The sequence below is a fragment of the Drosophila navojoa genome, chromosome 5 (genome assembly GCF_054131105.1).
Source record: "Drosophila navojoa isolate 15081-1374.11 chromosome 5, UAZ_NAV_1.0, whole genome shotgun sequence".
In the NCBI taxonomy this organism is placed as follows: Eukaryota; Metazoa; Arthropoda; class Insecta; order Diptera; family Drosophilidae; genus Drosophila; species Drosophila navojoa.
The window spans coordinates 21,880,782-22,125,578 of NC_142893.1; the positions used below are offsets into that span (position 1 = coordinate 21,880,782).

General features: G+C 41.8%; 28 protein-coding genes, 5 long non-coding RNA genes and 1 pseudogene across 48 annotated transcripts; 19 read left to right on the forward strand and 15 right to left on the reverse strand.

Moving 5' to 3' along the window:
- Positions 1–6,025: 6,025 nt before the first annotated feature.
- On the forward strand, positions 6,026–7,393 carry LS2 (Large Subunit 2). Its single transcript, XM_018103321.3, has one exon. The coding sequence runs from the start codon at positions 6,091–6,093 to the stop codon at positions 7,375–7,377; it is 1,287 nt and encodes a 428-aa protein (XP_017958810.1). The 5' UTR covers positions 6,026–6,090; the 3' UTR covers positions 7,378–7,393.
- Positions 7,394–13,835: 6,442 nt separating this feature from the next.
- side-V (sidestep V) lies at positions 13,836–64,286 on the forward strand. Its single transcript, XM_018106708.3, has 14 exons — positions 13,836–14,535; positions 31,064–31,751; positions 50,132–50,267; positions 53,556–53,764; positions 53,872–54,116; positions 56,546–56,618; positions 57,195–57,346; positions 57,408–57,615; positions 57,905–58,035; positions 58,112–58,265; positions 58,354–59,097; positions 60,149–60,448; positions 60,590–60,987; positions 62,581–64,286. The coding sequence occupies exons 2-14, from the start codon at positions 31,532–31,534 to the stop codon at positions 63,151–63,153; spliced, it is 3,543 nt and encodes a 1,180-aa protein (XP_017962197.1). The 5' UTR covers positions 13,836–14,535; positions 31,064–31,531; the 3' UTR covers positions 63,154–64,286.
- A 1,220-nt stretch (positions 64,287–65,506) lies between these two features.
- Positions 65,507–71,890, reverse strand: LOC108652878 (uncharacterized). The gene is made up of 5 exons (XM_089262191.1): positions 71,683–71,890; positions 70,022–71,586; positions 69,750–69,966; positions 69,226–69,683; positions 65,507–69,165 (listed from the first exon to the last, which is right to left on the reverse strand). The coding sequence occupies exons 1-5, from the start codon at positions 71,830–71,832 to the stop codon at positions 65,787–65,789; spliced, it is 5,769 nt and encodes a 1,922-aa protein (XP_089118317.1). The 5' UTR covers positions 71,833–71,890; the 3' UTR covers positions 65,507–65,786.
- Positions 71,891–75,609: 3,719 nt separating this feature from the next.
- Positions 75,610–76,268, forward strand: LOC108653049 (uncharacterized). Its single transcript, XM_018103328.3, has 2 exons — positions 75,610–75,826; positions 75,890–76,268. Exons 1-2 carry the CDS (start codon positions 75,671–75,673, stop codon positions 76,163–76,165), a joined length of 432 nt encoding a protein of 143 aa, XP_017958817.1. The 5' UTR covers positions 75,610–75,670; the 3' UTR covers positions 76,166–76,268.
- Positions 76,269–81,876: 5,608 nt separating this feature from the next.
- Positions 81,877–82,678, reverse strand: LOC108653153 (uncharacterized). Of its 2 annotated transcripts, none has more exons than XM_089262268.1 (3): positions 82,540–82,678; positions 82,394–82,489; positions 81,877–82,295 (listed from the first exon to the last, which is right to left on the reverse strand). In XM_089262268.1, exons 1-3 carry the CDS (start codon positions 82,592–82,594, stop codon positions 82,144–82,146), a joined length of 303 nt encoding a protein of 100 aa, XP_089118394.1. In that variant the 5' UTR covers positions 82,595–82,678; the 3' UTR covers positions 81,877–82,143. The 2 variants fall into 2 exon arrangements, with proteins under 2 accessions (XP_089118394.1, XP_030238873.1); XM_030383013.2 differs by having other exon boundaries at positions 82,543–82,663.
- An 8,553-nt stretch (positions 82,679–91,231) lies between these two features.
- On the forward strand, positions 91,232–92,227 carry LOC149091188 (uncharacterized). 2 transcript variants are annotated; one of them, XR_016197051.1, is made up of 2 exons: positions 91,232–91,247; positions 91,864–92,227. It is a non-coding gene; the product is annotated as an uncharacterized LOC149091188 (long non-coding RNA). The 2 variants fall into 2 exon arrangements; XR_016197052.1 differs by lacking the exon at positions 91,232–91,247 and adding an exon at positions 91,256–91,271.
- Positions 92,228–92,623: 396 nt separating this feature from the next.
- On the forward strand, positions 92,624–93,596 carry LOC108652879 (mitochondrial cardiolipin hydrolase). Its single transcript, XM_018103077.3, is given in 2 exon segments — positions 92,624–92,924; positions 92,927–93,596. Coding segments are annotated over 2 exon segments (642 nt in total). The 3' UTR covers positions 93,268–93,596.
- Positions 93,597–97,054: 3,458 nt separating this feature from the next.
- LOC108653054 (uncharacterized) lies at positions 97,055–98,766 on the forward strand. 3 transcript variants are annotated; one of them, XM_089260779.1, is made up of 5 exons: positions 97,055–97,239; positions 97,306–97,374; positions 97,625–98,023; positions 98,103–98,410; positions 98,471–98,766. In XM_089260779.1, the coding sequence occupies exons 1-5, from the start codon at positions 97,187–97,189 to the stop codon at positions 98,719–98,721; spliced, it is 1,080 nt and encodes a 359-aa protein (XP_089116905.1). In that variant the 5' UTR covers positions 97,055–97,186; the 3' UTR covers positions 98,722–98,766. The 3 variants fall into 3 exon arrangements, with proteins under 3 accessions (XP_089116905.1, XP_017958821.1, XP_089116906.1); XM_018103332.3 differs by having other exon boundaries at positions 97,069–97,239; positions 97,309–97,374; XM_089260780.1 differs by lacking the exons at positions 97,055–97,239; positions 97,306–97,374 and adding an exon at positions 97,426–97,540.
- Positions 98,767–98,770: 4 nt separating this feature from the next.
- On the reverse strand, positions 98,771–99,357 carry LOC108653452 (uncharacterized). Its single transcript, XM_089260783.1, has 3 exons — positions 99,109–99,357; positions 98,959–99,039; positions 98,771–98,894 (listed from the first exon to the last, which is right to left on the reverse strand). The coding sequence occupies exons 1-3, from the start codon at positions 99,203–99,205 to the stop codon at positions 98,866–98,868; spliced, it is 207 nt and encodes a 68-aa protein (XP_089116909.1). The 5' UTR covers positions 99,206–99,357; the 3' UTR covers positions 98,771–98,865.
- Positions 99,358–109,024: 9,667 nt separating this feature from the next.
- Gpdh2 (Glycerol-3-phosphate dehydrogenase 2) lies at positions 109,025–110,793 on the forward strand. The gene is made up of 7 exons (XM_018103217.3): positions 109,025–109,364; positions 109,423–109,629; positions 109,685–109,873; positions 110,021–110,204; positions 110,261–110,414; positions 110,484–110,576; positions 110,663–110,793. The coding sequence occupies exons 1-7, from the start codon at positions 109,143–109,145 to the stop codon at positions 110,691–110,693; spliced, it is 1,080 nt and encodes a 359-aa protein (XP_017958706.1). The 5' UTR covers positions 109,025–109,142; the 3' UTR covers positions 110,694–110,793.
- A 16,939-nt stretch (positions 110,794–127,732) lies between these two features.
- Klp59C (Kinesin-like protein at 59C) lies at positions 127,733–130,083 on the reverse strand. Its single transcript, XM_018106990.3, has one exon. It carries the CDS (start codon positions 129,755–129,757, stop codon positions 127,898–127,900), a length of 1,860 nt encoding a protein of 619 aa, XP_017962479.1. The 5' UTR covers positions 129,758–130,083; the 3' UTR covers positions 127,733–127,897.
- A 2,695-nt stretch (positions 130,084–132,778) lies between these two features.
- On the forward strand, positions 132,779–133,409 carry LOC149091189 (uncharacterized). Its single transcript, XM_089262184.1, has 2 exons — positions 132,779–132,922; positions 132,986–133,409. Exons 1-2 carry the CDS (start codon positions 132,912–132,914, stop codon positions 133,260–133,262), a joined length of 288 nt encoding a protein of 95 aa, XP_089118310.1. The 5' UTR covers positions 132,779–132,911; the 3' UTR covers positions 133,263–133,409.
- Positions 133,410–137,412: 4,003 nt separating this feature from the next.
- On the forward strand, positions 137,413–138,674 carry LOC108652881 (putative gustatory receptor 59d). The gene is made up of 2 exons (XM_089262195.1): positions 137,413–138,458; positions 138,513–138,674. Exons 1-2 carry the CDS (start codon positions 137,442–137,444, stop codon positions 138,672–138,674), a joined length of 1,179 nt encoding a protein of 392 aa, XP_089118321.1. The 5' UTR covers positions 137,413–137,441.
- A 530-nt stretch (positions 138,675–139,204) lies between these two features.
- Positions 139,205–140,480, forward strand: LOC108652882 (putative gustatory receptor 59d). Its single transcript, XM_018103079.3, has 2 exons — positions 139,205–140,261; positions 140,319–140,480. The coding sequence occupies exons 1-2, from the start codon at positions 139,242–139,244 to the stop codon at positions 140,478–140,480; spliced, it is 1,182 nt and encodes a 393-aa protein (XP_017958568.3). The 5' UTR covers positions 139,205–139,241.
- A 10,634-nt stretch (positions 140,481–151,114) lies between these two features.
- LOC108654776 (uncharacterized) lies at positions 151,115–157,260 on the forward strand. 2 transcript variants are annotated; one of them, XM_089262178.1, is made up of 3 exons: positions 151,115–151,830; positions 156,671–156,857; positions 156,919–157,260. In XM_089262178.1, exons 1-3 carry the CDS (start codon positions 151,481–151,483, stop codon positions 157,240–157,242), a joined length of 861 nt encoding a protein of 286 aa, XP_089118304.1. In that variant the 5' UTR covers positions 151,115–151,480; the 3' UTR covers positions 157,243–157,260. The 2 variants fall into 2 exon arrangements, with proteins under 2 accessions (XP_089118304.1, XP_017961802.1); XM_018106313.3 differs by having other exon boundaries at positions 151,115–151,823; positions 156,655–156,857.
- A 1,169-nt stretch (positions 157,261–158,429) lies between these two features.
- On the reverse strand, positions 158,430–159,083 carry LOC149091190 (uncharacterized). The gene has a single exon (XM_089262203.1). The coding sequence runs from the start codon at positions 159,018–159,020 to the stop codon at positions 158,430–158,432; it is 591 nt and encodes a 196-aa protein (XP_089118329.1). The 5' UTR covers positions 159,021–159,083.
- Positions 159,084–160,975: 1,892 nt separating this feature from the next.
- LOC149091191 (uncharacterized) lies at positions 160,976–162,091 on the reverse strand. Its single transcript, XR_016197118.1, has 2 exons — positions 161,291–162,091; positions 160,976–161,228 (listed from the first exon to the last, which is right to left on the reverse strand). It is a non-coding gene; the product is annotated as an uncharacterized LOC149091191 (long non-coding RNA).
- A 6,708-nt stretch (positions 162,092–168,799) lies between these two features.
- Positions 168,800–169,746, reverse strand: LOC149091192 (ficolin-1-like; annotated as a pseudogene). Its single transcript, XR_016197135.1, has 2 exons — positions 169,634–169,746; positions 168,800–169,549 (listed from the first exon to the last, which is right to left on the reverse strand). The product of XR_016197135.1 is annotated as a ficolin-1-like (transcript).
- A 934-nt stretch (positions 169,747–170,680) lies between these two features.
- Art7 (arginine methyltransferase 7) lies at positions 170,681–173,185 on the forward strand. Of its 3 annotated transcripts, none has more exons than XM_089262515.1 (4): positions 170,681–170,812; positions 170,908–172,620; positions 172,680–172,831; positions 172,889–173,185. In XM_089262515.1, exons 2-4 carry the CDS (start codon positions 170,947–170,949, stop codon positions 173,157–173,159), a joined length of 2,097 nt encoding a protein of 698 aa, XP_089118641.1. In that variant the 5' UTR covers positions 170,681–170,812; positions 170,908–170,946; the 3' UTR covers positions 173,160–173,185. The 3 variants fall into 3 exon arrangements, with proteins under 3 accessions (XP_089118641.1, XP_089118640.1, XP_017961792.2); XM_089262514.1 differs by having other exon boundaries at positions 170,718–170,827; XM_018106303.3 differs by having other exon boundaries at positions 170,752–170,831.
- Positions 173,175–174,793, reverse strand: LOC108654771 (tektin-2). The gene is made up of 3 exons (XM_018106308.3): positions 174,439–174,793; positions 173,945–174,376; positions 173,175–173,883 (listed from the first exon to the last, which is right to left on the reverse strand). Exons 1-3 carry the CDS (start codon positions 174,648–174,650, stop codon positions 173,226–173,228), a joined length of 1,302 nt encoding a protein of 433 aa, XP_017961797.1. The 5' UTR covers positions 174,651–174,793; the 3' UTR covers positions 173,175–173,225.
- A 421-nt stretch (positions 174,794–175,214) lies between these two features.
- LOC108654774 (tektin-B1) lies at positions 175,215–177,070 on the reverse strand. The gene is made up of 3 exons (XM_018106310.3): positions 176,670–177,070; positions 176,182–176,613; positions 175,215–176,122 (listed from the first exon to the last, which is right to left on the reverse strand). Exons 1-3 carry the CDS (start codon positions 176,879–176,881, stop codon positions 175,465–175,467), a joined length of 1,302 nt encoding a protein of 433 aa, XP_017961799.1. The 5' UTR covers positions 176,882–177,070; the 3' UTR covers positions 175,215–175,464.
- A 179-nt stretch (positions 177,071–177,249) lies between these two features.
- Positions 177,250–178,832, reverse strand: LOC108654773 (tektin-2). The gene is made up of 3 exons (XM_018106309.3): positions 178,532–178,832; positions 178,023–178,454; positions 177,250–177,969 (listed from the first exon to the last, which is right to left on the reverse strand). Exons 1-3 carry the CDS (start codon positions 178,741–178,743, stop codon positions 177,312–177,314), a joined length of 1,302 nt encoding a protein of 433 aa, XP_017961798.1. The 5' UTR covers positions 178,744–178,832; the 3' UTR covers positions 177,250–177,311.
- A 238-nt stretch (positions 178,833–179,070) lies between these two features.
- On the forward strand, positions 179,071–182,170 carry Fbxo42 (F-box protein 42). Its single transcript, XM_018106307.3, has 3 exons — positions 179,071–179,572; positions 179,629–181,031; positions 181,098–182,170. The coding sequence occupies exons 1-3, from the start codon at positions 179,353–179,355 to the stop codon at positions 181,539–181,541; spliced, it is 2,067 nt and encodes a 688-aa protein (XP_017961796.1). The 5' UTR covers positions 179,071–179,352; the 3' UTR covers positions 181,542–182,170.
- Positions 182,171–182,888: 718 nt separating this feature from the next.
- LOC108654775 (uncharacterized) lies at positions 182,889–186,453 on the forward strand. Its single transcript, XM_018106311.3, has 2 exons — positions 182,889–183,464; positions 185,093–186,453. The coding sequence occupies exon 2, from the start codon at positions 185,093–185,095 to the stop codon at positions 186,311–186,313; it is 1,221 nt and encodes a 406-aa protein (XP_017961800.1). The 5' UTR covers positions 182,889–183,464; the 3' UTR covers positions 186,314–186,453.
- LOC149091193 (uncharacterized) lies at positions 185,857–186,702 on the reverse strand. The gene is made up of 2 exons (XR_016197196.1): positions 186,473–186,702; positions 185,857–186,398 (listed from the first exon to the last, which is right to left on the reverse strand). It is a non-coding gene; the product is annotated as an uncharacterized LOC149091193 (long non-coding RNA).
- A 242-nt stretch (positions 186,703–186,944) lies between these two features.
- On the forward strand, positions 186,945–189,561 carry MED16 (mediator complex subunit 16). The gene is made up of 2 exons (XM_018106871.3): positions 186,945–187,794; positions 187,856–189,561. Exons 1-2 carry the CDS (start codon positions 187,015–187,017, stop codon positions 189,506–189,508), a joined length of 2,433 nt encoding a protein of 810 aa, XP_017962360.1. The 5' UTR covers positions 186,945–187,014; the 3' UTR covers positions 189,509–189,561.
- Positions 189,562–189,674: 113 nt separating this feature from the next.
- On the forward strand, positions 189,675–194,344 carry EndoB (SH3 domain containing GRB2 like, endophilin-B). 4 transcript variants are annotated; one of them, XM_018104305.3, is made up of 7 exons: positions 189,678–189,889; positions 190,068–190,501; positions 190,564–190,627; positions 190,757–190,792; positions 190,902–191,092; positions 191,934–192,159; positions 192,240–194,344. In XM_018104305.3, exons 1-7 carry the CDS (start codon positions 189,812–189,814, stop codon positions 192,366–192,368), a joined length of 1,158 nt encoding a protein of 385 aa, XP_017959794.1. In that variant the 5' UTR covers positions 189,678–189,811; the 3' UTR covers positions 192,369–194,344. The 4 variants fall into 4 exon arrangements, with proteins under 4 accessions (XP_017959796.1, XP_017959797.1, XP_017959794.1 ...); XM_018104307.3 differs by lacking the exons at positions 191,934–192,159; positions 192,240–194,344 and adding an exon at positions 191,346–191,925 and having other exon boundaries at positions 189,675–189,889; XM_018104306.3 differs by lacking the exon at positions 190,757–190,792.
- LOC108652885 (putative RNA-binding protein EEED8.10) lies at positions 193,624–196,118 on the reverse strand. The gene is made up of 4 exons (XM_089262687.1): positions 195,757–196,118; positions 195,518–195,681; positions 193,842–195,443; positions 193,624–193,775 (listed from the first exon to the last, which is right to left on the reverse strand). Coding segments are annotated over exons 1-4 (1,860 nt in total). The 5' UTR covers positions 195,850–196,118; the 3' UTR covers positions 193,624–193,774.
- A 315-nt stretch (positions 196,119–196,433) lies between these two features.
- On the reverse strand, positions 196,434–212,091 carry Tab2 (TAK1-associated binding protein 2). Of its 3 annotated transcripts, XM_089260711.1 has the most exons (6): positions 211,762–212,091; positions 201,900–203,703; positions 198,318–198,512; positions 197,672–198,250; positions 196,884–196,937; positions 196,434–196,820 (listed from the first exon to the last, which is right to left on the reverse strand). In XM_089260711.1, exons 2-6 carry the CDS (start codon positions 203,671–203,673, stop codon positions 196,792–196,794), a joined length of 2,631 nt encoding a protein of 876 aa, XP_089116837.1. In that variant the 5' UTR covers positions 203,674–203,703; positions 211,762–212,091; the 3' UTR covers positions 196,434–196,791. The 3 variants fall into 3 exon arrangements, with proteins under 3 accessions (XP_089116837.1, XP_089116835.1, XP_089116836.1); XM_089260709.1 differs by lacking the exons at positions 196,434–196,820; positions 196,884–196,937 and having other exon boundaries at positions 197,013–198,250; positions 211,762–212,089; XM_089260710.1 differs by lacking the exons at positions 196,434–196,820; positions 196,884–196,937; positions 211,762–212,091 and adding an exon at positions 204,355–204,782 and having other exon boundaries at positions 197,013–198,250.
- A 118-nt stretch (positions 212,092–212,209) lies between these two features.
- LOC149091194 (uncharacterized) lies at positions 212,210–212,712 on the forward strand. Its single transcript, XR_016196901.1, has 2 exons — positions 212,210–212,521; positions 212,671–212,712. It is a non-coding gene; the product is annotated as an uncharacterized LOC149091194 (long non-coding RNA).
- LOC108653647 (putative fatty acyl-CoA reductase CG8306) lies at positions 212,523–218,627 on the reverse strand. Its single transcript, XM_018104299.3, has 7 exons — positions 218,212–218,627; positions 213,973–214,557; positions 213,804–213,913; positions 213,557–213,749; positions 213,239–213,496; positions 212,879–213,136; positions 212,523–212,822 (listed from the first exon to the last, which is right to left on the reverse strand). Exons 1-7 carry the CDS (start codon positions 218,217–218,219, stop codon positions 212,684–212,686), a joined length of 1,551 nt encoding a protein of 516 aa, XP_017959788.1. The 5' UTR covers positions 218,220–218,627; the 3' UTR covers positions 212,523–212,683.
- On the forward strand, positions 213,622–216,412 carry LOC149091195 (uncharacterized). Of its 3 annotated transcripts, none has more exons than XR_016196900.1 (4): positions 213,622–213,885; positions 213,947–215,727; positions 215,846–216,056; positions 216,161–216,412. It is a non-coding gene; the product is annotated as an uncharacterized LOC149091195 (long non-coding RNA). The 3 variants fall into 3 exon arrangements; XR_016196899.1 differs by having other exon boundaries at positions 213,947–214,836; positions 214,915–216,056; XR_016196898.1 differs by having other exon boundaries at positions 213,947–216,056.
- A 711-nt stretch (positions 218,628–219,338) lies between the features above and the next one.
- LOC108653652 (putative fatty acyl-CoA reductase CG8303) lies at positions 219,339–231,209 on the reverse strand. The gene is made up of 6 exons (XM_018104303.3): positions 231,004–231,209; positions 222,823–223,203; positions 220,958–221,462; positions 220,463–220,904; positions 220,143–220,400; positions 219,339–219,894 (listed from the first exon to the last, which is right to left on the reverse strand). Exons 2-6 carry the CDS (start codon positions 223,138–223,140, stop codon positions 219,762–219,764), a joined length of 1,656 nt encoding a protein of 551 aa, XP_017959792.2. The 5' UTR covers positions 223,141–223,203; positions 231,004–231,209; the 3' UTR covers positions 219,339–219,761.
- On the forward strand, positions 223,787–225,672 carry LOC108653650 (uncharacterized). Its single transcript, XM_018104301.3, has one exon. The coding sequence runs from the start codon at positions 223,984–223,986 to the stop codon at positions 225,454–225,456; it is 1,473 nt and encodes a 490-aa protein (XP_017959790.1). The 5' UTR covers positions 223,787–223,983; the 3' UTR covers positions 225,457–225,672.
- Positions 231,210–244,797: the final 13,588 nt, after the last annotated feature.

Genomic DNA, 244,797 nt, shown 5'->3' on the forward strand with positions numbered 1-244,797 from the left:
TGGTTCCCCAGTAAGGTCGCCACGCGACAGCGTTTAGACAAACAAGTGTCACTGAAGATGATGAAGAGCTGCCAGCCATACACGAGAGCTGGCCAAAAGAGAAACTGAGTTGTCGTTGCGATTTATGCAGCGATTTGCCTCAGTGCCTCTGCTCGCAGTCAGAGTCAAGGCTGACACATGCCAGATGCGTGCATACTGGAGCTTATTATTAAAGTGCAGTTCTACTTCAACAGTGTTAAGGTCCGAGCAGTGCTGCAAAAGACCAACGGACCAACAGACCCGTAATTGCCCTCCGACTCAACAAGTGCTCATTATTAATCAGCTTTCGCTTACACAATTCCCAGACGCCGCACAAAGCTCGCAGCGCCCCGGGCTGGCATTCGTTTTTAAAATGCCTGAGCAAACTGGGAATCGATATCGTCCGCTTGGAGGGGGGAGTCTAATAATGTGCTCAGCATGTCAACTGCTGCCAGGGAGGGGGCGGTGCCGGACGGAGTCGGTGCTCGTCAAAGCTCAGCTCTGAGTCAACAATGGACACCCGGCTGGCTGTTTGGGCTCCCTAGTGCCACTTATGAAATTGAATGTAAACAAAATGAGCGTTCAGTCAGAATGTCCCCCTGTTCATGGCCTCGTCCTGCTCCCTCTCTCTGCTGTGAGTGTTTGACTGACATATCGGCGCCGAGCAGGCAATTAACATGCAATTGTCATAAATTTACGCAGTGCACAGATTATTAAACATTCATAAAATAAATTACAAGCCAAAGCGCATAAATTCTGAATTGATTTTAACGCATTCAGTGGAGGACCATTAAATGGGAATCAGAACAAAGCGCATTACAAGGGGGAGGAAGAGAGAGTGAGAGAGAGAGAGAGAGAGAGAGAGAGAGAGAGAGAGGCGAGCCAAGAATCTTGTTATTGAATTATAACCATTTCTGCCATAATGGCTAAAGGAAAAACATAAATTTTGCTGTTAAAGTTTCCAAGGGTTCCACCCCAGCAACAACAATTCATAGAAATCAATTGCTGTGGCGCATTCAAGGGTTAAATTTAACAGGGGGCGGGGCGAGTGGGGCGAGGACAGCGGAACAGGGACAGAGACCAGCAAATAAATAGTTGTGAATGCAGCTAGAGAAACATAACAAAGAACATAAAGGGCAACTGCTGCACTGATTCGATGGGGGCAAGAGGGCGAGAGGGCGAGAGGGCGGGTGTGCGAGGGCGTGGCTGGGGGTGGCTTGTATACCGAAGGGTGTATTAGTTTGTGTAGTTCCGAGAACTTGTGGGCTTTGTAAAGGAAACTTCCTCGTACAGAAGATATACAAACTGACAGATGGACAGACAGAGATAGAGAGAGATAAAGAGAGAGACAGAGAGAGTGAGAGCCAGCTAGTCTTTGAGTTGACATAAAGCTGCTTTGCAAATGCAATTACCTGCAGCATGCAGCAGTTGCAAGTTCAAGTTGAGAATGCCTTGAGGATGCCCCGAGCACCGTTATTGGATTACCGAGCGCTCTAATGGCATTTTCTCACATCTCCCTGTCGAAGGCTCAAAAGCTGCTAAGCAGATAATTTCGACGCGCTGCGAATATCATTTGGAATTCTCTCTGGCTGCGCTTTAGTTTTAATTTTTTTGAAATGACGACAACTGCATCAGCGTCGATAATGATAATCAGGAGGATGATGATAATGACGATATGACAAAAAAGAAAAAACAACAACGGTATTCAAATAATATGCAAAATGAACAAAAATGAAAACAAAAAGAAAATATTTTATGACATTGCTGACAATTTATGATGCAAATGCCACGTTAAAAAGAGAGGGAGAGGAGGGAGCGAGCGGGAGGGGAGCTGAGTTGAAGGATACGGGCAGAATTTTTGGGTGCAGCGACGACAAATTGTCGAGAAATTGCATAAAAATACACATCAAAATAAATTGTTATGCTGAAATCTGTAATCTGAAGTAGTTGCGGATGCACTCGAAAGATATTTACGAGCGCAGGCCAAAGGGAGAGAGTCGAAGAGAGAACGAGAGAGAGAGAGAGGTTGCAGTGTAGTGCAGTGCAAAGGGCAACAGTCCATAAAAGGCAAAAAACTCGGAATTGTTTTTCTGTTGATTCATCAGAAAATAAATTGAAATATTCTTGTTGACATTGCACCAGAAAAAAAAAAAAAACAAAAACATAAAAAAACAGAAAACCAAAATTCAGTACAAGAAAACAATACAACAAAGAGCTTGTTCTGCGCTCTGCATATCATGGAGTCGGTTAAGCTGTGTGTGTTTGCCCTGTTGATTTATTTAATTCACTAAAACTGGCTGCATAAAATATTTGATAATAAAATCACGTTCATACGCCTACGGCCACAAATCAATTGAAACACGCATCAACCGATCGACCAACCGAACCAGAACTAAAACCGACCAAACACACAAAAAAATACTTCCCCAACCGACCTATTGACCGAACCAACCAAATCAACAAAATCAAGCAGCCAGTTCATTAAAACTTTTATGCATATGTTTGTCAAAAAATGAGTCCCATTTTCGTGGAACGGAGCAACCGCAGCAGCAGCAGCAGCCGTGGCAGCAGCAGGAGAATTCCCCAAACTCCAGCAACTTCAATTCGCTGTGACGTTTCGGTTAGCTTCCCTTTCTCTATTTGGGGATTTCAGCCTTTGGGCTAAACTGAAATCCAGCCGGAACCCCAATAAAAAAAACCTCTGTGTGCGGTCGTCAAACAGAAAAAAAAAACACATCAGGCGTAAAACAGAAATACGTTAGATTCCGAATGTTAGTTAGTTAAAAAGCATTTATTTATGAACATTTCAATATAAATACCCCGAATGCTGGCAATTTCAGCAACATTTACCACATTTGATATATGCACGCAATAAATTTTGGTGGCTAACCGCCATGAGAGCCACATATAGAAACGTTAGCAACAACAACAACAACAAAACGACATTATTAGAAACCAAAATGCGAACATTTAAAGCCTGAAGCCGGCGCATCGAATGGTCTATGACTAATGGGAGTGTGATTCAGCAAGCTGTGGGAACGGGAAGACCAAAGGTAAATAGGGTTCAACCCAAAAGAAGCTGGGGAAATATTTTCGAATGCCAACTCGTAGTTAGTTATGAATTTCAATTGAAATTTACTTAAGGTATGCAAAAGAAATTTGAAAATGATCTAAAGAAAAATTTCATATTGCCAAATCGTAATCAATTGACAGTTTTTTTTTTTTAATTTACTTAAGGAATGCCAAAGAATTTACAAAATAATCTGAAGAAATATTCAATAATATTTAATAAGAGTACAATATTAGGAAATGCCAAATCGTAGTCAATTGACTTAAGATATACAATAAAATATTTAGAAAAGCTGAAGGAATATTTTATAATTCCAAAATTATAATTAATTAGTAATGAATTTAATTTTCTAATTGAGTTCACTGTAGCTCAAACCATTTGGTGAATTTGATGATTGAATAGTTGAACACACAAACAAATAATTAAAATAACTTAAATAAACAAATGCTACGAACCATATTTTCTTTTTTGTACAATCAATAAAACTTTACTCTAATCATCAATATTTTGCACACCCCACTTGTCAATATATATGTATACACATAAACATACATATATGTATATATACATATATATTTGATGAATAGGTTCTACTCTGTAATATCCAAACTCACTTGCGATTTTGGTTCTTATGCTTCTATTTCCTGATTCTAATGATAGATGTTTCATAATAATAACATATATACTAATTATAAATACAATTGAATATATTATTTCGCCTACGAATCCATCATTATATCCATAGCGAAAATTCTCAAGGGCATTCAAATTGTCAAACTAGGTAATATACCGAGCCATCACCTATTTATTCATCCTGTTTATGATATAATGTATAATACTTATAATTCTATCACAGTTTATATTTTATATGTATATGCACTTATATCGCAACGAATTCCCATCGATTTCAGTACATATACACAACATATACATATATGTTGAATATTATAATTAGTTTTATTCATTTTTGTTTTTGTTTCTTTTTTCCTTGTTCACATTTTCATGCTGAGCACTTTATTATGAATTTTTATGGCGTCCTCTCATATTATTATTATTTTTGTTGTTTTTGTTCGAAATTAATTTATCGCCTTCCAATAATAGCGCACCGAAATCGAAATCGAAGCGAACGATCGAAAAAAAAAGAAAAACAAATATATTTACACACATATAAATACATAGACATACATACACATATAAACGCTTTTCGGCCTCGGAGGCTTCGTCATCGTCAATGTCTGCAGAAGCGTTGCCTGCATTTAAATGGACAAATTAATTGCGTTTGTCATGTGGCCGGGCCTGGCTCTTGCTCTGGCTCTGGCTTTGGTTCTGGTTCTGGCCTGAGTTGTCGAGTTCATGAGACCTAAATCAAAAAAAAAAAAAAAAAAAAAGGGGAAAAAAACACCTGGAAAAATGCGATTTAATTGGTTTTGGGACAGCGTTGAAATGTGTTTAATTTAGCATTAATGAATATACACATCATCGGGCCGGGTACTTGGGGAATTGGCGTTGAATTATTGGAGAGTTTGAGATCGTTATAAATCTTCTTATCGCTGTGATCGGCGTCTGATCATCAAATGTCCATTAAACAGTTGCAAGCACAGCCATTATCCATTAACCATTATCCTTGTCTATCTGCACTGAGCCCCTCGAAACCCTCTACCTCTTTTTTGTTCTTTTTCTTCTCTTCCATTTGGAACCCCCAGAACGCGCTGAAGGGGATCCCGATTCTCTGGACATTATTTATTACACAGTTTGAGTTTTTCGATCGAATGCCCTTTTTGATACACGACAAAGCTGCTGCTGAGGGTTCACTGTGTCGTCCATGTGTAGGAGTATCGATCGTGATCCCTTCGATCCCTGCTCCCTTCGCCGCCTTCGCCGTCAGCCTCGTGTCGGTTGACATTTTGATTGTGTCGCCTCTTGTGTATTAATTGAGCATCGCGTTTCTCATCTTCTTGCTGTACCTCCACCAATGAAGTCGTTTCCCTGGAATGCTGAAAGCCCCCCTCCCCTCATGGACCACACATGGCGCACAGTGGGACGCGAGCAGCTTCATCGAGTTCGAGTGGAAACAAAAAAGAAATGTTTCTCTATTGGCGCAGCCTGCGGGCCACATTGCCAATTAATTGGAATTAATTAGCGATATTAAGAGGCACTATTATCATAATTATGAAGATGGTTCGCATGAAATTATTGAGTTGACACCCACAGCTAAATTTTTGTCCGTCCGCCAGGCAGAAGACAGTGCATGATAAATCACTTAATTGCGGCTTTCAACCAAACTCCGCGAGACATTCAAATTAGCATTTCAACAAATATTTAATAATGGAATAATTGCGCTGTCTGATTGGAATGTCCCCGGCATCTACAGTGAGTGATATCAATATTCGTTGTATTTATTTGTAAACCTTAAAGATAAATAAAACAGAAAATACAAATTTAAGTTAAAAATATGTCGTATACTAAATTCTAGATTGAAATACAACCTTTTCAGTGGACTATATATAAAAAGAATATATGTATTTAATATAACTGACAGCAGTTATATGTAATCGAAAAAAACGTCGTTTAGCCTTACTTTAATATCCTATTTTCTTATAAGAACTGACAGAATTCTAGCTTCATTGATAAATGGCTCAAAATTTGATATGGTATCCATTGAGCATTTCACTTGACTTCACTTTTCATACAAATTAATTGCCAACGTACATACATCGGATTATGCTTGAGTAGAGTCTCCTGCATAACAGAACCCTTTTGTGTACAGAAATTGGATTTGAGTCTTAGGAAATAGACAAATTTTGACAAGAAACTTGACAAAGGCTTGTAGAGAATTATATCGTGAGCGCGTGAACAGTTTAAGTGCAACTCTCGCAGTTGCCTAGCTTGATTTTGTCATTTTTATCATAGTCACCTTTGCGCCCCTGTGCTGTCAGACGAAAAAGTCCCAGATCCACATTTATTGACGTGCATCCGAGAAATCAAATTCAGCAAATTCTACAATGGGTCGTGGACGCCGCGAGACGCATCAGTCGCGCAGTCGCCATCGTCGTTCGCGTTCGCGTTCGCGCTCGCGCTCGCGCTCGCCGTCGAAGCACCGGCCGACGCGCTCCAGCTCCATCACGAGCCAAGCGGTGCAGGTGAAGCGCCGCAAGGAGCGCTTCAGCTCCTCGTGGGACATTCCGCCGCTGGGCTACGAGCATCTGACGCCAGTGCGGTACAAGGCCATGCAGGCGAGTGGCCAGATCGCATCGCGCATCGTGCCGGACGCCCCGCCCACCGGGGAGTCGGCGGCGATTGCGACGGTGACGCGGCAGGCGCGCCGCCTCTACGTGGGCAACATCCCGTTCAGCACCACCGACGAGGACATGATGGCCTTCTTCAACGAGCAGATCAATCGCCTGAACGGCACCAACGGCGTCGACGGCAATGCCGTGCTCACGTGCCAAACGAATCTGGACAAGAACTTCGCGTTCCTCGAGTTCCGCTCGATGGACGAGGCCACCCAGGCGATCAGCTTCGACGGCATCCTGTACCGCGGCCAGACGCTGAAGATTAGACGGCCGCACGACTATCACCCGGTGGCCTCGGTCAGCTCATCAGAGCCGGCATCCGCCACCCAGGTCAACAGCGTGCCCATTTCGCCGGTGGTGCCCGACTCGCCACACAAGATCTACGTGGGCGGCTTGCCCACCTGCCTGAACGAGGAGCAGGTGAAGGAGCTGCTGGTCACCTTCGGCAAGCTGCGCGGCTTCAACCTGGTGAAGGAGGCCGTCACGGGCCAGAGCAAGGGGTTCGCCTTCTGCGAGTACGTTGATCCGTGCATCACCGAGCAGGCCATAGCTGGCCTCAACGGCATGCAGCTGGGCGATCGCAAGCTCATCGTGCAGCGCTCCATAGCCGGCGTGCGCAATCTGGTGGCCCATCAGCTGCCCGTGCTCCAGGTGCCCGGCTTTCCAGTCGACGTCTCCACGGGCAAGGCCACCGAGGTGCTCTGCCTGCTCAACATGGTGCTGCCCAGCGAGCTGACGGACGACGACGAGTACGAAGACATTCGCACGGACATCAAGCAGGAGTGCGCCAAGTACGGCAAGGTGAAGAGCCTGAAGATTCCACGTTCCGGCGACGACTCCAACCAAGGCGGCGTCGGCAAGGTTTTCGTGCGTTTCGAGACCATCGACGACTGCAAGAAGGCCCTCAATGCCTTGAGTGGGCGCAAGTTCAGCGGACGCATTGTCATGACTTCATTCTATGATCTAGAGAAATACAAACGCAAAGATTTTCAATAATAATTAAAAATAATATAGCCGTGAGGTGAACTATACAAATCTTTCCTTTTACTGATTGTCTGGCTTCACTTGAGCACAGTGGTGGAATTTATTTTGTAAACTTAACTGAAGAGCTTAGATTTCATGAGTATTATTTGCAGCTTGAAGAAAGAAAAAAGTTTGGGTATAGCTTGTATGGCAACGACTCTCACTCTCTATCTCTCATTCTCTCTCGCTCTCTTAGTCAATTTATATGGAGTACTACGAGGTAGAGTATTGATTAACAGCTTGAAAAAAGAAAACTGTATAAGTAAAACTAGTCTGTCTCTCTCTCATTCTCTATTTTTCTCTCTCTGTCTCCGTCTCTCTCTATCTCTCTGTTAGTCTTTAATAGAGTAATAGAGTATTGAAGAAAGGAAAAGATTTTTATGTTAATATACAGCCACTCCCAATACCGCTGTCTCCCCCTCTTTATCTCTCTCTGTCCATATTATGCTCTCCCTCTCTCTGTTTTTCTTTTTCTCTCTCCTCTATTTCGCTCACCGTCATTCATCCCTCTCATTTCCTTCTCTCTCTCTTACTGCTCTCTTCCCACTCTCTGTCTCTCCTCTCACTGCCATCTTTCCTTGCTCTCCCTTTCTCTCCATTCGTTTTTACACACCTTTGTATGGTCTAGCGGACAGTTTGTGAAGTAATCGATATTTATCGATTTCTTAACAAGTGCATTAATCGCGGCATGTGAAATAAATGATCTTTGAACTAGAATCATGAGCTCATTTAATACCCTTAAGGTCTCTGCTGCTGTTGCCATAACAATCGACAAAAGCTCTTTAGCCTTTTGCTTGGGTGGGCAGGACAGGCCACGCCCTCCGTTGCCTCCGTTGATTCAATATAGACAGGAGGCAATCCTGAAAGCCACAAAAGCCGCTCAGAAGCTTAATTAAAAAATTTCCAGCGCAGCTACCTTATCGCTCACATTTCTCACATATTCACACCTATGTGAGCCCACAGCCAACCAGGCTAACCGGCATGCCTGCGCAAGCTGTGAAATACCTTTCAAGTTGAAGGCATTCTGGCCCAGACGCAGCTCATTACGGCTAAAACAGGGCATTGTTAATGCTTTTTCAATATCCGTACCCAAAAAAAAAAAAAGAAACAACTGACGAGCGTGGCCATTGGGGAGCGGAGCTTATCGCACGGTTGCATTTTCTCAGGTAACACTGTACCTGCGACGGTGCTGGGCAGCAGCTTATCTTTATTTTGGTCATTTGCCCGACAGCCGATCATCAATAATGAAATGCAACTGCCGTTGGCAGAGCTTGCATCGCGCTCGCTTTATCAGAGCCGAGAGACGACTTCAACTAAACGCTTTATCGCAAAGTCTCGTCAAGAGATACGCTTCAATGTGGACTTGAGGCTGCTCCGGCTGCGATTCCCGCGGACACAAATTAATTCAACGCCTTGGATTTGTCATTCGATAGAGAGAGAGGGAGAGCAACACGTTTTGATAAAAGCGCTGCCGCCAGCAGCGAGGGATTTCGGTTGGACTCCTCGCTAGAAATCAATGCCCCATATGGGTAATTAATAAACGCCCATAAAGATGCGGATACAATAAAAATTCCAAGCTTGCAAAGAGACAGACAGAGAGAAAGAGAAAGAGAGAAAGACTCTGCTCGGCTTTGTTTTGTCTGAAGAAAAAGGGTTTCTTTCATCGTAGTTCTTTTTATGATCTGCAGCTGGGATGTCGGGATTAACTGGATTGGTGTGAGCGTCTCTCACTCACTCTCCCCAGCCTCAACCCCAACCCTAACCCAAGCCCACGGCTGACCATTTGGTGTCTGAGGTTAGGGCCCTTTTGTCGATTGGATTTGAAACTCGAACCCGTTCGGATGTTAGGTAATCGACGCGATAAGAGAATTAAGAAATCAAGCCCATGACTCTCCCGATAGTTGAGTGAACTTCTAGGCATCTTTAATTGCATTCTCATCGTTTATTGCTTTGGGCGGGCGAGAATTTGAATATGATGTAGTAGATAATTATGGGCCACAGGATGAACTTGCTGTCGAGGGCGTAATCTTGATGATGGTCATTAAAGGCAGCTGCTACAGCGCTGCCTAAATGCAACCACTTTCCACTTTTCAAGTCGTTTTCGGCGATCTACAGACTTAATTAGCTTTTGTTCAGCTCACTTGAATATTTTGATAGGTATATGGAACGGGATTCTAACTGCTTGTTGATGATACTCAAAAAGCACCCACAATACGATATTTATTTGAATAGCCCCCGATATGCATCTGGCCGGGCTTAATAAACCCATTGGGCAAATCACACGAATTTGTAGCGCTCTAATGATCAACAAACTAAGATCTGATGCTCAGATATCTGATCAATTTGTAAGGTCTTTAATGAAGACATATTTGACAGAACGAAACAAGATTCGAAACGATTCCCGGAATCCGGACCGAGCTTTGGCATTCGTCCATCTATATTTATTTTTATTACTTATTTATTCTCATTTTCCATCACTGCGAATGCTGCTTGTGATCTTTTCAGCCCTTCTCGGAGAGGTTTGCCATTGATTAGAGCAAATAAGAAAAAAATGAAAAAATATTCAATTAAACGAAACCTGTTGCCCGCTTGCTGTAAATTCACAAAAGCTAAAATCCAATTCAATTTGCATTTCCTGTTGAATACTCCCCTCAGCCTCGTAAACCAAATCAAATAAACAAAATATATATATATATATATACATACATATATATAAATAAAATTAAAAAAGAGGCAGAACAACAAAAATGTTTTGTAATTTCCTTTTCTTCTGTCTGGGACTCTGAACAAAGGCGCAAACAAATTACACACAAATACTCGCAATTTCGGCCGGAGGATGGAGGCGTGGCAATGCCAAGTGACGTCTGTCCTGTCTCCTGACTCGCTGCGTTAATGGCAGGCGCAATTAATTCGAGCAAATCGTCTGTGAACCCTTTTTATGACTCCCCCCCCCCATGCAAAGGCAGTGGAGGAGGGGGAGGGGGCGGGACAGGCGTAGCTCTTGCTCAAATAAAAATTCATTAAACGGCGAGACCCGCAGCTCTCGGTGTGTTAGCTTTGAACCGAACTGCGCAAATAATAAACGCGAAATAGGCGCACAAAAATCCATATAAAAATTTTCTTTAAATGCCAGCCAAATTGATGCGCAATTCGTGAATGAATACACTGCGCGAAATAGTGGGTGATGGCTGAAGAATTTGCAAATTTAATTACCCAAAACTATGCAAATATTTTTATAATAAAGTTGCTGTCATAAATTAATCTGTGGAGTTTACTTGAAATCACTTAACAAAAATATCTTCGGCAGTTTTTTCCCAGAATTTTCCATCAAACTCTTCGATTTCCTGCTGCTACATATATTTATATGTATATCTACAAATAAATCACATTGTCTTTAACAAAGATTTGTAAAAAGTTTTCCTTTGTTATTCGGTAAAAGGTTACGCGAGTTCGGCCGAAAAACGTATAAAAGTGGAAAATGTAAATGCTTAACTGAATGAATTTTCCGGGGCAGAAATACCCGAGAGCATGGCGCGTTTTAATGAGGACCATAAAATCGAAGCGCCGGCCACTGGCGAGGCAGGGCGAGGCGGCCTGCAGAAGGGAAACGTGGGAAGGGAGGGCCAGAAGAAGTGTAACAGGTGCGATAACAACAAACACACCAATGAACGTCTGTCTGGCCAGCAGCCAAGACAATGAAGTTATAATGAAGATTATGTGTAAAACAAAGTGCGGCCCGCTTAGGTAGTCCAAAGGTAGCCAAAGGACATTCAGGGAAAGGCTACGCTGAAAGCGCGTTCTAAAGCTGGCCCATCGACTCATTCGTGTTGTTTGCTTTGATATTTTACCGACGCGCCGAATACCCTTTATGGCAGCATCGAGAGAGAGAGAAAGAGAGAGATATGAATGTAATGCGAGCAGGAGTGGGCAGGGGCGTGCACCAGGCTGTGCATAATATTATCTCAGAGAGAGAGAGAGAGAGAGAGAGGGAAGGAAAAACACAATACGAAAACAATTTAAGCGGATTTGATGAATTCAAATGGAATGCGAGAAAAATGGCTGATTGTTGAAACTAGCGTGAAACATGACATCAATGTAAAAACAACTTGAAATGCTCTTAGTGAAGTGGGAGATACAGAGAGAGACAGAGAGGGAGGAAGAGATTCAAAATCTCTGCCTATTTGGCGTGCTTCCTTTGGAGTACTTGTCACTGCCACGATGACTGACAAGTTTATCCTTTCTGGCAGCTGCATCTTTTCATTATGGCACAGCTACCCAGGCCAGGCCCAGGCCAGGCCAGGCCACTTGCTGGCTATCTACAGGTCAATGACCTCCGGCTAACAGAGCCAGTGCAAGTTTTGTGCCGTGTAACGCGCATTGTTGGCCGCTGCCGCTGCCGCTGCCGCTGCCGCTGCCGCTGCCGCTGCTGTTGCTGCTGCTGTTGAATGCTTCATATCCATCATAGAGCTCATAGTCATGCCCATGGTCTATGCACTTTTGCCTATTCATTTGTCCTGGCGTTTCGTCTGTGAGCTGGCCCCGCCTCCTGCCCGAGCCCACCTATTCCAGATCTTCAACTTTTGATACCCATCTGAATTTGCATTATTTTCTTTCGCTCTTCATTTCTGCTGCTGTTGCCGCTGTTTACTGTCATTCTGATTTTAATCTTTGCTACGCTGCCTCCTGCCTGTTGCCTCCTGCTTGCTGCCAGCTACCTGCTGGCCTCTGATTGCTCCCCTCCTTCTGCTGTTGCTCTGCTCCTGCATTGCTTTATTTAGTTTTTTAATTTTTTTCCTCCACTCAGCTGCCCTGCCCATTTGTTGTTGTTGTTCTTGTTGTTGTTGTTCCTGTTGTTGTTGTTCTTGTTGTTGTTGCCGCGTGCCCTGGTGAACAGGTTCCATTTCTTTAGGTTGCCAGTGCACTCGCCTTCTTCTTCTCCTTCCCGCTTGTTGTTGTTGCTGCTGCTGTTGTTGGCCTGGCCAACATCCACTTGACGTTTCATTCGCATTTCATTTGCCGCATTGCCCGATTTAAGTCTGAAAAAGTATCCTAATTGGTATTAAAATCGCTGTTATTCTTTACTCTCTGTCTCTCTCTCTCTCTCTTTGTATCTCTCTCCCTCTCACTCGATGCCCTTGTTGCCCTGTCTGGACGTGAATGGCTTTCTTGTTGTTCTTCGAGCTGCTTCTGTTATTGTATTTTGATACTTTAAAAAGGCAGATCGCAACGCATTTACTGTATTCAAATTGCATTCGCCTCCTAAGCACAGGACGCGGTCTCAGCTTGGATTGCGCATTTTCTGATTTAATCACTTACAGCTCTGATAAGAATCAAGAGCGAAATCGCTTCTGTTTGGCTGGACAGCGATTTGAGTGCCCGATTACGATTCCAGGTATTTCGGTAAATAAGATGGTATTATAGTACCATCTCTGGATTATGTGTAAGTAGACGCACATATTTGTATAAAATATGTAATTATCGAGAAACATGTAACACTTAACCGTTATGCCTTTTATATTGTGCAGGTCAGTTCAAATGTTAGTTCACTTCGCTAGTTTAGTCCAACATAAGTCCGAAATGTGAGAAATGTGAGTATTTCTAGCACACATTAACAGCACGCGAAGCTCTTTGGCAGCAAGTGGATTGCGTTACTCCGAATTTTGAAAGAAATTCAAATCCATGGGCTATTTCTCAAAGAGAGTTTCACTAAAGCCTTTGATTTTTTAAAATAAACAAATATTTAAATAAATTAATTAAAAGAACAAACAATGAGCAAAGAAAAACTTAAGCATGCCTCATTTGCCAAATAATTCTTCAACAATTTTCAAACTTCTAACACTCCGAAAAACCCCGTCACTGTCAACAGTCACTTACGATCCACAAGAAGTGATTTAAAGAGAAAATAACATAAACTGAGCGCTTTATTTACTCAGTGGATCGTAAGTTGGAAAGTATGTCATTCTGTAAACGGCCAAGACATATTGCCAAGACCAACTGAGTACTTCCATGTAAATAAGTTGACTGCATATTAATCAAACTTTATGCAAATACAGTAGCCATTACGATTAATGACAAATAATTAGACAAATTATGAACATGACTTTGATTTATGATAATTGCGTTGATGATTGGTGACTAAATAACTGACTTACTAATTACACACATTAATTTCCGAAGCCTTAGATATTGTTAATAGGTAATTCGTATTGTTTCGACTCTGCCGCCAGCAGTTAACAGCAGTTAACGTCTATAGCTAACCGATTTAACATTTAAATAACGCTCAACAGCGCATGCGAGCAAGCCACAATCCACAATGCATGCTGAGAGCAACACGTTCCACACGCTGTTATCCAACAGACTTGCAGCATTGGTGAGAGAAATGCGTACCACACTGACACTGTTAGTTAACATGCGTGTGCATTGGCTAAACGAACGTCCACTCAGTGTTGCCGAGAGTTTCAAGCGTGGTAGTTGCTGTCGCGGCTGGTGCTACGTTCAATAAACGAATCGCTTTCGTTCGTGCGTACGTCTGTCGCCGTCGTGGTCGTCGTCGTCGCCATATCGTGTTATCATATCGTATATATAGATATATACGTATAGCCTATACAGATAACGACTAACAGCTAAGATCCTTAACGACAACCAGTTGAACAGAGTGCGCTTCAGTTAATCGCGATCCGTTTTCGCTGCGTGTCTCTCCTGTTCTTGTTTACCGTTACGCACAAGGAGCAAACAATGTTCGCTCGGCCCTAAAACAACAATTGAGAAGTAAAGCAAATTTCAAATCCTGAATCTTTATGACAACAAAGCAAGCAAATTAAGAGAGAGAGAGAGCGTGCGGCCTTTTTATGTGTTGCCATTAAATTGAATGCAGCTAATGGACGCTGCAGCTGTGCTGCTCCAAAAAGAAAACGAATATTGCGTGGGAGTGTAAGTGTGCGACTGTGTGTGTGTGTGCGTGCGTGCAAAAGTGTGAATTATTAAATTAGCGCGATTGCCAGAGCAGGACACAGCACAGAGCGCGGAGAAGAGGAGAACTCCAAAGGAGAACAAAAACCAAAACGAAAGCGAATTCGAATACGAAAACGAAAAACGGGATACAGCGGATTACAACAAGGATTAAATAACAAAGTAATTTGCATATGTTGAAAATAAATTAACATTATGAATGTCCTTCTCCCAGCTTGTTATTAAGCTTAACTTAACATTAATGTAGACCCGCCCCAGCTCTACACCGCATAACGGATGTCCGTTCATGTCCATGTTTCAAGTCAATGAAAATTTTTAATTGTGCACGCGTGTCGCAACTGACCCCCAAGCCAGCCCTTGGGGTGTGTCTGCAGCTGGAGGGGCGGGTTGAAAAGGGGGCAGCGCTTTTTCTTTCTTTTTTGTTGTTGTTTTCCTCTTTGTGTGCCGTGCCGGTTACGCCCCCGTCCTAGCTGCATGCTAGCCGCATATATATCATGCGTATGGCGTATATACTACTTGTATAAGTATTACCTAAGTGAACCTGCAGCCGTTCCGGGCTGCTGTCCCCAGCCAAATCCCCAACCCAACCAGCTCCGCACCCCCTCAGGTGCTCCCTCAGGGTGCTTAGCTGCAGGTGCAACATGATTAGAAATGTACTTTGAGAGCTTATGCATTGCAAACTGAGTTCAGATCTTTGGTTAGTCTTTAGAGGGTCAATGAACTGTGCATTAGGGAGAAACTATTCGTGTAATGATATTAAGTTGCTAAGAGATACTTTGTGATATTCTTACAAAAATAAGAAGCTGGGGACTCATATGGTCTAACGATTAATTTTATTTTATTATTATATTCTTGATTTAAATTTAAAGTTGGTATCTTAACTAATGATGAAGTATGATAGACTTTCTATATGCAAGAGACATAACTCACTTTGAAGTATATTCAAATTTGATGATTACAGTTATACTTTTTTTAGAAGTAATTTGACAAAAATTGATAAAAGACATAAAAATCGATAAAAGAATACAAAACCTTCTTAAAATTGTCTAAATATGTTAGGAGATTTGAGAGTGAAGTAGGTTAAACTAAATAAGATAATTACTCCGAGTAAATATAATACATTTAAGCAAGTTATTTTCATGTGCTGAATGAAATATGTTTCCATATAAATGAGAACTTACCTAACTCGGGAAATCCAAAATTTCAGTTAGCAGATGATCAAGTTATAACTGAAGAACTTCATTCATTGTCTATGTGAATAATATTTCATTATTAATACTTGAACAAATCGTATAAAATCGAATCAAAATAACTTGTAAATTTATTTATTATATAGCGACTTGTTCCACTGCAATCTGTGGATAAATCTTTTGCCGCACAACTTCATTTCGCGCTTGAGCTGTTGCTTAACGCACATCTTAATTTCAATTGGAGTCTCTTTGGTACTTGTCGCTTCGCAAGGCCAGAACTTAATTTCTGAGTCCTCACACCGAAGAGTTGGCCATGCTGCGCTGCTTTTGGCCAGCGATTGTCGAACCACTTGACCACTTCAAGTTGGCCCCGTGCCATGCGTCTTTGCCCTTGCTCCCCTTTAATGTTGCGGTCAGTTTGCCGCACGTGAAAAGGACATCACACACACACACACACACACACTCACACACAGTCACCGCACACAAAAACCAGAAAGAAACAAAAACAGCGACAAAAAAAAACAAAAATAACCACTGCACGGGCTTGGGCTTGGGTTTGGGCTTGTGCTTGTGCTTGGGCAAGGTGTGGTGGTGCGGTGGTGCGGTGGTGCTGTGGAGCCAGCTCCACCAGTTCGTCCACCGTTGACCTCGTGTCGCCTGCAGCGTTAATTTATAATTTACTGTGCTCACTGAAACCGTCAAAAAGCAACACCCACCGGCCACCTGCCCGCCTGTCCGCTCGGTGCCACTCGGTGGTGCTGCCCACTTTTATTATTATTATTTCTGTGCGTTTTCTACGCGCTTTTCCGAGGCGCGCTTTTCCATGCGATTCGCCGAGTTTTGACTTTTTTACATTTGCCGTCGGCGCGACGGACGCTTTGTCGTTGTCCTTGTTGTGGCTTGCCATTGTTGTTGTTGTTGTTGTTGTTGCTGTTGTTATTGTTGCGGTGTTCCTTCATTTACTGGTCCTTTGGGGTAGCGGGGAGCAGCGGTTGCTGCTGGCCGGCCTCCTGCTCCCGCTTCCTGCAGGCTCCTATATCGTGCCGCAGCCAGACGCTTGTGGAAATTGCCTTTTCAACTACTCGCTGACATTTGTTCATTGTTGTTGTTGTTGTTGTTTTAGTGCCTTAATTTTGTTTTCGTTTTAATATATGTGTATGTGTTTGTGTTTGTTTGGAGTTGGCTCTGTTGCTTTTGGTTTTGCTTTGCGGTTCTTTCGACTTTTTTCAGCGGTTCAGTTTTTTTTCCTTCCGTTTTTGTATTTTTATACTCATTCACGAAGTGAATTAGTATATTGGTTTTGTGCAATGTCCGTCTTGCTGTCCGTCCGTCCGTCCGTCTGTCCGTCTGTCCGTCTGTCCGTATGAACGCAGTTCATTTCGCCGCTATTGAAGCTAGAGACTTGAAATTTGGAACACATATTCGTGTATAACTCCGATTTATAAAGTGTTAAAATTTTCCCGATACGCCCACTAGGGGCGTGGCAAATCGGAAAATGCATTTTCCGATATACCAGAAATCATGTTAGTTGAAGAGCTAGAAAGTTGAAATTTGGTATGTAGGTCCGCGTTGACCCCCCAAGTCCAAAAAGCTATGGTGGATATATCTACGCCTATTGGGGGCGTGGCAAATCAGATAAAACTGTATCTCCTAAAGTTCTATAGCTAGAACGTTGAAATTTCGCACGTAAGCTAATGCTATAATTCTATAATGACTGATGAAAAATTTTTATGTCTACGCCTACTAGGGGCGTGGCAAATCGAACCTGAAGATATAGTGATTTTTCAAATTTGGCTATATTCTAGGCACTATTGATGCTACAGACTTGAAATTTGGTATATATACGCGAGTTGACCTCCCAAGTCCAACAAGCTATAGTGGATATATGTCCGTCCGAAGGGGGCGTGGCAAACCGCAAAACTTTATATCTCCGACAGTTTAAGAGCTAGAAGCTTCAAATTTGGATAGTTGAGTTACTGGTAACGTCCTCTATCGATGCCCCAAAAATAATTGTCACGCCTCTTTGGGGGCGTGGCATATCGAAAAATACCCTGTAATTTTCACATTTTTTGAGCGCAAGCATTCAAATTTCGCATTTACGTTACCGTTAGCTCTTTCTAAGAACTGGCCAAAAATGAGGTGTCTACGGCCACTAGGGGCGTGGCAATCGGCATTTGTATTATCAAATTGCGACATTTATATGCTTGAGCTACCTACATACATATGTATGTATGTATATGTATATACAAATAGGCTTAATAGGCATTGATAACACGGAAGGAAAGATTTTTATAAAATATAAAAATAAAATTTAAATATTTAAAAAATATAAAATAAGCTAAAATAACAAAATTTGCAATTTACAAAAAAGAGTTTTCCGCGGGATGTGAATGAGTATCCCGCAGTCGGTAGCGCCCGACTGCAACGTTCTTACTTGTTATTATTTTTATTTTGGCATTTTGTAACTTTTTTTATTTCTTTGACCTGTGGAACTGTGCGGACTGTTGCTTGTCCTTTACTGTCGCCGCTTTGTTTGTTGTTTTAATTAATTTGTAAATTTACTTGGCGAGATTAAAATAAAAATGTTTTTAAAGAAGGAAGCAAATTAGCTCTTGTCCAAATGGCACATCATATGCTTGAGTTCTGTTGGCCAAACTTTTTAAATGCTTTCCGTTTGGAAAACTTTCGTTTTCCTATAGATGCGGTACGAAATATTTATTAGCCAAAGTCTAACAAAAATTGGCTCATTTTCTTGGAAGTAACAGTGAAAGTTATTTGTGAAAATATACTTATTGGAGTATGAAATTTCATGCGCATATATAAAATATAAAGGCTTATACATAAGAAACGAATTTTAGATGCAAACATTTAGGAGCTTTTTATAAGCTTAACCTGAATATGAAATTTTATTTATGTACATAACCTGAATTTAGAAAGCTAATTAAAAAGGAGAAGTGATGAGTAAAAACATTGTAGACAGCCTTAGTCGTATTCCACGATTCGAAATGAGGTCGATTTGTACTTTATTTAGTAAAAGATACGAGCAATAAACTTTCTTAGCAGACGGTATATGTATTATACTCTTATGGGATATACCACATATGTATATCAGTATACTTAAGGAAATGTTTTTTTTTGACTTAAGGAAAAGTCTTTATAAGGATGAAAGTAGAGAAATTGGTCATGTATTTTCCATTTTTTTATATTAACTCTAAGCCATTCGAAAACTATTATTGAACTTTCCTTTTTGTGAGCAAAAGTTTTCAACATCCTTGCAACGTCCTTCGTTTTTTATATATACTTTTATTTATTTATGTTTTATTGTATTAGTATTATTATGCAGTCGATGGTTAAGAATAATTATCAGTGGCACCATAGACAAAATCTTCAGAGACTTGTTTAGACTTGTAGACTTGTTCATACAATAAACACATATGTATATTTAATCTGCCAAATAAGTAAAAACTAATCCATTGGTATATTCAAATTAAAATCTCTTGAAAAAATATTAATATTTTAAACATATTACAAAAGATATAGTACTCCTCCTAACTTTTCACAAAAAAATCTTAACGTTCTCAAAGGCTTGAGTACATAGCAGAGCAGGTTTCACATTTAGCCTAAAGGATAGATAGGTAAGGCAGATATTCCATGCCACCATGCCACCATGCCACTCCTTTTATTTCCTAAAAGGGTTTAAACAAAAATAAAAAATAAACCTTTCATTTAAGTACGCCAAATAGAACAAAAACACAATATGTGTGTATATTTATTTTTCAAATGAAAAACACATTTTTATATGCGCATACAAATATAATGAGTACTTAGCAGAAATAAAAAAGCATTTAAAAAGGATTTCATTTGGCTTTTTATTCTCTAAAATGAAACCACAGAATGTAATATACTTAACAAGTAAGGATTACATTGCTTTTGATCCTCGAAACAAAAAAATAAAAACAAAAAGAAGCTTAATAAATTTTCAGAAAGCCATAATTTATATATATTTTTTTTTCATTTTTGGCCGAGTCTTTAAAGGCAGCGCAACCGCAAAATTGTGCTAATAAATTCAATTTTCTTATTCAGGCAGAAACATCAACAGCAACAGCAGCAGGAGCAGCAAACATAATTCAACACTTATACAAACACACACACACACACACACACACACACGCACACACACGCACACACTTAAATAAAGCACATAAGCAAATTGAGGAAAAGCCGGTGAAAAACATTTGCCTAAAGGCCATTAATCGCTCATTTTTCGCATAAACAAAAAGAGAAAAACTTTGACGATGTTTGCCCAGTCAAAACAAAAGAATACAACAACAACAGCAACAGCAATAATAACAACAATGGTAGCAACAGCTTGTTGTTGTTGTTGCTGTAATGTGTTTAACTTTTGTTTCACGTTCGAGCACCGCAAAAGAGCCAAATAAAGTTTGTCATTGTCTTGCGACAAATTTGAATGGGAAAATGTCGATGAAGTCGTTGTTTTACGGCATCTAATGAAAGCCAGAAAGCACAAGAAAAACGTTGACAGTCTGTGCTCGCAATTTAAAATTAAATAAACAGCAACAGCAACAGCAACAAAAGCAGCAGCAGCAGTAACAACAACAACAGCGAAAAGTCCCAAATGTGCAATTAAAAAATTTTACACTCATAACTTTTTATTATGGTACATAATTCAGTTGGGTCTTTTTATGCACAGTGCTGCGCGTGCGTTTCTCATTTCATTCCACACCATGCCATTCCATTCCGTTTCATTTCATATTCTCTTTCGTCCCTTTTTCAATAAATTGGCCGTAGCTGTCCTCACTCTCTCTCTCTCCCTCTCTTTCTGTCTGTGTCTAAAAATTAATTTCATTTTAAGAACTTAAATTTCATTAAATTTAACCTGCCTTACGTTTGTTTTACACAATTTTCATTTTCATTTTCATATTTCATTTTTTTTTTTTTTTTTTGTGTAATTATAATATCATAAATTATGTTTTAATCAGTTTGGGAGCTAGTTTTATTGCCTTTGCCATCTATAAATTAAATTTAATGCATTTTAGTTATGGCAATGCGCTTTCTGTGGCTTCAATTTCGTGTGATTTGGCCTCGTCTACTCTATTTAACTTGGCGTGTCTGTTGACTCACAGTGCGGCCAGCAAAAAAGGGTTAAAAGGCCACGCCTTTGATCGGCTGTCAGTTGACATGGGGGTGTGTTTGTGTGTGTGTGTGTGCGTGCATTCTCATTTTCATTGTCATCCTCGGGGGAGCCGTGGCTCAACTAATGCCCCACACATGTCTTACATTATCCTCTGGGCTCATAAAACTTCGTAACAACCAATAATTGTCGCTTCAACTAAATAATGCATAAATAATAAAACTCTTTCGACAACAACAAAAAGCGAACTAAGCGCCGACAACGGCGGCGGGTGGTAATACTCTCTAATGGGATCGAAAACTGGGAACTGGGAACTTGGGAGCTCTGGGTAGTCCGTGTAGTCCGGGTACTGGGAACTGGGAACGCCAACTGCCAGTGGATTTGTTGTTGGCCAACAAAGTGAGAAAAACCGCGACGTCGAGCATAAAAAATGCATAAAACGAGGACAAAATAAAGTCATAAAGTAAAAATTGCTGGCAGTACGGAACGCAGCGCCCCGAGACCCATAGAAAGCATAAAAGAATGAAAAAACGAACGGAGTACAGAGTACAGAGTGAATATGTTGCACAACAAATGACGGAATGAGTCAGGGCGCGTAGGTGTTGTAATACTCTGTGTGGTGCTCCCTGTTCTCGACGTTGTTGTTCTTGTTGCTGTTGTTGTTGTGGTGCGACTTGTTTGAGGTTTCAATAGGTCATAATTCACGCCTAGTCGCCCCTTTTTAGCCCAGCCCCGCCCAGCCCTGCCCAGCCCTGCACGGCCAAAGGGATTGCATATTGTTAAACCGAAAGGGAAAAGCAAGAGATTCTAGCTAGGTGGCACACACATGACGCTGGCGCCACACTCAAAGGCATAAATGCGGCACATGTGCTGTGCGCGGCTACGACCAATATTATAAATGCAGAACAAGACGCGACCACTGTTGAATACCGTAGCAGCACAGTGGCCTCAAATGTGCTGAATAAAGGGTCAAAGACGAACGCACAGTGATGCAAGACATAGATAAAGGCAGTGCAGGAGAAGGGGTAGGGCATTTTTTAATAGATATCATACGGCATATCTTAATCCAAATGCTTATCAAATTGTAAAGAGAGAGTTTAGGTATGAAGGGGAGGAAGGTTACATAATATACGAGCATACATTACCGCACGTCAACCCTGCACGTTCTCGATTCTCTATAATATTCAAGTTAGAATTCCACGATTTCTATGGAAATTTAAAGCTACTTTGATAAGAAATTTAATGAAAATAGGTTGGTGAAAATGGGTCTCAGAATTTGATTATGAACATGTCTCTTCAATTTATTTAAATCACCAAAATCACTAAAATAATTTATCGTCTCTTAGAAAATAACTACTATAAGAAAAAAATTTGTTTTTAAGAACTAAATATTTAAGCTTACTTGAATTATCGGTTATCCGGAATAACCTGTATGGAAATTGCATAGGACCGAACCGAGGCTCGGTATTTTGATATATATGTATAATAATAAACATATATGTTTAAAAATAAGACTTGGCCCACTGTGACTTACGCATGTTTCATGTCTTATGGACAGCCATGTGATTAGCTCAGCTCTGTTAATTTAATATTTATAATATTTTTAGGCAATTTGCTGAGCATTATATAGAGCCAAATATAGACTAGGTATGATTAGAAAATTACACGTTACAGTGTATATATGTATATAGAGGTAGCTGATTCATATGAGCCCGACAATATTGAAGAATGGCTTAAGTATATTTTTAATTCATTTCACAATTTCCAGCCCTATCCCACTGTGGCTTATAAATTGCATGTTGGCTTGACAGGCTTGTGATTAGCAGAGCTCTAGTAATGTGCAATTCTTTGCTAGATTATTTATAATATTTTTAAGCAATTTCCTGGGCATTCCACAGCAACAAGCCCCAAGCTAAAGGGAATTCAAAGCAGTTGCCGACAAAGAGATGCGCCTGCTCCTGCTCCTGCTGCTTTGTTGCCTTAAAGAAGTGAAACCTCAAACACGTGTTGTTGTGGGAGGAGGAGTGCTGGTTGTTGTTGTCGCTATTGTTGTTGTCGTTGTTGTCGGTTTCGCTTGCTCTTGTTATTAGCACCCGTCGCCGCTTGTGTTGGTTAACTTGCACTAAAGTTAAGCGTCTCTCTTCCAACAATATCATATACCTTTCCTCTCGCCCGCCCTCTCTCTCTCCCCCTAGCTCTTCTATATTTTCATTTTTCTGCCCCGTGTGTGTGTGTGTGTGTGTGTGTGTGTGTGTGTGTGCAATGTGAAAATTTGTTTGGCCGCCGTGTTTGTTTTTGCATTAGCTGCGGTTTAGCCCTATCCCTGCACCAGCTCTGTCGGCGTCTCTGCCCTTGCCCCTGCCCCTGCGCCTGATTCTGTCCCAGCCTCTGCTCTTGGCCCTGGCCCCTTTATACCCTGGTGCCAGCGAATGGATAGTCACTTGGCTGTTGTCGCTTTTTGCCTTCTTTATGGCTGTTAACGATGAAAAATTTGTGCCCTGTGCGTGACCCAGCGCCTGCGACAGCCGCCCCCGACTTCAGCCTCAGTTGGCTCCCGCCTCCTGCTCGGATCCCCAGCCTCAGCCTCAGTTTTGGCCTGCGTGTTGCGCTGTTCCGTGTTGCTATGCATATGTCAAAGTAAGCCGTGTAGACTGAGAGACAGAGCAGCGCAATTTAAGCTCGGCATACCCTCTGCACGTGGCGCAAATGTCGGGTATGCCCAGCTGACTGACGTACACATGGCTCAGAATGGGCATCGTATGCACAATAATGACTGATACTCGGTAATTATAGGGTATACTGTGCACGGGCAGCAACAGCACTTATAAGTGGCATTTTTATATGTTGTCGCCGCTGTGGGTTAAACTTAATCTCCATTAGAGACTCTGGCCGGGGGCTTGGCTGCCGTCAGCATTGGGGTAGAGCGTCTGGCCGGCGAATTAGGGAACTTTCCGTAATGTCCAAAGTGCGACCAAAGTGCTGGCTGCTTCTTTACGAGTGTGTCCGCATGCATGTGTGTGCGTGTGTGCGTATGTGTGTGTGTGTTATTTACAGGTATTGTTTTAGTTGTTATGGTGGTTGTAGCATGCCATACGCATCATAATTCATAGTACATTACTTCTGGGGGCAGAGCCGCAGTTAATGGACGGCTAGATAGAGTCCATTCACTTACGAGTGCGATAAGCAAAATCGATAGCCCAGCTAAATGCTCAATTAATGCCCCGGTGTTACGAAACATACAATTTAAGAAAATTCAATTGTTTGTTAGTCAGTGTGTGTGGATGGCTCTGCTTTGTTGACCTGTGTATCTGGGCGGTAATTAAAACAAAAGATAAAGTGCGTAAAAATCCAATTAATTTCACACCGCAGCCAATTAAGTTGACAGTCAGCAGGACGCCCAGCCCACTTGCTGGCTGTGAGTAGCAGATCCTGTTTTCTCATGGCACACACATACACACACAGAGAAAAATAGAGAGAGACTTATCTATATATTGTAGTATGGAAGGCATCAATTAATTGTCGCACACTCGCGCACATTTGGCAAACTTGGCTTCGGCACGTGCGTAGGCTATGAAAACCTCAAAACGCATTCACACTCACCCAGACAAAGGCCCACAGACCATTGAGCATAGACGCGCCGGCAGTTGGCCTCCTGTGCTACATCCACTAACAATTTCCTGTTGTGCCACTCAGCAGCAGTAGCAGCAGCTCCCTCAAGTCTCTCTCTCTCTGTCTCTCCCTCTCTCGCCCATGGCTTCTAGTCAGTGGTTTCCTTGCCTCGAGCACCCGCACATGAAATACATTTTTGAGAACATGCGAGCGAGCCAATAAAACATGTTTTAACCACACCCGCCGTCCACCCCTCTCCAATATGCCACCCCCGTTGCAGGCAGCCGCAGTTAAATGCTGGAGGAACAGTAAAGGGCTGCAAAATGCGGGAGCCAGGCCACAAAAATTCTCTAGTGGCACATTCGAAAATAATTTTCCAAACATTTTGTAATCCATTTGAAAAACGCCAAGGATCCTCCACGTGTGTGTGTGTGTGTGTGTGTGTGTGTAGCTGCAGTTATAGGTGTGTAGGTGCGTGGGTGTGCTGGCACACCTCGTGCTCGTTACGCGGCATTTTCCAGTGCGAGCCCCTCGAGCTGCGCTGCGGCTGCTCCTTTTTTCCAGTGCTGCGGCGACAAACAAAAAAAATATAGAAAAGGAAATCAGTTTCTTTTTTTATTTATACTTTTTATAAGTAAACAAACTGTCGGTCGAAATGACAGAGAGAGCGAGAGGGAAAGAGAGAGAGCTAAATACATATACAAATAAGAGATGCAACAGTTTTTTTTTTTGGGGGCCGTGTCGAAGTCAAGGCAAGGGTTCGCTTTCGTTTATATAAACAATTCTTGTTATATTTATATGAACTACAGTTACATGAATTCATTTTGTATGACTTTTAACCATGAGGTATACCCTGTACTCGACCAGGCTGATGAGGTGTGTTATCATGATGAGATCTATTATATTGTATAGATTAAATATATATAGAAATAGTTTAAGTTAACTTCAGAGCGAGTGCAAACTAAAGAATAGCCACTTATTACAGGGTATACTTTAGTGACGCATATCTTTATATAAAAATATCATATATGGTGCTATCTGCTTTTTTTTCCCTTAGAAGCCTCTTTTAGGCGTTTGTTGATATTCCAGGGTATCTCATAGTTAATTACAATCCCAATAGATTTCGTTGATTGTCATTTCCAATTCAGCCTTTTGTCGGCATTGACGTTTTGCGTGCTCATTGGCCGGTGTCCCGTGTCCTGCCAGTTGATCCCTGCTGGGACAGAGAATAACGGAGTCGCGTTGACTTTTTGCTATTAATTAAAAAAAACTCGCTGAAATAATAAATGCATATAGAGATCATATAACAAACTCATACATATACATATACATACCTCATATATATGCATATTTTTTATTAAAATATGCGCAAACAAAAAATGGCAAATGAAAATTGTTTTGTTTGGCGCTGCATTTTCCATAGCAAATATTTTCACACCGAAATTTTATGCAATTTTATTTGCTTTTCATTTTGTTAAATATACAGAGCAACATGTGAAATGCATTTTTGCTATTGCACTTTAAAAGTTGGCATCGCATATAGCAATAATAAATTTGTGTGACCGACCAGAGGGAGAGGTAGAGCATAAATGAAAGAGAAAGAGGGAGAGAGAGAGAGTCTATAGAAAATTGGCAAGCTGAACGAAAGTTTTGTGAACATTTAAATATCACTCGAAAAAGTCGTTCGACTTTTTGTGGCTTTTTCGCCAAGCCAAGTGGCTTAATAAGAGTTTTAAGGCTTTTGATGCAACAGCCCGAAGGCTTGCCTGGCCAAGAAGAATGCCAGAAATTCAAAGCAAAAATCTTTGATCAGATTGAGTTAATTATGCCGTAAAATACATGTGGTTAGATTTTAGGCAAAAGCCTGCAGCTTCGTTATTATTTCAGACTCACTTGACAGCCTGGGCATTAAATATTAAATTCAATTATTTAAATGTCAAGCGACGGGGCAGAGAAAAATGTTGATTCTGCGCCCATTATTCAGAGCAGCTGTATATTAGGACAGGGCCGGACAAACAGACGTTACGTGAAAAGAAAAGATGCCGAATCTGAAACTGAAACTGAAGCACAAGCAGAAGCAGCAGCAGAAACAGTAAAAGAAAGAGAAACAGAAATTGAAAGAGCAAAGCAACCTCTTTCAAAGGAAATTCCCTGCAGACTCAAGTGGAAACAAAATAAAGAATAAGTGCTTATTGTTGTTGCTGTTGTGCTTGTTGTTGCTGTTGCTGGAAGTTTGTAACGCGAAGCAAGCAAAAATAGTAGCAAGATTCTATTATTAACAATGCGCCCAGTTCTAAGGCGACGTGCAGATATCCTGGCACTTCATAAACAGCAGCAGCAGCAGGAGAAGGAGAAGGACGTCGGCGACGATGAGAAGAGCAATATGAAACAATGACAGCCAACAATGGACAGCACAACGACAACAACGACAACGACAACGACGACAATGACGACAGCGACGACGACGTCATCATCTTGAATAAAGTGTTGACATCTTTTTGCCCATTCATTGTGTGCCAAAGTCTGTCCGCTGTGGCCGGTGTCTGGCACAGTCTGTGCCAACAATCCTTGACTAACGCTATGCGTCCTTTTTAATTAATTTTACGTACTGCAGCCCACCGAGCGAGCAGCCCGCCCTCCGCCTTCCGCCCGCCCCAGCACCAACTTGAGTTGGCAATGTGACAGGGTCCAGTCAGTCAGTCTCTTGGTCTTGCTGGACAGAATTGAGTCTCAAATTCGTTTTGCATGTAGAGATTGTGCTCATAAATTTGTTGGCGCTTGTCACGTCGTTCTATTTTGACGCAGTTTACCTCAATGAAGGAAGACAGCATTTGATGCGCCCCAGGATGTGAATGAAGAGATCATGTGAACCGAGCTGGAACACCCAGCACAGGCACAGACACAGACACAGACACAGACACAGACAGTCGAAGTAGGAGCAGCAGCAAATCACTTATGCAAATTGGCTTGGCGTGCAGAATTTCATGATTGTTTGCGGGGGTTTGTCTAGCTGAACCCGAAAATCAACAAAATGAATTGAGCAGCTTAAAGAAAGTCTGGCAGCTCGGCCTTGCCTTATATGCATGGCCCAATCCATCGACAGTAAGAAATGCAGATAAAGGGGAAAATGGGATTTCCATTTGCCCGACTTATTCAGTATTTTATTGGGCTCCCCAGAGACATCCTTTGCCTCTGCCAGTGCTAGCCGAGTCGACAATAGGCCCATAAACAATTGACCATCTCTCTTGACTCTTTCGTTCGCTAGACTTCTGTCTATACGCAACGAATGTGCCGGCGCATGTGTGGCACCTGCGCTTACCTGCCCGCAACGTATCCTGCTTGGCAGCCCCAAATTAAATACCCATGTGAAGCCTCTAACCACCTGCGTCTGCCGCGCCCTCTGAGTTATGCGCCTGCCTGTGGCTGTGTTACGTGGGCGTTTGAAGTGTGCCAGAGACCCGTCTTGGATCGCTTGAATTTACACGTGGCGCGATTCATGGGGGCTGCCTTGGCCTCGGTGCGCGCATGAAAATTAGATTTTCAGCCAACAGGTTTCCATTATTCGGCAACGTCTCCAGACCCAATGTACCGCGCGTTTCGCTTTGCATAATACATAAATATTTTCTATTTGCGCTAGATTCTAATATGCGGGCGGGACGTATCTGGTTTGAGGTCGGAGCTCTGTGCTCTGTGCTCTGTGCTCGGTGCTCGGTGCTCTGGGATCTGAGGTCTCGGGTCTCAAGTGGAGCCAATAGGCAGAGCATAAATAAGCAGCGTACTGCGAGGACTCGCTCTGCCCATACACTTCAGATATCCTTGCGCCTGCCTGCCAGGCTGCCACTCACACATTTACCATTCAGACATCATTCATGCGAATGCTGTGAGTGGAGGCTCGTGAAGGAGGTGACTGCGCCAGCAACTCTCATTTTTATTATTTATGTTACTCATTCCCCTCGTATCCTGCTTGTTGATTGCTTTGCGTACACGTGTAGTTTGTGGGCCCAACAGCCAGCCTATATACGATATATATGCCCTATATATGTACGTGATATACATATGTACTTGCACATGGCTCAAGCGCTTTGTTTGCTTCAGCGTCTCTCCTCCTCGCTGTCCTCGTCATCGCCTCGACGCGCTAATATTATGAATGGCAATTCATGCATTGTAGCCAGTTCCAGTTCCAGTTGCCAGTTGGCAGTTGGTAGTTGGTAGTTTCCTTCCACTGCCAGCTGGCAGCTACTTTTATTTTGGCTCCAACTGCTACGTAGAGTGTAGCTCACCTCTGACACATTCAGTGAGGGCTCAGCCTGCTGCTCAGGAGCGCAGCGCAGGTTAGAACTAAGAATAGACGCCCTAAGACGCTTCTCTTATGTGCTCCTCAGTAGATGGAAGCGTCTTGCAAGTTTCATATAATCGATTCATTAGTATACCAAGTACCCTGTGAAAATGGGCTATTCCGGGTATGTTGGCTTTTTTTAGGTTTATGATCCAGGAAAAAAGACGCGGGGAAGCAGCCATCAAACATATTTAACCTATGTCAAGCCGACGAGCAGGGACGATTTAGCTACAAAAACTTAGAACAATTTTTGAAATAATAGATAGAAAACATATTAATATATAGTTACTAGATTTTGTAAATATTGAATTTAATTTAATGATATTTATTATTTTTTATTTCCGTATCCAAACCATACCCGCTCCACAGTTAATGAAATTGAATTGAATTATTTTATTTTATTTATTTATTTTATTATTAATAATATATTTCTTTTTGCCAAACGCGAGTTCCTATTTTACTCGATAAAAAAATTGCTTAAGGTTGTTATGCTTTCGATTTTTTTTTTTGATGACAGTCGCTTTTCAAAATCTGTCGAAAAGTTGAAAGTCGACATTCTAAAAGATACATCAGCATCAAAAACAGAATGGACTCAATCAACGATGAGCTAGACTGCTGCGCTTTCTGTCTGATGGCTAAGAAAAACGAGGTGATACTCAGGTGCAAGCATTCCTATTGCTTTGATTGCATGGACGCCTATTGTGAGACAGTGCGACATAATCGTCGATGTCCAGTTTGCCGCAGAGCCTTTACGTACTATGAGAAAAGATATGGCAAGCCGTTGATTGTGGTTGTAGACGAAGATGAGCTCGGCTCCACCGATTCCGAGACGAGTGATGAAGATTGAAGCAGAGAATTATACAGAAACGAATGTCAAATATTAATTTAATTCATTGTTGTTCATTTCATGTTAATATATTTTGCAATTTGTGTTAGTCAGCTGTATCTCTGACCCGAGCCACGCGAGAGCGCGCCTGTGTCTATTTGTTCCCACTTCAGCTGCTAAAGTGTCGAAGTAGTGTGTGTGTGAATTTACTTGTGTTTGCATTTGAGGAATTGCTGCCAGGCCCTCCGCTTGGCCAGAAGAAAATCTTGCTAAATTGCTGAAAGCAGAACAGGGAAAATAAAGTGGAGCATATACGTAACAAGTCGAGGGGAAACGCTCGCTGCTCGCTGCTCGCTGCAGCCTGATTGCTACTTAAATCTTTGTATTTACTTCATATTAAGCAATATTTCACCTGGCCACACAGCCGAGACTTTCACTGTGAATGACAGCCCGCCAATGTGTGTGTGTATGTGTGTGTGCGCAAGTTGTGAATAAGTTGTGCTCACCCTGTGCGCTTTTATTTGGTTACATTTACGACCTTTTTTGGTCGACTTCACGACAATCCTGAGTTATTTGTTACACACAAAACAAAAAATAACAAAAATGTATTGAGGTCAATTTGTTTTGTCATGTTGAAAGCTTCAGGAAAATGCTCCTTTCGCATTAAACCCCCAGCGAGAGCTCAGCATTCTTGTTGTTTAATATTAAAATAAATATTTATTTATTTATTACTTGCCTCGCCCGAGGGCCCAGCAGCAGCTGACCAACTGCAACCTGGCCACTTGGCAGCTCTCCGAGGTGGGCCTGTAATCTATCAGCTATATTGCTCCCAGGCTGTGCCTGTCCAGCATTGAAACCGCTTTCAGGCATTTTTAATATTTAAATAGTTGCCATCAAAATGATTACTTAAGTCTTCGGCAGAGGCCATGCATTCCAAATGAGTTATTTTTACTAAAGGCAAAACCTCTCCGCAACCTTGCTGCCTAATGCCAAAGGCATCTCGTCTCTCCCCTGGGCTGATGTGAGTGTTTAACTCTTTGTTGTTGCAGCTTTGCTCTAAACTATGTTGGCCAAGAATATGACTGTGTGTGTGTGTATGGTATTTGCTGGAAAGGCAGTGGAAAAATGAGAGGCAAAGGGAGGCAAGCAAATTTCATTACATATCACATATATTATTCCAAATAAAATATCTTTAAATATAATTGTATATAAATCAAATTAAATCCCGTTGAGTAATTGTATACAAACATGTTTGTTATTACATATTTTGTAATTAGAAATATTTTTGGTTAAAATCGTCTAACAGAAATTTGAAATGCTTTGCTGCACTTTCGTAAATCGGCTTAGTTGGTTAGATTAAAACAACAAGCAAAACTGTTTTCGAGAATAATCCGCTCGAGCCGTGGCAACAAAATGTTTAATAATCTAGCAAAAGAAAAACGATCAGAATTCTTTGCAAGCCACAACATGGAAATAGAAATGATTCAATTCAATTGCAATTCAATATTTGGTTGCTGTTGTAGCTGTTTTTGTTGTTGAAAACTAATTCGTGAAAATTCTCCATTTTCTATTTACAGTGGCGCATGGCTATGGCAGAGACCAAATGCAAATCAAATCAAACTGAAACAACACGAAAAACCACATTTATAGAGCGAAAAGCAAACTGTGGCTAGTGCGCGAAAGAGACAGAGAGAGTCACAGAGACGGTGTTTGTGTGTGAGAGAGAGATGCATACAAATGCAATACAATGAACAAAATACAAATATCAAATGCGAACTCTGAAAAGCTCCCCGGCGAAATGAAATACTTATGAAAAACGCGAAATTACCAAACGCAACGCGAAAACTTTAAGCGCTGACAACGCGAAACGTGCAAGGCACTTTTCCACGGTTCGACGGGGCCAGGTGAGTGGGGCCGACAGCCAACAGCCAACAGCCAACAGCCAACAGCCAACATCCAACACCCCGTGCTAACTGCATAAATAAGGCAGCCAATATCAAAGTTAAAATTATAATAGATCGAGCACCTGCCCCCCACTCTGCGAAATGCCGCAGCGCGCAATGGCCACGATGTGCACAACGAACAAGAACAAGAACTGCTATCAAAACACCAACAACAGCAGCAATAGGAGCAACTATTGCAGTAACAACAGCGGCAAGGAGTCCTCCTGCTCGCCAGTCCTGTGGGTCGCCCTCGTTGGCTTCGCCCTCGCCCTGAACCTGCCCGGCTGCCTTGGCGAACAGCACCCGGCGACGGCTGATGAAGGTGAGTCTAAGATTCCATTTCACATGCTATATATAAACCAGCTGATGGGGTTACAATACCCTAACACACACATACGCACGCACGCAGACACTCTCATCGTTTCGGGCGCAATCCAGCCAGGGGGTGGCATAAATAAAACATTGGCAGCTCCATTGACGGAATTGCGTCAAAACCTCAATTGAAAAATAAACAGCGTAACCGCAAAAACACAAGTCGAAATGTTTGGAAATGGAAATGCTGAGCGCTACGCAGGGTTACAGAGCCACGCCGAAGCGAACCCAAACGAATAATACAATAGCAACAGCAACAAAAAAGCGAAAAGCAATTTAGACATTAACACTTTGGTGGAGGGGTTGCTGTGCGCTCGGTCGGAGGTTCAGTTGTATTGCGTTTGGCTCGAAAATGAGCGTTAAATTAAAAAGAAAATGGGAATAACATTTTGACAGGTTTTACTTTTTTCTTTATATCTGTTGAATAAAGGTTAGTTTGGGCATTGCCGAACCATTACAATGAGCTCTCCAGTGGCTCAGGCAGGGGTGGCTATTGACATAAATGCCACATATGGAGCAGGAGGTTAAGCAAAATATCTAGAGAGAAATACTTTTGAAAGTTCTATGCAAATTAAAATATATATTTCATGTTTTTTTACTGCAACATTCGTGTTTATTCTCAAATGTATAAAAAATTATATATACATTAAAATAATACAAATAAATTTAAAAATAATATATGAAAGCAAAGTACTGTAATAAAAAATGTACAAATTTAAATGTTAAATTAACACTGAGTGGCGTTATTCTCTTGCCGAATTTTTTGTATGGTTTTTATTTAACCATTTTTTAAATTTTTACAAAATATCATAGACCCAATAATATGTTTTTTACGAGGTAATAAACAGACTTCAATAGGAAGAGACTGCAAAACAGTGAGGCAAATATTCAGTGCATGCATATGGTTAAGCAGGCGTTAAACTGAATGTTTAAATGTATTTTTTACAGCTGTATATTTCTATATATGTATGCACTTAAATAAATGAATCTGATCTAGTAGGCATACTAAACAAATTATAACAAATAATTTAATAATACAAAACTAATAAATAGGCATTTAAGTATACTTAAAAATAAGTATAATAAAAATAAAATTTAAATAAGCATTTAAGTATACTTAAAATTAATCTAAAAAATTAGCTTTTTTCTTTAAAATTATTAGCCTTTACAAAATTAGTATAAAGCATTATACGACTTTAAATTCCTATATAAAGCTGCTTCCAATAAATATCTTTAAAAGTATACAATTAAATTCAATTATAAAAGTCAGTCAACTAATAAATAGAATGAAATGCTAACCCAGAATTTTGTCTATTTTATTTTATTTTATTTATTTATTTCATGTCAAGTGACATTTTGTCAAATTTTATATATTTTATCGTTTGGTTTTTTTTCATAAGGAAATTCTTTCGAATTTTGGTCTATCTTATCTAACAGGACTTATCTTCGACAAAATAAATAAGATTAAATTATATATATATATATAAAAGATAAAATGAAATGTCTAGACGCAAACTTTTTATGTCTATATATTTCTAAGAAATATATATATCAAATTAAATAAAATTATATGTATTAAATATGAAATACAAAATTGCCTGAAAGCAGACTTTTCCCAAATATTTTCCCACCTAAACCTAATTTTGTTATTTTAAATGAATTTCACGCACATGAAGTGAATTTCGTAAATTTTCCTCAAATTATCAATGGATATTTTAGGGTTTTTTTTTTTTGGCTTTTCCGGTTGTGGATTGCTGTTGTCCTTGTTGGTTCATTACGGCTCACTACTATGATTAAATTCTATTTGCTCGATTGTGTGTTGACTTTTGGCCTCGACTCTTTTCGAAGGGAAGGCGTAACCTTTCAGGTCAAACATCTGGCATCGAAATACAGCACAGCACACATATCCAAATACACACACACATGCATACACACACACACACACACACACACACATCCACCGTTAATTACTCTGGTGCTTGGCAAATGGAAATGCACTTTTCGAGTTTGTAATGTTGCGCTTGGCTGGGCCAGCGATTTGTCGATGGTGACAACTGCAACTGTGACCGGGATGTGACTCAGATTCAGTTGCGGGGTGGGCTCTAAATTCTCATACAAGTCGTCTCTCTAGCTTGCATATATGTACATATATATTGTATGTATGTATATATGTGTATACTCCTCTTCGAATTGTGCCATGTGTAATTGGATTTATGCTGCCGCTGATGCTGGTGACAAACTGTGACAGTCGTCTCAGGGCAGCCCTCGAATCGCGCTCCATTGACAGCAGTTGCCGTTGTTATCGATGCCATCCACAGCTGATCGTCATTATCATCGTCATCAGCGTTAAGTAAATGTGATTTAAACTCGATTATTCTCAATTATTTTGTAACATGCATTTCATTTCAATTTCACTCTAAGAATGCCCGAACTCTGTTCCACTTTGGGCTGCTCAACCCCTCGGCCCTTTAATTTCTTGACTTTTCCTGCCTCGGGCTTGATTTCTTTTCCTTGTTTGTATTATTTTCTTTTCTCTCTCTCTCTCTCTCTTTTTTTTTTATTGGTTCACTTGAGTGGATTTCGATGCCTGAGCCTCTCCTCGGACGGTTGCATTTGTTTGATTGAAATTGATTTGGTTTCACTGGGGATTTCATTTGACTCTCCTTGCCTTCCTATTTGCTTTTCCCTCTCCTTCTTCTCCTCTTTGTAAAACCATAACCATATTGTAGTATTATTTTCAAGTGCTGCAAGTCGAGTTCATTGCGGCTTAAGTGTTAAAGTTATAAGCAGTATAAGTACATATATAGCTCCGATTTCCCCTCCGCATGCGAAATGAGGTTTTTTTTAGCTCTTCAGGCCTGCTTTGAGAAAGATTACGTTGTATTTTTTTTGTGCTCTCTGTTCATTTGAGACTTATTGAAGTACTTAATTTTATGTGTGGGAAGAGCGTCTCATAATTCGCCCCCATAGAAAGCTGACTTTATCTTAATTATAAGTGCATCCTCGCTCTGCACTTCATGCTCTTATTCTATATGTACATATTGTGCATCAACTGGTTCCCCCAAGTCCAAAAGCCTCAATTAGCAATCAAGCTTCAAACAGCTTGGACTACATTAAATGCAAAATAGGAAGCGTTGTCCTTTTTTTCGTTTTCGCCAGGGCTCGGGGTCAACAGACCCCCGATTGGCCGGCGGCGTTGCTATCTAATCAAATATTCAACCTTTTTTATTTCGTTGAACTGATTTCATGACTGCGATAAGCAAATATCTGCCATTCCCCGACAAATTGCTTGTTAACAAGTGCATTTTAATGCGAACGAAGAAAAAATAAAGTTTACCAAACGCCTCGATTTTCCTTTTTGGCCAATTTGTGGCATGTCCGCTTCAACTCCATGTAAGTGTGTGTGTGTGTGTGGGTGTGTGAGTAGCCGCAATTGGAATGAATGTGGCTAATAAAAATAAAAACGAGCCTACAACTGTATTTGCCTGCCCGCTTTCGCTCACCCCTCCCCCCCATCCCCCTCACACACTTGGACAGCCCTTGGCTTTTGTATGTTTGGCCAATTGGAATAGAAAATTGACATGGCTTTTTGTGCTTCGCTCTTTGTATTTGTGCACCAGCTGTGCTTGTGGCCGTTTTTTTGTGGCCCGTAATGTAATTTAAACATGCAACAAACTATTTGGCAGGATTTGTAGTTTGCACAATTGCAGCTCCGCAGAGAGGGAGAAACAATTATATAGCCGCTGACGCTGAAAGCGAAAATAGGGTTATTTCGTTGCGTATGAATCTAAAAATACCTCGAAATTCGTAAATAATACCATATTCAAGGCCAGTCTAAAATAAAAACCCCACAACGAGCCTTACGGCTTTAACGGGAACATTTACGGAGCGTTTGTTGCCAGGCGACAGGAGCTTGTCACAGATTTTTAATGAACCTTTCAATGGTAATTGGATTCCAGGAATTCGTCACAGATTTAATTGTTCATTTCCTAGCTATTATTGACCAAAAACAAAACCAATAAAACAATCTCCATATATATATGTATGAACAACTTATGCGCTTGGAACCACAATAAAGGCAAAACAAGTACATAAATATGTCAGGGTCTCGCCTTAAATAAATAATAAAAGCAGATGTAAAAATAAAAATAAAAAGCAAAACGAAAATAAAATAAAATAATAAAAAATAATGCGTTAGGAGAGCGCAGATGTTTTGACACAGAAATAATCCATTAATTCAATAAAGAATCTCGCTGCTGCTGTTTTTTTTTTTATACTTTGGCCAGAGGTCAGAGGTCGTCTCACTGTTTTCTTTTGGCAGGCAACTTTGAAAGCCAAATATTTGTACAACAATTTGTATAAATGGTGGCATTTTTTTGCTTTTTTATTTATTTTATTTTTTATTTTGGGACACCCGCAGCATCCTGATGCTGATGAAATCAAAACCCTTGACGGCGCTAAGCGCGAACGCAAATAAGCAAAGTCCTGAACGGATGTTGTTCATTTTAATCCTTGATTTCTTGTCCCAATACATATATTGGAAAAAACCATAAAACACACATAGGATATCCCGACCCTTTACCGCCGGCAGCTCCTGCTGCTCCTGCTGCTACGCTCTCTTGACTCACAGAAGCTAAGCAAACAATATGGGAACATGGCACCCAAGTACTTGAAAAATTACCCACCCGCAACAGAATATCCTCGGAATGGATATGTGAATGTGCATGTGAATGGTTTGGTTTTGGTGCCTTTGACGCTGCTGTGCGGCATGAATGAAAATGCGGCAAAGCCAGAAATATTTTTAAAACAAATACCAAAAACACAATCACACACACACACAGAGAGAGTGAGAGAAGGGACGTAGGAGAGAGGGGTGCGGTGCGATGCAAGGACACGTTCAACACAAAAATCAATGGGCTCACTTTTAAAGCGCTCGAATTTCATGATACGGCTTTTGGCATACACACCTATCGATGTGCATGCCACACGGTTGTGTCTGAGTGTTAGCTGGTGTGTGTGTACGTACGTATGTATGTACGTATGCTGATGCGCGGTCAAGGCAGGGGCTTGGGCCTGGCTTTGGCGTTGGCGTTGGCGATTCATCCGCCTGTTGGTCATACGCCGCCTGCGGAATGGGAATTGCGGATTGCGCATTGGCGTCGGTTGCCTTTTCGATTTACAAATTGTAAATTGGCACTCGATGATTTTCGATTTTCGAAAACTGAATGATGTTCGGATTCGGTCCTGTGTGCGCCATGTCGTGGGTGGCTTGAGGAGTTATATGCACATGTAGTTTATTTGAAATGTAGCAGTAAATTAGAATTGGATATATTAATTGAGAGTAGAGTTGTAAAATTGGCGGAATTTATGCAGTAAATTAGGCAAAATGAGATTAGAGCTGTGAATTGGGCATAGATAATTGAATAATCAAATTTGATCAATTTTTAAATAGTTACGAAACTAAATATATTTGGTCAATATGTAATAGTATGAAAGATAATGATAAATATCATAACTGAATTTATTAATGAGTTAAAATTATAATATTTGGCTATTTTCTTTCTTTCTTTTCTTTTTGCCAACCTCAATAGCTAAACAGTCAAATATTTATAATGTTACGTTTTTAAAAAGAAATACATATATTTTGTAAATAAATAGGGATTTCATGTTTTTTTTATTTTTGTATTACACTTACACACTAAAAAAAAATATATATATATTATTTATTTTAAATTAAAGTTAACTAAATATAAAAATATTTTGAAAAGGCGAACCAGTTTTAAAAAAATAATATATTTTTTTATAATTATTTGAAATGAAAATATTTTTGATTTAAAATACTTAAAAACATCTACAAAATGAATTATTTAATTTCTTAAAATGAAATTATTTTTTATTTTATATACTTAAACTAACACCTAAATACCTATGTTAATGAAAAACAACTGGAATCTTAAAGAAGTCTCTTGCTCAATTCAAAATACAAAAAAATTAATTGAATAATAAAACTAAAAACAAAGCTTAATACTAATTGAAGTATAATCATAAAAAAGAAAGAAAATAGTTTGGGCATTTGTTTTAGATGCACAACTTGATAAAAAATTCTTATTTGAGGTTAACAGCCATTGTTTATTCTCTCTTTTAGCAATATACTCATTGTTTTGTTCAGTAAGAGTGTCAGGGAGCGTGAATACTAAATGGAAGCGACGAATGCGTTGTCTTGCATATAGATGAGTCAAATTCTTTAACCGCCCATCGTCACATATCGAGCTGTTTGAGTCTAGGACTTTTTGCATGTGCCTCTCACATACATATGTATGTATGCATGCATGTATGTGTGCCGGGACTTTCAACAAATTTGGCATTCGTTTTTAATGTACTTGACCCGCCAGCGATAAATGTGAGCTCTGAGAGCTGAGAACCACTGTCAGACGGCTTGCTTCCCCGCGCGGCTTCCTGCCTGCCTGCAGCATTAAACTGGAAAAGTGCAGCTTGGTCCTTTGGCTCCTGGCGGCATGTGGCCGTGACTGTGACTATGTGAGTGTTTGTTTCCATATGGGTGTGTGTGTGTGTGTGTCACTGGCATGCTCCATTTATGCGCTGATATAAGGAATTATGCTGAAATCACGTTCCCACACACAAACCAGCAGCAGCTCTCGCACCACTCGCAGCACTCAGAGCAGAGCGCAGCAGAGAGAGCCCGCAGAGTTAGAGGATAAGAGCTCGGGCTCTTATCCTTGCAGCAGCAGCGGCAGTCGCTGCTGCGTGGAAAATCTCAGCAGGAGCCCCGAAGAAAAGTGCTTCCTGCATAAGCGATTTTCCCTACTTATGGTCTGTATATCTGAGTGTAGGCGTGTGTCTGTGTATGTATGTGTGTGTGTGCTTGTGCTGCATTCTTTGATGTTTGTTGCTCTTGTCCGTTGTTCTTGCTACCGCCTCGTACTATTTATTTTCACATGAAATGCTTTAATACACACACACACACACTCACACACACACATACGCCATCTCTTTTGCACTGTCTGAGCACACAAGCAAATTGTCTGCTTTGCTTACATAACGAAATCGATATTATATCATTTCGGCAAACACAATTTGCCTACGGCATGCTCATATTTAAATCATTTTCAAATAATTCCAGTCAATAGAATAACGGGATTTATTTATGGATGCGAACAAATTTAGATGTGTATTTAATTAGCTAACTGCATAATTATCCTCAAATTAAAATTGGAATGTAATTGGAGTGAAATCAATTTGAGCTCCATTTCGAATTCCGCTTAGAGAAATATCTGTGTTGGAATCGGATTTTGTGATTGATGCCGAATTTATATTGTGTTAATATTTTGCCCCAGCTCTAGCCGAGTGTCCTGAATGTTCGCTCATTTGAGGACGTGTTTTGGGCCTGTGGAACTATAAATCGAATTCGCGCCTAGTTTAATGCGAGCACAATTGACGGCAGACACCTTTCGGATGGAGGTTTATGGTTGGTTTAACAACGACACGTTGGCATTCGACGGCCCTTCGTCCCAATCTTGATTTGGGTATCTGTGGTGAATGCGTCTGTGATTTGGTTAAAATGCCATCATTGATGCCAATCAATCGACAATTTTATGGCTGCAGCATTTTTTCCTGTTCTTGTTCTTGTTTCTGCTTCTGCTTCAGCTTCAGCTTTGCCTATTCTCAATCACTTGGCATTTGCCTCTGTGGGCTATGACAAATGAAGAGGAAGCTGGCTGGCAGGCTACCAATGCCTGGGCGTGCCCACAAATCACCTTGCTAAGGATGACAATGACAGTGCCAAAAATCAAATCATTGTCTCCAGCGCCTTCAAATTAACTCTCAACGGAGGGCAGGCAGCAGAAGGATGCTGCGTAATGGAGATTTATCAGTCACATTATCTGCCCATCAATCTTGGCGCAAAGCTGGCAATAGGTAAAGGTGTGTGTGTGTGGGCTAGACGCTCGGCAATAAAAGAGTTTCCGAAATTAAGTATTTCCTATGCCTAATCTAAGCAGCGCCCCACGAAATTAAATTGTTGGCAAACAACTAAAAATACAAATCAACTTGTTCCGCCACACGACAGCGTCAGTCTTTCGGCAATAAAATACAAAATATATACATTTAAATATCAGCTTATGTGCAGCCAAAGGCAATTTAATTTTCATGCATATTTAAAAGGCAATGTCGGAAAATTTACGAGTTCATCAAAAGTGTTTGGCTGCGTTGAATATTCATGAGTGCGCACCCGAAAAAAGACTTAATGCATATTTCAAAATTGTCGAGCAGAACTAAAGGCTGAAAGCCAAAAACTGAGCCAAGAGCTGAGAACTCAAAACTGAAAACTAAAAACTAAAAACTGTTAAACTGACAAAAGTCTCGAGCGAGCCGTTTGGTAATTAAGTTAGCAACGATTCAAGAGAGGCCAAGCCGGAGCTTTTCTTATTTTTTCCTCACTTCACTATTCAATTTGCATATTTGCTGGCAGCTCAATCTTTTTTGGCTCTCGTTTAGTTTATGTTTATAAGTCTCATAATCTTCTTTAATGGTTTGTTTACTCAATTTTATGTAGCTTTTTGACATTTCCCGCTCCAAATTAAACGCAAACAAAGCAAGCGATGCACACGCCATATTTTATGGACCCAGCTAGTGGCGAAGATTTTTACTTCGGCATGGGCGGGTCGGGGGTGTGGGTCTAGTCCCCACTTCTATACCCCAGTTTAGTTCGTATTCCCAAGTGCAGTGTTAAAAAAAGCGTGGCAGTAGACAAAAACAAAGCCAAAACTTGGGGCGGAAGTGGCTGTGTCTGTCTCCCCTGCCCTCTACCCTCTCCTCCTACAACACACAGAAAAAACCCCTAAACAACGCCAGCACAGACTGAAAATAATAAAAACTAAACGAAATGCAACGAGAACAAAATAATAATAGGAAAATGCGAATCTGAAAATGGAAAATTGCTGTGCCACTTTTCTATCGAGGGGGCCGGACGGGTCGGATTTAACTAAAAACTTGTGAGCTGAAAAGCACAACGAAAATATGCACATGAATTCTATTTCGATTCTGCATGAATCGCAGAGGCTTAAATTGCCATAGATGTATGTATGTATGTATGTACTAATACATAGAGAAGTCGGCGAGAAATCAACATGTGAATCAAGGGAATCCTGCTTGATTGAGATACTTTTGAAAGAGAATGACCTTACGGATTGATAGATGATAATTCGTAAGTGAAATCCATTTTGGCTAAAAAACTCACAAAATTGATGCAATAGACTGAGCAACGATTGGCAGTAGATTGGCCAAAAAGGTTGAAAATATATTCCCACGTTTGACTTGTGATTGACGTTGAAGGACTCTGGTTAAATAATCTGCTGTTTGAATAATTATACCAACCATATAACATATGGTTAGAGATAATTACAGTTTTTTTTAAAAGCAGTTTCAAATGTGTTTTAGAGGCTCTTTTTGATTTCAAAATGTGCTAAATCTAGCTTAAAATTAGCCAAAATGGAAACAGTGCTCAGAGCTGTTGTATCTTTGATAGTGTTGGGAAGGATTGATTTTACGATATATCGATAGAATTTTGCCCAATGTGGATATATCGTCTTATTTATAGCTAAATCAACTGGAATTCCATTAAAAATTAAATTTTTTTATCGTTTATTACACATTTTTTATTACAGATAATTCAAAGGAAATTTAATTTCCTTTTTCTGAGAGCGTAAACAAATATTTATACCTTCCAGCTGGCTCTCTTCTATCAAATAAAATATAAAGCAAGGCATGAGCAATATTACTTATTTATAAATTAACTATTCTTAGTTAGATTCGGAGATTTAAATTGATATAATTTTATGTTGTTACTGCAATTCAATTTCTTAAATTCTTTTAACGATGGTAAGCCAACCGATAAGGCCATAAACTATATCGATGATTGAAACCATCGGTGGGATAAAGCATCGTGTTGAATGTCTATCGATTATTATGCATTTCTAATGAGCTTACGGATTGATAATTGGTTGCAACTTGCAAGCTAAAACGTTTCTGAACTGGGAAGTGAAATTCATTTCGTCTACATAAATCACAACGGACTGAGCATTGATTAGCAGCAGATTAATTACAAATATTGAAAGTCAGATTCATATGACTGATAAGTGTTTTAAACATGTAATATAATTAATCAAACCAAAAGTTAACTGAGGACCAGATAATGATTGCTTGTATATTGACTTGACCAAAGATGATTAAGTTGATGGGTAAGGTAAAATTGGAATGAAAGTTACAAACTAATTTAAATTTTGTATTCCTCTTTAGTTTCAATTTGTTGCAGCATAGACTCAAAGCTGTAGTTCAAGCTAATGTAGTGAGTGGCTCAGTAAGTGTTAATATGCAAAGGATTTATGTTAAGCCTAAATAATTTACTTGAAATTCTATACTAAAAGATTGTAAGCTTTCATCATGGATCCGCATGATCCACAGTGTGTAAACGCTTCAGTCTTTAGCTATTCTGCATCCAAATCAAACCTCCCGCCTAGCAAAACAGTGTAGTTTCGATGCACTCAAAGTCTATGCGCGTATCAGAAGCTGTGTCGGCCAATGAATTACTGCTCGTCTAACACTCGACAGATGCCACTATACAGCTGCAGTCTATATTTTGCAGAATTTAAATTGAATTGATTAAAGACTGCTCCGCCGAGACCCATTGAGATATTCCAAATCGGAAGTTAGCCTGCCATTTAAAACTATAACATCGACTCTAATTGATTGACATCGCCATGAGAAACTTGCTGCTGATTGATAATCGCACAACTTGTCTAACGACTCGCTCATGCACGCATACATATGTATATCTAAATATACATATATATATGCATATATATATGTATTTATATGAAATCTGGCCCTCGCACTCAGTAGGCACCCGAGGGAGTAAACAACAGCTGATCTCGTGTTGCTTGAAATATTCTGCTGGCGTATTTATATACTAAAAGGTGTCTTGTAACCAGCAGCGATTCTGTATTATTTTTTCTCGTTCTTTTTTTTTCATTCGATTCTCCCGCTGTGATTAATTTTTGCTATTCCAATTTTGTGCCACAGCCGCTCGGGGTTCGCCTGGCATTTTTATTACGTAGTTCGGCTGCTCCCTCGCACAATGCGACAGTGCGACGAGGCGAGGGCCAAACTGACAACTGGCGACTGTTGCCGTTGCCGTTGCTGTTGCTGTTGCTTTTGTTGTCTCTAGTCGAACGCCCATTCATGGCTCCTAAGTGGCCCAATGCGTTTCTCTGTTGTTGTTTTGTGTGCGAGGTTATTAATGATCTACAAATTCCCCAGACATTTCATTTCATTTGAAGTTGACACACAAAACGCATGACAACGAGCGCGGGCACGGAACCACAGCACTATTTGTGTGTGTGTGTGTGTGTGTGTGCTTGGAGTGTGGGGTAGAGGAGAAAAGTGAAACCAAATTTTAAAACTGTCCAAACATATCTAGCCAACCAACATATGCCATTCCATTCCATTCTATTCTATCCATTGCATTCTATTCCATTCTATCCGGTTCGGTTCGCTTCGGCTCGTTGTGGCGCGGCGATAGTAAAATGATTTTGAGTAATTTATTTTATAGTAGCGCTGAAGTATTTATTATTTTGAAAAGCGCTGAACAATGCCGTGATTAATTTGACATACTCCCCCGGCCGATGCGCCGCTCCTGCCGCTTCCACTCCCGCTCCTGCCTGCGTTGAGCAAGTGGCGCAGTAATCCCCGGGAAATTCCTTGCGGCCACGTCCGCAACGTCTGCCACGGCTGATCGGAGCCAGGGCATTTCACTCTCTCGATAGCGCAACATATTTGATTTTATGCGGCCCGTGTTATTTATTCGAATCGGTTTCGCTTTGAGCCCCACAAAACATATTGCGGCAACGTGGCCTTTGAAGGCGCAACTCCTCCCACCCGCAGCCCCAGCGAAGCACACGAATCAAAACATTTTAGCCAGCGTCCCCGCCTCGGCTGGCTATAATTCAGAATCAATCGTTATGGTTTTGGCAGCTTGCAAATTTTTCTTTATTATATCATATTAATTTTATGAGTGTTGTTTTTGCCGCTCTTCACAGGGGCCGCCTCGGTAGGCCCCGGCAGCTACTTTATGGCATTTAAAAGATATTTTTCATATCAATGAAGCTTTATTCGGGCAGGCCCGAACCAAGCGGCCAGGACTCCAGCCCACAGGCTGTCCAAAAGAGCAGCAACAAAAAAGAACTTTGCTAAATTTCCTAAAGTCATGCAAACATTTTTTACATATATCGATTTTTTTCTTAGTCGTCGGTTACTGTCCCGTTATTGTTGTTCTTGTTGTTGTTGTTGCTGCAATATATATATGTATATATATATATTTTTTTTCCTCTTTCATTCAGAAATTTTGTTGCGTGCCGCGTCAGGATGGGGGGCTGGGATAGAGCTCGGTTTTTGGGCATACATATTCAGGACTTGTTTCAGCACATTTGTTATGACAGGCTCAAATTGGGTGCTATCAAAATTATATATTATTTTGCATAATATCTTCTTTCTGGGCTCACATTGTGCGCTCCGTGCCTGTCAACGACGTGGCTAGAAGAGCTAATTCGATGCGGCATGGAATTCCATGTTACCCAGCGATTAGGCCACGGCACCGCCCGAGATGCGCCGAACAGAAAAAAGAAGGAAAACAGACCGACTCCTGCCAGTCTCCCACTCGAGTGGAGGAGTGACGCACCCGACCCAACGAGAACAACACGCAGCACTTAGACATTTTATTGCAACTATTTGTCAGAAGGTGTCAGCCAGTGAGTCCACTTCAAAGCAAACTTCCATTTGCAAAGCACTCTCCGAACAATGGCGCTTCCACTTGGCTAAGATCCTAGCCAAATGGACTAGTGCCGGGTCTGCACCTGCGAGATTTGTGCAACAATCAGCGTCAATTGGGGACTTACTTGCCAACTTACCCTTGCTTACCTAGCCGAACCGAACGGAACGGAATGGAATGGAACGGAACTGGCGACCAAGTGCGACCCATTTATGGGCTGCCATAAACACGTGTAAATCCCGTTCATAATGAAAAAGTCACGATTTCTAGTGTCAATATCGTAAAGAGAACTGGCAAACTGGCAACGGTCGGGCCAAATAGGCGAAGAAGTCGTTGCCATAACCATTTCAGAGGGTTCTTATGCCCATTCGGGTGCAATAAAATCGAACTAATTGAGGCTCCCACAACTGAAGGCGCGTCCACTTCTATGGAGCCCGCCCCGAGCTGGCAGCGGCTTAACTTATCTATCCCATCCGCAGACATGCCCGCTGCCATGATCTAATCACTTTGACTGATGCCTCTAGCCATCGAGACCATCGAGACCTTCGCTCTAGTCCATTGCCCGCTGCCCGCTGCCCGCGCTCGGTTATCTATGTAGTCGCCTCTGCGTGTTCTGTTTGCATTTTACAAATGTCAACAAAAGAAAATGCCTTTTGAGGTTTCTATTAGCGCAAAGGAGGCGGAGAGCCGTGCGTGTGTGATAAGCGTGGCGAGCCTCATGCTGCGTTGCATTTGATGGACAGCAGAGCGAACGCGATAACTGCAGCACGATGGAACCAGTGGAGCCGTCAGTGCTAGAGTTAGGATTGCTCGTCCACCCTTGCCTCAGGTAATCCATCATAAAATTAGTTTTGCTGCGCTTGCACAAAGATTTTCGAACATAGATTAGGGCCGAGTGCAGCTTGTTATGAATTTATAGACCCCTATATACATATATACATGCTATATGGCTGAACATAAATTAATATTCATGAGACACACATGAAATATGCAATTGTTCAGAGTTGAAAATACTCCAAATTTATTATAATAATGCAGTCGACAAGGGTCGAGCCGGAGGAGAGCAGCCGTTGACCCAATCTTTATTTAATTTTCGCCAGGGCAAGCATGGGCTTTGTTATTGGCCGGACTTACGCTTTGATAAACGCACCAAACGGTACTTTTATGCATAATAATCCCATCTAATGAAAATCCAATCAAATGTCTATGGCACACACACATATTTTCCATATTTTATAACTTCCTTTTGCCGGCAAATAAGAAAGGGCGCTTTATGGACATTTCAGATATTTTCTGGGAACTCTTATGGCTAGCAATCAAAGTACTTGTCTAATTTTGGAGTTAATTTAGGTGAGATTGTCACTGGAGCGGCGATTGGCCGTAGGCAATCGGCATCGTATTATGACTCTCGGGCCTCGTCGGTTCCAGCAAGTGAATGGGCTGCCAGGGCAATGGGCACATCCGCCAGCGCTTTGATGTTGGGGCCCAGGCCCAAAGAGTCGCCAAATGTGCCTGCAGGAAATATTAAAGCTCAAATCGACGACAACGAGTAAACTTCTTGACAGTGTGCGCCATTTGGCCCAAACTCAAATAAACGGCAACAAAATAAAATACATACAACAAAAAATGAACCGAACAGAGCAGCGAGGCGAATACGCCCAGTTGACTGCGGGTGAGGAGGAGGCGGGGGGATGAACGGAGTCAAAGCGGGTCATAAATGGCCAACAACTTGAATCGCAAATTGTCAATGGTCACGTGCAGAGTAGCTACTGTTGTTGTTGTTGCTGTTGCTGTTGCTGTTTGACAATACGGCAATAAAGAAAAAAATCAAAGCCTTTGTTGTGGCTGTCGTTGTTGTTGTTGTTGCTCTTGGCAAGTGGCGCCTATTGAATCGTTGGCGGCTTTTACTTGAGTCATTGCCAATTTGTCGCCAGCCCGAGTCAATTTTGCGGACATGCAGCTCTAAAACAATAGAAAATCTCGTGGCCATGGCTCAGTGAATAAATGATATTTATATAATGGCCAGCTTAGGCGTTGTAAGTGCTTGAGCATATGGGCATAATTAGCTCTACGACAGGTTAACGAAACGAGGCAATGGGACATAAGTAGTTGACTCGCTTGGGATTTGCATGAATTCTCTTCTAAGTCTTATTCATCAATCTTCTGCACATTTCATTTCCGTCTCTCAATGTTCTTAATCAACTTTTTAAGCTAAGCAGATATTTCATGAACTACTCCCAGCAACGTTCCGACTCCTGCGTCTCTCCATAGGTTTCCTCTTCCTGTTTTTTAACGAAATAAACATTCTGTTTGATTTATTTGGTGATCTGTTTGGATCGCTGCTGCTGCTGCTGGTGTTTGTTTTACGAGAGGCGCCAAGTTCTTGTTGTTGCTTATTTATGAATGCGACGAAAAGCTCTCGAGGGCAGTCTCTGCTTTCCCATTCTCCATTTCCCATATTCCATTTGCAGCGGGGCCCCCGTGGGCGAAAAGCAACAAATGATCTAAATAATTACCCCGTGCTGTACAATAGAGTCTTGGCTCTCTCGCCGCACGCAGCCGAATGTCAAAATATTTTCATTTCAATTTCGAGCTGCAGGCGTAAATAAATAAATAAAATGCTCGTTTACGTGGTGGCCAGCGTCGAGCTTGACTGAATGACTGATTGGCTGATTGACTGATTAATTGGCTTGCACTTAGCATGGATTACTTAGCATCAAAAACAAAAGATCAAACACCTGGTTGTTTTCTTTTTTTGGGTATTTATCTAAGCATTGTGTAGCGGGTAGCAGAAATAGAGCCAATTTTATATATATTATGTACCATATGAATATCGACAGATTCTATTGGAGAGTTCCACGAATTTTATGCTATCGACATGCATATTAATGTTCAAAGTTCATAAATTGAGTTTCTGGAATATGAAATTCTTGTTGAACTCCGCCCTCATATTAGATTGTGTGTTGAATATTGTTTATGTTTCTCCTCTTCCTCTTCCCTTTTTATACATGAAAGCAACTCTGTAAATGCCCCGAACGAAGCGAGGCAATTGAGTAGAAGAAGAAGAAGTCGGTCGCATCATGTTGACGCCCACATTAAGTGGCACAATTATGAGGCGACAACATCGGGCCGAGCGACTTTTCCGGCCCCAGAGACAGGGACGGGGACATGGACAGAGACGGGGCCTGTGCGATCCATGTTGTTGCTTAATTATAGAATACATCATGCAAGAAATTTGTTGTATGCACCATTAACAGCCGAGTGTCCGTCAGCGAGGCGCGCCACACGGGATGGGGGTGGGGTGGGGCCATGCCGTGAATGGCGGATGCCGGCAAATTTGTCAGAATGCTGTTGACTAGATAAATAATAAACCCAGGGCCTGGACTAGTGCCAGATCGCAGCGGATTTACAATGAATCCATTTACGATGCGACACAACATTGAAATGCACTTTCAGGCGAAACCGATTCATTCATTCAATCAATGCGTCAAATTCAGAGCGTGTGACAATAAATCTTTTGCGTGTGGGGCGTTTGGGCGTGGGGGCGGCTGGTCCCCCCTAATTTCCGTCAGAATGGATCAGCTGACCTAGCCGACAAATGACAATTGCAAAAGCTTGCAGCGGATCATTCAAATGCCCATTTCGAATCAATTTCGATTCGATTCGAATTCGGCAACTGCCTGTTTGAATGGTGTGTGAACATTTGTTCTCCCATCGCAGTCGCAATTAGCCATTGACGCACTCAGCTTGGAGCTTGGAGCTGCCGGCACAACTTACACAGATGGCTGACCCGTCTTCATCCGTAACTCATTTATCGCTTTGATCTGCTGACCCCATTCCCGCCTAGTTGTGAAGCCAAACAAATTGCATGTGCCCTCGATGAATTAAATCATTCGTTCGGATACCAATTGCGGTCATATTTTTGGCGCCTCCAGCCCATGGCGCATTTGGTTAAGTAGGTTTTCCTCTGTATGTAGATAGATAGATATATAGGGCTTCGATTTGTTACACTGATTTGACACATCTCTCTCGATTCGTCCATGGGCATAACTAATGGCCATGCCCATTTCTCATGTTCCGGTAATGGCGCCCCAAATGGAGCTTTGAATAAATGTGAAACAGCTGGTGGAAGCGGAAGGGCGAATGGTTCCGCTCGCATTTCATCAACCCGAAGCGAATCGATGGAAATAAACTCGGCCCAGTTCAGGCCAACTCAAAATTGTTGTATTCTTGGACGAACAGGTTTCCCAATTCCACATAATTTTCATTTATTTATTTTTTAATTTTACTTGAAGCCCTCTGTTCATTCGGCGTACTTGAGTAGCCGCAACAATGCATGCCACAACATTCCATTCTGTGCACGAATATTCATTAGCTAATAATAATTCGCCCACCCTCCTCCCTTTGGCATATCCATTCGATTATACATGCAGAGCGTGTGGCGCTTGGCGCTCGTCGCTTATGACGACAATTAATCAGCCATGGACACAAAAGTTGCTTAGTTTACTTTCTGCATGCGGAAGGCGGAGCTCCATAGTTAGCAGTAATATATATATACATATATATATAGAATATGGTGTCAATTAGGAGAAATAAAAATGCATTAAATTAATTAAATTGCATTAACGGCCAGAGGCGGGAAAAGTCTATTTCGATAATCCCATCGAATCCAATTGATAACTATTGATTAATATTTTGAAGAGCTTAACAGCAAAGCAAACAGCAAAATGAAAAACTATTTACACAGTCGAGTTCACTGGAATAAAAAACTTTGATAAGCCAGCGGGGAGGGGTGGAGAGTGCTGCAGAGTGGAGTGGGGCATGGAGACATACATACAGATAGGCACGTACGACACGCCCATTGCCGTTGAAAATATGGAAAATATAATTTGTATAATTACAAATGCTTTGATAATACCAAATACCAATCAACAAGAAAGGCAACAATAGCAATATCGCCACAATTGTCGAATGCGGCCTCAGCTACACCCAGCTGAGGCTGGGGAAGGGGCAACAACTAATTGCCCGCCAGCCGAGCGGCTGTTGCCGCTGCTGCTCCACAGCGGGCGGCACGCACAGCGCGTCGCCATCGATGTCGACACCACGTCGCGAGCCGCTAGCTGCGAGGCGCCACACGCTGGCTCCGCTGGCTCGGTGACATGGCCACGTCGTAGATGCGTAGCTGCTGATGATGATGACTCCATACCAGCTCAGCTCAGCTCGGCTCGGCTCGGTTCGAGTTTGCTTACCCTTTCAGCGCGAGCTTATCATCAAAGGAAATCAAGCTGTCAGTCAATTTATAGTTATGCCATACGCTCTGCGTGTGTGAGAGAGAGAGAGAGAGAGCGAGAGGGAGACTCACGCACTCGCCTCACGCACAATGTCAAAGTTCACATATTTCAATTAGCGGCAGTCGCTTGCCTTGCATTTGCTGTAATGTTAATATTTCTAATGGACATCCTTCTCCTTGCTTCCTTCGCTCATTCCAGGTCCCCTGTCGGAGGTACTGACGGCCGTGGGCTCCGAGGTGGCGCTGCCCTGTGATCTCATGCCGGGCACCATGATCGCCGACAAGGTGCAGCTGGTCATTTGGTATCGCCAGGGCAATGTGAAGCCCATCTACACGTAAGTACCTGGTATAGGAATAAGCTATAGCATTAAATTATCCTAGCTAATATGAAAACTCTATTAACTTTTGTTCATTTTGGCATCTCTCGTATCTCTGGCATCTCTTCAAGTACCTAAGCCGCTTAAAAATCTCTTTTTATTATGAGGCACTCTAATCTCTCACATAAGATGCCATTAAAGCGCCACCTGTGCTCTCCCCCCACCCCACCCCCACTCGCCTCTAATAAAGTTAACTGAAAATGTGCCAAATATTTTTTGATATTTCCAATGGCAAGCGCCGCCGCCAAGCTCCACCCACAGCGCTGAGCCAATTACGAAAGACGAGACACGCGTCTAGGTGCGCTCATTATAAATTCTATTAACGTCAGGCATTTATGTTGAATTTGCCGATATAAACATTACTTACATACCTTTCCCCAGCCCCAGAAAGAGAGCGAGCCACCATGTGTCTATGTACGTGCATCTCCTGGCCCAATCGCAGCCATCGATAGCAGCAGCAGCAGCAGCAGGTTCATTGTATGTGTAGCTACAAGCTGGCAGTCAAGCGATTCTTAACAAGCGGGGCAATCAGAGCCATGTATGTCAAATGCTGCCAGCTGGGTGGCCCTTGACAGTATACAGTATATATATATATATATATATATATACATACATATATCCACATGTCGTCTGATGTTAGTCAACCAGAAAGACGCTGAAAAAAGAATAAAAACTTTAGGTTGAACTGTAAAGGCATCGTCGCTTGAGCAGAGCAGAACAGAGCAGAGCAGAGACTGAGGCGCACTAGACCAGAAATTGATTTTTGCATACGCTGGCAGAGCCCATCACCGATTCTACCTCGGCGCAGACTCCGCCCGGAATCGATTATGGGCAAGTCAAAGTGTCAAAGTTAAATGTGCATTCATGTGGTTCGATTAATTCTACAGTATAAACTTGCTGCGGTGACTGCAATTACAGTTGCGAGTGCCGCTTTTATGGCCACCATAAACTTTACGGCCCCGCCCATCCGCAGCTCTCTCGCACCTCTGCAACAGATCTTTGCTACCAAGCAAGGCGTTATCCCCCTCTGTCTCCCGTTCTCTCTCTCTCTCTATCGCCTGCCCGCATTCATTTTATTGTTTTCCATCAATTTTAATTTGCTTTTTCTACACTTCATAAATTTTCGTTGTTGTTGCTGGAGAACGCTTTACAGCACGATTGAAATTTCCATATGGCAAGAAGAAGGTCGGAAGATTAATTACATGAGAAGTTTGTTGCCCAATTGCACGGGGCACCAGGTACAAGCAGACACTTGGTCTCGCCCCAATCGCTGACCTTTGGCCCCCTGGCTGCCCAGGGCGCATATATTGCAGTACTCGGGAAACTGGACATGGGGGCCGCATAGTGCTGGCGCCTGATTGTTGTGGGTGGCTGGGCTGGGCTGGGCTGGGCTGGGGCGCAGCTCACAATTTTGGCTGTTGAACCTAATTTAATTATCTTTAAATCCATTAACAAATAACCATCCATCATGCGGCACTTACTCGCACTGCTCTTGCATCGTCTTTTGAAACACATATGTACATATATACATATTTATATGTATTTCTTCTTCTTCTTTGGGAGTCTGGGTGCATTTGTGATAAATCACCGGCAGCAGCGACATGAGGGCTGAGAACGAGTTGCGTAGCCTGATATGCATAAGCTCTTGATATATTCAAGCTGCGCGATAATCGAGGGCAATGCTTTCATATCGGACGATCATAAATAATGCGCCCAGAGCTAAGTGTAACTGGGCATCGATTGACCTTTAGCTACTTCTAGCTGCATACATAAATAATACCTCGTTTTTTTACACAAATATTTTGTTTACTATAAATTTTTATGTTGTTTGTGAAAGCCCTTTAAGCCCGCAAATTTCCACAAACGCACTTAATTAGAGCTTGGGACATATTTCCTTTTACTCTTTCCGCCAAAAAAATGGTTAATGGATGCTGCTGGTGTTTTACGATAAGGGCCATGAGAGAAATATATTTTAATGCCTATTAAAAGCTGCTTAAATGCTGCCAAAGGCAACGCAAATTAAATGCCTCGAAAAAATAAATAAATACAAAAAATTTAAATGGAAGCAGCTTAACAAATGCACAAAAAAATAAAAAATAAAAAATGGGGAAACAAACGAACAAGGAATGAATTGATCAATTAATTAATTGAAGCAAACTATAAAAAACAAAATACTAAAAAACACAGCGCGCGCTGGCCAACGAATTAACATAAACAGCGAAATTTATTTTGGCTGCCTGCATTTGTCTCTTGGGGGAAAAGCCAAGAGCGGAAACAACGACAGCAGCGGCCATGGGCGGGTCTTGGGGGCCGCAAAAAACACAAAGCAAATTAAAAATTTACAAGTGTCATCGAATTAAGTGCCCCACACACACACACACACAGGCAGAGAACGAGCTAAGGCAAACTAATGTGCCTGGGGAACAGGAGAAAAAAACAAAAACAAATAAAGGAAAACAGATGGAAAGTTGGAAAACTATTTAAATGTAACCAAGAGAACTTGATGAAAAATAAAAATAAAATGAAAAACGAAAGTTCCGAATGCACTTTGGATTATTTACGATATGTTGTTGCTTCTGTAGCTTCCAAAGCTTCTTCGTGGCTATCGAGGCGTTGACACATCATGCGGAATTTCGTCAAAATGCATGGCAACAGCCATAAACCAAAAACCTTTGACAATAACAATAAAAAATGTTTTCTTTTCTCCTCGCCATATATTTTTTTAATTTCCTTTCCCATTGTTCGACTGGGCGTTCTGATTGGATTGGGTGGAGAGAGTTAATGAGACATTCTATTTTTACGGCGATTACGAGTGGATTTTGTTGCATTTTCAGCAATTTTTATGCCCATTTAATTTCTGATTTGACACACATTTCCCTCCACACGCATTTCTCCTTCGCTCGCCTCGCTTAATTGCTGCCAAATAAAATCGATTGATGACCATTAAAACGATGCCCAGGTGAATGGCTGTGGATGGCATGTGCACTAATCTCTGGGGTGTGCCAACGCACAGACTTGCAGAGTGCCACATACTATATATACAATGGGGTCAACAACTTGTGTACTTTTGTACATAACTGTACATATTGTATATGTACATGTATCTATATTAATTTTCGCCCAACACAACAAAAGTCCACTTACAGAATTCAATTACATTAGCAAAGCCCTTTGGTGACATTTGAAATATGCAAATGTATGTGAGTACAATTGAAATTTTTAACTTTCTTCTGCTCGAACCGACAGCTTTGATGCGCGGGGGCGTCCGCTCCACCAGGCCGTGCCCTGGGCCGACGAGAACGTCTTCAACAAGAAGGCCCACTTCTACTATGACACAAATCCGCCGGCTTTGCGCATCAAGAACATCCAGACCACAGATGCTGGGCTCTACAAATGTCGCGTTGATTTCCATAAATCACCAACCCGCAATTGGCGCATTAATGTGACAGTCCTCGGTGAGTAGAAATGCCAAGTCCAAAAGACTTAATTCTTATCTTCCTTATTCCCTGCTCTTGACTTTCTAATCTATTTCCGTCTTCCCCCTCTCTCGTTCCATTTGCAGTGCCGCCCACCCAGCTGACCATACTGGACCATCACGGGGCCGCGGTGCGCGAGCAGACGGCTGGCCCCTATCTGGAGGGCGACAGCATCAACTTGACCTGCCTGTCCAGTGGCGGCGTGCCACCGCCCCGCGTCTCCTGGTGGCGCGAGCACGCCCTTATCGACGACTCCTTTCAGGTGCTGCCCGACGGCTCGGTGCGCAACACGCTGCACCTCAAGAATATACAGCGCAAGGACCTGCTAACGGTAAGTGCCGCCGCCGCCCAGCTGACATCCCCAAATTCTTAAGCCTTATTTATGAGCAGTCAACAAAGACGCGCTTCTAAGCCCCAATGCACAATGGCCGCTGCCGCCGCCCATTTATTTCGGTTAGCCACAAAAGCAGCGCCCCATTAATGACAGCGCGCGGTGTGGCCGTGTCGTCCCGCAGACCCACAGCCACAGCCACAGCCACAGCCACAGTCACAGCCGCATCCCAATCCCAATCCCCATTCGCGTCCGCACAATGGCTAATAGAAATCAAAGCGCCTGGGAAATGAATGCAGCCGCGACTGCATTGGGAATTGTTCAGAGCCGGCAATGCCGGACGGACAGTGGACAGTGGACAGTGGACAGCAGACAGCGGCGGGCTGCCAGTTGGCAGTTGATTCTAAGCCGATTTTACTTGGCTTGGTGTAATGAACAATATTGTTAGACCGCTAATCCAGCGATTCAGAGCTGTGCGCTCCAGTCACCGATAGAGCGGCCCACTTGTACAAATTGTGGGCCATTGTGAATGGCAGTCATTGTGCTCGCGCAGTCATTGTGAACAGAACCAAATTAATGCCTGAAACTTGTGCGGCATAAATCCAAAAATTATTAGAACCTTCTTGAATGATAATCCTCGGCTGACTTGCAAACACATGACAGATATACCACACTCGTAGAGGACTAGCCATAAATCTCATATGAAAATACTCTGTGAATTACAGAATTACAGCCGAGAGTTCATTTCTTTATTGATATGAATATACCATTATATGAAGAGGAAAGATTTGATTAGTTCTAGTAAATAGTAGAAATGAAAAAGGGGGAAACAAATTTACCATTATAATCCTATTTTATCTTTCATGAAATATGAAAATTGCGATAATATAACTAAAACGTGGGAAGAAATAAAATAAATGAGAAGCAATATTAATATAAATAATATATTAATTGTAATTACCTTATATTATTATTTTTTTATTACTTTGATGTAAGTAATTTATAATATTCACATATTTATATTAGATATAAATATTATAGTATTACTTGCTGTTTGTTTTTTATAGTTTTATTCAGATTTTTGCTTCAAATTTTTGTAAATTTCATTTCATTTACTTCACTTTTTCATTTTTCTTTAAAATATTTTGTATATCTAGTTTTTCCTTCTTTTATTCAATATTTTGACAACTTCATTTGAATTAAAGTAAAATAACTTTATATATTGTTTACAGAGAGCCAAATAAATTTTTCTAGATAAAATTTAACTAAAATAAATAATAATGAAAATGATATCAGGAAAATATAAAAAAAAAATACCAACATTTTTATGATTTTAAGTATATCTGAACAGTTTTCATAATGTAGCTACCAACGCAAAAAGGATTATGCACATTATGTGTGCGTAAAAGTTTTTTATTTTAAATACTTAAATAAATAACCGAGCGAAGCTATTTCGGTCAGCTAGTATTGTATATAAATATGTGTATTTAAATAAAAATACCATACAGTATTCCGGAAATTAGCATTGATTTAGGCCTGGGAGCCTGGGAACCACGAGCTTCCAACATCATTAACAGCTCAACTCAATTGGCATTTAAATGCGACATGGTCTTTAGCTATGCAACAATATCAAAAGCAATTCCGTTAAACGCTGAACAAACATAAGCAGAAAAGCAAAAACAATAAATATAAACAAATAAACAAACAAATATGCATTGTACACTGGCGATAAACACATCGGTCAGCCGTTGGGCTGGGCGGGGCGTGGCCGAGGGGGGTAGCCCACCTGGCGAGTGGTCGATGCGACAGAAATATTGTATAACCCGAATGAAATTTATGACCTAATTTCCTAGCCAAAAACGACAGTTTGACAGACTGAGCAGCGCGTTTTAATTTTCCCCAAGTTATGCAAATATTTTTATTAGACATCGTTACAATTTTCGTGCCTCAATAAAATGCCCGAATTGGAAATGGGAAATGCGTGTATGCTGTTGTATGCCTGGCCAGAAAGTATCGCATTACCAACGGCCAGCAACGCCGAGCGCCAAGTTGGCTACAGAATTTATGATATGCCGGCTAACAGAGCGAGCCTTTGAGCCACTTTGACTGCGACGGAACGTAACATAATTGATTAACATTTTCGTGGTTGGGGTCGGCTAGATAAAGAGGAAGAGGAAGGCAGTGAGAGAGAGAGAGAGAGAGTGTGAGAGGGGGAGGTCAGAGGAGGGGCGACAAGGAGCTATGCGTGTTCGCCGAACATTTCAGGCAATTAAAATTAAATGTTCACCTCTTCAGGCTGCTTGATTTATAATCTCCCATTATCGGCAATATTGTGTCGCATATTGTATTCATAGAAGTCCAATTATTGCCTAGCGCATAAATCAATTTATTTATTATATGTATGCTATTTTGTTTACTTTCTCCTCCAGATGTACACCTGCCAGGCCACCAATGGCCATGTCGTTCCGGCGCTGACCAAAAAAGTTATCCTGGACATGAACCGTAAGTTGGGGCCATCGTCTTTAGTATGCGTGTCCCGTTTCGTATTACAAATTTTATTCAAATTACCTGTGCTAAAACAAAACATTCGCCCACCCACACCTGAATTCATGCTACATCTATTATTTCGCATCTCTATTTGTGTTTGTGTAATTATGTTTATGGTTCGATGTGGGCGTTTGCCAAATGTCGACAGGTCAAGGCCAGGCGGGGGCGCGGGCCTGACAGCTTTTGCATGGAAATTAATGTAATTAAAGTTTTTGTCATTGTGGTCCGAATACTGTAATCCAATGTATATGCATTTATGGCATTGAAACTAACAGCTCAATGTGCTCAGTGTGTGTCTGTGTGTGTGTGTGGGCGGGCGAATATGCTAATCACACTGCGGATCCCGTGGGTGCGCGACCCAATGATAATAATACAGTTGTATTTAGTTAGTTAGCTATATGGTAGTTGTAAAGTGGTTTGGAGTGCATAGACAACAGCGAATTAGGCGTAATTAAAATAGCTCTTTGGCCCCAAGTACCGTGTTGTGCAGCCCCAGTAACCCCACCGTGTGGTATTCTGCTCCGTTCACAGTGCCTCCACTGAGTCTGCTGCTGCAGGGCCTCAATCATGCCGTTGTCGCTGGCACACGCACCCATGTGACCTGCACAGCCGTCGGGGCTCGTCCGCCGCCACATATCATCTGGTCAAAGGCTGGCCAGATACTGAAGGGCTCTTCTCAGTCGGTAAGTCAGCCAGCAGCCTCCGATTATCTGCCATTAATCGAACTTTGCCTTTGCCTTGCAGACCGCCTCCGATGGCAATACGACCATTTCGGAGCTAATGCTCATACCCGTGCCGGAGGACAATGAGCGTCAAGTTGTCTGCTCCATTGCTCTCAACTCGGGCATTACCTCCCAGCAGCTGCACGAGGGCGATACCACGGTGATGACGTCTCTGGGCAATGGCAACATGGGCCTCTACCTCAAGGACTCGCGAGTGCTCAACGTGACACGTAAGTCGAAACCTATTTTGTTTAAGTAAACATTTCTATATTTTAATAAACAAGTTTATTTAATCCTCTAGTGAGCGTTCAGTTAGTTATATGTTAAATATTTATAATAAATTTTGAATTTAAATTAAATAATAATTAATTAAATTATTATGCGATTAATTTTTCATATTATATAAAATACATACATTTTAATACATATAAAGTGTCCGATATAAAATAATAAAAAATTTATGTAAAATATAATACATATATCTACATATATTAAGACATTATCTTCTGTCCATTGTAGATGCACCCATTGTCAACCTGAACTTGGGCGCGCCGCTCGATGCCAACAACTTGCTGAAAGGCTCCGATGTGTACCTGGAGTGCGATGTGCGTGCCAACCCAGCCATAACCCGCGTGGAGTGGTATCATAATGTAAGTCCCTTTGGCGGTCAAATAAAGTAATATGCTCTGAAGCTCCATCTCGCTGCCTGCCTCTCCCGCCCCACAGGATAAGCAGCTGCACTCCTCGCGTGGCATCATCATCTCCAATCAGACGCTCGTCCTGCAGGGTATCTCGAAGTCGTCGCACGGCCAGTACTTCTGCCGCGCCACCAATCTGCAGGGCAGCGTGTCCAGCAACGAGGTTTACCTGGACGTCAAATGTAAGTGACCGACACGAGCGGACGGTACTTGACCGAGCACTCGACTCAAGCCTGCACTGCCTTTCGTGCTCTTGCTCCTACTTTGCAGATCCGCCCGTGTGCAAGTCCGACTCGACGATTATACGCGCCGCACTCAAGCAGACAATCAACATTACCTGCGAGGTGGACGCCAATCCACTCGATAATCTAAATTACAAGTGGCACTTCAACAACTCGCTGGAGAGTCTCATCGAGCTGCCGGTGCTGGCGCAGCTGGCGCCCGCCACGCTGCCCCTGCAGCTGCCATCGGGCGCTTCCGGCGGATATTATCAGCGCAGCAAACGGAAGCACGCACATGCCGGCCAGCGACTGCTGCACGGGCGCCATGGGCGCGTGGCCAGCATTGTGGACATGACAGCCGCCGTGCGCTTCGAGGATGACTACGACCAGGACCTGGAGGACCATGAGCAGCAGCTCGACAGCTATGCGGACTACGCGGAGCCGCCCTACACCCAAATGGTCTACTCGAACATGGTGCACAAGAACCACGTGGAGGGCAAGCAGCCCCAGCGCAAGCAGCCCGCCCCACAGCTGCAGCCGGGCGAGGCGGGTGGCCATCACATCAGCGCGGCCAGCAGTGGGCAGCTGGCCGAGCGCAAGCGCCTGGCAGCGCTGCACAAGCAGCAGCATCATCGACAGCTCCTGGCCACGCCCTCCACTACAACGGCGCCCCCGCTGAACAATGTGTACAGCTATCATGTGGAGAGCTACGAGAGCTTCGGCGCGATTTCGTGCGTGGCCAGCAGCCCCATGGGCCACAGCCAGCCCTGTTGGTATCACATCCAGCCGGCAGGTGAGTGCCTCTGATGACTTATCTGGTCAATCAGTCAATCGGTCAATCAGTCAGTCGGTCAATCAGTCAGTCAGTTAACTTCAAATTGAAAAACCAACAAATATCTCTTAATTAATTTCGCAACGTGCATTGCAGCACCCGCGGACGTGCAAGATGTTTACCCAATTGTAGCTGCTGCGGTTGACAGGAGTCGGGTTTGGGTCTCGGCTTGGGGTTGGGGTTGGGGTTGGGCTTGGGCTTGTGGCCAGTAGTTAATTGTTGCACGTATCGCGGCCAAGTGGCAGCCATTTGGTGCGTGAATCTCTATTTACATTTTGCTGCTGGAAAATATTGCAACGCTGTGGCAATTTTACGCGTCGCAATTGTTTGTCGTTTGGCACAGCAGCTCGTCCGGCTGTCCGCGTGTCCAGCTGTCCTGTTGTCCCTGGCTGCAATAAAAGCCACGTTTACCAACAGTCATGTTGCTGTTGCTGTTGGTGTTGATGCAGCCAGCTTCAATCTGTGTCGCCAATAATCTGATAATCAAATGCAATAAATTGCGAGGCGCATCATTTATTTACCTATCGCCATTGGCTGTTGCCGTTGCCGTTGCTGTTGCCGTTAAATTAAAATACACAATGACCATGGCCTGCAAAAGAGGCCAACACGGATAGTCGCACAGCAGCGAAATTTAGTGCAAAATATATACGTGAATTCGGAATAATTTAAAGCTTAAAGTTTCATCACTAGGTGAAAGGTCGAGCTGGCTACAAATTTATTGGTTTCATTCTATTTTCGCCACATGACAGCTAATCAAATCCGATGGCTAGAGCTGTCTATAAAATGGATTTCTAAATTTAACGTTTTATTAGAAAATTGATATCCGGCATACATGCTGGGAGGCGGGCTCCGCCTTTCCTTCGCTACAATTAACTGAAATAGAATGCTTCTAAATATAGATATTAGATGTACTCATATGTCATTAGTGGAATGTGTACATTAAGCAATCTCAATTAACTTGTTAATTTACCATTAATCATTTCTGATTTTCCACTTTCCATTTCCCCGCCAGACCTGCCGGAGCCGGTTAAGAACTGTACGGCGTATAACGCGACGGCCAACTCGCTGCAGATCCAGTGCGTGCCCGGCTATGATGGCGGCATTCCGCAGCATTTCCATGCCCAGGTGTACGACGAGCTCACCCGCCAGATACTGTACAATGCCTCCTATAAGTATGCGGACTTCACAGTGAAGCGCCTGCCCAGCGACTCGGCGTTTAACATTCGGGTAACTGCCGTCAATGCACAGGGCTCCAGCAAGGTGGCATATCGCGTGCGTGGACGCACACTCTCGGCGCCCCTCCTGCGCACAGGTAAGACGTGGCGCCATGAATAAGTCAGCAGTTGAGCCACCTGCTCGGGCTTTTGGCATTTTCCATGGAACTCATTTGCATCGTTTCACTCATGCAACTGTCTCTCTCTCTCTCGCTGTCTCTTTCTCGCTCTTGGTGCAGCTTCCTCGACCGCGGTGCTGGTGCAACTGACGCCGCTGCTGGGCGCGCTAGTTGGCGTCATTGCGACACTCTTTCTGGTGGCCATTTGTGTTGTGATCTTTATTAAATTCCGCAGCAAACAGAGCCGGCGGCATGCGAACGGCGATGCGACCACAACAGAGGCGGACAAGGGCAGCGCCGAGCCCCTCTCCCGCAACATGGGCAGCCATTCAAGCTTGGAGGACAAAAACCCGGACGTAGTGCCGCAGGAGGCCAACAGCGAGGACGAGTTCCATCTCGAGGAGAAGGCATTCGACCGCCTCAATATGGAATCACAGCGCATTCTCTACACGCCGCCCGCGCGCATCAACACCGCCTCGCCGCCGCCCCCGTCGCTATCGCCCACATTCGGCAAACAGGTGAGTGGCGCCATAGAAACTAGCGTTAGCCAAAGCGCATGGCAAGCCTTTAGCGTTTACGACTTCTGATGCATAACATTATTCGAAATTACCTCGAAAATTCAATCTACCCAAGCAAAATTGTCTATTTAAAAAAAAAAAAAAGAATGGCAAAAATAGAAATATGTGTTAAATGTGGCAGTTACTGGATAATTATTTATTTATTATTATTATTTTATTTTTATATATATTTATTTAAGCGTTGAATCTGTACAATGCAAGTATAGTACCTTAACAACACAGTTAGATTATATAATCAGATTATATATCACTAAACTAAACTTATCGAATGTGGATAATTAGTATAATACAATGTCTTAGACCTCGAGCTCCTAGAAATTAAGTTGAAGAAAGTATAGCATAATTTGGGGCTGATGCGTTTTGTAGGTTACTTTTGTGTTGCATACTTTAAGGGAGAAACAATATTCATATAGTATAGCCATCTACATTATTATATAATTGTGCTCTCCATAAAGCAATCTGATTTCAATGACAGAGCTTGGCTACTCAGGTTTCGGGTATTCCAGTTGTCTGACTTCTGCAGGAAGACCCTAAACTGCCCTTCACTTAAAGCCCATCAAGTTGAGGCCTATATTTAGCCGAAGTCAACCCAGTATCCTGACAATCAGCCAGCCAGCCAGCACAGCTCCGATTCAATTTGATTTGATATCAGAGAGTCTTCAATGCGACCTTCATTTCAGTTAAAGAAAAACAGAAACACGAACCGATGTAAGCAGTAAACAAAGAACTCGCATTTTCTATGGGCAGCCAGGAATATCTGATTTCATGTTCGCAGACCACACGAATTATTATTACGCATTATTGACGCGTATTGATTTAGCAGGCCGTTGGCAGGCGTGGGCGTTGCCATTGTTCGACAGCCAACGCAAATTGGGTAAAGAGCTTGCTTACATTTGGCACCAATTAGTCAGAGATCGTAAATAAATATTACATGCGATTGTGGCTTTATTTAGACCGCATTGCTAACAGTCAGTTGACACGCCGATAATAAGTGGCATTGTTTTGTTTATTTTAAGCATAAACTTAAAATTCAAATATTTAACCACTTGCGGCAAACAATTGAAGGTGTCAAGCTCCATCAGTAACGCATGTGTCGTGTCACATGAGCCGCAGGACGACTTCATTTATAGTTCGTGCTTATTAGTATTTCCCATGTACTTCTCGAAATGTGAAATGGGAGGAGATGAACAGCTTGTCTCTCGATTGTTGCTGCTTTTATTTAGCAAGGGGTCAGGGCATCAAATTTTGATGAGCTCGGAAATAGTTTCTGCTTTGACTGTGGCCGGGCACATTTAAAGTTGCCCTTGTTTGGGTTTTCGGTTTGTGCTGTTGGCTAACAAGCTCATTAGCAGTTCAAGTTGTTTTCTCACTGGTTGCCAACTTTTTAACCACACATGCAAAAATTAGTTAGCTGAATTTTGAACATGCACGAAAGTTGCGCTTCAATTTAAATTATTTATGAGCGACCAGTTACTAAACCTCTCCCTCTCTCTCTCTCTCCCCCTCTCTCTCTGTCTCTCTTTATTTTTGCAGTATGGAGAACTCTCGCTGACGACCAATCCCGCTTTTAGTTTGTACAACACACCACAGAGGGCGCCAGCTGCCCAGCGCCCGGTCTACACAGCTCCGCCGCCCCTGTTGTCAACACGAACGCCGCCAAATATTTACACCAGAATACCGGGACGCGGCAGCAGTGGGCCAAACGGAGGCGCCACCACCTACTTGCCCGCGTACGAGACACGCACGTCGCCAACCTCGCCCTACGGCTCGACCACGACCTGCACCATGCCCCTGCTGAACGGCCAGTCGAACGGCTCGCTGCAGACCAACAGCGGCAGCATTGGAGCTGGCATCACGTGCAACACACTGCCGCATCCGGGCAGCCTGCACCTGGGCGGCGTCTCGGCAGCGATGACCAGCTCGGTGACCAGCGGCAATATAACCATCGGAGCTGCCCAGTCGCTGCTCACCTCGCCGCGCACCCAGACCGCCTACAGCACGCTGGGCACCGGAGCTGGCACACCGTCGCCGCTACTAAGCGTGGGCAGCTCCTTGATGGGCGTCGTCGGCGGTGGCGCGAGTAACTACGAGACGATGGGCTCCTGAGAGTTAGCCAAAGATGACATTAAATGTCAGATCGTGTGCATAGGCGGGAGCAGTACTTGCACCACATCGGGCGCCGAGCGCACCACCATCGTCTAAGCAAATCCTCCTCATCCTCCCCCGCAGCCGCACTGCCGGCCCTGCCCAGGCCCGAGCCAGAACTGCACTCCCACACTGTATTATAGTTATGTAGTTGTCCAGCACCTTCGTCTAGCTCCTCGAACATAACTCACGGCAGACATTTCGCATGAGGCGAGGCGAAGCGAACAGAATTTACAAGACTTCCAAGAGGGCAGGGCGATTAGGAGCGAAGTTGAGCGGAGTCGACTTGAACTGTAAACCACAAGAGATCGAAGCATTTATAGTTTACTCCACTACCCTGAGAGAGTAGTATGCATATAGTTCAGTGCATGTCGGCATATATATACACGACGATATGTATGCATTTCGGTGAAACCAGGCAATACTGATAGTTTTAGCTTACACTTACGAGTATGTACCAAGAATCGGATAGATACTGAACTAGTTATACTTGAGATACTTTGTGCGCAAATTACTTCAATGAAATTAATGAGCTATGCTTGTGAATTCACCAAGAAACTAGTTTAAACAAATACTTAACTAAATGCAAATACATCATAGCGAAAATATATATGAATATACGAAGAAAATCTATCTATATATATATATAAATGTATATCGAAGAACCCTTTGAGAATTTAGATGTGTCCCGTATTGTATATACCAACTAGACTAAGACTATGAGATCCATAGAGGTTAGCATTAATTATAGTCACTTAACTCGTGTAGTCTATAACTAAATTAGTTAGTCACATTGGATCTACGAAAAGACTATCCCCCTTTCAAAAATGAACAAATCCTGAGTATATTACTGACTTATATGGCATAGATAACATATTATATACACACAGATAAACATTAATGGAAGCAAGCTAAGCGCAAATCAAGATATATGTATATATATTGCATACGATATATGTTACTCGTATAACACTGATAATACAATATTTTGTTAAATGTGAAAGAACTTTATGGATCATCTGTTGTCGAAACTTTATCAAATATGTAAGTACATATATATAGTATATATTAAAAAACAAAAATAATGAAAAAAATCCATATGCTCGCGCCAATGTTCAATGTGTATGTAAAAAATTTGCCACCCGCCCAAAACAAAATTTATTCAAATTTAACTCTTCAAGAATAAAAAAGAAAATAAATTAAATAAATAACACTCAGAAACTTCAAGTTTTTGTCAAGTGTAGAAATTTGTTTGGAACCATCTTAATAAATTAATTGCAAGTGCTTTTTGAATGGACGAAATCAAATGATAATGTGACTCGAATTGTAAATTAAAATAAATTAATTCTAATTAATATATATATTGTATAGTGAACTATGTAACTTCCCACACAAATATATATACCAATATATTTTCAATTTTACTTTAATTTCGGATTGTCGCTAAACCTAGTTTTACACTTTTGTCTGTCAATTATTTAAGTTGTAAGCGAAATCTTTCATGTATTTACTTGGATTATCATTTTATAAGATAAATCTAAATATGATGAGGATTAAAAAAAATCTGAATATGTGCAAGAATAAATAAAGAACTAAATCTGAAGACGAATGTGCAGACTTTAATTGGATGCTGACGATACGAGTTGTATATCTGATTGATGTGTCGCTCGATATAGAAGGCCTTCATTTATTTTTAGCTTATGAGCTGTAAGAGCTGTAAGCTGGTATTTGACGCTGATTTGCTTTATATATGTGCACACATAATATAATTTTTCATAATTTAAAGAGTCGCTGCTAATGACACAGACAGACACACACATGCCCGGTCGTCTACACACGCAACAGGGCCCACATGACATGATTTCGTGTGTGCATATTTGTCCTTTTGGCAGGACACGCAATACATTTTTGGAATTAATTAACGCAACACAATAAAGCCCCAGACGCAAGCCACGAAAAGCACCCAAAACTAAACACAAACTCATATATGCCTTCAGATGTCAGCGACAGAAAATGCCTGTGTGTACATGTGCGTGTGTGCGTGTGTGTATGGCTGTGTGAGGTCCACATCCTGCAGCGCAACTTGTCACTTGACTAATTTCGTGTCTCTGCTCATAAATTGATATTAATGAGCGAACATATTTTTTCGCGTTTGAATTTGACTTCGGTTCGTTTGACTCTGACAGTTACAAAGTGGCTTCCAGTATGCGTAATTTAAGCCGGCGACCAATGTCCTGCGGTTATTTAACATGACTTGACATTCAAATGAACACACACGTAAATCCACACAGACACACACACACACACAACACACACACACGTAACCCAGTCCCAACGGGGCTCGACCCCCACTCACCCCCTCTGTGACAACTCAGTCACATATCGTGTCCACAAATAAATTGTACGACAGCTTCATGTTTGCGCATTTCTTTTATTTTTACCTCGAGGGAATTCAAAAGTCCGCTGATGTTAAGTGCTACGACATTTGCAGAAAACACACATTGCCATTCCCTAAATAATGACAGCGAGTGACTACTCACTGACGAATCAAATCTGCCCGTGGTCTCATTCCAATTCACCTGCACCTATGCGCTCTATTTCTTTCCTTCAGATTTGCGTATCTTCTCAGCCACCAACTCATTGTCGTCATTTTTTCGTTTGCGAGATGTGTGCTTCTGGTCCTTGTCTGAACTCTTTTCCTTGAGTGTTGCCGCTAATGCAGCTTTTGATTGTAATATATCCATATCTTGCGGCTTCTCTTTTTGAGCTGGACCTCGCACATTTTCTGGTTTTCTATTCTCCTCACTTTCAGTTTTCTTATCATTTGGATTTGCTCTCCGTGTATGCCTCGTATCTTGTATCTCATCCCTTCCATCACTCTGGCGTCCATCCTTTATCATTGACTTACTTGAATGCTTTCTCGAGGCTTCCCCCCTCGAAGCATCTTCGTCTTGTAGCTTTGCTTTTTCCATTGGTCTTAATAATTCCGACTCTGGCTGCTTCTTGTCTACATGAGGTGGACCTCGGGCGTTCTTTTCACTTTCGACTTTCTTATCAATTGGATTCTGTTTTCGTGTTTCTTCCCTATCTCGTGACTTCTCCCTTCTATCCTTGAGATGGCTATTCCTCACCATTGACCTACTTGAATGCGTTTTCAAGGCTTCCCTCCTTGAAGTATCTAAGTTTTCGGATTTTGGGGCCATTTTTTTTAATACATCTCCATCCGGCTGAAACAGCTTCTTAACTTCCTCAATTTCGATTTTCTCATTTAGTTTGTGTTTTCTTACTCGTCTTCTATCGCATGACTCCTCCCTTCTTTCTATTTGATGTTTGCCTTCTGGCTGAAGCATTTTCTTAACTTGAGCGGGACCTCGTACATTCTCTGGCTTTCTACTATCTTCAGTTTCGATTTTCTTATCAGCTAGTACTCTTCTTCTATCGCATGACTCCTCCCTTCTTTCTATTTGATATTTGCCCTCTGGCTGAAGCTTCTTGACTTGAGCGGGACCTCGTACATTCTCTGGCTTTCTACTATCCTCAGTTTCGATTTTCTCATCAGCTATTTTGTATTTTCTTACTCGTCTTCTATCGCATGACTCCTCCCTTCTTTCTATTTGATGTTTGCCTTCTGGCTGAAGCATTTTCTTAACTTGAGCGGGACCTCGTACATTCTCTGGCTTCCTACTATCCTCAGTTTCGATTTTCTCATCAGCTAGTACTCGTCTTCTATCGCATGACTCCTCCCTTCTTTCTATTTGATGTTTGTCTTCTGGCTGAAGCATTTTCTTAACTTGAGCGGGACCTCGTACATTCTCTGGCTTCCTACTATCCTCAGTTTCGATTTTCTCATCAGCTATTTTGTATTTTCTTACTCGTCTTCTATCGCATGACTCCTCCCTTCTTTCTATTTGATGTTTGCCTTCTGGCTGAAGCATTTTCTTAACTTGAGCGGGACCTCGTACATTCTCTGGCTTCCTACTATCTTCAGTTTCGATTTTCTCATCAGCTAGTACTCGTCTTCTATCGCATGACTCCTCCCTTCTTTCTATTTGATGTTTGCCTTCTGGCTGAAGCATTTTCTTAACTTGAGCGGGACCTCGTACATTCTCTGGCTTCCTACTATCCTCAGTTTCGATTTTCTCATCAGCTAGTACTCGTCTTCTATCGCATGACTCCTCCCTTCTTTCTATTTGATGTTTGTCTTCTGGCTGAAGCATTTTCTTAACTTGAGCGGGACCTCGTACATTCTCTGGCTTCCTACTATCCTCAGTTTCGATTTTCTCATCAGCTATTTTGTGTTTTCTTACTCTTCTTCTATCGCATGACTCCTCCCTTCTTTCTATTTGATGTTTGCCTTCTGGCTGAAGCATTTTCTTAACTTGAGCGGGACCTCGTACATTCTCTGGCTTCCTACTATCCTCAGTTTCGATTTTCTCATCAGCTATTTTGTGTTTTCTTACTCGTCTTCTATCGCATGACTCCTCTCTTCTTTCTATTTGATGTTTGCCTTTCATCATTGACTTACTTGAATGCTTTTTCAAGGTTTCCCCACTCGAAGCATCTAAATTTTTTGTCTTCGGCTCAGTCATCGATTTGAATAGATCCGTCTCTGTTTGAAGCAACTTCTTAACTTGAGCGGGACCTCGGACTTTACTGTCCTCACTTTCGATTTTCTTATTTTGTGTCTTTTCTTTTTGATTTTTATCCTTTTTCAAGGTTTCCCCACCCAAAGCGTCTAAGTTGAGTTTTTGTGCTTCTGATAATGCAACTTTTGAGCTTAATGTATCCATTTCTAGGTGAAGTTGGTTCCCCTCATCTTGAGTTGGACGTTGAACTATCTCTGGCTTTTTATTTTCCTTACTATCAGTTTTCGCATTAATTGGCTTCTGTTCAGGCTTTTTATATAGTGACTGTTCTTGTCCTTCTTGCTTAAGCTCAGCATTATCCGTTGCCTTATTAGAATGCTTATTCAAGGTTTCCCTACTTGAAACATTTAAGATTTCCGCGTCTAGCTGAAGAGGGTTCTCAACTTGACTATGACCTTTGATCTCTGGATTTTCATTCTCCTCACCATCGGCTTGCTTATGAGTAAGCTTCTCTTTTCGCTTTGCTTTTCGTGACTTTTTATCTAGTGACTCTTCCTTTGCATCCTTTTTAAGCTCAGCCTTATCAATTGCATGTTTAGAATGCTTTTGCAAGGTTTCCAAGCTCGAAGCTTCCATCTCAAACTGGAGCTGGTTCTGCTCATCTTGAGCTGGACTTTGAACTGTCTTGGACTTTTTATTCTCCTCACCTTCAGGCTGCTTATCAATAAGCTTCTCTTTGCGCTTTGCTTTTCGCGACTTTTTACCTAGCGACTCCTCCTTTCCTTTCTGTTCAAGCTCATCCGTTGTCAATGACTTATTTGAATGCGTTTGCAAAGTTTCCCCGCTCGTTTTATCTTCATTGCGGTCTTTTGGTTTCCCTTCTTCCTGCTTTGTGGATTGACCTTTTTCGAGAATACGATCTCGCTCAGTTAACTTAACCGGACCCACCTGTTTCTCTACATCACCATCGCTTGGTGTCTGTTTAATTTCTTGATGATTTTCCTTCGTTCGGTAGTTTTCCTTACTCTTGGATTTTTCCAGCTCTAAGTCTTGCTGCTCATCGACATCTCTGGTCGAATTGCGCCGTTTTTTCGACCGCTTTTTCTTGGAGTTTTTATTATCCACAGTTGGGCTCTCAACTGGCTCATCAACTTGTGTTTGGGTTTCTTCATTAATTTTTCGTGACTCTTCGTTGGGACTTTCCTTTTCAGGTTTCCTTTTCTTATTTTTCTTAGCCTTACGGCGCTCTTGCTTCTTGCTTAGTTCTTCCTGTTCACGTAGATTCTCGAGTTCCTCTAAAACTTTTCGCTGAAGCTTGCTACACTTCTTGGATTGCTTTCTAGCTGATTTCATTGGCTCCATTCCTTGGCTTAGGTATTGAAAGAATCTTAAAACGAGATGATTGAGAATAAGTAACTTAGATTATAAAATTAAGTGTAAAACCAACCTCAGGGCGATGTTGACTTCCTGCGCTGCCTCTTGCAGCTTAGTGAGATCAGTTTGGATGGATTCAAATGAGCTCTTAATAGCCTGCTTTATGACTAATCCCATATTATAGATTATATTCGGGTCATGGGGCGCTGTACGCATAGCCCGGCTTAGCATCAACTTGGCCTCATCGAACTGTTGGCACTGATAGAGAGCATGGGCTAGAAATTGCAATTCAGTCACATTGTTAGCGGGCAGAAAGTCCTTCAGGTACTTCCCATAGATCTCTACGGCGTCCGAGTAGTGCTCCAGGCCCATGGCTACGTGTGCCGCGTTCAAGATTGCATTCGTGCAGCGTGGGGTGGACTTAACAATCATTTTGAAGATTGTCTCTGCATCTGACAAGTAGCCGAAATGACACAAAACCACGCCTATGCCATTTGCCGCCCACAGATTACGTTTATTTTCCTGGAGGCCCTGAACCGCAATACTCGATTAAATAGAGAAATACATTGGGTCTAATGCCGAGCTCCTCCCACTCACCTTTGCGAATAGCTGCAGAGCACGTTCCTGGTGCTTTCTAACCATGTCCGATTCGCCATTTTTAGTGGCCTCTTTCGCCTTGAGCAGGCACACGTTGGCCACGGCGACGAGCGTGTTGGAGTCCCAGGCATGGTTGGGCCGACGCATGATCACATTGTAGCTGCACATGGCCTCCGATAGAGCGTTATGCCTGGCACATAAGTTGCCCATAAACGTTCTGCAAGGAGTTGACTGGCTTATTACAACGAAAGTGAGGACGGATTAGTTCTTACCTGGCTAATATGTGATCGACTTCCAGAAGAGTGATAGTCTTGAAGTGCTCCTTTGCAACGACTGCTTGATTGCCCTTGATGGCCATCACTCCCAATCGCAGATAACTATCGAAGTAGTTCGGATACTCTACGGTTAGACACATGTAGCTGGACGCCGCTTCATTCATCCTGCCCAGATCCTCCAACACGCGCGCCCTATTGAACCTCAGAGTCAGTAAATTGCTCTCGCTATGCTCTGAGTTCGGGTTCTTCGGTAGCTCTCTAATTGCTTTATCCAGTGTAGCAAGCGCCGCCTCTGGCAGCCCGGCGTGCTGCTGCAGCGCAGCCAAATTATTAAGCCAAGGGAGTGGTATATCCTTGTCCTTACTCTGCGCACTTTGGTAGACGCTGATGGCCTTCTCATAGGCGTCAATGGCCTGCTGCCATTGCTGTTTGCGCTCGTAGACGTTGCCCAGGGCCAGCCATGTGTTGCAGTCCTCCCGTCCACCGTGGTCCAGCGCCCTCTGGAACAGCAGAACGGCCCTGTTCAGCTTGTTGGACTCGTTGGACTGGGTGTAGATCAAACCCAGCATGCACAGCGCCTCCTTGTTCTCGGGCATCATCTTGAGCAGAGTGCGCAGCGAGAGCTCCGCCAAGTCCAGCTGCCCGCGACGCACGTATATCTGGGCGACGCCCAGGTGTGCCGGCGGAAAATTCGGTTGGCACTTCACGGCCTTGCCATAGAAGTCGAAGGCGCGATCGTAATCCTTCGTCGCGTGGAAACTGCGCGCAATGTTGTAACAGTTTTGGGCCTTCAGATCCGGATCATCCGTAATTACAAAGGCATTGCCCGCCGCCGTCCGCAGATTCTCATAGTTGCGCGTGTAGTACAGGTGGAACGACAGCCAGGTCAGCACGACGGGATGCCGATCGTTCAGCTTGAGCGCAGAACGAAGCAGTTCCATCGCAGCGATGTTGGATTCGCGCTTGCGCTCGTTGAGCTTCAGCTGGGCAGCGCCTATCAGCGCATTTATGCAGAGTGAGTTGCTCTCCGCGGCCAACTCGAAGGCCCGCCCGGCCCTGTCCAGGGCGCCCATCTTTAGGAAGCAGTGGGCAATGCCCAGGCGCACATCGGCCGGCCCGTCCGGATGATGCGAGAGCACAGTCTTGAAGTAGCCCAGGGCCGTGATGTACTCCTGGCGATTGTACGCCAGGCAGCCGCGGCCCAGCAGCGCGGGCACATTGTATGGCGACTGGCGCAGCACGCAGACAAAGTGCTTGTCCGCTTCAGGAAGACAGTCCTCAACCAGCATCAGTGCAAAGCCGCGACACAGCAGGTACTGAATCTCATTGCACACCATATTCATGGCGTCCATGATCTCCAGCTGGCTCACGACCTTCTCCTGCCAATTGCAGCTGCGCTGGCCCACGTCGTTGCAGGCCATGCGAAAGTAATGGCCGGTCAGCATCATGTGGGTTTTGAGCAGATCTTCCTTGTACCCGGGATATCCGCCTACCCCGCGCGTAATCGAATTCTCGAGCAGCATCACAAACCCAGCAATCTGATTTTTGTTGTAGTACGTCCACTGGCATGAGGAGTGCGAGAGTGCAGAGTGAGTTGCATATATTCTCTTTACTGTATGTACTCTATGTATGTGTGTGTGTGTTTGTGATCTACTTACAGCCCTTTGTATCCAATCGCGCAGCTTGGCACGCTTCGAGGTTAGCGATTCGAGGGCCTTATCGGCATCGCCCATGTAGGAGTTATCACTATCATTCCTCTGCATTGGCGATTGATAGAAATCAATTTTTGTAAGATTTCTATTCTGCATTGTGAAAACAATTGTCGTACACGCTTTGAGAAGTTTTATGAAACAGATTGAAACTTCAAAAGCTCTCAAACTAGTATCGATATCAAAGGGAGAATTGACAGTTGGCAATGATTACTAGATGGGTATTCCACTAAAATGGATGCGAGAATCGGAAACAAATGTGAACAGTATATTGAAAAGCTAGGATCAAATATCTTAGCCATGTATTTTATTAACATATGTACATCGATTTTGTGCAAAAATATTTATCAAAATAGTTGTATATCCTGCACCAAGTAAAAATGCGACATCTGGCTAGAATGGACTTTTGTGCAGACAAAAGAATGCGCGGCAGAATCCATAAAAAATTCGCTATCCATCTCTCTATCGGTTCTTCCGCCTGATTGTCTGCTCGTCCCATACGAATTTGATGTGTAATGATGTGTCTTTAATATATTTTATTTTTGTTCATACATTCAAGTAGTAGGCGCATCCAGCCCAAAGAGACTGAGATTCATACCCATTTTTTCTGCACTTATTTTGCCCTATTTGTCCAGTCTGTATATTGTATGGTTTGTGGTATAATGCCAATTCGTTTAGCGGGTATAGCCACTAACCAGTGATAGCACTATGGTTAACCATCGATGCTTTGCAATAAATCCATCCATTACCATGTTAAGGGGCACAACCAACCGAATCTCTTATTGGCCTGCTACATTTTTAGATTTTTAATATTTAATATAACCCAATTTAACATACTTAGATTCTTACACTTTATACTCTTGAATCAATTTGGTACATCTGAAGTGCTGGGGCTTATCATGGATACTATGGTCTTGAAAGTAAAACAATTTGTATTAAAGCAATGAAATAAAATTAAATATTAATTTTCGAGAAACATGGTTAACTGTAAAGTACTAATAAAAGTCCGTTTGATTTATGGGAAATGGAAGACTATTACTTGGACACATTAAGTGTGTAAGTCGAGCAATTACATTATACTTATTTATACTATGAATGCCATCAGTATTATTATTTGTACCAAGAAAATTCAATTTAGAACAAAAGTTATCTCAATTAGGTGCGTAGGTGGGTGAATGAGTTTGCTGGAAATCTATGTACATAAGTATATACAGTGTGCACACTATGTCTTCGCATAGCTACAACTTTTTTCTATACGACATATAGAATAAAAATTAAAAGTAAAATAAATGAAATACATGTTCAACAGTTTTATTATCTAGTTCATTTTACAAAGACAATTACATATACATATTATTATACATTATGTTTAACAAAGAAATAACGCGAAATCTCTTGTTTATGGTCTTCCTACCGTAAAATTAAATTCCTTAAAATTAGATTAGCTAACTAAAAATGTACGAGCCCAAACCACTATTAATTCGAACAGCATGTTTTTTTTGCAGTGCGCAATGTTTAACACACTATATTGTCAATACTATTAAAGATAACACATACCAATGCATTTCGTCTTAAAGAGAATTTTATTCTCTTCATGATGAAAAAAAAAATAATGCTCTCTTTCCAACAACAACAAAAATATGAGTAATTTATTAAAAAGGTATACTTAAGAGATAAGAAAATATTGACCACTATTAATTCGAACGCTGCGTAAGCTTACCTTAATCTCAAGAAGAGCAAAACAAAAGCAACTAATGTAACGGAATCTAATGTAACGGAATCTAGTTATGATCTGCATGCAATACAGCATGCAAAAAAATATTAGAATTGCTGCAGATCAGTGAAAGTTTAGCAACGATGGTGCGTGGTAAACCAATTTGTAAAGAAATCAGAGTATTGATTAGGGATTATTTTAAATCTGGAAAGACACTTACGGAGATAAGCAAGCAATTAAATTTGCCTAAGTCGTCTGTGCATGGGGTGATACAAATTTTCAAAAAAAATGGGAATATTAAAAATAACATTGCGAATAGAGGCCGAACATCAGCAATAACACCGCGCGACAAAAGACAACTGGCCAAAATTGTTAAGGCTGATCGTCGCCAATCTTTAAGAAATTTGGCTTCTGAGTGGTCGCAGACAATTGGCAAAACTGTCCACCGAGAGTGGACTCGACTGCAATTAAAAAGTATTGGATATGGTTTTTATAAAGTATGTTTTGTTATTAGCTGTGCATCGTACCCAATAAATTACTCGTAATCTTACTCGTAGGCCAAGGAAAAACCCTTGCTTACGCTTCGTCACAAAAAGAAGCGTTTGCAATGGGCTCGGGAAAGGATGTCTTGGACTCAAAGGCAATGGGATACCATCATATTCAGCGATGAAGCTAAATTTGATGTTAGTGTCGGCGATACGAGAAAACGCGTCATCCGTAAAAAGTCAGAAACATATCATAAAGACTGCCTTAAAAGAACAACAAAGTTTCCTGCGAGCATTATGGTATGGGGATGTATGTCTGCCAAGGGATTAGGAAAACTTCATTTCATTGAAGGGACACTCAATGCTGAAAAATATATTAATATTTTACAAGATAGTTTGTTGCCTTCAATACCAAAACTATCAGATTGCGGTGAATTCACTTTTCAGCAGGACGGAGCATCATCGCACACAGCTAAGGGAACCAAAAATTGGCTGCAATCTAATCAAATGGAGGTTTTAGATTGGCCAGCAAATAGTCCAGATCTAAGCCCAATTGAAAATATTTGGTGGCTAATGAAAAACCAGCTTCGAAATGAGCCACAACGGAATATTGCTGATTTGAAAATCAAGTTGCAAGAGATGTGGGACTCAATTTCTCAAGAGCATTGCAAAAATTTGTTAAAATCAATGCCAAAACGAGTTAAATGTGTAATTCAGGCCAAGGGCGACGTTACACAATTCTAATAATAATTAAATTATTGTTTTGAGTATGATAGTATCACATTACGCAGCGTTCGAATTAATAGTGGTCAATATTTTCTTATCTCTTAAGTATACCTTTTTAATAAATTACTCATATTTTTGTTGTTGTTGGAAAGAGAGCATTATTTTTTTTTTCATCATGAAGAGAATAAAATTCTCTTTAAGACGAAATGCATTGGTATGTGTTATCTTTAGTAGTATTGACAATATAGTGTGTTAAACATTGCGCACTGCAAAAAAAACATGCTGTTCGAATTAATAGTGGTTTGGGCTCGTATTACCAGTAAGAATGTACAGAAAAGGCATAAAATGGGAGCAGAGCTCAGAGTATCTCCTAGTAAGGCAGTTCTGCTGAATTCTTTACACACAGTGTATATCTCTCTCCTCCCTCCCTCCGTCCTTTTAGAATATCAATTACTGTAGCAAACTAGCAAAGTTTCACTTGGTAATTGCATTTAAAATTACATTAAGTATATAGATCTTTCTATCGAAAAACGTTTTCATGCGGCACTTCAGTAGCTCTTTCCATGAATTGCATACTCAAGCGGTAATCAGAACGATCGATATCTCAATCTCTGTTATATTTGGAAGTAAGTACAACAAAAGAGCGCTCATTAAGTGGTTTTCAACACCTGCCATCCGAGTCGGTGAATGTCAATGCCAAACGCTACAATTGTTTGTAAACATAGAGTTTATGACGCAAATTACATGGCGACTTCCACTTGTGCAGATACCCAGCGATACATATGTATGTACATATATGCGCATGGCATTATTTTATACTGATTGCCCTTTACACCTTGATTCGTGTCTGGCAATGTTGCTTGTCACCGCTCAACTGAAATCGAAAACAATAAGCCCCAGCCCCGGCCTCCATCGACGCATTTCTGTCGCAATTGTCAATTGTAGGCCCTAAAAATAAATATCCATTAGGTGGCGAGGCGAACAAAGCTAATCCATTCGATATGCCGGATTAATGTCCACGGTGCTACCAGTTCACATCCGTGTCCGCAGAACTCGTTCTGGCTCAACGGCGAGTATAAATGGAGCAGTCTGTCCGTGGACCAGTATCAGTCAACAAACTTCCAACGTTCGTCGAGCACCGCCAAAAACAATCAAAATCAACATGAAAGTAAGTTCTATCCATCAGCTCTGCAGATAGCTCTGTTTACCTGTGGCTCAATTGCCTTTGTAGTTCCTCATTTGCTTGGCTCTCTTCGTCGCCGTGGCCCAGGCCCATCTTGTGGCGCCAGTTGCCACCTACGCCGCCGCTGCACCTGCCGTGACCTATGCTGCCGCACCTGCCGTCTACTCGGCCGCCGTCCCACGTGCCTACACCACCTACGCAGCCGCTCCATCCGTGTACTCCGCCTCGTACGTGTCGCCGTCTGTCTACTCCGCCTATGCTGCGCCCGCTGTGGTCTCCACCTATGCGGCGCCCGCTGTGGTCTCCACCCTCCTCAAGAAGTGAATCAATCAAGAGAACAAGCAATGGACGTCCCACTACATCCCATGGAAATTAAAGTTAGGTCAGAGTGTATAAATAAATTGAGCTGAAATGAAGATTGACAAAAGGTTTCATTTGGACTCGACCCGAGTGTCAGGGGCGTGAAGGATCACTCCAGCTGCAGCTCCATGAATATTAAGAGTTGAAATATGAAGTCAATTACGGTGCCCCGAAATTGTTGCACATAAACGATGTGCGCGCACTAAGATAATAATGACAGGGCGAGCAAAGCTCACTATCTACATATTTAAACGGTCTGTGGATAATTCGTTGGCATACATATTTTATTTAAGCCCAGTTGTTAGCCCACTTTACACTTTCGAGGGACCCGCTCGAGCGGCGTCGTTGCATGTTCGTGCATCCTGGCAGCAGTTAATGTTATGCAAATGAATTATGGCCGGACTGGGTGGCGGCAGCTGTGGAGCAGCACCCTCCCCCTGCCTCTACCAGGTGTGAAACGTGTACACATTCCAGCTCACGTGAAATGCTAACCGTTAGTCGTCACATAATCCACACGTAAACGCTTGGCAAACAGTCAGAGACAGAGAGAGGGAGACAGTGGGTGCGTGCGTGCGTGTGTGTGTGTGTGTGTGTGTGTGTGTGTGTGTGTAGCATAGCTAATCATCTCGGTAAACAATTGCTTATTGATTTTAGCTCACTTGAACGGTGCTAACTGCCGGCCAAGTGCCACCGAATTATGCAACGTTCCAGACACGGCCAGTGGCTAAGCCCGCTGCGATTCGAGGCTGGCAGGCAAAGTTTCTCAAAAATTCATTCAGTAGAAACAGAATTTTGTAAACTGTTTCTTTTGATTCACTTCCGGCGGGACGAGCAACGATTATGTACAGCAAAAGTTTTGCTCTCGCTCAGCGATACATTTCCGCTGCGCAGTGCGGCCGGGGGCAGGGGAGAGCCCGAAAACTTTTACCTAAATCACTTAGACCAAAAACAAGTGTCGGCATGTCGAAAAATCACGCCGAACAGACAACACAACTACAGCGCGTATTCCGGGATGCGAACACGGCGGAACTTTGGCTGGCGAAACTTTGGCAACAGTTGCCAGCAGCACTTCAAAGCGCCTACACAACACACACACACACACACACACACACACATTATGGTACAATCTTGTTACGAATGCTCAAAAATAAACTTTGATGTATGCGGATATTTATTAGATCAGAGAAAATGAAAGCAGGTTGTCTGCATAGTTATATCAATAAGCTTCCGGGTCTGACATCAGCAGACATTGCACGACTGATTCTTCTTCTTCCCAAACTGTTATGCAATATATTGTAATTAGATTTGCCGCTATTATCATATTTTGCATTTATATTGCCTGCACTGTTTGCTTTATACATTTCAAATTGAAATTACCAAGGACATCGTTGTTTTCTCTTTATTTGTAAAAATGTTATCATACTAATTATTATTGAAATAACTATCCATTTTAATAAAGGCAAGCAGCATCTATGTATTTTTTCATATTTTCAAGAATTTACTATTCCTCTTCGACGTCAAAAAAGTATATGTATGTATTGTATATTGTGCTATATCTTTCAGTACTCCTTCAAATTTACGAATATCAAATAATTATTTATTTCAAATAAATTATTTATAAAGATTATTATATTAATTGTGACTCCTTTCCATTTAATTAGTTAGTAATAGTAATTTCATTAATAATTATTATTAATAATAGTCGTTAACTTACATTCACAATTTGCATAAGTTAGTTTTTATAAATGGCAAACTATTTAGCTTATATGTAGGTGTAAGTACATTATAATATTTTTAATGGGTTTCTCTTTTCCAAAACTCCAGAGAGAATAAACTCTGAACTTTGAAATTAATTTCATAATTTAATGTGAATAAGTAAATATCACGTTTCCAGGACGAAAAGATTAGATCTCAGGCACACCAACATCTAAATTATAATTGAAACTGAATGCCAAAAATAACAAACGCTATCTTACATCTAGTTGAGTGGAGACAACATGTACTTATAATATAGACATGTGTATAATATTTGTATTAGAGTTACACATTATACACAAAATTATTACTTCTTGTGCATCTTGTTCCAGTTTTGCAGGTCTGCTTGCAGCTGGAACTCATTTGGTGGGAGCCAATTAAATTGATGCTATTACAAGCAGCTTATGGGGGTGGCAGCTCCCCATGCACGCGTCCGCATTACGCTCAGCTCGAGGGTGGGGCGCAGGGCAGTAGTTCTGCAACGACGACTGGGAACGACCACAGAAGTTGTTGAGCTGCTCTTTGAGCGGAATAACGTTGTACAACGTGCTGCTGCTCATACGTGTTAGACAATGGCACCAAATCGAGCAGGGCGAGGCCATTGCCAGCTGCACAGTTGCTTGGAGCAAGCGTGTCGCTGCTACACGCTACACAGAAGTCATTATAGTTGGTGCTGGACACCATGGCGATCGGCAGCGCTTTGCCGTTGCCATGTCGCCGCTGAGCACCGCCGTCGAGATCATCCTGTCCGAGGCCACTTTCACGGTGAAGCAGCCATGTCAAACGGAGGAGACGGCCTTGTTAGGCAGGACTGTCGTTTGTGTGCCTCGGCAAGGACTTGCTTGTTGCATAAAAGGCGACTGGAAATGAAATGAAAACAACGTGCAAGAACACAACAGCCCTAATGACAATTGAGTGGAAGGCAACAGCTCAGAACTAATCCGATATTCATTTGTCATTCCCTCAATGTTGTCCTTGCTCCTTGCTGTGCATAAATTGACAACACGCTCTAAGGTACTTACTTATTAGGGCTGTTCCGACTTTCAGTTTCATTGAAAATTCCCTCAGCTTTGCCTCGAGCCTTCACTGTAATCCGTTGAAGTTGTTGGCCCAGACTCTTGACTATATCTGCCGCATTGCCATCGAGTTTTAGTTGTATTTTAAATATTTATTCGGCGGAACAGACCCTACAAGTAAACATATGTACATGCTTATATATTGCCGCCTCCTTCCGGGCCAATAATTAAGCCTATGGCAAGTGAAGTGCATATCAAACACGTTCGCGCGCATTTGGCTGCGTCTCAAGAGGCGACACGCCTCCCACACCCCTCCCCTAGATCGGGCTCTTCAGGCGGCGAGAAAAAACCCTTCTACACGTTCGCTCATTTTTCTGTTGTTGACGATTTTCTTGTTTGTTTGTTTGCTTGCTGCAAGACGCCTTGACAATGGCGGGTCCGTCACGGCCACGTCCTTAGCCAGCCACGCCCACCAGGTAAGGTACGTGTGTGTGCCAGACACAAAGCCAAATGACAAATGACTCTCGAGTGCAGCTGTGCAGAAAGTCAAAAGGTGTTACGTGAAGCAATTGCACGAGCCAACCACACCCCCCTCATCTTGGGGGCAAGCAAATATTTAAAAATATTGAGTGCATTCCGGAGTCAGGAGCTATTTCCTGCTCGGATGTAATATGGAAATATTGCTGGCAAAAGCATAATCTAAATATTTTCCAATATTTGTCAAATATTTAGAGTGTGGCCGCATGGAAGATGAAGCTTTATAGTTCTCTCCGGCAGGAGTAGAACGAATTGTGCACTGCACTTAAATGAGTGCTAAATAATTCAAATGCCTTTATTCCGGGTAGGCTGTGGGAATACAACGGGGTGTGCGGGGTCTTTAGGTGTCACGTATTCTCAGCACTCGTCGATTTCGCAAGATCCAGCTAAGCTCTTCGAGTGTCCCTTTTTCTGTGGCACGCTGTTGAAAGTTTCAGCCGCACCAAATCAAATGTCGATTATCGCCTAGTTAGTTGCACTCCCGGGCCACTCGAGGGCGCAGTTTCAGTGCCCGAAAACTCTTCACATTAGCAGCGGGCAAAATGGCGCCTGGCACCGAGTGTGCGTTTCCGCTTCCGCTTCCGTTTCCATTTCCGATGCCATCTTCCACTCGCAAGGAAAAGGTGCCCAGCCCAGCTCAGTCCCGCTGTCTCCCTCCCTATCACCCTCTGCGTCTATCTCTATCTGTGGCCCAACCCCTGCGATGGCACCAAACGTCACATCGACTGTCTCTCATTATCGGCGTGTTTGTTTTATGAAGGTCGTTTCCAACAGCCCCCAAAATGGCACAAAAGGATTCAGAGCACGCACGCACAGACCCAGCTCTTCGCCTCGCCCTCTCTCTCTCTCTCACTCATTGTCTTTCTCTGCCCCACTCCCAGCCCAAGTGCTCACACTTTCTTGTCGTTGTCATCGTTCTCACCATTTTCGCTGCTTTCCATTGTTATCATCCGCCCGATTCGGCTCCATCTGCTTATGAGTCTTTGCTTTATGACACTTTTGTCCAGTGAAGCTCTGGCTCAAGTTGCTTCTCCATCTCGTTCTCCTTCCTTTCGGCCGCTTTGCCCGCTCATCTTGGTGATATCTTTTCAAAATCAAACATTTCGCTTGTCCGGCAAACCAAAAATTTGTCTTTGCTTTACAAAGTGCTAATAGGGCAGCTGTCAGTGGATGTGGATGAGCCCCAAGTTCATCATAATTGCGTATGACAACAGTCGGAGCGGATCTGACAACAACTTCAGGGTGGCTTCCGCCCTCTTGTCCTTGCTGGATTGGGCTGCCTGTCTTGGGGGAGCACATTAAATTATGGCGCATTATTGACAGTTTATCAAATTGATTTAACAAAGCGTATTGTTGTTGTTATTGCTGCTCGTTGGTTACTTTGTAGGTTACCCCCAAGCACAGTCCCCCAGCAACACCACACCCCTCTCCACTCTGATGGCTCGGTGCGTGCTCTTCTCGTGTATTTTAAGCATCCTTAAGTGGTCATGATAAATGTTATGGCTCTTTCTCTACTTTGCGCCACTCCATTCACTCTTTGTCTAGTCCGCCTTCCGCTTGGCATAGTGCTCTCTCTCTCTCTCTCTCTCTCTCTCTCTGTCGCTCTCTGTTACCCTATATGTGGGTATGTGTGTGAATTTATGTAATGCGCAAAGTTAAAGCATACTTTTTGGCTGTTTGCTTAATGTTTTTGCTGCCGTTGCTCTGCAAAATTTAGTTAATTTTAGTTTGTTTGTACGACAAAGTGCGTTAAATTGTCTGTTGTTTTATTAATTTAAACAAAAGCTGCCAAAAAAGTTTACCAAACTTTCAGGCGTTGCACAAACAAACAAACCCTGCCAGCAGGCATTAGCTCTTCCGGCTTGTTTGATGTGCTGGCTGGCATGATTTGTGCCAGAGATAATAGAATTGGTTGCCGGTAGACTGGCGATGCTACTTTCTCGCCCATTAGTCCATATAATATTCAGAATTTCAAAATTACATAAGACCCAACGGTGTTGTAGCTCTTCCACTCGGCTCAGCTCAACTCTTTCATCAAGAGGGGGACTTTAAATTCTTAACTTTTTTTGGGGGGCGGACAGCTGGCTTTTAATTTTTGTTACTCTGTGCTTTCCTCTCCAAATTAAGCCAGTTAGGCAGCGGAAGTCATGTTAGTTCACCCTCGCACCCGGCTTTCATTGTGAATTTGCATAAAAGACGCTGTTTTCGTGCTGCCAAAGGAATGAAAGGCCAGCCCCAAAATGTATGTATATTCTACTTCACTCTAGCTGCAGCCGTAATAAAATATTTTTTGGCCCAAAGCACAAAAAGCAAGCGAAATTGAAAAGAGAAACTAAACAGTGCAAAACGCAAAGGCGAAAACACACAGAAAAGGAAACAGCAGCACATGCTGATTTTTTACTCCGTGTGTTTCTCTTTCTCTCTCTCTGTTTGTGTGTGTGTGTGTGGAATTAAGTTTACGGAAACGGAAATGGAAGCTGCACGTCGCCATATTGCCTTGAAGCTGATCGCCAGCAGCTGTTGCTCCTCCTCGGCCTCCGCTGCCTTTTGTCGTCCTCGGCTTATTTATTTTGTTTTCGCATTGTGCTGCCGCTGCTGTGACCTTCCCGGCGCTTCCGTGCCAAAATCCCGTCCTCAGGTGCTGCTCACCTCGCTGACCTGTGTTAGCAGCATGCTCTGCTGCTCCAGCTCCGACTGCTCGTCCGACAGCTCCGACTCATCCGCTGTCGCTCTTCGCGGCGCGGGCTTCAGCAGCTCCCAATAATTGCAGCAGTAGATGAATGCACCTGCGCCAGAGAAAGAGAAACGAAGAGAGGAAGAGAGAGAGAGAGTGAGCTTCATCCCTTAAGCCAAGTCCTTATAACTAGCACTGCGAGCAACTCACTTATGCAACTGAGCAGCAGCCACGTAACGGTCGCAATGGCCACCATGAACGAGTACCTGGAGCCGTTCTCCGATGAGGAGCTGCTTGTGGTGTTTGCTGCGGGGATTATCTGTTAGCTCTGCCCTTTACCTGTGCACCATATTTACCACCTTTGATTTGCTCTGTTAGATTTGCATAATCGTAACTTGTTTGACTAGCCATTGCCGACTCTGCTCGAGCTGCCTCTGACGACTGTTTAGCTGGGGACTCTACAGACCAGAAAGCGCTCAACGGTAGCTTAGACTCGGAACAGCCTCTACACTGTGGCGATAGCATATGTTTCTTTATCAAACAAATGAGAAAGCTCTAATCGATTTGCCCGAATAGGAGATACCCTGAACCACGTGTGAGATTAACTTTTAAATATATGGACATTGCTAATCTAAAAATGTATCATAAAATATTATAATTTTAGAGCTTGCATTCCTCTATAGGAATTTCATTTTTGTAGAAAATACAACTCCGGAGCGGAATCAGTCAGAGATAAGGTATAGGATGACATTATTTAAGAGCTTTCCTTTTTTCCGTCAAGTTTCATTTCTAAATGATGAAATATACTCTATTTGATGAGATATGTTGCCTCACCTTCTGCATGTTACATATAGCTTATCAACACCAATATACCCCCATTTCTCAATTTCGAATGAGTTTAGGGTATTTCAAGAACAGCTTACAGCTGCTTAGTTATATACTATTGATGCCAAGTTATTGAATACCCCACTCTTTCTCTCACCCCCTATCCCTTCCACTCTTCCATCACTAACTTCAATTGTTTTGTAGCTGTTATGGAAGGCGTTACTGTTTATCATTTGCCGCATTGCATGACTGGGGCTCATATATCAATATCGCTGCTGCTTGGCAGCCCACTTGGAGTTCGTATTTATAGAGAAAACCAAACAATAACATTGACGAAATTATTGCCGGCGCCCCAAAGGAATTCGTACAACGTCATTGAGACGACGAGAATTTGCAATTTTTCGTGTCCTGCGGCTTGCGTGAGACTTCAATTTGTGGGTGGGGCTGGGACTGCTGCTGGGGCTGGGGCTGGGGCAACGCCCACACTAATTACGAGCGGAGGCCCTGCCCGGGCTCCACGGCTGCTCAGCCAACAGCTGCTCTAATTGAATTCAACAAATAACCGACAGGTCGTCGCTTGAGGAGTGGGGAGACTAGAAGCAGCTGCTCCACGTATGTCGAGCATCATCCGTTTGCCAGCTGCTTGCTTGCAATATCCTGCGGATGTGGTCGTGGTTTCTCGTCTGTGTGGCTAAGCCAGCTAAAGCGGAGCCCTTCAGCAGACAACAGAAAGCAAACTAAGAACGCTTCAGCTCTGCAAAGAGAGTGGCTTGAAAGACGTTTGGTTTTGAGTCGGGCATTTATACATACATATACAAACTTATAAACTGTGTTTAAATGGTTCCACGTCATCCACGCCATGAATAAACTTGCCAAGCCTTAATTCGTAATTCGCTTGAATAGCTGTTGAGCAACAGCTGCCATTTAAATCACATAATTATGCTGCCAATTTTCAGCTTAGAGCCGAGTGCCACTTGAAGCCTGAAAGCAACCTGGCATACTTCCAATATGCAAAGGGTTTCCTCTCAGTCAGCCAGCTGCAATGGGGCATGCAATGTGTGCATGTCGGTGTGTGTGTGAGTGTAGCCTTATAGGCGCATCCTTTTCATCTCTTCTCTTTGGACGCGCAGAGCTCAAAGCTGGGCGCACTATGTACTGCGGGCTGATCTCTCTGAGTAAGCATTTATCTGTTTGAATCCGCTGCGCTCGCCTTCTGACGTAATAAAATTAAATATTTAAGCTTACAACGACTGAATGGGCCACTCCACACGCACACACACACGCACACACACACCCAGAGAGACAGCGAGCTCACAGCGAAAAGGGAAGCGCAGAGGATTTGGCGTTGGTTTTTATGTGAAAGCGCAACATGCAGAGAGACAAAAACAAGTTGGAATGCTTTGGAGTCGCCATGGGACTGGGCTGTGGGGTATCCTGTGGTCTCCAGTGATATGCAGTGGTATCCTGTGGCATCCTATGGCATCCTGAGCCAAAGCTCTGCGCTGACCTAGTTCGTAATCTAACGAGATCCTTTATTTGCAGCTTGTTAACAACAGATAAATATTCCGCATTTCGCTAGCTTCGATTTCGGCATACCCTCTCGCTGCGTTATGCACAGGGTAGAGGCAAAGCGAACTTAACTTTGTGCCATGTTTCATAACACGATACGGCTGTCCTTGCAGCTGCTGTAACTGCGCCAGTGCCATCCATTGCGTGCAGCAGGATTAGGATTAGGCCCTGTCCCTGTGCCAGTCTCTGTCCCTGACCAGGCACAGCTTGCAACTGTGGCGGATTTTGGGATGCTTCTGGCCTCAACACTTAACACAGCAGCACCAGCAGGAGCAGCAGCAGCAACAGCCGCGAGTGGAACAGAGAGAGGATTTGGCGACAACTTCGTCAGGCAGACAGGCACAGCTTTTGTGCTCTGCCACCTGCACGTTTCGTCCTGGTTCGGAACGTGCTGACGCCTCACAAAAGTTGGCATTTTCCCCGAATATTGCTGTCAAAATCAAAATTTATTTGGCAGTGCATTCGATTTTGGCAATTTAGCTGCTCAAAAAGCGAACAAAATAAAATAAAAATGGAAATAGAAATAGAAATAGAAACAGGAAATAAAAAACGACTACAGAGACCCAAGTGTCGAGCGCTACGTGAGAAGCTTTGGTTAGTTCAGGCAAGGATTTTCCATTCTTCTCTCTTTTTTGTAACTTAAAAAAGTGAAAATAAAGTAAACTTTTGCAGCTGCATTTAGCATGTTTCGCTTTAAGTTGGAGGCAAAAATTGGAATTTTCACGGAAAACTTGACGAGCTCTTGAGCATGCCAGCAATTTTTTTATTGAGCTACGCCGATGGAAAACTGAAGAAAAAATGCCAATAAAGTTTAACTACTTAACTTTTCCATACCTTAATTGAGATTTAATAAGAAAGTGCAGCCGGCAAGCTTCTCTGCCCCACAGAGCGTCCAATGAAATTGTTTCTGAAAAAAAGAGAGAAAAGAGGATGGAAATAATAATAAGGAAGCCATATAAAAGCGAATAAGAAAACGAAGGCAAATTACAAAAGCGCCAAACTACATAAATATCAGACGCATTCGAGCGGCAATGCAACAATTTTTAATTACCATTTAGGCGCTTGAACGAGCACAACACAATCCAGTGGAAAATAAAAAACAACTGGACAAGAAAGAGGACTCCAAGAAAAAAATGTACTGAAAATCGCCAAAATCGCTGGAAGCGCTTTACAGGCCCATTTGGCTCAGTGCTGCTGCCCCGGCTCCTGCTACTGCTGCTCCGGCTCCTGCTGCTGCTTGCTGCTGTATTTTTTAGGCATTAAAAAATTAAAAAGCACACAAAAAAAACAGACAGAAATAAGGACGAACGAACGAGAGAAAAAAAAAACACAGAAGAGGAAAAAACGCTGGGGAAATTAAGTCAATGTCCTGCGGGGTCAGTTGCGTTTGGATAAATGTAATTAACCTTCAGGATAAGCATTGAGTTGGGTCTTTGATAATGAACGGCAAATGCCGAGAGAGAGTGAGAGAGAGAGACAGACTGATGAGAAGAGTGCGAGACAGAATGTCAGTAAGTGCGATTTTAAAATACTTCAAACAGAAGTCAAGCTCTTCAGATATGTATGTAAATAAACGAAGAATTAAAATCAAAATATTTAAATCTGTATCTTGTTTTATCACTCTTTCGGCGATATTGATTGAATATTTCTATAAAAGAATAATTATTTAAAAACTGAAATTTAAGTAAACAGAACAGAACGTAAAATGCTTAAAAATAATTAGGGAAGCTTTTAGGCAAATAGAAGTAGAATTAAATACTATTTAAATACGTTTCTGTTTTTATTACTCTTTCGATTATATTATGCTTTGATTATTTCCATAAAATATTTATAAATATACAAAAGAATAAAAGAACTAAAAATACATTAAACAGAAGAATGGGATGAAAGAATCGTTACATATGTTTACCTAATTTATTCCTATTTGTAATGGGTATTATTTTTATTTCTAATTTTATTTTTTTATGGAAACAAACGGAAGACAAAAACTATTTGAATTTATTTAATTGAGTTTCTCGTTTTATAACTTTTTCGATAATAACATGACATGCTTATTTATATTATATTTACATCAATCAAGATTCACACATTGAATGGGAATAGAAAGTAAACTAAACTGTATCTTGCTTTAATATTGTTTCGATAATGCTAAGCAAGTACAATCCGATAAAAATCTCAATTAAATTGTCGCAAGATTCGCCCTGTCGAGTTAGAGTGAGGACCATGGAATAATATATCAGTAGCTTATGTTGGGGCTTTAAGGACACTTTGATGTATTTGCAAATGGTTAATACTTAATCAGTTGGGCGGTTCCGGGGGTGCGCTGTGTGCTCGTTCCCGGCTGAGATATTCATTACCGTATAGAGCAGACCACATCATTAAGGCAGTCAGTCGCCTTGCGAATTAATTACAATGAGGCGAAGGTGTAAAACTCAATGGCGGGCAGGGAACATCATTGACAAGCGGCAGAGGCTGCCCAGCACAATGGAAGCTTAGTTGTAATTACCTTTGGTCAGACACACACACACACACACACATCCGAGGCACACACACGCACATAATTAACTCGATAATGAGGGCAAACTTGTAGCCGAAGCCGGAGTCGGTCCAAGTTGTCGCAAAGGCGCAAAATGCTTCATGTAATGGTGTGTTTGTGCTGTTCCTGTTGTAGTTGTTGCTGTTGTTGTTGTAGCTGTGGTTGGCTGTGGCGGCTACCGTCTCTGTTGCGCTTTGTTTGCCATGATAATGACTTCCGGTTCGCCAGCAAAATGACAGCCGGAATTCGTAATTGCTTTTAAGCGTTTCAGGCCTGCTCTCAATTGGGGCCCCTTTGATTTGCAATTTGCAATTTACTGAAAGCAAGAAACAGCCGAATGAAAGAAAAGGCACAAAGGGACACGGCAAAGCCAAGGCACAATATTGCCTGGCTTATGGTTAAAAGTTACCTCATCGCATTTACTTTCGAGTCTAGTTGAGCCTGCCGTAATTCTTACGCATTTGAGCCCCCTGCGGGCCCGGCCCAGGTGCGAGGTGTGAACAACCTGGTAGCTATGCGGCAAATTGCATTTGACTTGCAACGAGGACAGCAACTGCCAGCCGAAAGGTGTTGTTATGCAAATGCGAGCCGAGCTGGGGAATGTTTGGACTGTGTTTCGATATAGGCTGCAACTGCCAACATTTCCTCAGCAATTCCAAGGCAATGGCAATTTATGCATTGCTCCACATGCAACTCGGACACCTGGAGCGAATTTGTTTGTTTGCCAAACAATGATGCCTGCAACAATCGTGCAATCATTTCTTTTATTTCCATTCCAGTCAATTCCCACTCCATTCGCAGTCAGAGAAACGCGGCTAAATGCTAATTAATAAGGGTTGCCCATTGCCAAAAACTTTTAACACTGACAAATGATCCGAGCTCTGGGATTGGGGCTGGCATTCGTAATGGAATGGCTGGCTCTTTAAGGCGCAGCTGAAACTTCTTTAACGTGGCTTAAATATTAATGGCACATTACGTATACGCCGCGTGCGACGCCTCCAGTTGCGGCAGCTCGACTGGCCGCTGGGAATTTAGTGGTCTTAAATTTAGATCAAATGTATTGAATATGCTTTAGCTGCTCGGGTCCCGCTTCGATGCGCTGGTTTAATATTTATAGACAAAGTCCCAGCGGTCAACGGCTTTGTGTCCATTTGTAAATTTTAAGCACGCAAAAGGTTCGCATATTAAAAGTTAACCAACATTATCTTGGCGCCTTGGCAGCATTATAATTTATTGGGCAATCGGGCGAGCAGGGAGCAGGAGACGGCGAGGCCCGACCGAATGACAAATCTAGTTAAAGTTTCGAGGACAAACTAGATTCCAAACTCGTTGTACGATTCGTTTCATTAATCCGCCTCTTCACTAGTTTCTATAGTTTATTGAATTCATAATTCTCTCTGACATTTCCTTTCACACGACGCACAGCTTTTAATGCTCTTCTTTATGCTGAGATTGTCAAACACGATTCCTCCATTTTTTTTTTTCATTGAGCTTTGCAGTGGTTATTGCAAATTAATTACATCCTCTTTCATTTTTTATGCACACTCGAAAGAGCGCATCTCTATGCCTTCCATCCTGATCCCAACCCGTGTGCCGCTTGCTCAATTGCAACCACAGCAGTCGATGTGGGCGGGTGTTAGGTTAGGGGAGGGGTAATGCTGACAGGTTTGCATATTTCATAGTAGCTACGCATAAGTGACACTTGTCACAACACATTTTCCACACCTGCCCCTCTCCCTCCGCCCATCTCACTCACCCTTTCGCTTCTGCCCTCAGTATAGCCTGAGGGGGCAAAAAAAGCATATTTCAAGTGCGGCACTTCATGTGCGTCAAACAGAGAGCCATTCGTGTGTGTGTGTGTGTGGGTGTTAGACAGAGATGCATCATGGGGTCGAACAGAAAAAGTCCTCGAGTCGAAAGCCCTTGAGTTGTTTTGCAACATTTGAACACGTCAAGTTTTTAAGGTCAGCATGTCGCTGGCAGCCAGACAGCCGCAGACTAGCGCCAGACCGCAATATAAGTTACAGTTGCCTTATTTTTTTTTTTAAGAGTTTTTGTTTTTGGTTTTTTGCGTCCGACGTTTTATATCGTTTACTTATGCACTGAGGCCAGTTCGATGACTCCACTCGAGGAGCGCATTTCAATTGGCCAACCGCGGGCGAGCAACTTAAAGCTGTTCAAACTTTCACTTGAAGTGCTTCATTTGCCAAAAGTAATTCATTACAATTGCATTTTCGGCCAGTGGAAAAAGTTCGTTGGGCGGCCAGTTGCCGAGTGCACTTCAATTGTTTTTTCGCCTGCGGCTAATGGAAGAGAGTGGAGATGCGCAGCGGAGCTGTAAGAGAAATGAATAAAGTACTCATAAGAAACTTGAATACCCTTACCTTCAACTTAATGATATTGTTTCTGGTTCCAGTCATTCCTCCCAATTATTAACTGTGCTTTAGGTCAGTGAGCTTTAGCCTCATACTTTTGACAAAATTCACACTTCTCCAATATCAGTCCATATATTAATACTCTAGCCTTGCTCATTAAATTTACTGTATTAATATTATATTAATTTGAGAAAATGAGTGGTTCCGCTTAACTTTTAGCTGTGCTTCAGCATCACATTTCCGATAGTACGCTGGAATCGATATCAAAATGATTTCAATATATCCCAGTATTCCATTATTATTTTAGCTTTATTTAATTTTATGTTTGGGCAACATATCACCGATATTAAAATGCCTTTCATTGTTTCTTATTTGTCTATTATTTTCAACTTAAAGACTTTCAGCTCACATTTTTAGTTTTTTGCTTTGCTATCAGCACATTCGATAACATGCTGAATCCGATATTAACATGTTTTCAGTATTTACCATTTCTCTATATTGTTTTAAGCTTTATTCAACATAACTATATCATATTTTCATTTTTTCTTTCATATATTTCTTTGGGTATTATAGTCTCGTTATTTTATATATTATGGGACTGCTCTTTGGCTCTCAAGTGAGGAATCATGATTAGGTTTCCATTCATTCCACTTGGCTTTCGGATGTGCTTTAGCATCACACTTCGATAGCACGCAAGGCCGATATTAAAAAGATTAAAATATTTTGAATTTTCTTACATAATTCTTATTGAGCTTTATTTTAAGCTCTCCTATCTGGCATTTTTTTTTTTTTTTTTTTCAACCCTTCATTCCATACATCTTCCAGATACGCTTATTGTTTCGATACCCTAGATTTTTGTCGGGCTGCTCTTTGGCTCTTAAGTTATGGGCCGTGTTTACTCCTTGGGCAGAAGCAGCTTTATGCATTTCCTCCATCTTCTATTATTATTTTTTATTTATGTGTGGGTGGGTGTGTGTTTGTGGCAAACACTTTTTCGTAAAATTTTCTTGAAAGAATGTTAGACAAACCGCTTTGTTGGCAACAATTTGGGTTAAAACTTAAGTATTTTGCTGCGAGCTGCCGCATCGCCCCGACGGCAGCCGCACCCAGTCTGGCTCTTAAATTCTTTGGCACTGCAGTGCTTTGGCTAAAACCATCTAACCAGCAAGTGGAAATAGTGCGGGGCGAAGGGCGAGTTAGAGCAAAGGGGCAAAAAAGCCAAACCAAAAGGAAAAATAAAAAGCGAATGAGGAAAAGAATAACAACGAGAAAAGCAACAAAGTTTGCTTCTTTTTCTTCTTTTTTGTGAACGCTAAAGCTGCCTGTTTGTATTTAGTTGATGCTTTGTGCTTTTCCCGTTTCCCCATGTATTTTGCAAAGCCAAAGGACACAAATTGTCCTTTGCTCCTGTGGGCTTGTGCGCAGCGCGAAATTGGTAAAATGTACTTTCACTTGTAGCCCAGAAAATGAAAAGTATTTTAAAGAGCGAGCTAAGCTAGGCAGGCAGCTTCCTCCAGAAAAATAATTAACATCTATTAGAAAATGTGTGGCTTGGCAAGTTTTTCGTATGGCATCTGGAGCAACGTGTCTGCTAATTTAATTGAAAGTTTGATCAAGTTTAACTAAAACTTTGGATATGCCGCACTGCCGAGGCCACATCAAAGCGTGAAGAGCCAACCAAAGTTGTTCCAATTATATACATTCAAAAGAACCCAGACCCATGCCTAGTCCCAAACCCAAGACCGAAAGGCACATAAGTGTAAGCCACTCTCTTTAGCCATAAGTATATAAATCTGTTTGTTCACTTCTGGGGCAGCTTTATTGGTATCTGAGCAGAGCGCAACTTAACTAATTTTAAAGTTTTTGAAATGAGATCTTCGAGTGTGTGGGACTCGCTCGGTGCTCTGTCTCTGTCTGTGTCTGTGTCTGCGTAAAGTTTTCTAGAGCAACTGATTTGGCACTGCCGTCGCCTGAAATTAGTTGCAATTTTCGGCATCTGGGGAAAATCGTGCCATTCGGCTGCAGCAGCAATGGGAAAAGCAGGAAATTGTCTACAGCAGCTTGCGGTATGCAGTCATCACCATCACAATCACCATCAGCATCAGCATCATCATCACCATTATCATCATCATCTGATCTAAAGATGTCACTTTTGAAGTTTGAAGAGGGCTTTCGTACGAGCCAAAGCACAGCCATGGAAATATTTGGTAAATGCATTTGCATTCGGAGAAATTCCAAAATCTATTTCAGTTTTGATTTGCTTTTCTAAATATTTCGTTCCATTCCATTGTTTCTGTGTGCTTTATACTTGCAAGCTGCAGCCCTAGGCAATTGTATTATCGATATCATTGACTTGGCTCATTTCATAAAGACAGTTTCATTTGGAATTACGTAGCCAAGCGGTAAAGAAGTCTGCTCTGTCAAGTCGTCACTCTAAGAAAAAATGGAGGTCATTGATATTGAAGAACCTACTCCAGCCGTGAATACTGCCAAACCGAAAACCCCTGGCACTGCCATCCTGCTGAAAGTGAAGCGCGAGAATGTTCGCATCGTCGTCAAGGGCAACAAGGCGTACATCTGCATGCGCTGCGAGCCCCAGCAGCAACCGGACTTCTTCGGCACCAACGATCTGCTGGCCGACACGTTAGAAATCGTGCAGCTGCTGATAATACTCTTCATATTCACTTTATTACTGAAATTAGCTGATATGCGATATTAAATACATCTGATTATCAACTTGTGGGCAATCGTTTAATATACTGCTTCTGATTGGGCAAGGGATTTCATTTCATGATTTTCGATAGTCGTAAAATCTGCATAGATATACATACATATGTATGTATATTGTATGTGTGTGCATTTTTCAGTTTAGACTCTAGAGCCACATGTAAAAATATCTACGCATAATACACACATAACTATGACTTATCGATAACACAAATTTGCATCACTTCAAGCTCGCTTTTTAACGACCGCTCAAGGTAAATTTCGCTGACAATGCCTGCTTTGTAAGACAATAAGAAAGATTGTTTTATCATCGCACATCAAAAGTAACTTCATTTCAGCTGTATGCGGATCTCAGGGTTCTTGATGCGCTTGCCCAGGACATCTTTATCTCAATTGATTCGCTGCCCGATGGCACGGATGTGCTTTAATGAGCTGCTGTTAAGGCACCGTCAACCCTCTCGCCACGTGTCGGACGGTTGTCCCAGGCAATTCTGCGAACTGTGCCGTGTGGAGCGAATCGTTATGTACATAGACCGGGCGAAGGTCTCCATTGACATCGCAATGCTGATGATCTCGCACATCTCGTTCTACGGCGCCATTGACGCCGCGAGGCTGAGGGGCATTCAGATACGTCTGGTTACCGACTCGCAGATGATATTCGCGCTGGGCTCGAGGGTCAAGCAGTTGGTGGCCGCCGGGATCCCGGCACGCCACTCCCGCCGAACGTGATGCTGCATCAAAAGCTCTGCATCATCGACGGGGAGCAGTGCGTGCTCGCGCTGGACAAGCAGCAGCGCCGCTGGCACCACCGGCTGTGGTACCGCACCGGCTACGTGCTGACTGGTTCGCTCAACTGGACCAAAGTGGGCACTGGGCGCAACTTCGAGAATGTGGTCATCGCCTCCAATCGGGTCAACAACGCACTCTGCGAGAACTTGTTCAACGATATGTGGAAGCATTTTCCAGTTCTCGACTTGGAAGCCTTCGACTCGATTATAGCGATACCGTTCGAGTATGGAAATAATGCACCTGCCCTGCAAGCAACGGGATAGAAATCTGAGCTAAAGTCACGTCTTCAACTGCAAGTCTTGTGTTTTTATTGTCTTGTTATTTGAATGCATTCTTGGGGGCGTGGTGTTGTTTCTCCTCATCATCATATTCTTTTTCTTAGCATCCCCCTCAGCTGCAGCGAAAAGTTTTCTTCGCAACTATCGCTGCTGCCTCGTCTGCTGGTTACACATCATGCGGGAATTTCAGCAGTTAACCAAGTTAACAAATCCACCTTCTTTCCTTCTTCGCATTGTTTCAGAGTCTTGATTACGCTTTGGTTGCTCATAAATTTGTATTCCAGCGCAAGCAAAAAAGGAAAAAAAAAAAGAAACAGCCAAGTTGCTTACTTTCTCGCAATGGCCAATATAAAGGGCAAAAACTTTTTTATTTCACCTGGGTGGATTGGAGTGAAACTAGAGCGCTGCAATGTGCAAAGGTATTGCCAAATAAACTCATCTCTGACTTCCCCTCGCTTACCCTTGTCCCTGTCCTTCTATCAATTGCGCTTTATCAAATTTAAATGTTGCTCAATATAAACTTTTCTTTCAAGTTTTCTTATAATGAAAGCTGAGGAATAGCAAGAGGAAATTTATCGGTAATGTAGTCTGATATACTAATCAAAGTGACGGTGCAAAAAGTGCTTTTAAGCTACCTGGAATAAAGTATGTATGTATAAATACATATAAGATGAATATAATATACAATGTATGTATGCCGAATCTTTATTATTGTGCATTGTTTAACACTCCTCTTATTCTTAAAGTAGTGTTGGATTATTACTCGATTTGGCAATCCGCTAGAGTGAAACAAATATACATAGCTGTTCCACTTAGTGTTGAGAGCGAATGAGATGGCATGAAAGTCTTAGTCTAAATAATGAAAATAATAAATAAATAGTAAGTTATCATTATTAATGCTTTTTTTTCTTTAATTTTTCTTCCTTTTTTATTTAGTCTTATTGGCTTTGAACAGGAAAACTCAAGATTCATCCATACATTCATCCATCTCCATGTTTTCAACATCGGACAAGTTGTATTTGCCATCGTCGAAATGCTGGATAGGGAGCTGAGTGCGCTCCATTAGATGCGGATTGAGAGCCACGATTGCGCTCCAGGGTATTTCCTTGCCCATCAGCTTCGAGTCCTCGGTCCATGCGACGGTAATGGACTGTATATCGAACTGCTTGGAATCAACGACTGCAGCATGGATGCGCCCATCGGTGCGCCCAATATTGACTTTCTCGCCGATCATAAGAAATTCCATGGTTCTATATTCACAGACTCAGAGATTCACAGATCTTAATATTTATTTTATTTTGTTCCCGAGTATTCAATGTGTTCGTGCCGACGTGTGTTAATTTAAGACTGAATTACGACAGTTGAGCTAGAGTAACTAACGCAATGAGTACTTGATGCGATTGAAAGTATTTTGAGCTTGTTAGTGAGGCCAACTTCGCTTGAATTAGCAGTCCGATAGTCAGCCAGTCACGCAGTCAGCTTGACGCATTGCTCAACGGCACGAGCATTAATCAAAAAGCGCAGCCGGTGACATATTCCGAAGACAGGTGCACCAAGTGGCCGTCGTTTCCAATTTGCCCACACCTGACTTTCGGGCACAACAAAATACGAGCACATCTGGAGGGCTTAGATGCAGCTTTCGACTGACCTACGCATATGACCCCCCTCCCCCCTCCTCACTCTGTTTGCCAGACAAATTTTATGGCCAACATTTTTGGAAGAGTCGCTTGGACGCGCTCGTAAATTCGCAAGGTGTACTCTGTGTGTGTGTGTGTGTGAGTGGGCGTGGGCGTGGCACTTGCTTTTGATATATGGCCATTGCTGCGTTCCGGGTTAGTACTTCTCAAATTAGATTTAGGAACGGTCGCAGGCCGTGAAAGCGTTCTAGCGTCCTAGCGTTTAGCTCTTTCGGTATCATCTGGCCTGGCCCGGGGTCCAGCTGCCATAAAATGTGAGGTGAACCCAAAATGTTGCAATATTTACACAGCACAATTTAAAGTACGCACAACATTGTAACTCACGTGCCGGGGGGATACACACACACATACACACCTGTACATATATTTGAGCAATAATTTGCTGACGCAAAAGCGATCTGCCTTCTGTCTAGACCTGATGCAGCAGCTGCGAATCGAACTGCAGCTCAATTTAATTAAAACAAAAATCAAGCGATTAAGTAAAGTTCACGCATCGGGGGACTAAACAAACATCTGTGCGTGGGTGTGTGTGTCTCAGCTCACAAGCCAATGACCCACTCACATCTGTCTGTGTGTGTGCTGTGCTGTGCTGGAGCCAGTCAGGTGTAAAAACTAATTTACAGAATTCTATAAGGGCACAATAGTCACGTTAAACCAGGCAAGCAAGACCGCAAACACTTCGGGCCCGAGGACTCGAGACCTTTTGCGTACATGGCCATTAATGCAAAATGTTTTCTCTATGCCCGAAAAGTTTTCTATGGCTCTATATAGTCGCCATGCTGGGCTGGGTGCCAGTCAGCGCCCTTGGCCACGCCTCCTGCTCTGCTGTGTAAATTTTGTGCCACGTCGCGGCTGAAAGGCTAAATGGAAAATTGGTTGAACAACATTTGATTTATGTACATAGTTGGCATATGTATGCATATGTGTGTGTGTGTATTTGATATTTGAGCACACATCCTTTCCAGCGTTGCATAAATGTTGATTCTTTCAAGTGAGTCGCCATTAAAGTCTATCGCTCGTATTTAAGGTATTTGCAATTTCAGTTAGTGGGTCACCCGGCTGACAATGGGATTGGCCGTCGACCGCAAAATCACCAGCAGCAGCAGCAGCAGGAGCAGCAGAAGCCGCATCATCATCATCGCCATCGTCAATATCAGTGGAGCACATAAATCTCATGGCTACAGCAATCAGAAGCGGAATCAGGAGCAGTATCTGTAACAGAAACCAGTGCCAACTTGTCAGGCTGTCGCGGAGGGTGGGGGCGAGGGCAACAGGGGGGGATAGTGGAAATAGCGACTGGCATCAAGGGCGCCATAAATGAGAATTTCCGACTCATTTCCGTTGTTTGTGTGTGGTTCATTTGTGGAACATAATGAGGCACTGTGGAAGGACAACGACAACAACAACAACAGCAGCAGCAACAAAATGCATAGCCAAAGCAAAACGGCCCAAAGTAGGCAATGCCACATATTGATTTTCATTTAAAGCGCCTTTCACCCAATGCCCTTTGGCCTGGCCAAATGTATGGCTGCATTTATGGTGCGCCTCCAGCCGGGGGCAAGGCCCCAAGCCAACTTGACCTTTCGCTGCATGGCCAACTGCAACTGCAACTGCAACTGCTATGCCAACTGCCATTTGTCAGCATTAGCGCAATTAGAGCCCGCCCGCAGCCACAAGCGTGTCAAGGGCATCATAAATGGGCAAATCTCGGCGCCGTGTGATGGCCAGGTACTGGCTCCGGTACCAGCCCCGGCAGCCCGCAGAAGTACAATTCAATTAAATGCAGCTCGCTGCTGCCAAAGAACAATTTGTTATCACATACATATGCCCGCAGGCGTGGCGCATGCTAAGATATATGCGCTCGTAAATTTTGCATTAGCTTCGAGATAGCGAGGGCTAATACAACAGGCAGCCGAATAACGGACGGCTCCGTCTCTGTGAGATAGCTGCGTTATCCTGCATGGAAATATACTGACATCCCCACTGATTATCCGGGTAAGGCACACTGAGCATGGGGCTCGATTTATAGGCAGATCAAAAGTTGTAAGCACACACTCAGACACAGACATAGCCTCAAACAACAAACACATAGAAACAAAAAAATAAAATTAAATAAAAAAAAAAATAACAAAACACACACAAGTATACCCGAGACACATACATATATACACCGTACAAGATTGGTATAGTAAGAGAAGACAGAGACTATGTTCCAGGACGGGCCACAAAACTCGAACTTGCGCCTCACCCATGAATTCAAGTAAGTTCATTGACTCTGACTGCCTCGGATCTCTAGTTAACATTCCTCCTCTTCCGCCTACTCCAGAAGAGTCACCACCGACGACAGCTGCTCGGAGGCGAGCACCAACCAGTTCACGAGGGCTGTGCTCGCGCGGTGAGTAGAAATCACATCGGCGAGCTATCGCCGATCTATATACATACATACATATGCTTTCTGAGAACTGTCAATCCAGTTGTGTGTTTGCCAATAAATTGAAAAAGTTGACTTTTATATTTTTATACTTTTGATAGGACATGGAAAAATATCTTCATAAAAGATTGTACATCCACATAGACTGATGTCCGATTCGCAAGCTGCAACTTGTGCTTACGTTTCTGTAAATTCATTCATTTCTCTCCCCCAGCACCCCCCTGCTGTTGGTAGACTATGTGCAATTTCTGGCCGCTCGCAAGATACAGAAGCATTGGCGCGGCCATTATGAGCGGAGTTTACTGTACAAGCGGTGGCTGGCGGCGGTCACCATACAGCGGTGGTGGCGCGGCTACTGGGTGCGCAAGAGCCACTTCGGCTTCGTGGAGAGCAAGCTCCAGACTACGCTCCTCAATCACTACAATCGGGCGGCGACGAAGATTCAGGCGGTCTACCGCGGCTGGAGAGTACGCCAGACGGTGCACGACTCGAAGGGGCTGAGCCGAATGCAGAACTGCGCCGCCGAGGACCTGCTGAACTGCGTGGCCTCCAAGCTGCACTACATGCTGCGCACCTACCAAATACCCGGCGTCTACTCGCTGCGCAATTCACAGTAAGTCCAAGCATACCAAGTACTTGGTATTTGGTATTCGGTATTTGTGCATGCGAGTCTGATCCGTCTGATCCTACAGCTGTCTGTCGCGCGTGGAGAAGCTGCTGGCCACCACACAGTATCGGTTCCACAATGCGCGTGTGCACTCCGACATGGCGTACCGCTTGAACGTGACGGACAAGCACCGCAAGGAGTTCAAGCAGAGCAAGTACTACACGAATACGCCGTTCAAGGGGCCCGACTACAACCTGGCCTGCAAGCCCCACTGCAGAGAGGCGTTGCACAGGACCAAGGACATCGACGGAAGGATGTTCAAGATCATAAACGACTACGAGAAGGCGCAGATGGAGGCCAAAGCCAAACTGGCGCAGTACAATCTGGCCGAAAGTGAGTTCCCCTTGCACCAGCTCTCCCCTTGCAGGTCTCGCTAAAAGTCTCGATCCACAGGGAAGCGGCGCCAGCACATCAATAAGGTCCTCCAGCGAACTCAGCGGGAGAAGCACAACTTCTGCGCCGATGTGATTGCCAGCATGCGACGCTGGAGCATCTGGAAAGGAAACAACTTCGCCATTGACAAGGACATCTTTTGCAACACCGAGAAGCTCGAGCACTTCCTGGACGAGGCGTTCGAGATAATGGACAACCTCTACAACTGCCACTGCAAAATGCCCGTGCACGACGTAGTCATTTGTCACTGATTCTTGTAAAATTCAGAATGCTACAAATAAACTGATGCAACGATCATTCAATTCAACTCTCTGTTTATTATGATAAATTTATACAATTGTTCGGTCCGAAAGGCTCAATTCACTTGACGCTCCCTCCGCTGAGGCCGTCTACACTTATTCAAATATGGCTCTAAAGCAATCAACTGAAATGGAAATTCATAGAGAATTTAGGTGTATTTACGTACATCGCATTTCGTATTTGCCTACCAAATATGTTGCCAAAGAAGCGTAAGAGAACAGTTACAAAAGAAGGATTGTTTGGATCCTCCCACCTCTCAGTCATGGTATCTATTACAAAAATACATTATATATAGATATATAAGTATATGCACTTATCGGATGCATTTGTACGCTTACCTAGATTCTCACAGTTCAAACGTTCCGTACCCAAATCTAAAACAGTAGGACCCTCTGGCTCCGGCTCGGTTATCAAATTTTCCAAGTTTGGATCCATTGCAGCGCGCGCAGAACCAAAATATTACGCAAAAACAAAAATTTATGAAATACAACTGAACTACTATACATTAACTTCACTTATTTCTAGCGGGCGAATAACTGACATTGCCCCGATTACCCAGAATATAGCTGTGAGGATTTCAGCAGCGACTACTATGTTCTATCGATGTGTAAATATATAAATGTTGCTAGCATTAACGGCGCTCAGTGTGCTCCGAAAATGCTTTAATTAGGCATCACAACTTGACATTCATATTGTGGGCGATCCGGGCGACGACATCAAAAGGCGCACAGCTGGAGAGGGAACTAATTGTAATATGCCGTCATCAGCCAACATCATCAGCACCTTCATCATCATCATCATCATCATCCGCATCATCATTATCATTTCTCTTAGTCTCAGAGTGACGATAAATGTGTCTTGGTCAGTGTCGCCAGAGAAAAGATATATATATATATATATATATATATATATATATATATATATATATATATATATAAATATATAAATATATCAGAGCACAGTTACATCTCTGTTTATATGGAGTCTGACTTCTTGTGGCGTTCAATAGATGTCTTGCAGACACCGTCCCGCAACATCGTGATGAGGCCTTGGCGCAATTTTCATCAACTCAAACCTCAAATCGTGTTCAACCTCTTTATCATTAGGTTAATTGCCTATACCCACACACACACACACACACACACACACACACACACACACACACAAACACACACACACACACACAGACATGTAGATGGGGGACTGGCCTTCAAAGCCCTTTGGCCACTGAGCCTCATCCTGGCGGTCCGAGCTCAACCTCCTCAGCGCGCATTGTAAGTTTTTTGCCAATTAATTTGTAACAAGATTTCATTTCGTGTCTGAGACATATTTGGGGCCCACACTTAATTATGAGTGCCAAAATGAAATGTCACCAGCAGAACTCGGCAATCAGCTAAGAGCTTCAAGCCCCAAAGAGCTGCTTGTTTCGTTCCTTGCCCTCAATTCATATTTGTGGCTGGCTTGTTCGCATGAAGGCCAGGTGCAAATCATGGCCAAATTTAGAATTTATCACCGTGTAGCCGATAAATTACCAAGTTTCGCTTGCTCGCCGCCCAATGCACGCTCGGCTCAAACCATTTTGGCTCCACTTGTGCTGGGCCAACGCTAATTAATTGAAAAGTTTCAAATTCACAAGTGCCGAGACCGATGCAATTACACTGACCGTGAACAAGCAACAGCCGACATACCTATAATGCCCACCATTTGCTCGCACACACACACACACACGCATACACACGCATACACCGGAAGCCATTAACACAACAAACGTAGCCCAAAATCAAGTCATCCCCGCCGCCCCCTCGTTATCATTAAGTTAATTATATGTTTGCGGGTGCCAAGAGGTAATTACAACTCGGATTTCAAGCATTTCACATGTCGATGATGATGGTGGTGATAATGATGATGATGTCCACGCTTGACTCTGGGCCAAGTTATAAATAATTTGAATACAAACAGCCCCAGTCCCAGCTGGCTCTGCCCGGCTCTGTCTGATGTGGCTATGCCCAGCTATTTCTAATATCCCCTCCCATTGGCCGACGTAAATGATCCATGTGAACACTTTCGCCTGTCATATGGGGGAGATGGACTGGCATCAAACCTCTTGAAAACTATGCAGAAACTGTCCTTTGGCAAAAGGCAATCTGTGACGCGGCCGGCAGGCGCACAAACTTTACTCTTAGCACATTTCATTAAAAAGCGTGAAAGTGCTCACTGAGCAATCCATTAAAAGACTGACCAAATGAGTTTCGATGCAACTTTTCAACTCATCTCTATGTGCGCAATTTAGGGCTCATCCCGTGCGCTTTTCCCTTTTCCCATTTGCATTTGCATTTAATTTCCCTTCGCCTTTATTTTTGCTGTTGCTTTTGTTTTTGTTTTGGGTAAATTGTTTGCAAATCTGCTTGAGATTTGCTGCCCGAGGCTTGTGCAGCTTATTCCGCAGAGTTTTACTCACAGATTATTTCATTTTTAACTGGCCATTGCAAGTGTGATGCGAGCTGATTCGTGCTGGCCAAAAGTTTTGAATAAGCGTAATGCGCGCCATTCAGACCATCATGTGACAAAAGGCAAAATGTGAGGCGCATGTGGAGTAAAAGCCGGACTCAAATGCAGCTTCAATTTGCGGTTGGCTTTCACCTTTCGCAGGCAGCCTTTTGACATTCGAATCGGAATTGGATTTATGGCTCGGCCATGTCGATTAGCTGGCCATAAATCTTGCCATTTGCCTGTGGTCAGCATCTTCGACCGGACCGAGCGTGTGTAGTGTAGTGTGTTCGCGTCTCGCTTGAGTAATCTGTGATCGGGTCGCATTATGTTTTCATGACCGCATTTGTTGTATCTCTGGCTGACATCGGGTCTTGGCGCGTGTGCGGCTCTCTGCTCTCTGCTTTTGGCATTTTATTTTCGCATTATTGTGCCATTAACAGCTTAACTCATTTTAAATGGAACGTCCGCTGAGCGAGATATAAATATGAGAATGTTGCCTTCGCCTTTGGTTTTTGCCTTTTAATTCGCAAACTTTTCTGCGCTGGCTGAACTTTAACCTGCCGCAGGTGTTAAAAATGATTTGCAAAATGCAAAAGTTTCACGTTATAAATTCCTGTCCAGCTAGCGAGCCGGCGAGCCGGCCCAAGCGCACAGCCAAAGAAGTTGAAATTGCTCAAGTTTATTGTTGTGAAATATGCGAAAAGTTGAATAAATTTGCGAATCGCAATACAAATAAATTCCCATATACTACTCGCATTATCGCCCACTGTCGCAGCGCAGCTCCTATGAGTTGCAATATAAAGCAACTACAAATGGAGCCGACTGAAAAGTTGATAAATGGCCAGTGCCGGCACACCAGCTCAGATATATATCCATACACGACTCGCAACTCAGTCCAACTCGCACACAAGTGGACATTAAATTAAATGCCTTGCGTGATCAAAAAACTCATCCAAAAATAATAAGCTAAAGGCTTCGCTTTGATATCAAGACACTTGATAAAAATAGCTGCCGGAAATATGCTAAGAACGAAGCCAACGCCGAGCTGAGCTCCAGAGAATGCGCTCGACTAATTTCAGCAACAGCGCTTAAGCAGAAGTATTGTGGGCGTAATGGGAGCCCCAAGGGAGGCATTATTAAAGCGAATATACTGCTTCATTTGCAAGCATAAATTCGGTATTTCATAAATTGAATGTTTCGCCAGCTAAAGGCTATAAAAACTCTACCATAACAAAGACGTGACACTAGAAAACAACGAAAAGAAATATCTTTATGGGAAAATATGCACTGTTCAGACCCTGGACATTTTTAAATGGAAAGGGTATAATGGTTATCTTAACATCTATGTAACAGGTAGCAGCAAGCATGTTAAATGAAATAAGTGATATGTGCATACTTATTCTTTTTTAAGACGAGCTGAATAATTTTAGCTATGTATGTCCGTTCGTGTGTTTGTCTGTTTTAAATTAAAATAATGAATAACAAGATAAAAAAAATAATATCACAAAATATAGAAATATTAGTTTATCTATATCGTATACGATATACAAACTCCTGCTCAATATATATATACATATATGTATATGTACATATATTTGATACCAGGCGAAGGAAGTATCCCTATTCTTTGCTTATTATTGACTTATGTGAACATCATATTAAAAACAATAATTAAACTTGGCTTAGCTAGAATACTAAGCACGATAGAAATATTTTATTTAAGGTGTACAGAATAGAGTTCTATGAGGTAATACATTGGATACTTTAACCCTCTCTATGAAAATTAGAAATAAATAATCCAATTTCAAATTCAACAGACTTTATCATATAAATTGATTTTTAAATTATTTTGTAAATTAAAGTAAATTTTAAATGTTCACCCCATCAAACAAATATCTATATTTAATCCTATAGTAGAATCGTTCAGGGTATCTCCCGGTCCAAAAGTCCCGTCTAAATCACCTCTACTCTTTGGACTATTTGCTTGTGTGCAGTGCCATTGCACCGCAGGTGCTTTGTCATAAATCTTATCTCTGGCCATGCGAATGTGTGAACGCCCCCGCAGCCGTCAGATAAATTTAGTGCAAAAATATTTAAAAGTCTATTTGTTGTGTGCTCTGGCCCAAAAGCAGCCAAAAACAATGAAGACTCGCATGAAAAACTGCACAAAAAACGACTGCAAAATGAAAGAGAAATGAAAATAGAAAATAGAAAGGAATACGGCCAAAACCGCTCAGTGAAACTATATGCATGTGTGTGTGGGACAATGATTGACCGTGCATGTGTGCGGCATGAAATGGCAGTGCGAACAGCAGAGCCACCTGAGCGTCACAAAACATACAACACGAAAACAGCAGACGAGAGGCGGACATAAGGAGAGAAGAGAGAGAAACAGAGACAGAGAGACAGAGCCGGGACTGAGGCAGACAGCAAATGCAAACCTCAGATATGGCGCTAACAATTTAACAACTCACTTCATGTCTGCTTGGCTAATACACACATGCACCTCTCTACAAACACACACACACTCACACACACACGCACACCTACGAAAGTTGAAACTGAAGCCAAGGCAGAGCGAGTGGGATGCTTTTATTTCTGGGAACATTTATGTATTTATTATAGCTTTAGTCATGAGCTCGACGACTCAAACTATTTTAAGCCGCAGCTCTTAGATTCCAATTGAGTTCTTGAATGAAAAGTCAAAAGCAATCTCTTTAGAATCTCTGGATCCAGCAATTTGTTTGCAACTTTTTGCCACGCCAAGTTAATTGAGTGGATCGCGCGACTTTGACAGCATTCGCTTGACATTGTGCTTTGAATGCAGTGCAATTTCTGGTTTGGTCTTTTTTTGCGCCCTACGCTGGCTTATGTATGTATTTGCTGTGCGTTCCTTTCGAGCACGCAAAAAAGGGAAAGAGGAAGAACCAAATGTGGTAAGGTCGGGCAGCAAAAAACATATGCAAGGCACGTTTCAGAATTATGTGCCGCGACCAGAACATGGGCCACATGCCACACACAGAGGCCACTCACTCGCAACACACTCACACTCGCACGCACACTCAGAGCGCAATAAATAAATAAAATATCCAACAAACGCACACACATGTGTGTGTATGTGTACCCATATGAGCTGAGCGAAAATCCAGTTGGCCAGATCTTCTATGCGTGCCACGCCCCCAGCTGCTAATCGTCACTTAGCTCCGCCTTCGCCGTCAGAGCACGGAAATTGTGTAGCGATTAAATTGGCAATCAGCTCAAATGCAAAAGCCGCTTGAAATATGTCACAGTCTGCTGCTTGATTCGCCCATGCAGCTCCAGCCAGCAGCTCATCAGATCCGGCAGGCACACATCCCAGCCCCTCCCCGCCCATTACGGCACAGCTGGGCGAGCGAGCACACGGGCAATAATTACACGAAACTAGCCGAAAAAGTTTACATTTATGAGCCGCTCGGCTGCTGCCTGCCTGCCTGCCACAGCGTAGCTGGAGGCCCACACACTCAGACATAGATATTTGGGCCAGGAACAGCAGCGGCAGCCGAGTCGTGAAAAAAGAAAATGGCAGCAAGTAGCTGGCAGCAAATAGCTGCGCTGACACAGTTTCGGCTGCCGGAGCAGGTGCTCGAGGTGCTTTAAAGAGGCCCTCAGGTGTGGCGACAGCGGAGGAGGCAAGTCGCTTTAAAGACAGCGGCCGCATGATGTTTTAATGCGTGCGCCGAGTGCGAAGCCCTTTGATATACAATATTCGACTCGGGCTTATTTAAATTCAGTCGCAGTTTAGTTTGGCCGAGTTGAACAACTGCTGAGCAACAAGAGCTCAGTTTCAGCTTATCCAATTAAAATTCTCCCCTCAAAGATTAGCTTGCGAGGAGACGGAGACTGGAGAGTGGAGAGTAGAGGGCGAGCAGACGCCTTCACACTTTGCCATTGGATGACACCACAAGAGCGCGCTTTGATAGCATTTGACCCAGCTGCGAGTCCAGCCGAATCTCCAGGCATATTTTAATTACCATTTAGAGCAAAGCAAAATGCAAAATAAATATGTATGTGTATATGTATGTATGTGTGGCAAAACACGAAACATTAAAACGAACTGCAGACGCGTCTCGTTTGCATTCAGATAGCTACACAATTAGACGGGCCAAGGCGAGATGCGAAAAATGTTGCCAGAGACGTTGAATATTTGATGCTTTAAATGCAGTCGGAAAACTTGGCTTGCTTAAAGCAACCTGAGTGGAGCCCTGCTTTAGTCAAGGGCCAATCGATGTGGCTGAAACAAAAGTTTGTTTGCCTTTGCTTTTTATTTACTTACTTTTTTGACGCATTTGTTTATTCTTTGAACTTCTCCAATTAAAAGTAAATATTGTGAGTAGTTTATCTTGATGTTATTCATAGCCTGCCCAACACTGCATTCAGTCGGAGTTTGCATAGTTAGGAGCGGAGCCAAGCCCGATCCCGATCTCCTGCATTCCCATTTCTATTCCCAGTCCGCGCTTTGTTGTATCCGCCTCTGTATCTGATTTCCACTCGGAGCTGGCGCACTCTTAAACTTTTGTCAAACTTTGCTTGCCGCGTAATTTAATGCCATTTAAAGAAGGCGGGCCAAAGTTTGCAGCTGCTATCTAATGGCAACCGACTCGTAAATAGCCGAATACACAGCGCGCCTTTCTTTGGCTTAGTTATTTTCCAGCTAAGCGAGTGCCACAGCAGCGAGCTGTTGACTATTGAAGTAATAATATACGAGTGCCATAGCAGCGAGCTTTTAGCTGTTAAATTAACTTTTGCCTATTCGACTCGCATCCGCCTCTCCCTCCACAGTCAACAAGTTGTTGTTGGGCCTACATGATTTAGTAGTCTCAGCATTTCTTGAATATGGAACTCGAGTGACGCATAAAATGGATTCAGCCTTGCGGCGAATGTCCTTAGTTATTCTGCATCTATTTCGAACATTTTATTGAAGGTCTAGAATTATGATTTTGGTTGGCCTTCACTTTGCTCGTTCCGCACAGACAACAAATCACGTTCACGCATACAAAACACGGCCAGAGAATTTTATTTACGACTTGACTTTGTACTGCAAAGCAGCATCTGCCGTCGCTACTTAGCGACTGCGACTAGACACGGACAGGGACATGGGCAAAGGCCACGCAATGGCAAGTTTTATAAGTCTTGAATGTAATAAAATGCAAACATTAGAGCAGCCGAACAATCGCCGGGGCAACGGAGCTCGAACTAGCTGGCAAAGATGACCAACAGTGGGAACTGCTTGAGTCGAGTGTGCTCGACTTGTGAAAGCTTTGAGTTATGTTAGTTAAACTCAACTAAGGTTTGCTTAGCATTGCGCATAATTTGAGAGAACCCCTTTCCATGCAATTGTCAGCGATGTAACCTTTTCATTTTTGCTGTTTACAAAATCAAACATCTGTTAGTCGTAAATAGGTTAGTTGTGGAATGGAAGCCAGGTGTTTTTACAGTACTTAAAGCGCATTTGAAGAGCCACATTAAGTATCAGCATTATCCTTGCTGAGTTTACTTGCTTAGCCGAATGTAACTGCGCTAATACCAGCTGAAGCTGCCTCGCTTATTCTTAAGTTTACGCGCCAGTCAAAAAATAATAACTCTGCTTAATGCGCCAGTTTTGTGGGCCAAACAGCTGTGAGGATACACACATATATGTTGTACGGGGCTCGACATGACAGAGTTTTAAGAGTTGGTGTAGTCAGACATATTATAAAGCTTTCCTTGCAAATGTATAAGGAAAGCCAATGTACATATTTCTAGGCGTTGCCTCGCATAATAAAGTTTATTTTTGCTTTATTTGCAAATCAGAGTTTGTAAAAAAAAGAAAAAAACCGAATATCCTCGCTAGCAAAAATCAAAGATATCTCAGTTGAATAACAATAGCCTCTGCTAAAAATAAATTTGTATTAAAAGCTTTATATGATTGGGAAAAACCATTAAGGAAAACAAGACACAAAATCAAAAAGTTTTGGATTTTTTAAAATAGAAAATTACGAAAAAAAACAAGCTAAAATTGAATTGAATATTTTATACAATATATACACAAATAAATGCCTATTTATGTATGTGCAATTTCTCTCCTAAGGGTATTCATAGTGCAGTCATATACATATGTACATAATATAAAATCATATAACATAATATGCTCATAGTGCATAATATACATATAACCAAATAAGCAATCCTGTTGATTGAGTTAATTCAGTTTAATAGCGATCAATCTTTAACACACGTATACACATACTTAAAATTCGGATGCGCTTCCTATTTACATACACGAATATAAGTTCTATTCTTTGACTTTGCCTATTTAATTGTCTAATTTTAATAATAATCAAAATAATGATTTCATGTGCTAGAAGGAGACAACGGCTTAGCCTAGTCGCCAACCACATGACTGTTATGTTAAGTAACGACACTGTTAACTATATAGTGATGACACTGTTAGCAAAACAGTAGAGTTATTGCTATAAAGGTCCGATTGGGAGAGTAGAAAATCAGGATAACAACAATGTGATAAACTAATCTATTGTAAAGATTTATCATATTTATCGAACATTTATCATCGAACATTATCATCACTTCTGTAGCCAGACTCTCAAAAAACTTGAACAAAGAGCAGGACAGAATGTTATGGAATCGATTGCGCCTGGCTCACTTTTATTTGATGTTTTTTGAGCCACAGTTAGTTTGTACATCTCCCTCGATGCTCTTAAATATTGTGTCATTCGGTTGCCACGCCCATTTGACAGCCTCAGCCGCCCACATGACCATTGTTTTGTCCGTTCGCTTGGCCAATGCTTGCGCCAACTCATTAAAAATTCCATTTTCATTTCGCCCATCATCCATTTTGATTTCATAGTCGAGTGGTATCGAGCGGGGGGTAGGAGGGTTAAGTGTGTGCGTGGATGTACGTTGGTGTGTGTGTGCGCATTCCGTTGAGCTCTGCAGTCGATGTCGCCAGTCGCAGTCGCAGTCGCAGTCGCAGTCGCTGTCGCAGTCGCAGTCGCACTCGGTGCACAATTTCAAAGTGTTTACTTTCTTGCCACATTGATTTCGCAGCAGAGACTTTCACTTTGGCTTTTGGCCTTTTAAATTGTTGGCCTGTGTGTGCAATTAAGTATTTTATTTATTCTGCTGTCATCTTTTCTGCTCCGGCTGCTCATAAATTAGTGAACACTTGTGCAGTGAACCTTAAACGAGTGCGTAATTAAAAAAGAAAGCCAGCAATGTGTGTACAGGCCATGCGAATACGCAATGCAGCTTCATATTTTACATGGCAAACATTATTGAATGGATATGCCATGAATTCGCATGTACAATGGACGAGCTGGACTGAGCCACAGTTAATTATTTGCCAGCCAGTTTGGCGAACGTGACGTATGCGTAATTTTTCACCCATCACATACGCTTATCTGGCGCCTGAAGGGGCAGTCGTTCGCATGCACGTTCGTAGGCCTCTGCACATTCTCTGATGAATTATTTGACCAGAACTCAATCAATAAGCATGCACGTACATACATACATATATACTACTACACAGGCTGTGTGCATGCGTGGCTTTTGTATACATAAATGAATACATACATATGCATGTATAAATATAAATATGCATAAATATGTAATTTACATTATCCTTACTTAAAGTCCGCCGCGTGCCCGTGAGAGTTTCGGATAAATGAATTGCAAATTTAACGCAATGTTAAACATCAAATTAACCCGAGGAGCTGCCAGAGGGCACGAGGCTCTACGGAGCAGTCGGCCTAGCCCAATCAATCAGAAACACATCATTCAGAAACACTCAGCGAAACTGGCACTCTTTATATATTCATTCACTCAGTTATAGAATCGACACACGGCTATGGCGGATCGGCTGAACGTCTGCATTATCGGCTCTGGCAACTGGGCGACGACGATTGCCCGCAACGTGGGCAACAACGTGGCCAACTCGCCGCTGATGGAGCCCAAGGTGAATATGTACGTCTACGAGGAGATGATCGAGGGTCGCAAGCTGACGGAGATCATCAACACCACGCACATCAATGTCAAGTATATGCCCGACTTCGTGCTGCCGATGAATATCGTGAGTAGTGCATCGACTTTGCTGTTCCCTGCAAGCAGCTAACGTGGCCCACGCACAGGTTGCCTATGACGACGTGGTGACGACGGCGCGTGATGCGGACATCCTGATCTTTGCCATTCCGCCCACCTTTGTGAACAGCTGCTGCAAGACTCTGCTGGGCAAGGTGAAGCCGCTGGCCCACGCCGTCTCCCTCATCAAGGGCTTTGAGCGCGGCGATGACGGCCAAATACTCCTAATATCCCATCTCATAATGCGCCAGCTAAAGGTGAGCTCAACCACCTCAGCTCTTCACAGAATAATTGCTTTCGTTTATCCTCCAGATACCGTGCTCGGTGCTGGTCGGCTGCAATTTGGCCCATGAGGTATCCAACAACAATTTCGCCGAGGGCACCATCGGCTGCCGGGATCAGAAGTATATGCGCATTCTCCAGGACCTATTCAAATCGAACACCTTTCGTGTGGTCGTCACAGACGATGCGGACTGCGTAGAAATCTGCTCGACCTTAAGGGTAAGCACATATAACTGTCTATTTATATCTCTGTATACCTATATCTCTATAGGTTTACATCTCTCTATATCTATGTATATCTAGTGATTCTTTCTCTACATCTCTCTATACTCCTTTATATCTTTCTATCTTCCCGACTTCACCCAGAACATAATTGCCTTTGGCGCTGGACTGGCGGATGGCATGGAGTTGAATGAGAATACTAAGGCTGGCGTTATCAGGCGTGGCTTTTTGGAGACTCTACAGTTTGTGGACGTGTTTTATCCAGGCAGTCGCTTGGCCACTTTCTTTGAGTCTTGCGGCCTCTCGGATCTAGTCACCAGCTGCTATGGTACGCAGTTTTTAACAGATCTTGAGATAATTATTTCTATTTTGTTTGCCTCGCAGCCAATCGCAATCGCAAGCTGGCTGAGGCCTTTGTCAAGACTGGCCAGCCGCTGAATGAACTGGAGAGTCTGCTCGTACCGGGCCATGAGCCGCTGGGTCCAGTGACCGCTGAGCTGGTGCACATTATGCTCAAGAAGAAGGGGCTGGAGGAGAAGTTTGTAGACCACCGAGCAGAGATCGAGGACCCTTTCAACTGAAGCATTTCATTTGATTTCATTCACAGATTTCCACTGTTCACCGCTGTGTTCCGCATCTGCACAGGCGTTTACCCACTCACGCGCTTGGTTGAAACTCTACGCTACGCACGCGAGGACATGTGAGTAGCCTGCAATTGAAAAAACAAAAAAAAAAACGGCCATGACCAAAACCAATATATGCTATCTATAATCTCTGTTCCTTTAGCTACCATCCCAATCACATTTTCCCGCTTTAGAATCGGAATATTTCTGACAAAGCTAAAGAAAAGCAGAAAAGCAGAAAATCCCATGTAAATTTTGTTAATGGCAAACATCAATAAACAGAAGCACAATTCATTTGATAGATGATTTCCATGCGGCCATTGTGTTGTGGGCCGTATATTTTAGAGCAATTGCAATGGCATAGCCGCACTCAGCATTCAAAATAATGAACAATGCCAATGAACTGACAAATACGTATACGCAACGTAGTCCTGGACCGAGCTCGGTGCGAGTATTCAAACAAAAGCCATGCACATTTTATTGTTGTGCGTCTTTTCTTTGGGGGTTCAAGTATTCCTTGAGGAAAGTGCACTCCATTGAATGCACTGACGCTCGAAGCACTTGGCAGGCACAAGCACGGAGCCCTGGGCCCAGAGCTCGACTACAAAAGAACTACAACGGAAATCACTTCACTCATAAATGGGTAAAAAGGAAGCGAGACCAGAGCACCATTGTTTCTCAACTATGTATCGAATAGTTTTCGGTATTGTTTAGGTTTAGGTTTCGGTTTCGGTTTTGTGCTTCAATTGAAATTGCGGGAAATGGGAGCACAGGCTCTCCGACTGCGTATAATGTCTGCTCGGCATAGAGGCGACTGCTTACCTCAGGCCATTCACAGATCACATGCCAAATGACCCACATACTCAGTTAGCACACGTTGTGCTCCATCTGCTTCCCATTCAGGCATTCTGTTTGGAATTTCAATTTTCAGTTTTACAGAGCCGAGCCGTAATTCGAGAACTCTGTGCTTAATTGATATTATAATTCCCTGACAATAAACATGAATATAATATGCATCGAGGTAGGAAGTTCAGGCATGGCGCGACCTTTGACCACTCGCTGAAAAGTCAATTGTTATTTATTTTAGCTAAATAATTTATTTATGCAATTTATTTACATTTGGGTTTTAGCCACATTTTTTTTGTTAGCATTAGTCTGCCTTTTTTTGTGTAATTAAATCAAATGACAAAGGCGCTTAGCGCTGATTTCGTTATGCATATGGGGATTTTCCAACTGGATTAGCTCATATCGCAAATTACTCAATTTGATTACATTAGCGCGGCCGCAGCCAGCGACAACAATTATTTAGTTTGATTACATTTCACTGGCGCACGGGACGTATGCGCGATATGCCAGATTATCGACGAAATCAATTAAGGCGAACTAGAAAAAACTGAAAAAATAAACACAACTAACTGCAGATTATAGATAATGCAAGTTGGAAGTTTATTTCAATTTAGAAATATATAAATATATACAGTATATAACTGTAAATATATAGTAATATAATGTTGGCATTGGCTTGTTAGCTCTGGCTGCGTTTGGTAGCCGACGCAGTCAACCAAACTATCCGTTTACGTGAGTCGGAAAAAGGGCCAAAAATGATATGGCAATGGGAAAAACTGTAAATTCCGAACGTATTTCGAGCATTTAGGCGCTCGGTTGGCTGTTGGGCTGTTGGGCTGGTCGGCCATGTGCCAGTTGGGCAAACAAAGCAGCGCCAGCAGACGGAGCCAAACACAGATGCAAACATATGAAAAGCGACAAAATTTGCATATCAACAGACGGCAGACGGCGGACGGCGGACGACAGACGGCAGGCAGCAGACAGCAGAGACGCTTTGTTTGCGAATTTCTTGTTGCATTTTGGGTAGCATTAAGCGCGCTGTTCCCGTTTTTCCTGATAATTACACGGTAAATTTGGCAAATGTGACGGCGAGTGTGTGCCACACACAGATACACACATGCACACATGCAGACATGCACACATGCAGATACGACGAGCACACCTGCTCGCACCTGCTAGCGAGGCACTTCTAAAAATAAATAACAATTTGGTACGATACACACGTCGTTCTGCTTATGTAAACGTATCTACCACTACACACACGCACAGTATCTGTGTGCGTATTGACTTGCGTGCGTGAAGTGCGCCTAAAAGTATACTTCATTTCCTGTTTTACACCGGAGCCAACTGCTTGGCAAACTGTGCATTGAGACAAACACTACAAATGGGCTGGCCACGCCTGCTGCTGATGCTGCTGCTATTGCTGCTATTGCTGCTATTGCTGTTGCTATTTGTGTTTGATTTTCTCCTTCATGGAATTGAGCAAACAGCGCCTAGACAAAAACAAAAACAAAACCAAAAGGCGGAATTGAAATATACATGGCAGACGAGTGTGTGAGTGTGTGCTCTAGCTGGTGGCTGTCGCAGATACGAGTAGTGGTCAAATACCCAATGTAACATCAGATATTCAAATTTCCAAAACTTTTGATGCATTCCAACTGATTTATTTGCACATGTGTGTCTCTGTTCAGCCGCTGCCTTATATTTCAATTAAGGTCTTGCACTCGACGCATTCGGGCTTAATGAATGCCAGCACATTTATGAATGTTTTTCCGTTATTTTCTCTCCGGTTTGTTTGTTCTTTCCATCAACTGACATCTTTGCAGCTGCTTGGTCAGCCTCGTAATTGTTTACTCGGAAAACTTTTGGCTTTTCACATTTTTCGCATATCAAATGTAAAATGATGCGTTTCTTTTGGCTAATGAATTTGTTAAAAGTTTCGCCAGCAACAACAACTTATATGAGAGCTGACCGAGTTTACTGTGGACAACACACACATACACCACACACACACACACATTTATGTATAGACACGCACAGGACGTATAAACTTTCTAACCACTTTCAAAACCGAAAAGTGAAAGACCAATAGACTCCGGCTTAGCCCAACAAAATAAAACAAAAAGCTTTTGTTTTTGTGGTTCAGTGTGACAGAGAGACAGAGAGAGTGAGAGAGGGAGAGAGAGAGAGAGAGAGAGAGAGAGATGAACAAAGTTCGAGTACATTGTTTGGCAGGAGCGTTTAACTATTTACAGGACCTAATTGACAGCATTAGAATCCAAAAACAACAATATAACGGCATTCTTCAATGCCCGTGAGTCTGTTTTAAAACGTCGTGTTTCGTAGCACACATCTCAAAACATTTGCAAATATTTTATGAGCACTTAACTTGGCCTCAACACACACACACTCACACATAAAGAGACACACATGCATGCAATAAAAAGTCAGAGAGAAGCTGGAGCAGCATCCGTTCGCATCGTGCTTGAATTGGCTTAGGGCTTGGGGGCAATTGGAGACGCTGCTATTGTCAGGGCAAGATGTGCGTGCGCCTTGAACGATGAAGTTAAGGACGATGCCGCTCACGATGAGGATGAAGATGAGCATGAGCATGAGCAGGGAGATGAGGATGAGGATGAGGATGAGGGCGACGATGACGATGCAGCATGACATGTTTTGTTAAACTCGAAACGAAATCAATTTAATAAACTGTCAATAATGCAGCGCATTATCGGTAAAATGAGCTGAACAACTTAAACAGCAACACACGCAGCTCACGCGAGTGCGCAGATGAGACCCGAGTGGAATGGGAGCTTACACAGAGAAAAACCGATGAGGATGTTGCAGTGAATGCCTTCATTCCGTGTATAGCTAGAATAGGTAGGTCAACTAGGATGATATTGTGGCTCCAGCTCTAAGACTGTGTCTCATTGGAATTAGAGTGGAGCTTTTTCTTGCAGTGTAACATTGAAAAGGCACATTTTGAAACTGATCTTTGGCATTAGCATATTTCGCTGAGTAGCAGCTGAGACTTTGCAGGAAGTGAATAGAACGTGTTTGCCCAAAGCCCATGATTGATGCCCCCAGATAAGTTTAGCTCAGACCAAATATTGCCTTATAATCAACATGGATAAATAAATACATCAAATGGACAATTTGCTCAGACTTCGCTTGCAGCTTGTTAACCTTTGCCCATAATTTCGCATAATTAAGGACAGAGCTGCAGGCAGACGGCAGACGGCAGACGGGCCGTAGTCATAATCTTAATTAAGAAAGCTGTCTTCAGCTGAGCTGCCATTTAGGATTCATGTCAAGTGGCTTTTATTATTAGAACTGACTGTTTGAGCTGTCAGTTTGCAGCGCTGTCAGCTCGCAATTTTGGCGAACTGGGAACGCAAGATATAGCAGGTGGGTAGCCGAAGTGTGTTTGCTTTAAAAATGCTTAGACTAAGATCCAAATGTTACTATTCACGTGCGCCAGCAGCAACAGCAGCCGCAGGAGCAGAAGGAACAAAAACAGCTTTGCCCTTTGGGAGAGGAGGGAAATGGAAATGGCAAGGCCGTCAACTGTGATGGAGTCTAGAATTTTATATGCCTGAAAATATTTTCATGGCAACGTACGATATTATTTCTTATCTCTGGACTAACGTGATACTCATCCGAAGGTGGGCGGCAAGGTGGGAATAGGGCTCGATTCCTTCGTTGCGATTACCATAACTATAAATATCGATTGCTTAGCTGACAGGCAGTGCTTAAAGCTGCCAGCACACACACACACACACACACACAGCTAGACATAGACATACGAGTCACGCCCCCAATTGGACATATACACACACACACGCGTGCACGCACGTGTGCAGGGCTCAACTTAAGGCTGTCATTGTTTTCGCCTTCGCCGGTTGCTCTCGTATCTGTGACGCTTTTATGTTTCAGCTATTGCCATTGCTATTGCCGTTTCTTTTCCACCTGCTTACACGGCTGCCTGCCTTATTTTTCTCTTTGACAAATAAATTGACATGCCACATTGCGATAGCGACAAAAATACACAAGAAAAGAAAAACACAGCCAGAGTCAGCCAGGTTAGCTGAAAAGCAGCTATTCCGCTGCATGTGAGGGAAATACTCTAACCACGCGCGCGACATTGGATACGGCTAAATACTCTAGTTGAGATTTAGTTAACAGAACTGGCATTTGTTAATGTTGAATGCATGTAAATACTATGTTAACTAGCATCTGGCTGAATAATGCATTTAAATTGATCTCTTTCTACTCTTCCTCTTATGCAGCTGATTGTCTCCCCTTGGCATACCCGACGTAATGGCTAAATACCTTGAGGAAACACGGGCCAAAGCGAAATTGTATCGACATCGAGTCGGTTTGCAGACGATATTTGAAGGTTGTTCTGCCATTGATGGCACCCCTGTGCCCATGCTGACATCCGCGTCCTCTCTCCTCTCCCTCTCTCCCAACAATGAATGTCAGAGCACGTACTAAAGGAATTCGTTCGTTTTGGCTGCCTCTCATTCTGTGTGTGTGTTTTTCTTTTTCTGTTTCTTTTCTTTTCTTTTTCTGTTGCGGAATTGACGTGCGAAGAGAATGGCGACAGCGACGGCATGAAAGAAATAAATATGCCACAATATGTTAACGACAAGCCCCCCACGCCCCCCCACTGCGCTTCTGTTACCCCGGCGAAGGTGAAGTACGTGCAAGTTTTACTTTTGACGTTGGCGGTAAATAAATATTATTTAAGCGACACTAAAAAATGGCATTCGATTATTCAGCAAATGTTTGTCGGCCGGCCGAAAGCTGCGAATGCCTAGATAAATGAAGACCGGCTCGGCTTTGCCACGAATTATGTGCAATAAATGGAATGTGGCAGCATAAATCATTAGAATAGATACCAGCTCCTCAGTGTCCCAGTGTCTCCTCAGAGTCTCCTGCCCGCCGAGGTTAGCCGCACGGCAACGCATGCAATCATTTTTCAATAAGCTGTATTAGCTTGTCAGCTGCCAGATGTAAGCATTACACATACGCCTCGTTGTGCGTGGGATTTGATTTATCATCGCCTCAGACTTAGCCAGCAAGAACAGAGGAGACATTAGGAGCGCATTAGTAAATCTCAAAATCAATGGCAAGTTCAGTTCTTGAGGGTCATTCACTGGAGCAGAGCAGCACATTACACCGACTCGCCCATCTGGGGACTTATAAACTTCAAGTATTGCCCTGTTGTCGGTGCTGCAATTGTGCTTCCCGGGCGGCTGCCAATAAGCTGGGCAATAAGCCCGCTGCATCGCCAACTAGCCATAATTACAACTTAATGGTGTTCACATGTAAGCTGTTGCCAGAGAGAGCGAGAGAGAGAGAGAGAGAGAGAGATAGACCCGTCGGAGGTAATAACTTTATTAATTACGCACTGGACACGGGACACGAGCTGGAGTCGGAGCCCCAAATTCCCTGGTAACAGCTGGCAGCGGCATCCCGTTTGGGCCAATATTAATTTATTCTATTTCCTTTTACGGCCTCAAGTGAATTAGAGGCAGAAAGTGCTTAAGCACTTTCCTCGAGCTCGACTCTTCCTCCGTTTCCAAAAACTTTCCGCCCGTTTAGTTTATTATGCATGCGACAAGAACAATTAAAGAAGACCCCCAAAGTTGCCTAATTGTTGTCCGACCCCGAAAGGAAGCCGAGCTCAAAAGTAACTCAGCTCGAGTGCCAAACAGCAAAGCAACGTTAGTTCGAAAACTTTAGACTTAAATCAACATATCTAAGCAGATCAACAGATTAGCATTGTTCATTGATGATGCGAATATTAGGCGAGAATGCAAGTGAAACGCACGAATGTTTGAACTCAACAAGCTAATTAATAATCGAGATGCTTGAGCGCGTGGCCAGTAGAAAATACCGCATAATTACACACAAGCGAATGCATCACTTGTATTTGTATCGAATGCCACGGCTCAATCCATGCGAGCATAAACCAACCAAAGGCTGCTCCTGCTGCTGTCGGTCTCCGCCTGCTGCGCACATATGGCAACTATTTGGCTCGAAATTGGTATAAATGATGGGGATAAAGCGTAACGCTGGCAATAAATAAATGCTCAGCACATAAACAAATACAAATACAAGCACAAATACATGTGAGGGCAGTAGCCGTAGCCATAGCCGTAGCTGTAGCCGTAGCTGTAGCCGTAGCTGTAGCCGTAGCCGTGGATTTCCCCTGGGGGAAGGACAGCGCAAAAAAGTAGGCAATGATTTTTATTAATTGATAAGCATTTGCAACAAGTTGCCATCCAGTTGCGCCTTCTGTTTATTTGCGGAGCGTGTTCAGCTGTGATATATATACATGTACAAGCTCAGCTCCTTCCCCCAGCTGCACCATCAAGATTATGTGATAAATACTTTCATATGCGACGGTAGATTTAAGGCAGCTTCTCATGTGGAACTGATTAGAGCGGCGCGATAAGCCCGTGGCACAGTGGCACACAGGCATTGAACGTGGAATGTGGCCCACATCAAGAGGAGCCGAGCTGGCATACGAGAGATGTCATAGAAATGCTGCCTTTTTATAAATACATCAAAGGCAAACGCATTTCTATAATAAGAAACCTCCGCAAAGGCGCAGCAGCTCGCTGCGACTTAAATTTGGATTCAAGGAGTGCGCTTTGTACTAATTACGCGATTGCAAATGTTGCTTGTGTTTCGTCAGCCATCGGCATTGGCATCGATTTGAATTATAATTACAGCAACTAATTAATTAAAAATTCAAGTTTCGAACGTCGCGAACACAAAGAAAAGAAAAGCCAAAGAGGCACGTTCAAAAGTGTTTACGGCTGAATAATTTGAAAAGCTAACTGAGCAAACAGAAAAAAATGAAATGCTGCATTCTTCAAACTTCGCCGATACTCGAAAAAAAAAAAATAAATAAAAATAAAATTTCCACGAAGCCTGCAAATGTAAAAAAAGTTGGTTTTTTTTTTTTACCAGAAGAAGAAGAAGAAGAAGCGGCACAAAGTTTGCTTTTTCTTGAGCAATAAAACAGCGAACGTCGTATGAGTGCTGGTCGGACTGGGGACTGGCTGGCAGGAGGCGGGCTGAGGTAGCTAAGAAAAATGTGCACTTGTCAGCGAAAGAAAAGCAAAGAAGAAAATGAGCAGAGGAAAGTGGGTAGGGGAGGAAGTTGTAGGGGAGGAGGGAGTGGGGGACTAAAGGACTCTGCTGCGCTCTTAGCAAAGCCGAAATCATTAAAAAGCCAACGTAATTGATAAAGGAACATCAGGGTGGCCAGATAGAGCGAGAGAGAGAGAGAAGGGGAGTGAGAGAGAGAGAGAGAGAGAGAGAGAGAGAGAGAGTGAGTGGATGCATAGAGAGAACAGCAGCTGTAGTCGGATAGGGCACAAGTTTATAGCGATGACATCGTTAAAAGTCTGCCGAGTACTTGCTCTCTTGCTCGCAGAACACACACTCAAGTGCCTCAAGACGACCGAATTAGTGGCCACAAATTGGCTGCGAGCGTCTTGAGATTTTCCAATGTATGTTTAAGTTTTCTGCCCCCAATCTTTCTTGCTCTTTCGCACACACGCCCACACACTCACGCACACACACACACACTTGCACAGTCTCGCTCCGTTTCAATCTCAACTGCACATATTTGGGCGGTATTTGGCGAATTGCGGAATGCAAATGAAATGCGGCCAAATATTTTTCATTCGAGACGTTTGAGTTATTTCTGCATCGTACTCAATGGCGTTTGTATTTTTATGGCAACTGCTTTCCAGTCCTTAGCTCCAGTCCGACCCTCCAATCTCCCTTCCATCCTCTGCGCTTAAAACAATGCTTACAAAGGCAACTGACCCCACTGAAATGGTGAAATGCACCCCAGCATTTGGCCCCCGGCCTGGCCCCGACGCGGACGCGGCCCCGGCCCCACCTTTGCCACGGCACTTAAGCCAAACTAACAAAAGTTCGCATTTATTTGACTTCGCATCGGGACGAGAGGCTGTGTGGAGCAATTGGTACGGCTGCCGGGGTGGATCTCAAGAGAAATGTGCTGTATAAGTCATTTGCATAAGTTGCCCGGACACAGTCTGAGCCGTAAGTAAAGTCGAATTTTTGTTTTCGCAATTGTGCAGAAAAGTGGCGGCCGCATATTAAATCAAACGCAAACGCGTAGAAAAATGAAACCAAAAACAAGAAAAAAAAAAAACGAAAAAGAAAATTATAAAAAATTCTCAGAGAAACGTAGAAATTACAAAGTTTTTAGCAGGCCAAAAAGTTTTTGGTAAAAAATATTTGTGTGCTCTAGAGTCACTCTGAGAACTTGTGATACGAGTAGATGGCATAGTTTGCCCGATCGAAAGTCATTCTGAATTTGCATATTATGTTGCAGCAAGTTAGACCTCAACTTGATTTCATAGAAATTTCCTCAGATCGACTTAATTCCTATTAATCATATATTGATATGATGTGTTAGAGTGAGACAACTGCTTAGTTTAACTTTTTACTATAGTAATGTTAAGGCTAGATATGTCACTGTTAAGTGTATAGTGATGGTAATATTTTGCGACTAGTTTGCTTTGCATTTCAAAGATTAAGTTATGTACAGCACTGTAAAGTTAACAGTGGTGTGCCATCGTGCTAGATCTGTTAGTTAACATTATCTGCAATTTGGGTAACCTAAAGAGTATTTTAACAGTGAGACTACTGTAATAGCACATTCATGTATAAGAAAATTAGTTCCACTTATAAGGCATATATCTATTTGCTTTTCTCTGTATGTGTGTATCGATGTTTTGCCCTAAATTGTTGCTGTCAAAATTTAATGTCTACAGTTTAGCTCAGCTACGCATCGTTAATCAAAACGCCTTTAATATCGAGTCAGGTTATGTAAATAAACAATTACAAGCATTTATGTGCGCACGCACACGAGTGTAAACAGACACACATAAGCCCACACTCACACACACGTTTGCATAAAGAGACTTACACACGGGCACAAATTTTGCGGCTTAAAGTTAATTCATTTTGTAAGTGTTTACCTAACCTGGCATTAAAACGGCTAGAGAGCTCTTCCCCCATTCTGTGTAGCTGCCTTTAGATACCTACGTAAATTTGATAAGCACGACGAGTGTGTATCTGCCCACACACACATACACACACACACACACAGATACACACACATACAATCGCGCGCATACGTAAACAAACAGAGGCAGGAAGGAAACGCGGCGGATTCACTCAAGTGCAAATATTTCAATTTGATACTGATAAGTCGCATTAATGTATGTGTGTATTTAGCAGGCAGCCATACAGCAGCAGGCATTTAGTATTAGACTAGATCGAAATTTGAAAGCATCCCACTTAGTGCGCGCGAGGGCCACGAAAAATCCTTTTAAAAACTTATTCGTTTGGCCAACAAATAAGCTCGGGCCGTGAAATCTCAACCTCTCGTCCTCTCCCCCTCTCCCCCCTCTCTCGCTTTCTATCTTCCTCTGTATGTATCGATTACTTTGTCTAATGCACTTTGCAACTCAAACTGATGTCGAAACCGAATCTGCTGCAACTGTAACTGAAACTGTTGCCAAGTGCTGGCCGAAGAACTCGAACAACTTGCTCCAGGCAGCTGAAATTTTGCTAAATGGATAGTTGGATACTGTATATGGAGAGATAGAGGGAGAGAGAGAGAGAGAGAGAAGGAGAGAGTGGGAGAGTGTGGCAGACACTCAACATCAAGTAGATGAGGCAATGACAGAGTCAGAGATTTAAGCTCGACAGGCACTTGAGAGAGAAATTTTGATTTCGTGTTGAGTTTTTCAACATGGGAAATCTAGTAAAATCATATATATATTTAATTGCTTCATCAAAGCCAAAGTCATTCCCAATTTCATAGCTCTCGTGTTTTTCTGTTTAATTGGATAGCATAATTTGTCATTTTATTATTGCTTAGGACTACAAACTGCATATTGAGTATACGCCATGCAGCACAATCTATTCATATTATGCATACATCGTGCTTGTTTATTGTCGGTTGTCTGTTGTCTGTTTCATTCTTTCTGTCAGCTATTTGCCCTCTTTCCGTCTGGCATCCGCTCGGCATCGAAAATGTTTACCATGATAATTGTCCTGTACGGCTGCTACTGCGAGCATCGATGGCATTCTGTTTGCTTCGAGCTTCCAGCTTCGAGCCAATAAACTTTTGGCAGCTGCAGCTTGCTTGTCGGCAAAATGTCTATGCACTTTGCACACTGCCAGTTGCTGTCCTCTGTCGTCTGTCGTCTGTCGTCTGTCGGCTGTCGACTGCTGACTGTTTCCTCTGCCTGTTGGCACTGAATTATTTATATTACGAATTACATTTATTGCTGAATGTGCTCAGAGTATGCCCAGGCCGTTCAAGCAATCGAATAAATTGCAATTCCATGCCCAGCTCAACGAATGACAGTTATAATGAAAGGATTAGAGCAATGTGTATTTAATGCTTGGTGCTTAGTTGAAATTTAACTCAAATTGTGTGATCATGAGAGGCAGCTCGATTAATTACTTTTGCCCACTTTGTGGGTCAGATAGCTGCACTTAATTGCTGAGTTTACCATAAAATTTATTTTCGATTTTTAACACAGCCTAGCTGCACTATGCAGTCCCATGCCTTAGCCCTAGCGCCGAGCCTCAGGGGCGTTTCCTTGTCTTAACCCAAATCGCGCCATATTAAGACGTCAGGCGCCAGACATGCAAGCACTTTTGACTTCTGTGTGCAGCTCGCGTGAGGGCGCATGGAAAGCGTTTGCAAAGCGCCCGAAGATAAACTCGAATTTGCATGTTTATCAACACTGTCAGTGCAAAAGGGACGAAGCCTACACATACATATATATTAGTAATTAGAACGAAATTCAATTCAGAGTTACTTTAAACTAAATATTCAGTTTAATTATAATGAATCAGTTGACTAAAATCCGCTTAAGTCGTCTTCTAAAAATGCTGCGCTCGTTGCACTAATGAAAAATACACTGCATGATAATTGACGCAGAACTAAGGGGTAAATATAACCGAGGGGAAAATGTCACAAGTGTGAAACTAAGAACTAAAAAAAAAAGCAGAAACAGGAAAATCTGTGACTGCGAGCGACTGTTAACTTGCCAACATGCGCCTGGAAACTGTACAGACATAAACTTAATGCCATTGTGTGTGAGTGTGTGTGGCTGTGTGCCTTTGTGCGAGTCGGTGTCACGCTAACCTCAAAATTGCCGCCAACAATTTAACAAGCAGACGTTGAGGGAAAAATATGTCAAACAAGTGGGTAAGAACGGTAAAGTAGTCGGCGGCGAGAAGCGCTGTTTCTTTTTCCTTGCTTTCTGCTCTTTCGAACGAAAATTGCGTTAACACGCATACACACACACACACGCATGCACACACCCACACACACATCGCGGGGGCCATAGTCCCCATAGTCGAATTACCAGCATAAAAAGTGGCCAACACACGAGCAAGCACACACAAATATTCCCGCCACGTTTTGAATTATGCATGTCTGCCACATACTCTAACTATCTCTCCCGCTCTCTCTCTCTCGCTCTTATTTCCTCTCTTCTCTCTTTCTCCTTCCGGTACTCTTTCGCTCTGTTGCTCGCCAAAAAGCAAGAGGCGACAACAACCCATTGCGAAGAAAAATATGCATATTCGCAAATAAAATGATTTACAAAAAAAAAAAAAAAAGAAGACGCAATGGATGACTAAGTTAAAAATTACAGACTGACAGATACTATAATATTTTTGAGATTTTAAATATAGCATATCAATAGAAATCTTGTAGACGTAGGCAAAAAACATGCGATGAAAACTCTTTAATAAATTACACAAAAAGTAAAAACATTTTCTACTCAAATTTATATATTAATATAATGCAGTCGAGTCTCGATAATTTGTATTCGAGATCGAAATCGAAAATAATCTATCCCCTAGAATAAATTTGATCTCGATAATTTGAATTTTTGTGTAAAAAAAAAAAAAATAAATAAAAAAATATATAAGGATAAAATTTACGTGCACATTCACAGTAAATTGTAATATTACAAAAAATAATTAAAATAAGAACTCCCTCCACTTTTATACATATACATAGAACTATATAACTCACTTGCTAACTGTCTAATGGCGTACAATAATCTACTGATAAAATCCCCTGTTTACCCTGTAATAGTTTCTCAACCGAGCGAGAGTCGTGGTCTGCCTCGCACTGCCTTCGCCATTCTCGACACTCAACATGCAAATGCGCTGCAGGAGACCCCGAATAATGGCTGTGGGAGAGAGGCACTAGCGTGGGACAGCGTGTGGGCCAACAGCCAGCAGGAAGGACATATTTGTGTATTATGCTCTTATAATAACTAAATTCGCTGCCACCGAAATCAGAGGGGCGCATTCATTTCAAGCAAACACACACGAATATTCAAGGGGCAATGATGTCACTATTTCTCTTTGTCTCTGCGTGTGTGTGTGTGTATGTGAGTGTGAGTGCATCAAATTGAAAGCAATTTCAGTTTCTGGCAAGGGCTATTAAGTCATCGTACTATTCAGTGAGCAGCGGAAACTGAACAACTGAACCGTTGGCACTCGACCGAAGTGTAACTAGAAGAGTTACATATATGTACATCCAGTTGAGTCAAAGCCAATTTCAGTCGCATCATGAAAAATATATTAATTATGCTGCCAATTATTCACTCGACATTTCATTAATAATTACTATGAGTCAACTGCAATTAATATATTCGCATTATTTTAATATTTTGTATTTTTGCTATTCATTGCAATTCAATCAATATTAAGTGCCCTCAAGGCACGAGCGCCGCAAACGCGAGTCAAAGCAATTAAATGGGAAAAAAACGAAAACACTTCAGGCAGCGCAATAAATCGCGTGACTCTGAGCCCATTTCCCAGCAAGGGCAAGATATTATAGCCCTTCACATCATATATAGCTCAAGTGGCCGTCATTTTGTGTGTGTGTGTGTGTGTGTGTGTGTGTATATGGCATTTTTTACTTTTAATTTAAATTTGTCGCTTCACACGTGACCTTGACACGGGTCCGCTCTTGGCGGCTAAACTTTTCTGTGGCCTCATAAATTTCGTATTGATTTCCGAGTTTCAAAACTGATGCGAATTATCGTGGCGGCAGGCCCGAGTGTACAATGAGCAATGAACAATGAACAATGAGCTGTGAAACTTTATTGACTCTTTTTACTGTTACAAATTTACTCGATAGCACCCGGTGACTGCAAAGTTTTGGATGCTTTACGATGCGAGCAGTTGCTCCTCCTCGACTGCTTCTTCTTCTCCACTTCTTGTTGCCCATTTATGCAGTAAAACCAAGAACAACATAATTTAGTCAAACAACAATAAACTGCTTCTGCTTCTCGACTCGACTTGTTTTCTAGGGGGAGCACTGCACATATTCATACACACACACTCACACACACGCACAGAGAGACTCGTATAAGCATATCTACTCAGACAGTAGGAAGTCGTAGCGGAAAATGTAACTGAAACTGTTTGGGGAAATTCTGGAAAGTTTCTTTGCGCTTTTCTTTTTTCCCTGTTCTGTTCCGTGCGCTTTTTTGTCAAAATGTAATAAACTGCAAACAGTGGCAAAAATAATGCGAACACATAAAAAGTGCGTCAAGCTTTTTTCGTATCAGCCTCAATGTCTCGACATCTCCATTTGCCCCCCTGCCCGATCCCTCTGCGGAGCTGTCTGCTTATTGTTTTATATTATTTACCCTTTCGCAATCGCCGTTGAAAGCATTGCTCAACGCCGCGGCGCGTGAGAGGGGGCAAACTTGGCTGCAGGCCTCTGCTGGGTTGATTTAATTGGCGAAAGTTCTCAATCAGCTCAAAGGATCTCCTCTGAATTGGATTCGAGTCGAGTCGAGTCGAGTCGAGCGATATTTATAGCTCAGAGCGACCGCGATAGATGTGGCTACGAGCAATGGCAGCTGTTTGTCCACCAAATTAATGAGTTGTAAAATCTAAAATTATTGTGCCAATTCGTAGCTTCATTAAGTGCAAAGCCCAGTGACAGTGTTGACTAACGCCACACAGTACGCAGTCCGCAGTCCACGGTCGACGCTCGACGCTCGACGCTCGACAGTCATTGGCTAATGAAAGTCTCGCGACAAATTTGTTTGGCCAACGGCATTTTTTCCCAGCGTCTGTTGACAGCTCATTAATGAGAGACAAATAGAATGCATGTGTGCGAGCGAGTGCGCAATACGATGAGCGAGACAAATGCTTTTTTGTTTCATTTTCTCGTTTCTTTTTTCTTTTTGCCAATTGTGCAACTGATTGCCTTGTGGCAGACACGACCTCGACCTAGTTCCGGTCGCCGACACATGCCTCTGGCTCGCAAATCGAATCGAGGCTCCTCAGCTGTGCTTACTTGTGAGCTTTTATCTCGACGTCCCTCGCAGTTATGACAAATTGTACGACTCATTTCACTTTGCTTTCCCTGACACTTATCACACTTGTCACACTTGAAGGCACCAACAAAGTGGGCGTGGCTGCCAGCGGCACAAAAAAGAAAGAAAGAGAAGAAACTGTAAATCAAATAAAATACGCCAACCTGATTTTCTTGAATTCAATTTTATTGCTCTCGCACTTGTGGTCCAGCGATTTTTATTGATTTATATGAGGTGGTGCAAAAAGAGAAGTATGAGTGCAAATTATGGATAAACAAAAAGTCTCAAGACTAAGACTTTATTTATATGAAATCCACTTTTACAGCAAGCGATGGCGCACTTCAGCTTCAGCGAAGTCTCGACAGTTACGCAAAATAAAATAATCTTATTACTGCTGCTATAATCCATGCTTCATAAACTCAAACTTAATGCAAACTCGAGACGACGTTCGCCACTAATGCCGACGAGGAAAATACAGATAAATTCCTAGAGCTGAAAATGATGACTTCAGTGCAAATAAAGCAAAATTAGCTCGAGTGAAATGTGAGCAAAAAATGTAATTTATAGTGGCTGAAGAATGTGGGCAGTGGGCGTAACCATAATATGGTGGCAAACAGTTGCTTTTTAATTAAAAAGATTTCCCTTCATCAGCTTTGTTAAGTGCAAGTTCCTTTTGCGTTTATTAAACTTGAGCGACGGCGCACAGTGCGTATGAGCAACGTAGGAAGCGTACAGGAGTGGGAGTGGGAGTGGCAGTGGGAGTGAGAATAAGAGTGAGAGTGAGAGAGAGGTGCTTGCATATTATTTTGCCTTCTAGTTGATTAAAGTAATTTTAATTGCTTTTTAATGTTAATGGCAAAAGTTGCAGCTGCCGCATAACTTTGATGCACAAATATTTTGTTTCGCCTACTTATTTGCTTAAAAGTTATAAATATTTATTTGGATGGATGGCAAAAACTGAAATGTTTTCAGTTGAATGCGCTATGCAAATGTAATGTAAATTGTATCTATTATCGGCCGATTGCTAATTAAATAGTAGCGCCACACCTATCCAACTGCCTGAAATGTGGGCAAATTAAATTTCTCTGCTCGCATTAATGTTAAATGGCAGACCTGGCCACCTCGCCACCAAGTTGGGCCCGTTGTTTGGCGGATTTGCGCAAAAGGCCAAAAAGTTTAACGTCACTAAGTCGACCAGGCAAAGCCTTTAAGCCATAATTTAATATATTGACACAAAGCTTACGCGTAAGACGTGTCTTTGCCATCATAATCCTCAATATTGTATATTGACAGCTGTCGCTAACGCCCCCCGTCCACCCTCTCGTTCTTTGCCACGAAAAATAAGACCGAAAAAATATTGTGAGCAAGTCGGAAGGAATATTGAAAGGAAAAGTAACTTTTTTTTTGGCTTAATGCTCAACTATGCGGAAAACACTCGCATTTGCCTTCGACTCGACTTTGAGCTCAAGTTTGGAATTGATTCAGATCATACAAAAGTACATACATACATACATATGTATGTATATGCATAAAGGAGCTGCAATAACATCGAAAGTAGCTCCACTCGATGCTTTATCCATTCAATAATATCGATGAAGAGGTACTTATATACGAATACGATTTTTATATTAAAAAATTAGCAGTTATATATTATTTATAAAGATAATAAATAGTATTTTGAATCAAGTAAATGCTGTGCTACCCTTGGTGGCAACTCTGTTTTTACATTTAAGGGCAATTATAAAATAATCCAATAGAAGAAATCTAATTGGAATATCCAATTAATTGTTTACCGATTTATATGTATATCGTACAAAATCGATCGATATATCGTAAAACTTAATTCCTATCGATACTATCGATTGCATCATTCATAGCTTTAGCATCTCTAATTCATATATATGTATAATTTACGAAAGATGAAGGTCTACATATGTATGTACATGTAATTAAAGGGAGTTGGTAGAAATTTTAAAAATAGTTAAATTTTATTTACTGGTATACAAAATTTGGTATTTTGTTTCTGCGTGTTTGTTGTTGTTTTTGTTGTTAATAGTGGCGCCATCGGATTCGGTTCGTTGTAGAATGAGTTTCTCGCTTGAATGCTTGGAATATTAAGATTTGGTCGCTTCTTTGCTTCCATTATCGTAGTTGTCGGTGGCCTCGTTGAAGTACGCCAGATTTTCGTCCTCCAGGGCCGAGCCGACAGTATAGGTATTCCAGATGCTGTGCATGTGCTCAGCATGAGTGTCGACGCTAGGCATTGAGGCGCTCGAGGAGACTCGACTGACCTGAGTGGCCTGGTTCGTGATGTCGGGCAAAGAGTTTCTCTGGGCGAGATTGGCATCGTGCGCGGGCAGTTTGCCCTTGGTCAAGGCATGGGCAGTCAGCTCCTTGACACGATCCGCATAGCGTAGCGTATTGAGCGTATGCTCCACAGAGCGCAGGCTGGGCGAGATCATGGCTATCATGCAGGTCCTCACCTTTTTGCCGCCAATAAACGAGTCGCGCAGCACCTGGGTCAGCTTGGAGCCGCGAAAGGGCAGGTGGGGCGACTGACGTCCCAGGGCCCGAATGCACTCCTTGAGCGCCAGCAAGGACTTGTTGATCTCAGCGCCCTCCAGCCGCGTTAGGCGATTCGAGCTGCTGTTGTCGGCGCCGCGCTCGTTACCCGCCAAGTCGATGAGCGAGAACTTGCCATGCAGCTGATTGATGGGGGGCGAGCGCAGCACAATTTGGAAGACGGCGTGCGAGCGCGACGACTTGGAGTTGGCCGAGGTCTGGCCGGAGGTGCGCACACTGTTGCCCAGCTCCAGCAGCTTCAGGACATCGTCGCTGTTGGCCACTGGCTCCTCGGTGAGGCCCACCACCTGCACCTTCTGCTTGCCATCCTCCAGCACGCGCAGCTGCGGCTTGCCGGGCATCAGGAGATCGTACACCCGTGTGCCGTACAGCTCGAAGAAGCTGCAGCTGACGGTGAGACCCAGCCGAGCATATTTTGGGTGGCGGAGGTACTCGAAGACATCGCCGGCGGCCAGGGCATAGATGCCATCGCGGCAGTTCTGCTGCTTGCCCGTGAACACGCCGCCCATGGTGTGAGTCTTGCCGCTGCCCGTCTGGCCGTAGGCAAAGCAGGTGGCCATGCCCCCCTCGAAAATGTGACGGACGAGCGGCCGGGCTGTCCGCTCGTGGACCTGGGCGTTGCTGCAGTCGTCGTCGAATGTGTAGTCGAAGCGGAAGTTGTGGTGCTCCAGGAACTTGGTCAGATTGACCTGTTTGCGCGGCTCGTGAACCACCAGCAGCTCCCGGTTGGGCACGCTCACCACGTCCGGCTCGCAGTTATTCAGCTCCCGTCGGTTCAGCGGACGCTTGCGCACACACACCAATATCTGATGCTGCTTGATCGGGCTGCTGGCGAAGCTCTCCGGCTGGAAGGTCATTTGCATGCGATGCATGCGCAGCATGCGTGCGATTTCCCAGTTCGGATTCTTAGGATCTGCGTCCATGAGCGATTGGCGCAGCGCCCGCGTCTCGTCGTGCACCTGGCGACGCCGCTCGCGCTTGACGCGAAGTCGCTCGATCTCCATGACGACGTCGTCCTTGGGAGACTCGGGCAGGGTGCGGGGCGCCGCCGCTGCCGTCGCTGGCATTACGGCCGCAGCGATTCGTTGGCGCGCCACCATTGCGGCTTTGGGGCCCTGGCCGTTGGCCGGGGCTTGAGTCGGCCGCGGCGGTATGGAGACCAAGGTGTTGTTCTGTGAGGCTCGTATGACTGCAGGCGGGTCGTAAATCTGCGGATTGAGCTTGATTATCGTGTTGAGCGGCACCTCCTTGCCGCGCGTCACGGCGCCCTCGTTCCATTCGACCGTCACAATATTATTGACGCTGCCGTCCAGCTTGATGATGCCAGCCTGGTGGATGCGCCCGTCGGAGCGACGTATGAACACCTGCTGATTGATGGATAGGAAATCCATGACCGGAACCCGTGTGACAGTGCACCAAAAATTTTGATTCGAAACAACAAAGTTGTTGGTGAAACGTTTTTATGTGTATGTGTGAGTGTGTGTGCAAATAATTTCTGACCAATTCAGCAACTGAAATAAGAGGGAAATTTATATAATTGCCCTTTTATGACAAAACACTAGACCGAAAAGTTAGTTGTAGACATAAAATACAGCTCGTGCAATAAAAAATGTGTGGGGAAAAATTTTAAACAGAAAATTTGTAAATTCCAAAGCCAAAGTAAAAAGTTCAAGTCCAAATTGAAATGGGGTATCTAGGATGTCTTACTGAAACTGAGCTGATGTTCGTCTGGTATATGATACGATTCATCGGGTGTTTCCAATCTTCGGTGTCCTCTCTCTTCCTCTGGGAGTTTATTCTGTCATCAGCCTGCTCTTTGAGTCTTTCTGCCTTATGTTGAGCTCGTTTCAATACATCAATTAGTGCCTCGTTTAAACTCCACTTGCCCAACTGCCCTCGAGTAGCTGGTGTCAACAGAGCTAACCTCCCCGCTGGCCGAATGACTGCAAGTGTTAAACATCTTTGGCTGTGGCACACATAGGACCTGTGCCGCAGGACCTAGTTCATAGTTTGGCAAACATGGCCCCCTTTCCATTTGGGGGAGGAAACAAAGATGATGATGCTGCAGCAGAATTTCTATGGCCGCAGCTTGTTTGCACAACACTTATTTTTAGTGAAAAGTCGCTCAGTTACACGCCCTCTCGCCTCGGCCGCCCCCGCTGCGGCCCAGGTGTGAGTGTACGCATGTGAAAGGCGAAACTTCGACAATGTCGAGCCAGTTGAGTGCATATTAAACAGAGCCCCGGGCCACGTTGCGAGTGTCGATGCGTCTTGGGCAAACATTGAGGTAGACAAAGGCCGAAGGCTGCGGCAGTTCCAGTTGCTGTCGCCGTCACCGTTGCCACGCCCAGCCAGTTTAAATAGGTACAGGCTTAGTATTGTGAATATATTTTGTAGCTAAATAGCTTTTTTTCTTATTTCGATTGGCTCAACAATTGCGCGTGGTGCATCTGACAGTGCGTCACAAACCATAAATATTGCAATAACTGCAATAACAACACTTGCGAATTCCCCGCTGAGCAAATGTCAGAAATGTTGGGAATTCGGGCGACAAATCCAATTGCAAAAATAACCAGCTGCCAAATCAAATGAAATCCAAACAAAATCAGAAAAACAGCCAACAAAAAGCAGCAAAAAACAAAAAAAAAAAAAATGTAAAAAAAGAAGAAGCAGAGTAGAAAAAGCCACATTCATGAAAACGCAACAGAATTTCTGCTCAGCGGCGGAAACGGAAGCGGCCGCAAAAAGCAAAATGGTTGCTCTCTGGCATTAAATGCAGGCTGCACACAAAACTGTTGCATACTTTTGCGCGCCTCCTTTAAATGCGCTTCAACTCCTGAAACTCGTTCAAATTGAATTTAAACAAGGAATTCTCAACAATTTTAAAGTGAAAAATATATATAAATATATATAAAATACTACATGAAAGTTATTATATCAAATTATGTTCAGTTAGTTTTCAACAGTTTCAGATTAAAATAAAAATTAGAGTATTATTGAGAGACAAATATATTTAAAAAAATTATTATTTTTTATTTTAGTCTTAAATATAATATATAACAAATTCATTATATATTTATACAAATGTTTTTGTACTCTATCATATTAAATTTAGTCAATTTTAATTTTTATATATACTTCCAAATTTACCTTCAGCTTAGAGTGTGTCATTAATTAGTATGAATGCCTCTAAACGACACAAACTTGCGCCTAATCACTTATGTATGTATGTATATACACACCCCCAGATAAACACATGCACACAAACATACACACACACATGGGTCGTTTATTTAGACAGCCGATTATAAATGTTGCTTGAAACTAAACTCGGCCGTACTTGTAAAAACGTGGGATGTCATTAAAAAATAAGCAAAAGTGCCTCTTAAATTACAACCCATAATTTTCGCATATTAGTTGAGCGTCATCCTTGGCATGGGCATCGGTGGAATCATATGCATTCAACATGCAATTGCGTGCCAGCAGGGGCAAACGAACCCCAAGCCGACGTCGCGACGTCGACACGACAACGAGGACGCGACGGGTGAAGCCTGAAATTAAAACATTATTCATAAGCAGCCCGGCCAGGCGACGTCTGCGAATGGAGAGACGAGGGCAACCAAGGATCATATCGCTCTAATGGCATGCTACCCAAGGAGCTGCTTGTGCCTGGTTATGCCCCTGCTTGCAAACCAGTCCGGGGCTGGTCTGGTCTGGTCTGACGCTGGCGCCTTGCTACTTTTCAGTTCTAATGACTCCAATGCGAGTCGCGAAGTCTGGTAATTGTAAACTTTACGTGCCGCGCTGCAGTGCACCAGTCGCCGCAGTCGGGGTCAGCCAGGCAGCGCCTGGGCCGGCGCCCCGCCCCTTTGACATCTCGAGTGTAATCAAAATTTCGCAGCGCGTTTCTAATGAACTGTTTTCGTTTTTGTTTTTCCGCATACCTGCGAATCGACTCCAATTTATTGAGCTATAAAGGTGTCAAAGTGTTGGCCTCTCGCTCTGCCCAGATTTAATGCCATATTCGTTCATTGTGAATAATTAAGAAAGAGCTTGCGTGTGCTAAGTACGCTTCCGAGTTCACATCTGCCCCCTCTCTCTATCGATCTCTCCCGCTCTCTCCCCTGCTCTCGCTCTCGCTCTGGCTCTTGCTCTGCCTTCCTTTAGTCCATCATTACCATAAAAAATCTCATTAGGGCAAATGTATAATATAATGACTCTGGCTTTAGCTTTGTGGGTTCGTTTAATTTTTTCGCTCTTTTGTTTTTTGCTACATTTAAGATGGTCTCGCAATTCATTAGTCGCTCGACCAGGTGAATGGAGCAGAGGTATAACAGGAGCTGAATACTTAGTTTTTATACATCGCATTTTCCTGATAAATTTACGCAGGCAAATGCCTAAGCACAGCAGGCGAGTTGCTCGTAGGCCTTTGCCGTATTTCAATTTGTTTTCAGTCACATTCCGGAGCCAAGCCGCACACCTTACACACACGTCAAATATTACTCCTAGTTTCACGGTTATTCCAAAAACTTTTCAAATACGAAAATGAACAACTTGTAAGTTAAATTAAATATATATTTATTTTTGTATATTAGTTGACTAAATAAATGGATATTCAGCATTGCCAACTGGATGAAGTGCCATGGCACCGAGTCTCCGCCGTACAATGCGCCGCGCGTTGAGCTCCTGCGCCCGATGACCTCGGAACTGCAGAGCCTGCAGAAGCTGGCGCAGGAGGCGAGACGCGAGCAGATGCACAGCCTGGTCCTCAAGGAGAAGGCCACGTACGACGCCGAGCTGAGGAGCACGCTGGGCAAGTCCTTTGTGCAGGACGATGTCTGCGACCGAAGGCTGTGCGATCGCTACGGCTGCCGGCGAGATAAACGGGCTGCTTAACCTACACTCTTAACTAACTAGTTGCTTGCACTCAATAATAAAAATGGTCTACGGTGGCGTCAGTATAGCACACAACATACATAAAGAAAGCATCGATCTGTTACTTTTAGCCAAATTACGTTTACACATTGAAGTAAAAAGTATTTCATTCTAAATTTAGAGTTTTCCCAACATTGATTTTCTCGTAAAGCTGATGAAGAAATAACACTGACCAATGCCTCGTCAGTGGATATACATAATTATAGTTGCACAGTGAGTTTTATCTACACGATTCTTACATATTTCCGCACCCCAAAGTCGTTGTACAACACTATCAATGCTGTGAATCTTATAATAGTGTAATCGATTGTACATCGACTTCATGAGACTAGTATATGAATCGAATTCTCTGATTCCACTGCGTACTGCAAAAGTGTTTAAAATTAATAATGAAATATATAATATATCGACAACATTGATTTCCACCACTATTAAATAATATTGCAAATTGCGTAATGATAAAGTAATTGTCTGTATATCATGTAACTATAATCGTGACGGTGAAAATGTAAGCATCTAGTCATACTCATTATACGAGATGTTTACGTTAATGTGATCCCTAGTCGGAAAATAATAGCAGCAGTGTTAAAAAACGGAGAATCGAAAAAAGGTTAAAATTATTATAAAGTATTCAGATACCAATTCATACCAAATGCGAGCTCACTGATATAAAGTAATTTATTACTACAATACTCCTATTACAATGAGCCAATGGGGCGTAACTGTTGTAGTGCCATTACACAACACTGCCAATTACTAAAACGAAAGTTTCTTCATTTATCAACAATAATACATACTAATTGAGCACGCCTTGAAATTTTTAGCAACAATCATTAACGCGAATCTAACCGCCCATCCGCCCCGCCTTCTCGCCTTCCCTCCGCCCATCCGGCCAATGGGGCGTAACTGCTTTAATTACACACAAATTATTTTGCAATGAGGCTGCAGAATTGGGGCGAAATGAATTGCATTTATTTGCGTAACTCAGCAGCTCAGCTCACCTCTCCGGTGCTCTGGCCCCAACTTTTTGGGGGCGATTAAATCTGTTGAAAACTGAAACTTGTTTGGCCAGAACTAGCTGCAAATGTCAGCGTTAAGCAAAATACTCTACTAAGAGGATAAGCTTCAGTCGGTCGCTCGCTCGCTCGTTCGCTTAGGCGGATGAGGGCTGGGCGGCATATGTCTCCAGCGTTCGATTTGGATGCCTGCTGCTGTCCCAATTCGCACCCTTTTCAATGCAATGTGTGAAATATGTGAAGCACTTGGATGCGACACACCTGCCGTACGCCCACAAGACGAGGCAAGGGTTCCCATTGTTGTTTGTTGGTCAAATTGTCGTAAATTAGTTTTAACACCTGACTGAGTGGCTTTTCAAGTGGTCTCCCTCTCTATCTCTCTCTCTCTCTCTCTCTCTCTCTCTCTTCATCTCTCATTCTAGTTTTCTCAACAAGTTTGGGCTACTTTGGAGCCTTTGCTGTCAGCTTGCGGACAGCAAGGACCCGTTGGCCAGAACCCTTTCGGGCTCTCGTCCGGGGCTGACTTTGTCATTTGTTTTGTGGTGTGTGAAATTAATGTAATCGCATTTTAAGCATAAACTATGTGAGAACATTGCTTTTCAATTAGGTTGCATGCCGAACAGCTGTCCGACCGAGCCAAAGGAGTTTCGCATTAAGTGCCAACTTCTGCAAATGCCATCGAGCCAATGAACCAAACAACTTGGCCAAAATGAGCTGGCAAGTGCTTGCGGTATTGGACGAAATTGTAGAGGTAAAGGTGCGGATTACCCGCCGCTGATGAGTAGCTTAACCTTGCTGACACTGACACTGCGACCGTTCCAATTTGGACAAGCAAATTTCGTTAAAAATCCCATCATAAAAACCCAAACCGAATGCTGCACAAATCCAAATGCTGTAAAAATACAACGAAAACATTTGGGTCACTTCGTTTTTCTCGCATTTTTTGTGTGTTTTTTGTTCGTTTTCGTTTTTCGTTTATTTTATGGCAGCTTTCAAAGTTTTTACTCATTGCTCGCAGGCTGTCCGCCTGTCCGTTTGTCCGTTTGTCCGTTTGTCCGCCTGTTCAGCTGTCCACCTGGACAAGCGGTGCAGCTGCAGCCGCAGTCACAGCCGCAACAGCTCTCGCCAAAGTGGCAATAAAATAAATGGCAGCACTTTCGGTTTTGCCCGCACAAACCAGCACGGCTAACGAAAAAGGCAATTTGGGGAAAGGTGGATGCGATGCCGTATACGCCATATATCAAAGGGCGAAGGAGTAGAGCACATAAACCAAAGCTCCACGAGCGAAGCACCAAGATGAAGAGCGAATGGGGAAGGGCGGGAGAGGGTGGGGGAGGAGGAGTGCAAGAGCGTGAGTCAAAGTTGGAGGGAGATTTGCTCGAGAGTTGGTTAGCGGCAAATATTTGCGGTATTTTCACTTGGCCACTGAGTGGTTTATGACTCCTTATGGCGCCTGCAGCTAGAGTAGTTTGTATTATTGTTGGTGCTGTTGGTGCTGTTACAGCGGCTGCGGCCAGGTAAATCCAAACACTAAAAGGCACTACGACTCTTGGGTATTTGCAAGCATCCACTCCGTCCACTCCGTCCACTCCATCCATCCATCCGCCCGGAGCTGCTCAGGTGACTGACTGACTGGCACAGCGCTTGAGATTAATGCCCGGCCAAGGCGACAGCCACATCCGCAGCTCATTGTTCAAAAATATTGACAATGTGGCCAATGCGCACGAATAAAACATAATATTGAAAGGAGAAACGTAATTTCTAAAAGGATTACGAAAAGCTTTAAAGCAAAGCCAGCGACAGCCCCAGCCACAGCTAAAGCGACAAGGACAACGGCAATGGCAACGGCAACGGCAATGGCAACGGCAAAGACGGCGATGCCAACATGAAAAATGAATTGCAAAGAATTGAAAAGGAATGGCGAAGAAAATGAGAAGAAAAGCAGGGAAAGCACAGCGAGTTTTCATTTGTGCGGCACTTGGCGCGCTACTTACACACATGAGCAAAGGCTCAATGCTGTAAAATATGTGAAAAATGAACGGAAATACCGCAACGACGAGGCGGAAATGAAAAATACACGTACAAAGATGCCGCAAAATGGCCGACGAAAGCCTCAAATCAAAGAGCTTTACGCGCGCGCGTGTGTGTGTGTGTGTGTATTATATATATGTATGTATGTGTGTGTGTGTGTGTGTGTGTGTGTGTGTGTGTGTGTGTGTGTGTGTGTGTGTGTGTGTGTGTGTGTGTGTGTGTGTGTGTGTGTGTGTGGGATGAGCAAGTTATTGTCGCATATGTATGTTATGCCATGACATGCACGCTGTAATTAATGACAGCCAAATTGATGTCGCAATGCTAAAGGATGTTAGCTCTGATAACAAAGCACATGGCTTGTTAGCGGATCGAAGATAACATTGGATTATAATACACGAGCTGATGAGAGTATATTGGCTTCACATATCATATAGAAGTAACGTGCAAGCGTTTCGACTCGGCTTTGAAGTATTCTGAATCGAGAGACTTAAGGTGACTAGCTTTACCATCTGTAACTGTAACAAAAAAGATAGTTACTAAAAGTCGCTTTGTTCTTTCCGATCTTGAAATTACTAGGAGCATACAGATCTCGTTTCATTAAAAACACATAAAAGAATAATAGCTCAGGCGTTCGTTTATCTTCATTGAATTAGTATATTAAACGCTTTAAATAATCTGTAGAAAACAAATATTACATATCAATATATAAATATAAGGTAAACATATATGCAAATTTAAGAAATATACAAATTAATAACAAAATTAAAATACAGAAAATAAATTAACAGAATAGCTGAACAAGACAAGTAAACACCAAGCCCACATATTAAAATCCACATTTAAAATTTATTTTATGCATGTGTAAAATATAAATATTTTTAATATTCTATTCTATTACTAACAACGAGCAGAAGATTCTTCAAATTTTCTTAGACTGTGAACGAGTATTGGGCAGTCGGTAGTGCTCCGTGTAGCTCATTTTACGTAATGAGCTTATTCCTATTGCACAGTCAGCCAGCCAATCAGTGGGAATTACTAGGTGGCCTCAATCGCTCTAGATGGCGGCTCGCTCAGTGCCGTTCAGTGCTCAGCCATGGCCGACCTGATCAGCTCACTGCTGCGATTTGGCTACTACTACTCCATGCTGACGGGCGTGCTCAACTTTGAGATCGACTGGCCCACGGGTCGGGCGCTGATCACGCGCCGAGTCTCGATCTACGCGGCCGTGGTGAACGTGATTAGCATTTGCTCCCTGCCCTGGCTGTGCGGCACGCAGGTAATTGACTCGCTGTGGCCGCAGACGGAGCATTTGCACGAGTACCTGTACGTGGCGATACTGGGCGGCCGCGTGCTGTGTGTGTGTGTGACGCTAGTGACGCGCTGGTCGCATCGGCAGCGGTTCATGCGACTCGTGAACGCCTTTCAGCGCCTGACCCAGCAGAAGCCCCGAGTGAGGCGCATGTGGCGACGCGGCATCATCAGCAAAGTACTGAGCGCGTTTCTCATTGACTTCCTGCAAACGATCGTCCTGCTGCAGCGAATTTACGAGAAGCTCACGGTTGCATTGGTGCTCACGGTGCTCGTTGTGCACATACTCTCCGTGCTCGTCAACCTCATTATGTCGCACTACTACTTCGGCCTGCTCAACATCTACGCCCACTACGTACTACTCAACCTGGAGCTGCGCTCAGTTCTGGCCGAGGTGCGACTGCTGGAGTTTGAGTGCCGCAAGGGTGTCTTTGCCATCCAGTGCTGTGCCCTGGCCGACAGGCTGGAGGCGATAGCCGCGACCCAGTCCCAGCTGCAGAAGCTGCTGCAGATCTTAACCAGCTGCTTCGGCCTGCAGACCGTGCTGATCACCATCAGCTACTACATGGCGAACGTGGGCATGATCTACTTAGCCTTCTGCGAACTGACTGGTGACATTCGCTTGGACTGGAACGTGACCAACTTGGTTCTGCTTAGCTTCAACTTCGTCTGCTACTTCGCAGACATCTACATATCGGTCAAGATTATGTACTCCCTGCAGGATGCGCACGCCGAGATGCTGGGCCTGCTCTCGGAGAGCACAATTCTCGCCCCGGGCCTGGATCGGCGACTGGCGAGTGTCGTAAGGCAATTACAATTTCATACAAGATCAAGCAAATCTGACATCTTCACACAGTTTGACAGCTTTCAGTTGCAGTTGGCGTGGAATCCCTTGAGATTCTCTGTGCTGGGACTCTACAACATAGAGAAGTCGAAGGCGGTTACCTTGGCCAGCTCAGTGGTGACCAGTTCTCTGGTGCTAATACAAAACGACTTCAAAAATTCATATTTATATTAGCTGAGACCGTTTTCAAGAAACAACTCGATTATACGTTAACAACAATACAGCTCATCCTGAGAACCGTGTTTGAATTCCGTAAGACTGCAAAGTATTTTACTTTACGGTATTACGTTTTTTTTTTATATCTTTTGTGTCGCTTAAGAGATTTTTATGAAATTTTCAGCATTAAATCTACACATTCTAGCGAATACTTTCCATATTCGAAAATTTGCCATATCAACCACATTACAATTGCAAAACTACACATAACACTTGGAGTCTATCTGAGATAGACTACTTTCTACATTTGGACAAGAAGCAGAATATATATACTTCGTTTAGTCTGCCCCGCGTCCTTCTTCCGTTTACATACATTTTAATAATATTCAGATTTCCCGTTTTCAATGAGTTCAGCTTCTGTATGCAAAGCTCATCCAATAGCTACGGTAATTATTATTACTACTTGTTAGTGCAGTTCCATTAGGAAATTAATTCATTCTACCCATTATCATATCAGTCAATCAGTCATTACATTGGAGGGGCCCACACACAATTGGAATTTGCAGTTTGTTTCAGTCCCACACAATGTTCGACCCGGTGAAGGTTATTCTTCGCTTAGTGTACTTCTACTCGCGGCTTCTGGGCGTGCTCAACTTTGAGATTGACTTCAGAACGGGACGGAGTCGGATCACGCGCCGGGCCTCGATCTACGCAGCTGTGGCAAACGTCATCATATTCAGTCAATTGATCTTGTTGAGCAACAGTGAGCTCATGCACACGATGTGGCTCAAGGCCGGAGTGCTGCACGAATACCTCTACCTAGTCATTCATACGACGCGGTTGAGCTGCGTTACGGCCACCCTGCTCAGCCGATGGTGGCAGCGCCCTCACTTGATTGAACTCATCAATGCCCTCAGTCGACTGGCGTTCCGGAGGCCTGAAGTAACGAGAATGTGGCGATTTCGGGTTGCGATTAAGTGTCTCAGCATTTTGTTCTCGGAAGTCTTTCAGGTCATCCTAACTCTAGTCGTATTCCAAAGCGTCATGACAATCTACATGGCTGTCAGCATTTTGATGCTGTATATGCTGACTGCATTAGTCAACGTCATCATCTCACATATCTACTTCATAAACGTGAATGTCTATTGCCACTACTGCCTGCTCAACCAGGACTTAAGGGCGGTGCTCGTAGCGGCTCGATCCCTGGAAGCTGAACCTGGCCTACGCATTACGCGCATGAGTCGATGCTTCACTCTGACCGAACAATTGGAGGACATTGCCCGCACGCAGTCTCAGCTGCAAAACCTTTTACAGTGCTCATCTCGCATCTTTGGCATTCAGAGCCTTTGCGTCTCCGCCATTCTCTACATTTCCGTGATGGCCACCATCTACTTTACCATTGTCGGCTTCAACGTTACCAAAGCTTTTCCCAGTTGGAAGTACGTGAACATGCTCCTGTTCTGCGAAACCGTCTTCTATTTCGCGGATGTTTTGATTACCATGGACAATCTGTATATTGTTCTAGACGTTCATGGCGAAATGCTGAATCTGCTACAGCAATTTTCCACGTTAGCTCCGAGTCTAGACTCACGCTTCGAGATGGCGGTATGTCAATATATTCGCTTTAGCCTCTTGGTCTAATAGATTGCCATTTACTTCCAGTACGAACGCTTTCAACTGCAGCTGGTGTGCAACCCATTGAAGTTCAAGCTCTACAATCTCTACAAAATAGATCGATCCACCGCTGTTGCCATGCTCAGCTCAGTTGTAACGCACTCACTGTACTTGGTTCAATATGAAGTACAAAATAGAAGTACAAAATAGTTCATTGCTTAAAAATACATTGTTTTTCTATTGGATTTTTAGTTATTGTATGTGAGTATGCTATTTCAGGACTGGATGTGACTTCATTGGCTAAACACCCGCAGAGTAACCTTTGATTGAGCATATATTTCCGTGAAATATACATATGAATAGCTCATCGACATCTATGTCACTTATAATACATCTGGATTCTTGACTTTATTAAATTTAAAATCCTGCTCAAGTCTATTTATTTATTATAACTGAACTTATTTTTGACATTCTTATTCACTGAATTGCAATCAACTGATACAAACGTATAGTGACACCAAAGAAAATGTACCTCTAATTTATGACATATCCCGATTGTCACGTCCATTCATCAATTGCGCTTGGAAGTGAATAAATATGCTTCAATGATTTGGCACTTCAATACAGATAACCTATTGGTTCCGCGAATTGCGAAATGAGCTTCGAATCGAGCTCATGTCCAGCTGCGAGCTGATCAGGAAGCAATGACATATCTGTGACCTTGTAGGTGACAAAAAAAATATTATATATTCTTCGACACTCTATTGTGTTCAATCAAAGTCATGGGAATGTAGAGACGGATCAAGTATCCGATTATTTTTGTTATGAAACTTATATGGTTGAATTGTCTTATTTTATCTCAGATTAATAAATGCATATTTGTATATTTGTGTTCTTCGTATTTCTTTGTGCATTGAATTCTTTGAGCGGTCATCAATGGCAATGATAACTATATCAAATTCTTTATGTTATAAAGAAATCAAAAGATGTGAGTGTAGACTGTATGTTTTAGTCTTTAAGAGGTTTTAAAGTGTCTTGTTGAAATAAAACCCAATGTTATATTTGATATTTTTATCTGCAAAATGGATTATAGAAGAGGAGGTGAATACATTAAATCAACTCTTTGCTGGGAAATTAAAGACTCTAAAAATTAGAATTTAAATTCAATTTGAAAAAATATGCACGTCATCTATAAAATGTAAACCTCAAATCAAACAAAATCAAAAGAAAGCTTCGACAATCAGTCTAATACACTAGCCGGAATTCCATTTGAGTTCATTGGTTAAAGGTAGCTTAAAGCTATTGCTTTAAAACGGATTTTATCGACCTGACAGGACTGAGTGTGTGTGTGTGTGGCTTTTTGTGTGTGTGTGTGTGTTTGGGAGGAGGTGTGCAGCTATATCTTTTCAACGCAAACGAAACGAAGCTCTGGGCAATTTATGAGACAGCCAACAAAAGAAAACACAATATTCCTTGGACAGAGGCACAGAGACAGTTTGAATTTGAGCTGGGGCAGGAGAAGGCAGCCAGAGCCAATGTCCTGGCATTTATTTCGGTATCTCTGCGAGAAGAATGGGCGGAGCGGTAGGTGCGGCGAGGCGAAAGACGGCATCCCGACCATATGGAGGTAACTGTGTCAATGGCATGTGTAATTGCGAGCAAGCCAAACGATAATGACAGTCCCATACAGTGGCTGGCAACAGTGTTGGGCTTGCGGTAATGTCTGGTGCTGGGGATGTCCTTTGTGTTGCGATTGCCAGGCATTTATAACTTGGCAACTTTGGCACGCCCGACGACACTGACAAATCCTGTCGCAGCAGCGCTCGATGGAGCGTCAATTTCTTTGCCACAATGGCAAATGGCAACAAAATAAACGAGCTTCCATTCAATTTTCCACGCGCATTCCGGCAGGACTCTTGCTCTGACTCTGACTCTGACTCTGACTCTGTCTCTGACTCTGTCTCTGGCTGTCGCTGGGGCTGGTAGCTGCTGGCTGTCAGTTTAGCATAAGTCGCTGTTTCATCCGGATGGCAATATGCATTGCCAACAGCCAGAGAGACGGGCGTAACGCCAATAAGCACGCAATGACATTTTAGCATAATGCATTGCAGCATCTTCAAACTGCGAAGCCAGAGCCAAAACCAACAGCACGACAAGGACGAGACTGAGTGCTGATGCTGCTCCTGCCGCTCCTGCTACCACACTCAATGGCATGAGACATTGCGTGCATCGCTCAGCTGGCAAATGCAACTTCAATTGGGGCTTATCTATGTGTAGCCAAAGCATCCGAGTACATGTCCCGCAAAATGGCCCGATTGGAATAATATGTACAAATGCTTTACATCGAGGCGGTCAGGCGAGTTGCTTTTCTTTGGCATAAAGTGTCAGATGGCTCCGACAGCTCCACTTGGCTTGGCTGGGCTAGCACTTGCCACATTCTTGTTATCAATGCGACCGAATTCAGATGGACCGCTGCTTATGCTAATGCACTATTTGCATTGCTTCGTATGTCACAATAGCTATACATACAACGAGCTCAACGGCGTGGCAGATACCGCTAGACACAGATACAGCATAGATATGTATTCCTGATTAGGAGAGTTGATCGTGAGAGTCCTCTCGGCTGAAATATTAGTATAATACTATTTTACTGTTTAGGAAATCAACAAACTATTTCAACTGCCTGAGAGCGCATGGAAATGACTTTAAAAAAAAAAAAAACAAAAACTTGAAAAGCGCGTACTCTATAAGTATGTACCTCCAGAAGCTTCCAGGTCTCTAGGTTTTCTTTAAGGTCCAGAGATCAACGCATTCATGCATGCTGAGTTCCAACATAAACGAGACTTTTGCATTACAAACTTTTTGGGTTCCGCCACCTATGAATAAGATAGCAATAAATAGACAGAGACGGATGGGCTGACAGACAAAATCGATTCAGCTTGTCCTTAGATAAGAACCCGAAGCAGACGGGTTCTGGTTTTCAAGAAATTATTCGGTTGACGTTAGTTTCATTATCAACTCAGTTCAAACATCTAAACTGAATATTAATATGTCATATTAATGAAATATCTGCTCCAGATATTGGATAAGTAACTCAGAAAAACATTTCATGGATCCACTAAATTTGGGTTTTATGAGTTCAGTAATGCAGGCAATCATCTAAATCCAAAGATTGGATCGAGCTACTAAGCTCAGCTGACTGATTGCAATCAGCCTCGGCAAGCTTATGCAGAGCCACTGCCAAAAAAAAAGATGTGCAATTGGCTGAATGCGCAGACCTTCGAAATGAAATCACTGCCGAGAGAAAAAAAAGAAAACTAAATTCAAGGCATCCGCGACTTGAGGCTCATGCATTGGAAATCTCATGGCGCATGCTAGAAAAACTGAAAATTAAATTGAATTTTCAAAAGGCACGCACATAAATACGAAGGCAAAACCGTGGATCCATCCAGCGAGCTTAGCGGAGCGGGGGCGTAAAAAGAAAATTTGTAGTTTGCTTTTGCCGACGGCCAGAAAATTTGTGCTCAAAAGTATCATAAATATTTGATTTTCACATTTTGCAGCGTCTCCGTCTGGCCGGATGTGTCTGTGCCATGTTCGCGAGTGGAAGCGAGCAGCGAGGAGCAGGCAGAGGCAGTTAGAAAATTGATAAGATTCAATGATTACGTTTCGAAATTGATATAATTTGTGCACAATTTTGCAGCAATTGCCAAATGTCGCGTACGTGATAAAGTTTTCCAGACGCTGAAAGTTTTCGCTTGGCAGCTGAAACGGAAAGCTTGGGGAAATGATAGGCGAACCTCGTATATGAGGAGGCCATAGATTCAGTTAATATTAGCATTATGGAAAGGTTGGCTATTTAGTGCTCTTAGCTGCTTTCATTAGGGTTAAAAATGCAACTGTCCCATCATCTGGGACGAAAAGCCTCTTAAGGAGCACTCGCACATGTGTATCTGCTTGTATCTGTAGCTGCGCAGCTCACATTGCCACAAGCCGGCGCTCGTAAATACATTTTATGAACACCTGCACATTACAAACTTTAAAATTTATGTCTGTATGGGCGCTTGCTGCCGTATATGGCTCGTATTTATGGATGTGGCGTCGTGAATGTTGCGGCATATTTGGTTTCGGCGTGCGAAATGCATTTTATGAATCTTTTATGGCTTTTAATGTAGAGACACCTGCAGATACACACACACACACACACACACAGAGAGAGAGAGAAAGAGAGTGAGCGAGAGATAGACAGCAACCCACATTCAGATTGGCGCCACCTGGCGCTGACTTTATGCGGCACTGGCGTCACACAATCAACGCCAGCGAGTGCCCTCGCCGGAACGGCAACGGAGGACAGCTTGTCATAAAAAGGTGGGTGGCGAGGGCGGTCGGGAGATGCCTTTACCTTTGCCTTTACCGCTGCCTTTATGGCGCAAAGCTGGATGCGGAATCTGCTCACGCGCGCGAAACGTATATCATCCTGGCCTAATCCATGGTGGGCATGAGTTTCACTAAGCGCAGCAGCACACGAAACATTCCCCGACCAAAAACTCCGTGGCTACAACAAAGTTGCAGCATTTTGATTTATGCCCTTCTGAGCTGGTTAAAGTATGTATGAGATATTTGCATACATATAGACGTATGTATGTATGTATGTATTGGGTAATGCTGACACGCCCACTCATTAGTGTGTGGGACGGTTGCCTAGCACGGATCTGAGTGAACACACAATAATAATGTCGATGCCAACGCGAACCTCAATTTCAATGCCAGCAGCTGCGGATGCAACTCGCGCGAGCTCGAGTTGTCTAAGAGTGAGAAAAGGATGTCTTAAGACACTCTTTAACAGTAAATGAAACGAGCTCGAGTAACGTCTCTCCAAGCAAAGCCCAAAAATTACTGAGCCGTGCTGTGTGAATAGCGGGAGAGAAATCGAGTAGGGCAAAGAGATATCTACCTCTTATGTAGTGCCTACACAATTTGAATACACTTCAGATTGAAAATGAGGCAGAAGAGCAGAAGGAGCAAAGGACTGCAGCTGGAGACTTTGATCTAGGCTATTCTCTTTTCTTGTATTCGGTAGACTGTAAAATACAGACGCGATGGTGGGTGGATATTATATAAAGAAGGAATTTATGGTTTCTTGGTATTCAAAATGTATCAAAACTACTGGACGGAGATGAATAATTGTTTTACTATTATCCTACATTAGTTCCGATCGAATATTTTTTTAGATATTAGATATCCATATGAAAATATTTGATATAAAGAACTAAATATGAAATAAATAATTTTGAGCGGTTCGTATATATATTTTGTTTACTGCTTTCTTTATTGTATTTCAAATTTGATTTCTATTCGTTTCTGTTATTCACTTGCCTTGTGCTATTTTCTACTATTTTATAAACCTACATATTTCTCATATTTGCATGTAGTTTTCTCATAAATAATACTCAAACATATTAAATTATGTTCTTTACCATGTGCAAAGAAACAGCTTTGCAAATTAATTTAAGAACTGCCTTTGGACATATGAAAAATTCAATTTCATAAACTCTTTATTTATTCTTTAATAAATCAAATTGAAATTCATTTGGTCTTGAGTGAACTCGAGTGAAGGCAGAGACAAAGCCAAGGCAAGCAAGCCTTAAATTTCTTAGTCCGGCACACTTGAGGCATAATTCAAGCATGACTCGGAATCAGTTCAGCTGGCAGCCAAGTGGGCCATGGAGCAAACTGAAAAGGCTCGGCATATTTGGGCTTTTGGGCGCACTTCAGTCGAATGTGAAGTCAATAAAGTGAAATTAATCACGTGAAATGCTGCACATTAAGATGATTGCATATTGTCAACGCACTCATCTCGACTGAGCAATATCTCGGCCTCGCCTCGCCTTCAATCACTCACTCATCCGAATACTTGACCCGAATGGGAGCTCGAATAAAAACTAACTAAAAATCACTTGCACTTTTTCTGTTTTGTTTGCTCTTTGCTGTTTCTGATTCTTTTCTTTTTCTTTTTTGTTTTTTGTTTTGCTTGTTATTGTAAATTGAATTTCAGTGTCATTTCAGCTACGGTTGAATGTTTTGCTTTCTGGCGCTCTAATTGCATCTGATTGCAGGCGACGGCTTCAGTCGCGCAGTCGCCAGCCGGAGTCTCGGGCTTGGGAACCTCACATCCGTATCCGTTGATTTTTCCATTCGCGTTGCTTTCTTTTCTGCAGCTCATCCGCTAGCAAACGTGAGCGAAATTTAAATGGAGCTGACTTTGCAGCTGACTGAGCTGACAAAAAGGCTGACGTGGGAGGAGCAGGGCAAGCGAAAGGAGTAGGTAGTCGATGATACCCTGTCCACAAGTTTATATTTGGAAATATTTCAACCAATATTGAGCTCGCCTCCTCTGCGCACTGCATGCCATATAGAGTATCGCACAGAGTAGAGTATATAAGAGACAAATTGATTGGAAATTCGCAATCAACTAATGACATGACAATAGCAACAGCAACAGCAACAGCAACAGCAGCAGCAGCAGCAGCAGCAGAGATTCAATTGTGTTTTCTCGCTTGCTAACATATTTGCAGACAATTAATCGCATGAACATCGAATTGTGATCAATTATTTTACAATATCATACTCAGGGGATTAGAGGACTGCTGCACGTACAACAACTAACTGTAATTTGGCGGTTAAATCAATTTGCAGCCACAATTAATAGGCTAAGCCATGCCGCGGCCCGCCAGGTGTAAATGTTGCACACACACGTAGCATTTCAATTTCCTTGTCGGAAGAGACAGCAATAAGCGCGTGGAACTGGGCCGACCCGGGCAGGGGGTGTATAGAGCGGGGCTAGGGGCGATGGAGAAATCGGGAACGTGGTCTTTGAAGTTCATGTTGTTTGTCAAGAAAATGAATTTCACTTGACGGCGATTATGTGGCAGCTATTCAGTGAGCCAACTTATAGCTGGCAAAAGTTTTGTAAAACATTTCCGATATTTCAAAAAACAGCTACACACCGCATGCCCCACACCGAGCACCTAACACCCCATCCCCTGTTCAATGCTCTTGTCGAGCGTGTCGTCTAACCAAAATGCCAAACACGAATGCCAAACGAAACGCTGCCTGACAGCAGCCAGCGGGTAGCGAAGGGTGAAAACTTTTGCCTAAATCACTTAACAGAAAACAAGTGTTGGCATATCTGGCCCCTCCAGCCGAGCAGCGCCCCTCGATCCATCATTCGCACCATCTCATTTCGAACGGAAAACTTACTCTGCGCAAAGTTTCTTCGTTTTCGTTTTCATTTTCATTTTCTTTTTGTTTCTCGCAATGCGAATGCCGCCTGCTACAGAGGCAGGCAATGAAATATAATAACAAGAAATAACCGGAAGCAGCACACAGGATGCGTGCTGTTTGACATACCACAAACACACACACACACACACGAGCACACTCGCACACACAGGCCAAGCAGTTGGGAGTTGCGTAAACAGAAAATCAATTACATGTGCATACACTGTAGCGCCCCCTGTCGGCCTGCAGCTGCATCATCATGCGGCGCTTTTTGACGGTGCGGGGATTTACATCAATTACGGCACGAAAAGCTTTTTGACTTTTATTGTGACATAGGCCCGGGCGCAACTATATGAAACGCATGAATATTTCACTCCCCACGGAGGAAACAAGTTTTAAAAGCAAGTTAAGAGTGTGCCACGCCCACAGACAGACCGTCCACATGTACATTACGTTAGGCGCACACACGCACCCACACACACACACACACACACATGCATTGTACGGATCCTTGTGAGTTGGGTCAGCAGCAAGCCTTTTAGCCAGAGCCATATACCCTGTAAGCCATATGTTATGTGGGCATATTGGGCTGAACAGATTGTAGAAGAAAGCCGATTTCTGTTCTTAATATTAGTGGAAGCACTTTAATGCTTTTTCAGTTCAGGTGCATGTAAAAAATTAGGAGATGCCGAGGTAAATGATAATCTAAGAGTTCATTAGATGGTAAAGACGCCTTAGTGGCCAGCCTAGTATAAGCACAACTAGATAGATAGATAGATAATTGTCAAGCCAAGTAAGAGAGTACTCAAAAGGTGCCATCCATTAGATATCCGATGAAGATCCTTCCTATAATACTTGATTATATTTTGTAAATATACGAAATAATTAATAAATAATACTATTTTTTATAGTCTATTTAATTATTATTATGCTTAATATTTTATCATTTTACCTTATTTCTATTTTTAATTTATTTTTTATCTGCTACATAAAGTATCTCGGAGTTGTGTAATGCCCGCTGGCTGGCCTCCATCTGAGCAGGCTGAAATGAGCAAAGCTGAGCCAAAACAGAGTTCAATTTAAAAATCGCTTGCATAATTTATAAATGCATAGCGGGCAGCTGAAGCTGGACATTTATGGGCAACAGGCTGGAGCTGGACCTTAGGTTCTTCTTCAGCAGCTCCTGCTTCGGCTTCGGCTTCGGCTTCGGCTTCTGCATCTGCTTTGTTCCCCAACATCTGCCAGTGTTCGTCAGCGGGCATTGAATATTTATCGCTTGGATTCCTTTGCTGCTGTGATTCCATGAGCACGAAATTGAAAATGTGCCACTTTGTTTAATTTTATGCAAATCGATGTCGTCATGCGGTTATATTGAGATTGCTGTTGGCATTGGTTGGTATTGGTATTGGGGTTGGCCTTGGTATTGGTATTGGTTTTTGGTCATTGTTGTCAGTGTTAAGTAACACCCTCTGCTGCTCTGCTGCTGCCGTCTCGCTCGCTCTCGCCCGGGTTTTTAATTAGCATTTGACCAGGGGGCGGCTCCACGTGTTGCATGACTCTCGTCCTCGTATCTGTTGTCACACATCTCACACATGCACATGCAGTTGCAGTTCGTGAATTGCAATTTATTTTTGCCATGTTGCATGCCCCATAACCGCATAACACGAAATACACCACAATGCGGTTTTGGTCACGATGCCAAACCCCTCCCGCTCATCTCTCGCTACATAATGGCGCATTTATGGAAATTTCGAAACAAGCGCAGACTTGTGAAATTCGAAATGCGAAATGGCAAATGGCAAATGATTCTAACTGAAGTTTTGCCAAATGCCCTGACTTATTTCTTTTTATTGAGCCAAACAAAAAGTGCATTGAGCAGTTCAGCTTAAACAGCCAACGGCACAAATGGAATTTTCTTCTCCTGGAAAATATTTATTTATTGCATACTTTTGGGAGCAGCCACAAAATAGAACCACAATTCTTCATTTGTATATATTGTATGTATGTATGTATGTACGTATGTATATGCATGCATAAATTTAAATTGAATTCTCTTATTGTTTTCCATTGTTTTCTTTTAGTGGCCCACGTATGATTCCACATCCTGGGCATTCCAGCTGTATTATTGAGATGCCTGTCCGTTGTTGGAGGCATTCCGGCCCACCCATGCTTAGCTCGGACCACGCCAAGTGCAGTTACTTTCTGCTATCTGACAACATTAAAACTGTCTGCTCAAGTTTCCAACTTGCCAGAAGAATTTCAGCTGTTCTTTTTTTATGCATGTATGTGTGTATGTATACGTGTGAGCATGTGTGCATGTGTGTGCGCCTTGCAGGTAAGACGTATTACCAGCGCAAAGCCACGCCCAGCTGCTTTCAGTTGCACGCGAGAAATGTTTCGTGACAAAGAATTTCAAAACTGAAACTGAAGAAAAACGTCGGAGAGACATTGTAAAGCGTAGCAAGCAGCGCAAAAGTTTGAAGTTTTATTAAAAATACACACCGCAACATTTCTCAAGAACTTTGAACACGAAAACGTGAGATAATTTGTGAAGCCAAGCCCAGGACCACAGCCAGCTCCAGAGCCTGAGCCGCAGTAGGGCGTCAAGTACTTTGGATAAACTTCTGTGACAGCTCAATTTGAGGGCACGAGAGGTGGCTTGTCAGAAATATTATAATTTCAGTAGATAGTTGGCTGGCGGCTCCTAATGAGCAAATGTGTGCGAGGGAGTTGACTCTTGGCTAACTTTCTCTCACTCCATTCAGCGCGAGATGGACCAAATTCACCTGCCCTCGCCTCTGGGCTCTATCGCAGATCAACGGAATCAATTGTCAGCCAGCTAATAGGGATGCACCGACGGCAACTGCAACTGCAATTGAGCTGCGACAACAACCACAGCAACTGCGTGTACTGCACTTAACTGACGGTTCCGCCCACGCTGCACGCCCTTGCCGCATGCAGGCATGCATCCTTGCCCCCGTTTCGCTGCCTGTCGCATATGCAGCCGGGCGATGCCTGGCAATGGCTCGAAACATTAACATCATGTTGTGGTTATGGAAATTAGCTAACAAGGATGACAAACATTGTGCGTGCCAAGATTTATGCGCTGCACGCAACTCAAGAACATGATGCAACGCATCCTGTGAAAATGGAACACAAACACCAACAACAACAACAACAACAACAGCAACGACAACGACAACAACGACAACAGATGCCTAGCAAGGACAATTGGAACTCGAGCATTATGCGACCACTAATTGGTATTTATTGCCACTTAAGTGGGCCGAACTTGTTGCTACTTTTCACCTCGTATTTCATTCGAGTTTTTCCGTTCGGCGAGCGGCAACGCCCACTCAAAATGTCGGCGGCAGGCGTCGATCATCTCGCTGCGATCGGCCAATGGCAGCCGGGCTGCTATAATTAGCGATCGCGAGAGAACGAGAGCAAACACACTTGAGAAGAGTGAGCAGGGTGAGCAGCCTGAGGAGAGCAGGCAACATGTGTGTGTGTATGTGGTTGGATGTGGATATGTTGAGGCGGCTCGCATCTTGAGGCTAATTTCAGTGGGCACACGACTTTGGCACGGTTTAGTATCGTCGCGACAATTATCGTAATTAACTCGTTTATGTGTTGTGTGCTAATCCAATTAACCAAGTTCGCGCAGGATGCCCCCAGAAGCCGCAGATGCAGCCGCGCAGTGAGAAAACAAAATAAATTAATTCAATCAGCATCCAATTAGAAAGACAAATGAAGAATTTTAACGCACGATTCGCACGCCCAATTGAATTGTGTGTTTCTCTGCCCTCTTCCTCGCGCCGCCATCGTCATCATTGCCGCATCTTCATCATCATTAACAACTGCCCAATTAGGGAAAACAGTGATTGACCAAGTGATTTGCACGAGAATTTCAGTCCAATTCGCCAGCCATGTTGAACTATCAGCAGCAGCTGCATTCCATACCCGTCGGCGGTGCCGGCAATTTCTATTATGCCGCCTCGACAATGCCGTCGGCGACGTCCAGTGCATCCGGACCCGGTTCCGGGCCAGCTCACACCTTGGCGACCAGCGAGGCGGCGTATGCCGCGCCGCCCGCTCCGCCCCTGGAGCTGGATGAGAAGCTGCATCAAGCCGCCTACGTCAAGGATAAGGAAATTGCAAATCGCCGAGAGCTGGACAAAATGCATCGTTTCTCCGTGGACAATCTCATCGAACTGAAACAGGATGCGTTTGCCAAGAGCAAATTATCGATGGAGCTGGCCAATAACTTTGGTAAGTTGTATAATTACTATTATATATGATATTGTATTATTATTAAACAGAAAACTGGGATCACATGCTCATCTGTCACAGCAATATAATGAGAATGCCATTCATTTGAAATGCGACATTTAACACATTTGTGATAATTTCTTAATTTAATAAACACTCTCAAGAGACCCGCCTACATAGGAGACATAGGAGACACATCTCTTATGCACACACACATACACATGCATCCACATGCACGCGTAAGCCCGCGCTCTGCTATCTGTGCAGTAAGCAGCGACTGCGCTTAGGCTGCGCTGAAGTGTGGGCAATATTAAGAGAATTGATTTGTTGAATAATTTAATTTCTAGACGTACAATCTTAATGAAACTTTCAAAACGTAATCATAATGTTCAAAACACAAGTCTCCAGTACTCGAAATACGTTTTTTAAAAGAGGGCGTGGTATCCAAAACCTGTCAATTACAAAATATTTGTATATATCATATCTATATATACAGTAAATTTGAAGTTTTCAGATCTTAAAGTATTCAAATAAGGCTAAAAAACAAAATCAATTTTTCGATTATTCTTGATAAAACAGTTGGAAGATGATTCATCGAAAAAAATACAAATTTGTACTGCGTATGATATACACGAGTATGCCGGACAGACGGACAGGGCTATATCGACTCAGCTCGTCCTACTGATCAAGATATATATTCTTTATTGGGCTTGCGATGATTCCTTCCATGGGTTCAGGGTATAAATATGTGTATGTCTACCATAAAATGATTTAATTTTAATAATTTTTCTTCATAATTTTAAGTTTTGGCTAAGATTTCTTACCTAATGAAATTCGGCTTTTGACTTATTTGCCGTTGTAGTGTAGACGAAAAAATCTTTTCGTATCTTTAATGAAACTTTAAGTCATATTTTTTAATATTTATAAGAAACTTTATTAAATCAAATATGCCCCATTTTGGTCGATCACCTTTAGCCATTTTTCCACTAGAGACATAATTCCATTCGTGTAAAACTCTTGTGGTTTGTCTTTGAAAAACTGCTCCCAGTAATTGAAGCCAACTTTACACCATTAAGGGAGTTATGTATTGACCAAAATAAATGGTAGTCCGAAGGTACAAGGTCAGGACTAGATGGTGGGTGCATCAAAACTTCCCAGCCAAGGTCTTCCAGTGTTTGACGGGTCATCAAAGATGTGTGTGGTCTGGTGTTGTCCTGATGGAACACGATGCCTTTTTTAGTGATCAGCTCTGGCCGTTTTTTTTTTTCGATTTCTAGCTTATAAAACAATATTAAAAGTTTCTTTCGTCGGCACCCTTTATAAACAATAATTTTTGGACTAGATTTTATATATATTATATAAAATATCGATATCTCGCATTTCATTCAATTAAAAAGTGTTCTTCAATCAAGTGTATGATTCATTTCAATATAATCGATAAGCTTCTTTGAAATGTTTACCCATCAAACGACTCAGGACCTGCAAATGATAATGAAATGATGCTTCAATGGGATTTCATTTGTTAATCCGTGCTATTCACTTGAGGTAGTTTAAAGGCATTTTGTAGTTTATCATTTCGACATGCCACACGTCTGCTTCAGGGTGGTAATCATCGGGCTATATATTCCGTGTATTCAGTTTTTGTTGTTTTTTTCCTTAACCCAACCAAATCTTTTTTTTTACCCACGCCATTTGTCTCAATTTGTCAGCGGAGCTGTCCGCGGGATGGCATCGTAGATCAGGCCAGGCGCTCCATACGAGCAACTGCAGTGCCGCACGAGGTCCCAGGGGAGGAGTGGGAAAACGAGCTGTTTAATTTGAATTGCCAGCGAATCGGGCAAGCAGCGATAAAAAACAGTTGCAGCTTAATAAAATAAAATAAAATAAAAAGCGGAGCACGAAAACTCCAAATCGAAAGGGAAACCTCAATCAGATTTGTGGATAGGCATGGACATGGGCATGGGCATGGCTAGGGAAAGAGAGCCGAACTGAAGACGGGCACATGTTACAATCCGAGCAATGATAAAAATAAACACACACGCCTCTGGTCTCAGCCATTTACAGTGAACGTGGCATAGGGGCTGCAACGGCAACTGCAGCGGCGACTGCGACTGGCTGGGATGAGGCTGGTCGTTTTATGCTCCACTTGGAAAATATAGTCGCTGGGCTGCGCTCTTTGGCGCTTCGGTTGTTCAAAGGCATGCGGCCTCTGAGGGAATATCATGTCAGCTTTGATTACGTTTTGTCATGTTGACAATGTTGAAGTGTTGTCTGCAGTCGGAAATGCAGCTGAAAAGGGGAACGCAAAGAGGCGCAGCAAAAAAAGGCACAGCAACTGTGTGCGTGGCCAACGATTGAGAGCTGACTCCTGATAGCATTGCCATTGCCAGCAGTGACAATGAGCTGCGTATATTTCATAGCAAATTATACCGCTGACAACAGCACGGGCCTAAAACCAGGCCAGGAGACAACCCGGTGCCGGAGCCGGAGCCGCCACAGCGACCGTGCGCTCCTTAGCTTTTCGCACAGCAGCAACGAAAAAAAATAAAATGAAAGAGAAATATGCACACTAAGATGAGGCTGTCATCCATTTGGTTGTGCAATTGGCGGCGGCATAAATGAGCGAATGTCGCCCACATATGGCACCTAGATGTCATGCATGAGCTGTAGTTGCAGCTACCCAAATAAATCACATGCACAACTATATCTACTATCATATATACATCAGTATACATACATATATATAAACTTATATATGTATATGTATATTGATGCCTACATACATTTGCCTTTGGCATGCGTGTGCATATCATAAATTTCAGCTCATTTCAATTCAAATTTATCATTCACGAGCAAAGCATCACATTCACCAATACATATAAATACATAACATGGTTTTCATTTAAACATTCTTGCAAACAGGGCAATGTGAAAGTATATAAATGTTATACTTGAAAAATTGCTTAAGCTAATATTGCTGGGGAATCTCTAAAAGAGTAATATTGATTTTAATAAAATTTAAAAATCGAACCTTTTTATTCAAATGTAAGCAAAAAAATATTTTTAACATTTTAACTAAAATTATTAGATTAATAATGCAAATTAAATCAGATCACAAATGAAAAATTAATATGAAAAAAAATATATATATATATATATATATATATATATATATATTGAATTTAAAAAGATTTTCAATGTCACTTGAATGAATTGAATTCATTAAATTCAATGTTGATAATAAAAAAAAAAATAAATATATAAAATAAATTTGTTTTTAGGAAAATAATAATGTAATGAACAACATATAATAATACTTAATGGAGACAATTTTTTTATAATGACCGAAATTGAACAAATAATTACATTTGTTGTATATATTGGAAATATTTTAAAGACCCATTTATCTTGATCACTAGCCTTAGTCTTATCTAATGCCAAATTTTCACTTGCAAATCTTCGTTCTCCATATGAGCTACTTTGAAGTAGGTCAGCATCTGTTTAGTTGTACTCTAAATCTTGTGTATAGACATTTTGGTTGAGGTCTTCCAGTGCACTTGTATCTCCAACTGTGTGTATAAACATAATCCACTTCTCTCCAGTTGCTCTTTGACGATGAAATTTGAGACATTTACTAGGAAATCGCCCCATCTTACATATAAGCATTTGAATGAGTACACTTGAAGTAAGTAATGCAAACAGGGTTCGCTAGGCTTCATTTATTTTAATAGAATTAATTAAGATCAAAGCCTAGAATTTTTAACTGATTTTATAAGTTCAAATATAATTTAAAATATAATTTAAAAACCATCGAAATTTTTTTCAATAAATAAATTAGATAGATATAGAGAAAGGTTTTTAAAATTTCAGATAATATCTAAGAGATTTAACAAAATTTAAGAAACATTTTCATAGTATTCTTAATATTACCAAAATCCAGGAGTATTTTATTTACCATTTTAAATTTTCATTTAATTATAAACTATTCTCATTTGCATTAAAAATAACATTCATAATGATTTCGATTGAGAAAAAACTGTGGTATAAAATACGTAATATGTAATTTTTATAGCTTTTTTTTTAAAACAATACAGTAGAGCCCGGTTATAACGACCCCACGTATAGCGTCCGTGTGGCTATTTCGATGAAACTGTGAAAAGTTTTACGGCTATTCAGTTGAGATTTATTTGCAATTAAGTTTTTTACATATTACCATCTCCCAGAACATTCATTATACAATGTTTAGAATGGATTCTTATTATGGAGGCACGATTTCGTTATATCAAAATTCTTTTGCATATGAAATGATTTTATTTATGCACACACTCTGCATATTCTATTCGGCGGTTGTTCTTTTTATCATCATCTTTGTCTTTCGCCTGAAATCAATTAGTGAAAGTAGCTGTTCGCTTAATGTCACAATTTCGGTTTAATTAATAGATCGTAAATTTGTGGCGTTTGTTTTGTTCGTCGGCTTGCCACCTAAAATTAGTAGACAGCTGCCCGAGCATGTTGAAATATACATACACTCACTCATATACATATGTATGTATATAAATATATTTTATGACCCATGCCAAATGTTTATGACCCTCCCGTTGGGTACAGCGCCAGCGAAAGGATCAACGGGAATGCAAAATTTAATGTGTTGAGAAACATAAAAGTGCGACCAAAAATTCTTCAGCTGACAAATTAATAGTATATGTCCGGGCTCTAATCGATTATTTATGGGGCTTCCACGAATCTCAATAAAAGCCAAAGATTTTCTTATTAATTGTTCTATAATTGTCTTCCGTTCTCGTTGTCGTTGTCGTTGTAGGCGGAGTCGGAGTCGGCGTCGGTGGCAGCAGTGCCGTAGATTACCCCAGCAATCTCAGCTCGGGGCATTCCAGGAAGCCGCGTCGCAATCGCACCACCTTCAGCTCAGCTCAGCTCACAGCCCTGGAGAAGGTCTTCGAGCGTACCCACTATCCGGATGCGTTTGTACGCGAGGAGCTGGCCACCAAGGTGCATCTGAGCGAGGCGCGCGTGCAGGTAAGCCACGGGCTAACTACGTCAAACAGAGGAACCCTTTGTAAGCTCCTGTCCACCTCAGGTCTGGTTCCAGAATCGTCGTGCCAAATTCCGACGCAACGAGCGCAGCGTCAGCCTCGGTCGTCCGCTCTTGGACACGTCCACGCAGCTGGTGCCGGCTCCGGTGCCCAACAATATGCACAAGTATCCCAATTTAACGCACAGTGCCCCACCCGGAGCATACGCCCTGAACTTTGCACCACTTGAGCTGCGCTCCTGCCAGAACTATTCGAATTGCTACGGAGGATTCGGCGCGAACCCAAGCAGTGCCAATGGCGTCTGCTCCTTCTTCGGGGCGCCCAACTACTGTGTGAACTACGCGAAGAATGCGTATCCCTCGCTCTGATGGGCGATGGAGCCGAAACTCATCTGTATTTCAATTAGCACAATTGCATTATTATAATATTATTTATACGAAATTTATACCTGACTAATATATATATGTAAATTTATATATATTTTTTATATAGTAGAGCTTTTAATAAAATATGCTAAATTAATCGGATTCTAATTTGATCTGAATGAGCTCAGCGCTGCGAGATTTCAGAGTTCATTTTACATTTTCTTATAGTTAAATTGCGGTTCACAGTTAAATATTCATAAACTTAAATGGCAAAGGGGGAGAAAAAAACCCCTTTGTGGAAAAACCCAGGCCAATTTATAATCATCAACTATGCATAATTTGCCCTATCATGAATACTTTCCGAGCTTTTCAATTATTTAGCTGTCACAGGTTTGCCAAATTAACATCGCTGATTTAATTATATACTTTGATAGATGAATTAATTAAAAATTCATATGCATATCTATGATTACAAGACTCAAATGCGTGAGCTCTCATATATATACGTGTGTAGGTGTGTTTGTGTGTCTTATACGCATGTGTAAATTTGTATAATAAAACTTAATTAAAGTCTAGCAACAAAAAGGAAAAGACTCTGGTAAACTTTTCCAATCCACAACAGCATTGAAGTACATTAGGTTTGTGGCTAACGCAATTAAAAAGACAGATTGCCATAATGAATGGAAACTACATTGTGTTGAAACCTGCCTCAGACAGCAGGTAAATTAAGGTATTTATGTAACTTAGATTAAGTTTCAAATGACTTTCTACTTTGTATGGAGAGAGAGAGAGAGAGAGAGCAAGAGTTAGAGCCAATGGCAGCTGAGTCAAAGCTTCCCAAAGGATTTCAGGCAAATCTCTAAGAGCCCGTCTAATTTATCATAGAACAAAGCCTCAACACGATTCCATGCATGAATTACTGACAGACGGGTATGCACGAGTGCCACATACCTTTGTCACTTAAAAATATTATTATCTATTGTAACTGCAACAATACAAAGTCTATGATTGATAGATAAATAACGATTATGGTATATGTATCTGAGCTATAAAATGTTCATCTCAAATCGACATTTACTAATTCAATTAGTTGATATCTCATCTTGAGAATTACTTGAATACCGTATGAGCTAGACTTCCGACTGACATTTGTATGTATGTGCATATATGCATATATACATATATCAATTTTATTTATTTATTGATCTTTTTTTCAAAAATATTCCACGACGTATAAATATAAGCGAAAATAAAGCCACAAACAATATTAGCCAAAAATTTTGATCAACGCTTGAGCATTTGTTGTGAGATATATTTGCACTATGTTCATGCAATTCGCCGGGGTAGATCAGGCCCGTAAATTCATTAATGTATGGAGTAATGTAATCCTTGTTTTTGGGAATCGCTATACTCTTTTTCTCATTGGCAGCTAAGCAGATGGCGATCAGGTCGTCGGTGTACTCAAACGAATGATTAATACATTCTATAGTGGATTGCCCAAATTTGTAGTTGGTCAGCGAACTATTTACTTGAAGGCAATTAAATGTCCTGTAATCGATAATATCTACTCCCAAGCAGCTTTCGTAAAAAATCTCGCCATAGATAATCACATAGGTCTTCGGCAGGGTGGCCAAATTATATATGGAATAAGGATCGCCTGTTTTCAGGTCATATGCACCCCACTTACGCTCGAGCTCGTCCGGATAGATATCGGAGCAGAGCTTCATCCAATCTGGTAGATAGATAGAAGAGCACGATTCGTTTGTACTTTCGAAGTACATATTAAATATTTTGATTCGGATGTGACTTGAAAATGTAATCGAAATTGTGAGTTGGCTCTTATGATTATGACGTTTAAAACCTGGCCTAGGCTAACCTGGTTATCGCATGATCAATATATCTTAAAATATTCCTAGATTTGTCTCTAGTATACATACGATAGGCGCTCGAATCATTCTACTTTCATCAATGGGTTCAGGGTATATAAGTATGTCCTATGATAGCAAACAACAATAGGGTTACATTCAGGGAGTATCGTCGGCGAGTGTGCGGATATTCACTTGTGTGCCATTCGCTTAATAGACAAAAGGCTAACAAGTACTATGAAAAAGTTTAAATGTAAATAAAAATTCCTTTCTCATGCCGGCCTGACAGGCGACAAAAATGCAAATTAACATTTGGTATGTAAGCGTTATCTGCAGCTAATTTGCATAAAGAGCAAGTGTAAGAGAAATGGAATCAGTGTGTACGAGTGTGTCTGTGGGTGTATGTGTGTGTGTGTGTGTGAGTGAGTGAGTGTTTGTATCAACATTTTTACAATACTTACCAAATGACAATATGGCTTGAGAGGCGGCGCAAAGGCAAAAAATGCGTTTGGTCCCTTATTGCGATGCCGCAAAATAGTTGCAGACGACACGCCAAGGGATGGCAAATTAACCGAGCTACGACATTTGCTGACATGCTACATGCTGCAAGGCAACAGCACTCTGACAATGTAAGTTGAAATAGAGAGTAAGAGAAGAACACAGAAATGCAGCCAGAAAGAGTAAAATATGTGAGGGAGCGTTGGAGCTTGGTTAAATCAAATGTCGTACAAGAAATTCCAGCTCCAAGCAAGGCGTTTCTATTCCTATTCCTACTAAGTACCGAACTTAGCTAAGAGTGCATTTCTACATTATCAAATTGAAAATTCTGAGTGCAATGGCTTGGCTCTTATGTTTACAAAACTGACGCCATCTCACTACCATTGATCACCTTCCGGAGGTTGACTGCCCATCCATTAACCGCAGATCTGTTATTGAAACAATGCTTACTGATCTCCTAGTCAACTGGGAGGTAATTTGAAGCACATTCTTTCAAGGTACAGTGGCACTTATCGAGGTTCTTACTACGGTACTATAAAATACGGTATTATACGGTAAAATCAAGTTCAATTATCTTCACATTCAACATTAGTGCCCAAAAATATTGCAACCTATTTTCATTTTACTCGCCTAGCATATATAAGCTATATAAACAGGGGAGCTCTCAGTTAGTTGACTCTGTGCACGCAATTTATATAATTGCACGATAATTTAGCCTCAGTTAAAAAACAATTATTCAAACAGATGTGCTTATATCAAAGAGAGTGAGAGCTCCAACATTGGTCTGACACAGCCCGGCAGACTAAGACAACAGACGGCACTTCCATTGCCCTCTGTTCTGTCAGATGAAAGAGGACCCGAAGCGCAGCCGCAGTTGGAGTTTTGGTTGCAGTTGCAGTTGCAGTTGCAATCTTCTTGACAGCTCCTCAAACACACATAGATACTCAGATATAACGAGGGTGATGAGATTTGTGTGGTACTCAAGCATGTGCTCGAATGATGACGAGCTCTCCCTAGTTTTGTTGTGATCCGGCCGGAGACAATACTGTCAACATAATAAATTATATGGAAGACCTACAAAATATAGCTCATGGCTCAGTTCTAATCGACGATACTTAATTCAATTAGACTATATTTGCGAATTTCCAACTATTATAGTTATATATATAATAGTTATAACAGTAAAAACCTCAATTCATTTAAAATTAGCATGCTCTTTATTTTAGCCGATTTTTGGCGATTTTCCTATACAACACATTCATAATAAAGATAATCACAAATGCTATTAGCGAAATGAGGGATAGTTCGGACAGGACTTTTACGGATTATAGCTAGGTCAGAAATAAATCCCATCTGCTGAGGAAATAAAACAGTTTTGACAAATGTTCGCCTAGCTTCCTATATTTTCGTGACTTGACTTTGGATGCTTAGGCTATGGTCTTTATTTTTATCATCTAATCAACTGACTATATATATATATCTGAATTTGAAGATACAAATGTTCTTAGTCATTCAATGAATCTCTTCCATTGTATACGGTGTATTCGGTACCAAGGACTACCGCAGCAATCTCAGCTCGGGGCAATCCAGGAATCTGCATCGTTCAGCTCAGCACAGCTAACGTTTCTTCGTATAATAAGTTAATATATAAATGTAACTACAAGAAACCATTTCGATATTTAGCTTACCAAGCTTTGTGTGTTACTCCACTATTTCTTAATCTGTTTCTTCACGATTATGTATACAAGAATATTCTTCGAAAGACTGCAATAAGCGTAAATACAGCCACAAAAACCAATAGCCAAATATTCTGATCAATGCTAGTGGCTTTGTTGGACGTCTTATTTTTAACGAAATCTTGCAATATGCCTGGAAAGATCATCCCCGTATAATCATCGACAAATGCTGGTTTTGTCCTCGGAGTCAATGTATTGTTGCTCCCTTCCCCAGCCAAGCAACTTAGAAACAAATCGCCGGTGAACGCAAACGTATTATCAATGCATTCGATAGAAGGTTGGTAAAAGTCAAAGGTACGTTGATATCCATCTTGGTAGATGCAGCTAATTGTTTTGATATTGACAACATCGACTCCAATACAGGGATCAAATAGATCCACGCCAAAAATGATCAAAAATATACTTGGAGCGTAACTTAATCTGTACATGGTATAACGATCGTTTCTCGAAATGTCAAATGCCGAATACTTTTCCTCAAGCACTCGCGTATAAGTTCCAGTGCAAATCTTAAGCCATTCTGATGCGATGACGCCTGGACAATGATTTAGGGCACCTGGGATATGCATTACAGCTAATTTTGTCGTATACGATTTCCAAAAGGGAATGTAAGCCTGGCGACCTGTTTATCGATGTGTAGCACTTCATCAAATATCTACATGAGTGAATTTGACATTTGAAACTTGGGTTAGACTAACAGATGAAATGAATTACTGTTCGATATGTGTTCATATTTCCATGACTGGAATTGTGAAATATGACTGCACTTAAGTGTGTATCTGACCTTTATTATGGTCAACCCGTCAGAAAAAGCACCCCGATTAGAAATTGGAAATGTATAGAAACCCGATTGATGAGTTGATTAACATTTGTTTACAAACTAAGCTCTTTTTATTTTGTGCCACCTGTGAATGTGATAAACAAAAACGAGCAAAACGTTATCGAATACATTATGAAAAAAGAGCAAAAACAAAATAAATAAATAAATAAAAATAATAAAAGAAGCAAACTAAGCAGAGTAGACACTGTGATTCCCAAACACAAGTCAAATTGAACACAGAGCGAAACCCTACCCTCAGACCGGTTCTTAAAGGCGGCCTAAATCGGTTAATTAGAATAAAGTTTGAGTCACACTTCCAGTTCTCAGCCGATGTTCTGTATAAAACGGGCCAACGCTCGAGGCGGACACGCACATTTCAAAGTAGATTCGTTTGAGATCGGACCCACACACAATGCGAGCTGTTAGTGTTTTCCTCGTGGTGATAATCGCACTCTTTGGCGTGCTGGAGGCGCTGCCGCAGTTCGGTTACGGCGGATACGGCGGCTTTGGAGGTTATCCCGGCTTTGGGGGCTTTGGCGGCGGCTATCCTGGCTATGGCGGCTTCAGAGGCGGCTATCCCGGCTATGGCGGCTACGGCGGTGGCGCCAGCAGTGCCAGTGCCTCTGCCTCAGCAGCGTCCACCGGTGGCGGCTTCGGTGGCTTCTACGGCCGCTAGATTTCTTCAAGTTAACTCCAGTTTATTGTAATTTAAGCCTGCTAAATAAAGTGAATTTTAGACTAAAGCAACTGTCTCGACTGCTAATTTTTATTGAACTAAGCAAAGTGAACGAAGTTGAAGCTTAAAATCGAACTGATTTGGTTTTGATCTCATAAGGGACTATCCACAGTTTGGCAATGGGTATCCAGGCTAAGTCGCAGATCTCGTGATTCATTAAACCGATTATCAAAGCGTGCTCTGGCTCGATGCAATGCACCCGTCCAAGCGCTATTGAATAGTTTTTTTCTGGGTATTAAATGTACATATATAAATATTAAGTTTACTCAAATCCGCTTGCCATAATTTTGGTTCATGCTGCAGCTCAAACAATACTTTAATGCTCGTACATAAGGCAAAGGGTATATTGGATTTTATACACTAGTTTGCTCTACCTGCTTAGAGCTTTTATAGATAAATATAGAAAAAGTGAGCATAAGTGATCTTAATACATTCTTTGTAAAATTGGTTAGTTTGAAAGCGAGTTGAGATTAACTACTTTTCTACTTGATTTTTTGTCTTTCGCATTTTTGTGGCTGTCTGGCACAAGTTTTTACTCTTGGATGCTTTCTTTTAGGCATCGGCATTGCTGTCGTGGCTTGGAATGGAATTCCATCATAAGTTCGTGTCAAGTTTTGCACTTGAAAACAAAACAGCCAGTGTGAGTGTGTGGGAGTGTATGTGTGAGTGCATTTAGTAAGCAACTTTTCATGAACAATCTGCAAACATATTTAAAGCGAGAGAAAAAAATAGAGAAGTTTCGCAACAGCCGCCGACGGCCAAGATGAACTTTCACTTTGCCCCACTTTCGTTTCACGCCAAGAGGGGGAAATACAACAATAAGGAGCACAACGAGCCGAAGACGTGTGAGCACTTGCCGAAAGGAGTGCAGCATTATCCCTGCAGCCTGCATCTGGCCTGCTTTTGCTGGGCTTTGTGTTTTGGCCAGGTTCCAACTGGGCTTGTAATATGGCAAATAGATTTGCCATTTCTGCTTCATATTTTCGTCTTTATTCCCTTCTTTCGTTTTCTTTTTGGTTGTCTGCAAGCAGTTTGAACAGTTGAATGGACTCAACTGTTGTGTCTTATGCAAACTTATGCAGCAGGGGACTTTTTATTGATGCCCGGCTGCAGAGACGCAAGTTTGGTTCAACGACTTTGGCGGCGTCATTAAAACTTTTTGGCCTGTCATCTCTTATTGCCGTGGCCGGCCAAAAGTTTATCCGTGTCCAGGACATGCACACACACACACACACACACACACACACACACATGTACGTAACGCATTCACTGCCATATTGTTATTTTGGAATTTATGTGGCGGACAGGGCAAAATGCAAGTCAAGCTATTCAGAATTCTCTTACGCTGCAGTGAAGACCACATCCAGCTAGAGACCTTTCCGCCCAGCTGTATGCCAGTGAAAGCCGCGCGTTGGCCATTGAGGGCCGTCAGGTCGCTCATTGTATTGGCCAGCATTCTTGGCTTTCACATTCAAGTGGCAGCAGCTCCAAGCTCGCCTTTCAAAATTTTATAAAATGAGTAGTCAGTAGTCAGAAGCAAGTGCGAACCGGGAGTGCCAATGCATGCCCGAAGAGAACTGTCAACTTTGACGCCAAGATAAGTTAAGTTAAGCTCATGCTAAAGGAGCATTTTAATTTACTCTTATTATCAGCAAAAAGTAACTTATAATAAGTATTCTATTGAAAACCATATTCACACTAATGCTCATGTCAGGAATACATATATACATTTCTAGTTGGCAAATAGTAAAAAATTAAGTTTTCTCTCACGCATTTTTTATGAAAAAAAAAAAATAATAATAATAAAATAAAATAAACACCTAACTAGTAAAAAATAATAAATATCTTAGTTGAAAAGCTAACTTCTGTTGTATATTATTTATATACTTATACTAAATATAATACATATTATAGATTTGTATTAAAAATTTATATGATATAAGCAAATATTCCATATAATATTTTATATAGAAATAAAATATGTATATTTCGATTGTAGAAATTATTTATTATAATTACTTAATATTTATCTAATGAATATATATACCTTATTGAGCCACTCTCAATGCGTCCAGGGTATCGCCGCGTATGTGTCCTTTCAGCATTTTATGCTGCCTGACTCCGCAGCTCTGGGCGCAGTGCCAATAAGAAACCCCAACTAATGATGACTGCCTGGCCAGGGACAAAAGTCAGGACAGGGACAGAGACAGCCACTAAGCTCTCCCGGAGGCGTGGCTCCGTTCAGAGCAGACTGAAATTTAAAGGCGGATTCAGTTCAGCCGGCTCAATATTCATCTAGACGCCATGCACGCACTTGCCTGTCAGCGCACGTCATGAACATCAATTTTTGGGATTGATAAGATGTTGGGCGATATTTTTGAATAACGAGCGGAGCGGGAGGCGACAAGCAAAGGGTGGAGCGGCCAGTGCATGAGTGTACATGGGGCCTACAAACAGTTCGCCTAAAATATGTCAATCGGAATGTAAATCATTGCGTAATTTGCATTTTGAGCATTTGCTTCAATTGAATGATGCCGACTTTGTTGTTGTTGTTGTGGTTGTTGTTATTGTGGTTGTTGTTGTTGTTGCTGTTGTTGTTTCTGTTTCTGTTGCTGGCAACACGTGAATTATGGCGGCAATTTTGACAATTGCCAAGCTCCGGGCCACGCCTACCACCCAACAGCACCGTATCCGGTACGTGCATGTGTGTCTCTGTGTGTGTGTGTGTGCATTGTATAACTTGCGCTCTCTTCACGTGCACATAAATCGTACTCGTTGTTATCCAACATAATTGTGTTGACATGTGGATGCTAATTTAAATGGATTTTACTACAATTTCAATGCCTTGCCATTCAGTTAAGTACGCTCCTGCTCAATGCTATCGAGAGATGTGATATGTTTAAGCAGCTTCACACATTGAATCATTAAATCAGTGTGAAAAGAAAGTTATAATACTGCAAACAACAACAGCACAACATGTATACATATGTACATATGTCAGTATAAACTAAGAATGAACTAATTTGTTATCATAGCTGCCAGTGATGCCAATTCGGCTTTTTCCCCATTAGGCAACGTCTTTCTATTTCTTATAGATGATATATTTATTGTGACCATACTTTTCACACCGATTTTATGTCATTCCATTTTTGACATTTATAAAACTTTTTTTCGAGACCCTGCATAGTTGGCAACACCACTAGCTCCTGGCTCCAGAGCAACTTCGAAATAAACCAGTTGCTCGCAAGCTAACTTGCTCTTAATATTCTTAACGGAATTCTAACGAAACTTGCTCTTTGCCATGATTAAATCTATATGCGAACCCATATAACTTGTATGACGTCATGCTATTGAGATAGTCGTGTCTAAACACTCACAATAATAATTTTTTTGATAGATATTTAATGATGATATTTCTTGAATATCTATTATCTATTAATGGAAGCATAGTACTTCAGAATACCTAATTGAATTTGAAAAATAATAATATTATATTCTCAAATAATATTATAGATAATATTATATATTAACTTTCACAAACTATAGCCGAGGAGCACAGTTTTTGAACTTAAGTTTAAGATAATTTGTGTATCTATACATATTTTCAAAATAAACAAAATTTTTTTTCAGAAGTAAAGTAACTGATGTAATTACTATGTTTTAAAGCTGTTCCTATTTCAAATGCGATCACGGTAAGTCAAAACCGAGGTTCATCATTATATTTAGACTTTATCAAATCTCAAGCTGTAAGCCACTATAACTACATCTTAAATCGAGACTTATTTATTCCTTATTCTATTTCCCTTTAAGCTTATCAGATTCCTATGCGGGCTGAGGATATTATCTGTTCAGCCTACGTCAGTTGTTGTTGAAAGTCAGATTAGATACAAGCTGATTGGGATGCGTAAAGCTATGATGTGCTTATGACTTCAGTGACTATAGAACCGCGTTCCATAGGTTCATTCCACATAGGGAAAAATGGAGATTATTATAGCCTTGTAAGTGGTAGATTTGGTGTTCAAATCAAAAGAGCTACTTTCCAGAAATATACGCCAAAAAAAGTTAAGAAGACTTTAAAACAGATTTAAACAGATTCGACACGTTCGATAAGCAAAGGAATTAGATTTGCAAAAGAAATTTGTTGTGAAAATTATGTTATGATTTATTTTATCTGGTTTTATTTATACAACATCGTGGCTCACCTGTGTCTCAGTCCAATATGCATATAGACATATGGGCGTTTGTATGTATCTGTTTATGTCTATGCATAGTATGTAAATAAGTTTATATGCGTATGTGTGTGTGTTTGTGTGTGAGCTTAACACAACTTTTCGCACGTACATGCTGAGCAGATGTGCATACGCCAAAAAGTATGCAACAGCAAAACGTGATTTCGTTCTAAAATTTCAACGCTTTGCCGCTGTCAAAGGAGAATTTATTTGCGGAACGCATTCATTTGGAAATTATCGAGCAGGAAATTATTGGCCCCTGCAGCGCTCCTGTACCTCTATTAGGTTCCCCTCACTATGCTCGATGCAACAAATAAAATCAAAACTATATGTATTTGTCGCGGCGCGACGTGAGCGTAGAATTTCCACAATAGTAATTTCTTAGCATTTCCCTCATTTCACTCCCAGCAGTAAAAAAAAAAAAAAAAAAAGAAAAAAGATAAACGGTGAAACAGGCAATAGGTCACAAGTTCACTCAAATCAAGCAAATAGCAGGAGCGTTAAGGGTCATTGTGAATCCTTAAGCGCATTGAATATGACCTGTTGTGCCCTTTATAATGAAAGAGCTTTGCATATTGATTTAACGATGGAGAACGTTGCGATCGGGCGCTCTCAACTGCATAATACTCGTTCACAATCTCTGTCAGACAGTTGACGTTTGCCAACTTTCTCTGATAAGTGTCAACAGAGATTTAAAAACAAAAATAAGTATTCCGTGCTATAGAAATGCTAAAAAGATATAACATCGTTAACATAGGACAAGAAAGTCCAAGTCGAGACAGCGTAATTAAGAAATCCGATTTAGCTATGACTTTTCCCTTCTACATCTAATCGTGGGTTTGTATGTAACTGTCTCCCTGTCTACCTACGTGGCGCCGGGATTAACATTTGGGCGCGACTTAGGTTGTGAGTGAATGTCGCCCTATATAAAGGGCAGCAGCTGGTTGGGGTCGTGCAGGGAAGTAAACTGAAGTGAAGTGTATGATCGTTCAACTATTCATTAAGGACTGGAAAGAATACTTGGAGGAAATACTTAATGGAAATACTTAAAGTGAATACTAAACGGAAATACTTACAAGAAATAACTAGAGGAAATAGTTTCAGAAAATACTTTGTGGAAGAACTTCGATGAAATACTTAGAGAAAATATTTAGAGTAAGTACTAAGAGTTAATACTAAAGGGGACTACATAGAGCAATTATTTCTAGGGAATACTTGTAAAGAAATACTTTAAGGAAATACTTAAAGGAACTTCTTGAATATAGGAAGTACTTATAGAAAAAGGATATAGCGATCAAATAGTCAAATAAGCTAAGCAACAATATTTTAATCTGAACAATATTATGATCTTTATAATACTACAAACATTATCACATTAATTGCACCACAGTTGCGGAATTCTTAATTTATAACTAGCTTGCATTTTCATATTTCACTATTGGGAACATCATATAATATACAAGGAGATGTAGAGGTTTGAAAATAAGCTTAACAATAGTTATAAATATATATGTTCAGCAATATATTCACTATGTTTTCCTTCAGAACGGATCAGACCAGACTAAACCAACTGTTCGAGAAATACATGAATATAAATACATACACATATAAACTCAGTACTGATAAAGAAATTCAAACAAATGATTAACTTTCAATGTAGATACAATTTTTTTGTTTTTTTAACAATTAATCATCAAATAAGAGAGTAGTCCCCTTTTGATCATTTGCACGCTTTTAAGCGATTCAATATGACCGGAAAATGTGAACCAATTGATACCCTTTCCTTTTTCGGTATTATTATATTTGAATATTCACAAAAAAAACTTAATTTTCAGATCACCAAAATATATTAACCTCGCGTGGCAATTCTCGTACCACCATTCTTCCGGTTAAAGCTACTGCACAGTTTTTCTCATACTTATCGTTATCCCGATTGCGTGCTGTAAAGTTATGGCCAAGATGTCTAGTCAATGAGTACCCAGCATCTCCAGAATATTGACCCAGCTCTGGCAAAACATACAAGTTATCCTCATTGCCGACGAGGAATAGATTGTACATACTTCAGTTGACAATGGAAGTTTTCCATGACGATAAGCAGTTCCTGGTCCATCTCTTTGGTCAAAAGATGCTGCTGTCCTATGAAGAACTCAGCATTAACATTGCCAAACCCGTTCTTATAGTCTTTCCAATAACGAAAGAAATTAACGCTTCCATCCTCAAGGTTCAGGATGAGTGTCCAAATGCCATTTTGTATATGCTCCTCACATCTGACGCTGTAGTCCGGAATAACAATCTGATAAATTCCACTAGAACGACTCACTGCCGTTGCTTTGGCACAGTCATTCGGAAACTGAGAAGGCAGCCAGTTGGTTGACATCAATTTATCAAATTTTGCTGTAAGCTCGGCAAATTAACTTCTGCGCTCAAGTCTTAAAACATATACAAATGTTCACATACATACATATGTATATATAAACCAAGATTGAAACAAAATCAATTTGAAATGTTCATACTTCAGCGCTTCGAGCTGCGTTTGCAGCTTCATTCCATTCGAGTCCTTAATTGCAAAATGTATTTCTTTTCGATTACCATATTTAATTGATAAATTTCCAAATTCGGAATACATTGTCCATTGGCATCCTCGCACGTGGCAATTGATATGTACATACATACTTATGTAAATATAAATATTGTGCAAATATTAATTGGCCGCATATTTGCAGCTAGTTCTCAATGATGATAACTTCACAACTGAAATATTTGATCATTTCGAGAGCTCTATAACAGATCCCAACGCTTATAAGCATGAATATTAATCAGCTTGAAAAGTTTACGTTGTTCTTAAAAATACTCTCAGGCAGACGTACATATTCTCTTGCCTTTCAATGCACTAGCCACAATTAAAATAAACAGATTAGGATTTTATGATCGTGTTTACACTTTTTGATATATTTTACAGGTAGCTCAACTTCCTATGAAACTCTTTACTAACTGTGCCCTGTATAAAAGGCCTAAATCTAGCCTTCTTAACGTAGTCGCTTTGTGGAATCCAAACTATAAACACATAGGTTAAAATGGAAAGTCCACTAGCATTTATGCAGTTAGAAACAAGCTGCGTTATACTGTTCATACTCGGGCTTACCATAATTCAGTATCTTTTCAATTGTTGGCCAGTTGAGGATAATGGATTGATCACTCATACGCCAATTTTGGTTGCCATTGCCTCTTATAACACAAAGTACTATTCGATCGAAAGATCATCCAGCTGGACCGATGCAGACCACGATGTGAGCTATGGTCAAGTATCTCGGACTCCTATTCACCACATACGTGGCTTGAAGTATCTAAACTTGGAGCAACGTGCTCTGATTATGTCAGGTGTCCGGCGACGACTTGATAAACAGTTCTAAACTAACTAATTTTAATGCTTTATTATTACATATTTTAATATTTTCTAATAAAATTAACTTTACATGCAAACTTTTAGTTTTTTTCTTTAATTAACATTTAATCAGGAACCATACAACACTTTATTGATAATGATATAGCTGATTGCCGTTAAGAATTTTGAATAGTTCAAACTCGAGCACGAAATTTACAGACTTATCGATATGCAAGGCACCAACCGATTAGCATGTTAACTTTAACATTTCTGTTATGGCAACAGCCTATTGCAGACGAAAATGTGACAAGTACGCAAAATATCCGTGTGTGAATGTATTTCAAATTGAAATACACAAATATATGCCTTATATTATAAATAATACTTATTTTATTATCGATGCAGAAAGCTCTACGACATTTGACAGTGAAGAATATACGATTCATGGCCAGCTTCGCACAAGTAATAAACCCAATGACTGGTCAAAACACATGGCAAGAGCGCGGTGATGATTACGATTATCATCAGGAGGTGGCGAATGCCGGCTTTGGTGATATGCTGCACGATTGGGAGCGCAACCAGAAGTATGATGCGGCTATACGCAAAACAATCGCAGGTATGCGTCGGGCTGGTAAAGAAGTTCATGTGCTGGACATAGGCACTGGAACTGGAATTCTAGCCATGATGGCGCTCCGTGCTGGTGCCGATACTGTGACAGCCTGTGAGGCATTCCTGCCTATGGCCAACTGTGCAGCACGTATTCTGGCAGCCAATGATGCCGATCATGTGCGGCTCATACGGAAACGGTCCACAGACATAGTCGTGGGCGTCGATATGCCTCACAGAGCTAATTTGCTGGTAGCTGAACTGCTAGACACGGAACTAATTGGCGAAGGTGCCATTGGAATTTACAATCATGCACACGAGGAGCTCTTAACTGACGATGCGCTGTGTATACCTGCGCGGGCGACGTGCTATGCTCAGGTGGCTCAATCGCCAATGGCGTCTCAATGGAACAGCCTAAAGATTCTACCCGATCTGGACGGCGACATACTGTTGCGACCGCCCACACAACTGATGCAATGCAGCGGCGAGGCTGCGCTCCACGATGTGCAGCTCTCCCAACTGCCGCCCCACTCATTTCACGTACTCTCAGAACCCGCTCAGATCTTCCACTTTGACTTCCAGCGCAAGCAGCCGCTCGAGCTAGCGCGAGAGAATGTCGTACGTATTCAGCTCAGCAGGCCGGGTAGCGTTGAATTGGTTTTCTATTGGTGGCAAATAGAGCTGGATGATGCCGGCGAACAACTGTTGAGCTGTGCGCCCTATTGGGCTCATCCGGAGCTGGAGCAATTGAAGGCAACTTGCACAGACAAACAGCGACCGCTTGCAAACATTGTTCCCTGGCGGGATCACTGGATGCAGGCCATCTACTACATACCTAAGCCTCTTCATCTTCATGATGCTGGCGAAGAGTTCTGGCTGCGATGCTACCATGATGAGTATTCGCTCTGGTTTGACGCACACAAAGAGCAGCCCGAAAAGCCAGCTCAAAGACACAGTTGCAGCTGTGATCTGCACATGACATACACCCGCAATCGCATCGGCCAGCTGAACCAAAGCATTAGGAACAAGCGCTACCTCGCCTACCTGGAACAGGCAGTAAAAGCAAAACCAGCTCACGTGCTGGTAATGGGCGATGGCTGCCTGCTCGGGCTTGCCAGTGCTGCCTTGGGCGCAGCCAGTGTGCACTGCCTGGAACCTCATCGCTTCTCGCGTCGCCTGCTCAAGTCAGTGGTCGAACACAATCAATTGAAAAACGTGAAGTTCTTGGATAGCCTAAAGCAGTTAGACCGCAAGGAGTTAGACACTATTACGCACATCTTTGCTGAGCCGTATTTTCTAAACTCTATTCTGCCATGGGATAACTTTTATTTTGGAACACTGCTGATGCAGCTGGAGCAGCTGCATGAGAAGCTACCTGCCAATGCAGAGATATCGCCGTGTGCAGCTCGCATTTTCGCGCTGCCCGTAGAGTTTCTGGATCTGCACAAGATACGTGCGCCTATCGTTAGCTGCGAAGGCTTTGACCTGAGGCTCTTCGACGACATGGTGCAGGTAAGAAAGATAAGAAATCGGTCATGGCAATTCCTTAACGCTCCCTTAACTTATTTTAGCGGTCTGCGGAACAAGCCTTGTCCCAGGTCGAGGCGCAACCGCTGTGGGAATATCCATGCCGAGCTCTGGCCCAGCCGCAGCAATTGCTCAGCGTTGATTTCGCCAACTTTGGCGTGGAGCAGAGCAACCACGGCAGCATAAAACTGACAGCGTGGGTAGCAAATATCATATAAGTCGCCCATACACTAATCTCTATTGTACTCTGCAGCGAGGGCAACTGCAATGGTATTGCGCTGTGGGTGGACTGGCAGCTGTCGCCCAATGAGAACCTCAAGTCAATAGTAAGCAGCGGACCCCTGGAACCTGTTGAGACCGGCGAGTACGTCAAGTGGGATATGTTTGTGCGTCAGGGCGTGCACTTTATCAACCAAACAACAGCAGAGCAACAATACCTGAATTGGAGCACCACGTTCAGGCCCTTGTTAGGGGAGCTAAATTTCAATTTTTCGCCAAGTGCGAATCGGGAAAAATGCGAATAAAAACAAACAAAAATATAGTACAGGAATTTAGACACGAGTTATGGTAATACACATCATTAATAGTTCTTAAGCCAGTGGTATCTCGTCCTCCATGCGGGTAAGAACAATATTGCGATTCATCTGATCATTGGGATTCTTCAATTTAATGCCATACTCTCCGCCCCTGAGCCGGGTGCGTAAGTCCAAGGCACGAATGTCAGTCATCAGCGCATGTTGTTTGTTTTCTAGATCCACATCGATGGCCTGCGCGTGATCCGAGAGCGCATTGAAGTTAGCCCTAGCATCATCGATCTTCTGTTTGAGAACTCTGCGTATTTCACGCAGTTTCTCCACCTCCTGGCAGAGCAGGTCGTGGGCACGATCCATGCACAGCTCCATGCCGCTACGCTGAGCACGATTTTCCAGACGCGTCTCGGCCAACTTAAGCGAATCGGACTTGTCGTTCAAAGCATCCTCCAGAGTCTTAATCTCGCATACAGCACTGTCCATTTCATCCTTCATCTTCAGCTTCTGCCACTCCAGCTCGTTGCGAGCCCGCTGGGTCTCGAAAATGCGCTTCCTAATGGTGTGCTCTGCACGGTCCTCCTGCGCGTGCAGCATGTTGCGAGCTTTTTCACGGCAAGCAAAGAGCGCCTCCCGTATGGAAGATGTATCAGCCAGTTCATCCTCGGCTAATTGCTTCATGTGCTTCACATGACTTAGCCAAGCGTCATATGAACAGGAGCTAACCATTATATACGAGCAGTTAAAGCATTGATTAAACCAGATTCTGTTATAATTCATACCTTTGGGGATTACGCAAGGGATCTGGCTTATAGGACAAGCTAGAAGAATAACGATCTAGCGCCAGTTGCAAAAAGTCCAGCTCCACCGCCTCAACTTTGTTCTCAATCTCCATGCCTATCTTGTAGCGAATTTCCTCCAGACGTGTCAGCTTCTCCCACGCCTTTTGGCATCGATCGGCCAGCAATCGCTGATTGTTCTCCAATACCATCAGTTCATTCTTGATCTCGTTGTCTGGCTCGTCGTACGTCATCTCCGAGCCCAAGCGACTGTCACGCATAGTGAGCACCTCACTTATGACTGAAATGGGGCCAGCCAACGCGTCCAGCTCACGCTCCGTCAATATTTTCTCGTCCTGCAGTAATTTAATCTCGAGCTCGATGCGATCAAACGTCTTGGATATGATGCTGCGCCAGCTATTCAGCTCGTCAATGCTGAAGAATAATTCAATAGTTACGATAAAAAATATAAATAGAATACCCTACTCGATGCTCACCGATCCCTCAGAGCCTCGTTCGTTTCATAGTTCGCCCACTCGCTCTCAATACGAGTCTCATTGCGCAGCGATCGAGCCGAATGCCTCAAAGCGAATGCCTCAGCACGTCGAGCATCTGCCACGGTTCGAAGACGACCCACGCGTGCATTCCAGTCAGCCAGCGAAAGATGCGGCACTGGTTTCTCCAAAGACGTCACCGATTGAAATGCCATCTTAAGTACACTGTATGTATTCCTTTCGAAATTTATTTATATCTATCTACTATAGTTTTTATTGAAACGAAATTCGTGTTCACAACTATAACTCACAACTGAAACTAATGGAATTTCTGTACTTCACAGCTAAAGGATTTTGTTTATGTCATGACTACTAGATCACCAAGGTATCAAGTTTTCAAGCTGCTAGGCAAGCATTAGAATCGATATAATATATAAACAAGTAGGAATTGAGGTTGGGCGCTACCGACCGCACAATGCTCACTACAGTCCAAAAACGTTCGATTCTTGATTGGTAAGGGATACAGGAATTTGCAATATATTAATATAATTTTTTCGGCTTCCCACTTCTCAATTGGGCGTAGATATATCCAGTATATCGTTATCATATATGTTTTGACAACTAGAGTATACATTTTTCAAATACGCCCCTTTCACTTCGTGAATGAGTATAAACAGTTGTTATTGATTAAATTTATCGGAACTTTAGCTATACAGGGGTTACGTTGCCATGAGGATCTTTGATCCATCGGTGTGTTACCAGGCAATATAACATTCTAGTTTGGGTTGTGTAGTATTTATTGAGTAGAAATTAGTCAAAGCATTACAAAAGTACAAGAGTTTTACGAGCGCATTCAAGGAACGGCCTCAATGTCGAATTTTCCGATTGTAAATCCCTTTGACAATGATTGTTCTTGATTAGTATAAGAGATAATTTATGATGATGTTAGCTGTCTAAACATATTAAATAAATGAGCTGCGATTCGGCTTGTTGACCCTTTCTTAGTCAGAGTATTGTCAACGCACACATTTACGTCTTGGGAATAATGTCCTGCGTATTTGTGATTTGAATATTATAATCAGTTTGGGCACACGGATTGATCACTTCCGTTCCCTTTTGCCTGTCCTTGAATGCTTGACGTATGGCAAGCGTCCGTTTGTCGGTCATTAGCGCATGATCTTTCTTTTCTAAATCCACAGTAAGTTTTTGTGTATGTTGGCCTAACAGATTGAAGTTAGCTCTAGTCTCATCCATTTTTTCCTGAAGACAACGTCGGATCTCGAGCTGTTTCTCCACCTCTACACAAAGCACGTCATAGGGCGTATCCAGGCAGAGTTCTGCATTGCGCCGCTGTGCACGATTCTCGAGGCGGGTCTCGGCCAGCTTTAAGCTGTTTGTCTTTTCCTGCAGCGAGTTTTCCAATTCCTCAATATCCTTCTGCGCAGCCTGCATACCGTCTTTCATCTTGGTCAGCTGGAACTCCAGCTCGTTGCGTGCCTGCTGCGTCTCGAATATGCGTTTTCGGATGATGAACTCTGTGCGCTCCTGTTGGGCTTGTAGTAGAGTAATTGCCTTCTGACGGCAAACGAAGAGCGATTCCCGCATTGCAGCTGTATCTGCCAGTTCGTTCTCGGCCATGCGCTTGATGCTCTTGGTATGATCCAACCAGCTCTGGTAAGAGTAAAAGCTGCAAAGAAGAGAGTAGGGAATTCGACTTAAGCTTTTAGAATTTCAAACAGTGCTTACTTTTTGGGCAAGCGCCTCGGATCCGGCTTATGGGATATATATGTTGAATTCGAATCTAGCTCTCGCTGCGCCCTATCCAAAAGGGCTGCCTCTGTTTTATCTTCAAGCTCAATGCTGATCTTGGTGCGTACATCAGCAAGCACGTTCATCTTCTCCCAAGCCGTCTTACAACACTTTGCCAACAATTCCTGATTGTTCTCCATGATGATCAGCTCGTTTTTTATCTCCGTATCGGGCTCATCGTACGTCATCTCGGAGCCGAGTCGACCATCTCGGCTGGAGATCATGTCGCTGATGACAGCGATGGGCTCAGCGAGCGCATCCAATTCGCGCTCGGTCAAAGTCTTCTCCAGCTGCAAAAGCTTGATCTCATTATCGATCCGTTCGGCCGACTTCGAAATGATTGCATACCAGTTATCCAGTTCGGCAATGCTGAAAACAGGAAATCTCAAGTTCTCGCCAGATTCGCAACATCTCGCTCCACTTACCGCTCAGTCATTGCTTGGTTCGAGTCATGAGTCGCCCATTTCTGCTCGATTTGCGTCTCGTTTTGCAATATGCGAGATGTTCTGCGTATGACCGCGGTATCTGCTAGTCGAGCATTGGCCACTCTGCTGAGACAGCCGACGCGGTACTTCCAGTCGGCCAGCGAGATGTGAGCCAGGGGCTTTTCCATAGTGACCACCGATTTGAACGACATCTTGGCGTATGTAACGTGTATCTGTGTTTAACAATTGATGTATCTTTTCATATAATCTAATGTAGATAGTTTGTGTATGATTGTGTTCCCTTTCATATGTTTTATATATTTTCTTATGTTTTGGTTTGATTTTGTTAGTGTTCTTTATGATGTCCGCGGCGGGAATGAATATTTTATATTTTTAAGCTACTCCTTGAACGAGTTTCTAAGTTTATTTATGCTGTGGCTACTAGATCAGTTAGTTATAGCTTGTCGACTATTGTTAATGGCAACGATAGCATATAAAACTGTTGCTAGGTTGAAGGCGAAGCATATTCTCAATACAATATATTGACGATTTGAAGAAGCTAAAAGAAAACGAGCGCATATTTATTTATGCCGGTATTTTTATTGATAAGTAGAATAAATGGAAAACCCTGATAAAAACTGCTCAGTTCTTTTCTGTAATGTCCTCTGCGTGTGTTAATTCGATGTTTAGATCTGTTTGGGCAAATGGATTGTGCTTGGCAATGCCAGCATCCTTTAGCTTAAATTCTTTGCACACCTCGAGTGCCTTTGTGTCAATCATTATACTGTGCTCCTTTTTACCAATATCAAGGTCGATCTTTTTTGTGTGATCCGATAACAGATTCAAATTGGCTTTTGATTCATCGAGCTTTCTCATAAGACAACGCCGGATCTCACTTAACTTTTCAACCTCCAGACATAGGGAATCGTAGACTTCGTCTAAACAAAGTTCTGTGATGTTGCGCTGGTTACGATTTTCCAAACGTGTCTCAGCCAACTTCAGCGCATTTGTATTTTGAAGCAACGCATCCTCCATATCTTTTATCTCGCTCGTTAATGCCCTTATGTCCTCAACCAATTTCGAGCGCTGCCAATTGAGCTCGTTGAAAGCCTGTTGAGTCTGAAAAACACGATTACGTATATAGAATTCCGTACACTGGTCCTGGCCTTTCAACATGCTGAGAGCCTTGTTACGACACACGTAAAGTGATTCTCGTATGCCAACTGTTTCTTCTACTTCGTTATCAACCATTTGCTTTAATTGTTTGATAGACTCCAGCCAATTCTCATAGGAACAGGATCTGTAAGTAGCACAATTAGACAACACATTCAATCGAACGGAAGCCAAACTTACTCCTTGGGGTTCCGCAAGGCGTCCAGCTTGAATGAAATAGCGTTTGACTTGCAAGTCAGAGACCGCTGTGCACTGTCAATTTCAATGGTTTCCATTTTATTCTTCAGCTCTTCCTCCACCTTGTAGCGCACCACGTCAAGACGCGCCAGCTTTTCCCATGCCTTATGGATGAGCCTAGCCAGCAACTGATGATTGTTCTCTAATATATTAAACTGATTATGTAGCTCTGTGCTGACGGAATCAGCTGATAGCTCTGATGCGTTGCGATCATCGCGGATGAACAACAACTCTCTGATGACAGCTACAGGACCAGCCTGCCACTGCAAGTCCGCCTCTGCTGCCGCTCTTTCCTTTATTAACAGATCGACTTCCTTCATCATGCGATCGAACGATTTGGTGATTAGCTCATGCCATGTCTTAATCTCAAAAATGCTGCACGAAATAGAATGTTTTCTCAACACCTGGCAGTGGCAACATCTCGTCGCTATCACTAGTGTCGCTATGCTTACCGTAAATCCAATGCACGATTCGATCCGTAGTTGGCCCATTCGCCCTCAATACGCGACTCATTACGCAGCAGCCGGGATGAACTACGGTCGGCAACGGCATCAGCACGTCGGGCATTTGCAACATTTCGCAGACGATCGAGCCGGCCTTGCCAATCGAACAGCGATACATGCTGCATAGGTTTTTCCATGGTTGATATAAAATGAAAAGCCATTTTAATGGACTCTTTTAGTTTTTTTTTTTTTTTATGTATGTGTATAATGAACTTAAAGTGTTAAAGTTTTATGTGTGAAATTTGCCCATTGCTAGGCGTTCTAGTTGGATTCTTGAATTGGCCTACTTAATTTTCACATTTTTTGTTTTTTGTTTTGTAATTTTAAACTTGAATCGTTTTCTTAAATTAGTACCATGAAGTGCAAAGTTTTTATTATTTCACATAAATTAAAATGTTATTAAAAAGGCCATAAAATAAAAAAATCGCGCCATTGAGAAGTAATTTCAGGTCTATCGATTCTTTTGCGAATTAACATATGGCCATTATCGATACATGTTATTCACGTCTGCACGATAGCTATTTGAAGTCGATTGCCATCACCAGCAGCTGCTGCTGTTTACAGTTTTTAGGCAACAAATCGCGTTAAAAAAAACTTTTAAAGCCCAAAAGGGGTGTGTAGGCAACGCTTTGTGCTTCTGAGGATAAAAGCCATTAGCAATAGATACTATCTGCGCAGTGTGAGCTACGAGCTACGTTGCTGTGTTACGCTCGAAGCTGCACTTGAAGGTGAAGGACAACAAAGGAAGCAAGGACAGGACGCCACACACAATGGCCACGTGCAATCGCAATCTAAGTGATAGCTGTGACAATGTCACAACGACAACAACAACAACAACAACAACATGCCTTACCAAATGTGCTCCGCCCACTGTCAGCCTCAACGTCCTGCCCGACGAAATTCTGGAGTTCATCTTTACCTATTTACCGCCCTATGGCGATCTGGAACACTGCAGCCTAGTCTGCAAGCGATGGCAACTAATTGTGAAAAGTGAGTGCGAGCAATAGCAACATTATCAAATATAAGACAATACATTAATCTTATAGATCTTGTGCGGCGCTCACAGCTTAATTTGGAAAAAGGGCTGGCAGACTTTCGACTTCGCTGGGAGATCTATTCGCAACAAACCGCCGCTTCCTTGGAGGCGAATAGTCCGCGCCTGTCAACGGGCGCTCCCCTGCCCATCATAGCAGGGCGCTTTGCCCACTCGACTGTGCGATTGGGCAACTCCATGTATGTTTTTGGCGGAGGTTCGTCTTCGGACACGACCTTTAATGATCTCTGGCGATTCGACTTAACGCACATGCGCTGGTCGCGTCCCCTAGCCACGGGAACCTATCCATCGCCCAAAGGGAGTGCCTCCATGGTGGCCTGGAGGGATAAACTGGTACTGTTTGGCGGCTGGCGTTATCCCTCGTTACACCCGCCCTATCAGCCGTGGTGCCTGTTCGACGAGCTGCACTACTACGATCTGGTCAAGGACCGTTGGCTGGCCCGTAACTCGCTGCCCTGCCCGCCACCTATGGCGGGGCACTCGGCTACGGTACATGGCAATTGCATGGTTGTATTTGGTGGCTATCAAATCAAGGACGATATCAATGTGAATTCCAATGATACCTGGGTGTTGGACCTGCAGGAGCAGCGCTGGTGGCAGCCGATATTTGTTGGCAACACACGACCTGCGCCGCGATACGGACAAATCCAAGTGGAGTTGGACAAGCATCATTTGCTGATCGTTGGCGGTTGCGGCGGCGCCAATCGAGTTTACACTGATGCCTGGCTGCTGGACATGTCGCGTGACGCGTGGAGCTGGAAGCAGCTCAATGTGCGCAACAAACATTTTGGTGCCGTCCACATGTGGTGCAATCCTGGCTGCCGCGTCAATAACTTTTTGGTTGTGGTGGGCCCTTCGCCCAAAATGCCTTTGGATTTCCAAATTATGAAGCAGAGTCGCGTGCCCGCTGTTGGTGGCAGCGCATTGCGTTTCGGTGGCCTGGGTCAAGCGCCGGCGCCGCCTCCACCACTCTACCAACAACAACACCCGCTGCTTCGTCCTGGACAGCGTGCTCCGCTGCCAGAGCGTCGCCCCGGCGCCCTATTGCCCGACCAACAAAATCGTGGCAACGGACGCTTCGGTGGCGCCGCCTTGCCCCCGCAGGAACAGTACCTGGCCAACAGGCGGGCCATACTGGATCAGAACATGCAGCAGGCCCAGCAGTTTATGCACAATAATAACGTCAACAACAACAACAATAACTATCAGCCGCGCTCTGGTCGCCTAAGCGATTTGCACTCACCGCCAGCAGCGCTGCCAGCCGCAGCGCCCGCTGCCGCTCCCGCTGCACCGGATGGTGACGCAGATGCGGCGCAGAGATTACAACGTAACTTGGCACTGCGTTGTCGAGACAACGAGCCGCTGCTGCCCAAGCGCTTTGACGAACACTATGAGGTAATCATTATATATATATTAATATAATTGTATAATAAACTTTCATTTCAACTTGTCTTTTCTTAGGATCCGTTTCGGATGGCCGCCTTTAATGTGCCCGGGCGTTCGCGCAGCGCTTCGCGAGATCACAGTGAGCGCATACGGCGCATGGAAGAGAAAATGAACGCCATACGGAATTCACGACGGAGTGCACCCGCCCACGTGGAGCCACAAAAGCTGCGCGCTCCTTCGCCCAAGCGTGTCCGTTGCAATGTCCAGTCGCTGTTCGTGTGCGACATCTCCAGCCTGCTGCAGCGGGATGCGAACAATGAGCCAGGCCTGGATTGGGTGGAATACAAGAACTTTGGTGTGCTGAGCGGAGCACCCGATCGATTAATTCTGTCCAGCCTGATAGCGGGCAACGGAGAGCTGATCCTGTTCGGAGGCGTTCACAAGGAGACGCTGACGGACATCACGCACCATGTGTCCAATTCCATACACTTTCTGAGTGTACCACGTGATATTATCTAAGCGCTGGCACGAGCCACAACAAAATTGAATATAGAATATTTAACTATATATTTATATGTATGTACGATCCTAAGCTATTGCTATCCTTGAAATCTGCGTACAACTTTTGACTTAACTGTATCCTGCAGACCCTTTAAATTCGTTGGTTGCGTTTAGGCATTACATTTGAGGTAACATGTAATATATAATAATTGAGTTAACATGTAATATTATAGTTAATGCGCATAATCAAACAGGATGAACGTCATTTATGGACATGGCTATGTATGTGTATAGAGTCCACTGCTCTCTTCTATTTGGGGCATGTGCTTCGGAGCAGCATGTGTAACGAGAAGGGCAGCACACGACGCAAACACTTGTAGGCTGAGGACCGGCCCCCATGCATGTCGATTTTATATACCAGTTTGTAAAGCCAAAGTCAAAAGCCATGGCAAAGCATCTGCCACCTGCAGGTGGGAATATAAGGAATGACAAAACAGAATGCGGCCAAGTCGAATTATGAGTGCTCTTACAAATAAATGTTTGTGACTATAATTAATTAAATTACAAAATAGTAGATAAATATATAATAATATGGCAAAAATACAGTTATATATACGTATATGTATATAGCAGTAATACATAGATAATTACAACTTAATTGGTTCATAATTTATGTGAATATTTCAAATATGCCTCAGCTATATTCAGAGTGTAATCAAATTAGTTGCAAGATGTACATATGTATATATATCTTTTGCTGCTGATAATAATATATGTATTACTTACCAATTCGTTATCTCTATAATCATTTCGTTGCAACATTTTCCATAATTTCAACATACCTCAATGATTGTAGTGTGCTTTTATATGAGTTACAGAAATAACTTTGGCTGCCGAAGAGTTTATTAAGGGTTCAAGGCTGCGCCTCGGCAACGCCAATCATTGGCAGCACAAAATGAAGGTTTAATTTGTAATCTTAACTGGATGTTGGATGAACACACCAACAGACGCACTTCTCACATGCTTAATAAAGATTACAATAGGGAGCTAGGAAGGGAGAGAGAGATGCGAACGAGCCCCCAAGCAGTGTTCAATAGAGCGAGAACGAGAGAGAGAGAGAGAGCGGCTCGACGCTCAAGTAGCAACAGGCTGGAGTCCAAGCAGCCAAAGCGTACAAATAATTTCCAGAGAGAGAAACAGTTCTGCTTGCCAATCGATGAGTGTCCAACGCATTGTTTGTCCAGCAGTGGGAGAGGGAGAGCGTGAGAGAGTCGAATAGCAGCACATTGGAACGCATGCAGCAAAAGCTAGAGCAAGACCAAGAGCGTGAGCAAATAAAGAGAGCTCCGCTCCAGAGAGCGTCAGCAATAGAGTTTCGTTTGCACTTGATCAGTTGAAGGTGGCGCTTTGCGCTGAACGGTTCGTGCCTCCATCAGAGCTCTCAGAATACCGCTCGTAGTAGCAGCTGGCAAAACGGTCAAGTTCAGCTCCTTTTCAGAACAAACTAATTAGCTTTTAGATCGTGCGAACTTCAATGAAATTTGCCACTTTTGTCGTTTCACCTGTATTACAAAAAATACAATAAAATAAAACAGTTCAGCGTACCTAATTAAATTAGAAATACTCAAGATCTTGTCACAGTGCCAAGTGTTATGCGCACATACATATGTAAAAGGTGTGCTCTTTAGTGTTCAACGAGAATTATCAACAAAATAAATATATAATTCAAAGGTCGCGAGAAAAACCATAAAAATAAATATTATAATAAGCAAAGGAAAGAAAATAGCAACGAAAGTGCTTATGTAAAGTTCTCAGCTACGATTTCCGACCCACGAATCACGAATCACGATCGCAAATCGATTCTCAGAGAGATTTAAGTAAAAACAATTTACGCACCAGCTATCATAAATCGGTGAATTATTTATACAAAAATAAACAAAGGTAAATATTGCAGTCCTCGGCTGGAGTGACAATCGATCACTTTAATAAAATCTGCGTACGGAATATGAGTAGCTCTCGTCCAGACGCAAAGCCATACTGTCCAAGTACCCAACACAATAAGATTCTATCAGTTCCTTAGACAGTTTCATATAAATATATCAATTAAAATATATAAACAAAATATTAAAATATCTATATATATTATAACATATTCAAATACAATATAGTAATAAATTTATATACTAATGTATTGTAAAGCGCACTGATTTCGCATCGACATATGCCTGGCTTTAAGATCTATGTAAACACTTTAAACCGGTTATTTGTTACCCATGCGCAAAATATAAATAATGAGAATCACACACTATCCCAACAAACACACACACATTCATTAACGCACGAGCAATGGGCTCGACATGCCGGCTTTATATTGATAGAGTGCAAATATATTAGTTATATAGTATATATGTATATACATCATTATATACATATGTATTTATATCTTATGGTTGTTATTGATAAACAAAGTATATATAGTATAGACAGATGCATGCTTTGAATGGTTAATAGAGTCTCTATAGGAATTTCGCCAGCGCTTACGTCATGAATTTTGAGTAGCAATAAAATTTGATTTATACCTACATATGTAAGTGGCAATTCTTATCGATAAACACAGATTAGGCTTTTAAGTAATGCATATGTGTATGTATATACCTATATTCAGAGCATTCCCAGGAAATAAAATGAATTATTTGCTATTTGAACAAAATTAAAAAGTAGAAAATTCTATATTTTTAAAAGAGCTCATATTTATCAGTTAGTTCTCTATGTTGATTTGTTATAAGATTTCAAGATAATGTGAAAATTTGTTCGTGGAACAATAAAATCAGATATCTTATCTTTTATATTCAATACTTGGGAATATCAAAGGATTTAGAGATAGCATGAACACAAATGGTCACAAATTTCTGATCACAAATTAATAATATCGTCATATTATTTGTTACTCTACTATAGACCTGGCAAGCATTGAGCAATAATATAACAAATATTTTATAGATGGAGATTATTTAATAAATGAGAGATGTGCGTTATAAGATTACAGATTACAGCTTTTTGTGATTCTTAAGAAAAACATTTCATAAAAGAACGAGGAAATGCATAGCAATGAAACATATTGAATATGCCAGAAAGGAAAATATTAACATATTATATTATATTATATAAATATATAACGGTATTTTATACCTTTACCGGAATTTAACCTAATTTTATATACTGGTTCATAAACGAGAGATATGGACTAGTAGTAATTTTCTAAAATATTAAAATAATAAATATCAATATACCCCATATCATAATAATATTCAAAAAGAGGCTATCTAGCTTGTTATCTTTTGAATTTTTTTAAATTTGCAAACCTTTAGCTAAACATCTTTTAAATAATTTATAATTTCTGCAGACACGTGTCGGCTACGCCTGATTTGCGTAGCAAACGAAGGGAAAGGCGAAGCTAGAGATTGATAGTGATCGATGCTGTATTGGGATAGAATAGAACCGGTTTATAGGTCTTACTGAAACGCAATTATTTAAATATATTTACACACATGCATGACCTCTGCTTACAGATGAGCGCCGGCTCAGCTTTGGAACTGGCCGTTGCGCAGCGGAAGGAGCAGGCGAACGTGGGCAATCTGTTAGGCAGGCGATATGCAGAGCTGCTGCATGCCGAAAAGCACACGGACTGCGTGTTCCATGTATGCGAACAGCAGCTGAAGGGACACAAGCTGATCCTAAGCGCCGCCAGTCCAGTCTTCGAGGCCATGTTCTATGGGCCGCTGCAGGAGCTGGAGCCCGAGATCGAGATACATGACATCAGTGCGCCAATCTTCAAAGTTCTGATGGAGTACATCTACACAGGCAGCGTGGACTATGAGTGCATGCAGCTGGAGGCGGCTATCGAGTTGTACTACGCCGCCGAGAAGTATCTGCTGGATCAGCTTATAGCCGATGCTCTGCTCGCTATAACGCGCAAACTGCGCTTCTCCAACGTCCTGCCGGCGTTGGAGCTGAGTGTCTGCATGGGACTGGACAGTTTGTTGGATGTCTGCATGTCATTCTTCATGCGCTGCTGTGTGAACAACGATCAGTACATGAGCTATTTGAAGGAGCACTACGTGCACGTTTCCAAGGAATGCGTCAAGAGCATCATAGCTGCGTGCAAAGAACCACACAAGCTGCTGCTCTGGTATGTCTATGAGTGGACGCAGCAGGAGTGCGATGATGCAGGGCTCGGGGATGCCGCCACCTGGCAGCAGGTCTCGGGATCAGCGGATCTAGCTGACAGTGCCGCACCCACGCCACCTGCCACGCTCGTCGAGCGCTGTTACTACAAGGCTTGCCGCCCATTCACCGTTGATGCCGAGTCGCATGTCTGGCGGCTGGGCTTGAAGTGCTCCAGATTCATCTCGGTGCTGGGACTGGTGCTTAACAGCCGGCTGGCACCAAATCTCACCTGCCATGTGGGCTATGTGCCACAAGAGTATCGCGAATCTCTGCGCATAGATCTGTATCCCGATGGCGGCGATCAGGCCGTGTGGACACACATTATCCAGAATCAAACAACGAAATACAATTGTGATTTGCATCTGAGCTGGAGTCGCGACAAGGCCTGCGTCCTGACACCGGAGGTGCATTACGTGCTGCAGCTGCGCTGGGAGAGCAGCGCCTACGGTGCCGAGTATCCTTGCAGCCTGCAATCCTGCCTGGTGGACGGAATTCAATTCATCGACGGTGACAGCTTCAGCGGCTGCTTGCTGAAGGGATTGCGCTATGTGAATCTAGTTTAGTTACATTCGGTATAGATCATTTAATTCGTAATCATTGTGTATTTATTGCCTTTAAGTTAATGTACGACCGATTGAGTTCAATAAACTGTGAAAAGAAAAAAAAAAAAAAAACAAAACAAAAGATATTCATATCAAACAGACTCGAAGCCGGTTTCTCACCTGCTAGGTGACGATTGTAAAACACGCGCGCAATCTTCCAAAAATATAATGATACAAAATGTTACAGGAAGCTGCCAAGCACAACATATGATTGCCATCTGTTTATGTAAATTAATTAAAATTACTTTTTACATTGTATCACCAACCACATATGTGTTGTATGTACGATTGGAGATTGTATTTAAATGTAACTAACATTCGTAGTTTGCCATTCGCTGTAAATGGTTGTAAAACTGTTAATAGGCAAGTTTATATGATAGAGATGTAGAGATTCTTGTCACTCATATAAATATACAAGATAAGAAAGTAATTTAGCTGAGAAAGCATGTAATTAGTTGCATGTGTAAATGTTTAATTATAATACTATTTTGTTTAAAATAAATCGAATAAATTTCCTAAATATCGATTGCTTTAAATTTTTGTTCACTGGGTAGTAAGGCATCAGAAATATCACTATTCACACAAATGGTAAATCTATCGATTATTTGTATTACTCCGCACTAGCATTGTACCGCTTTTAGTGGAGAATAAAAGTAAACAAAATGACAATTTTGTATAAAGTTGAGAGTCGGCGTGAGTTTGGTAATGCCAAAGAGGGTAATGTTTTCCCACACAAGGTAGTGTTGTGCGCTGTCTCCGCACGCAACATAGTTGCATTCAGCGCCCTACAGAACCTCTCCAGCCACGTCTATGTCTGTGACATTGTGACGCCCTGGCAGTACTACAAAGTCTGCAATTCGAAGTCCTTGATCAATGTGCTGGAGTGGAATGCGAACGGCGAGCAGCTGCTGCTGGGCTACATTGGCGGCCGTGTGGAGATCTGGCAGCCCAAGGAGCAGTCACTGAACGTCTGGCAACTGCAGTTCCATGCCAACATACCGAGCGAGGACATCATCCAGGCAAAGTTTTTCCACAATGGCAAAGGCGTCGTATTCAATACCCAGAAAAAGGATCACACCTACTACGGGGAAAAATTTGAGAGGCTTGAACAGCGGCCCACGCTAACCGGCTTTGGCGGCGTTGCTACCGAGGGCTGTATACTGCTCACTTCTTCAGGGTTGCTGGCTGCCTTCACGCTGCCCCAGCTACAAAAGCTGGCCATCAGCAACAACAACAGCGGCGGCCAGGCGCAAGAGCCAACGCCACTTAACAATGCGAGCAGCGAGCAGGTAGAGTTATTTCCTGTGACCCACAGCATTGGCATCTCACGCAGCTACATAGAACACTGCAGCATTGTGGCCAGCGCCAGCGGAGCCCTTAACATTGCCTACAGCACAGGCTGGCAGCAGCAACAGCAGCAGCAGCTGGTCTATTGCTACAAAGTAAGGGTTGCGACATTAATGTGCAGCTTCTAGAATTTATTAACCATTGTCATATGTCCAGGTCTCGCTGCAGCTGGAGGGCGAGCGCATCGTCTTCAAATCCGAGTCGCTGGCCAGCATATTCTTGAACACATTGCCGTCGTCCACGCTGGAGAGCAAGCGCATTGCGCAGCTGTTGTGGGCGCGAGTGGGCAACGAGGACGTCATCTACGTGGTCTTCAACGTGGGTGAAAGCGCCAGCTTGCTGGAGCAATGGACTCTGACACGGCGCCACCAGAGCGTGCACGCCCTACTGCAGCAATCGGCGACTGGGCCAGCCGCTGGCAGCAAGCCCGTGGACTACGTGCCCAGCGAGAGCTGGGAGCAGGTGGCCAAGTTGCAATTGAGCGCCCAAATTTCACAACTGTGCAGCAGCCGCCTAATCGCCGCAGATTGCGAGCAGCTGTTTGCCATATTGCAGGATAACAGCGTGCAGGTCCTGGAGCCGGGCACACTAAAGCAGCTGAATCACACGCAATTTGAGCACGATGCTGAGACACGATTCGTTTGTGGCGACTTGACGCCCACCAGCCAAATGCTTATCATCTTCGACAGCCACGCCCAGCTGCACGCCATGCAAACGCCCATGCTGAAGCAGCATACGAACACCATGCAGCTGCTGTTGCTGCTGCTCGAGTACTGCATTGTGACAGGCGTGGACGCCAGCGACGTGCTGCTCCTCAATCTGGGCAATCTGGAGGCGCTCGTGGACAAGCTGACGGACAACTTTACGCGCCAGCCGTCGTACGTGCGTCAGTTCTACTATGCGAACTTCCTGGCTCTGAAAAGCAATCTGTGCCGGGCCCAACAGCAGGAGTTCGATAATCTCATCATTTTGCACGCCATCTCGAGCACGTTTAAGAGTTTGCTGCGGCCTTCGGACCTGGGCTGCCAGGATAAGGGGCCGGCGGACAATTTGGCCATGAAACTGGCCGAGTCAGTGCCGGACGTCGACACAGTGTTGCTGAATCTGGATCCCAAGGACTTTACCGTCGAGCCCATGATGTTGCAGAGTCTGCAGCAGCTCATCCAATGGGTCACGGATCTGGCGCTCAACATGCTCAATCGCCTGCCCGAGGAAGTGATGAAGAGCAAATTGTCCGGCAAACGGGCTAGCTACGACATCAGTCGCGACATCGTCGCCATTGGCAGTCTTCGTGAGTTGCTTGTCATGATCCGCATTTGGGGACTCCTCAATCCGCAGTGCCTGCCCGTGTATACCAAGACGATGGAAAACATCGATGTGCTGGCCATATTGTTCAGGCTGCTGACGCGACTGGCCCAGAATCCAGCGGAGCCGGACGAGCTGCTACTGGACGAATGCAGTCTGCTGTCGAAGCAGCTGCTCATCCCACAGCCTTCCAAACACAATCCAACAACGCTGCTCAGCGCCCAGGGCTATGCAGCTGTGAAATCTGGACAACTAACGTTCACCTCGCTAGTGGAGCCCGTCGGATTGCAGGAAATCGAAATGGAGCAAGTCGTCTTCGCCAATTTCATCAAGGATGGTGTCAGCAATTTACAATTGGGTGCTAATCCGAGCACCATAAGGAGATGCGCCCGCTGCGGATTTGTGAATAGCGCCAACAAAGTGGCCAAAACGTCTGCGTTGAAGGCGTGGTGCAACAAATGGTTACATTGCCACTGCGGTGGCTTCTGGAAGCAAATCAATTAATCATAACTTAAGAATATTATTATTATTAAGAATTAAAACTAATTTAAAATAACGTTTGTGAAACATCGATTTGATATTTATTTGAAATCTTATAGCGCGGAACTTTTAATGCTGAAAAGTTACAGTCGATAGCTGTGCATACATTATTTGGTGGTGCTATCGATAGTTGCACAGACTCACACACACATTGAAGTACAATCGATTGCTTTGCATCTCAGTTTCTTATTAGACTATTGATAATTACAAACAAGAATTGGCTTGCAAAATAAATTTATAATTCAATTAAGTTAATTGCAACTCAAAATGAACATAAACCTGTCCAATTTCAACATGAAGAGCCTGGTGAAAGAAGCGGGCAGCACAATATCGCGCGTGGTGCAGGTAAATGCTTAGGCAAGCACTTCTAGTTGGAGGCCTGGGCCTGAGCCTCGGCCTCGGCCCGTTGGGGGTGTTGGTAGCGTTGGTTGGGCAACGTAAGGAAAGGAAAGTGGTGTGGGTAGGGTGGACAGCCTTGCGCACGCGATTGACTTTTTGCGTTTACCCTTGCCCTTTTATGCAGCTAACCGAGGAGAAATTGGGCACCACCGAGCGCACCGAATACGATATACACTTTCAAAACCTGGCTGAACGCGCCGATGTGACCAAATCATGGACTGAGAAAATAGTGCGCGACACCGAATCGGTGCTCATACCCAATCCACAGAATCGCGTCGAGGACTATATTTTCGAAAAGATTGAAAAATCAAAGCCGAAGCGCTTAAGCAATCTGGAGCACCTGGCGTTGGACATGATTGAGGCCGGCGGCGACTTTGGCCAGGACTTGCCATATGGCCAAGCGTTAATCAAAGTGGGCCAGGCAGAGCAGAAGCTGGGCCAGTGCGAGCATGATTTCATAGCCACATCGGGCATTTGCTTCACGCAACCGTTGCGCAAATTCCTCGAGGGCGAAATGAAGACTATTAGTAAGGAGCGTGGGCTGCTGGAGACGAAGCGGTAAGCAAGCTTTGCAGATTACAGACATGCATACTTATAATACATAATGGTAAATTTCGCAGCTTGGACCTGGATGCGTGCAAAAACCGGGTGAAGAAGGCGCGCAGCATGCTGGGCCAGCAGTCGGTGAGTAGACTCCACTGCTCCACTTGGCTAGCGGATTTGTCGCATTAAGTTGATTTATGGATTTTCGCCTCTGCTTTTACATTTGTGCTGCTTTTACTCTGTGCGGAATGTGTTGTTTGTGATTTATAGAAAGATGGCATTTCGCCAGAAGCTGCCTTGGAACAGGTATCGCCCACTGAGGCGCCTCCCTTAAGCTCACTTTTTATTATATCTCTTGGTTTCATGTGAGACTTGTCTATTATATGTGCTAATATATAAATTTCTTCTTGTGCAGGCGGAGCGCGATCTGCGCGTAGCTCAAGCCGAGTTCGACAGGCAGGCCGAGATCACCAAGCTGTTGCTGGACGGGATTAGCACCTCGCAGGCGTCGCACTTGCGTCATCTGCACGCCTTCGTTCAGACGCAGGTGCGATACTACAAGCAATGCGGCGACGTTATGGACCAACTGCAGCGCGAGTTGGCCAAGTAAGTGGAGAGCAGCCAGGGCAGCTGTAGAAGCTGCTCATGGATTAGTTAATTATATTTCATAGCTGATTATCTGAATAACTGATTACCTGAGTACCTGTGTACCTGTGTACCTGTTTGTAGGCGGCACTTTACCAAAACAAAAAATGTATCTCTTGCACTTTGACATTCTATATGTATGTCTGTCTGTGGTGTTTGCTTTTTGTTGTTGTTGACCTTTCGGTGTTTTTGTTGTTGTTTTGTGGTCTTACAGAATGCAGCCAGCGAAGCCTCGCCTGCGCATCAATAGCGAAGATGTGGACGGGCCTCCCAGCATTGCTTCGGCGCATTCATGTGATTCCAGTGAAGCCAGTTCCATCGCACTGGCCAAGGCCATAGATAGCGATTACGATTTTGATAATGGGCAGGATATTGATATTGATATTGAGTCGGGCTTTAAGAGCATTGACATTGGTCCGGTCAAGGCGCTCACCCATCTGCTGGAAGACTTTGAGATAGAATTCGATACGAGCGCCATAAGCACAGTTTAATTTAATTCATCTGAAATGATAAACAAGTCTTGAATCAAAATTTTTGAAGCGGGTTAACACACATACGTATACGCATATATATGTATATACTATTAGGCTAAACTTTTTGTATTGGTTGTTCTATTGAAACGAAACTTATTTAGTCGTCCATTTGTAGTCTCCTAGTTGCTTCTGTTTCTATTGCGGTTGCGGTTGCTGTTAAGCGGTTTCAATTGTAGCTCCACCTATCCACTATCCTAAATTTCCAACATCAAGTTCATTCACACTCAAGCCATTTAAACTCTCCTCTCTGCCTCTGCGTCTTCCATCAGCTTGGGAGGCCCGACGCCCTATACACCGATCGATCTGCTGGATGCCACCAAGTCCAGTGCCGCCGGCGGCATGAGCGTTGGAGCACGCAATCCTGGCAATAGCAGTCAACAAAAAGCGAATCAGTCCATGCAATTGAATGTGAGCACCGATCAAATGCAACGTGCACGTGTCCTGTGTTCCTACGATGCCAAGGATCACACCGAATTGAATCTGAGCGCTAACGAGGTGAGCAGTTCATCATATATATTCTATATATATACCAGATCTTGTCCAGCTTCATTCATATTTTCTCTTCACTTTCGCAGGTCATCTTTGTCACCGAATGCTCGCCAGTGAATGAGGATTACATGTACGGTAAGCAGGGTCTGATGAAGGGCTTGGTCCCGCGCGCCTTTGTCGAAATGCTCGATGACGAACAGAAGGACGACTATTAATTGGCCCATTGATAAGGAATGAAAGCAAAAGCGAAAAGACAAACAACATCTATTCAAAGCAAAATTAACTCATTAATACTCATTTTGAGCAAACGCAATTGCAATGGGACAATTACATACATAGTTCATACTAACTCATTAATACTCATTTTGAGCAAACGCAATTGCAATGGGACAATTACATACATAGTTCATACATATGCAAGAGAGTACAATAATTTATCAGAATATACACATATATACAAACATATTATATTAGAGAGAGCAATGCGCCCTAGCTTAACGTCCGTGTCGATTGAATTCGTGTGCCTCTTGTTAGCCACATAAAATGCATTCCGCAGCGCACCAACATTTACCTTTACCTTTACGTAGCTAGCTGTCCCATCCCGATCCTCCCATCCCCGTCCTGTTTCTTGCTCAGCTTTTAATCAAATATTTCAATGTCTATGTGCATACATATAAATATCAATACCGATTTGGCTAACAAATTATCTCTCAAATATATGAAACTCAATTGTTTTTACAAAATTTAGAAAATCTCAATTAATAACATCAAGAATATTTGTTACTTATTAAATACGTATATATCTTATATAGTGCGAAAAGGAACGTGTTAAAGAAAATTTCCAAACATTTATTATTGTTGCTAAACATGGAGCCTTTAACTACTATTATTAAGCTTTTCAATCTCACATTGAACAAAGTATTATATATTTTATGTTATTTTGATAGTTGATTATTCGTTAGTTATTATATTTGAAGTGTGCTTTAAACACATCCATGTATATCTATATCTATATATATAATTATTAATATATCTCTATTTATGGAATTGTTAATACATCTATATATTCGAAATCAGATTATTTATCTTAGGTTAAATACACATTTATCTTAATCTCTTCTCTCTAAATTTTTCGGTGCAATTATCCCCCCTTGCAAGTCAATTAAGTGTTTAAGAACTACCCGAAACACCAAGCTAAGCCAAGCCAAGCCAAGCCACTTTGGTGCTTAATCAAAATAATTAATAACTATTTAATAAACGTACAATACAATTAAAACTAAATGAAATGCCAATGCGAGTGCAAAAGAAAAACAAAAACAACGATTTTTAGGTTTTCAATGCGTTTAGAGAATGGGATTTTAGCAATAACAAAGCACACCATAAACTTTGAAAAAAAAAAAAAAAGAAATGTATTTAACTATATATAAATGATTATTAACTGAAAATGAAAAAAAAAAAAAAAAAATTAAAAAAATGTAACAAACGATTGTTTTATTGGCATATAACCAGTTCTCTATTTATTTACATAGCTAGCCGAATTCATATTTTGGCAAATAAAAGTCGATTTTTATTTTGGCAAATAAAAATGTGAACGAATTCACAGATAACAGCACCTCGTATATCTGCAAAGAAATCAAGAGAAAGCTTTATATCATGAGATATTTCCAATAAAATATTTATTCGCTTACTAATCCCAGTAATCTTCCAGGTCTGATCCATCCATATAATCGATATCGTCACCATCAACGAAGCCATCATAATCATAATCATCATCATCATTATCGAAATCATCATAGTCGTCAAAGTCATCGTAGATGTCGTCCGATCTTAAGTACATATCATCGTCATCAAAGGCCAACAATTCGGATACGTCATAGAAGCAGAAATTTTCTAATTTGCCCGGATCGTTCGAGATTTCGAGGATGTCCTTCGCAGTCTGCTGTATGCCATCCAGGAACGCCTTATCTATTTTGCAGCCGTACAAGCCGATTTTGATGGGCAATGGACGTTCGGTTTCGCTCTGTCGTAATTGCAAGCGAATCTTAAATACTATATCAGATAAGAGCCTTCCAGAGAGCTGTGGGCAATTATCCAGATGCACGACACGCAACTTGGGACAGGAGAGTATCAGGAGGAGCACAGACTGATCGGTTAAATTAGTGCAATACTTCAGATTGATCTCCTCCAGCTGCTGTAGGGCGCAAAGAGCCTCCACCTCTCGAGGTCCGATAGCATCATTTGCTGGTATTATGAGCGTACGCAATGCGCTTAGCTTGCTGAGCTGTGCCAGCATCGTGGCATTCAAACAGTTCTGTCCAAGCCCCTCAAAATGCTCCAGTTGTTCCGCCTTGTGGTCCACGAGCCATGTCAACAGCTTCGGACGCACAGTATTGTCTTCATGGTGGCTGTACACAATCACCTTCTTGAGGCGTGGCAACTTGGCAATGTACTCGTACTGGTTGGCCATACCAAAGCCGAAATCGGTGCTGACTGTCATCGCTTCCAGGGTGTGGTATCGCTGGCTCTCGACCAACTGCTTGAAAGCTGGGCCGATCGAATAAAGGCCTTTGAGGTTTAGCTCCTTCAGATGCTTCAAAGACTTCAAAGCCCTGATCAAGAGCTTCCCCTGCACGCTTGTGCAGCTGGTCAAAGTCAGAGACTCAAGGGTGGCTGGCAAGCGATTCATATGCTGACCAGTCAATTTGTCATTGTTGGACAGATCCAGATTCTTAAGCATTGGCAAATGCTTCAGAGCGAGCAGCGCATCATTTCTTAAACCGCAGCAACGTAATTGTAGATTCTGTAGCTTATTTAACTTGCCGAATATCTTCTCCATCATTTTCAGGGGCAACTTGTTGACCGTGATTTTTAATGTAGTCAAGTTAATGCAGTTGTTGCCCAGAAATTCGACCAAACGCTTGAAATGACGCTGCGGTATCACACCTTCGATCTCCTTAACATGTGGGCCGGACAACAAGAAAAAGTCACGAACATCCCACATGGTAAGATCAGTGAACTCCTCGAATTTCATTGACTTGTCCAATGCTGGCGCTGCCTGCTTATATATCTCCCGGAAGCGAAGACAGGTGCGTGCGAAGTGAATGCGATCGCTCAGTGGCAACATACGGAATATGTGATCCAAGCAATGATCGTTCAGATTCATTATAGCAGCCGCCGGCTCATCATCGGCTGCCAATGGAATGCCCTGGGCGTCTGGCTGATGCCAGCTATCGCTGGGCACCACAGAAACTCGAATGCTCTTCACATAGTGCACCTTGCGATGCAAAAGCCTATACGATCAGGAAGAGATCCATTTTAATATAAAATGTTGCTAATGATTGCCCCCACATGTCAATATACTCACTTGGCAGCACTGCGTGCATCGTCGAAGAGAACGAAACCACTTTTGCTTTTAGGTTTCTCAGCAGCCGCTTTGCAGCCGGAAGCATTGGCTGAATGGGTAAGCACCTCCAAGTGCTTCACGGCTCCAAAAGTGGAGAAATAATCTCTCAAGTTTTTGAGCGATAGCTTGACATTGATTTAAAAACATACATTGATATATGTGCCAATATTAACAATGAGCATTTTTTTTTTAATACTTACTGTTGAGCCCACATGGATCATATAAAGCTTTTTAATCAGAATGTGATCCTCGGTGTAAGCTTCACCGTCCTTAAAATAAAATGTTTTATGCATTGGATGTGGAATATGTACACTTTTACGAGAAATGCGTGGTCGACATATATTGAACTGTCGAGCTCGTTCACCTAGTTGACGTTTAAAGCTGTACGTCAATGACTCAAGGACGATTACAATTGAAACAAATTTCCTATTTCACAATAATGCGCCTCAACTTTTCTATTTCGTCGTGCGGTTTAAGGAAATCGTTTTCGATTCGTCTGTTGCATTGAGCGGAGCGATACTCTTGTAAGCGGTTACTTGATATCGCACATCTCACAACTATCGAACAATCTTTTTATCGGTAGCTGGTGCTACATAGAAACACTAACCAGTGAACACATTTTTTCGTCGCTGGAAAAAATTGTACGCATGTCCAGTGTATTTTCTGATTAGTGGTTTTACATATACATGTTTGTTTCATCACTAACCATTGATTTGAGAGATACCACTGACCAGTTGTTTGGTCAGTGGAGATACTCCATCTGCCAACTATCGAAACTAAATCTATCGATATTATTCGCTATGTATTGAAAAAAAAAAAAAATTAATGCTAAATCACTGGATAAATTCAAATGCATTTCATAAAAACAATAAGCAAATATTTTTCTCCCTCGCTCTTTAATTTTGTAAATTGTAACGATTTTTTGTTTGTAACGAAGCTTACAATAAATGTTTGCATATTCGATTTTAGCTGTGTTCCATGTAGAAAACTTAACACATTAAATTGACAAAATTTTCTAGTTTTCCTTATATACGGTTGTTTTACTAAAAGTCTTCGATTCTTAAGCCAGAATATCAACAAATAGCATATAAAATATATTACTGCGGTAAGCGCTGCCAGCAGCGTTTACATTACAGATTTATGTACATTAATATAATACAAAAAGCCAAATAAATATGTTTAACAATTATGTATGTTAATTATGCTGTCTAGTTTTGGTAGAGTTTCCCCGACTGTCACGAAAGAATCCAAGAGTGTATAATACCTGCAACGGTGGAAAACTATATTAAGTATAGGCATACTATTTAAACTAAATTAGAGAGCTTACGATTTTCGCCGGGCGAGAGTGTTATATGTATATCCTCTCGATTGTGAATCGGTGCTATAATGAAAGAATTTCAATTAGTATAAATTTAAACACATATAGAGAGGAAGTGCAACAACAACAACAACGGACTTTGTAAGTATTTAAATAAGTTCTTTATTTACGAAAGCTGCTTAAAATAGTAATAAACTTTGTTTGCTTAGTAATACAGACGCTAACAATAAAACAGATAATGAGGCCATATGCATTTGACATAAATATTAATTAAACATAAACTTCATGGTTTATAGATAATATATGTTGGGGTTGCATTATTAAAGCAACATGCTATGTTTCGAATTTGGGCGTGTCGTGTCTTTCGAATGAGCAAAAGTTTCGTTTGATTTTATTGATATTTTAGTCCTTTTAGTATCTATAGAGGCTGCATGCGTGCCATGACTTTTGTGGGTTTGTAATTCATTTTCTTAGCTGGAAACTAATTTAAAAAATATATGCTATCACAGTTTCAAAGTTGCCAACATGCAGGCAATGCGTGCAAGCCATGCATGTTAAGAGAACTTTGCATTGACACAGAGATGAACATAGCTTGACAATTATAGCACTTATAAATGATATATAAGCAGGCAAGCCAGCAGGAGCAATCAAATGATCAAAAACGAGCAGTATAGTATGTCACGTGTGCAAAGCGTATGGCTGCTGGCGATTGGCATCGGCCTCTGGCTGCATTTGCTGTTGTGGGCGTGGCCGGGGCTGTGCGCTCTCATCAGCATTAGGCACAATGCGTATCATACCCGGCTGGATCCTAACGTTTTCACAGGCTTCGCATATATTCAGTTGCGGATGATTGCGGAATGTACACAAGTTGCAGGCCCACATATCCAGTGGCTCCTCGCCTTCGTCCACCTCCGATTCGGACAGGGACTCCTCCTCCTCCTCTTGATTGGTACGTGGCTGGGCGACAGTTCTTGCAGGTGACGTTAAGGGTGGAGCTGCTGTCGCCGCTGCTGCTGCTGCTGCTGCTGCGGCCGCAGCTGCTGCCTTCTGCTGCTGCAGAAATTGCTGAAACTGATAGTATTGCGCATAGGTGGGCGGCGGCTCCATCTCCAGTTGCAGCTGCTGCTGCTGCTGCGGCGTCAAGCACGCCGAGCTGGGCGCGCTGCTGTGGTGCTGCACGAAATCTAGATGCGACTGTGTCTGTGTCGCGGGCACCGAGTGAAGACGCAGCGAATTGGGCGGCACCTGAGTCCGAGCGCTGCCAGGAGCAACTCGCTGTCGTGGAAATGGCAGCTGCTGTTGCTGCGGGCCTGGGGGCGCCGATAGTTGACGATTCATGGAATTTGGCGCGGCTGCATTGCCATTCAGCTGAGGATCTGGGAAGGAAAGCAGCCGTTCACTGGAGTCAACTCAAATTAATAATTTATAATTTGTGCGCCATACCATTGAGTAGCCGCTGACAGTCCTCAGTCAGTTTCTTGATATCTCTATCCAGTCTTTCAGATTCGCCCTCTGGCACCGGCTCGGTCAAAATGTTGATCTCCTGTTCCAGCATCAGCAGACGCTTCTTATTCTCACGCAACGCGTTGGCCAGCTTGTCGCGTCGCTGCTTTTGGCGCTCAATGATCTTGGCATGCGCTGCAAGCAAAAAGAACACATATTGATCAGAAATATTTTATTCATATCCATTTAACTTCATTAATTCAATATATATCAACACATATATACCTTATATTTATTTATATACAATTGTATATCTATACACATAGCAAGCAAGTATATTTATGGCTCTATAGCTCACATTTTATTACTCTGTTTGTTGCTAAAAATAAAGGCGCGCATTTTTGCTCGCTCGCTAAAAGTTCATAAACATATTTAAATTTAGTCAAAATGCGCAAGCACACGAGAAATCAATCTAATAATAATTTATTTTTGACTGAAAATAAGGCAGCGCAACGCCCGGTTTGAAATGATTTTTGAATTAGATTTTAACAAACTAACAAAAAGAACAAAATGAACAAGATAGAAAAAAAAAACAAACGGTTTAAATAAAAGCAGACACATATTTTTAGACATTTTGATAGATTTCTAGCGGAAATAGCAAACAGGGCAATAGGCCAAAGGAGGATCAGGCTGACATACAGAACATATATTTAGAGAAAGCAAATGAAAATGTTGTAGTACGTCATTTGCTTGTGTTCTGCAGACATTTTAATTGATAAATTAATTCGTTAATGGACGAGAAGAATTCCACGATATGTCACTAAAGTAAAAGTGTGAAGAATTTTATTTTAATTTGATTGACTGTCGCCTCTTAAATAGTTTAGCTAAAAGCAAAAGCGGCAAGTGCTTTTCAGCTATACATATATACAGTCGACTCTCGTTCTTTCGAAACTCTAGGGACTCTTAAAACATTACGAATTACCGAATATTTCAAATATTAAATGATTCGAAATTTTTAAAAGAATATAAATAAAACTTCGAATTATTAATTACCAAGGGATTTTATTTAATTGATGATATTTTACATATTCGTAATGCATGTTCAAATGAATAATCTTTTGAAAGGAACTCATTTGTACTGGCTTGCTTCAATATTTGTTGATATCTTGTATATTCGGGTCGTATGTTCACATTATTTAATCCCTGAAAAGAGCTGCTGCTACGACTTTTGAATAATTGAATAATTCCTCATTATAATAATCTCCTCAGTTTCGTTTTAAAGATATAAATATTTTAATCCAAGCTAGATAATATTCAATAAATTTACATTATGAAATGGCCCTTTGCCCATGCTGCGTATGCTTAATGTGTCAAGTGGAATACCATTTGCGATCCAATTAGAGTTCGGACTCGAATACGAATTCGGATTCGGACTAAGTTGTTGCTATCGCGATGTTTTCTTCGCATTTTCGCCGTGAACTTGAACGAGTCGCAGCAGCAACAAATGAAAGAACAGAAATACAAGAAAATAAAATGAGAGAACAAGAGAGAAAATGAGGGAGATATGACAGAGAGAGCGAGAGAGAGCGTAAGCGTTGTATAAATAAAATGGTAAGGAACGCGGACGGTGGGACTGAGCGAAAGACCGGCAGATGCGAAGCTGGTGGCGGCACATTGCTCGTGGAACACGGAAACGAAATGGAATGAAACAGAATTGAATAGAATGGAAAAAGTACAGACAAGAGACATTTCTACATCAAATAATATGTCGGACCCAATCTATATACATACATACAACCGAAATCGAAGCGTGGGCGTTACATTTTATATATTATTGTCTCTATATATAAGATATACCTAAGTAAATTGTTTATATAGCTCAGCTATCTGCATTTTCGAGAAGGTTGGACAATCGGAAAAGAAAAAGGCATAACGGTACCGATAATTGTAAAATTTGTTGGATTATTATTGAGACTTATATTCGATCTACCTGGCAGTTAAGCTACCCAGTATTATTTATATGTCGAGAATGAAATTAAAAAATTATAATTAAATTAAATGAATGAAAAAATGTTCAAAACATTTAATGGACTCCAAAATAGTCGTTTCCTTCTCAGAATATACAAATTAATAGGCCTAATTTTTGTAGAAAGTCAGATATATGACTGGCTTGTCGCCAGTTAGAATAGCATTATACAATAGACGACTTCTAAAACTTGAACCCAATATTTATACAACCATGATAGACTGGAGTTTTTGAGATCTGAGAAGCCCTAAGGGCTTACAATTAGATAAATGAAATAATTTTCGAATACTTTATACATACTTCATTTTCGAATTATGTGATTTGTATAGCCATAGAAACTTTTGACCTGAAAAATAAAACAAACTTCGAAGCCTGTTGTCATACGCCGATCTATAAAATAATGAACTAAACACATGGTTTCTTTAATATGCTTTCGTCTAATCCGACCCGAATATCGGTATGTTAATTAATCTGTAAGCATACTTCTATGGCATCAAGAGTTTAAGTTACACCAAAAGCATTAAATACAATCCAGACTGAATTGTGCATGAGCATAAAACGATAAATGGGCATGAGCATAAAACGATAAATGGGCTAATATATATTCGATTCCATAAGGTAAATAGTAGTTATAGAGTTTCTCATATAACAACATCGTTTGCAACATTTGGGGCGTAATTCAATTTGTTATCAATTGTAAACAGAATGGTCTGATAAGGGCTGGTGTGATTAGACCTATTATACGGCGAAAAAATCCCCTATATAGGAAAACAAAGCTATGAAACAAAAATTACGTCGCAGATAACGAATGCGATTCCAGACATGTGGAAGTCCAAATATAACTAAACTAACTAAGCTTTATGTCTAACAAAAAACTATTGCTGTTTTTTTTAGAATTACACTAATTATTATTATATTTGGCAACCAGGAATATTTTATTTGGGAAGCTTAACAAACTTGTAATTAATTTACTGGACTTTTCTATTCTGCCGCTTGATATAGATTTTTTTTTTAGATTTTTACTCGTAACAGCAATCACTTTTCTTTGACTGATCATTGTCTTGTTCAACAAGGATCAATATCTGAACTTATGTATTAGACTTTACTATGCAGATATTTGGGCTACACTAAAAGTATAAAACCAACCTATATAGATATTTCTTTAAATCAATGGATTGTACAGTACCTACGAATAAAAAATACTTATTTCATCACTAGAGATTTGCTTTCGTGCTTAGACATCTATATACTTTGGATGATTGGAAATATATCGATATGCATATATTTAAGTATCAGTATCATTATCTGTATATGCATTTCCCTATCCTTAAACATTTTGTGTTAGAGTTTTGCTTGAGGTTCTAACAGAGCGCTTGAGCAGTCAGAAACTCAACCAACAATTTCTGTAACTGATTAAAAATAGGTCTTTGTACACCTGTTCGTCTATCGGAACAGATCTTTTCGATTGGCTGCTTCGCTATGACTTCGCATTTAGCACTCGCTGACGCTGTGAACTAATCTGCCTGTGGTAAATCTTTCTCTATCTTTGGACTCACCTTCTCGATCCGATTCGGGCACAACGCCCTCGTAGAGGGGCATGTGCGTGACGCTGGGGCTGTTGTCGCTGCTGTTGCTGTTGTTGTGCAGATGATTGTTGTTGTAGTTGGAGGCGACAATATGGTTCTGCGCCTGTGTGGGATATGGAAATATGGCCGGCATCTCGGGCGGTGCTGCAGCAGCTGCCGCTGCTGCTTCGGCCTGTTCCTGTAGTTGCTGTTGCAGCTGCTGTTGCTGTTGCTGTTGCTGGCGTGCTGTTGGCGTTGCCCCATCGGTGACCAGCACTCCTGGCTGGGATGGCGGTGTGGTTGGGGGCGGCGGGCAGGGCGCGTAGAGCGGCACCTGGGGACGCACACAGCCGGCGCTGAAAACGCTGCCCTCGTCGGTGACCGTTAGCTGGAAGTTCTTGTGGGTGCCGCGGCGCGCATCAAAGCTACTGCTCGAGTAGGTGATGCCGCTGCTGCCGTTCCCGCTGGGCGCTGGCCCGGCCGTGATGTCTATCGTAGCGGGCGCCGTTCCGTTGCTGCTGATCTGCGGCTGGCGCAGGGTGAGATTGAGTGAGGTGAAGCTCTTGCGGCCGCTCGGCGTACTGCCACCGGATGTGGGCGATGGGGGCGTGGGCGCTGGCGCTGGCGCTGGCGGTGCCGAAGGCGAAATTGCACTGACCGCGTTGCTAAGAAATTCGCGCGCATACGGCGGCTCCGGTTGCAGCGTTATGACTGAACGATGTCGCACGGGCGAACGTAACTGCGCAGTAGCTGGCGCTGCCGACTGCGCAGCTGACGTTGTCGCCGGAGCAGCAGCAGCAGTCTCTGCTGTCGCTGACGTTGGCGATGATAAGGAAACATTGAGCGACAGCTCCGACTCGCTAGAGCTGAGCGGGCTGGTGAGACATGAGGAGTCATTGGAGCAGCTGCTCGAGACAACGGCCAACGGCTTCGGCGGCAGCGGAGGCAGCGGCGGTGCGCGACGCAACGGCTTGTACTGCGCGCTGGGCGTCAGCTGTTGTCGCGGCGCGGGTTGTTGTTGCTGCTGCTGCTGCTGTCGCTGTTGTATCTTCTGCTGCAGCTGCGCGTTTAGCTGACGCGGCAAATTCAATGTGGTGGGTCGAGTGCGAGCAATGGGTGTGACTGGCGGCGTTTCAACACCACCGGTTGGTGGCTGGGTGGGCGCAGCCCGCGACGGCCTCAAGGGCGTCGGCGGCTTGGCTTGGCGCTGCTGTTGCTGCAAATGCTGTTGCTGTTGCACCACCTTGGCGGGATAGGACTGGACGGGCGAGGGGTGCAGCACCAGCTCCTTCTTCAACATCTGTATGCAATTGTCGCGCTGATGGCAATTCTCATTGACGCATTGCGTCACCAAGGCATCCGGCAGCGTGGGAAACTCCTGCTTCATCTCGTGGAACAGGTGCATAATACTTATGTTTGTGCACTGGCAACTTGGCTTGGCTTTCGGCCTGCAGGCAGACTCCTCCAGCTGCTCATAGCTGTTGCTGCGGCTAATGTTGCTGTTGCTGTGGTTCCTTAGATATTGCTGTTGCTCTTGCTGCTGTTGCTGTTGCTGATCCTCGTCCGCGCTAAGCAGAGCCTTGAATTGAAAGTGCTGCTGCAGTGCCTCGACTATTAAGGGCGTGTTGTTGTTGCTCGCTTGTGGTTGTGGTTGCTGTTGCTGCTCCTGTTGCTGCTCCTGTTGCTGTTGCTGTTGCTGTTGTGGAGGGTTGCCATTTAATTGGAAATGATTTGCTCCGGGCGGTATTGGTGGTGTGGCCGCCATTTTAGGCCATCATTTGTCACTGCCGCAGACCTGAAAATACAACCAAGACACGAATTAGCTAATTGCATTAGCAATGGAAAGCACTGTGTGTGGGGGGGAATGCAAAATTAGTTCATGGCCCGATTTAGCACGGCGACTAAGTCGCCTAAGTCGGCAATTTCAAATGCAAAACAAACCTGGCAAAAATTAAGAAAAACTGATAGTCAAGAAAATAGAGAAAAATCGCCAAATCAAAGAGCTTCAAGCAATTTGCTTAAGCGCCGAAACAATAAACAAATGACAAAGAAAATTTAAAAATATTTATGACACAATGCACGGCATAAAAAATTGCTCAGGTTTTCAAAAAAGAAAAATAATATGCAAAAACGACGAGCTAAGAAAAAACGCGAATAAAAATAATAATATTAAGTGAGCAAAAATAGAAGCGTCATACTAGCTAAATCTCGATATCGCGTGCTGTTAGGACAGTGTCAAGGATGACATAAATATACATGAGTATCTTAATACATATATATATATATATAGAGAGAGAGAGAGAAAGAGAGAGAGAGAGAGGGAAACAGAAACAGCTTGATATATAGAGATATAACTAGACCATTGTGATGTATGGCAAGGAACGACAATTTATCATAACCAGTTTAAAGCTGGCTAAACACAAATAATACGTGTGAATCGACTTACATTTTGATTTCGATCAAATATAATAGTTAAATAGTATAGTTTATTATTTAAGATATGCAGTTGAACAGCTAAAAATTCCCAGAAAACACGAGCTCTGTCTCTTTCCTTATTAAATTGATCGATGACGTATCTAAATCTTTTAATGGCCTTTGTTGAGCCACACATAAATATATATAACTATATGTACACATACATATATTATTTATTTATTTATGTATATTTTATTGTACATCTTTTGATTGCAGCAAACAATTTGTTTTCGTTTTTGTTTTCCTTTCACAATTATATTTATTTGCAGTTTTTGTTTTCGGCTTTCATATATTTGTTTATTTGCATTTCAAATCAAAATAAACAATTTTCCATTAGCTGTATGTATATTTTATGGGCAGGTGTTTGTCATTTCTTAACACTTTTTTTGACATATTAAAGAAACCTTTTCAAAGCAATTTCACAGATTTCAAGCATTTTTCTAGAGACTTCTGTGCTCATATTTGAAACAAGTATATAAATGGGACATAAATATAGTTGATTTCATAAAATTATTGTAGTCTGCACAACAAATTCGTTTATCAAAATTAAATTCGTTGCGAAAATTATTATTATTATTATTATTATTATTTTTTTTTTTTTGGCGTAGACGCGTTTGAACGCTTCAAAAGCCAGCGATAAACTGAAAACAATTTCAAAAATATTCGAAAAGAGTAGAGCCAAAAAAATAGCATACATATAGACACATACATCTGAGAGAATGTATATGTATATGTATATGTATATGTATATGAATGCTAGCAGATAACAAAATAGAAATTGTAATTTCCTCTTCAAGTGAACCATGTGACGTATGCGTAATGTAAGAACTATTAATATCGCATGATATATCGGACAGCTATCAAGCATCTTTTAATCAGGTTTTTAAGTCGCCCCATATTATATATAACCATATATTATGCTGCCTTTGTATTAAGCTCAAGTGAAACAAATCAATTAAATCATTCAATATTTTTGACACACGCACACATTCAAGCAATTTGGCAAAGCCTTTAACAGCATCTCTCCCTCTCTCTCACTCGTTTTCTCTCTCTCTCTCTCTCTCTCTCTCTCTCTCTCTCTCTCTCTCTCTCTCTCTCTCTCTCTCTCTCTGTTGTTTCTTATAAATTTCTTAAAATAAACTTTTGTGTGGGTGTTGCACAAAAGCATCGATAATTGAATGAATTTCTTTTTTCTTGAATCTTGCAAACAACAACAATAGCAAATAGAAAATAAATAATATGCTGAGGTGAAAGAGTTGTTAAGAAATGAAATTCATTAAAATCTAAAATAACATGTCTGGCTGAAAGAAAACTATTTAATAGCTACACAGGCACAAACTGGACGGAGAGAAGAAAATTAATCGCCAACATCAACGCGAGGATTAAATAGACATAAAAAATGCTTTTTTGTCTTTTTATTTTTTGCTTGAGAATTGCGGCTCACCTGAGCTTTTGAAGAAATATAGAAACCAACTACTGACAGCATGCATAAAAACAAATAATAAACTTTGCGACACACACACATATACACATATATATTTATAATAAAATATACGACTATAGCAATAAAAATCAAACATTTATGCACAAAAAACGTATTAATAATAAAGCATTGGCATTAAATTTGGATACAGCACATTTAACATGGCGCCATTAAAATGGCCCGCCGCAGGCATAAATAATATTTATATTTCTCTATATCTATCCGAATAGAGCAGCGAACAATATTTTGTTCTATATGTACATATATCTGTTTGTATGTGTGTTCCAGAATTTGTTTATTTCAATGCCCGACCCATAATATGATAAAACCAACAAAAAATATGAAGTAGATGTGAGAAAATTCAAAATTAGCAAATTTAATAAAGAAAGTAAAACAAGTAAAAGGCATGTAAGGCGAGAGCTGTCGAGCATAACCGACTGCACAATGCTCGTTCACAATCTATGGAAGAATCGTTATTTTGGAATCTATTATATTATATTATTATTACAAATAATACTCAAGGGCTTACATGCTTCAATTCATACTGGGACGAGAAAGAGATTTGATCTAATTATTACTAGATTATTCAGTATTATATAAACTAAATCATTTCATTGAATACCTAGTTCATTTATTTCGAGTTTGTTTTATTATTTTATTAGTTACATATATTAGTTAAGCTAACTAATTATATTAGCTACACTATCTATCTATTGGCATTCATACAGATAAAAATCAACATGTGCACAAGCTAATATAGCCTTTTCAGCTTGTGAAGGGGCATAACAAGTAAAAGTACTTTAATAATAATTTATATTTATATTAAAAATACATACATTCTGTTTATACCTAATCCCCACAAAGCACTCTCTCTCTCTCTCTCTTATAGTCTTTGGTTTAGCAGGAGTTAAATTTGAATATTTATTGATAATAACCCCTTTACTATAAGCATTAATGACCTTGCCAAAATAAAATTAATGTTCGCAATTGGCAATTTTTGTTTTTATTTATTCTCATTAGTAATTCTGCATTTTGATTTTATCATTTTTAAAGAGGGAGAAGAGAATTTTTCGTTCCACAAATTTCCAAACTAACATTTTCGTATATAGGGAATGAATGGAATGCGAGCCAAAACAGTTTCGGAACTTGGAGAAACATATGGAATTGAAAATACTCTGTAAATTTGTTGATTTATTTGGGTACACCTTTAGTTATTTCTATTTTGAGACTCATATTACTATTATTAAATTATTTATTCAAAATATCTAGAGCTTAACTATATGTATTAGCTCTCGACCTAATGGTCCAAATCAAATGGTATTACAAAACAAACATTGATGAGAATACATTATCGTATAATTGGAAATCAAGTAATATTTTATTTATACATGTGCTTTCCTTTCCAATATACACTTTTTGTATACCCTACTTTATAGTGTAAATAAGATTTTCTTTTTTCGGGCACTGGGCATATCTTATAGATTGTGGTGAGTGGAAAGGGGATTGCGGGGTCGTTAATGAAAATTTGTTTAATTTCAATTAATTCTGTTATTCTCGTTGTGTTTGCCAGTTTCGTGTGACTTATAGCGAGGGTGTAGCGCAGACAAACATGCGAGCGACGACTGCAGACGTAAACGACCTTCACAATTAGCTAGCGATATATGCAATAGATATACATGTATGTATGTATATCCATATATACATATCAATGTGTATGCAGATGTGTGCTATACGAGAGATATGCACGAGTCGTCAACTGGGAAAGGAAATCGACGTCAAAAACTGCAGCTAGCATATAAAAGAAAACAGAGTCTTCGTATATGTATATTCGATGTATGTACACATATTTGTATACATACATATATACTCGCATGTGCTATAGATTCTAGATTCTATATGGTATGCTCAGGTAACAGAGTGCTTCATTTGCCTTGACATACGCAAAAATCGAGAGGCATAGAACCTGTGTTCAGAGTACAAAAGACCAACAAGTTTACAAAGTAATTAAATTTATGGCAACACATATAAGTTTTATGCGTGGATGTGGCTCGGAACGGCGCGGTTCGGAACGAATCCTCTTGTAATTGAACGGAACAAAGTTTCCATTCATTAAAATGCTTTTGTGCAAAAAGAAAATGTTGGCGTCGCTTCGCGTGCCTTTAGACCGATTTACATGAAAGCAAATAAGAATAAGCAAAACAAAAGCGAAAGACCACGAAAATAAAGAGAAAATTTGTTTTTGGGTTTTCCGAGCGCTCGATCAGCGGATTTTAAAGTTGGTCATCGTATGTTAATGAGAATGCCGCATTCTTTAGATGTTTTCTCTTTTAGAATCAAGAAAGATTTCCCTAAATAGATTTTGGAATACGAGTTTAACGATCGATCAAGCTAAGTTTAATGATGAATAAAATGTAAATTTTTAAGCTAATGGTAATACAAATTCTAAAGCTCTGTTACAAATGTTAAAGTTAATGCCAATAAAGTAAGTTTACAATTGAAAGATCGAGTGTTGCTTTTGCTTAAATAAAATTATATTCATGTTAAAGGCAATGGTAAACTAAACTCTTCATGTAGTGGTTCCCTAGTCAAATAGTAATATTAAATAAAGTGATTGTTAAATTGAACGTAAATGCTAAAATAAATTTCATCATTCATTTCTTTTCATGTGTTTATTTTTAGTCATTTAACGAATATCATATACAACAAATTGGAACTCATGTTAAACTTAAGGTTAAATTGAATGTAAAATGTTATCGTTAAAGTTGTTTTCCCTGTAAAATCGCCTGCCTCATTTATCAGTTTCCATTGAATAACTAGACCTCACTATTGATAGCTTATCAAAATGGCATTCGAATATGTAGGAAACCCTTTAAATTAAAAGTTAAGTTAATGTAAAATGTACTGACGATTTCCTTATCATATAAGGTTTATTTTTATCAATTAAGTAATCCATATTACAATAGATACATTGTATGTGTTCGTGGACTACCACCGGATTGCTTTTGTCTTTGAAGGCCGACAATTTGAAGTATCGATGCAATTGACCGGAAATCTCGGTGTCTGCCTTGTCAAAAAAGGCCGAAAAAGAAAAATGATTATAAATAAATAAATAAATGCGAAGCAAAGAAAATCTTTGCACACAACAAAAATGAGGGGGGAAATAACAATATACCCGCCCCGAGAGGCCGTATATACGAGACATCCAATTCTTAAACAGAAAACATACGGATCGCCCGATGGCGATGCGTAGAAAAACTAGAATGAATATTACTAGATAACTCTGCTCTACAACATGAAAACAACTTTCACTTTGAGAGCAAAAATACGTTGAGGAAAATTATACAAGTATAAACGAAATATTATAAATCAAATGCGGAGACATGAAATGAAATGGAAAAAACACGCAAAAATGGAACGAGAATAATTTAATTTTTTTTTTTTTGGTTGTTGTTGCTGCTTAAGTCTCTTCTATTTTCAATTTTGTGTTTTCTTTACTTGTCTTTTTTCGTTTTTTTTTTTCTTTTTTCATTCTATTTTTTTCTGAATATTTGTTGTTGGTTTTGAGCGGGTGCTGCTTGCCAATAATTTGAAGAGGCGTTTTGCGGAATTTTCTGCAGACGTCAGGCCTTGACTGACGTCATTAGCGCGAATTTCAAATTGGAAAAAGAAGACAGGAGAAACGTGGTTCCAATCGGCTGTCCTGCTTCTGCTCGAAAAATTACTTGGCGTCGGCGATAATGCAGACATTAATACGGGTTATTTATTTATTTATTTATGAATACTTTTTTGTTGCTGTCTTGAAATTTTAAATTTGTATTTTATTTTATTTTTGTATTTTCTCTATCTCGGTTCTTTGGCTCCTCGTAAATGTGCAAATAATCAAAGCGGAGTCAAAGGCAACGGCAACAACATCAATTTTAGCTATTTTTAGACGCTGTTCATTTGGGCGTGAAAAATATGAATAAATGACAATCAGCAGGGGCGGGGGCAAATGCGGATTCTGACAGGTGTGGCTGCCGCTTATCGCCGCGAGCCTGGGAAACGATTTTCGTACCGTGCTTGGCGACAATTTAAACCGTACATACATACATACATATATTATTAATATTTATGTATATGTATATGTATATTTATGTCTAAATATATACATACATATATATTTAATTTATTTTTTATTTTTTGATAATTATAGCGACAATGATAAGCCAAGTGGAGCTTATGGACCCAGGCCAATTACAAATACATATTGCGCACACATTTCACATAATGAACTAAATATACTAAGTACGTACGTATGCATGTAAATACATATGTATGTACGTATATGGTTTAAAAACCTATGTACATATGTACATATGTAGAAAAATTTGCAGGGAAATTCCCGCAATAATAACAACAAAGTGCCAAGCGCAAGAGCAGATACAGCTACAACGGCGCCGACGACGTATGTGTGTATGTATGTATATAAACAAAGACGTAAAATGGAAGAAAGAAAAAACAACACAAACAACTCTGTGCTTGCTCTTAAAATGTAACAACAAAGGCGAAAACAAACAAAATAAAAGCTTGCACCAGAAAGAGGTGTAGCTTGGCAGGAACATGCGATGAATGCAACTGCAGGGATATATCGATAGTAACCAAACAGGAGTTATGACAATGAAAAGAGAATATCATTGAACAGCGAAGGTCAAATAGTACGAAATTAAAAAAAAAAAAAAACTCTCCTGACATGACATGAGATGACATGAGACTGCGAACCAATCAAATAATTTCAATAGGGATGTTTTGTATGGCCTTTTAATTTTACTTTGAACGTCAAAGCCAAGTCTACATATATAGATAAATTTATAGAAATAACAAAATCTTATCAACGTGAGTGTGCCTATCATGCATTTATTACGAATGGAAACAATCTGATTTTTATTTTTCATAGTGGTTCGATAAAAGTTTATGTTGGCAAGGAATTAATTTTCGTTTTGTTAATGTATTAGAATTCAAAATAGAACTCTCCAGATTATACCCCTGAATATGATTGTTGCATCTCGTCTACTAAATGCATTTACACGTCTACTAAATGTTTTCACGTTCTCAATTATCGAGATTCTACAATTTTGGCACCTGTTAGCGCCGAAAACACAATGAGGGCCATTGATAAAAGCATGTTGGAGACTAGTATAGGACATACATAGAAAATCAATATTTGCACATTTAGATTAGAAATTATGTGGAAAAATATAACAAATACATGCGTAGATAAAGTGTATACGTATTTAAATATTTTCACAAGAATTAAGGCCATTATGGCAAATAGGCAATGGGCCAGACCCGGCACGTCGGCCCCCGTCGTTTCTAAGCTCCGGGCCATGTCACAGTTTTTCTGTGTTATCACTCGGTAATGGGGCGGGGGCGGAAATATTCATATAAAAATACCTACAAACAATCGCACACATACCAATCACGAACGAACACACATTCGCAGTCTCTTATAAGCGTTCATACGCACACACTATGAAACGAGAGTGCGAAAGAGACACGTAGAGAGCGACAACAGCGACGACGCTGTTGTATTAACGGCAAAAAAACGACGACAACGGCAACAACAACAAGATAAAAACCAGCCAGATCGTCTCTGTGTTTGTATGTGTGTAAGTGCGAGCGAGAGAGCGCGCGCATTAAACAGGTGACATTGGTAGCAGCGCTACGCAATAATAGATAAAAAATACATAATTCAAATAAAATGTAAAATGCCAGCCAGGTTAAGAAATTACACGAAACATGGCCCAAAATGCAAGACCAGTGTGTACACACCGAAATATGAGCGACGCAACTTGTTGAGTGCATAAATATAACGTTCTACATATAGATTATTATTTCCGTTAAATCTATTCTACTCACCAATAATAATTATACGAATATTTGCGAAATGGGCGCCCTCTGACTGTGTTTATTGTTCAGCACTTTGCGATTGCATCAACTTGTATATTTTCACTTTTTCTCTTTCTTGCCCTTGCTTGGCTTTCACTAATGCTTTTGCAGTTTGCTGCAAAAATACACAATTGCACTCGCACGCTCGCCTCGTTTATTTCCGTTTCGGCACTTTTTTGCCAGAGCCTTTATTGGTATTTACTAATTATTATTTTTATTTTCGTTTAATTTCTACGCGATCCGATTGATCCGCGAACTGTGTGGCAAATGAAACAGCTGATTGATTGATAACAGCGTCTGTAACTTAACATTTGGACTGAACTGCTTTTAACAGCGATAATTTATGCTACTTAGCAGAACTGACGTTGATATTTTCATGCACTTGGGCATTAGAATATATATATTAATACTACCAACAAGCAGTATAAATCTTTGCCAATGCTCAAAAAGTTTAAAGAGTTACTTTGAAACTCATCAGTTGTTGAATAATTGACCACAGATCCATTTGAGTCTGAAGAGTAGGCGCAGTGAAGACCTAATCCAATCGATAGAGGCAGCTGTCATCTACTCATATCGATATATTAAAAGTCAGAATTGAGTATATCGTGCATAAATACAGGGTGTGTAATAACTATGAAAACATCAACAATAAATAAACAAGAAATTTAGAAAAATTCGACAAACCTGAAAGCTGTTAAAATACTATTTGTCTTGAATGAATATAACACTGGTTGGTTTTCTTGCAAACTGCGACACGCTGCTTGCTTGTCTTGTATTTTACGTTTAGAATAAGTGAAGAGCTTTTACACCAAACCTTGATTGAATTAATCATAAATAATATTTGAGAAATGGTTAAACATATTCAACATACATTCGCAGATGTACAAAGACCCTAAATCAGTCCAAAGAGATAGTAAAACAGAGGCAAGATAAGAGCACCCTTCGCAGATGAAACGCCCGTCACGCCCACAATCAGTTTAAAGATGCCATAATAAAAGGCAAGCTGGAGCACCACATGGAGGCCCAAAAGACTGCAAAGCAAGACAGCGGTAAGTAATGCGAATTAAATTTCATACTATATACTAACATTTTGTCTTTGCGACGGGCTTTCTCCAGATTTTTGGGCGATTCCTTGCTCAGATATTGACGCACACCTTGAATGGTGTTGGCGAAATATTCATCCCACGTCAGTTCTCCAATATCTATTCCAAACTTCTTTTTGTCCACAATGTCCATGGTTTTTGACAGCGCCAGCAGCCGTTTGCTATCAAAATGCCATTCGGTGAATATGAAACGCTCCAAGGTATTCAACGAATTCCAAACGTTTTTATGAAGTCGCATCAGGCTGGAAATGAACGCATTTGAAAAGATTTTTAAAATTAACATCTAAACACCTCTCTTTATCTAGGTAGTGCTTTCTCTTATGCCATAAGGCATAGTAACTCACATTGGTCTACCGCCGCCAATTTTGGTGACCAAGTCAAGGAAGAAGCCGGGTATAAAGTGGAATAGTATGGCCCCAAGACGAAACAGCATCAGGCTCTTCACCAGACGCAAATTGGGATACCAGACGGCGCTGTTCAGCGGATAGTCATGCAAATAGCTATTGATTTTGTCCTTCAGAAACTCGAAACGGAATGGCTTATATGTGCTGGATGTCAAATGGAATATCTGCAGCTCCGCGGGACGTCCTCCATTCTTGGCTCTGCAATGGTTCAGGGATTAGTTGTCTGAATATACATTTCTAATTTCTAATAAAACCCACTGCAATGAATTGACATAGTAGCCCGTGGTTATGATGCCATTGACCACCACATCGATGGGTATATAGTCCATGATGATTGTAGGATCCAAGGGGAGACGACGCAAGATTCCTTTGGAGGCGCCCATGAAGAAGCCCTGGGGACCGTTCTTCGATATTGTCCAGCCGGGTATGGGCTCTTTCCAGGCAGCCGTGACTGCAATGATTTCAGTATGAGAGAAAACCAGGACAGCAAACGCAGTTCACTTACTCATGCTAGGACGCACAATGCCGCAGGGGAACTGCGATGCCGCATTGGCCACCTCGTGCTCCGCCAGATGCTTGGTAAACGTGTAAGTGTTGGGATGGTCCTTGAGCAATCTGTAAATGAAGTACAAAATTAACTACTTTCAGTTAACGACTTCACAGGGCCAACTCACTTTGGCTCCAGTTGCTTGAGCGCTTCATCGTTAAGTGTCTCGGCCAACTGAATAATCTTTTCTGGATCATCGGGCGAGGGATAGAGCTTCTCTTCCACATCAGTTATATAGGCATTCACATATGCGCTGGACACGTGCACCAGTGCATCCAAATGGCGCAGTTGCTTGCACAGCTCGACGACGCGACGTGTTCCACGCAAATTGATGTTCGTCGTCTCCTTGAGGGATTGGAAAAAGTCCAGCGTGGCAGCCGAGTGGAAAACCACGTTCACGTTGTCGATCAGTGTCTCACGATCCTTTGCAGAAATGCCCAAATGCTCGAGCCCAACATCGCCTTCGATGGGCACAATCTTCGAGAGACGCGACTCCAGTTGCAGCTCCTTGAAACGGTCGAACACCGAGTTCTTCTTCAGTTCCTCCAGACGCTGCTCCACGCTCTTGCCCTTCTTGGCGCGCATCAACAGATACAGGGTGCCCACATTGGGCACATCTCGCAGCAGCTTCTCCACAATGGTCACGCCCACAAAGCCCGTGGCGCCCGTGATGAAGACATTGCGTCCTGCATAGAAATCTGTGATGGGCGAGCTGAATTGGTAGCATTTGATTAGTGTCGATTGAGTGGAAATTTTAACATGTATTTATATAACTAATGCAGGTCGTCTTATTAACAGATTCTCTTGCATAACAAACTTAACTAACTTTCCCTACGCTTCAAATGCGGACAACAAAGGCAAAATTAGCCGCACCAGCAGCAGCAGCAGCCGTACCAGCCGCAGCAGCTCCAAGGCGGAATCATACAAGTCTGTCGCATTTCTCCGTAACGTAATGCTCCAATGTCCAAACCAGTTTTTTGTATATTGATGTGTATATACATATATATGAATGTGTATACATATAGTGTGTGGGTTCTAGCTGCTATTTGTCGTCTGCATATTTATCTAGTTAACTAAATTCAACCTGAGCTGCGGGAGTATAAAAATAGCAGATCAAAGGTACTTGAAGCTGAGTGGGACAACGTCAAAGCATTAACTAAGCAAAAGTGAACTCAGATAATACGAAATATGAAAACACTGCAAATTGTGCAGTCACGTAGTCGAATTGGGAAAAATAGTAGCGCAAATCAGTTAGTATTTGTATAATTAACTCGTTTTATGATATCGATGTTATAATTGTAATGTGAACTAAATAAGTTTGGCGAAAATATACATGCTAGACCCATATGTATAGCTAGAGCCAAGTAAATAAGTAATTGTAACTAAATTATACTAGGTATAACATGTATACACTGCAATATCATGTACTATATCATCTTATATTGCATAGGCCTTGGCTAACTATGCGATCTGTAGAGCCAAGTTTTTGTTTTTGACACACGCAAGCGCAATTTGAATTAGCCACTTTCGTTTTGGCCCTAATGATGGCAACGTCTCCGACTCGTCTGTGGTTGCGTCTGGTCATGGCAAATGATTTTATAATGAACAATGCAAATGATGTGTGCGGTATTTGTTTTTGTTGCTCGCTGATTTTATTGACTAACAAATGGCAATTTGATGTTCGAGCTGCGCAATATTTATGATTTACTCGATCGAGTTAAGCTCAAAGCTGAAGCCGTTGCAGGTGCAGCTGGAACTGCAACTGCCTCAAGTCATTGGTAAAACAGTTTTGATGCCAGCTTCAGATTTGGTGCCGAAACTCTCAACTCTGGATGTCAGCTGAATCAAGCTTTCACTTGGCCTCTTTGCCTATTAGCAGCAGGTGAGCCCCGTGTCTGGCAGCCACAGCTTCTAACGTGGCGATAAGTCGGCATAAATTAAAAGTTTTTTTGCTTTGTGGCTTTTGGCAATTCGCAAATTTGAATTTTGCAATGTATTAGCCAATTTCCTACTGGGTCTTTGTATTATTTCTGTATAAGCTTTGTGCTGCGGTGGCTACAGTAAATTGTCTTATTATCTTGACTAAAGCCATGCAGTGATTAGATTTTAGCTGAGGTTTCCCAAACGTGGCCAAGTGGAACAACACTTATCGCGCGCAATTAACTGCGCGGATTTATGGCAGCAAATTAAATGTTGAATTTATGCAAACAGGTCAGTTCTGACTCGTTCTATATATGTATACGGTATATTTCCATTGCAGGTGTGTGTCTAGTATTTATAAATAGCTTTAAATAAATAATTTTGCTTAATTCTAGGTTCGAGGATCGACTATGAACTGTGAACTCTCTGGATGTACACGACCTCATAGCCCAGCATCCGACTGCTAATTGCTATATGTGGACATAATTGGCAGTAATGGAGCTTGTGGCGACAGCACTTCGCAAAGGGATAGATTTTGCGTTGGTTATACCCTGGCTCCATTGGAAATGGGAAATCAGGGTATAATGGTTTTGTGAGAATGTATGTAACATGTAGAAAGCGGCGAGGCAAAGTATATAAAGTATATATATTCTTTATCAGTGGGGAACTGAGTCGTGGCCATGTCCGTCTCGCTGTCCGTATGTGTGAACGCGACGATCTCAGAAGATATAAGAGCTACAGACTTAAAAGTTGATACTTTGATTTAAAAATTCCATAACTACTGCTCTTATTTTGTTCTCGATTAAAAACCTTATGGTATAAGCAATAGAACTACGTTTCTTGCATATTTAGAGATAGATATTTGAACCACAGATTCATGTATATTTTTCCCCTCTCTCTTCCCTCTACATTTGCTAGAGACTTGTGCTTTGACACAAATACACGTCGTTTTTTATGAAGATAGTCCATCTACTAAATAGTTCCCATAGTTAGCCTCAGACTCATGCATGTGTGCTTACGTGGGTGTACGTATGTGGGTGTGTCTGTTTTGTCTTGTATGTAAGCAGACAAGAAGCGAGGAATTATTGAAATATCAGTTATTTCTACGGGCTCAGGGAATCTCGTAGTCGAAACTGCTCGACTAGAGTTTTTTTACATGTTTGCTTTTGTTTTTGTATGTCTCTCAGCCACGTTGTATTTTTTTGCCTGCATCAATGGCTACCCAAGCCGAGAGAGATGTTTTAGCAACCTGTTCACGCGGCCCCAACAATTAACGTCATTCATAATGCAGCAGGCAGATATATTATGCACACGTAAATCAAAGCCTAGGCGTTGCCCAGGTCGAAGTTTATTGGGCGTGTAGAATTTTAATGTCGCAAAAATGTCAAGTTTCAATTTATTTGATCTTGTAATAAACGTAAATTGCGATTTTATATGTTTTCTTACATAGATTTGGTGGCTGAGCGCTTTAAATTAATTACGTAAGTCCAAATTCATCCGTATACTATCTACATAGAGGCTCACTTTTAATTATATTATTATTTATTTAATTTTGATTGGTGTGTCAAAACTAATTATTATTTATGTTCGATGTCTGTTCAGGCTGATTTATATATTCATTTGATAATTGATATTTATTGATAGTAATATACTGAAATTTAACTCTAATTATCTAATTTGTGTAACTCCCGGCTTAAGCTGGTTTACCGAAAATTTTCATATTGAATTTTTAATTTATAAACAAATATACATATATTGAAGGTGATTATAATTTATTAAATTCATTATATAACTTTTGTAAGAAATAAAAATAAAAGCTTTGAGCTACAAATTTTTAGTGTTTTATTCAAATTTAATTCAATTAAAAACCTACCTAAATTTAGGTAAGTGTAACAATCTATAATTATAATTACCAAAAACTTAAATGGTTGAGAGTTATTTACTATTATAATTATTTCTTTTTATCAATATCCTTTTAATTTATCTTACTTCTTCGTGTATTCCTTACTACTACAATTTTGAGATATTTAAAAAAAAAACCGGAATCAGTAAATTTCTGGAAGTGATTTTTACATGGCACAAAGCGAATGTAAATATTGATCGACAGCCAAGTGTCGGATCTCTGACATAAGATACCATATGATGTCCATGTGTGCGTGTGTGTGAAGAGAAAAACTCTAAAACAGAATGTGCGCCCAGGGCATACGCATTGCATCTGCTGCGGATTTATTTATAGTTTTACAACTTTAAAAATTGAAATTTATTGCAATTTTGGCAAATGGCTCTGAACTTTGTACCGAATGTTTAAATTCAAATAATTAATTCACACACACACACATACATATATAGTTATATTCCCAGCCATAGATACGAAAGCAGTCAAACTAGCCCGACTTATTTGTTAGATGGCCATTTTGGCAGTCTATGTCCAAAAATGTTCTCTTACCTGGCCATAGTAACGGGGCACAGCTGTTGATCAAATGCACGAATTGATATTCAGTTCAATATGTGTATATAGTGTTCGCTATATAGATCTGGTTGGATCTAACGCCGAAGAGCCGAAAATTTCTCTTTTTTTTCGCTAAGCTGAGCTTCTTTTTTTCTTTCGTTGCTTCTTCCTCTTCACTTTGTTGTTTGTTTAAGCGTTGTTGCTGCGGCAGTAAACAATATACACGCGCACACACTCACATATATTCATACATATGAATGAATGCCTGTGTTTGTGAACAGTTACGTCGCTCTCTGTATGCGGTATGCGTTTGTGTGTGTGTGTGTGTGTAGCTGTTTCGGTGCGTTCGTCCGAAACTCTGCGTGGAGCACAACTTGCACGTTTGCCGGCCGAAGGGAAACTGTTTCGTCGGCTCTCGTAGACCGTGTCTCAATGCATTCTCTCGGCACGCCGACGAGCCACATGATGATGAACAGCATCATGATGAGCAGCAAGAAACCAGTTATACAGTGGCGTTGCACAAGAGGGATCTATTTCTGGTAGGAATAATCCATATATAGAATTTTATTGTAATTGAAATCATATTTAATACATATTCAAGGCATTTAAACATATTCAAAAATTTTATTGAATTTATTCATGAGCTTCAATGATGAAACTATTATTTTATATGAAAATTGAAATTAGTCGAACAAACTGTAGCAAACTTTAAGGGGTCTGCTATAAATCAATTGCGCTCTGAAATTTTAAAGTATATTTTGTGGCTTACATTGCAAATGCTAATATGCATTAGTATGTGTTTTAATAAGATCGGAAGCTTAACAAAAACACACACATACATGCGCACGCGCAAGCACTCGGTCTGCTAACTGCGTAATTGACGCAACGACTGCGCTTGGGCTATGAACTTATTTCGTAATCGCACTTTCAGAATGTAATAATGACATTCATACACAAGTGTAGACATGCCAAACCACAAGTTGCTTTCAATTTAAATACATTACGATGGAAAGGGCTGAATTTCGATTATTGATCAGGCTGTCAACCTGAGTCGATATAGCCGTGTTTTTTCTTAACTATATTTTGACTTAACTTAAAAAAAAAGAGAAAAAACTCTTGTTAGCTTGGCTTAACATTTAAATTGTCATATTTATTTCATTAATAGTTTACATAGTTAATTGTTAATTGTTTACGTTTAGCTTTCGTAATTTACAAGTGCACAAACATTTGACTATTTGACTATATACCAGGACTATTTGTTATAAAGTGACTACCATTTGAGCTAAGTTTTGGGCTTGTTTACATTTATTTTAGATTTGTATTGGTATGGTATTGACAGATATATATGTTTATTCGATTTCACTATATAGCTGACTTGTACTCAAGTGTGAGAGCTTAAAGTAAAATTACATGATGATACCCTATGAAGAACAATGGAAACGACGTGTGTGTGTGTGTGTGTGTGTGTGTGTGTGGGTATGTGAGAGTGTATAGGTGATAAAATATTGCACAATATGTATGATCCACCGATCCCATTAACGATCACCTTACAACCAGACCAGGAATGCCCATACGAAGAGCGCCACAGTAAAGCCAACGGAGAAGCCCAGGAAGGGGGTAAGCACAAAGTAGAGTATAGCAAAGATCGCTACGAAGCCGGCATAGTACAGGATGTTGAAGCTGAAAATGAGAGATATAAGAGATGTATAGATATAGAACTATAAAACCTATTGAGTGATCAGTGATCAATAATTAAATTTGTTCTTGAATCGCTCAACTGTTCATTAGATATATCAGTTATATGCTGCTGTTGATCATGAGCAGCTTAATTTATGAGCAATAATTTCGGTCTTTAACTCAGATGATTGATAGTTCACGAACTAGTTTAATCAATGCTGAGTTGAGCAATTCTAGTTTCGATTACTTACACCTTCCAGTAGTTGCGATGCCATTGCGTAGTGACCGCCGACTCCTTGAAGTAGAAACGCCTGATGCCGATCAGACAACGATCGATGAACTCTGACCAATCGCAGTGGCTGGCATCAAAGTTGTAGCGTTTGCGATCGCTTTCGTGGATGAGCGCGGAGATGCGCAGTGCATTCTTCATGGAGTACCGGAAATCCTTGTCCAGAAAGTAATCGAAAGCCTTGGCACCATTCTGGAAGACGCGCATATATTCGTAGGCGCTGTAATTAAGGTCGGGTGAGCATATAGATCTGGTCAACTCTCGAGTAATGTTCGGACTCACGTGTGCTGCGGCATGCCAATGCCAAAGAGCTTCTCCGGTATATAGAAAATCATCGCGGGCAGCAGATGGAACAGATAGAAGAAGAGATTATAGCGCCAGCCATTGCGCAGCTTCGTGGATGGCTTCCAGACAAAACTGTTGGGCGGATGACGTTCGACGCTATCGTTGATTATATCGCAGAACTGCGACAGGTTAAGCGGATTCACCTCGCCCGACGTGCAGTGTATTATCTCTGGCTCCTTAATATTGCGTGTGCCCACATACCAGCCCATGACCAGGGAGCTGTTGATCACATAGTCGCACGGTATGATGTCGATGATGGCACTCGCGCTGCCGGACATCGTGCGAAAGATGCCCTTGACAAAGCCGGCCAAGAAGCCCAGGTGACCCGAGTTGGCGTTGCCCACCCAGCCCTTCATGGGGTGCTCCAGTGTGCCGTATACTGTGATAACAGTCAGTGAATGCCTTCTCAATTATATTTACACTTTGACTCACCTATGGATGGCCTAACTATGGCTGCCGGCAGACCGGCCATCTCTGCCATGAGCAGATTCTCGGACAGATTCTTGGTGAACGTGTACGTGTTGGGATGATCCTTGAGGTAGCTTTTGCACTTTTGCTGCGTGAAGTCCACCCAGGCCTCATCGTTCTCGGCCATCTTCATCATTTCGTACGGGTCGAACTGTGACTTGTAGACGTCCTCGGTGATCAGGCCGCGATTGTTGCTGTTGCAGAAGGCCGTCGAGCAGTAGATGTAGGCGGACAGCTGCTTCAACTGCTTGGCCAGCTCAATGGTGCGCATGGTGCCCGTCAGGTTGGTGAAGATCGCCGTGCGCAGGGGCGAATTGAATCTGATAGTCGCGGCACTGTGATAGATCACATTGACTCGCTCGATCAGCTCCTGCAGCAGCTCGCTTGGAAAGCCGAAGTTTGGCTCGGTTAGTTCGCCAACAACCGGCACCACCTTGGCTAAGGTCTTCTCATTGTACTTCTGGAAGATCTGTAGGGAAAAATTAAAATAAAAAATAAATTAAAATTGAAATATTATTACATACAATGAACGGTTAAGAGAGAAAGTTTTTCTAGATGAATTACAAAATAGCTGTGAATGTTTATAAAAAACTACTCGATATAGCCCTGTCCGTCTCTCTGTCCGTCCGTCCGTCCGCCCGTCTGTCTGTATGAGTGCGTCGATCTCAGAAGATACAAAGGCTAGAGAGCTGAAATTTTGTGTGCATACCATACGCAGTACGAGTTTGCTTTATTTTTCGATAAATCATCCGATAACTTTTTTATCGAGAATAATCGAAAAATTGATTTTGTTTTTTCAGTCTCTTTTGAACACTATTAGACCTGGAAACTTCAATTTGTAAATGTGCTTCGGAATGCACATACATTTGAACATTATGAATACGTTCTGAAAGTTTCATTAAGATCGTACGTCTAGAAATTAAATTATTCAACAAATAAATTCTCATAATATTGACCACACGGCAGCGCAGCCCAAGCGCAGTCGCTGCTTACTGCGCAGTTAGCAGAGAGCGGGCTTACGCGTGCATGTGGGTGAATGTACATATGTACATATATGTATATGTGCATAAAAGAAGTACAGAATGATTAGAATATCAGATTGGAGGGTTCAGAGTATCTCCTAGTCGAGCAGTCTCGAATAGAGTAGGCGGTAAAAATTTGGTATTCTTTATAATCTATATAGAGACTGTGTTGAGAGACAAAAGTTCTAAAATACTAAAAATTATTTAATTTGTTTTCCAAATCTATCAATTATCAATGTTTTTATGTATTTATTTTTTATTTGCGATCTATTATAACATTGAAATTTTATATTTCCTCCTCTTTCGTATTTTATATTGCAATAATAATATGAAATAAAAAGAAACTGAAACTTTGTGACTTATTATTTGTTTTTTTTTTTTTTTTTTTTTTTTTTTTTTTTTATGTTGGAGCATGCTTAAGAGTGAGTAAAAGTAGAAATAAAACCGAAACACAATTTGTTATTATGCTATTAAAAATGCGTTTAAAATTATAATGATGGAAAAGAGCCAAGCGAGTGGGCCGAAAGAAGCATATACATGTGTGTATGTGTACAGGTATGCGGTGCAGGTACGGTTATAAAATTGTTGGCATTACAAAGAGTTGCTAAGAGTCAGACCGAGGCGCCCGAGCGGAAGGCACTTCAGCTTCGACAAATTAACGCGCAATAAAGACGGCCGGTAATTGTCTCAAGATAATGGGGCCCGGGCCAGTAAATGGGTCAGCCAGGTGTCAAAGTGCGGTACGGGGCGTGGCAAAGAGGCAAAGGGGCTCAGCTTGAGCTTGGCTCAAGAGCCCCAGCTACTCACCGGCTTCTGGAGCAAGCGAATTATGCGCTCGTTGGGATCCTGATTGCGTTTGCCGCGCACCAGCACGTAGATGGTTCCAATGTCGGGATGTGTGTCCAGCAGCGCCTCGATCAGCACTGTGCCCAAAAATCCTGTGCCGCCGGTCACAAAAATGTTCTTATGCGCAAAGAACTCGGGTATGGTCAATGCATTGCTCAGCTGCCGCTGAATGGGATGCGGCGCGGATTCAGAGTCCGATTTGGTAACGCCGATCTTGCCGTTACTTTCGCTCGTTACGTTTTGGCGACTGCTCTTACCATGCTCCGCAATGACGGCCATGGTATAGGGCTCTAGGTTTGTAGGTGGCGCCAATTTGCTGCTGGATGTATCAACGGTTATGAACTGGGGAAGAGATAGAGAGAGAGAGAGAGAGAGGGAGAGAGCAAAGGAGAAAGAATGAGAAATTGAAAATATTTAGAGGCTTCAAAATTCATCTGAATCTCTCAGAGAAGCTACGCAAAATGTATGATCAATAGATCATAAGAGCATGAGATCATGAGATCTTTTACATCAAATATGATACAATTTTGTCTTTCAAGAGTTGTTTTTGTTTGTGAAATTATGAAATTGAGACAGAGAAACTATACAAGTAAATTGATCAACAGGTCATTTATATGAGAGGATCATTTACCAATGAGAACCTTCTTCATCTTCTTTTGTGAAATTCTCATAGACATTGACACAGGGAGATTAAGGAAAAATGAACAGCAGATCATTTATATGACAGGATCATTTATAAAAGCATTCCCTTAACAGAACCCTATACCAACTGACTTTGTCTTTGAGACACAGAGACTGTACAAAATGAAATTCGATCATTCAATAGAGTGTTCGTTTATGAGAAACTAAACCTAGCGATAGATTTCTCATAGTAGGTGTGATAGCATTGAGGCAATCTGTCACTTCGTTGAGCAGGCCCTGAGTAAATCTGCTTTGCCTGATTTGTAATGGGAGACATTAGTCTTTCAGCTTTTATGTGTACAGTCGTTAGTATAAGTTCAGCTTTGGGGAAATACAGTTCACAAAATTTTGGTCTCTTTTTTTTGGAAGTCCAATCAAAAATAAGTTTTATAAAGTATATCAAAATTCAGTAAAGTTAACTAATTTAGGTTCTGCATCAGAATGAATATGGTAAAAGGCTTGAAGCTTTGTATGCGAATGTTTCGGCAGTTCGGGGTCTCGCGAATACCAAGGGACCTTCAGAGCTCCATTGGCTCCATGGGCTGTGATCATCAGATCCGTCACTTTCGGTCCGATGATCCACAAGACTGGACGGCAATGCGTGCTGACGATGCCATCAAGCAGATGAACCAAAAGTACAGCGACGAGTCAAGCTACGATTCTCGGCCACACAACAGCTACGAACGGCAGGGGGATAGCTTTGATCAGATTGACAGCCAAACGGGTATGAGGGATCCAGAGTCTAGGCGTATGATCACCCAGGATACGAGCGATCATCAGCGTCGGCAGGAGCGCATCATCGAGGAGAACAAACGCAGATGGCAGAATCGTGTTGAGCCCAAGTCGCCAGCTGCACTTCAATACGAGCGCGTCAATCAGATATTCGGAGACGAGAAGCCCGGCCAGCAGCGCAAACGACGGGGAGGTAACGAGGATCAGAGCGCCGAGGAATATAGCAAACGTCGTCGCGAACAGCGCCTGAAGGAGAAGACACGTCAAGAGCGGGAATTACGCGAATCTCGCAAAGGCTACAACCTTCCCAAATCTGAAGGCTCTGAGCCAAGCTCGCCGTCCACCATGAGCTCTGCTAGCAAGGAGTGGCTGGCGCGGAAGGCTGAAGAGGAGGAGGCCAAGTACTGGCACAGCTGGACCACCTGTCCGGATGAGCGCAGACGCTTGGATGCCGAAAAGGCTGAGGCCGAGACCGCCGAGGAAGACGATGAGAGCTCATCGGGCTATAAGAAGAGTGACCGTCGCGGCTTCATCAAGCCAACGTTGCCCTACGACAGCTCCGTGCGCCGTTTCCAGACCCACTCGCAGCAGGTGACAGCAGCGCCAGTTCAGTTTCCTGTGCGTCCGGTAAATTACCCCAGTCAACAGCGAACCGCTGCCGATCAGTTGAAGCCCGAGCGCCGTCGGCCCAGCGGAATGGAGAAGCAAATTATGCTGATCAACGATTTCAATAGGCTGAAGACTGTCAACAGGAAACGGCCGCTGTCCTTGCTGCAGTCGCACGTGTTCAAGTCACCAAAGACAAAGTACAGTGAACGTAGGGCGGAGGAGAAATTGGAGGATATGGAATTGCCGGAGCAGATGCCACGCCCAAAACTTGCCTGGCAGGGCTTGCCACGGCCTGTCTACAAACGGTTTGATGGCATTAATCGGGCAATCGCCCGAAAAACCCAATGCCAGAGCAAAAATGCGAAAAAGTGCGTAGAGCCGCCACGCTTTAAGATGACCCTCCGGTCCAACAAGCTGAGCCGCATGCGTACACCGATCGATAGCTTTTCCAATACGCTCACCGTTAATACCCATTTCACACCGCACAGCGAATACACTGGCTACGGCCGGCAGACCGTGTGCGATGCGTGGCAGAACTTCAGCAATGTTCATTACTTGAAGCAAACATACTGAATGAGAATAAATCACGAGAGGAAGGAACCCAAAACAGAGCTTGCCAAATGAGTGAATCTCAAATTAGTTGTCGAGGATTGATGTTAAGTTAGAAGAAGAGAACCATCCATCGACAACAAATTCTTAACACAGATAACCGACAATTTCCCTATATTTTATTATATTCAGAACAAAATAAATTTAAATGCACTTTGGTAGTAGTAAAATAACTGAAAACGCGACAGTTGTCGTTTCAATCATATCTTGATATCGGGGGTCCTTAGCAGCTCTTATTTTCTTAGATTTTAGCTATGCTCCATAGCTAGTTATCATCCTTTTTCGCCGTTACCATAATAGAACCGAGTAGCTCTAGCCAAATTTTAATGCAACTCAATCGCAAAAGGGATTCTAAAAATATGATAAAAACGAATTTATGAATGTATGCGTGTACATGTATAGAAAAATAAGCAAAACGAAGGTTTGAGTGTACGTGTGCACACGCATGGGCAATCTTTGTTTGCTGCTGCCATGCGCGTTTATTGATTGACCAAACGTTTTGCTTAATTTCTGTTGACCTAACGGACTTTAATGTAACTTTCAGCATAATTAAATATACTTTTGAGTTTTTGACAGTTAACAAAATGCCAACTCATTCAATAGTTGCTTAATTTGCAACTGACCTTCAAATGAGAGTTTTGTAAAAGTTTGAGTTTGGTACTGAAAGTATATATGTATCTCAAAATTGTATATCTTGCATCAATGATGTAGGGGATATACTATTACAGCTTAATTTTTAAATTATCGATAACGTATTTGTATTGATAACATTGACAAGAAAATAGGTATCTTTAGTCTGTAGCTCTTATAGGGTTACACATTCGCATATACGAATGATGGACAAAGCAGCTTGATCTTGGGATCTGTGACACTTCCTTCTGCCTGGTGGATTATCATAAATTTATTTCCCTATTAATGTGCTAATAGTTGATGATACTGCTGATAATTATAATTAAAATTATAATGATAATTAAAAATATTCTAATAATCAGAATGATAATAGTAATGTTATCAATGTTAATGGTAATGAAAATTAAGGGACTTTCATAATGATTATACAGAGGAAAATGAAAAAATGATTTCTATGTAGAATAATGATAATAATGATAAGTAGTATCTTGATAATTTGAATGCACAGGGTTTTTATAATATTGCTCTCAACGATTATGATGTGGGTAATACATAATTACATTCGTATTACATATTAGGGGCTGTTAATAATTCGAAAATTGATATTAATTAGGGTAAAACCAGTACAATAAATAATAAAATGGGCAATGAAATATCTCAATGTGTAGCTAATTGTTTCATTAATAGAGTCAAGGAGGAGTTGGTAAATGTCCCGTTTGGTATTTACACGTGTAGTTGGCTTACTGGACTGCCTTGATCTGCTGTCGCGCGTGTTGGCAGAGGCCCTTCAACAAATTATTAGCTAATTACGCGAATATCTGTAAGCTACACATGATTTTATCTCGCTACATTTTTTTTCGATTTTTTGTTTCTTTTCTTATTTTTGTTGGTGGTTGCCTAAGGTCCCAGGCGCATTGTGGCAAAAACTGCTTAGCTGTGGTTATTTTATTTTATTTCAGTTTTTTTCTTTTTCTTTGAGATTAATTTTGATCATTTTTAGTGATTTGTTCGACGCGCGTTTGTGCTTGTGTGTGTGTGTATTTGTGTCAAGGCCGCGTTGAAAAGTAATTCGACATACAATAAAAGATTTGTTAGAGTCTGCGGCTAGTCAAATTGTTGGGCTTGCTGTGGTTGCTTTGATTATTTTTATCAAATTTGAAAATTTTTCTATCATGTTATTTAAATTTGAAGTCTTAAATGAATTTAGCTGCACGGTCAAGGACAAGCTGCGTCTTCGTTTTCGCTTTCGTGCATCGATAAGCTACTGCCCCAGATAAAAGTGGATATTTTCTAGTTTTTTCCCCCCTTTTGACAACTCGATGCTAATTGCACATGCCTGACTTCTAATATCTTTCAAATTTGTGGTATTTAATTTTTATTTGGCTTTTAATTAATTAGCTATGCAATAGCCTTCGTTTAGTGCTCAATTTTCACATATGAAAAGCCGTCAAATTTAATATAATATTTTTACCCTACTAATTGCCCAATGACTCGCTGTTATTTCGATTTCGATTTCATTTTTGTTTCTCTCTTTATATATATATTTTGGAGTTTTTCAAGGCACTTCCAATATTGACATTGAGCTCAGAATTATGTAAACTACGCTTCCGATGCATTGAATTGCTAACTAAGATCTCGCGCACAGAATGCCGCATCATGCCGTTGGCAGCTCAAAGTCCTCAAACAGGTTTCCAATAAAACTCTATGTGGACCAGGTCTTGGGCAATATCAGCATAATTTTAACTGACCTAAAGCTCGCTTTTATTGCGTGCCATCGGCTAAGCTCAAAGTCAATGAACTGTACAGCTCTAAGCCGTCTGCTCATAGACTTTTTATAGAATTTCGTGAATTTACCATAAATTATTGATGAATTGAAAAAACCCTATTTGATCAAACTTTATTAGGCACTTGAAGCACGTAGAGACAATATATGAAAGCCACATTCATCATGACGAACTCTGAATGTATGAAACACAACTTTGTTGTGCTTAGAGTGGCCAAAATTTAAGATAAAATAAATTTAAATCAGTTTTTGAATATGTCAAATAAAAATGTAAATTTATAAATAATTAATATGTATATACAAAACTATATAAATAGACATTTTATTACAAAGCTTTTCAATTTTGTTTGTTTTGATTTTTTTTTTAGTTTGATGAAATAAATTCAAAATTACTTATAGAATAAATATTCTAAAATCTAAATTTCATCTCGAATTCTTTTGAATGTGTTTTTTTGAACTTTTTGAATTTTTTTTTCAGTAATTTTTAACTTTTTAATTTTTTTATTTATTTATTTATTATTTTTATCAAATATGAAATAAATGTCAATTTACTTCTGTACCCATATCATTTATATACTATAATTTCATTGAATTTCGAAAATAAGAGGCAAAAAATCAAATAAACTTTTTGTTTGTAACAAAAAGAATGACGCAACATGAATTCCATTTGATATTTTCTATTGATGTACCTAATATCGATCAATTTTGATGACAAATATGGTATGTGAGCTACTACTAGATAAAAACATTAATATTATATATGTCTCACTTTAATCTTCCGCATTGAAATGCTAGAAATAATTGTTTCCTATCAGGCTTGTCTATGATCATATGTGATAGGGTATGCACTGCTTTATGGGCTTTCAATTCAACAGCTGCTCGAATGCGTATGCCTATTATATCACACGATTTCCATTTATGCATTCGCCACAGCACAAAGCACAATGAAGCGTAAGGATCGTGATTGGGGCTGGGCATATATTAAAGGTCTGTTTCATACATGTATGTGTGGATAAGCTCGCGAATGAGCGCGTGAATCTGCCTTAACACTCATTTACTTATATACCTGCATGTATACAATAAATATATACACATCTATTAATATATATATTTATACATGTACATATATACATAGGCAAAAGCCCATTTTCAAGATTTGCATAATTTTGCTAGGTTTGCGTTTCGCTTGCTAATTTTGTTTAAAACAAAATGACAGAGCGCCGAGTCTCTGAGTGTTTCTATATAATATAGTTAACTGCGGGTATTTATGGCTAACAATGTTCAAATGTGAAGAGAGCAAAATCGTTTATGCATATTAAATCTTTTGAAATTTCTTTCAGTTACAAACATGCTCAGCTATTTGACCTATTTACCTAAATGCAACAACGACAACGGCAACAGCAAATAGACGAAATGAGCATCGCTCAAGACTAGCTCGAAGGCAACTCGGTGACGTTTATAAGGGCTGGCGAAAAGAGGTGAAGAAGAAGAAAAAGCAGAGGAAGAAGAAGAGGATGCGATTTACAAAAATCTGTGACGAATATAATTATGAGAAGAAATACGAACAACAAGCATACTCCATTGGCACTTTCTATTTAAGGAGATGAGCTCTCTCTCTATTTCTCTATTTATTTTTCTCTCTCCCGAATCTCACTTTTAGCTTTTGCCCGATATATGTATGTATATGTATATAGATATATTTTGATATTCGAGCGAGCGTCTCTGCTTCCGGCATAGCAACAAAATGTGTAACAATTTGCTTATTTATGCATGGCATGCTTTTGCTGAACTTGATAGCCAATTCGGGGGTGAGTCTTTGCAAATAACAATCGCTATTTCGCTTCTCATTTTTTTTTTTTTTATTTATTATTTTATAGTGCGTATTACTTTTGTTGTTGTTGTTGACGTTTGTTTTCTGGCATTTGCATATTGTTGTCAGACCTTAACATTGAAACAACATACGCTTGACGGGTTCAATCAAATTGTCGTCTGTCTGTGTGCGAGTGAGAGTGTGTGTGCCTGTGTGAGCGCTGGCATAATTGATGCCTTGCCAATGTCGCTAAATCAAAAGACTTAGACAGCGAACTTGCCGCGCCTAATTGAAAGCACAATACCTTCCGCAAATGGGTGTGAAATAGCGGCTTGCTACTCGGGCAATTCGCACTTTAAATGATTTGTTTAATATTTTTTTTTTATTCAGTATCTATTTCGTTTACAATTAGACAATTGAGTTTTGTTGTTTCGAGATGCGGCTGCTGTCAGGTCAAAAGAAATTATAAATAAATAAAATACACTTCAAAGGAGTTTTATGTTGTGTATTTACGCCAACCGGTTGTTGTGCCATCTAAATATACATATATATGTATATAGCCTCTGGGCAGAGGTGAAATAAATCATATAAAACGAAATTGGCCACGCTGTCGCAAACATACCACAAAATTAAATAAAATGACGACAGAAATTGTGCTGAGCAGGCGAAGACGGAAAAGCGAGAGACCGAAAAACCGAAACCTTCAAATTAAATAAAAGACCAAACGCAACGCCAATGAATTTTCCAGCAAGAGCGCGCAAAACGTGAAAAACAAATCAACTTCGCACACAACCGCACACTCACACACAGATACATCTGCACACAAACACACACAGCCATAGCAAAGCACAAACAACAATTTCAAATTGGTTTTGGGAGGCAGAGTGAAAAGGCAGCATGTCAATAGAGCCATAGGCAAAGTCAACAAAAGTCAACGATATATCAATAGAACAGTTAAGTTTTGCGTCAAATATTTCAAAGAAATAATTAGAAAATAAATATATTTATATATAAATAAATCATAAGACTTAGTTGTGGGCGCTTTCGTCAGAGCGCTTCCGTTTCGCATCGATTTTGTTTTGTTTGGCAATCGATTCTCAATTGGATTTCAATAGTTTCTTTTGATTTGGTTTATTTTGTAGGCACAGCACAAGATTTCAAGGCTTTTACATTCGACGCGAGTTTCACTGGGTGATTTCTATGCACTTGATACTGTTTAGACAACTTTGTATTTTCTATATATATATATATATGAACATATATAATATAAATTGTGGCGTAAACTAACCAAAAAACTTGGATTCAATCGAAATCCAAATAACAACACAAATTTCGTTGATCGAAGGAAACGGTGAAGTAGTTGCTGCCAATGCCGACGCACGCTCAACTCGGACTGAAACAGAAACCGAAACCGAAAAGCTGAGACCCAAAACGGGGACTGAGACTGAGACCGAGGCCGAGACTGAGACCGAGACTGAGACTGCGATCGAGACTGCGACTGAGACTGAGCGTGGCGGCATCGACATGAGGAAATTTTAAATACCCGCCAGGCAGGCCACTCAGTAAAAGCAAAAACAAAAACAAAAGTATTACACTATGAATGATGCTATCGCATGCTACCGACCTCTAGATACTCGATCAAAAATTTTCAAATATATGTTTATTATTTTATTATTATGTATTAATAATAATAATACATCGTGTTCACGTTTGGCAAAATAGAGCGGGATAGATAATCAAATTAATAAATCAATGGAGATCAAATAAGAGAAATATTTCTAATGAGTGTGAGGCAATGAGAGAGAGAGAGAGGGAAAATGGAGCGAGAGAGTAACTGATATATTATTGATTTAAATATAGAGATTGAGATTTCATATTTCAACTATGTTTCAAGTGAACAAAATCATATATAGACGCAACCAATATGCTCGTTTCGTCAGGTGAACGAGCATGCAAACAGCTTGAAGCAACAACAAAAAGCTGCGGCAGCCGCTGCAGCAGCAGTAACAGCAACAACAATAACACGTATAGCATGAAGACGTCCGCATGGCAAACGAAACCACGTAATGAAAATCGGAACACTAAATAATAAACTCAACAAAAGCTAAGCCGAACGAGCGCTACTGATTGGGAGAGCGTGAGCGCAGAGAGAGAGAGAGAGAGAGAGGCAAGGCTAAGGCGTAATGACAAAGCAAAGAGTGGAAGTAGACATCGAAGAGCTCAAAGCAACAACAACAACGAGTACCGCTAGGTCGCGCTCGTCATTTAGTTGGCCTGCTGAGCGAGCCAGCAGCGATCTCTGGTTTATCTTTATCTCCATTACGGTATCTATTACGAGTGCATTTGAGTCTCGTTTGCGACGCATTTCTTGAGTGTGTCCATTTGAGGTTATGTTTGAGTTCAACACTGAAGCTAGTTAACCGCGAAAACAATAACAAAGCGTATAAAACAAATCATTTAGCAAATCAGTCGGTATTGTACTAGGCCATTTGGATGCAAATAGCCCGATGAATATTCACCAAATTGTGCAATAAAATTGAACAAGAGTAAATCAAGCAGATGGAATATAATCCAATTATATTAATTGTTTATTAACTCTTTTCCATAGAATAGGTTTTCTTCAAGTTCTTGTTTACCCACTCGGTTCTCCATTGTCAGCGAAAATGAATTTGGTGTTGGTCGAAAACAGAAACCGTTAACTGCTGTTAAAATGGGAGCGATTGCGAGGTTAAATTTAATATACATACATATATGAATGTATGTATGTATGCAGTTTATTATTTTTCAATCACATTTTGCAAACGCTTTCATTTTCACCTTTAAGCGCAATTCTTGTTTATTTAATTTGGGCCAATGATATATATGGCGACCTAAATAAATGTATGTATGTATATATATTTGTTTCTAGAAAATATAAGAAATGGAGCGAACAGGTGAGCCAGGGATTGCACTGAAGACAATGTGTTAATGGTATCAACCTCTAAACGCAATTTTTAGCATTAATTAACATTATTATAATTTAGTAATCAATGTCATAAAATGTTAAAAAAGAAACCCTATAAAATATATGTCAAATTTGGTTACTAGACTAACTTTTATTATATAACATATGCTAATTCTTAAGGTTGTTATTGAAGTGTTGAAATCGTCATATGGGGTCTTCAGTATAAAAGTATTCATTGCAGTTCCGGACATTCAACGCCCAATAGCTTTTTCTTGGTTATAGTCTTGAAACACTATTATGTCTCATATTGTGCTGACAAATCTATTTTTAGAGCAGAGCCAAGTCTCTGTTTGCCTCTGTGCTGGGCCCAATTGCAAGTGACCTAAAAAAACGAAGAGGAAAAAGACGAAGCCCACATGCCAACGAGTTTCGAGTTTGGTTGGGTGTATTATGATCTTTGTGGTCCGCGCGACAAAAGAGATGCCTCAAATAAAATTTTACAGTAATTTTTAGTGTCACGCAAAAGATAGAAAGTGGGTGGCTGCCCAGTGCGTAGGTGGGCGTAGGCCCCATGTGTGTGGGTGTAAGCTGAAAGTGTTTGTCGCCGACACAAGTTGGGTAAACTCGCATTGTAGGTAACATGCGATGTAAGACAACATGAGATAAATCTAAAAAGTGACACATGTATTATATATGAGTCTAAAGACGATGCATAGATACATCCCAAACTGGTTGAACATAAAATTGAATTCCCTCAATTATCATCTAAAATGCAATCCCATATCCAGAGATAAAAACTTTCCGTTGCTGCACGAAATTAAATAATTACTTCTACCGCCTGCACTTATATTTGATGAGCCCCCCTTAATCCGAATGCTGCAACTGATGACTGTTTGATAGAGTTCGTTTTCAGCTCTGTTGCTAATGCTGTTGCTTTACACGTGCTTGATTTTTACCACCCCTATATGGCAATTATTGTTACAACTCGTTTCTAATTAGCATAATTTGCTATGATTGCGAGTTAAGTGGAATTTTATTGTAGTTTACACATTTAGAATCGTATACAATGTTTTTATTAGTACACAAAGTATTTTTCTATTCTTCCACTTCCTGTTCGGCTGTGACTTACATTCCTGAGCTCAATCGTTGAGAATCGTAGAGAGGCGCTCAAGCTTGAAACTATCTTCATTGCTTTCTCATTTTAAGTGAAATCCCATTCGCGCTCATCCACATGCTGCTCTTATCTGATTTCTAATTAGTATGTCGTTCCAATCGGCCATCCTCAGAATGTGAGAATCGCAAAGGAAGGTGCAAGTGTGCCCAGTCTTCCACAGATATCTTAAACTGATACGAAACCAATTTAAAATCACCTTATTTCTCTATCAGTCATATCTACTTCCTGCTCTCTCTATCTCGTTCTCTCCCTCTGTTCTGCGGCAGATAACTGTTCAAATGGGCCATAACAAAACACCGATTAGCCATATAATTTACATTTATATTGTAAATCGATTTGAGTGGCCTTTTCGAAAATGCATTTCAATTCGATGACCAACGACAGAGACTTTATCATGGTTCAATCGAATTTCCACTTAGTCATCCGGCATTCTCTATTCTCCTCCCGCCTCCCCTCTGGTGTACAGCCTGTTGTTGGTTAACTGCTTTTGCTAACGTGTGAGTGAGACTAAGACCAACTTTTGCCGCGTCACGTCTTCAAGTGGAGCTCTTGCACTTGGAACTGCAGCACACACATGCACACACATACTCACATGTACTCGGAGCAGAGGGCTCGTGTCATTATGACAGACGGAGTCACACAAGGTGCATGAATAATGAGTTTAGTTTTTGTTATTTGCTCAACTAATTTAAAGTCGCTTAGCTGTAAGTTCAAAGAGCTAATTATCAATTTACCGATGATTATTTAAGTGAATTTATGTGTTTTTGAAATGTAAAATCATTAAATTTTATTAATCATAATGTAAATGAAAATTTGTGAGTAATACAAAAATATTAAATTTGTTTTGTTCATTTTTCTATTTATTATTTAAATTTGGTAAGTATATAATAAATTAAACATTTCTTTGAATTAATGGATTTTACATATAACAATATCACAATATTTTTAAATTGTTTTATTAAATTATTTATATTAAATCCTATAATATTTTGAGATTATATTGAATTGATTTTACTCTAAAGATCTTGCTAAATTATTGTTTATTGGAAAATAAATTCAATTTTCTGAAATTTCAGTTATGCTTTAATATCAAATATTTTATAATATATATATAAATTTAAGTAAATTATATTTACCTTATTTAAAATATATTCTAAAATAGTATATTATATTTACCTTATTAAAAATATATTCAAAAATAGTTTTGGTATTTTAAAATTTTCATACATTCACAAGTCAACCTAATTTAACAGAGTATTTGAAAACCTACTTGAGAAATTGTGCTGTTTGTCTTTGTTTTAACTAAATGGAAATTGATTATTATGCGTAGTGGACCATAATCGTGGTGAGGCTTGAAAAGTCGGAGCGATGACAATGCACTTATCATTGCATGGAATGCGACCTTCGGGATTGTCCAAATATCATTTGAATAGTCGAAGGCCTCTCTGTTGACTTACGGAGCAGATTAATTGAAACTGATGACAGATTCAAGATATCTCTATGCACACACAATAATTGAGTTTGAATTGATGAGTTTTGGATCTGAATTTCGAATTTGAATGTGTCTATTTAACGGGCAGATATGGCAACGCCAGTCGCTGGGCTTGGGCCGGCAGATGGCAACCCTGGCAGCGTTGACAAATTCAAAACTCAGCATGCGCCAAAAGTTTCTGTAACGTTGAGATATATGAGTGCTATATCGAACAAAAAGTCGTACGCAAAACAAATTTTATTTTGCTCTCGTCTCGTAGAAGTTTTGTATTCTCTTTTGTCGGGTCGCCGAAAAACGCATGCGCTGACAGCAACAACGGCAACTAGAACAACAGCAACATCAACAGCAACAGCAACAACAGCAGTGGCAACAGCAACAACAACAACAGCCTCGAAAGTTTATTTCATTCAATAGGAAATCCCCCACCATAGGTGGTGGAAAATCAGGCGAAGGGAGCCCGAATCGGAAGCGACGGACACTGCGCAAACCACGAGCCAGCGGGCAAATAAAAAAAAAGTAAAGGAAAATCAAGAGAAAAGGCAGAAGCAACAACAACAACAACAACAACAACAAGAGAGAGTGTGGAAGGGTGTATTGTGCTTGTTGTTGTAAAACAAACTCACCACCAGGGCGCGCATAAGGAGGGTGGGAGTTGCCCTTACTAAGTGAGCGCACGTGTGCGTTGGTGTTGGTGTACGAGCGTGCGTTCGTCGTGTCTGTCTCTGTCCGTGTGCTTGTGTGTGTGTGTGTGTGTGTGTGTGCGCAGCCGCCAGCCGCCAGCCCCCGTAAATTTGCTTGGTGAAATTTTTCGCTGCTGGCGGCCCGGTTTTGCGGCCCAGCAGCAGTTGCCCAGTCGCCCAGTTGCCTGTCGCCAGTCGCTCTAGTCGCATTTCGAGCTGTGCTGCTCAAGTGCCACAGATAAGATAGAAAAAATATAGCAAAAAATTTGCCAAAACAAAAATCTTAAACTGTAGCAACGAGCTAAGCCAACAACAACAAGAAACACGCGTCTTCTACAACATTCCCACGATCCCCCTACATAACTGGGCAGGGCGCTGTTATTTTTCTCAAATTTGCAAACGCGTGTCGCGTGTGAAATCTCTCTGTGTGAGTGTGTGTGTGTGCCTCTTCCTCTATCTCTTTCTCTCTCTCGCTATCTGTCTCTTGCTCTTGTTTTTGAGCAACAAAATATATGGAGGCTGTAAGAAACAAGTGAATGCACCTCGAACACCACCAACACCAACTGCAACAGCAACAACAACAACAACATCAATAATCAGTCAATTCCATTCAGCTCAGCTCAGCTCAGTTCAGCGCCAGGCAGCACACAGCATCCAGCAGTGACGATTCCAACCTCACTTTTGTGCCGGTATGTACAACGTCCCCCTTGGCCCCTAGTCCCCAAGCCCCTCCCCCTCAACTTTCTTTACCTATTTTAGTGTTTAATTATGAAGAAATTCCCCGTTTGTTGTCAAATATGTCGCCAGCTAAAGCTTACAGCAGGCATTTATTTTTAGAGCCTCGAGACGACACCTTTGCAGCACGCCCCATACACACACACACACACACACTCACACACAGAAAGAGCGAATGTGAATGAGTTTTGGGGGGTAGCGCACGAGTTTTCTTACTGAGGCAATCGGAATGTATGTCGCTGGGTTTATTATCTCATCGCTATTGGAAACGGCGGCGGTCGTAAAAAATTTAGCGCAAAATCTGTCAGTTCCGTTGCTTGCTTCCGCAAACAGCAGCCAGGGAGAGAAAGGCTCTCAGAGAGAGAGAGAGAGAGCGCGCGGGAATGAGAGAGAGTGTGTATCAAAGAGAATGAGCGTAAATTATGAATAAGAAGAGCAACAATAGCAGCAGCAGCAGCAGCAGCAGCAGCAGCTTCTTTGCCAGCAGTGCCAACAGTGTTGCCGTGCGTCGCATTTTGCGGCCAGCGACAAAAAGTATGTGACACAAAAATAAAACCAGACTAAATCAAATTATGGGACTACCTATTCGAAAGCAGCGCGCTAAATGAGGCTCTGTGGCTTTGATATATTCGAAAACAAAGTAATACCACTTAATGCTCCAATTAGCTTATCTGCTGCGATTAGATATGTCCAGGAGATAGCGATTCAATCAATAGATATCACACGAGTCAATATATTATATAACACTGACAATTTGTTGTTCCTGTTTTTTTTTTTTTTTTTTTTTTTTGGGTAGCCACCCTTGCGGCGCGCACAAAAGCCGGCAGCGAAAGCCGAATTGGGAGCAATGCAAAAGGCAGTAAAAATTTCGTAGTAAATGGGCACAGCTGCGCGAGAGCGACTCTTCGTGGGGGTGTCCGTGTGTGTGTGTGTGTGTGTGTGTTGGCGTGTATTTGTGTTGGTGAGAGCAGGCGCGTGAAAAATCCTGTAAAGCAAAGGAGCAATACAAAAGCAAAAAAACAGGCATTTACCCAATTGATTTTCAAGGCGGCCGACGTGGTGCAAAAAAAAAAAAAAAAAAATATATGAGACTACTACTAAAATATATATAGAATAAAACACAAGTGCTACAGTGCCATGATTAGGATTTTATTACGAAATTAAAGCTAAAAAAAAAGTGGCAAAAACGTGCAAAAATATTTGGCAGTTATTTAAGAACTGTTACGTGTGAAAATGCGTGCGAAAATGCGTGAAAAATGCTTGGCAAGCCTTGACAGCAGCAGCAGCAGCAGCAGCAGCGGCTGCGGCAGCGCCAGCACCAGCGACAGCGACTCATAGCCTATTGCATAAAGATGTGTGTGAGTACGTGTGTGTAGAGTAGCGTCTTCTCACCACCCCAAGCACCCCACTAACCAGCCCCAGCTCCACGCAGCGACTCAGCGACCCAGCGACCGCATGACAGCCCAAAAAGTATGCTACAAAAAAGTGAACGCAATGAGAGCTGCGATTGCTCTTATTGATTTGTGTGTTGCCTAGTGTTGGTGTTGTTATTTGTTAGTTGTTATTATTGTGGCTATTGTTTAACTGATTTGACATTAAATTGCAATCGGTTTCATCAGCAGCAGCGGCTGAGGCAGCGGCAGTGGCAGTGGCAGCGGCGATAACATTTCAAGTGCATTATGTCATTTTTCTCGTTTTGTTGTCCACCTGCCTGTGTCCCAGTCTATGACAGTATACATATGTACATATAAGCAAGTGTGTGTGTGTGGTTTGAGTGTTTGCCATTTCGCCAGTCGAGGACGAGGACACAGTGCTCGTTGTCTGTCAACAGGGCGCCATTTAATGCCGTAACTTTGTGTAATTAAAAAAAGAACAAGCAACAAGGCGGGTACCACATACACCTACACACACAGTTGCTTGAGTGTATATATTATAGTTGTATGTATGACACACATACAAAAACAAAAAAAAAAAAACAAAATTGTAATTTCCGCCCCAGCAACTAACTGAAACTGATGTTCGAGCTGAAATTGAAATTTCCGCTGATGTTATTTGAGCTCCGAGGCGTCAGCATAATGATTTAAACGACTTGACCACACTCCATCCATACAGCCGAGTAGGTGCGCGTGTGTGTGAGTGTGCGTGTGTCGCTGTTGAAATATGGCTTGTGCGGCAACGCTTGACGCTTGGGTGATTCTGGGTTAAAAGGGTCACAGCATGTGGGAGCAAGTGCCGCATTTCATATGCGACTGACAATACACATTCAATTGACACACACACACACACACACGCACTCACACACGCCTATATTGAGAGTAAGTAGGACTGGTGACAGCTTCAGTGTGGGTGCAGAGAGACAACAATTTAGTGGCTCGGCCTACTTCCGGTTTGATTGAAATTTATGCCTAAAAGTAGGCAGCGCTTGTTGGCCGCCTGGCAACTGCGCAAGATTTCGCACACTGAGCGAAATCAGCTGCAAGTCTGCTCTTCGCTCTGCGTTCTTGGCAACACACCCAGACGCAGCGTGGGTCAGCCAATTGGCTAAGCAAACTTAACGCTTGCCGGCAATATCCGTTTTATTTTTGTGCTGGTTTTTTTTTCTGTTAGCCACAACCTGTGTGCTCATTCAATTATCAAGTCAAATATTAACGCAAAAAGATTCGCCGTCCGGTTTTAGCACGTGTCCGCCTAGCCGTCAGACCGGCAGGCCGTCAGACCGGCAGGCCGTCAGTCCGTCAGTCCGGCCCAGACAACGGACCAGCCCAAAACCGGTACGGTTCGTCAGCCCAATTTCAGTGTCCTTCAATGAGTGCTTAACTGCGTCTCGAGTTGCGTGTAATTCATGTTTTTGAGGTGTGCCTTGCACTGGGTTTTCAGTTTCTTGTTTTTTATAGTATTTGTTATTGTTTGACAAATCAATGGGGAGCTCAACGTTCAAGAATCCTCAGTGCATCCGCCCGAGTGCTGTTGACAAATAAGCTATGCAATTGTAGGTCGTCAATTGCTTTCGAGGGCAGCAAAACAAAAATATCAGCTTCTGCTAAATACGTAAATGTGCCAGAGTGCGGCTGTCGATTATTATTGCCTTAATATTTAAGATTATTTGCCTTTTTATGAGGTCAGCGATGACCGAATTACAATAAGTGCACACAGAGACCTCAGTAAATACTAGCTGTAAAATGTACGATATGCATACTTACTGAGACTTTTAACTAAATTGACAGATTAAAAAAAAAAATTAAGTAAATAAACGCAAAGTAACCTTAAGGTTCTCTTTTTATTGAGACACTTGACAATACATTTTAGCTCTACGTTAATTGCTTCCCATTTAATCAATTGGCAAACAGTTGATAAATTATAAGCCGGTTCTCATCAATCCGTATTAGCTTAGTAACATCTTATTATTTTAAGTTTTTGTTATAGGCCCAGTATTAATTACTATTTATCGAAGTCTTAGATACTTTTCTTATCTTATCGATGTTTGCATTTATATTGAAAGCTGGAATCAGGGTGTAATGCTTCTGATAAAAAGTATGTAACAAGCAGATCCCAGAACCTATAAGAGCTAGGTACATGAAATTTGTATGTAGCTCTATTCAAATTATCTGCTCGATGCCAACAATTAAAAACGCTTCCAAAACTCGTCTATAACGTCATATTTCGTTAATCTTTGCATTCAGATTGTAGTGAATTGAATATTTTTGACACCGGCCAAAAACGGCAAAAATTTTCAATTGAAATATAGCCATTATTTAATGAGCTGACATTTTGTTTATTTTCTTTATTTTTATTTCAAAAGTATTAATTGTTTATGTTGAGCTGAAAGTGTTATTCAAATCAGTAAAGTGAACAGAAATTGCTAAAAACAAGTAAGAAGACTCTAGTCGAGACTGCTCGACTAGGAGATACCCTGAACCCTCAAAGCTGATATTCTTATCATTCTGCACTTCTTTTATGCACGCACACATACATACACATGCATCCACCCTCACTGCTAACTGCGCAGTAAGCAGCGACTGCGCTTGGGCTGCGCTGCAGTGTGTGGCAATAGTATGAGAATTTACTTGGTGAATAACTTCGTTTGTAAGCATACGATCTTAATGAAATTTTCAGGGCGTAATAATATGGTCAAAATGTGTGTACATTCCAAAGCACAAATCTCTAGTACTTGAAATACGTTTTTTACAAATTGGGGGCGAAGGGGGCGTGGTATCCAAAATCTGTTGATTACAAAATGTTTGTATTCTACATATATATATACACAGTAAATCTGAAGTCTCTATGTCTAATAGTATTCCAATGAGGCTCAAAAAACAAAATCAATTTTTCGATTATTCTCGATAAAAAAGTTATCGGATGAGTTATCGAAAAAATAAAGCAAACTCGTACTGCGTATGGTATACACGAGTATGCACACAAAATTTCAGCTCTCTAGCTTTTATATCTTCTGAGATCTCGGCGTTCATACGGACGGACGGACGGACGGACGGACGGACGGACGGACGGACGGACGGACGGACGGACAGACGGACAGGGCTATATCGACTCAGCTCATCGTGCTGATCAAGAATATATATACTTTGTGGGGTCTGCGATGATTCCTTCTGCCTGTTACATACTTTTACACAAAAACATTATACCCTGATTTCCCATTTTCAATGGGTTCAGGGTATAAAAAATACGTTCGGCCAATTAAGAAATGCGCGTGGCAGAAAACCTTCAAGATGATAATGAATTAAAGTTTCGATTAATATTTATGTCCAATTTTTATTTATGTTATATTTTGGATATCAGGTCAAAATTGACCGTAAAGGGAAGGTGTGTCACATTTACTGTGTAATAAAGATAAATAGATACCACGCCCCTTGCACCTGAATTAAGCGAACACGTATTTTAGGTACTAGAAGTGTCCTGAGTGTGAAGAATTATTGGAATATCAGCTCTTAGAGGGAATCTCGTAGTCGAGCAGTCTCAAGTTGAGCCCTTTGACTTGTTGCTGATATTACAATTTAGTCACATTTAATGTTTCTCACAAGTTGCAAGCTCCTAAATGGCAATTATTATTGCAAATATACATAGCTGTTATTGCATATTACTCACCTCTAAGTTTGCAGCTCAGTTCCATCATCACTGCACAAAACAAGGCTAGGCAACCCGTATATTTAAACTACATTGTCATGTCGTGAGCATAGTTAATAAGCTGTAACTATCATGCAGGCACTGCGATAATTAAGCCTAGTCCTCACTTTTATTTAAGATTCAAGTCACATCTGCTGCCCACTTTTACCGAAACTTTTATTCATTTAAATGTTAGTTAATTATTTAGTACTATTTCATATTCGAATGATTTATATTATTACATACGATCTCATCCTATTCATAATATTGTATTCTTTTGTTACTATTAATCTTCTATTAATATTCTATCTGTTCTATTTGTACTATTTATATATTGTTCTATACTCCTATATTGTTATTTTGTTCATACAATTCATGCTACTACACTACCTTTTCATACTAATCACACTATTTTATACTTTCCATACTATCTACATATTATTATCTACATACATTACATACTACTAAACTTTGCATACTATCTTTACTACTATTCTTATATTTTCATATTAGTTATACCATCCAAACTACATCATACTATTTATTCTACTTCCAACATTCACTTTCACTGCATCTAAGTACCATTGCCAATGTCATCACATCTCAAAGAACTCCCTTACATATTCATTCGATCATAGAATCGTGGATCATCACTATATTATTATCGTCGTTGTGCCATCTCTAACCTGACTGTTAACACACTGTTATCGCTTTTTCTATCGCTTTCTATATCCGCTTGCTCATCTTTTGCAACATCTGCAACGGGCGCGAGTCGCTGCAGTTATCGATCAGGTGGGCACTGGCGAAGCGCCGCGTCCGATGCAAACATTAGTTCATTGAACTGCTATGCGGCTGGACGGGCAGCACTGGGTATTCTCTGCTCCACACCGAACTCCACTTCTCCCACGTGTGCCACGACTTTTAATTAGACAGCAAACACATTTTGTGGGCCGACACCGTTACGCACAGCGCTCTGCGCTTACTGAGCTTACGTGTCTCTATATGTGTGTGAGTGTAAGTGTGTGTGTGTACTTTGACCTCTTTGGTCAATGTCAGTGCTATTGGGAACTTGGTATTGCTTTTGCTTTTGCTCTTGGTCTTGGTGTTGGTCTTGGACTTGGACTTGGACTTGGACTGGGTCTGACTCTCAGATTGAATTTCTTTGCATGCGCAGGCAGGTTTTTCCACACACACACACACATACACACACACACACTTGCTGGCATCAACATTTCCACGACTTGTTTTTCACAGTTCTTTGCGGCTTTTTCAATTAAAGCTTGTTGCATGCCACCAGCGCGCTACAGCGTCGACGTCGACGTCGTTATCATCGTTTGCGCCGTCGTCGTCGTTTACGTGTCGCTCTTCACGAGCCAGCTGAGCACCGCTGTACGCCCCGCCCGCCCCCTGTCTGGGCTTTCTTTTGTGCGCTTTGTGGCTGCCTTTCTTGTCGCTGCCTCTGCTCAGTTGCTGCCTCTGCCCCAGCCACAGCCACAGCCGCTGTCGCTGTCGCTGTCGCTGCCGCTGTCGACGTTGACTGACGCTGCATAAAGTCTTTCACTTCTTTGGTATCCAAGTTTAGTTCAGTTCCAGCCGGCGTACGTAGCGCACGCGACTTGCGAGATCGATCCGACACAACGGGACATCGAATATAATCGAGTTGGCAGCGATAAACGATAAGCGAGCATATAGAACGCGCCGCGCTCTCCCTCTCTCTCTGTCTATCTCTCTCCCCCTGTCTCTCTTACTCGGTGTGTGTGCGTGTGTGCGTAGCTCTCGTGCATTCTCTCTCTCTCCATCTTTCTCTCTCTCTCTCTGTCATACGGTTTCACTCTCTCAGTTCTCTCACGGCCGTACGATTTCTTTGCGCATGCGCGCAGCGTTTCGAAGACAAACACACGCATGCGCTGTCTCCGCCTCAGTCAGCGTCTCCGCCAGCGACTCCGCGCAAAAGTGAAAATATTTGGAGAAATTTCTTGAGCAGAATTTCAGTTGCCAGTTTTTTGTGTGTCACTGCTTTTAAGAAAGAAAAAATTAAAATAAAATCAAAATAAAAAGCCACAACAACAACGACAACAACAGCAAAACCGATAACCAATAAGAGGAAAATCAAATTAACTCCACGATTGACCCGCTCCGTTGCCGAAATCTTCGAATTCGAATCAGAAACACTTTGCCACAATTAGCCCAAAACGAAAGTGTTTGCAAATGTCATTGACCCAGATCTGAATCGAAAATTGGAGCCAGCGCCAACACCAACAACACCAGCAAGAGCAACCATCGAAAACTAAGTTTCGACTGGTGCTCGCTTCAGTTTGTTAACTTTTAGTTAACTTTTGGCTCTTTTTCTTTTTAACAAGTAAGTGTAAGGCCGCCTGCGTGGCTAAAAATATGCAAACGGCGGCAAATATTTGCAGAGAGGGTGGCGGGATAGGTGTTTGGCTTATGCAACGTTGACGTAATATTTAGTCTAAAACTAAAGACGATACCGAGAAAGTTGCTACAACAACAGCATTTTCGAAACCTCATCTCTTTTGCTCATTTTTGTTGCTGTTGTTTTCTTATATTTGTAATATTAATCATTGCATATTTACAAATAAAATTTGCACACACTCACACACACACACACACACACACAGTCGCATAGTTGCTACGAATCTGGGGACGCAGCATAATAAATAAACATGGATCACGGTCAGCTACAGACCGTAACAGATACACAGACTTTGAGATACACAGCAGCGTTACAGATACAGATACAGCTCTTTCAGCTACAGCTCGAACACATTGCAATTCCGTTTCAGGTGTTGCGAAAACGGTATTTTTTCCACTTTGTCTTCTGTTTTTCGGCGCTATTTACCCTTGTTTCGCTGGCGTCTGCGCTTTGTGCGTAGCTCTTTGTAAATGCCATTACAGCCACAATAATTTGAATATATGTA

Bases quoted from the DNA above. Each gene is read 5' to 3' on its own strand.
- LS2 (XM_018103321.3), top strand. From the start codon at position 6,091: ATGGGTCGTGGACGCCGCGAGACGCATCAGTCGCGCAGTCGCCATCGT.
- side-V (XM_018106708.3), top strand. From the start codon at position 31,532: ATGCCGCAGCGCGCAATGGCCACGATGTGCACAACGAACAAGAACAAG. The intron at 57,347-57,407 runs GTAAGTCAGCCA...TTTGCCTTGCAG, and splicing joins TGAAGGGCTCTTCTCAGTCG to ACCGCCTCCGATGGCAATAC. The intron at 59,098-60,148 runs GTGAGTGCCTCT...TTTCCCCGCCAG, and splicing joins GTATCACATCCAGCCGGCAG to ACCTGCCGGAGCCGGTTAAG.
- LOC108652878 (XM_089262191.1), bottom strand. From the start codon at position 71,832: ATGCAGAATAGAAATCTTACAAAAATTGATTTCTATCAATCGCCAATG. The intron at 71,587-71,682 runs GTAAGTAGATCA...TCCTCATGCCAG, and splicing joins GCGATTGGATACAAAGGGCT to TGGACGTACTACAACAAAAA. The intron at 69,166-69,225 runs GTTGGTTTTACA...TCTCGTTTTAAG, and splicing joins GAAGTCAACATCGCCCTGAG to ATTCTTTCAATACCTAAGCC.
- LOC108653049 (XM_018103328.3), top strand. From the start codon at position 75,671: ATGTCCACGGTGCTACCAGTTCACATCCGTGTCCGCAGAACTCGTTCT. The intron at 75,827-75,889 runs GTAAGTTCTATC...TTGCCTTTGTAG, and splicing joins CAATCAAAATCAACATGAAA to TTCCTCATTTGCTTGGCTCT.
- LOC108653153 (XM_089262268.1), bottom strand. From the start codon at position 82,594: ATGGCTAGTCAAACAAGTTACGATTATGCAAATCTAACAGAGCAAATC. The intron at 82,490-82,539 runs GTAAATATGGTG...TAATCCCCGCAG, and splicing joins AACAGAGCAAATCAAAGGTG to CAAACACCACAAGCAGCTCC. The intron at 82,296-82,393 runs GTGAGTTGCTCG...TCTCTGGCGCAG, and splicing joins GCTGCTGCTCAGTTGCATAA to GTGCATTCATCTACTGCTGC.
- LOC108653054 (XM_089260779.1), top strand. From the start codon at position 97,187: ATGTTCCAGGACGGGCCACAAAACTCGAACTTGCGCCTCACCCATGAA. The intron at 97,375-97,624 runs GTGAGTAGAAAT...TCTCTCCCCCAG, and splicing joins ACGAGGGCTGTGCTCGCGCG to CACCCCCCTGCTGTTGGTAG. The intron at 98,411-98,470 runs GTGAGTTCCCCT...CTCGATCCACAG, and splicing joins GCAGTACAATCTGGCCGAAA to GGAAGCGGCGCCAGCACATC.
- LOC108653452 (XM_089260783.1), bottom strand. From the start codon at position 99,205: ATGGATCCAAACTTGGAAAATTTGATAACCGAGCCGGAGCCAGAGGGT. The intron at 99,040-99,108 runs GTAAGCGTACAA...TTTTTGTAATAG, and splicing joins TTTGAACTGTGAGAATCTAG to ATACCATGACTGAGAGGTGG. The intron at 98,895-98,958 runs GTAGGCAAATAC...TTTCCATTTCAG, and splicing joins CTTCTTTGGCAACATATTTG to TTGATTGCTTTAGAGCCATA.
- Gpdh2 (XM_018103217.3), top strand. From the start codon at position 109,143: ATGGCGGATCGGCTGAACGTCTGCATTATCGGCTCTGGCAACTGGGCG. The intron at 109,630-109,684 runs GTGAGCTCAACC...TTTATCCTCCAG, and splicing joins TCATAATGCGCCAGCTAAAG to ATACCGTGCTCGGTGCTGGT. The intron at 110,415-110,483 runs GTTTGTAGACCA...TTTCATTCACAG, and splicing joins AAGAAGGGGCTGGAGGAGAA to ATTTCCACTGTTCACCGCTG.
- Klp59C (XM_018106990.3), bottom strand. From the start codon at position 129,757: ATGGATTTCCTATCCATCAATCAGCAGGTGTTCATACGTCGCTCCGAC.
- LOC108652881 (XM_089262195.1), top strand. From the start codon at position 137,442: ATGGCCGACCTGATCAGCTCACTGCTGCGATTTGGCTACTACTACTCC. The intron at 138,459-138,512 runs GTAAGGCAATTA...ATCTTCACACAG, and splicing joins ATCGGCGACTGGCGAGTGTC to TTTGACAGCTTTCAGTTGCA.
- LOC108652882 (XM_018103079.3), top strand. From the start codon at position 139,242: ATGTTCGACCCGGTGAAGGTTATTCTTCGCTTAGTGTACTTCTACTCG. The intron at 140,262-140,318 runs GTATGTCAATAT...ATTTACTTCCAG, and splicing joins ACTCACGCTTCGAGATGGCG to TACGAACGCTTTCAACTGCA.
- LOC108654776 (XM_018106313.3), top strand. From the start codon at position 151,481: ATGTTGAACTATCAGCAGCAGCTGCATTCCATACCCGTCGGCGGTGCC. The intron at 151,824-156,654 runs GTAAGTTGTATA...GCGGAGTCGGAG, and splicing joins GGAGCTGGCCAATAACTTTG to TCGGCGTCGGTGGCAGCAGT. The intron at 156,858-156,918 runs GTAAGCCACGGG...TGTCCACCTCAG, and splicing joins TGAGCGAGGCGCGCGTGCAG to GTCTGGTTCCAGAATCGTCG.
- LOC149091190 (XM_089262203.1), bottom strand. From the start codon at position 159,020: ATGTACTTCGAAAGTACAAACGAATCGTGCTCTTCTATCTATCTACCA.
- Art7 (XM_018106303.3), top strand. From the start codon at position 170,778: ATGGCAACAGCCTATTGCAGACGAAAATGTGACAAGTACGCAAAATAT. The intron at 172,621-172,679 runs GTAAGAAAGATA...AACTTATTTTAG, and splicing joins TCTTCGACGACATGGTGCAG to CGGTCTGCGGAACAAGCCTT. The intron at 172,832-172,888 runs GTGGGTAGCAAA...TGTACTCTGCAG, and splicing joins GGCAGCATAAAACTGACAGC to CGAGGGCAACTGCAATGGTA.
- LOC108654771 (XM_018106308.3), bottom strand. From the start codon at position 174,650: ATGGCATTTCAATCGGTGACGTCTTTGGAGAAACCAGTGCCGCATCTT. The intron at 174,377-174,438 runs GTGAGCATCGAG...ATTATTCTTCAG, and splicing joins AACGAGGCTCTGAGGGATCG to CATTGACGAGCTGAATAGCT. The intron at 173,884-173,944 runs GTATGAATTATA...TATAATGGTTAG, and splicing joins CCCTTGCGTAATCCCCAAAG to CTCCTGTTCATATGACGCTT.
- LOC108654774 (XM_018106310.3), bottom strand. From the start codon at position 176,881: ATGTCGTTCAAATCGGTGGTCACTATGGAAAAGCCCCTGGCTCACATC. The intron at 176,614-176,669 runs GTAAGTGGAGCG...TCCTGTTTTCAG, and splicing joins AACCAAGCAATGACTGAGCG to CATTGCCGAACTGGATAACT. The intron at 176,123-176,181 runs GTAAGCACTGTT...TCTTCTTTGCAG, and splicing joins CCGAGGCGCTTGCCCAAAAA to CTTTTACTCTTACCAGAGCT.
- LOC108654773 (XM_018106309.3), bottom strand. From the start codon at position 178,743: ATGGCTTTTCATTTTATATCAACCATGGAAAAACCTATGCAGCATGTA. The intron at 178,455-178,531 runs GTAAGCATAGCG...TATTTCGTGCAG, and splicing joins AATCGTGCATTGGATTTACG to CATTTTTGAGATTAAGACAT. The intron at 177,970-178,022 runs GTAAGTTTGGCT...TGCTACTTACAG, and splicing joins GCCTTGCGGAACCCCAAGGA to ATCCTGTTCCTATGAGAATT.
- Fbxo42 (XM_018106307.3), top strand. From the start codon at position 179,353: ATGGCCACGTGCAATCGCAATCTAAGTGATAGCTGTGACAATGTCACA. The intron at 179,573-179,628 runs GTGAGTGCGAGC...TTAATCTTATAG, and splicing joins ATGGCAACTAATTGTGAAAA to ATCTTGTGCGGCGCTCACAG. The intron at 181,032-181,097 runs GTAATCATTATA...GTCTTTTCTTAG, and splicing joins GCTTTGACGAACACTATGAG to GATCCGTTTCGGATGGCCGC.
- LOC108654775 (XM_018106311.3), top strand. From the start codon at position 185,093: ATGAGCGCCGGCTCAGCTTTGGAACTGGCCGTTGCGCAGCGGAAGGAG.
- MED16 (XM_018106871.3), top strand. From the start codon at position 187,015: ATGACAATTTTGTATAAAGTTGAGAGTCGGCGTGAGTTTGGTAATGCC. The intron at 187,795-187,855 runs GTAAGGGTTGCG...TCATATGTCCAG, and splicing joins AGCTGGTCTATTGCTACAAA to GTCTCGCTGCAGCTGGAGGG.
- EndoB (XM_018104305.3), top strand. From the start codon at position 189,812: ATGAACATAAACCTGTCCAATTTCAACATGAAGAGCCTGGTGAAAGAA. The intron at 189,890-190,067 runs GTAAATGCTTAG...CCTTTTATGCAG, and splicing joins CAATATCGCGCGTGGTGCAG to CTAACCGAGGAGAAATTGGG. The intron at 191,093-191,933 runs GTAAGTGGAGAG...GTCTTCCATCAG, and splicing joins CTGCAGCGCGAGTTGGCCAA to CTTGGGAGGCCCGACGCCCT.
- LOC108652885 (XM_089262687.1), bottom strand. From the start codon at position 195,849: ATGCATAAAACATTTTATTTTAAGGACGGTGAAGCTTACACCGAGGAT. The intron at 195,682-195,756 runs GTAAGTATTAAA...ATCAATGTCAAG, and splicing joins TGATCCATGTGGGCTCAACA to CTATCGCTCAAAAACTTGAG. The intron at 195,444-195,517 runs GTGAGTATATTG...CTGATCGTATAG, and splicing joins GATGCACGCAGTGCTGCCAA to GCTTTTGCATCGCAAGGTGC.
- Tab2 (XM_089260709.1), bottom strand. From the start codon at position 203,673: ATGGCGGCCACACCACCAATACCGCCCGGAGCAAATCATTTCCAATTA. The intron at 198,513-201,899 runs GTGAGTCCAAAG...TTTTGCTTGCAG, and splicing joins GCCCGAATCGGATCGAGAAG to CGCATGCCAAGATCATTGAG. The intron at 198,251-198,317 runs GTATGGCGCACA...TTTCCTTCCCAG, and splicing joins CTGTCAGCGGCTACTCAATG to ATCCTCAGCTGAATGGCAAT.
- LOC108653647 (XM_018104299.3), bottom strand. The intron at 213,137-213,238 runs GTGAGTTACTAT...GTTCATTTCCAG, and splicing joins ATTGGCGGCGGTAGACCAAT to CCTGATGCGACTTCATAAAA. The intron at 212,823-212,878 runs GTTAGTATATAG...CTTGCTTTGCAG, and splicing joins GCCCGTCGCAAAGACAAAAT to TCTTTTGGGCCTCCATGTGG.
- LOC108653652 (XM_018104303.3), bottom strand. From the start codon at position 223,140: ATGGCCGTCATTGCGGAGCATGGTAAGAGCAGTCGCCAAAACGTAACG. The intron at 221,463-222,822 runs GTGAGTAGCTGG...TTTTCCCTACAG, and splicing joins TTCGCTTGCTCCAGAAGCCG to ATCTTCCAGAAGTACAATGA. The intron at 220,905-220,957 runs GTGAGTCAAAGT...CTGTTATCACAG, and splicing joins CATAGTTAGGCCATCCATAG to TATACGGCACACTGGAGCAC.
- LOC108653650 (XM_018104301.3), top strand. From the start codon at position 223,984: ATGAATATGGTAAAAGGCTTGAAGCTTTGTATGCGAATGTTTCGGCAG.